General features: G+C 45.6%; 10 protein-coding genes, 2 long non-coding RNA genes and 1 pseudogene across 30 annotated transcripts; 9 read left to right on the top strand and 4 right to left on the bottom strand.

Moving 5' to 3' along the window:
- Positions 1 to 14,463: 14,463 nt before the first annotated feature.
- LOC147828226 (uncharacterized) lies at positions 14,464 to 20,362 on the bottom strand. Its single transcript, XM_087210801.1, is given in 3 exon segments — positions 14,464 to 14,576; positions 14,891 to 17,836; positions 17,838 to 20,362. Coding segments are annotated over 3 exon segments (4,551 nt in total). The 5' UTR covers positions 19,410 to 20,362; the 3' UTR covers positions 14,464 to 14,543.
- A 1,126-nt stretch (positions 20,363 to 21,488) lies between these two features.
- LOC110346162 (uncharacterized) lies at positions 21,489 to 36,142 on the top strand. The gene is made up of 4 exons (XM_087210791.1): positions 21,489 to 21,647; positions 29,845 to 29,971; positions 30,171 to 30,231; positions 32,134 to 36,142. Exons 1-4 carry the CDS (start codon positions 21,501 to 21,503, stop codon positions 34,196 to 34,198), a joined length of 2,400 nt encoding a protein of 799 aa, XP_087066917.1. The 5' UTR covers positions 21,489 to 21,500; the 3' UTR covers positions 34,199 to 36,142.
- A 6,196-nt stretch (positions 36,143 to 42,338) lies between these two features.
- LOC101699918 (uncharacterized) lies at positions 42,339 to 112,415 on the top strand. Of its 3 annotated transcripts, none has more exons than XR_015451142.1 (5): positions 42,339 to 42,461; positions 104,081 to 104,264; positions 107,103 to 107,231; positions 107,409 to 107,470; positions 109,634 to 112,415. It is a non-coding gene; the product is annotated as an uncharacterized LOC101699918 (long non-coding RNA). The 3 variants fall into 3 exon arrangements; XR_002390033.2 differs by lacking the exon at positions 42,339 to 42,461 and adding an exon at positions 82,510 to 82,665; XR_206174.4 differs by lacking the exon at positions 42,339 to 42,461 and adding an exon at positions 82,512 to 82,665 and having other exon boundaries at positions 104,081 to 104,148.
- Positions 53,759 to 67,260, top strand: LOC101725008 (uncharacterized). The gene is given in 4 exon segments (XM_013066479.3): positions 53,759 to 63,030; positions 63,231 to 63,291; positions 65,013 to 67,047; positions 67,050 to 67,260. Coding segments are annotated over 4 exon segments (2,310 nt in total). The 5' UTR covers positions 53,759 to 62,846; the 3' UTR covers positions 67,080 to 67,260.
- LOC147828225 (uncharacterized) lies at positions 85,234 to 101,298 on the top strand. The gene is made up of 2 exons (XR_015451143.1): positions 85,234 to 93,223; positions 98,372 to 101,298. It is a non-coding gene; the product is annotated as an uncharacterized LOC147828225 (long non-coding RNA).
- Positions 112,416 to 115,259: 2,844 nt separating the features above from the next.
- On the bottom strand, positions 115,260 to 185,766 carry LOC106007908 (uncharacterized). The gene is made up of 4 exons (XM_087210776.1): positions 171,993 to 185,766; positions 133,473 to 133,599; positions 133,212 to 133,272; positions 115,260 to 131,548 (listed from the first exon to the last, which is right to left on the bottom strand). The coding sequence occupies exons 1-4, from the start codon at positions 172,068 to 172,070 to the stop codon at positions 129,058 to 129,060; spliced, it is 2,757 nt and encodes a 918-aa protein (XP_087066902.1). The 5' UTR covers positions 172,071 to 185,766; the 3' UTR covers positions 115,260 to 129,057.
- LOC101700161 (BPI fold-containing family A member 1) lies at positions 154,271 to 160,268 on the top strand. Its single transcript, XM_087210789.1, has 8 exons — positions 154,271 to 154,316; positions 155,728 to 155,926; positions 156,053 to 156,212; positions 157,612 to 157,719; positions 158,024 to 158,173; positions 159,152 to 159,236; positions 159,787 to 159,850; positions 160,192 to 160,268. Exons 2-8 carry the CDS (start codon positions 155,740 to 155,742, stop codon positions 160,230 to 160,232), a joined length of 795 nt encoding a protein of 264 aa, XP_087066915.1. The 5' UTR covers positions 154,271 to 154,316; positions 155,728 to 155,739; the 3' UTR covers positions 160,233 to 160,268.
- A 4,940-nt stretch (positions 185,767 to 190,706) lies between the features above and the next one.
- On the top strand, positions 190,707 to 209,319 carry LOC101700532 (uncharacterized). Its single transcript, XM_021246356.2, is given in 5 exon segments — positions 190,707 to 190,839; positions 205,024 to 205,150; positions 205,351 to 205,411; positions 207,071 to 209,221; positions 209,223 to 209,319. Coding segments are annotated over 5 exon segments (2,439 nt in total). The 5' UTR covers positions 190,707 to 190,836.
- Positions 209,320 to 209,346: 27 nt separating this feature from the next.
- LOC147828224 (uncharacterized) lies at positions 209,347 to 212,810 on the top strand (annotated as a pseudogene).
- A 4,429-nt stretch (positions 212,811 to 217,239) lies between these two features.
- Positions 217,240 to 242,245, top strand: LOC101725387 (uncharacterized). Its single transcript, XM_087210775.1, is given in 5 exon segments — positions 217,240 to 222,890; positions 233,767 to 233,893; positions 234,094 to 234,154; positions 235,882 to 237,082; positions 237,084 to 242,245. Coding segments are annotated over 5 exon segments (3,390 nt in total). The 5' UTR covers positions 217,240 to 222,779; the 3' UTR covers positions 238,974 to 242,245.
- Positions 242,246 to 243,476: 1,231 nt separating this feature from the next.
- On the top strand, positions 243,477 to 266,243 carry Plcxd1 (phosphatidylinositol specific phospholipase C X domain containing 1). Of its 9 annotated transcripts, none has more exons than XM_087210785.1 (13): positions 243,477 to 243,582; positions 245,487 to 245,589; positions 245,856 to 245,979; positions 246,264 to 246,371; positions 247,655 to 248,220; positions 248,304 to 249,385; positions 254,437 to 254,510; positions 255,076 to 255,214; positions 256,047 to 256,183; positions 257,751 to 257,879; positions 258,274 to 258,429; positions 258,525 to 258,708; positions 259,692 to 260,483. In XM_087210785.1, the coding sequence occupies exons 6-13, from the start codon at positions 248,794 to 248,796 to the stop codon at positions 259,928 to 259,930; spliced, it is 1,650 nt and encodes a 549-aa protein (XP_087066911.1). In that variant the 5' UTR covers positions 243,477 to 243,582; positions 245,487 to 245,589; positions 245,856 to 245,979; positions 246,264 to 246,371; positions 247,655 to 248,220; positions 248,304 to 248,793; the 3' UTR covers positions 259,931 to 260,483. The 9 variants fall into 9 exon arrangements, 8 of the variants coding, with proteins under 8 accessions (XP_087066911.1, XP_087066910.1, XP_087066913.1 ...); XM_087210784.1 differs by having other exon boundaries at positions 246,227 to 246,371; XR_015451141.1 differs by lacking the exons at positions 243,477 to 243,582; positions 245,487 to 245,589; positions 245,856 to 245,979; positions 246,264 to 246,371; positions 247,655 to 248,220 and adding an exon at positions 265,684 to 266,243 and having other exon boundaries at positions 248,794 to 249,385; positions 259,692 to 265,434.
- Gtpbp6 (GTP binding protein 6) lies at positions 260,295 to 268,974 on the bottom strand. 4 transcript variants are annotated; one of them, XM_021246362.2, is made up of 10 exons: positions 268,512 to 268,974; positions 266,451 to 266,585; positions 265,242 to 265,312; positions 264,972 to 265,102; positions 264,513 to 264,583; positions 262,838 to 262,996; positions 262,537 to 262,745; positions 261,406 to 261,537; positions 261,152 to 261,304; positions 260,295 to 260,973 (listed from the first exon to the last, which is right to left on the bottom strand). In XM_021246362.2, exons 1-10 carry the CDS (start codon positions 268,846 to 268,848, stop codon positions 260,713 to 260,715), a joined length of 1,659 nt encoding a protein of 552 aa, XP_021102021.2. In that variant the 5' UTR covers positions 268,849 to 268,974; the 3' UTR covers positions 260,295 to 260,712. The 4 variants fall into 4 exon arrangements, with proteins under 4 accessions (XP_021102021.2, XP_087066909.1, XP_021102020.2 ...); XM_087210783.1 differs by having other exon boundaries at positions 261,389 to 261,537; positions 268,512 to 268,973; XM_021246361.2 differs by having other exon boundaries at positions 266,451 to 266,588; positions 268,512 to 268,968.
- A 509-nt stretch (positions 268,975 to 269,483) lies between these two features.
- Positions 269,484 to 281,289, bottom strand: Ppp2r3b (protein phosphatase 2 regulatory subunit B''beta). Of its 6 annotated transcripts, none has more exons than XM_087210778.1 (13): positions 280,122 to 280,207; positions 274,608 to 274,796; positions 272,458 to 272,561; positions 272,248 to 272,350; positions 272,086 to 272,160; positions 271,549 to 271,635; positions 271,275 to 271,431; positions 271,070 to 271,118; positions 270,868 to 270,957; positions 270,612 to 270,787; positions 270,401 to 270,519; positions 270,212 to 270,318; positions 269,484 to 269,984 (listed from the first exon to the last, which is right to left on the bottom strand). In XM_087210778.1, exons 1-13 carry the CDS (start codon positions 280,126 to 280,128, stop codon positions 269,568 to 269,570), a joined length of 1,680 nt encoding a protein of 559 aa, XP_087066904.1. In that variant the 5' UTR covers positions 280,129 to 280,207; the 3' UTR covers positions 269,484 to 269,567. The 6 variants fall into 6 exon arrangements, with proteins under 6 accessions (XP_087066904.1, XP_087066906.1, XP_087066907.1 ...); XM_087210780.1 differs by lacking the exon at positions 280,122 to 280,207 and adding an exon at positions 281,044 to 281,289 and having other exon boundaries at positions 269,747 to 269,984; XM_087210781.1 differs by having other exon boundaries at positions 269,747 to 269,984; positions 271,070 to 271,108.
- Positions 281,290 to 287,053: the final 5,764 nt, after the last annotated feature.

The following is a 287,053-nucleotide window of genomic DNA, read 5'->3' as shown; positions in this document are numbered from 1 at the left end:
ACACAGGCATTTCAATTTCAATGCTATTTATCACCCTCACCCTAACCCTAACCCTACCCTAACCCTAAGTCATTCTCAGGTACCTCTATTTCAGCACTATCCCTGACACTTACAAAAAGAAGAATCCTAATCCAAAAAATCATACCCACCCTCCAAACGTCAGGTAGATGAATTGGAACCCTAAACCTAAACCTAATCCTAACCCTAACCCTAAACCTAAACCTAAGCAGCAGGACCAAATTCCAATACCCAGGTACTTGAAATTCGACATTATCCATAACCCTCACCATGAACTTGCACTAATACTACCTTTCCAACCCACACTTCAAGACCAGGCATTTCGCTTTCAATGCTACCTATCACCCTGACCCTAGCCCTAACCCTAACCCTATCATTGTCCTAACCCTAAGTCATTTTCAGGTACCTCTATTTCAGCACTATCCATGACCCTTACCAAAAGAAGAACTCTAACCCTAAGAATCATACCCACCCTCCAAACTTCAGGTACATGAATTGGAACCCTAAACCTAAACCTAATCCTAACCCTAACCCTAAGCAGCAGGACCAAATTCCACTACGCAGATACTTGAAATTCGGCCTTAACCCTAACACTCACTATGAACTTACACTAATACTAACTTTCCAACCCACACTGGAAGACACAGGCATTTCACTTGCAATGCTATCACCCTAACCCTAACCCTACCCTAACCCTAAGTCAATCTCAGGTACCTCTATTTCAGCACTATCCCTGACACTTACAAAAAGAAGAATCCTAACCCTAACAATCATACCCACACTCCAAATATCAGGTACATGAATTGGAACCCTAAACCTCATCCTAATCCTAACCCTAACCCTAACCCTCAGCAACAGGACCAAATTCCAATACCCAGGTACTTGAAATTTGACATTATCCCTAACACTCACTATGAACTTACACTAATACTAACTTTCCAACCCATACTTGAAAACACAGGCATTTCAATTTCAATGCCGTCACCCTAACCCTAACCCTAACCCTACCCTAAACCTAAGTCATTTTCAGCTACCTCTATTTCAGCACTATCCATGACACTTATGAAAAGAAGAACCCTAACCATAAAAATCATACCCACACTCCAAATATCAGGTACATGAATTGGAACCCTAAACCTCATCCTAATCCTAACCCTAACCCTAACCCTAAGCAGCAGGACCAAATTCCAATACCGAGGTACTTGAAATTTGACATTATCCCTAACCCTCCCCATGAACTTATGCTAGTACTAACTTTCCAACCCACACTTGAAGGCACAGCATTTCAGTTTCAATGCTCTCTATCACCCCAACCTTAACCCCAACCCTAACCCTAACTCCAGCACTTACGTTATATGTAGTCTTACTCGCTACATGAATTTCAAACCTGTGCCTCACCCTGACACTTAACATTAACATCACGCTCTCACTTTGATAATCATAATGGCCATTCTAAGCTACCCATATCACTTATCCACACCCTAAACCTAGCACTAGCCATAAAACCCACACTCTAATATTGAGTTATGTGAATTCCAATACTAAACGGTGCACTAACCCTATTATGAATCCCAATTCTAAGAATCATACTCCCACTTCAAATTTGTATGACATGAATTTGAACCCGAAACTTCATTCTGAACTCAACTCTAGGCTTCATACCTACATTCACAGACCATGGTGCATGAATTCCCACACTACCCTAACCCTCGATTAACACTAACCCTAACACTAAACTAGCACAATTGACATCCAATACCAAGGTCCTTATATTCTAATACTATCCCTGACCCCAAATCTAACACTATCCATGACCCTCACCATAACACACACAAATACATCACCTCTTAGACTCACTGCCATGCTGAGGTACTTTGAATTCAATGCAATACATAACCCTTTACCTTATCCTGTCCATCATGCTCACACTCGAATAATCAGGTCCTGGAACTCCAACACAATTGCTGTTCCTCAGCCTAACATTGCCCTTCACACTAACCATAATAGACACACTCCAGGAGTAAGCTATGTGAATTCCAAACCTATCTGTAACCCTTCCATGAACATGAACCCTAACCCTAGAGATAATGCCCACATTTCAAAATTGACGTACATGAATTGGAACCCCGATACTCATGCCAGACAGAACCCTAATCCTAAGATTCATGCTCAAACTCCAATAACAAGGAAATGAATTGCTACACTAGCCCTAACCTTCACCTGAAACTAAGATTAACACTAACAATCATGACCGCACGGCAATACAGAGGAAGTAAAATACCAAACATGCACATAATGCCAACCCTAATCATAAACTTAACCCTAGGTAGGACACTAACCCAAACACTACCCATCAGAGCCACACTGCAATGCACAGGCACATGTAACAAAACTATCCTTTACCTAACGCTAAACCTAACTCTAACGATCCCACTCATACTACAATAATGGGGTACTTGATCCACATGCAATCCCTAAATCTAACACTAACCCTAACCCTAAACCCTAACCCTAACCCTAAACCCTAACCCTAACCCTAACCCAAATCCTAAACCCTAATCTTAACCCTAAACCCTAACCCTAAACCCTAACCCTAACTCTAAGCCTAACCAGGACACACATGTATAAATACTGAATAGTTTCTCTGGTGTGAGAAACTGAAAGTGTAAATAAGGACTAAAATGTATAATAGGTAATGTGAAATAGGAAGAAAAGGGGCAAAGGGGGAGGAAGTGGGAGGGTTAGGGGAAAGAATAGAAGGGAATGGGATTAATATGAGAAAATGGAAAAATAGGAACAAAATCTTTGTAAATAGGGAGGAATGGAGGGGTTGAAGGGAGGGCTGGGCAAGGGTGAAAAATAAGAACCAAGAGAGACTATGTAAAGGTGCAAATTTCCAATGATGAATGTCATTGTATTGTATACCTAAAATGTACCATTGATTAGAATGAATAATCGATAATGCAAAATAGGAAGAAAAGGTCCAAAGGGTTAGGGGTAGTGGGAGGGGCAGGGGAAAGGAAAGAAGGGAAAGGAAAAATGATGAGCAATGGAAAAAATGAAAATAAAGTCTTTGTGAATAAGGAAGGGTGGAGGGGGTGAAGGGAGGGCTAGGAATGGGGAAAAAATAAGAACCAAGATGCATTATGTAAAGGTACAGTTCCCAATGAGAAATGTAATTGTGTTGTATACCTACAATGTACCAATAAAAGAATTTAATAAGAAAAACAACTGTTGGCCTCAAAGGTATATAAAACATGTTTGTCAAACCCCAGTCGAGGCTCGAGTCTGATGCTCGGCTCGGGTTCTGGCCAGTAATAAACTCCTGTGTGGATTTAATATTGGTCTCTGGTTGGTTCTCTCTCACTGGGTGTAACATTCTTGGAGGCCCCAGTGAGATAGCCAGCTGCTCTGGAGTTTATAATCTTGGAGCCATTGTTTTTTTTTTAGGAGAGACCAGGATCAGACATTGGTGGTGTTTGGCCCCTCTGGACACCGGTCTGTGGAAGGAGAGGCCACCCTGATGGTATTCCAGGGCTCTGGGTAGACCGGTCCCAGTTGGGCCCTATCACTCATCAACCAACCCACAGGAGTTTACTGGGAAAGCCTCTAGAGGTAAGAGTCGAATGATTCTTAGTGCACTGTGGGTAGGTAGGAGGAAGCCAGATGCAGCACAGGTTCCCCTACCTAGAGTCTCTTTGCGATGTCAAGCAGACTCACTGGGTTGGAGTCCTCAGAAGAGTGATTTGGCCAAAGTTTGTCTTTGTCTGTTTATTGTTGTCTGTCTGCTTGCTCTGTGTGCCTTTTGTGTTTTCACAGGCTAAAATTATGGGTTCCTCACAGTCCACAGAAGGAACTCCACTTGATTGTGTTTTGAATAACTTCAAAAAAATTTATTCCACAGACAAAAAAGATGAATATGGCATGAAATTTTCTAAAGGCAAATTTCAAACTCTGTGTCAATCAGAATGGCCAAGTTTCAGAGTCAGTTGGCCCGCGGTGGGAACTTATTCTGTGCCCATTGCTCACAAGGTTTGAAATGTGGTCTTGGGAGTCGGGGCCCCACAGGTACTGATCGACCTTTGGCACTCGATTGGGACAGGACTATGGTCCATCAGCCCCATCTTCCTCCCCCCCTTTTCCTTTAAAACAGACAAAACCCGGGGGAGGATTGATTTATGTCCCTTTTACAACTAGTGACCTTTACAATTGGAAACATCAAAATCCCCCCTTCTCTGAAAAATGTCAGGCATTAATCTCTTCTTGAGTCTGTTTTTCATACCCATCAGCCAACCAGGGATGATTGCCAGCAGCTTTTACAGATCCTGTTCACCACTGAGGAGCAGGACTGCATTTATCAACAGGCAGTCAAAGAGGCCCTGGGCCCAAACCCCAGCATCACTCCTGGAACTCTGGGGCATTTGGCCAAGGCTGAAACAGTAGTTCTGTCACAACACCCTGAATGGGACCCCAATGATGATGATGGTAAGAGGAGGCTGGGGACCTATTGCCCGCACTTATTAGGGGGACTCTGGGCAGCTGCCAAAAAGCCCACTAATTTGAGTAAGGTAAGTGAGGTTCACCAGGGAAAAACGGAGTCTCTGGCTGTGTTTTTAGAGAGACTCTTGGAACCCTATAGAGTTTTCACTCCTATTGACCCAGAGGCTCCCAAAAATGCAGCTACTTTAAATTTGGCCTTTGTTTCCCACTCGGCCCCAGATATTAGAAAAAAAATTACAGAAATTGGAGGGATTTGAGGGAAAGAATAGGACTAAACTCCTGATCATAGCCCAGAAAGTTTATGATAACTGTGATGCCCCCAAGGAAGTCCTAGCCAAAAACCTGGGGAAAGTCACTATTGCTGCACTCTAGGCACAAGAGACAGTCCCTCTGGACAAAAAAAGAGAAAGCGCCTTTTTGGCTTTAAAGAAAGCCTTAGTATCAGCACCACCCCTGGCCCTGTCTGATGTCACCAAGACCTTTCAGTTGTTTGTGGCTGAATGAGGGGGCATAGCCAAAGGAGTGCTAGCTCAGGCATTAGGGCCTTGGAATAGACCTGTGGCCTGTCTAAAAGACTTGATCCTGTGGCAAGTGGATTGCCTACCTGTTTGAGGGCAGTTGCAACCACTGCCTTCCTGATCAAAGAGGCAGATAAGCTCAGCCTGGGGCAGGACCTGGTCATCTGGCAAAGCCCAACTGACCTCCATTGCTGCTTGACAAAGTTCCAGCTGGGGGAAAGAAAGGGTGGAACACATTGTACCCTCATGTTTTGGGGTTTTTTTTTTACCATAATGTTTATAATCATTACTCTGATCACAGGAGCCATTGTTTGTGACCAACAACAAACTCTCCATGAGGCAAATTGGTAATGATGTATTGAAATCTGATCTGGCTCACAAGTCCCAAATTCCAGTTTCTCTTAGTTCTATTGCCACATCCACTTCTAAAGAAACCTTTCCTAAAACCCCCCATTTCCCCACTACTATAACTCCCCCTCTTATTGTTGACATCCTATTTATTAAAGGGGTCTTATGAAGAGATTGGAAAGACAGACTTTGGATGAAAGAAATAGTGGGAAATGGGGAAAAAAAGAAAGTGAAGACAGGTAAATGCATTAAGGAGACAAGTTACTCAATATTTCTCAAAGTGCTGTAAATATCTCCTGCTCATGGACTATGAACCTAAATGACATTTAGTTAAGATGAATAGAGGTAAAGTAAAATAGAGAGCTCATAGCAAACTATATTAACCACTGTGCAGTTTCTCAAGGGCCAGCTGGTGACCACAAGTTTGACACTTAGTTGATTAAATCTTGCTTGTACCCCGATATAAAGATTTTGATTAAGTTACTTTCTGTTCTGTTTAGGTGTGGGTAAATAAGGGGACAATTGTAATTTTTAAATATGTATTCATGACGTTCAATGAAATGAAACAGCTTAGAGAAATTGTACTTTGTTAAACAAAAAATAACCTTTACTTCAATAGAAAATTGCTAAGGCAACTTAAAATGTAAACATGTTCTGCCCAATGCCTCCCAGCTATTGCAAATAAATCAGACCCTGAGACTTCTCAGAGGGAACCTGAACATTGCTTGTGAAGGTTCTTTTCTCATCGTCGGCCCAGGACATCTCCTCTTCCTACCCTACATCGACTACAGCTGGTCTTCGGCAGTCATCCCTGCACCCCATGTGGTGAAGACATTGCTGAGAGGAGCCCCAGAATGATGGCTCTCCAACGCCCACCTGACTCAGTACCAGGCCCTGTTGCTGGATGCTCCACGCATCAAATTCACCTGAGAAACAACCCTCAATCTGGCCACCTTACTCCTGGACTCCAACTTGTACACACACCCCTCCATGACTGTCTGGATACTCTGACAACTTCCACCACACCAACTGCCCAGACCCGACTGATGTTCCCCTGCAAAGCCCAGATAAGACCCTCTTCACCGATGGAAACAGCTTCATGGAAGATGGAGTCAGGTATGCGGGGGCGGCTGTAGTCAGTCCAGGAGGACAGGCGCACTGGACACAGGCATTAAGCCAGGGAGCTCCAACGCAGAGGGCTGAACTAATAGACTTAACTCAAGCCCTATTAGGTTGAGACAAGCCTGTAAACATCTACACTGATGGCCAGTATGCATTCGCCACTGCTCATGTGCATGGTGACATCTACAGACAGAGAGGGCTATTGACATCAGAAGGGAAAACTATTAAAAATAAAAAAATTTTGGTCTTATTGGAGACAATTTGAGAACCCAGGGCATTGGCCATTATTCATTACAAAAACCACCAAAAAGGAGACAGCTTTGAGGCCCACGGTAACTGAGAGGCCGATGGTGCAGCCCAATGAGTGGCCAGAGAACCAGTGGGGCCAATAGACATTGTGCCCGTCTGGCCCTTTGGCTACCTGCCAGAAAGGCCCACATATACCCCGGAAGAGGAAGAGGAAAACCAAAAGCGAGGGGGTACAGAGCTGGACTCAGGCTGGTGGAAAGGGACAAACAAATGAATGTGTCTCCCCCGCACCCTGGGGCGACAACTTGTTCACCAGTTACACCACTTAACTCACCTGGGAGAATCAAGTTAAAAAGACTAATGAGCTCTAAGTTTTCAATCCCAGGACTGACCTCTATGGTCCAGGACATCAGTTCCAGGTGTCAGGTGTGTGCATAGGTAAACTCCAAGGTGAGACCAAGGAGCGAAGGTAATCAACTACAGGGAAGAGACCCAGGGGAACATTGGGAACTTGATTTCACTGAAATAAAATCCAGCACTAGGTTCAAATATTTACTGGTATTGGTTGACACCTACTCAGGTTGGGTAGAAGCTTTCCTCACTCCTGGAGAATCAGCCAACATAGTGACTAAGGTTTTGCTCCAGGAGATAGTTCCCCGATTTGGCATCCCTCACTACCTGGGGTCTGACAATGGGCCCGCCTTCACAGCACAGATATCCAAATTGTTGGCAAGGGCACTACATATCGATTGGAAGTTACACTGTGCCTATCGCCCACAAAGTTCAGGGCAAGTGAAAAGTAAGAATAGGACCCTGAAAGAAACCCTAACTAAATATGTTCTAGAAACTGGTGGTAGGTGGCCCGATCTGCTTCCTCTAGCCTTGTTAAGAGTTAGATGTACCCCATATGTTGACAAGTTTACCCCTTTTGAAATCCTGTATGGGAGGCCACCGCCACTCCTCTCTAAGTTAAACCTTGAACAGATAACAGAAAACTCTTGTGTTTCTTTACTTCAGTCTCTTCAAGCCTTACAGATTCTTCAGAGTGAGATCCAGGTTACAATACAGCAGGCTCAAGGAAAACCCTTGGCAACATTCCAGCCCCACGGTTTCAAGCCAGGAGACCTGGTCCTGATATGCTTGGTTTGCTTGCACCAAGGGCTTGACTAAATACATTCCCAAATCAGTCTTGGCTACCCAATCTACCACTTTATTTTGTGTCACCATGAAGTTGTTCCACAAGCCTTGTATTATAATGAAAAAGGGGACTGTGAACATCTAGGATTAACCACTGAGCACTATAGGAGTAAACAGGCTGCCCCCATTTTAGTGCCCATTCTGGTGGGATTAGGAATAGCTGGGTCAGTGGCTATTGGAACTTCCTCCCTGATCCTTCAGGACACAAATTTTAAAGCCCTAAGCCACCAAGTAGCCAGAGATTTGGGTCACCTGAAAGACTTGATCTCCAGATTTAAAAAACCAGGTTGATTCCCTAGCTGAGATGGTCTTGCAAAATCAAAGGGGACTTGACCTCCTGTTCATAAAACAAGGAGAGTTATGTGTAGCCCTAGAAAAAAACCTGTTGCTTCTATCCTAAGCAGTCTGTTGTCATTAGAGATACCTTAGCTATGGTCAGGGAAAATTTAAAGACTAAATATACTCAACAAAAGGATCAAAATTGGTTTCAAAATTTATTTGACTGGTCCCCATGGTTAACTACCCTACTTTCTGCTGTAGCAGGCCCCTTAGTTATCTTACTTCTGCTTTTGCTCATGGAACCTTGTATTATAAATGCTCTAACTAAATATGTTAGACAGAGGGTTGATGCAGTTAAACTGATGGTGTTGAGACAAAGTTATGAGATTTTAGAGGATATTTTAGAAGAAGAATCCAAAGAGTAAATACAGAAATCAAAGATTTGATTGTTACAAGAACCAGTGGGGAATGAAGGACCCTAGTTAGCAAGACAGACTCCATATTGCTGCTTGACCCACCTGCCTGCCCTTTAGATGAACTCAGAAGGAGGAAGCTTAGAAACCTCCTCCCCTTAGAAAGTCTCTTTAGAAAAAACAATTAATCAACTGTTGTTTTACAAATGTTCTAATGGCAGGACGTTCCACTTCTGTACCTTTTGCTTGCTTTGCTAGTTCTATCCCATAGGGGGGGCCTAGAAACTGCTGGCCTCAAAGGAGTATAAAACATGTTTGTCTCCCCCCAGTTGGGGCTCAACTCTGATGCTCGGCTTGCATCCCGGCTGGTAATAAACTCCTTTGTGAATTTAATATCAGTCTCTGGTTGGTTCTCTCTTGCTGGGTGTAACACTTCAAACAATCCCTGCTACCCTTAGAAATGAGATGGATGGATAGTAGGACAATGCTGCCTGATACAAGTGTTCCTAGAATGGATGATGCTGAAAGATCCCCTCATCACATTAAAATCAAATATAAAAATCTCAGCATTTCACCCTGAGGGTGGGGTCTTCTCTTTGATTAACCTGCTGCTCTCTTGCAGTGTAGAGTCTTCTTGTCATATATATATATATGTGTATATATATATATATGTGTGTGTATATATATATATATAAATACACATATATATATAATTTTTTTTTTTGGTACCAGGGATCAAACTCCAGTCCTTGTGCTTGTGACTCAGGAGGCAGAATCACTGAGCTACAACCCTGGCCCTCTTGTCCTATATTGTTGACTATTGGTAAATTCTTTGTACTACCTGCAGTAGTGGCTCTACATGCACCATGCACTGCATGGCATTTCACCAAATCTAAAGGGATGCAGAAAAAGCACTTGGAAAAATTTGATAGCATTCATGATGAAAATTCATCAAACATAAAATAAAAGGGAACATCCATAACCTGATAAAGGGCATCTGTAAACAAACAAACAAAAAAACCTAAAATCAAAATTACACTTAATGGAAAAAGACTGAATGATTTCTCCCCAAGGCAAAAAAAAAAAAAAAAAGAAAAAGAAAAAGGAAATCTCTTCCCATTCCTACTCAATATTGTATTGGAGATTTTGGTCAGTGCAATAAGAAAACCAAACCGGAAAATAAGAAATGAAAGTGAGCCTTGCCGGGTGTGGTGGCACATGCCTGTCATCCCAGCACTGTTGAGGCTAAGGCAGGAGGATCACTGGGAGTTTGAGGGCAGCCTGGGCCACATGTGAAACCAGGATAAACCCAAGAAATGCCACCTTGGCCTGTAGATGAACTCCCCTCATGCCCTTCCCCTTATAAAGTAGATGTTTTTCTAACTGCTTGTTCTGCTTCTGTAAACTTGCTTCATTGCTTCTCGGAAAGAGATAGTGCCTGGTGCCTCCCTTTACTGTAAATTGCCCTAACTTGATAAGACAGCAAGACTTTTGCAACTAGTCGAAAACATGCTAGCCTCCCTTGAACGTCTCTTCTTAAAATAACACCTATAACAGCTATGCTGCTATGACACCCTATATAAACTGTGCTGTTCCTGGACTCAGGGCTTCACTTCGCTTAGGAAGTGGAGTCCGCGCATGCGTGAATAAACTCCTTTCAGTTTTAACTTTGTCGTTGGTCCCAGTGTTTGGTGATTTACCACCTCGCTCGGTACAACACTACATAGTGAGTTCAGAGGCAGCCTGAACTACAAAGCGACAACCTGTCTTAAAAAAAAAAAAAAGTGAGCCTATCACCAACCTGATTATGTAAACAATCCAATAGAATGTGCCAAGAAAGCTCCTTGAAATAATAAATGACTTTAATTTGGGTAGAAGATACAAGGGCTACCATCAAAATCAATTCTATTTACTGAAGAGACTGTAAAGAGGAGAAATAAGCACAGAAAAAGCACTCGTTGGCCAGTAGGGAAGCTCGGGCTTGAGCCCCCTCGCGGCCTGAGGATGGAAGACCGTGGGCAGACAGCAGGGCTCCCGGCCCTGGCGTCACCTCGAGCTGCGTTCTCTGGTGAAAATTTGTTAGCATCTCTCGGAAGACGCCACCGCAGATGACGTGCTTGCTTGATAGCACCTCAGAGAGAGAGCCCGCAGCCACCTAGAAAGCTTTGCTGTGCTCACCACAACGGCACATGTTTCCTCCTGGGTCGCAAACAAACAACTCCCGCCCGCACAGTCAGCTGATGCTGCTGGTCGGCCCTGCCGCGGTGCGCATGCGGGGCGCGACCTCAGCGCCCAGGTATCCCGCCCCCCCCAGAGGGCTGGAGGTAGCGCCAGTGTTTCACACGCCTCTTTTTTCTTTTTTTTTTTTTTTTTTTCCAGTACCAGAGATCAAAGTCAGGACCTTACGCTTGCCGGGCATGCGCCGCTCCACTGAGCAATATCGCTGACCCTTTCACATTTCTCTTAATAAGCACCAGATGTGAGCTGATGTTAAAGATTTATCATAGACACAAAACTGAAACGCTGTGTGCGACGGCGCAAGCCTGCAAGGCCAGCAATTGTGAGGATTTGTGAAAAATAGGCTTAGTCTTTTCTGTCAAATGACAAAGTCACAGCAACTGCATTTTGGATTTAAATGACTAGGCCATCTACTCGCTACCCACCCCTTCTGTGAATATCCCGAGCTCCCTAAATGGTGACTGTGTACTTTTCCCAGAACATAGCCAGTTCCCAAGATAACAGCCAAAGATTTTCTGTTCCTAACTGTTCATCCCCTCTAACTTACCCAGAAACACACGACCCTCTCCCTGTGCCACTGAGGTTACACCCTCGAGAGATTGATTGTGAGCCTTTGAATTCAGCCAATGAATTTGAAGTACAGAAGCTTCCCACGATTTAGGGCTTAAAACCCCAACTTCCCCAAACAATCAGGGTGACTGGTACGTCATTGCTGGGGTGCTTGTGTTGTGCCCAGATCGCGATGTCCCAAAGACCACCAGGAGACCGTTTCCGATGTAAGCACACGAGGGTCGTTTATTCAAGCTTAAGCAGGGACTCTCAATTGTCACCGACGCAGCGGATCGAGATTGAGAGCCCCGAGCCTCGAGACTAGCAGGGTTTTTATTGAATATACATCAAGCTTTGGTTGTTAGTAGCCAGGTGATTGGTTAATGCTAAATACATATGAAGTGTAGGGTTTTGATTGGTTAGGCTCAGGGGGGTTAAGGGGGTTACGTATAGATTTTTGCAAGGGAGAAGGGGGCAAAGGTTAGGGGCCGACTGTCATAAGCTGATGGTTAGCAGGTCCACTGACTAATGGTCACATCTATCTTTTGTGGGCAGTTAGCCATTAACTGTTTACCTTATAGGTAGTGTGTCCGGAATGTCCTTCCTGAGTACACAGATGGCTGGGTAATAAACTTAGGAATTTTGAGTGGATAAGCACAAGTTTGAGAGAACAAAGGAGACAGCTCCAAAATGGAGTCACTCTGAGAGAACAAAGGAGACAGCTCCAAAATGGAGTCACTCTGGCTCCACATTCCCCCCTTCTCAGGGTGCTGTAGAGGGCCAATCATGGGCCTCTGGGGGTTAATTCTGTCAAATCAATAGGTATTGGCTGGTATTGGGACCTGAGTACCATTAACTGAACAGCATTAATTCGCTTTTTAATGAACGAAACTAGTCTATTAAGTATGTAAGGTCCAAAGGTTAATAGTAGCAACACGATAAGCAAGGGGCCTAACAGGGTAGAAATTAGGGTAGTGAGCCAAGGGGAAGAATTAAACCAAGATTCGAACCAGGTTTGAGATTGTTCTCTTTCTTGTTTACGTTTGGCGATGCCTTCTCTAACTTTAGCCATGGATTCTTTGACTACTCCTGAATGATCTATATAAAAACAGCATTCTTCACCTAGTGCAACACAGAGTCCTCCTTGTTGAAGGAAAATTAAGTCCAGCCCCCTTCGGTTTTGGAGGACTACCTCTGCTAGTGAAGTTAAAGACTCTTGGAGGTGGGAGATGGAGCTTTCTAGCCTTTCAATATCTATATCTATGGCTGTCCTTAAGTCATTATAATATTTATTGTGTATTAGTAGCGATGAAACTCCCGTTCCTGTCCCAGCTAGTCCTAATCCTAAGAGAACGGTCAAAGTAATGGCCGTTACAGGTTCTCGCTTAACTCTGACCTGGGTTTCAGCCAGGCGGCTGGGGATGTCTTTTTCTGAGTGATATAACAACCGGGGGACTAATTGTACAAGTACACAGAAATCTCTTGTTTGTTTTAACACTAGCCCATGTACACAAGGGGTAAGTCCAGAGGAACAGGCCCACCATCCATCATAAGGGGGAATGAGATATTTAGGCCTAGGTCTAAGGACGGTTTTGTTACAAAGGTGTTGGTGGGAGGCCGGGACACTGCCGACACAAGTTCCTTGCCCAGTTACTGATTGTAGGGTCAGCCTAGCTGTCCCTTTTTGTTGCCATCTACATTGAGTCGGGCTGTCTGACTTAGTGAAATTGTCTAGATAAGCTACTGCTTCATAGTATGGGGGCTTAGTATCATAACATAGCCAGCAGGACTGAGTGAGGTCTGGCCTAGATGCATTTAGGGCTTTAAAGGTGTGAACCATCAGTTCCCAAAGGGGGTCCTGGTCCCGGTTATGATCGACTTTATCAATCTGGGTGATCATTTGAATCAAGGGCGGGGATGTGGGAGCGGAGGTTAAGTCTGATGGCCGTACGGAGGCGTTTGGTTTTGGTGACATAGGCGAGCTTTTTGGGGGAGGGGGCTTAATAGGTCTGAAAGGGGCTATTGGAGCTAGCACCAAGTTTGGCCCTATCAATTGGGGAGACCCTATGGTGAGCGGCTCTGCCTTCAGTTTTATAGTGAATAACAACCCGGTATCATAACCATCTTGATATAGACGGAGTCCCCAAGTCTGGCCTGTTTCCCATTTAGTGTACCTTTTACCTGAATCCGTGAATGAAAGTCTGACCGGGTTACAGAGGAACCCGGTACAGGGGCCACTAAGAACTAAGAAATTACCACCCTTTTGATTTGTCTGCAGGCCAGGGGGCCCAGGGACTCTTTTTAAAGAAATAAAATCGTCCTTGACAGGCAGGGCCCAGGAGACGGTGCCCGTGGACTCACATCCCCATTTGGCACAATAGAACTGGTCAGGTCCCCCGCACTTGTTTATCTGAGACTGTGTGCGCCTTTCTCCCGGACAAACATAAAAGGGGGTGCTTTGTAGGATGTTTCTATCAAGAGAATGGCTACACCCAGGGTCAAGTCTAGGAGGGGCCATAGGTACTGGAGCCATGGGCAGGGATGTTCTATTGGTATTACATTGGCCTATGCCTTTTTTACATATTGGCTCTCCTCTAGGCCCGATTTTCCAGTTTCCAGTGTTCCAAGTCCCTGTGGCGAGAGAACACAGGTCAAAGTCTAGGTCTGGCCACCAGGTAAGTGGTGGAGCCACTTCAGATGAACTATTAACAATGTTGCCCGTAGACGTACTAATGATCATCCAGGTTAAATTTAAGGGAGCATATGGGTTTTGTCCTCCTAGTGTCGGTGTCAAAAGTACAATTACCATAATCACGATCGTCGACGACGTAGCTTGAGTTTGAGGGGACTGTCTTGGTCTCTGGACACCTGCCATGATGGAACGAAGTCTTCTAGGACAGTGTGAGGATCTGCAGGGCGAACGTGGGTGTAGTGTACCCACGAAGCAATCCCGTCGACCTTGAGAGCAGTGGGCGTGGTCAGGACTGTGACGTAGGGTCCTTTCCAACGGGGCTCAAGGTCTTTCTGTCGGTGTCTCCGAACGAAGACCCAGTCTCCAGGTCGGTAGCGATGGGGCTCAGGAGGTGGTCCGGTCTGGTATAAGGCTTCTAACTTAGGCCAGATGTCTTCGTGTACACTTTGGAGGCTTTTTAAAGAAAGTAACAACTTTTGGTCATCAAATTCAACAAGTACATTTGAGTGAAGGTTGGGGATAATGGGAGGGGGAATTCCAAACATGATTTCAAAGGGGGTCAACCCCATTTTATAGGGTGAATTGCGCACCCTATAAAGGGCGAAGGGAAGGAGAGTCACCCAGTCACCGCCAGTCTCTAAGGTTAATTTAGTTAAGGTCTCTTTTAAGGTTCTATTCATCCTTTCTACCTGTCCTGAGCTTTGGGGTCTGTATGCACAATGTAATTTCCAATCTGTCCCCAACACCTGTGCTAGGGTTTGACTCACCTTGGAAATGAAGGCGGGTCCATTATCTGATCCTAGCATTACTGGAAAACCGTACCTTGGCAGGATGTCTTCTAGCAGCTTTTTAGTCACACTCTGCGCTGTCTCATGTTTGGTAGGAAACGCTTCTATCCATCCTGAAAAAGTATCTACGAAAACTAACAAGTATTTATAACCGTACTTTCCAGGTTTTACCTCGGTGAAGTCCAATTCCCAATAGGCTCCAGGTCGGTTTCCCCTCAGCCTATTTCCTGGGTTGGCCCTATTGTGGGTGGCATTTGTCAATTGACAGGCTTTGCAGGTAGCAACAATATGTTCAATTGTAGAATTAGCATCACGGATCTTAATTTCAGCATGTCTCAGGAGATCTTGCATTTTCCGAGTGCCCATGTGGGTGGTCCGGTGTATCTTGGAGAGAACTTGTTCTCCCAGTGTCTTAGGCAGGATGACTTTACAATCAGAAGATTTCCACCACCCGTTGAGGCACTGGGGCGTAGGTAATTGTTTTATCCAATTTAAGTCCTTTTCAGTGTACTGGGGCTTTTCTGGGAGGGCTGCACTTCCCGGATTGGGCAGCTGAGTGGCCAGTGTCAGATCAACCTTTAAAGCTATTTTTCGGGCCGTCTGGTCAGCTAGATTATTTCCTCTGGCAATTGGAGTGTCGCCCTTCTGGTGTCCTGGGCAATGGATAATGGCTAATTTTTTCGGTAGCCAGAGGGCTGTTAAGAGGGCAAGGATCTCTTTTTTGTTTTTAATAGTCTTTCCTTCAGCTGTCAAGAGTCCCCTTTCTTTGTAGATGGCCCCATGGACGTGCGCAGTGGCAAAGGCATACCGGCTATCTGTGTATACATTTAACTTTAGGCCCCGTCCTAAAGTTAATGCCTTGGTCAGGGCTATGAGCTCTGCCCGTTGTGCTGAGGTCCCGGTGGGCAATGGTTTTGCCCAAATGACCTCAGTTTCTGTCACCACAGCTGCCCCAGCATACCTGTGGCCCTCACGAACAAAGCTGCTCCCATCAGTGTACCAGGTGTTGTCTGCGTCTGGCCATGGTTGGTCACTCAGATCTGCTCGAATTCCGTGTACCTGGGCCAGGATGTCTGTGCAGTCGTGAAGCGGAGCCTCTAAGTTCGGGTCTGGCAACAGTGTGGCTGGGTTTAAAGCAGCCGGGGCCTGAAAGACAACTCGGGTTGGATTTAGGAGTAAGCTCTGGTAGTGGGTCAGGCGAGCATTACTGAGCCATCGATCCGGAGGCTGTTTTAGGACTCCCTCAATGGCGTGAGGGGTGGTCACGTACAGTTCTTGGCCTAATGTCAACTTGTCAGCGTCTTTGACCATTAGAGCTACTGCTGCAATCATTCTTAGGCACGGGGGCCATCCTGACGCAACTGGATCAAGTCTTTTTGATAAGTACGCCACTGGGCGGCGCCATGGCCCTAGATACTGGATCAGGACGCCCTTAGCGACTCCTTTGTTTTCATCAATGTAAAGGTGGAATGGCTTAGTAATATCAGGCAAGCCCAAGGCTGGTGCCGTCAGCAAGGCTGTTTTAATTTGATCGAAAGATTTTTGTAGCTTTTCTGTCCATTGAAAAGCCTGACTGTCTCTAGTTACCTCGTAGAGGGGCTTTGCGAGCTCTGCGAACCCTGGTATCCATAGGCGGCAGAAGCCCGCCGATCCCAAGAATTCTCTGACTTTTCGAGGGGAATCTGGTGTGGGTATCTTAAGAACTGTCTCTTTCCTAGCATCCGACAGCCATCTCTGCCCTTCTCTAAGCACGTACCCCAGGTAGCTTACCTCGGGTTTGCAGATCTGGGCCTTTTTAGCGGACACCCGATACCCCAGCTCTCCTATGACCATCAAGAGTCTCTTGGTTCCATTTAAGCAGTCTTCCTGTGTCTCAGCTGCCACAAGAAGGTCATCTACATATTGTAACAGAGTTAGTTGGGGGTTCTGGAGGCGAAACTCACCCAGGTCTTCATGTAGGGCCTCGTCGAAGATGGTGGGAGAGTTTTTGAATCCTTGAGGTAATCGGGTCCACGTCAGCTGTCCGTTGATGCCTTGCTCTGGATCACTCCATTCAAACGCAAAGATGTTTTGGCTTTTAGGTGCCAGTGGAAGGCTAAAAAAAGCATCTTTGAGATCTAAGACTGTGTACCAGCGATGGCTCGGGGGAAGAGAACTCAATAGGGTGTATGGATTAGGCACTGTGGGGTGAATGTCCATAACCCTCTTGTTTACCTCCCGGAGGTCCTGCACTGGCCGATAGTCATTAGAATGAGGTTTTCGTACTGGCAACAAGGGGGTGTTCCAGGCCGATTGGCAAGGTCTGAGAATCCCCTGAGCAAGTAACCTCCTGATATGTGGAGTTATTCCTTTCTGGGCCTCCAGGGGCATAGGATATTGGCGAACTCGTACCGGATCTGCTCCAGGTTTTATTTCTATAAACACCGGTGCCCTGTGTATAGCTAGCCCCATGCCTCCAGTTTCCGCCCATGCTTGTGGGAACATGGAGAGCCATTGTTCCATATCAGGATCAGGAGGGGCCCTCTTTTGATGTAGTAGATATTCATCTTCCAGGTTTATGGTTAGTACCTGAATGGGCCTTCCCTCTTGATTAAGGACTTTTGTGCCCCCGAGTTGGAAATGAATTTGAGCCCCTAATTTAGTAAGTAAGTCTCTTCCCAATAAGGGGTAGGGGCAGTCTGGTATAACCATAAATGAGTGGGTTACTTGGCCCACTCCCAAGTCTACTGTTCTTTGGGTTGTCCATGAATACTTTTTCATGCCTGTAGCTCCTTGAACCCAGGAGGTTTTATCAGAAATATGGCCACACGGTTTGAGTAGGACTGAATGTTGAGCCCCTGTATCCACCAGGAACTCAATAGGTCTCCCCTCCACTTTTAGGGTTACCCTGGGCTCGGGGAGGGGTGCCGAACCCCGTCCCCCCCTAATCATTTAATTCATCCGCAGCCAGAATAGGGGTCTTGGGGCGTCCTTCTCGCTGTTTCTTTTTAGGACAGTCCCTGGCCCAGTGTCCGTATTCTTTGCAATAAGCACATTGATTTTTCCCCAACTGGGGGCGCTCTCTGCGTCTCTCTTTGTTTTCTCCTTCCATCACAATCTTTTTTAGTCTACGTTCACATTCTTTCTGCTCTCCCGCAGTGGTAGCCAGAAGGATCCGAGCTAAGTTTCGGGTCTGGCGGTCATCAGCTTTTTCTCGTTTCTCCTCTGCGGTTTCTCTATTGTTATACACTTTCTCTGCCACTGCCACTAAGTCCTGAATACTCTTTTCTCCTAACCTATCTACTTTCTGTAACTTTCTCTTAATGTCTGGTGCCGCCTGGTTGACAAAATGTATTATTACAGCTGCCTTTGTCTCAACTGCTTCTGGGTCCATAGGAGTGTACCTACGAAAAGCTTCCTGAATTCTTTTTAGGAAAGCAGCAGGGCTTTCATCTAACTTTTGTTGTACATCCCCTACCTTAGCCAAATTTGTAGGCTTCCTCGCCGCTGCTCTGAGACCTCTTAATAAAGTCTGGCGATAGACTCGAAGTCTCTCCTTACCTTCTGCCGTATTGAAGTCCCAGTTAGGTCGGGACAGAGGAAAAGAAGTGTTGATGGTGTCTGCATTGGTGGTGGGCTGACCACTGTCACCAGGAACCAATTTTCTGGCCTCATTCTGGATTCTCTCTCGTTTCTCAGTGGTGAACAGAACCTGCAGAAGCTGTTGACAGTCATCCCAAGTGGGCTGATGGGTAAACAAAACAGTTTTTAACAGGTTAATCAAATCTCTAGGGTTATCAGAGAAATTGGCATGTTGTCGGCGCCAATTATAAAGATCACTGGTAGCAAAGGGCCAGTAATGATGAGGCTGGTTTCCATGTTCATCAGGGGGCCCTATTGCTCGCAGCGGGCAGACAGTTGAATCTGCCGGTCCTGCCGGCGAGGCGGCGCGCCGGTGACGAGTATTTTGGGCGGGACCATCACGGTTGTCGGCGGCGCCCGGGGCGGGTTCCCCAGCCCCGGCTGGGACTGGGTCACCTCCTCCAGCCTGCTGTGGCGGAAGAGAGGGGAGAGAGTAAGGGGGAGGAAATATAAGATCTTCCTCGGTCCCTCCCTGGAGGACAGGGTAAAGTGGCGCGGTTGGCTTGGTTTCGGGTTGTTTTTCATCCGCGCGCTTTTTAGGAGCCTTTTCTTTGGCCGTCAGGATTAACTCCGGTTGCTGCTGCTGTGAAGGCAAAAAGAGCTTAACCCATGGGGGCGGGTTAGAAACCAGAAATTCCCAAACGGCTATGTAGGGTATCTGATCGGGGGGGAGGATGGCTTTACGAACTCTGCGAATTATCTGCAAATCAAAAGTTCCCTCGGGGGGCCATCCTACCCCGAGGGAGGGCCACTCTGAGCCACAGAGGGTGATGAACTTAGTCTTCTTAATTTTTAAACTTAAGTTATGAGCGCTCTCCCTAACTTCTTTGAAATGGTCTGTTACAAGGGAAAGAGGGGTAGTCACAGTCTGTCCCATCGTCTCGGTCCAAGTCAGCACAAACAGACACACAAACGCAACAGAGAAGCACAAGGTGAGACAAAACCGTCCTCCGCGCGATCGGAGGCAATGCAAATGGGACGACGGCCTCCTGCCGTGCCGCGGGAGCGACCCGCACCGTCCCTCCAGGAGTCTCACTGACCCGTACTCTTGGGGCACTCCGTCCCCACCAGTGGAATCCGGAACGTCTTCCAGGATTCCGGGTCGGCGGCCCTTGCAGCGCGTCCGCCTAGACCGTCTGCCGACCTTCCCAGAAAATAGGCCCAGACTTTACAAGCACAAAGAAAACACTCACCAGCCGGCGTTGACCCTCCGGTACGGGAGTCCTGAAGGTCTTGGGATCCCGGACGAGCCCCCAAATGTTGTGCCCAGATCGCGATGTCCCAAAGACCACCAGGAGACCGTTTCCGATGTAAGCACACGAGGGTCGTTTATTCAAGCTTAAGCAGGGACTCTCAATTGTCACCGACGCAGCGGATCGAGATTGAGAGCCCCGAGCCTCGAGACTAGCAGGGTTTTTATTGAATATACATCAAGCTTTGGTTGTTAGTAGCCAGGTGATTGGTTAATGCTAAATACATATGAAGTGTAGGGTTTTGATTGGTTAGGCTCGGGGGGGTTAAGGGGGTTACGTATAGATTTTTGCAAGGGAGAAGGGGGCAAAGGTTAGGGGCCGACTGTCATAAGCTGATGGTTAGCAGGTCCACTGACTAATGGTCACATCTATCTTTTGTGGGCAGTTAGCCATTAACTGTTTACCTTATAGGTAGTGTGTCCGGAATGTCCTTCCTGAGTACACAGATGGCTGGGTAATAAACTTAGGAATTTTGAGTGGATAAGCACAAGTTTGAGAGAACAAAGGAGACAGCTCCAAAATGGAGTCACTCTGAGAGAACAAAGGAGACAGCTCCAAAATGGAGTCACTCTGGCTCCACACTTGCAGCCTCTTGAAAAGGCAAATGCCTCATGGAGATTTCTTCATGTCTGAGTGCTTCATTATCTGCATCAACAAAATGAGTCTGGGTACTTATTTCCAACAGGTTGAAGCAGAAAGAGAGTGAGTTTCAATTTAGTCTGGACAGGTGCCAGATTTGGTCCATCAGGTCACAGACACCTAAATGCCTAGAAGGGAGCATTTACAAGTCTCCTATACATTCTCTCAAGCCAACTATTATAAACCAGAGTATCACACGACTCCACATAATATTTTCCTTCCAGGAATATTAGTGCTGAAAGCAGGAGAATTTGAACCTGTGAGGAAGAAACTACTGGGCATGCAGAGCTTACAGGCTCAAGTCCTGATGTGTCCCTGCCTCATCACCGAGAGGTGCCCAAGTGGATCACACATGGGGCTCCATTTCAGCAATCATTCTAGCCCTTGGGCCTGGCAATATGTTTCTGTTCCACATTCAGGGTTTTTTATGATCCTGGATGAAGTATCAAGTTTGTGTAAGGGACCTGGAATGTTTGCTTCTCTTCCATCTTTATTCTTTTGCAGAACATCACAATTATTTAACTCTCTTTCCCCCATCTACATAAGAATAGTATTCCTTTTTCAAGGGGAATATATTCATTTTCTTGAATGGAAATGAGTAGACTGAGACCCTGTGAAAATCTTGACGGTGAAACCTGCTGCCTCCTTCCCACGTATTGACCTGTCAAGCAGCCAGCCCTCCCTCTATTCCATTGTGTCCTCTCCTGTGCTGCACGCACAGTGTTTTCTTACATCAGGGGATTGATTCTTTCACAGCACACCGCCCATGGACCCTTCTGAGCATTCATGGAACCCCATTTCAGGAAGAACACGCTAAGTCCATGAAGAAAACTGGGGAGCTCTGGAAAATCAGGAGTGCACTGCTGAAATGCACTTATTGTTAGGGAGGTGAGGTTGCCATCCTGGGAAAGAGCCCAGTCCAGAAGATCCTGGGTTACAGTCTATCATCAGAGCGCTACCCATGCAGGCAGGAGTTGATTTCTCTCCTCTCTCTGGGCCCAGAGGGGTGGGCCCTGGAGCACGAGCCAATCAGCGATGAGGAGGCGGCTGTATGAACTGTCCAATCAGGTGGGCCCATGAGGAGCGACTTCCGGTGTGGTGGCGCCCAAGCAGGTGTCCCCAGTGGGGACGCTGAGAGCTCCCGGCGGGGTAGACCACCTTCTGTGACTGCTGCCAGCTGCAGGCTGCAAGGGAAGGACCCCGGGACCGGGAGCCACGTGATGGTGATGTTGTGGGGCTAAAGCCGGGGGGGCGCGGCATCGGGGTGAGGCGTGAAGGACGGGGACGCAGCCGGCTGCGGGGAACTGCGGGGAGCTGCGGGCTCCCTGCTTGGCTCCAGACCCTGACAGCCTCCTGATTTTTGGTGTTTTTGTGACATTTTCCGTTGCCTGGGTCAGAGTTAGCTCCGGGTTCCCTGCATCCTGTCCCTGCTGTGACACTGCCACCCCACAATGACATCTTGTGTGGCCCCTGCACAGCCTCATCTACACCGGTCTAGGACAGCGAGGGCCTTGGGGAACCCTTTATTCTAGTATGGGTTGCAGCTGGGTTCAGCTATGATGTGCGTTTGGTGGGCTAGAGGGGAATTTTTCGACAAGTAAGTTTAACAACTCCTTTTGGGGAAGTGACCTGCTTGAAGGGGAGCTTAAGGGAACAGGCTGTGGCTTACACAGACACAGGCGTGAAACCGCAGGCTGCCAGCTAGGCTGTTCGCTGTGACACAGGCTTTGTCTTCTCCACTTCTGAAAGGGCCCAGTCCCTCATCTAACCCTACCTGTAGGTCTCAGCTGCCCCCTCATTAGGAGAGCCTTTATTGGAAATGAGAATAGCTCACCGATTTCTTGGAAGCATCCTGAGTGGGTGGGCCTGTGCCTGCTCAATCCAGAGCTCATTGGTAACCAGAGTACAGTAATTTCTCAATCATGTAATGGCCGCCTATCACAGGTGACTCCGTGTATTTAAAATGCCCATTTGAAACTCAGGTTTCAAACCCATTTTCTTACTGTTGAATGTTTAAAGGAAACTGGGATTCTAGAGAAAAACTGGTGACTTTGTACTTGCAGTTCCTGCAGACTCGGGAGCCTGGTAGGGCGCAGCTGCAGCTCCTTGTAGTACAGAAGGCTCCTTCCATGCTTCCAAGAAGAAGTTCATTCTTGTCTTCTGTCTGCAGTTCACTGTCTATTCTTATTTTAATTCTCATCTCTATGCCTTTTTACCCAATTCTATCTACAGCCATTTTCCCTAGCTAGGTGCCTTATTCTTAAGGTAGCTAAGTAAACTTTTGGGGAGGGGGGTCACTGGGGATCGAACTCAGGACCTTGCACTTGCAAGGCAGGTGGCAGAACCACTGAGGTGAATCCCCAACCCTAAATAAACTATTTTTTTTTTATAATCAGAGTAATTAAATGAGGCCTTTCAAAAAGTTTAGAATGCTGAGAAAAGTGGAGGGGATGTTAATGTATTACCACCATGGAAAAAGGTAGTCTTTTCTGTCAAAGAAAATAATTAAAATAATTCCATTTTATAAGAATACCTTTTTTTTTTTTTTTTTTTTTGGTATTAGGAGTTAAACTCAGGACCTCTCATTTGCCAGGCAGGTGCTGGGCTGCTGAGCTACATCCCTGGCCCCAAGAACACCTATTTTTGGACCGGGGATTTGGCTCAGTGGTTTCACCACCTGCTGTGCACGCACAAGGACTGGAGTTCAATCCCCAGTACCCTGGTACCAAAAAAAAAAAAAGAATACCTATTTTTGTAAAGTTCTATTTTTGTAAAACGTTCATGTGCTTGTTTCAACATTTGAAAACTTGAGACACAGGGCTACCTGCCTGTCCCCCTGCATAAAACTTTGTACCAAAGGGCTTTCTGGATCACGGAATTTACTCTACCTAGTAACCATGACCTCATTCCACTGGTTAATTGGGTTAGATTGTGAGGCCACAGTCCCACTACAGAGCGGGGTGGGGGTGGGGTGGGGGACAGTGATGACCATGTGCTTCAGGGATAAAATGAGCCAACTCGGAGTGCTTGCTTGCCATCATCTGGCTGTACACTCTTCTGCAGAAGTAAAGTTTGTCTTGAGAAACTTGAAAGCTTATTCTCTTTCTTCCTGTTTGCAACACAATAGAATTCATGCCCAACACCAAGGAAGGGAGAGGGTTCTTGTTAAGGACAACTTTCTGAAAGGGCTGCCTGTTAAACCCTGAGAAACACGTTGAAGTGGGGAATCTGCATGGACATAGACATATGATATGGGCAGTGATGGAAAAGGAAAGGGGTGTCATCCCAGAAATATTTGCTATAGTTCTTGCACTGTTTCTAGACATTGATTAAAATTGAAAAAAAAATTTTTGGTTTTATGAGACAAGGTCTCCCTATGTAGTTCAGGCTGGCCTTGAACTTACTTTGTAAGGCAAAGCTGACCTCCAACTTGCAGGAATCCTCCTGCCTGAGCTTCCCCAGTGCTGGGATGACAGGCATGCACCACCTCACCTGGCTTAAAACTGAAAGGTTGATTGAGATGGACTTTGTATAAAACAAGCACCAAGGGGCTGAGGATTTAGCTCAGTGCTGCCACAGCTGTCTTGCAAGTGCAAGGTCCTAAGCTTCCTCCCTGGTATCAAAAGGGGGGAAAAAACCACCAAAGTAAAGATAAATCCCCACAGTTAAGGTCTACAGGCATATGAATGAAGAGGAATAAAAGGGATGTTTGAGAGGGAGGAAAAGGGGGAGTGAAAGGGAAATGAGAGAGCCCGGCAGCGAGGAGAAATCAGCAACTACAAGAGTGAGCTCCCCCTGAGGTCAGATTGTTCTTAGTGTGACAGTACTTAAAGGATTGTGCTCTATCTTGGCCTGAGAGGGGATCAGAGGTCACAGGCCTAAAGAAAGGAGGAACCTAGTAATACAGTGTAAATATGTCTTCTGTTGTTATTGATTGGTTCACCTCACCATTTGTGAGGTAAAATTGGAAATTAGGAAACTAGTTTTATAGGATTAATAATAGGATGGACATCATCATTGAAGTAGAATGGGAAGAAGTTTCTCTTGAACACAAAAGATTTTAATGGATATTTAATGTTTTTTATTGTATTGTGGACTGAATATAGGAATTTGCTCTAATCCCACATCCACACCCATTTTTCTTTTTTAATTTTTCCATTTACCCTGAGCTACATACATTTTTTATTCTTTAATATTATTATTTAATCATGATAGTGAGTCTCTGTGATGTATAAGCTGGGGGTTGAATTTGGTGCTGCTGCCTCAAGCTACGAGAGTGGTGTGAATAGAGGTGTGCACAACAAAGCCCAACAAAGCTATGGTGGGCAGTTTACAATTACTTCTATTTAAAAGATCACAATGTGGGGTTAAATTACACATCATCTACCATTTCTTTTTATGTCCAAAATATTGTGATTTGTGTCCTTAGAGAATGTGCATTAACCAGTGTAAAATCAATCTTTAGATTCTCCACCTCTACATAACTTTATAAATTTCAGACAAGTGGTATGTAGGTCCACTAATTTTTTAAAAATGATAATTCTCCCTAGAACCTGGGACAAAGAACTTAAAACTTATAATTTCCCAAACAGTGTAAATATCTGCAAATTTTTATAATATGCCACTTGAAGACAATTATTTTTGGAATCTGATTTTGTGGCTGTGTATTAGAACTGGGCTCTGAATCTAACAGAATTGTGGTAACTGTGGATGGTATGAGAATTGAACTTTGGGCCCACATCCTACTGTTGGAGAATTTCTTAATGTTCAGCAAAAAATGACACATTTGACTTTTGTTGTTGTTGTCTGGGTTTTTTTGGTTCCAGGGATCAAACTCAGGATCTTGTGCATGTGGGGCATGTGGGGTGCAACTGAGCTAAATTCCAGGCTGCACATTTGAATTTTGAAGTGAAATTTGGAAAAGGCACAGTTCCACATTCAATGAATGAGTGAGTTGTGGTACTTTTCAGAATTCAGCCTGTGAAAAATAAACACTTTTACCCTGGGAGAATGGCTAGATACTTGTGTGGAAGTTCCCAATTCAAATTTCCTGGTATTGCATATGTTTTTGATCACCTGGGAATGAGACACCCTGGGTACATGGAGCATAATGAGAGTGCAGTGTAAGCTCAGGAATGTGTTTGACATTCTGCAGTGTGTTATGTTTCTTTCAACGTTGCTTGTTTTAATTAATGCATGGTGTTTGGAGAGAAAGGGGTTGCTGTAGGTGATCTGGAAGTCTGGTTTTGAGACTTGTTTACATGTCTTCTCATTTCTATGGGGGGTGCTGCTGGCGCCCACGCGGCTCACCTCCTGTGTGCTGGCAGGGGTGGTAAGGCGGCCTGGAAGCCTCCTCTTGTGTGCTGGGAGCAGCTCACTTCCTGTGTGCTTGGTTTTGTTGCTTCTTTAATTTTTTCAAAAAGATACAATGATGCCGTATGCAAGTGAACATAATTTTATGCACTCCATTTTAATGTCAGTGCTTTTTTTTCTATCTTTTGTTTTCTGTGCATCTACTGATATGAGACAGATTTTCTTTAGGTTTTTCTTTTTTTGGTAATGGGGATCGAACTCGTGACCTTGCACTTGCGAGGCAGGTGATGGAACTCCTGAGCTACATCCCCAGCCCTTCTTTAGGTTTTAATGTAGTGGATGGCAATTTATTATTCAGTAGCCCATTTTTACCTACTTTTACTAATTCTCATTATGTTCTATAATCCTGGGTGAATATTGAGCATGAGAATTTGCAATTATTTGTTGAGTGATTTTCATTTTTATCTTGCTGATGTTTTGCTGGTTTCTGATGTGGGATATTTGAATATCAAGTTGAGTTCATTCTTTTCTAATAATAAATGCCTTGTTTTAAATTTCTCTGGGCCTGGGGATGTAGTTCAGTGATTCCGGCGCCTGCCTTGCAAGCACAAGTTCCCAAGTTCTATCCCCGGTACCAAAAAAAAAAAAAAATTTCTCTGGGAGTTCCCCAAAATGATAATATGTAGATTCAAATTTGTACATTATGAAATCATTAATAATTTCACAAGACATTCTTTTGACACATAGTCACTTAAAATTTGTGATCTAGTCTCTACTTTTTTTGGTACCAGGGATCAGACTCAGGACCTCGTGCTTGTGAGGCAGGCACCAGAACCGCTGAGCTAAATCCCTGCCCCAATCTCTATTTTTTTAAAGTTTTCTAGGCAGTTTTCTGCTATTAGTTTCTAATCTGAATATCTTTCCACTATGCTTTGAGAGCTTACTTGACATTATTTCCATTTCTTTGGAAATGTTAAGGTCTTTGTTGTGGCATCATTGATTTGTCATGGTAAATATATCTTGTGATTTTGAGAATACTGTTTCCTCGGCATTGGTTAGAGGGCATAGATGAATTATTCAATGAGTCTACTTGGTGACCTTGATTTTTAAGTATATTATTATGATCTTTTGCCTTGTTCTATTATGGATTGAAGTATTTTTTAACTTTAGGAAACATTAAAGAATCTCTGAATTTCCCTTCAATTTCAGTGTTCTTTGGTGTCATTTGGTGCTTTGTTTAGTAAAATCTTTATAAAGCATTATTAGTTCTTGAAGAACTGAATTTTATATAATCATTTGATCATGATAATCCTTATTTTCTTTTAGGTACAGATCGAATATTTTGTGTGCATTAAGTAGCTTAAATGTCCACCTTGTCTTTCTCTGATGTTCTAACCCATCCTCCTTCTCATGGCCAGCATGCTGCCTGCACACTGCTTGCTGGGTGTCTGGAGCCCTCACATTTGCAACTGTACTGCTTTATTAACTGTTCCCAATCTGTAAATTATCTCTCATTTTCCAATGTTAGAACATGGGCAAGCAAGTATAAATTAACTTTCTTTCCATATGGCAATTCAGTGTTTATATATTTTGCAATTAATTTTATTCTCAAAAATGCTTTAGTTGTGACCGGGGATTTAGCTCAGTGGTTTCGCCACCTGCTGAGCAAGGGTGAGGACCCAAGTTTGATCCCTGGTACCAAAAAAACAAAAATGCTTTAGTTGAGATTTAACAATAATAACAACAACATAAAAGAACATTTTAAAACTGGGCCTTGGGCAGAGTTAAGAGTATCCAAGTGAAACCTTATTAGACTCATCCTTGTCTTCCCTATTTATTATGCTGTTTTGTATAAATTTACCATCTGTAGTTGTCACTGTACAGTATTCTTTTAATTTTACCACCTTGAAATATTCAATAAGTGAGTTCTATAGAAAATGCACAGAAAAGCATTAGATGAGGTTTCTTCATCTGTGTTTTATACATGGTCATGCCTGTGTCAGGAGCAAAGTGTTTTCTTCTCCACATGATTGCTTTTTCAAGTTTATCTTTTATAGATCTGAAAAGAATCACATTTTTCTCCAGACATAATAGCACAGTGTATTTTCTGGAATTAGAATGAAGTCACTGGTCTGTAGATTATAGTATACTCCAAACTAGAGGATATGGCTGTGGAGTGTACCACTTGATCCTTTATTTTGTCATAACTCTACCTAGTAGTTGTGTCTTTCCACATCTCTACTTCCTTTGCCTATTTCCTCAGACAAGGTTATGGATCTTGTTTTCTATCTGGTGTTTTCTCTTGAGCTTTATATGTTTTATTCTTATTTCTTATGTGTTCATTTTTTACTTCATACACAATTTCTTTTCATTGCATACACTGAAAATATTTTTTTCATTTCTTGTGTCTTTTACTTCCCATGATTTACATAGGTTTCAATTTCTCCCTCTGATTCTGGCAGCTTCATGATTTTCCTCTGGGGAAATGCTTCACTTCCAAAAGATATTTCATTGTGAACTCTTAAAGTGTTCAAGTTTATCTTTCCTGCTTCAAGATGTAATTTAATTATTGTACAAGACATATGTAGAATAAAATACCTGTTTCCCCCTCCCTCCTATATTAAACAGATTATTATTTGTGCCACTTTGTAACGTAAGAGCTCTATCATGAATAAATATTCTATTATGAGTTGTACATAGGTGTCACCCCCAAAGCCTCATGCAGTCATAGGTGGGGTTTTCAGGCATGGCTGCATCTAGAGTATGTGATACTAGGATTGATTGATTGTGCAATGCTAGGATTTAGAGTGTGAATACTACCTGGGTAGTCTGGATAAAATATAACAGAAAGCTGCAATTGTCACTTGCCAGTTACTGCTTGCTGCTTTTGCTGCCTTCTGCCTGCCATGAACTGTTTCTCCTCTGCAATGCCCCTCTGACATGGCACCCTGCCTTGGAGCCATCCCCTTATGCACTGAACCTCTACAAACTGAGAGCCAAAATAAACCTTTCCTCTGTTAGTTTTGGGTGTTGTGTATTTTGTCTTAGCAATGAAAAAGGTAACTAACACATACAGTATTTGCATGTGAGCCCATTGAAACCCCTCTTGCTAAATAGTGGATTTTGAATCTCTTTACTATATATTAAAGAAGTTGTCATTTTTGAAGGTGTATTTGGAAGTGACAATAATTTTTCATTTTTTCCTTGTTAGTCCCTGTTAAGTTTGCAAAATATTGGTGATCAGTACATTTAATATCTACTTTCATCATATTCATCCCCTCATTTCTCTCCTTTATGTCACCATTAAGGTCACTGAGCCATAGGATAATATGGGTTCCTTAATCTAGTTTCATTGTTCTTAGACATTCTCTAATAAAAACAGTTTTTTCATTAGCATTCCAAATTATCATTCTGTAATTTTGTTTAGTTTTCAATTAAGGCTTCATTTATGAAACCACATTGAAGTTTCAACATGCTGCCTAAATAGAATCAGAGAAGCAAGGGATCCATTTGCGAAATACTAAATTGAGGCCAGGGATTTAGCTCCGTGGTTCCGCTGCCTGCCTCGAAAGTGCAAGGACCCAAGTTCGATCCTTGGTACCAAAAAAAAAACAAACAGCTAAATACTAAATTGAGAAAAAAAGATAGTTTCTATGACCTCTCCGAGTAATTCTTTAGATATTTATCTACCTTTTTTCACTTGGATTCTGATTTTGTAGGCTTCCCCTATGAACCATTATGTAATGACAGAGTACAGATAAACCTGGACTTAACCAGCAGGAGCATCAATGTTCCCATTCCACTGTTGCTTTAACAGTGAATTCCAATGTAACATCAAAATTTCTGTGTGGAGGGTCTGGGGATTTAGCTCAGTGGTTCTGCTGCCTGCCTTGTAAATACAAGGTCCCGAGTTCAATCCCCGTAACCAAAAAAAAAAAAATTTCTGTGTGACATGTGCATATGGATGAAGAATGAGTGTTTGATGACCAAGACATGAAGTAATCATGGGCAAAACTCAATGTCATATCAGATTTTTATGCATAGAGATGAGATGTTTCATGTTTGAATTTCATTCTTCTTCCTGGAAATACATGTCTGATGACTTAGGAGGCAGTGACCTTTGAGGATGTGGCTATGAACTTCAGCAGGGAGGAATGGGCTTTGCTGGATCCATCCCAAAAGAAGCTCTACAGAGATGTGATGTGGGAAACCCTTAGGAACCTGGCTGCCATAGGTAAGGAAGATATGATTTTCTCATGTATGCAATCAGACAGTGTTAGTTGCTGCTTACCAGTGCAGCCTCTTTAGTTGGAAGATGGAAACAATGATGTATCTTCAAAGCATGGTCACCTTGTGCGATGAATCTAAGTAGAATGTACTAATTTTCATATAATGCAGTAAGTTGTCATTATATTTCTGTTTCTGCACTTTAGGAAAAAACTCAGATGAGAAGCAAATTGAAGATGAGTTCAAAACTTGCAGGAAAAGTCTAAGGTAATTTGCACTCCTGAGAAGAATGTCCCTCAATTGTAAGAATATTAAAACCAAGCAAGTTCAGGGCCAGAGATTTAGCTTGGTGACACTGCATCTGCCTTGGAAGCACAAGGTCCTGAGTTCAATCCCCAGTACCACAAAACAAAACCAAGCAAGTTCAGTCCCCAGTACTGGAAAAAAAATAAAATAAAGCAAAACAAAAGAACCAAGGAAACTATACAAACAAGGCCATATTCAAATTTCTTTAATCTCACAAAATTTCTCCAAGGACTTATACAGATTGAATATCTCTAATCTGACAATTGAGTATTTGAAACATTCCAGTATCTGAAATGTAGATGGTACTGGTATTATGCCAAAGTTACATCTTTGATCCAATGTAAAAGAATAAACAAATTATTTTCAAAATTATAAATATGTTGATTGAAATTGCACTTAAGCATTGAGTACAGGAGTATATAAAACAAATTTTATGTATAGAATGAGAGCCGTTTAGATATCTAATTATATATATAAAAGTGTTTTGTTTTGTTCTTTTGCGACTGGGGATCAAACTCAGGACCTTGCCCTTGTGAGGCAGGTGCAGCACCACTGAGCTAAACCCCCAGGCCCATAAATATGTTTTAAAAGATCACTTTCATATCAAACAAATTATATAAGTAATTCTATAATACTATATGTAATTAAATGTGTATACATTCAGTGTTTGAAAAAATTAACATTGTGGACATATTCAAAACACAAATGAATGTCACTGTTTTGATCATAGTTATTTCCAAGTGTTCTCCAAAACACACAGTCCATTCATGTTCCAAAATATTAGAAAGCACATGCCCATATTATTGGTGGGACTGTCAGTGTGGTATAACATCTATGGAAATGTGTATAGAGATTCCACTGAAAAGCAAAAATAGAAATTCCATTTTATCCAGCTATAGTTTTAATACATATATAATTAAAGTAATCATACTACACTGATGTATAAATACAGATTTTTAGCAGACTAAGAAAAGCTAAGCTCTGGAAAACACTAAATGCTGATTCACAGATGATTTGATTAAGGAAATATGGGATAGCCTGGGCATAAAAGGGCAGGCTTGGAATCCTAACACTCTGGGATACTGAGGCAGGAAGATCATATATTCAAGCTCACCATGGGCAGCTTAATGATTGATGAGACTCTGTTTTGAAATAAAAAATAAATAAGCCTGGGAATATATCTCAAAGTCAAAACTCTGGGTTCAATTTTCAGCACTGAAAAATGTGTTATTTACACATAATGGAATGGTATTCATCCATAAAAAAGAAGTGATGTAATTTGCCAAAATGTGGGTGGACCTAGGACCCATAATGTTAGATTAAATAAGTTAGACACAGAAATTTCAGTATCAGAAGTTATATTTTGCATGAGAATCCCAAAACATGAATTAAGGACAAAAACAAAGGAGGGATGGTAGAATAGAGAGAAGCAGACATTTTGGATGGGTGAAGAAGCTCAGTGGAAGGGGGAGGGCATGGAGTCATGGAGGAAAAGCTACCAAAAGGCATCAGTATATGGAATTTGTTTTATCAAGATGTATTCCAGGACAGGGATTTAGCTCAGTGGTGCCACCACCTGCCTTGCGAGTGCAAGGTCCTGAGTTCGCCGGTACCAAAAAAAGATGTATTCCAATTCCTCAGAATGAAAGTATTATATATTACAGATGTGTCAGTTACAAACTCTTAAATGAATCTGACTGTTGTTGTAAAAGCTGTTTCCAAGCCATTATCCAGAGTGTACACTAAGTTAATGATTAAATATTCTTAAAGGACATCAAACCAGAACTCTTCATGGTAAATCATAATAACTAGAAAGACACTTTTAAATGTGATTGGTTGTTTTGTTACTTTTTCCTTTTGCAGAAGTGAAGAGGGAGAGAAATCCTGTCCATATAAATTATGGTACGAACATGGAGAAATGGTTGTTCAGACTCCAGATACTAATGCATACATGAAACTTGTTTGTATAAAACCAGGTGAAAGTTTTTCCTCTAGAAGGCCCCTGATTGGTCATTTATCAGCAGATGGGCCAATCATGGCTAACACTCAACTCAAATCATATGAGCAGCATGGATTTCAAGAGAAGCTGTCTAACTGTAACAAGCATGAGACAACTTGCACAAAACTCCAGTCCTTTCAGAAATGTGCAAAGACAATTTCAGGGGAGAAACCCCATGAATATATGTCATGTGGAAAATCCTACTGTGATTGTACTAAAGAAAGTACCATTGAAGAGGACCCATTTGCATATAAGCAAGATGTGAAATCATTCCGTATACCCAATGATGGTCAAATCAGGGGAAAAAGCCACAGTGAAGTAAATACATATATATGTATACCATGTGGAAAAGGTTCTAATTCTCACCATGGTATTCAGACAGATGAAAAAGCTCACATTGGAAAAAAAACCTATGTAGGTAAACACTATGGAAAATCCTTCACTAACAACAATTCTTTTGGTAATCATGAGAGAACTCACATTGGGGAGAAACACTATGTATGTAAGCAATGTGGGAAAGCTTTCAGCACAAAATATAATTGTCAAATACATGAAAGAAGGCACACTGGGGAAAAACTCTATGTATGTAAGCAATGTGGGAAAGCTTTCAGCAGACAATATAGTTGTCAAATACATGAAAGGACTCACACTGGGGAGAAACCCTATGAATGTAAACAATGTGGGAAAGCATTCAGCACACAAAGTTATTGTCAAATACATGAAAGAACTCACACTGGGGAGAAACCCCATGTATGTAAGCAATGTGGGAAAGCTTTCAGCACAAACAAGGATTGTCAAAGACATGAAAGGATTCACACTGGGGAGAAACCCTATCTATGTAAGCTATGTGGAAAAGCTTTCAGTACTCACGGTCATTGTCAAACACATGAAAGAAGTCACACTGGGGAGAAACCCTATGTATGTAAACAGTGTGGGAAAGCTTTCAGCACACATAGTAGTTGTCAAAGGCATGAAAGAAGTCACACTGGGGAGAAACCCTATGTCTGTGAACAATGTGGGAAAGGTTTCATTATACAAAGTCGTTGTCAAATGCATGAACGAACTCACACTGGGGAGAAACCCTATGTATGTAAGCAATGTGGGAAAGCTTTCACAATGCAACGTCATTGTCAAAAACATGAAAGGACTCACACTAGGGAGAAGCCCTATATATGTACACAGTGTGGGAAAGCTTTCACCACACAAAGTTACTGTGAAATACATGAACGGACTCACACTGGGGAGAAGCCCTATGTATGTTCACTATGTGGGAAGGCTTTCAGCACACACAGTTATTGTCAAACACATGAAAAGACTCACACTGGGCAGAAATCTTATGTGTGTACGCAATGTGGGAAGGGTTTCAGCACACACAGTTACTGTGAAATACATGAACGGACTCACACTGGGGAGAAACCCCATATATGTAAGCAATGTGGGAAAGCTTTCAGCAGAAATAAGGATTGTAAAATACATGAAAGAAGTCACACTGGGGAGAAACCCTATGTCTGTAAGCAGTGTGGCAAAGCTTTCAGCACACATGGTAGTTGTCAAAGGCATGAAAGAAGTCATACTGGGGAGAAACCCTATGTCTGTAAGCAATGTGAGAAAGCATTCAGCACACATGGTAGTTGTCGAATACATGAAAGAAGTCACACTGGGGAGAAACCTTATGTCTGTAAGCAATGCGGGAAAGCTTTCAGCACACATGGTAGTTGTCAAAGGCATGAAAGAAATCATACTGGGGAGAAACCCTATGTATGTAAGCAGTGTGGTAAAGCTTTCAGCACAAGTGGTGTTTGTCAAAGGCATGAAAGAAATCATAATGGGAGAAAACCCATGCACATAAGCTGTGTGGGAAAGCCTTCAGGACATACCTTCATTGTCAAGTACATGAAACAACACACTATGGCAGTGCTACCTATATAAGCCATGTGAAAACATGTTCAATACACAGATGTACTGTCAAATACATGAAATAAATTATACTTGGGAGTGATATTGTTATGCATAAACAATATGGAAAAGCCTCTTACTGCAGAAAGCATTGAACACATTAGAAAGTAAGAGGAAATTAACTGAATATGCAAAGTGTCTTATGCTGAGAGCAGTCAGCCTAAAGAGAAGCCTTTTCTTGTAAACAGTATAAAACCTCTTACAGTCCTCACAGGTATTATTACATACATGAAAGAATTCATAGTGAAGAGTCTGCACATATGTGGGGAATATGAGAAAGGTTTTTTTTCTCAATTCAAATACATGAAAGAAATCACATGAAAGGGAAAATATATACATATACATACATATATATATATATATATATATATTTGAAATGCATGAAAGAACTCCCACTAAAGACAAGCCCCATGTAAATAATGTGAGAAAGCATTGTGTGATTCCCATAACATAAGAAAACAGGTACAAACTCATAGTGAGCAGTAGTATAAATACAGGACATGAAAAGTCTTCCTTTTACATGACTTTTGATGAAACATTGCACAGAGGAGAAATTCACGTCAATGTATATCATGCAGAAACACCTGTAGTCATTTTGGTTTAATTCATATTGCGAACATAGCATTGTGCAAAAACATTAATATAAGGGATGTACACAAATTCAGGTGTCCTGCATGTAAGAATGAATATGTATCAAACCCCTATGAATGTACAAATTCTCAGTTACAACTCATTTTCAAAATCCTTTAATCACTTCTCATGTAGTATAAAACTAAAAGTTGATTAAAAATGAAATGTCAGTTATTTCTCTAGAAAATACACAACCAGAGGAGATATGCTAAAGTATAAATATTGTAAATTGAGTCTTAAAGTAGATCCCTGTATTAAATAATTTAAAATTCATTAACAATAAATGGGCTCACATAATTCTGTACATTCTTTTAAGCAATAACATGGGAGTTTAATATTGTCTCTTAAATTTGATGATATTTATTTTCTCTATTTTGCACTGTTAGATCCACAGGTGAATTGACTTGCATTCGTATGTGTCAGGAGGCTCAATATTTTGTCAGTTATTTTTGTTTCCTTGTTTTCTTTTGTTTTTTTAAATAATTGTGGAGTCATATGACCCCTAAACTGAATTTTTCTTAATTGTAATTTTTCCACTAGTTTGTATTTAATTTTTGGTGCATATAACCCATTTTTCTTTTCCTTTTTTATAGCTCATTTTTCTAACAAATTTTAAATAGGATGTTATATTTTATATTTCTAAAAATTTATGTACATTTGTTTGAGTTTTTCTGTTGTCAAACATATTAGCAAATTTGTTTTTAATATTCTTAGAAGATATCCATATATATCCCAACATAATCATAAATTATATGCAGTGCATAACTTTGCCTGTTTATTTCACTTTACCAGAGCCATTATTAGGTGTGTAAAATTTTAGTTGTGTAAACACCATTAAATTTTACTTTTCATGCTCATATTGCTATGATTTATTTTGGTAGTAAGTTTTTAATCTACCATGCAAAAAAAACTACACTTCTGTGCGTCCCCATTGCCAGAGACTAGCAGGACATTTTTCTCAAAAAAGATATAGTGAATTATAATTAATCTCTCCATAAACTATAAAAGGTGATATGATTTGACAGCAAGAACATTCTCATAGGAATTTTTTCTGGTTGTACCAAGGATGGAACTCAGGACCTTGTGCTTGCAGGGCAGGCATGGTCCCACTGAGATAAGTCCCTGGCCATTCTCACAGAAATTTGTAACAGGGTTGAAGGGGTTTTTGACAGAATGATTTCTTATTTATAAATAAGCAGAGTCCTTTATTCTATTTTTTGATGCTGTGAATAACATTTGTGCTTTGGAAATCAGTACTATTTTTAACATGAGAAGCTCAATTCAGTTAAAAAAGAAATTGAATAATTACTATGAGTCATTTGTGTTCTGTTTTATCAACTTTAGAGAGAAATTTATACTGGCTTTTGTCATCATCAGTAAGTACCACTGTGTGATAATTGAAGGAGATACCACTTCCACCACATAAGACTTGTGCAAGCTGTCAGAGTGAGACCACCTGGCATCCTTGACATTTTGCCTTATTCCCTACTTCTACAGTGCTTTGTAAAGTATTCTGGAGTATTTGTTTTGTTCTTAGTTCAGTAACTCCTCAATTTATCATGGGATTGCATTCCAATAATCCAAGGTCCAAATATAAGTGACAAATTATTAAATAGCCCTAATATTGTGAACAGTGTACCTCATCCTAACCTAAGTTAATTATGCTTAGACAATTAAATTTGTCATAAAATGGACAGTATTATCAAAACCTATGTCCATTTTATTTATCCATTTATTTCTTTTTGTTTTTTGTTTTCTTTGTTTTGTTTTGTTTTTGGGTACTGGGAATCGACCTCAGGACCTTGCGCTTTCAAGGCAGGTGGTGAAACCACTGAGCTAAATCCCCAGCCCTCTTCAGATTTTTTGAAACAGGGTCTCACCATGTAGTTCAGGCTGGCCTTGAATTCACTATGTAGCCCAGGCTGGCCTCGAACTCATGACAATCCTTCTGTCTCAGCCTCCTGAGTGCTGGGATAACAGGCATGCACTACCATGCCTGGCAAAAATTATGTCTATTTTATAATAAAATACTAAATGTCTCATGTACTTCATGAAATGTACTACATTGCAGTATTAGTTTTCACATGCTTGAACATGCAGCTAATTTCACTGCAGCTCATTTCTAATTGGTATCATCATCATGACATTGCATAGTGTATACTGCTATTGCAGCCAGAGGAAATGTGAAAACAGGACATTTTATCCTGAGCATATTTGCTACCATCTGAGCATCAAAAAATCTTGTTGGTACTGGTGGTTTATGTCTGTAATCCTATCCACTCAAAAAGCATAGGTTAAAAAAAAAGCATAGGTGAATCGCGTGATCACTACCACCCTATGCACCTTGTCTCTAAATAAAATGTGAAAAGCTGCAAACGTAGCTCAGTGCATTAATATTTTTGAGTAAACCCTCTTTTTTATCTGCCTGAGATGATGGCACAAGCTGTAATCCTAGCACATAGGACCCTGAGGCAGGAGGATTGTCATGACTTAAAGACCGGCCTGGATTACATAGTGAGTTTGAGGGCAGGCTGAACTATAGCAAGACCCTGTCTCAAAAACTAAAAGAAAAAACAAGGCCTGTGTTTTAATAAATGTTGTACCCAGTGAGAGAGAACCAACCAGAGACTGATATTAAATCCACACAGGAGTTTATTACCAGCCCGGACCCGAGCTGAGCATCAGACTGGAGCCTCGACTGGGGGTTGACAAACATATTTTATACACCTTTGAGGCCAACAGTTCCTAGGCCCCCCTATGGGATAGAACTAGTAAAGCAAGCAAAAGGTACAGAAGTGGAACGTCCTGCTGTTAGAACATTTGTAAAACAATAGTTGATTGTTATTTCTAAAGAGACTTTCCAAGGGGAGGAGGTTTTCAAGCTCCCTCCTTCTAAGTTCATCTAAAGGGCAGGCAGGTGGGTCAAGCAGCAATATGGAGTCTGTCTTGCTAACTAGGGTCTTTCAATAAACAACAATAATAATCTGTGCTTAGTTTATTTCTTCAGTTTTGTATTATGATTTATTCACTACTTATATGATTGCATCAATGGTTGCTAATGCATTTCAACCACTATTTCTGTTCTCCCAAGTTTTTGCTTACAATAAAATTTAAGCACAGAGGACACTGATCTTCACCAAAGCCTCAAACCTCATAGTGATCATTTCTCCCATGGTGATGGGCACATGTTGGCATGGCTCCTCTCCATGTCACAGACATGAAATTCACATGTGTTGCATATGATTCATGTTTTTGTGTATCTTAGAGACATTGGAGTCAATGCCAAAAACCCTAATGGAATGAATACACCAGGCTGGGTGACCAGTTTGTGGTTCTGAATGTTCACATCAGAAAAACCCAGTGAGTCCACATAAATAACCTCATCATGCCCATCAAGATTGTAGAAAGGGCCAGGGATTTAGTTCAGTGGTTCTGCCACCTGCCTCACAAATGCAAGGACCTGAGTTCAATCCCTATTACCAAAAAAAACAAAAAAAGATTGTAGAAAAACAAGCATACCTCAAATACAAAGATAGTCCATGGAAGGAAATTATAAAGATCAAAGCAGAATTAATAAATTTGAGACTAACAAAACATTACACAATCATCTGAATAGATGCAGAAAAAGCCTTTGACAAAATACAATATTCATGATTAAAAAAAAAACTTCAGGGACACTTCAAGAATAAACCTTATTTCATTGTGATAAAGACTTCTGAAAAGTTTATGGGCAGCATCACATTAAATGAGAAAAAACTAAAAGCTTTTTCTAAAAATTAGAAAAAAGAGAAAGATGTTCACCATGAAAACTCCCCTTTAGGGGCCAGGGATTTAGCTCAGTGTTTTCGCCACCTGCTGCGCAAGCACAAGGACCCGAGTTTGATCCCTGGTACCAAAAAAAACAAAACAAACAAAAAAAACTCCCCTTTAATATATTGCCCAAAACTATCCAGAACAATCAGGGAAGATAAAATAAAAGGCAGACCTCTGGGAGGGCAGGGGAATAGGGAAAAAAGTTAGAACCAAGATATATCATGCAAAGATACAAATTCCCAATGATGAATGTCATCATATTTTATACCTAAAATGTACCAATAAACTTAATAAAAATAAAAGGCATAAATATAGAAAATGAAGACAACAAACAAATGGGTAAAAAATTACAATTATCCACAGTGGAGTACTCTGCCACAAAGAAAAAATTTGAGTCATTTATAGCAACATGAATGTACCTAATGACCATAATATTAAAATATATCAGACAGGATGGGGAAAATGATGGAGTAATGAGAGACATCAACTCAACCTCTCTGAGATTCAGAACCCAAACTCTGGAAAACATCAACTTGGAGAAGCATCGAAGAGAGAAGTAGATCCCTGTGAACCAAGAGGGGTCTGACAGGAACATTAAAATGCACAGAAAAATTGAAGAAAAAGCCCAAAGGACAGAAGGAAAGAGGCCATCTGCACTTTCTCTGGCCTGTGGCAGCTCAAGACTCATGGTGGCTCATGGCCTACAGGAGCAGAGTGAATGCTACCACAAGGAGAAATGTAGTTGAGCAGACTTGATTGACCATTGCTGTGGCCTGCAGAGATAGTGTGCAACTCTGCACCCAGTGAGTTGTTCGACACACAACAGCTGCTGACTCCAGTCCGAGTGCCTACCACAGCCTTGGAGATGTCAGTGGACCAGATACCATCCCAGGGAAGGGTTGACTGTTAGAAGTCAGGACCCAGCATAGCCACAGGGCTCCTCTCCATAGATCCATTTGTTACCTTCTCACAGGAAATGCCTCAGAAACAACCACTGGAGATGGCTTCAGTCAGACAGCAGGCTGTAAAGAGACCCGAAGAGGCCCCTGAGCTAAAGGACCTAGGACACACTCCTGCGGCCATATCCCAGGTGCAGCCTGACTTACTCCTGATTGGAAAGTCATGGCAGTGGCATGCTTCTGCTGATGCTGGCATCCAGCACAGATCTGGATTCTGACTCCATCTTTAGGTACCAGCATGAGCAGGGACATGTCTGGACTTGGACACCCCCAAAGTAGATCCTGGAAGAAACCCACACATTAAAAATAAAAAATAATTCTTTCTTCCCCTTTCTTTATTCCATTTCTTTCTCTTTTTTTTTTAACAAGCAGGTGTGGTTTTCTTTCATTTTTCTTCTCCTCCAGCTTATATGTTTTACTGAAACTTGTTTTGTTCTTTTTCTATCTCTTACACGGTTTTTTCGGGGGGGGGGGTTCCTCTCCCTTTTAATTTTTTCCCTTGAATTTTTTGTCTTTTTTAATTATTATAATTTCATTTTTCTTTCTTTTTTTAGTTTACTTTTCGGTACTCTTTCCGCTTTTACTCATTGTACAAACATCCCTCTGCTGCCATGAGAAACCTTTGCCCCACCTCCCTCTCATATTATCTAGTTTAAGATTTCCAATTTGTCTTCTTGAATTCCCCTCTTCTTAAGCCCCTATATCTTTGTTTAACTTTTTTTTGGTACCAGGGATCAAAGTTGGGTCCTTGCACTTGCGAGACAGGCGGCAGAACCACTGAGCTAAATCCCCAGCCCAACCCCCTATATCTTTTAAAGTATAACTATAAAGCTTTATTGGTTTTCAGATCGTTCAATCTGCGAAATTACTGTTGAATTCTTTTGTAACATTAGCAGAGATATAGCTGTCACATTTAGTTCATATTAGCTGTTTATCAATACCTGGGTTTGTCTTGATGTTAATGCTATAATTGTGGATTTTTTTCTCTAGGGTTAATAGGTATATAAAAGGTTCCTGTGGTATCTTAATATGCACTTTGTCTTGAATGACACTACATTAGTTAATTTGGGTGACATTACCAAGGTAGCATAAATGTTGATATTAATGGGATTTCTATGTAAACCAATACTGTGATTACATTTATGACATTAACAATACTAGGATACATTTCCAGAGAACTCAGTGTTGGGCTAATTACCCTGAATTTTTACTGCCCAAATTACCTAAGGTGCTTCATCTTAGGACAGAGACAAGGGACTATACTTAGCCACACTCAAAGTACATTACTGAAAGTTACTACAGATATCTCTATACTAGCAGCAAAGTCTTTACACTTTAAACACCCACAAAACTCAGCACAAAAAAACAAGTAACCATCAAAAACAATTTAAAATGTGATAATAGCAACAAAATGCCTTCCAAAACTTCCAACTCTTCCAAAGCCAATCCAGGGACCACTGAGTGAGAGAACAGCATAAGGGTAATGCAGTGGAACAATTCTGGTGGAGCACATGTATCATACTTATGTATGTATGTGTGTCTTTGTCAACGTTCTCATGTTATAAAAAGAGAATATTTAGACTTTCTTCTGCAATCGGGGCATGACTACTTCTACACTGTGTCTGAGGGCTTGAAAGCATGGGAGATCAGTGAGTGCTCAAATGAAGGAGCTAGAAGCCTTAACAAAATGAACCAATAATTCAGCTACAGTCCAGTCATGAAGGTTGAAGCCCATATGGAGCCACTGATGGATCCACGTGTTCTGAAGCTGATGTTGCAGAGTCTGAAGATTGTGGATGATAACACCAGCAGAAATCATAGCTGCTGAAGATGGGGCAGATATGCAGATGCTTCTCCTTCCACTTCTTTTTAACCTACCATATGAAATCCCCTTAAATGGTGCCAATAGTTTTTCTAGGGGAATGATTTGCATTCGAATCAGTGAGCCTCATTTTAGTTCTCTCTGGTAATATCATCACAGACACACCCAGGATTGTGCTTTTCTAGTGTTGTTGGCCTGTGTCTATCAAGATATATTGATGGGGCCAGGGATGTAGCTCAGTGGCACTGTGCCTGCCTCGCAAGCAAAAGGTCCTGAGTTCGATCCCCAGTATATAAAAAAAAAGATGTTGTTGTTGTTGTTGTTGTTTGCTTAAATTCTTTTATTGGTACATTTTAGGTATACAGTATGTTTACATTTATCATTGGGTGCTTGTACCTGTTCATGATGTATCTTGGTTCTTATTTTTTCCCCATTCCCTGTGCACCCTTCACCCCTTCACCCTTCCCTATTTACATACTTCATTTCCATTTTTTTTCTTTTCTCATAATTTTTCCTTCTTTCCCCATCTCCTCCCACCACCCCTTCCCCTTTGTACTTTTTCCTATTTCAAAGTATCAATTATTAGTTGTTAATCCTTTTAATCCTTATTTACACTCTCAGTTTCTCACACTAGAGAAACTATTCAGTATTTACACATGTGTGCGTTATTGTTAGGGAGGTGAGGTTGCCATCCTGGGAAAGAGCCCAGTCCAGAAGATCCTGGGTTACAGTCTATCATCAGAGCGCTACCCACGCAGGCAGGAGTTGATTTCTCTCCTCTCTCTGGGCCCAGAGGGGAGGGCCCTGCAGCACGAGCCAATCAGCGATGGGGGGGCTGTACGATCTGTCCAATCAGGTGGGCCCATCAAGAGTGAGATTTCCGGTGTCATGGCGCCCAAGCGAGTGTACCGAGCGGGGTGCTGAGAGCTCCCGGCGGGTAAGACCGCCTTCTGTGACTGCTGCTGGCTGCAGGCTGCATGGGAAGGACTCCGGGACCGGGAGCCACGCGATGGTGATGTTGTGGGGCCGAAGCCGGGCGGGGGCGGCATCGGGGTGAGGCGTGAAGGACGGGGATGGAGCCGGCTGCGGGGAGCTCCGGGGGGCTGCGGGGAGCTGCTTAGGGCGCGGCTGCAGCTCCTCGCGGTGGGGAAGGCCGCTCTCCGAGCTGCCCGCGGAGGTCATTCTCGTCTTCTTTCTGAAGTGCACTGTCGGTTCTGACTTGCGTTCTCATCTTGTGGCTCGTTACCCAAGGCTGTGTCGGGCCCTTTTCCCTAGCTAGGTGCCTTATTCCTAAGGTAGCTAAATACACTATTCTTCGCCACCAGACTAGTTAAGGGGGCCTTGCAGAGAGTTCAGGAGCAGAGGAAAATGGAGATGTTAATGTATTGCCCACGTGGGAAAAGGTAGTCTTTCCGGTCAAATAACTCCGTTTTATAAGAATCCTTATTGTGGTAAAATGTACATGTGCTTGTTTCGCCATTCTTTGAAAACTTGAGACAAAAGGCACATTGCCTGTCCACTTGTCATAAAATGTTGTAACAAAGGGCGTTTCTGATCACAGAATTTATTCTACATAGCAGCCTTGACCTCATTCAACTAGCCAGTGGGTCTTTTCTCTCACTGCTTGTTGAATTTTGTTCTTCTGTTGGATTTCTGGAATCCTAACTATTATATGCCTATGTGTAGATTTTTTTTGATCAAGGCTATTTGGAGTCCTATGTGCCTCACTTATCTGTATGTCAAGTTCTTTTCCCCACCTTGGGAAGTTTTCTGCCATCACCTCTGTGAAGAGTTTTTTTATGTCATCTGCACTCTCTCCTCTTTCTTCATTGACTCCAATCAGTCTTATGTTATTCTTCTTTGCATCATCTAGCAGCTGCTGGATTGATTTCTCATGTTCCTTTACAATTTTAAAGCAATTTTTCTTTTCCTGGTCACTAATTGCAATCTTTTCTTCTATATCTGAAATTCTATCCTCACATTGGTTCATTCTGCTGCGCAGACTTTCAATGGAGTTTTTAATCTCTTGGAAATCTGTTTGCATCTGTTTTATGGATTCCACTTGTTTCCTATGTTGGGATTCCATCATGTTCCTCAGATCCTCAATTTTTTTATCTGTGTCCTCTCTAGATTTATTAATTATATCTTGCACCATGAGCAAAATCTTTGCTGTTATCTGAGTAATTATTTCTGATTTCATTTTTCCCTGATCCGTTTTTGTTGCCAGTTCAGAGTCCAGGTGGTTGAGTATCAGATTGTTCCATCTCATTTCCCTTTGGGGTTACTGTAGGTGATCTAGAAGTCTGTTTTTGAGGCTTGTTTATGTGTCTTCTCATTTCCACGGGCGGGGCGGGGGCTGTCTGGCCCCCATGTGGCTCACCTTCTCTGCCCTAGGAGCTTGGGATGGTGGTGGGGGAGCTTCCTTCCAGGTGCTGGGACCAGCTCACCTTCTCTGCCCTAGGAGCTTGGGATGGCAGCGGGGGAGCTTCCTTCTGGGTGCTGGGAGCGGCTCAGCTTCTCTGCCCGCAATGGGTCTTGATTGTGAGGCCACACTCCCACTGAAGAGTGGGCACAGCACTGAGCATGAGCATCAGGAGAAGACGTGGCTGCTCAGCCTTTTTGCTCTCCTTTGGCTGCACACCCTTCCACAGAAGTAAAGTTTGCCTTGCTGAGAAACTGTTGAAAGTTTATTTTCTTTCTACCTGTTTGTGACACCAGAGACAGTTCGTGACCAACATCAAGGGAGGGGACAGGGTTCTTGCTAAGGACAACTTTCCAAAAGGGCTGCCTGTTAAATCCAAACTGAGAAACACATGGAAGAGGGGAATCTGCATGGACATGGACGTGTGATATTGCCAGTGGTGGGAACGGAAAGTGGTGTCATCTCTGAAATGATTGCTGTTGTCCCTATACTGTCTTTTTTTTTTTTTGGTACCCGGGATCTCAGGTCCTTGTGCTTGCGAGGCAGGTGGCAGCACCACTGAGCTAAATCCCCACCCCTATACTGTCTTGACATTAATTTAAAATTGAAATGTTGATTGAGATGCCCTTGTACAGAACAAGCCTTGAAGCAGAGTTAAATCGCCACCTTCGGGGTCTACAGGCAACGTAATGAATGGGAATGAAAGGGACTTTTGAATTAGGAGCCACACAGGAGAGACATAAGGATGGGAGAGCAGGGCTTGTGGGAGGAAGGGCAAATCAGCAGCCACAACAGTGAACTCCTCCCCTGAGGGCAGACTGTGCTTAGTAGGGCAATAATCGAAGGATTGTGTGCTGGCTTGGCCTGAGAGTGGGTCGGAGCTCACTGACCTGAAGAATGGAGAGGAACCTAGTAACACATACTGTAAATATGTCTCATGTTACTACTGATCAGTCCACTTAATCATTTGTAAGGCAAATTTGAAAATTAAGAAACTGGTCTTGTAGATTTAATAATGGTGTGGATCGTCATTGAAGTATAAGGGAAAAGGTTTCTCTTGGATACAACAGATTTTAAGGTGTGTTTCATACTTTTTATTTTATGGGGACTGAATGCAGGTATTTAGCACTGAGCTACATTCCCCGTAGCTTTTTTGTTTTGTTTTGTTTTTACATTTTTGAGGCCGGTCTTTCTCATTGCCCGGGCTGGGGAGGACTTTTTTTTTTTGTACTGGGGATCAAACTCAGGACCTTGCGCTTGGGAGGCAGGTGCTGGAACTACTGAGCTAAATCCCCAGGCTGGGGAGGACTTTTGATGCTGTGTCCACCTCCTTGACTGTTGAGAAGGCAGGCGTGTGGCATTTTGCCAGTTCAAGGTTGGGGTTCTCTGATCACTGTGATTTACCAAGATTTCAGCGCATGGGTAGAGTAAACATCAGTGAGGCATGGTGGTCACACCCTGATCCTAGCCACTCGGGAGACTGAGACAGGAGTATTGCAGCACTGAGCCCAGCCTGGACAATGGAGTAGGACCCTGTTTCAATATGAAGTAAGTGTTGCTGAACGTACCTCCAGTCTAACATGCATGAGGTCCTGAGATAAATCTTTAGTAGTAAAGAAAAAATATTCGATAGATATCTTTCAGTTTTGTAATTCAGGTATTTCTCTCACTAGTGGTATATAGTACAAATCCTAAGTTACCCTTCGCATCTTCAAAGTCACCTTAACATTTGCGGTTTTACGCTTTTATTTTTGAAGATTTCCTCCCTCCTGTATTTTCTTACATGGTAGTTTTTTACATGTTTTACTTTCGTATTTGATGTATTTTCTGAGTCTACCTAGAATTCACATTTGAATGTTTGTGATGCAAAAATCAGATTCTCTTGGCATGTAAAATGAGCAGTTTTCTACCGTAAAGGAATGAGTTGTACATGTGATTTGTTTTGTGAATCTCATCAAATCTGTTTTTAAAAAGTGAATGTGTTTCTTGGTACTTCTTATAAATTTAGTGTGTCTCCGTGTTGTGTGAGTTTTAGGTGTAAGTCCCAATAGTGGGAAAGGATATCTCGGTTTATTTACCTTTTTATTTGAGATTTGAAAAATAGAATACTGTTCTTTGTTTTTCAGAAGAAATTTTAGTAGGTGTATGTTAAATTTAGAGTTGTTTTACTTGTATTATAAGCATAGTTGTATTAAGCATATAAAGAATTTGTAGCATATCACATCATCAAATCTGAGTCTGTACATGATTCTCTTGGTATTCAGATCATCTCCAATTTTATTTCTATGTATTATTTTTCTCTTTACGAATGTTGCAAGGTTTTAAAGAATTCGTTGATAATAGTATACAATAATTTTTAAATTATTTTTAAACTGTGTGGAGTGTGAGACCTTTTGTAGGTGTCACTAATGTCCTAGCTTTAAATGATAAGTGAGGAGGCATTTTCATTACCTAATCAACATACTGGCAGAGACTGAGTGAGGAAGCAGGTGGAACATCTAGTTGACTCCTTTGAAGTCAGCTTTGAGAAGGATTTGCAAAAGCTTTAAGCAAGTTCAGTCTTGTAGTTAAGTGTATTTGTGACAGTGTACTTTTTCCTCCTAAATGTTCATTGTATCCACGTGGCCTAGGGACATTCTTGCACTTTTGAGTCTAGTAATAAGAAAACTTTTTTTTCTATTTTGTCTGATAGTCAGCTCAACACTGGTCCTTAAACAATAGCCTTTTAGATTTCTCTGTGGGTTTTGTGTGTACTGACCTTGAGATCAAAATATTTGGGAGCTGTATTTACTTACAGTTTATGTTCTGGTTGTGTAGTATGTAGCTTCATTGCGTTGGCATAGGGTTTTTTTGTTTGTTTTTTTCTGGTACTGAGAATGGAACTCAGGGCCTGGCGCTTGACGGGCAGGTGCTGTTACCCTGAGCTACATTCCTGGCCCAGGCTTTATTATGAGTATTAAACACTGTGAGAGAAACACTATAACTTTTTCCAGTGTGTCCTGCCTTTGACAATATAGTCTCCTTGTTGTTATTCTCAAAATTTACATGTTGATTCTGTTATCACTTATGCATAGAGATTCTCTTTCACTTCAATCTTTTTGTCACTTTTTGTCTGTCTTGCGTGTCATGTCCTGTGGTAATGTGGAAGCTTTTATTTCACGTGACAGCATAGTGGAGACAGTGAATATCCTTGATTTATTTCTGATTTTGAAATAATTCATGTACTCCCTTGATTGTAACATTTGCTAATTTTATGGTATATTTGCTTTATTGGGTTATTAATGACATTTTGATGTTTTTCTTCATTAAAAACCTTCAGGAAATAATTAACAAAAACTGAGGTTTAGAAAATATTTATATCTAAATTTAGATAATCACATCAGTTTTTTCTTTGTTATTGGGGGTTTTTTTGTAATGAACCTCACCATGGTTTTATGATGCTGAAACATCCTTTGATAAGATGGACAAATAGAACTTCATTATCATGGAGTCACTTTTTTCCTGTGTGAGGTACTTAGATTCAACCTAGGACAGGGTAGGGCAGCGTGCAGGGTAGGGAAGCGTGCTACCACCCAGCCACATGCACAAATGAGACCCTGTTTTCTAACACAGCTTTGCATTTAGCTAGGTAATCGCTTATCCTGGAGTTAAAAATCTGCCTCATATGTGTAATGGGCCTTTATTTCCCTTTTCTTTTCTTTTTTTTTTTGTTTTGTTTTGGTTTGGTTTGGTTTGGTTTGGTTTTGGTACTGGGAATCAAACTCAGGACCTTGCACTTGTGAGGCAGGTGGCGGCACCACTGAGCTAAATCCTCGGCCTGATTTGCCTTTTATTATAAACACATTGTCTGGATTTAGGTAAAGATTGCATTGACCTGGTGACATAAGCTAGAGATTTCTTACCCATGTTTTGATCACAAACACATCCTGGGAAATTGGAACATTTACAGATAGCATAATGAATAATGTCTGAAAAGATTCAATAAATCAATTGAGTGAAAGAAAGATTTTTTTGCCACTGGGAATCAAACTCATAGCCTTGTGCTTGCCAGGCAGGCACTGTGCCTCTGAGCTACATCCCAGGCCCAGGGAAGACTTGTGAGTGCCCCTTTGATTGCTTTCCAACTTCACTTACTCCAGCACCTGCCTCTTGTGGCCAGAGTTATTGTTTTATATATTTCTGAGACTATTTTCACCATCTAGCATTCATTAAATGATCATTCTGTTGTACTTTTTATTTCTTTTGAAATACCCTGCTTTACCGAGGTGCAGTGGTCAGCATCCATAATGCAATCGCTCACGAGGCTGATACAAGACCATCAGAGCTGATGGCCAGCACGGGTTGCTGTACAGCGAGACCTTCGCTCAGAAACTGATATATCCATTATCCCTGAATTGTTTTCTCATTTCCATTTTGTGTTTTCCTGTTCCCTCTTTCTAGTTACTCCATCTTGATTATCTTTTCCAATATATAGAGTCCTGTTTCATTAATTATTCATTGGCTTTTTAAAGGATTGTTATACTATATTAAAATCATAAAGGGATCAATCAACATATATATATCAGAAGTCCCTCCAGCAGTGCCAGGATTCACCAGCTTTGTCCATCTCTGCTCAGAACACAGATCTTTTAAGGATCAGAGTCTTTGCTCAGTCCTCAGCTCATGTAAGGATTTCTGAGATGATTCTAGTTCTTAAAATCAAATTTGTTCCACCAAATCCAAAACCCTGAATTTATCCAAATGGTAGAAACATGCTTTCACCACCCGTCCACCAAAATACCTCCCATTCAGATTAGCAACAGCTTTAATTGCTGATTTGCCTCTCTCAAATTCTAAAAATATTCATACTGCTTCATCATCAGGGGGACCAGAAATCAAGGAAAGAATATCTGTTTTAAGAGACGCACTATGTTGGGTGCTGGGAGCTACACAAGGCAGTCCTTTTTGTGCGTGTGGTTTTTTGAGACAAGGTCTCACTTTGTCAATTATTCATTGTTTTTCTTTTTGTTGTTTTTTTTTGTTTTTTGTAGTACCAGGGATTGAACTTAGGACCTTGTGCTTGCAAGGCAGGCACGGTACCACTGAGCTAAATCCTCGGCCCATATTCATTGTTTTTGATGAAATGGTTTGCTACGTATATTTTTTAAAAGCTGTATCTGTAACTGAAAGTGTTTTTCCCAAACATTGACATTATATCCTAAAATTATTAGTTAATTCTATATATGTGTATATTTATTTGAAGACTTTCTGTTGAAAACTGTGTATTTCAGGGCTGGGAACTTAGCTCAGTGGTTCTGGCGCCTGCCTCGCAAGTGCAAGGTCCCGAGTTCAATTCCCAGTACCAAAAAACAAAACAAAACAAAACAAAACTGTGTATTTCATAGTGTACTTTTCAGCTGGGCATGGTGACTCACACCTGAAATCCCAGCACTTGGGACTCAGATGCAGGAGGATAAGTACAAGTTTGAGGCCAGCTTGGGCTACTTAGTGGGTTCAAGGCCAGCCTGAAGCACATAATGAGGGCTTGTCTAAAAATAAAAAACATTTTGATCAAAATAACATGAGTGAAGTTCAGTGGTAAACTGTAAGCTCAGTGTGACCAAGGTCCAGTATTCCATCCCTCCAGTGAGAAAAGAAAACAAATTGGACTTACAAACCTACTCCTTCCTTATTATTTGTTCTACTTCTGTATGGCAATCTACATAGCATTTATATTTTGTAATTGAATGAAAAATTCTAATGTCCTAACAGAATTTTTTGTGAATATGATTATTTAATTAATTTATTTATTTATTGGTACTGGGGATCAAACTCAGGACATGGAAATAGAATATCTTTTTTTTTTTTTTTCTGGTACTGGGGATTGAACTCGGGACCTTGTGCTTGCGAGTCAGGTGGCAGAACCATTGAGCTAAATCCCGGGCCCTGAATTGCTTTTCTGATGGATTGTAAATTTGCCTCTAAACCCATCTACATATATGTGTTGATTGAGGTAGGTCTATTTCTATCTGAGTGAAGATGTGCTGTTTATGACATGAATTTCAGGGACATTTTATCAGTTATTTGCAATTCTGTTGTAGTTTCATACCAATACAATCTCTTGCTCAGTAGCAGAGTTTTGATCTTTAAATTGTGATCCCCTTGCTTTAGTCTCCCAAGAAACTCAGTTTGCAAGTGTATAGCATTGTTCCCATCTACCTTCATTTTTTATTCAATAGGAAATAAGGTGTGTGGATTGAATGGTGATACACAGGTTAGAAATAAATGAAAACACTGAAGTAATCACTGAAATGACGAGCACTTAGAGAATACATTTTATTAAATACCCAATCAAATATGCATTTCCTAGAACATGCTTACTGGAAGTATTACACCCTGGTCACCCCTGACTGTTTGCAGGGCTCCCAGTGCATGCCCTTGCCTGCCATCAGTGTGAGCAAAGCCCAGTTAGTTGTTCAGCTCTGGCTTAAGAACTTAATATGTTGTTCTTGTGTTTAGCTTTCACTAGAGTGAATATCAAAGCTATTATAATTGAATAGATGAGAAAAAGGACAGTGTAATGCCTAGCAAGTTGGTCAGTAGCATAGAGTTATTAAGCTGGTATTTGGTCTGTGTCACAAAGTAAGTTTCCCCATGGTGTCTTCATTCTGTTTCAGATCTCAGCAGACACAACAGCCGTGCTTGTTGAGAAGTACTGAAGCTTGTCTCAGGCTCTCCTCTGGCCTCTTGGCTTTCCCATGGCAGCTCCAGCCAGCTGCCTTCCTGCAGTACTTGTGAGGAACCTGTTCCTGCTGCAGGGGAATCTGCTCGTCAGGGTACCATCTGCAGGGAATGCAGACTGCACACATCTGTGTGTCTCTTCTTGGCTGCTTTTCCCATCTGTGAACTGTGCTTGGTGTCCTCGTCAATCCTGGGCAGCCTGCTGTGCTCCACTTCTGCCTCACCTGTGTGTCCTGGGTCACCAGACGGTCTTGTCCTTTACACTGTGCTGCACCCCATCCTTCCTCATTGTTACGGGCTGTGCCCCCACCTGTCTTGTTTGCGTGACTCTGAGGTACAGTGCGCATCTCAGCCTCTGTGGCAGTGTCGACCTTTATCCTGGGATGTGTTGTTCACTTGTAGCAATTAGGGTGACAGTGGGAGGTTTGTGTGTTGCTGTGTGAGCCTAAAGGTATTCAGAGTTTTTGCTGCCACCTTTTCCCTCAGGAGAGGGCCCTGTGCAGAGCAGAAAGCCTACGCATTGTGCGTGTGGTCTCAGAAGCTGTTTAGTCCTCATTGTTCCCCCATTGTCCCCCACTGTGTGTCCACTTTCTCTGCCACCTCCCGGTCTCCTGTGCATCGGGACAGCAGATCGGCTTCTGTATGGACATAATTTCTTTCTTGTGTTTGGCAAGCTCTGTGGCCTTTCATTTGTCAGTTTTTCCCAGTCCAAATTCAGAAACATCTCAAAGGAGACTCTGCAGTCTGATGTGATAGGTCAGAAATCCTGTCCCCTTTATCCTTAGGGACAAGGATCAGAAGAACAGTGGGAAAAGGCTTCTCCCATCCAACTCTGACCTACGAGTTTTGAGGTTCAGGATGCAGTAAATAGGAGGAATTTGACTTCTATGTTTCTTCCTCTTCTTCTATCCATCTATCCTCTCTGCTTCCTGCTGTGCCTCACTACCATTTTGTTTTAATTTTTATTTCCTTTTCTCATTCCTTCTTTGCTTCCTTCCTCTGTCCTTTCCCTTTGTCGTGCTTTTTTCCTTACTTTTATTTCTCCTGGCTTTCACTGATCGCTCTTGTCATACCCCTTCTTTTCTCATTTCCCTCTTCCACAAATCTCTCTTTCTTGCCTTTTCCCTTCATCCATTATTGTTAATTGAACTGCAAATAATTCTCCAAATTTTTATCCACTTATTATTAAGCAGAAATTATCTTTTATGCCAGCTTTACTAAAACATACCTTACTTACTATTTGATTCAGTCACATAAAAGTATACATAGTCAACTGCCTTGTCAATTTAGAATATTTTCTTTTCCAAACCCATAGGAATGACTCATCTACCGTATATTCCATGCATTTTCACTCTGGCCATTTTGTATAGGTGTATAATGCAGCAATGTTTCTGTGCCTCACTTTTATGCATGACATTTCCAGGATGAGTTTACATTGTAGCATTTACAGAAAATTATTAATTATTATGAATGAATAATATGAAAAGCTTCCATTTTTGTTTATTCCTCAATTTGCAGACATTTTGTTTGGTCTACTTTTAGCTTTATGAACATTAAGTTGAAATGTTATCATAAAGTGCATTCCAGCCTGTGAAATGTGTCAAGTTCATATGTCATGTCACCAAAGAATAGAAAAGAGGATCCGGTAGGCCAGTTAGAAAGAAGTTTGTGACAAGAACAAAGCTCCTGAGAGCATAAGGGAGCATGAAAGTGGGTTGTAACTGAGGTTGTAGGCATTTTTATACAGTAAAATCACTTTGTCTATTGTACTCTAAAGTGGTGTTACAGGTTGCCTGGGGTGAAGCTAAATTCAACCTATTGTGTTACAAGTGCAGTTGCTTAGCTAATACTGATATGCTAGTAAAACAAGTCACAAAGCAAGCCTTCAGCTGCAAGAATCATTGACCTTATTTTATCTATCGGTGTTACTAGAAAAAAGAACAAAGGCATTCCTGGAAGGAGTAGGAATAAGGGTCAGGGTGTTCTGGTCATCCATCTACTTGTTTGATATATTATTAGGGCTTACCTGAGATGATGGTACTAGTCACAGTACAGCATGGAGCTGTTATTTACCTGTGGTGAGGCTGTGGGCCTAGCCATCATGCCTGCATCTTGTGTCAGCTCAGCCCTCCTCTACAGACCCGGTTCACCTCATCTCAGAAGTGGCCCTGTCTTGGGCCTGGTCCTTTCCTATCAGTCTCTACCTACCTTAACTATCTACAGTGTAAACATTAATGTAGAGATTTCACATAGATTTATGTCTTCCTAACTCTTCTGTACATGTCTAAGATAATGATTAGTGACTAATATGTAAACAATTATGGTTATATATGGATTGTTCCATTAAAAATTCACGTATAGACTAATAGGCAAACACCCAGTGGTGTATATACTAATAAGTAAAAACAGAATCTAAGTAAATATGGACAGTGGGTACTTAGGAGCCAATTAGAAGTAGGGAAGGTGTTGGAGTCCCCAGGATTGATACTGGAGCTGAATCAGTGAGAGGAGAGCAGAGAGCTGCTGCTTAGGTGCTCTCCATTGATACGCTGTGTGGTGACCTCAGGTCCCAGTCAGCAGGAAGCCATTACCACGTTGAAATTTCTCACCGTGGCCCAAAGCTCTGAGCCACAGAAAACCTCTTCATGAATACCGAACGTGAAATACTCTGTTTACAAACAGAAACAGACTGAGCAAAAGTGGCTTGTATTTTCCATAATTGCATAGTGTCAGGGTGTGGTCCAGTGTGATGTGCATCTTCTAAATTCAGCAACTGTGAGTCGTCCTCACACTCAGCAGCAGTTGTTACCATGTGTCTTTCAGACTGGTCTGCTCAGTGGCATTTTGTTGGGATGTAACAGAACATTGGCCTCATGACTAATGGCGAGGATGGTTTTAATAGCTATGAATATGTAATTAACTGTTTCATTCTAAAGAAGATTGACATTTTTGCTCTATGATTAAGATGAAGAAAGAGTTGTAGGAGAAGACATTGTTTAATTGTATTTTCTTTCTTTTTACTTGAAAAAAAGAAAACTGTGCAAAATAACCTGTCTGAAGAGAGGAGCTAAGAAGCGCAGTTTGCTGCAGGGGATGGGCTGAAGAAGCCAGTGTTGTCTAAAACTGTGGGAAGACATGAGTTAAACAAGAGTGAAATCCAGGTCAGGATCAAGGCCTTGCTCAGCGCTGCCAATGCTGTCTTCTTCAGGTACAGGGAGAAACACCAGTGTGAGAGCCTGGTGAGACTGGCCTAGCTGGCTCTCGTGGATCTGTGGGACAAAGTAAAGCTCTTTTCTTTATAATTCACTGCGTCTGAACACTTGTGCTTAGAAAAAGAAACAGAATGTGCATCAGCTTTTTGTTAGCAGATGCTGGGAAACACTGTGTCTTGTTTCAATATTAAGAGATTTACACTGGGCTGGGGATTTAGCTCAGTGGCACTGTGCCTGCCTCGCAAGCACAAGGTCCTGAGTTCAATTCCTGGTACCAAAAAAAAAAGATTTACACTAAAAAAGTTGAGTGGTGGTGAAGTAATCACTTGCAGAGCACTTGCCTAGCATACAGAATATTGAGTTCACTCTTATTAACCCAAAAATTTAGACAGAAAAGAAAAAGAATGGAGTTGAAATGAAGCTGTATTGAAATGAGATCAGAATTAGGATAGATATCTTCATTCCAGTGTGCATTGAAGATTATTCTCAGTAGGCATGGGGTGCAGACAGCATGCATCCACTTCACTGGATCTGTTAGTGAGCTTTTGATTGCTGAAAATATTAACTGGCACACTTTAAAATGAGAATAGATTTATTGTGGATTAATTTTAGGGATTGCAGCCCTTGGTCAACCTGTTTCATTACTCATAGTCTTGTAGCAAGGCAAAGCATCATTACAGAGGGCCATAGTGAGGAAGTCTGCTCACCCTAATTCCACCCATGAAGAGGACAGATGGGGAAAAAGAAGAGAGATAGATCAGAGAGAGCACGAGAGAATGTGTCATGCTAGAGCATGCTCCCATTGACTTTTTTCCTCTAAGACATCTATAATTTAAACTCCTGAAGAGCTTCAGAATTTGCCTGTTACCCAGCACCTTGAAACTACCAGTCACCTTGGAGCAAAGCCTGCAGTCCATGCATTTAGAGGATCTGTTACTCCCTAACAGTGAGCAAATACAGAAGAATAGTGTGGCTTATTATACAGCAGAATATTATTTAGTGTCAAAACGGATACCCTGCATTTCATTACAACATGAATTCACCTGGAGATTATTAGGAAAATATTTAAAACAGTTTTTACAGCTCTTTAGAAATTCTGCCGGGCTGGGGATTTAGCTCAGTGGTTCCACCGCCTGCCTCTCAAGCACAAGGACTTGAGCTCGATCTGTGGTACCAAAAAAGAAAGAAAGAAATACGGTGTGCTTTAGTATCTATCCTTAATACTAAAAGTCCTTTTAGGGGATTTAGCTCAGTGGTTCCGCCGCCTGCCTCAAAACACAAGGACCTGAGTTCAATCCCTGGTACCACAAAAAAAAACAAAAACAGAAACAAGAAATTCTGCCTTTACCTATTTTTTCACTTACACCAAGGCTATCAACTGCTAATTTACTGTCTACTTAAAAATTTTGATGTTCTACCTATTTTATATAAGTGAATGTATAAGCACTGTCTCTGTCATGTTGTTGTGGCATTTCCTAATTAATCCCTAAATGTAGAAATCAAAACCTTAATCTTTTTTTATGGAGAAAGAATATTCTCTTTCATGGGTAGCTTGCATTTCTAGGTATTCATTGACTGATAAACATGTCAGTTGTTTCTGCCTTTTGGCTTTGATGAATACTAGGGTATAAACAGTCATGTACAAGTTCTGTGTGTTCTTTATCTTTGCAAGTTTTCATGTATACCTAGGATAGAAAATGATGGGTAACATGGCATGTGTGATGATTGTATACAGATTCTTTTATTCAAAACTCATGATGATGTGAAATACTCACAGAGATGTACTAAGAAATACAAACTTTATCTGAGTAATTGCACAGCTGGGAAACTTATGATGCAGTTAGCAAGGGAGAAGTTTTCTTTGTGGAGTTCCCTTGTTAAATGCTACAATAGGAAGAGAGAGTGAAGAACACTCACATAGCCTCAGTCTGTCCCCATGTGATGCCCTGTGACTTCGGGACTCTGTCACCAAGAAGGCCATCTCCAGATACAATTATTCCATCTTGTCCAAAACTGAATTTCTTTTTAAAATTTTTTTCCTGATTCTGAAGTATTTTGTTTAGATACCATAGTTGGCAGAAAAAAATTACTGTATGCATCGTTATTGCAAAAACAGGCAGTCACTGCATTACAGGGTGACTGCCTGCCAATTTCATATTTTCAGTAACTGTTTTGTGTTCTACCCATATCATTAATAACTCTTGTTACTTTTTTTTTTTTTTTTTTTTTTTGAGACAGGGTCTTTCTATATAGCTCAGGCTGGCCTTGAACTCACTATGTAGCCCAGGCTGCCATAGTGATCCTCCTGCCTCTGCCTCCCAAGTGCTGGGATTATAGGCATGTTACACCGCACCTGGCTTTGTTACTGTCTTCTTGACCATAGCCTTCTAAATGGCATTTTATTGTGGTATAACACAGCATTTCATGATGACTAGTGACAAGCATGTTAGTAAAAAACAAAATACATGAAGTCTTTCATGCTAAGAATGAGGACTGTTTCTTCCCTTTTTAATGTAAGGAAACTGTCATGATGTGATGTCAGCTCACTTTTTTGAATTAGAAAGAAAATGTTAAGTATGCAAAATAATTTGTTATTAAATTTGAGTTCAGTGAGAGTCAGAAACATAGTTTTCTGCAGATGATTCAGTGATGAAGCAAGTATTTTCCAGCAAAGTGGGCATTCATGGATGGAAACAGACTCAAGGGCTGGCACCAGTAAAATGATTTAGCGCTGCGCATACTCTGCTGATGGAATGATGGGGAAAACACTAGTGCAAGACAAGTGAGCAGAGCTCTGGTGAATTTGGTCTTGATTCTATGAGCCAAAGTAAACCTGTATCTTCATTATTTACTGAATCTCAGTAATTGTGGTTAGAAAAATAAATTGACTCGCACGAAACATTTGTACTAGATGCATCAATATGTATGGAAATTCATGTTTCCATACCACCATATTCAGCCTCACACAAATTGAGTTGAAGGCTTAGGATGTAACTTCATTGGTGATCACTTTTGTAGTATATGCAAAAATCTGATTTAAAACACAGTATTACAAATAATTAATAAAACAAGATGAAAAATAATTGAGTTGAGTAGAAAATGAATTCTGCTTAATTCAGAATCTATATCTTTATTTCCATGTGTATCCACTTATTCTCAATATCCAATGTGAGACAACAGCATAAATCCACTTCTGTGTTTTTATTCTTACATTTCACTGACTGTGAAAAATGACTGGCATACCTTGTGAAAAATAAGATTTACTGTGGGTCAGCTTCAGTCCATGATCAACTGATTTATTTCCTATAGTCCTGGAGCAAGGCAGAAAAAGGAATAGAGAAGTGCATGGTGAAGGAAACTGTCCAAGCTCATTTTCACGTGGGAAGGGCAGAGTGGGAGAGGGAGAGGGCTGTGTGGAGGAGTGCCGTGTCCTATTCTAGCGCATGACCCCAGTGCCCTCCTTCCTCCAGTGCATCCGTGGATTAACCCACGGAAGAGCTGAGAATCTGCACCATGCGCTGACCCATGCACTGAACAGCCAACCAGCTTGAACCAAGGCTTGACCGCATGGCATTTAGAGCACATTTTACTCTGAATCTGGAACAGAGTTGAAATGCGTAGAAACCGTGGGTTTTATTCATACAAGAGTCATAGTTAGTCGCGATAAGGATTTACTCCCCTTTATGACAGCATAGTTTAACCTGGAGATCATTAAGTGAAATATTCCAAACATAGAAAATGACACCATGATCACCTTGTACTTAGCATCTGGAAAACCCAGCCTAACACAAACAGTGTCATGACGCTGAGATTTGTGGGTATTTACTCATTGGGAGATGTCAGTGAACAGGTACAGCGTTCCTCTGCTCTGTACAGCCAGCTTCTGGAGATCTCGTAGGCATACAGGAAATGACAGTGTCTCATATGACACTGAAATTGCAAAGAGCATTTTCTAGCACACTCCCCACCTACTCAGAAGGTAACTGTGTTAGGTGAGGTGCTGACCAGGTAGGACTGGGAGTCATTTTGCAATATACACGTTTGGACATATGTAGCTGCAGACTTTTTAATGAGTAGATGTTTACACTTCAGGCACTTTACAATCATCTTGTGGAAGGGTTAGAGTCACTTGATACAGCTTGATTCTTTTTGAATCCACTTCCCTCCCACCTCCCTATCCCCTCCTCTAAATCCTCTTTCCCCATTTTTCTTCTTGTTGATACTATTAATCTTATTTCATGTTTATGAATGTTTACGTTCATTAAGGCTATCAGGTTCCTATACATGGCACACCTTTGTCCTATTAATTTCACCTTCCTCTCCTTCCCCTCACCCTTATATCCAGGACCACTTTTTTCTTTCTTTCTCTCTTTTTTGTGGTACCCAGGAATGAATTCAGGACCTTGTGCTTGCCAGGCAGGCATGGTCCCCCTGAGCTACATCCCTAGCCCAGGACCACTTTCTATCTGCAGGAGATCTATCCCCTTGTCTCCTCCTATCCATGCTTTATTGTTCTCTTTTGTTTTTTCCATTAAGTTTATTGGTACATTTTAGGTGTACAATACAGTTACATTCATCATTGGGAACTTGTACCTTTACATGATGTATCTTAAGAGGTTCTTATTTTTTTCCCATTCCCCTGCCCTCCCTTCAGCCCCTCCACCCTTCCCTATTTACAAAGACTCTTGTTTCCATTTTTTTCCTTTTCTCATATTTTTTCTTTTACCTTCTTTCCTTTCCCCTACCTCTCCCACTTCCCCTGCTCCTTTATAGACCTTTTCTTCCTGTTACACAATGTCAATTATATCAATTATACATTTCATCCTTATTTACACTTAGTTTTTCACACCAGAGAAACTATTCAGTATTTACACATGTGTGTCCTTTCTCTCCACACCCCCACCAGCATTTGTTATTGGTTGATTTCTTGATAGCAGCCATTCTTTCTGGGGTGAGGTGGAATCTCAGTGTGGTTTTCATCTGCATCTCTCGAATGACCAGGGGTGATGAACATTTTTTTCATATGCTTATTTGCTCCTTTTACCTCTTTGAGAAATGTCTGTTCATTTCAGATGCCCATTTTTGAATTGGGTCTTTAAATTTGGGAGGTCTGATTTTTTCTTTTAAAGTTCTTTACATATTCTAGATAGTGGTCCTTTGTCTGAGGAACAGCTGCTAAAATTTTTTTCCCACATTGTAGGTTGTCTCTTAGCTCTGTTGGTGGTTTCTCTTTCAGTGCAGAAGCTTTTTATTAAGATGAGATCCCAGTTGTTGATTCTCTGTGCTAGTTCCCGTGCTACTGAGGTTTTGTTCATAAAGTCTTTTCCTAATGTCTTCAAGAGTTCTACCTTACTTCCAGAAAGTTTAGTGTTTCTGTTTTAATATTTAGGTCCTTAATCCACTTCGATCTTAGTTTATGCACTACTCTGATTTAAGCAAACTAAACCCACTGATAGTATTTTATTTCCATGACTCCAAAAATAAAAACTCACAGCTAACACTATATGTCCTTCTCAACCAACAGGTGCAATGATGATATTATTAAAAATATTCACCACTTTGACTCCCTCAACCTTGTCCAAGAAAATTACCATTTCAACACTGTCACTGGGATAACTGCTTAGTCTAAATTTACACAGAGATTCAGAATCACGTAAATTAATTCCACATAACTGTAAAATTTAGTCCTTTATTTGCTTTTAACAAGCATAGATTGTTATATTTTTCTGCAACTTAAGATTTCTATAGTAAACTGGCTAAATATCCAAGTTCCTGAACACCGAAGCTTGCTTTGAGGCAATTTCTCCTTCCATGGTAAATCATAAACACTCAGAGTGCAAGTTAATGTAAAAATTGTCTTACTTTGTATTCTGGAATTGACAAAAGGTGGAGAGAGATTGTCATGTGACCCAAGGACCCTGCTGCTCATGTGGTCATAGGGAGTCCCATCGCCGTAGTTCCTGGATGAGCTTGGATGGCCTCCATTCCTCCAGGACCCAGAGCTACTTCTGTCTTCTGCTTCTCCGCCTTGAGATCCGCGGGTCCAGCGTCGTCGGCCACCTTTCTTGCAGCTGGAAGGCGCGCTCTCAGGCGGGCGCTCAGCCTGGCCTCTTCCGCTGGGTCCTCAAGGCGGGAAGCGCGTCCCGAGGGTGGGTGGAGCCGGCCGGGTCAGAGGTCAGGGAGGGCGGGCCGACTTGGAGGCTAGCAGGAAGCAACCCAAGATTGCTTTTGCCATCCTGTTTGTTTGTTTGTTTGTTTGTTTTGGTATCGGGGATCGAACTTGCATCCTTGCGCTTGCAGGGCAGACTGTGGAACCACTGAGCTAAATCCATGGCCCTTGCTTTTGCCATTCTATGTCTCTTCTGGTTACAAATGACTTTTAAAATTGTCTTCTTTAGGTTGTGAATTATGTTGTCGCTATTTTGATGAGGACTGCATTGAATCTGTATAACAGTTCTGGGAGTATGGCTATGTTGACTATTGATTCTGCCTATCCAGGAGCAGGGGACATCTTTCCATTTTCTGATTTCTTCTACAGTCTCCTTTTTCAGATTATTTTAGTTTTGTTTGTAGAAGTCTTTCACTGCATTGGCTTGGTTAATTCCCAGGTATTTAAGATTTTCTGCATCTATTTCTATGATCAATAATAACAATATAAATGTCCTAGGAACTCCAGAAAGTTTTTACCACTGATCCTTGGGCGGAGTTAAGAGTATCCAGGTGTGCTGTTTCATATAAATTTATCAGGTATAGTTGTCTCTATGCAGTACTCTTTTAGCTTTACCACCTTGAAACATTCAATAAGTGAGTCCTATAGAAATTGCACAGAAAAGCATTACGTGAGGTCTCTTAGTCTCACTATGTCTCACACATGGTCATGCCTGTGTCATGGTTGAAATTTTTTCAAGTTTACTTTTTATTAAATGTGAAAAGAATCACATTTGTCTCCAGAAACAACAGCACAGTTTATTTTCTGGAATTGGAATGAAGTCACTGGTCTGTAGATTATAGTGTACTCCAAAGTAGAGGATATGCCTGTGGAGTGTACACCCGGTCCTTCATTTAATCCTAAGTGTGCCTACTAGTTGTATTGTTTCACCATTCTACTTCCTCTGCCTGTTTCCTCAGACAACGTCGTGGATCTTGTTTTTTATTTGGTGTTTTCTCTTGAGGTTTATATGTTTTACTATTATTTCCTAAGTGTTCATTTTTCAGTTGGTACACAACTTTTTATTACATACACTGCAAATGCTTTTTTCCATTTCTTGTGTCTTTTACTTCTGATGATTTACGTAGGTTGCAGTTTCTCCCTCTAATTCTGTATTTGTTCATTTGATTGAGTGGGTGATTGGGTGGACAGGTGGTTGGTTTTTGAGCCAGGTTCTCACTATTAGTTTGGGCTAGCCTTGAACTCTCTGTGTAGTACAGGCTGGCCTCAAACTCATGGTGATCCTCCTGCCTCAGCCTTCAAAGTGCTGGGATTACAGTCGTGCACCACCAAGCCAGGCTGTCCCTCTAATTCTGATAGCTGAATGATTTTGCTCTAAGTAAACACTTTTTTTTCACTTTCAAAGGATATTTCAGTCTGAATTCTAAAAGTGTTCACATTTATATTTTCTGCTTCAAGAAGTAATTTAAGTGTGAGGCATTTGAAGAATAAAATACCTGTTTCTTCCTACCTTCTATCTTAAACAGATTGTGATTTGTGCCCCTTTTGCCATAAGGGTTCTATCATGAATAATTATTCTACTGTGGCTTGTATCTAGATCCCCCCCCCATGCCTCATGCTGCCACAGGTGGGTCTTTTCAGAGGGAGCTGGTTCTATGATATCTGATCATAGCACAGATTCACACTGTGATTCTAGGATGAAGGATATAAGTGCTGCTAGCCTGGTAAAATATAAAGGGCAGAAGGAGAGTTGCTGTTGCCACTTGCTGCTTTTGCTGCTTTCTGCCTGCTGTGGACTGTTTCCTCTCTGTGGCTCCCTTCCATCATGCCACCCTGCCTTGGAGCCAACTCATTATGCACTGAAACCTCTTCAAACTGAGCCAAAATAAACCTTTCATCCTTTAATTTTGGGTGTTGGGTATTTTGTCTCAGCAAGGAGAAAAAATATAACTAAGATATTCTGTTTCCATGAGAGCCCACTGAAGATCCTCTTCCTGTGGTAGAGTGTATTTGTCATTTTCTCTACTCATAGAACAGTGCCCTAAATAGTAGTTATTGAAATTCTTTCTGCACCTTAAAATTCCATCTCATTTGAAGATGTATTTGGAAGTGAAAAAATGATTCTTCAATTTCTCCTTTCATTATTGGTACCTGTTAATTTTGAAAAATATTTATGATCAGTACATTTAATACCAATTTTCATCATATCAATCCTCCCCCACGTCTCTCTCTTAGGCCACACTTCAGGACACTGAACCATAGGGCGATATAGGTTCCTTAATCTAATTTCATTTTTCTTAGACATTCTGCAATAAGAACTGTATAGTGTTTTTCATTAGCTTTCCAAATTTTCTTTTATAAATTTTGCTTAGTGCTCAATTAAGGCTTTATCTATGAAACCATGTTGAAGTTTCAAACTACTGTCTAAATAGAATCAGAGAAGGAAGGAATGAATTCCCTAAATAATAAGGTTAGAAAAATGACTTTTTCTGTAATCTCTCAGTAAATCTTCACATACTTATCTGCCTTACTTTTTTCACTTGGATTCTAATTTTTTTTTTTTTTTTGGTATCAGAGTTCGAACTCAGGTCCTTGTGCTTGCAAGGCAGGTGGCAGAACCACTGAGCTAAATCCCTGGCCCCCTTGGATTCTAACTTTGTGGGCTCTGAGAACCATGCTTGAGAGACAGTGTACACACAAACCTGGGCTTACCCAGCTTCCCGTTGCATGGTTGCTTTCGCAGTAAATTCCAGTGTAACATCAAAATTCTCATGTGACATGTGGATGTGTATGGAGAATAAGTGTTTCATGACCAACACATGAAGTACACATTTGGAAAACTCACCTCGTATTGGCTTTCTATTAGGAGATGAGATGGTTCATGTTGTGAATTTCACGCTTCTTTCTGTAAATACACGTCTGATGCTTTAGGAGGCAGTGACCTTCGAGGATGTGGCCATGAACTTCACCAGGGAGGAGTGGGCTTTGCTGGATCCATCCCAAAAGAAGCTCTACAGAGATGTGATGTGGGAAACCCTTAGGAACCTGGCTGCCATCGGTAAGGAGATATCATTTCCTCATCTCTGCAGTCAGAGAGCCTTGGTTGGTGCTCACCAGTGCAGTTTCCTTAACTGAAAGGTGGAAGCATTGTGATGCATCTTCCAGGCATGATCACATTTTACTGGGAATCTAACTGGAAACTACCAATTTTCATATAATGCAGTAAGTCCTCATTACATTTCTGTTGCTGCACTTTAGGAAGAAGCTCAGGTGACCAGCAAATTGAAGATGAGTACAAAACTTGCAGGAAAAGTCGAAGGTAATTTGCACTCACCAGAAGAATGCTCCTCAAGTGTCAGAATATTAAAACCAAGCAAACTACACAAATAAGACTGTGTTCAAATTTTTTTAATCTCACAAAATTTCTCCAAGGACTTACTTGCATTAACTATCTCTAATCTGACAATTGAGTATTCGAAATATTCCAATATCTGAAACATAGGTGGTGCTATTATATCAAAATTGACATCTTTGATCTAATGTAAAAGAAGAAATAGCCAGGCCTGGTGGCACCCACCTGTAATCTTAGCACTTGGAAGGCTGAGGCAGGAAAACTGCAAGACCTCACAAATTTGAGACCAGCCCTGGCCACATGGTGAGTTCCAGGCCAGCCTCAACTACAGAATGAGACCCTCTCTCAAAAAACAAAAAGAACAAATTATGTTCCATCCTCAGAAGTATAGATATATTGAAGGAGGTTGTATGGAGATATTCAGGATAGGAGTACATAAACCAAATTTTGTGTATACACTGAGAGCCAAGTTCTAATTATATATCTGTGTGTGTTTAAAAGACTGTTCTCATATCAGAGGAATTATATAAGTGATACTAAATGTAGTTAAATGTGATATACACATTCAGTATTTGAAAAATTGTTAATTTTGTGAATGTATTAAAAATCCAAATGACTGCGACTGTTTTGATCATAGTTATTTTCAAGCAGTCCTCCAAAGCACGCAGTCCATTCATATTCCAAAATGTTAGAAGGCACATGCCTGTATTATTGGTGGGAGTGTCAATGTGCTATAACATCTATGGAAATGTAAATACAGATTCCACAAAAAAGGAAAAATAAAAATTCCATTTTATCCAGCTGTACTTGTACTGTGTATATTCCCCACAAAGGTAAAGTACTCATATCTCAATGATGCATAAATACCCATTTGTAACAGCACAACTTAGAAAAGCTGAGCTCTGGAAAAAGCCAAAGTGCCCATTCACAGATGAATTGATTAAGGAAACATGGGGTAGCCTGAGCATAAAGGGGCAGGCTTGGAATCGCAGCACTGTGGGAAGCTGAGTCAGGAAGATCATAAATTCATGCTCAGCCAGGGTAATTTAATGATTGATGAGACTCTCAAAATCAAAATTTAAAAAGCCCATGGATGTATCATTGCTAAAACCCTGGGTTCAATTTCCAGCACTGAAAACCCTGTGGTGTGTACACACAATAGAATAGTACTCATCCAATAGGAGAATGAACCGATGTGATTTACTAAAGTGTGGATGGATCTAGAGCCCATAATGTTTGATTAAATCAGTCAGACACAGAAATTTCCATATAACAAGTTACATTTTGCATGAAAATCCCCAAAAATGAATTAAGCTCTACAAAAAAAGCGAGATGGTAGAATAGAGAAAGGCAGACACTTTGGAGTAGATGAAGAGGTTCTGGAACCAGGAGGGAAAGGGGTCATGGAGGAAACAGTAGAACAATCATCAGTATGTGCAACGTATATCATAAAGATATATTCTGATTCCTCAGAATGACAAGTAATGTATATTGCAAATGTGTCAGCTGCAAATTCCCAAATGAATCCTACTGTTGTGGTAAAAGCTCTTTCCAAGCTATCATTGAGTGTACAGTACATTCACGATGAAATATTGTTAAGGGACATCAAAGCAGATCTCTTTGTAAATCATTACTACAAAGGTACTTTTAAATGTGATTGGTTGTTTTGTTACTTTTCCCTTTTACAGAAGTGTAGAGGGAGAGAAATCCTGTCAGTGTAAATTATGGTACCAGCATGGAGAAATGGTTGATTGGACTCCAGATACTAATGTGCACATGAAAGTTGGTATGAATCCAGGTGAAAGCCTTTTCTCTAGAAGGCGCATGATTGGTCATTCCTCAGCAGATGGGCTCATCATAGCTGATTCTGGACTCAAATCATATGTGCAGCAGGGATTTCAAGAGAAGCTCTCTAACTGTAACACACATGGGAAAACCTGCACAAAGCTCCAGTGCTTTCAGAAACATCCAAAGACAAGTCTTGCGGAGAAATCCCATGAATATATACTATGTGGAAGAGCCTTCTCTGATTGCACTGAAGAAAGTACCATTGAAGAGAAGCCATTTATATATAAACAAGATGTGAAATCATTCATTGAACTGAATGATATTCCAATCAGGGAAGAAAGTCACAGTGTAGTGAATACATACCCATGTATACCATGCGGGAAAAGTTTTAATTCCCACCATGATATTCAGACACACGACAAAGGTCATAGTGGAGAAAAAACCTGTGTAGATAAATACTGTGGAAATTTCTTCACTAACAATGATTTATTTGATGATCATGAAAGAACTCACATTGGGGAGAAATGCTATGTATGTAAGCAGTGTGGGAAAGCTTTCAGCAGACATGCTTATTGTCAAACCCATGAACGGAGGCACACTGGGGAGAAACCCTATATATGTAAGGTATGTGGGAAAGCTTTCAGCACTAATGGTGTTTGTCAAAGACATCAACAAACTCACACTGGGAAGAAGCCCTATGTATGTAAGCATTGTGGGAAAGCTTTCAGCACTCATGCACATTGTCAAATACATGAACGGACTCACACTGGGGAGAAACCCTATGTATGTAGGCAATGTGGGAAAGCTTTCAGCACAGGTGGAGATTGTCAAAGACATGAGCGGACTCACACAGGAGAGAAGCCCTATGTATGTAAACAGTGTGGGAAGGCTTTCAGCACACACGCTCATTGCCAAACACATGAACGCACTCACACTGGGGAGAAACCCTATGTATGTAAGCAATGTGGAAAAGCTTTCAGCACACAGAGTTATTGTCAAACACATGAACGGACTCACAGTGGAGAGAAACCATATATATGTAAGCAATGTGGGAAAGCTTTCAGCACACATAGTTATTGTCAAATACATGAACAGACTCACACTGGGGAAAAACCCTACATATGTAAGCAATGTGGGAAGGCTTTCAGCACACACAGATATTGTCAAATACATGTACGAACTCATACTGGGGAAAAACCATATGTATGTAAACAATGTGGGAAAGCCTTTAGCACACACAAAGATTGTCAAATCCATGTACGAACTCACACTGGGGAGAAACCCTATGTATGTAAGCAATGTGGGAAAGCATTCAGCAGGAAAGCTAGTTGGCGAATACATGAACGGACTCACACTGGGGAGAAACCCTATGTATGTAAGCAATGTGGAAAAGCTTTCAGCGAGCATAGAAATTGCCAAAGACATATACGAACTCACACTGGTGACAAACCATATGTATGTAAACAATGTGGAAAAGCTTTCAGCAGACACAGTTATTGTCAAGCACATGAAAGGACGCACACTAGGGGGAAACCCTATGTGTGTAAGCAATGTGGGAAAGCATTCAGTAGACAATATACTTGTCAGCTACATGAAAGAAGTCACAGTGTGGAAAAACCCTATGCATGTAAGCAGTGTGGGAAAGCTTTCAGCACACTTAGTGTTCATCAGAAACATGAATGGACTCACACTGGGGAGAAACCCTATGTTTGTAAGCAATGTGGGAAAGCTTTCAGAACACACAGAATTTGCCAAGCACATGAAAGGACTCACAGTGGGGAAAAGCCCTATGTATGTCAGCAATGTGGGAAAGCTTTCAGCAGACAAGATAATTGTCAACGACATGAAAGAAGTCATACTGGGGAGAAACCCTATGTATGTAAGCAATGTGGCAAAGCATTTAGCACACACAGTTATTGTCAAACACATGAGCGGACTCACACTGGAGAGAAACCCTATGTATGTAAGCAATGTGGGAAGGCTTTCAGCACTCACAGAAATTGTCAAAGACATGTACGAACTCACAGTGGGGAGAAATCCTATGTATGCAATGTGGGAAAGCTTTCAGCACACACACACCTTGTCAAACCCATGAACGGACTCACAGTGGGGAGAAACCCTATGCATGTAAGCAATGTGGCAAAGCTTTCAGCATAGGTGGTATTTGTCATCAACAGACTCATACTAGGGAGAAACCCTGTGTATGTAAGTAATGAGGGAAAGCCTTCAACTCACGTGCTGTTTGTCAAACACATGAATGTACTCACAGTGGGGAAAAACCATATGTAGTAAGCAGTGTGTGAAATTGTCAAACACATGAAGAGACTAAAACTGGAGAAGCCCTATGTATGTAAGCAATGTGAGAAAGAATTCAATTCCCATACAGAGTATCAAAGACAAGGACAAACATATTGGAGAGAAACTTGATATGCAATGTGGGAAAGCTTTCATCTCACATTATTACTGTGAAAAACATGAAAAGTCATGTATGTACAAATGCTGTGTAAGCAAGGTGTGAGTATTCAATACACTGAAATACTGTCAAATCCATGAAAGAAATTGCACTTCAGAAAAAAACTGTAAACAAGGAAAACCCTTCTCTTACTACAATAGGCATCATGCACATTTAAAAAAGTGAGTAAAAGAACTGAATATATGAAGTGACTTACACTGACATGCATAAGATGAGGGAGACCCTTTTGTAGTAAACAAAACTTTTCAGTCCACACAGACATCATTACATGAAATAATTCATAGTGAAGAGAATCGTGACATAAGTGGGGGATGTGAGACTTTTTTTCTCAATTTAAATACATGAAAGAATTCACAGGAATGGGAACATTACATTCATATAGGGAAACCCTTTCTTTCACTTAACTTGAAATACATGAAAGACCATCCACCAAAAAGAAGAACCTTTTGTAAATAATATGAGAAAGCATTTGGTGATGCCTGTAACATCAGAAAACGTACGCATGAATGAGTGTCATTTAAATAGAGAATATGTGAAATCTTCATTTTTGCATGCCTTTTCATGAAATGTAGCATTGCACAGTGGAAAAATTCATATCAGTACATTACATGAGAATGCTTGTAGTCATTTTGGTTTAATTCATACTGCAAAGAAACAGTATTTAAGGAAACTATTTATATAAGGGACATAGAGAAGTTAATAGTTGACCTGCTTTGAAGAACGAATTCTGTGTGAAACACCTGTAAATGTACAAAGTTCTCTGTTGCAACTCATTTCCAAATTTTTGAGCACTTCTCATGTCATTGAAACCTCAAAAATTGTATAAAAGTTAGATGTCAAATATTTCTCCAGAAAATACACAACCAGAGATGTTGTAGTGTGTGTATATATTGTGAGCTCAGTCTTAAAGGAGATCTCTGGATTAAGTAATTTTAAGTTCACTTTTCTGAATGTGCTTACGTAATTCTGTACATTTTTGTAAGCAATAGCATGGGAGGTTAATATCGACTCAAATTAGATGACAACTGTCTTCTTTATTTTACCCTATGTTAGATCCATAGGTGAATTGACTTGTATTTCTTACATCCAGTAGGCTCAGTATTTTGTTATTTTCATTTCCTTTTGCTTTTAGTAATTATGGAGTAATAATGACTCCAAAACTGGATTTTCCTTAATAGTTGTCATTTTTCCACTAGCTTGTATTTAAACTTTGCTGTATGCATTTCATTATTTTAGCAAGAATTTTTTAAATGAATGTCCTATTTTATTTTATTAGCAGTTTCTGTACACGTTGAAGAGTTCATCTGTTTTCAAACAAAGTGTCAGCAAATATCATGTGTTTAATAGTCTTAAGATCTCTGTATCCCAACATAATCACAGATTATATGCAATGCATAATTTTTCCTGTTCTCTGCATCGGAACCATTATCATATGTGTACAATACTAGTTTTCTTATTAAATTTTGCTTTTCAAACTCATATTGCCATGATTGTATTGGTGGTAATTTCTAAATTCACTTCCAAAAATATCTATTTTTGTGAGTCTTCCACTGCTAGAGACCAGCAGGACCATATATTTTCTCAAAGAATATACAGCTAATTAGAATAATCTCTCCATGAGATACAAATGATGATATGATTTGTCAGCAAGTACATTCTCACAGGAATTTTTGAAACTGTTGAATTTTTTTTGAGAGAATTTATTCTTTGTAATGAATCAGTCTTTATTTTTTCGATGCTACAAATACCATTTGTGCTTTAGAAATGAATTTTTAACTTGGGAAGCTCAAATCAGTAAAAAGAAGCGGAGTAATTTTTGTGATTCATTTGTGTTCTGTTTTATCATCTTTAGAGATAAATTTACAATGCATGTTTCCTCATCAATAAGTAACACTGATGATAGCAGGAAGTGATGTCACTTGCCTTGCATGAGGCTTGTGCACAAGCTCTCAGTGTCAAACCATCTGGCGTTCCTTGACTTAGGTTGCCTCCTTATTTCCTAAAAATGAAGTACTTTGTAGAATATTCCTCATTGTTTTGTCCTTAAATTCAGTAGCTGCTCAACTTACTATTCCAATAATGCAAGGTCAAAGCTTTAGTGACAAACCCATTAAGTAACCCTAATATTTTGAACAGTGTATCTCACCCTAACAAGTTAATTATGCCTAGACGGATCAGCCATCAGGTGGGCAATATCATAAAAACTATGTCTCATCTGCTTACTTATCTTGCTCTTTGGAGAAGTGTCTCACCATGTAGCCCAGGCTGGTCTCAAGCTCATGGCAGCCCTCATCCTCAGCCTCACAAGTGCTGGGATTACAGGCATTCACCAGCACACCTGCTGAAAGATTATGTCCTTCACAATGAAATGTTAGATATCCTGTGTGCTTCATGAACTATACTACATTGCAGATCATAGTGTTAGCTCTTGCGTGCTTGGACAATGTGGCTAATTTTATTGCAGTTCATTTCTAATTCTTATCAGAACTTTGCATAGTGCATTCTGCTATTTCAGCCTGAAGAAACATGAAAATAGAGGTCATTTTTTCCTGAGCATACTTATTTCCTACCAACTTAGCATCAAAAGATTTTGCTGTTACCACTGGTTTGTGTCTATAGGACACTCAAGAAGCACAGGTGAATTACATGGTTAAAACCAACCTGTTCAACTCAGTGGGACCTACCTCAAAATAAAATATGAAAAGCTGCAGATGTAGCTCAGTTTATTGATATTCATGGGTAAAACCTGTGTTTTATCTGCCAGACATAGTGGCACACGGCTGTAATCCTAGCACATGAAAGGCTGAGGCAAGAGGATTGCAGTGCTAGAGTATCCTGGACTAAATAGCGAGTTCAAGCCAAGCCTGAACTAAATAGGAAGGCCCTGTCTAACCCCTCCCCACCAAAAAAACTGTGTTTTACTAGGCAACAATAAGAGTCTGTGCTTAGGAAATTTCTTCAGTTTTGTGTTATGATTTATTCACTATTTATATGACTACATGATTGTTACTACTACATTTCATCATTGTTTCTGTTCTCCCAAGATTTTCCTCCATTCTTACAAAGAAAATTTAAGCACCGAGAACACTGGTCTTCACCAAAGCCACAAACGTCATGGTGATCGTTTCTCCCACGGTGAAGGGCACGTGTTGGCATCGGTACTTCACACATCCCAGACATAAGTTCACATATGCTGCTCATGACTAACGATTTTATGCATCTTAGAGACACTAAAGACAGCAATGTCAATTAAGTTACCATATACTAGCCCACAAAGCATTCCTATGTAAATACAATAGAATCAAAATTATTACATGCATATTATCAGATCATAGGGCAATGTCACTAGAAATGTCAACAATGTATAGAAACTGTGGGAACTTGAGAATATAATCTTCCATTAATGAGTCTCAGAACAAATTAAAGAAAATATGAGTTTCTAGAGTCCATTCATAATACCATTTGTAGGAAAATGGAAGCACCTTGAGACCATAATATTAAGTGAAGTAAATAAGACACACAAGCTTAAATAATACCTGGTTTCTCATATATGAGGACCACAATATATAACTGAAGTGCAGAATAAAAGATAGGCAGTAGGAAAAAAAAATGAATGTTTGGCATGTGAGTAGTGAACAGAAACAGGAAGGAAGGGAGGGAAATGAGATCAGAAAAGAGTGACAAACTGTAAAGTGCTGTGTACATGCACCAAGTCCCTATCAAGAATGCTCATCATGTACTACAAACATACTGTAACTATACACAAAGGGGCCCAGTGGATTCAAGGAGGGAGGGAAGAGAAAAGCGTATTACAGATTATGTACCTGTACCAACTCCTCACCATACATGTAATCATCTTGTACTAAAAACTTGTACTGCCAAGAAACAGTTTAACAATTAAAAACAACGGACTTGGGCCGGGGATTTAGCTCAGAGGTTCCACTGCCTGCTTCGCAAGCGCAAGGTCCTGAGTTCAATCCCCGGTACCAAAAAAAAAGTCGGACTCACAATCTTAAATATCACATGGTTTGTCTTATATGGGTAACTAAACATAAAAATAATTTGAAGAGAAACATACAAAATACATAGTAGAAACAAAGAGAAAGTTCTTTTTCCAGAGTTGGGGTCAAGAGATGGATGGAGGGAGAAAGACAGAGAAGTGGATGAAAAAGGATGAAGATGTGCTCTGTCTGTACCAACTTTCCAAGATGAATGTGACTATTATGTACTGTGAACATTTACTAATACAGATAAATAATAAGAAAGATCAATTCTCATCACTTGACTTTTTTGACCAGACTCACTGTACTCCTTCCTTCAGTAAGGAGTGAATGAGTAAGTCTTGGGATATAAGTAAATAACAATGCCAAAGACATAATTTCCATCATAAACAAATTGTTAATTTTTACATTTCTTTGAGGTTCTTCATGAAGCATTTCTTTGTTGTTTGTTTCTTTTGAATTTTCAATGCCACTCTTTAGAAGTGTTCTTCAAATGGGACTATCCCATTCATTTGGACTACATATCTCAATGTTTGAACCTTCCTAAAAACTTACTGCTTTCTCAGTTCTTTTCATACTAAGTAATAAAATTACACCTCTCTGCTGAAACTTCTTTACCAATTATTAGTTAATAGAGTTCCATGTGCATAGCATGGTCTGAAAACCTCTTTGATAAATTTTTCTGCTTATTTCTGGCATTGTCCTGAATGGAACACCCTCAACTCACATAAGGATGCCCTAACCGAAACATTATATTACTTTTGTACCAAACTCTCAAACATGCATAGAATTTTAGTTGGACCTATAGGGTACTGGGAAGAAGCAAATGGGAGGAGCCGCACACACACACACACACACACACACACACACACAATCAGGGAAAGACACAGAGAACACTGATCTGCTAGAAGATAACCTTCACTAGAAGCCATATTGGTCAACACCCATATGCTGCACTGTTTCTCCCTCTAGAACTAAGAAAAATAAAATTTGTTCTTTGTGATCATCAGCTCATGATATTTTCTTACATAAATTTGAGATCTCTAACACTTCCAGCCACTTTCTGCAAATTAACTATGAAAAATACAGTATGAGTCTTACAAGGTGAAGGGAGAGTGTAAGGATTTGAGAGACAGTGATAAGGCGTTAAGGTATTTTCTGTACATGCAACAACAGGTGGTGAATGAAATCATTATGTAACTTTAATCTCACTGTCTCTGTGTGTGTGTATACATATATGTGTGTATGTATATAAGTGTATATAGATATATTTATATGGCATATGGACATGTCTGAAATTATACCAAGAACTACTCTTTTGCTCACAACTCTTAACGTAAACATATTTAGGATTCGAAAGTATCCGGTAAGAATTGGATAATGCACTCAACATAGTGCAAGACTCATGAAGTTTTATTTACAAATGTACTCATCACAATAGAGGAGACCTATGTGTCATGTGAAAAGGACAATGTCTGAAACATCATGCCACAGAAATACACAGTGAACTGAAAGGGGCAAAATCTGAAATTGCCAGGAACCAGAGAGACCCAGAGCTGGCAGAGGTGAACTCAGGACAGCAGGATTGCCATCATCTGAGGAGGGCAAGGTGTATGGCAAAAGAGTAAACACTCTGCCTTCTCTTGCCTCCTATTAGCTGCTTTCCTACTGGTACTCCACAAGAGCCAAAGCAACCAGAAGCCAGAGGTGGTGGCAGGTTGAGTGCTGTGGTATTTACAGGCCAACATCACAGGTGGTGGTGCATGTGTGAAAAGACAGTGAATCTGTCAGGCCAGGAGGTGTCATCAGTACTGAGCTAGTTTTCATTTTCAGAGACTGATCTGGTGCTACCTGAAAACTTCGGTGAGTTTCGCAAAGTGATATTTCTCAAAATATCACATTCCTCTTTTCCAGTCTCCAAAGAAAGCCTCTCAGGAAGATCTTCAAAGTGGAATACATGAGAAGTAATAGTGCACCTTTTCCCTCAGAACAAAGGAGAGGTCACGATCTTTCCACTCACAGTATCTTGGAGTCATGGCAGTGTAGAAATAATAGTCAGGTATGGTGGTGCACACCTTTAACCTCAGGTACTTGGTTGACCGAAGTAGAAAGATTGTAATGTTGAGGCCAGCCTGTGAAATTGAGAAAGTCCCTGTTTCAAAATAAAATAAAATTAAAATAAAATAAAATAAAATAAAATAATAAAATAAATAAAATAAAATAATAAAATAAAATAAATAAAAATTTAAAAATGGGGGCCGGGGATTTAGCTCAGTGGTTCCGGCGCCTGCCTCGAAAGTGCAAGGTCCTGAGTGCGATCCCCAGGACCAAATAAATAAATAAATACGTACATGCATACATAAATAAAATGGGCTGGAAATGTGTCTCCAACCTAAGGCAATTGCTTAACGTGTTTGGGGCATGGAGCTAAATCGTAATTCAGAATAAAGTAAAGCCAGTAGCACCGCCCCAGGCCACCGAGGAGGAGGAGCAGAGGGTTTGAGCCCCTTGGGCTCCAGCCGACACACCCCACCCCGCCCCTCTGGCCGCGGGGCCACACAGATACCTGGATCCACACTGCAGAGGTGCAGGGGGTTATAAAGGACATTATTCTGAGCTCCAGAAAATAGAGCAGAAGTGCACAACAGAAAGAGGGCCTCTCAGGCTCCTTGATGAAAATTGAAGCCCACTTGAAAAGTGAAGAGAATCTCTGCAGTAAAGACACACCAGACCACTGTAGTTGGTAAGTTGGAGCGATCACCACCTCCTATCAGAACCTGGACCATCTTCAGGGAGAGGGCAGCTGGAACCTGAATTAGAGCCTTGCAGAGTTCATCCCTGCAGGAGGACAGGGAGCTCAACTTGGGCCTTGGAGCCCAAAATCAGCCCTAACCTCAGGGGGCTGCTCTTGGCTTGCGGAGACTAATTGACTTCGATCTGCACATGCTGCCCACATTGTCTGTTGAGACAGCAGAGACATACCCTGAAGGAGGCCCTGCATTTTTCTTTATTTTCAAAGTTTTTTTCTCTTATTTTTAGTTTTAATTTTTTATTTTTTCAAATTTATTTTTTCTCTCTCCCCCACCTTGTTCTTCATCTCTCCCTTTTTGTTCCTGTCATAATTTGGATTTTTTCTTTCTTTACCTTTTTTTCTCTTTTTCTTTCTCTTATAGGAAAGTGAATACAGTTTCTAGCTTCCTTATTGCTGTTAGTTTGTTCTGTTTTTGTCTTTGTCCTTTCCTTCTGTCTTTTCCTCTGGTCTTCAGCATTTGCCCTAAGTTTGCATGAACTTCTGTGTCCTCTGGCCTCACTTCTAACCTCTCCCTATCCTTCTACCTGTCTATCCCTCCTCCTCAACTCCTTCTAAGGCCCCATCCTGAAGGGTAAAGTTGCTACCTTGAAGAGTTTATTCACTATAAACATATTTTGGGCTGGTCCTCAATTTTGATTTAATTCACATGGTTAAAGGTGATAGATTAATGACTACCACAAATTGTCATTTTCTAAGCTGTGCTTGATGGTATTGTTGCTGTGATTGATCTAATCAGTTTTCCTTCCTGGTGTACTAAAAGCAAGATAGCCTAAGAGTTATTAGAGACTCAAAATCTAAAGACCAGCTATATCTGGATGACACCTCTGAGAACCAATCACTGCATAAGCGTTCTAAATACAAGCAATACTGATACTTACAATAAGCAATATTGAAGTATCAACCCAGAAATTAAACCAAAAACAGCACCAACAGCAATAATAAAAATGAGAAGAAACTTAAGGCACAAAGCTAGACTTCCAGCTCATGAAAGGAAAATTCTGGGGAGAACAAGGTGGAAAAGTCAGAATGAAGTAAAAATACACATGTCCTTTAGGAAACATGCTCTGGCTTTTAAACTGTCTCCTTTTTGCTCACTAGTGACATGTGGTACAATATTGATATGGTGGGCAGCAACAGTAAGCTCTGCGCTGTCAGTTACAGGATACCAAGGGGGAATAACAAATGTTCTTTATGGCACTCTATTCAATGAGTTTTATATAATACTCAATAGTTGACTGTGGAATAGACACTATGTTAGATTTTTCTGAATATAGGTAAATATAAATGTACTGAGTATTTATAGAGAAAGTAGTTATACTGCTCCTTTGATTATGCCTATTAAATGCATATTCAACATATTTTATTGGAATGCTTTTGGGGTTGATAAAATATAGCCATGTTGTATCTCAAGGAACATATGTAGACTCTTCAACTGCAGTGACTTGTGGTGCACAGAACACCAAACTCATTGTACTCTTTCGTGGGTTCAGTGCTGTGTATCTGAGAGTTCTGGCAGAACACATGTATCACATGTATGCATGTGTGTCTTTGCCACCATTCTTCTGTTAGGAAGGGAAAGTGTTTAGACATTTTTTCACAATCAAGGGCTGAATATGTCTATACAGTATGGGAATGCTGGGGATATCCGTGACTGATGAAATGAAGGAGCTACAGCCTTGGAAGAATATGAACCAATAATTCAGCTACAGTCCAGTCAAAAAGGGTTCATAGTCTGCTACGGAGCCCCTGATGGATGCATGAGTTCAAATGCTGACCTCTCAGAGTCTGAAGATTGTGGATAATGGCACCAGCAGAAATAGCTGTCAAAGAGGAGTCGAGTATGCAAATCCTTCTCCCTTGAACTTATTTTCTTTTTTTGGTACCAGGGATCGAACTCGGGACCTTGTGCTTGCGAGGCAGGCAGCAGAACCACTGAGCTAAATCCCTGGCCCCTCTTGCACTTATTTTTAATCCACCATGCTCAGTCCCCTTGGAGGATGCCAATATTTTTTTCTAGGTGGATGTTTTGCACTCAGATCAGTGAGCTTCATTTTAGTTGTCTCTGGTAATATCACAGACACATCTAGAATCGTGCTTGTGTATTTTTCCTGGCATGTGTCCATCAAGACATGTTGATGACCGACATTAACAACCACAAGGCAGAAGTTAAATAGAACATTTTATGAAGTAACGTCAATCATATATGAATAGCTGCATCCTGAATATGCAGATGTGTCAAGATTTTATCACCCTTCTTATATTTCTGAAGAAAATCTCATGAGTATGTTTTCTGATAAACAGGATCCAGAGCCCTGGGAATGGGCTCACACTTGTGGGTCCAGAAATGTAGAGTGAGCAGCGTGCAGCACAATCATGAGATGCTCACAGTGCATGAACACAATGAGCGAGAACTAAAGCACTGGCTTCCCCTAAGAAATCATTCGTGCAGGCTGCATCTGTACTGGAGCACGAACTTTGCCCTGTATATGCAGGAGTTGTGCTGTGAAACTAAGATAATCCTACTTGTTCATCTGATACAGTACAACACTCTGCCATTTCAGCAGAGTGAGAGAATATTCAGTTTAAAATTCCAGAAATAAAAATTGGCAAATGTTCAATCATGTGCCATTCTTAGTAGCATGTTGGGATGTCGTGGCACCCTGGTGCATTATTCAACCCCTTTCATCTTATCATGTAGGTATCATGTGATAGATATCACATTATGCCAAGAATTGTGACTACAGGAGAAAGGCACACATTCAGAGAAAGACTACATTCACACGGTATTTTTGGATCATATTCTTATAACTATTTCTTTAATACTGTTGTTAACCTCTACTTATGCATCATTTATCAATAAAGTTTTATTGTAAGTATTTATGTATAGACATGAAGATGTTTTTGTTTTATGGTACCAGGGCTGAAACTCGGGACCTTGCACTTGCAAGGCAGGTGGCAGAACCACTGAGCTAAGTCCACAGCCCAGTATTTATGTATAGAGAAAAGCTGTGTGTGCATGTCTGTGTGTGTCTGTGTGGTTTATTAGTATCTACAATGGGAAGTGTCATGACTTGTGTTTCGATGTCTCCTCAAAGCCTCATGCATTTTCAGAGGTGGCTGAATCTAGAGTGGGTGATTGATTCATTGTGGGGGTAGGCCTGATGGCACTAGGATTAAGGGCTTGAGTGCTATGCACCCTAAGTACTCTGAATAGGATGAAAGGGGCAGAAAGACAGTGTTAAAACCTCTTGGAGCTTTTGCTGCCTCCCACCACCATAACCACTGCCCTTCTGCCACCCTGTCTTGGAGCCAGCTACTTAAGGACTGAAACCTCCACAAACCATGAGCCAAATAAACCTTTTCTCCTTTAACTTTGGGTGTCGGGTTTTTTGTCTCAGCAATGAGAGAAAAGTGAGACAGGAAGCCCGTTTTGGGCACATTGAAACATATCCTCTTCAGTTAAGGGGGACTATTATATTTTTTTCATGAAAATAGACATACCATTCCTATCAGACTGACTTGCTTTTATGAGCAGGAAAGAGGGGGGAGAATTTGTCATGTTCTGTCTTTTTGGTTCAAGTACAGTCTGAAAATATTAAATTTAAAGTCCCAGAGATGAAAACTGACAAAATTTAATTTATTCACCATTATTAGTAGCACGGTGAAGTTTCATGCCACCCCAGTCCTTCAGCCATCTCACTTCACCTCTTTATGCAGCTGTCTAGTGGTGTCGCATCATGACAATCAGGGTGAGTACACAGAAAGGGACATTCAGAGAAAGACACCACATTCACATTATGTTGGGTACACCATATTGTTACTGTAGCTATATATAAGTATTAGTTGTCATGCCTGGCCTAAGTGAACAAACAGGACAAAACAAGCAGGCTGCTTTATTTGAACAACAGCAACTTCTCAGTAAATAGAAGAAATGGATACAAAATGAACTATACAATCCCTCTGGCACTGGAAAGTCCGATGATTGTCTACATACCTGAGAAGACTGTCCTTGTGCCCCTAAGTCATAAACATTCCTTGTGATGACAGCTCCTTTCCCCAAACCTATATAAGCATAGTTTTCTTTCTCTGTTGGCTGCTAAAATCTATCCCTCATTTTATTCCCTGATTTTAGTCTCTGTTCACTGGAACACACTTTTCCTCACAAAAAGGCCTGTTTTAAACAAGTGGTTTCACATGTGCTGTTTATAATATTTCAGTGCCATGACTTGGATGATTATGTGCTCTCCTTGGAGAGATTTTTACCCTGCCTAGGAAGCCACTGAAGCCAGTCATCAACATAGGTCTCCTGATTTTGCTTTGTCAGTTCCTGAATGCATTTTTGTGGTCCCCGTGCCTCTAAAATCTCTCCCTCCCTCCCTCCCACTCTCTCTCTCTCTCCCTCCCTCCCTCTCTCCCTCCCTCCCTCCCTCTCTCCCTCCCTCCCTCCCTCTCTCTCCCACTCCTTCTCTTTCTCCTTCACATTGTAGATCTTAGAATCCCCCTACACCTACCACCACAGTTGTGCTGTAGATCCTGCTCCAACTCCAACTGCTCCAAAGTTCTGCCCTCTCTTCTCCTTTGCTTCTCTCTCTCTCCCCTCACCTCATCCTAGGAATACAAGTCAGTACATGATGAAGGTGTCAATGTATCATGATCCCCTAACATCCCTAAACATTTATGGATGTGAAAAGAACAAAGAAAAGAAAGAAAGACAGATTAATTCCAACAGAAATAAAATGGAAAATACAGAATTATAGTATGAGATTTCAGTATCTGTCCTTTATTTCCTTTTTGATTTGCTTCTTTGAGGCAGAGTCTTGTTATGTAGTTCGGGGTGGTACTGAACTCATTATATACCTCAAGCTGGCAGTCCTCCTGCCTCAGCCTCCCAAGTGCTGGGATTACAGGCCTGAGCTACCATACCTGGCTCCTGTTTTAATTTGGTAGCATAAAGAAAATTTTACAAGTCATTCCTCAATAGCAGCAGGACACTATTTGTTGGTTTCAAGTGCACATGGAAGAATATTATCTTTTTTATTAGCGTGCACTTTGATTAATTTCACCCTCTTTTACTGCCTCCACTCATCCCCTTCATCTTCCCCAATTGTATACTGAGAATATTTTCAAAGACAGATGGATAGTCTGAGCCACAAAACAAATCTGAGTGAAACTGGTGGGACTCAAATTGTAGAAACTATTTTCCATGTCAACAGGGGAATATGTTTAAAAATTGACAATTGAGGTATCACTAAAGATTGTACAGACTTTAAAAGGACAAGGGGATGAGGAAAGAGTATAAGCAACTTAAGTCCAGCTGGTTTCCATGATAAGAACCAAGGACTTTGCACTGCAAACCACACATCCCCTCTCTCCAACTTACCTAGAAACACACCACCTTCTCCCTGTGCCACTGGAGCTACCAACCACCATAGATTGTGAGCCTTTGAATTCAGCCAATGAATTTAAAGGATAGCTGTTTCCCATGCATTAGGGCTTATAATCCCGGCTTCCCCAAAGGCTCAGGGCATCTGCTCCCTCATTGCTGGGGCGAGTTTGCACCCTTTTTCAAAAGTAAAACCTTTGTTGAGACTTCTTGATGGCAGAGTGCTTCATTATCTGTGCTGACAACCTGAGTCTGAGCACTTATTTCCAACAGGTTGAAGCAGGAGGGAACTGAGTTTGAGTCTAGTCTGTACTATATAATGAGATGCTCTCTATAGAAACAAATAAACAAGCCAGAACATCAGCAAATCTGAACCAAAAAATGCAGCTATAGAGGCGGGGTGGGGTGGGGTAGCTCAGAGGTACAGTGCTTACCTGCATAGGCAAGGGCTTGCCTTTGATCACCAGTGCTGCAAAAACAAAACAAAATGTCCCATTGTTTCAGAGATTGCAGTCTGCGTAAGGCTTGCAATGCAGAAACATCATGGTAAATGCAAGTGAAGGAAAGTGAGTACTTCATGGGAAGCAGCAAGCAGAGTATGGACTCAGCCTCACATGAAGGGGCCAGGGGCCACATAAGGTTGATCAGGTCACAGTAGCATGACTCAACCAGACACGTAGAAGGGTGGTTTTCCAGGAAACTGCGCATCTCTCAGGCCAACCATCATAAACAAGAATATCACAATATTATAGACAGCTATGTCATTTAGAAATATTACAGGCAGTCAGGGCTAGGTCCTGGAGAGAGTGCAGAGATAAGAACTTTTTGGGGGGGGCGGTACTAGGAATCAAACTAAGGGCCTCACACTTGCCAGGCATGCGCTGTGCCTCTGAGCTACATCCCTGCCCCAATAAGAACTCACTACAACTGTGGTTCACAGCACCTTCCTTGCAGGTCAGGCTTCAAGACAAAGAGAAATGAGGACACCACATACTTCCCCTAGGGATGGACATTGGTAATTCATATTCTGAATAGGCATCAGTCACCTTGGGTAGGGGACCAAATCCTGCATAACCCATCCTTCCCAGAAAGACCTACCTACCTTTCTTTTCTTTCTTTCTTTCTTTCTTTCTTTCTTTCTTTCTTTCTTTCTTTCTTTCTTTCTTTCTGTCTTTCTTCCTTCCTTTCCTTTCTTTCCTTTCTTCCTTCCCTTCCTTCCTTCCTTTCCTTCCTTTCCTTTCTTTCCCTTCTTTCCTTTCTCTCCTTTCTTTCTTTCCTGGGATCAAACTCAGGACCCTGCACTTGCCTGCAAGGCAGGTGCAGTGCCATTGAGCTAAATTCCTGGCCCAAGACCTTGTTTCTTACAAGTATGCTTGCCACTTGACTTACTTCCCCATTTCATCCCCATTTAATCAATATTACCAAAGCAACTATACTTGTAATCTTATTAGTTTACCATAGTTTGGTCCCATCTTGTCCCTGCCTTACCTTGTGGCTTTGCTTTCTAAAAATCACTTGAGAATTGGTGTCTCCAGAAAGCCACTTTCTGGGATTCCCTTTTGTCTCTTTAGAGGGAAGGTTTTTTTTTTTTTTTTTTTTGGTACCAGGGATTGAACTCAGGTCCTTGCACTTGGGAGGCATCCACAGTGCCACTGAGCTAAATCCTTGGCCATGACAGAAGCTATTTTCCTCTGAATAAATACTTTGTACTCTTCACCTCCATTGCTCCTAGAATTCATTGTTTAATTTTAGAGAAAGTGAACTCAGTGTAAGAGATATCTAATTTGTTGGAAAGGATATTTCCCTTATATTATTTGGAGTATTTGGAGATTCTATATCATATGCCTCATATCATTATGACTCCACATAATATTTTCCTTCCAGGAATATTAGTGCTGAAAGCAGGAGAATTTGAACCTGTAAAGAGGAACCTATTGGGCACGCAGAGTTTACAGGCTGAGGTCCTTATCTGTCCCTGCCTCATCACCGAGAGGTGCCCAAGTGGATCATGCGTGGGGCTCCATTTCAGCAATCATTCTAGCCCTTGTGCCTGGCAATATGTTTCTGTTCTACATTCAGGGTTTTTTATGATCCTGGATGACGTATCAAGTTTGTGTAAGGGACCTGGAATGTTTGCTTCTCTTCCATCTTTATTCTTTTGCAGAACATCACAATTATTTAACTCTCTTTCCCCCATCTACATAAGAATAGTATTCTTTTTCCAAGGGGAATATATTCATTTTCTTGAATGCAAATGAGTAGACTGAGACCCTGTGAAAATCTTGACGGTGAAGCCTGCTGCCTCCTTCCCACGTATTGACCTGTCAAGCAGCCAGCCCTCCCTCTATTCCATTGTGTCCTCTCCTGTGCTGCACGCACGGTGTTTTCTTACATCAGGGGATTGATTCTTCCACAGCACACCGACCACGGACCCTTCTGAGCACACACGGAACCCCATTTCAGGATGAACACATGGAGTTCATGAAGAAAACAGGTGCAGCTCTGCAAAGCCAGGAGTGCACTGCTGAAATGCACTTATTGTTAGGGAGGTGAGGTTGCCATCCTGGGAAAGAGCCCAGTCCAGAAGATCCTGGGTTACAGTCTATCATCAGAGCGCTACCCACGCAGACAAGAGTTGATTTCTCTCCTCTCTCTGGGCCCAGAGGGGTGGGCCCTGGAGCAAGAGCCAATCAGCAATGAGGAGGCGGCTGTATGAACTGTCTAATCAGGTGGGCCCATCAGGAGCGACTTCCGGTGTGGTGGCTCCCAAGCGGGTGTCCCCAGTGGGGACGCTGAGAGCCCCCGGCGGGGTAGACCGCCTTCTGTGACTGCTGCTGGCTGCAGTCTGCAAGGGAAGGACTCCGGGACCGGGAGCCATGCGATGGTGATGTTGTGGGGCCGAAGCCGGGCGGGGGCGGCATCGGGGTGAGGCGTGAAGGACGGGGACGGAGCCGGGTGCGGGGGGCTGCGGGGAGCTGCTTAGGGCGCGGCTGCAGCTCCTTGCGGTGGGGAAGGCCGCTCTCCGTGCTTATTCATAAGGTAAATAAACTGTTCTTCACAACCAGACTAGTTAAATGAGGCTTTCCAGAGAGCTTAGAACACTGGGAAATATTGATATTAATATATTGCTGTTGTGGATTTTGCTGGGAGTAACCATAGGAGACAGAAGAGCAGGAGTAAAACAACAAAATTTTATTTGCTAGCAGGCCAGCCCCACAGGAACGTCCCTTCAAGGGCTGACCCAGGGTCACATTAGAGGCTTACATTTATACTTTAAACTAGGTCTAGTCATGATTTACAGAAAGCTTAGGGTCTACATGTACTTTGCTCGAGAGGCATGGCGATTGTTATCTTGGTGTGCACTTCTGGCCTCACTTAGGTGGGGGCTGTGGTTAGACAGTGTTGCAGACCTTTCCTTATCTAGTGCTAGGTACCTGCAAGCTTATGGTGGATGAAACTTCTGGTATGGTTATTCTGGGAAGGGAAGCAAGTGAAGCAAGTTACAGGAGCAGAATGAAGCAAGCAGTTATTTTACATTTTCCTTAGTATTGCAGTGTGGAAAAAGGTAGATTTTTCTGTCAAAGGAAATAATCAAAGTCACTCTTTTATAAGAACCCCTATTTTTGTAAAATATACATGTATTTGTTTCACCATTCTTTCAAAACTTGAGACAAAGGCTGCTTGCCTGTCGCCCAGCATAGAACTTTGTACCAAAGGGCTTTCTGGATCACAGACTTTACTCTGCCCAGCAACCGTGACCTCATCCAGGTGGTTAATCAGGTCAGATTGTGAGGCCACAGTTCCACTGAAGAGTGGGCTCAGCGCTGAGTGCGAGCATCAGGAGAACACGCGGCCGCTCAGCCTGCTTGCTCGCTTTTGTCCGGCTGTGCACCCTTCTTCGGAAGTAAAGTTCGCCTTGCCGGGAAAGTATTGAAATTTATTTTCTTTTGTCCTCTTTCTGCCACCAGAGAATTTGTGCCCAACACCAAGGGAGGGGACGGGGTTGTTGCTAAGGACAGCTTTCTGAAAGGGCTGCCTGTTAAACCCGAACTGAGAAACACATGGGAGAGGGGAATCCGCAAGGACGTGTACGTGTGACATTGCCAGTGGTGGAGAGAAAAGGGGGTGTCATACCTGAAACAACTGTGGTAGTCCTTGCACTGTTTCTGTCCATTGATTCAAAATTGAAATGTCGATGGAGATGCACTTTATAAAACAAGCAGTGAAGTAGAGGTAAATCCCCACAATTGGCATCTCTAGGCATACAAATGAAGAGGAATAAAAGGGATGTTTGAATAGGGAGGAGCAAATCAGAGTCAAAGGTGTTATAGGGCCAGGTGAGTTGGAACTATACAGATGCACCACACTGAACTGAATGGAATCCTTTATTCTAAGCCAGCTGGTTGATGAAGGAAAGGTGGTGTGCAGGGTCCTTTTAAGGGCTCTTCTATTTGTGGAGGGCTCAGGGAGAGGAGGTGCATAAACAGAACTTCACAGGAGCAGAACTTTGCTAAGTCAGTGGAGGTCGGAGCAGTTTCACAGTTTAATTTAAACAAAATTTCACTCAAGTGTGGGGCGTCCTGTTTACAAGGCAGTAAAGGTAATGTATTTGCAGATTCACAGAGGATTTGGCAGTCTGTTAGGCCTTAACTGAGAGGACTCCCAAGGGGGAAGGGGAATGTGACCACTGGAAATTACTCAGCTTTACGTAAATGGAGTCAGTCTGGCTATCACAAAAGGAAACGGGAGAGGAGGGCTTGTGGGAGGGAAGTGAAATCAGCAGCCACAACAGGGATCTCCACCCCTGAGGTAGACTGTGTTTAGTGGGACAATAATGGAAGGACTGTGTGCTGGCTTGGGCTCAGAGTGGGTCCGAGGTCACTGGAAACATGTCTCATGTTACTCCTGATCAGTCCACCTAATCATTGGTGAGGCAAATTTAGAAATTAGGAAACAGGGCTTGTACATTTAGTAATAGGGTGACCATCATCATTGAATTAGAATGGGAAGGGTTTACTTGGATACAAAAGATTTGAAGGTGTGTTTGGTGTTTTTTATTCTACAGGAATTGAACACAGGAATTTTGCTCTGAACTACATCCCCATTCTCCATTTTTCTTTCTCTTTCTTTCTTTCTCCTTCCTTCCCTCCTTCCTTCCTTCCTTTCTTTCTTTCTTTTCTTTCTGTTTTTACACCTGGTCTTACTCATTTTCCCAGGGTGGGAAGGACTCTTGATGCTGTGTCCACCTCCCTGACTGCTGAGAAGGCAGGCGTGTGGCATTTTGCCAGTCCAAGGTTGGGGATCTCTAATCACCATGATTTACCAAGATTTCAGCGCTTGGGTAGAGTAAACATCAGTGAGGCATGGTGGTCACACCCTGATCCTAGCCACTCGGGAGACTGAGACAGGAGTATTGCAGCACTGAGCCCAGCGTGGACAATTAGAAGTAAATATTTTGGGATATACCTCCAATCTAACATGCATGAGACCCTGAGTTAAATCTTTAGTAGTAAAGAAAAAAGAAAAATTATTTGGTGGAAATCTTTCAGGTTTTTTTTTTTGGTACTGGAGAGTGCACTCGGGTCTTTGTGCTTGTGAGGCAGGTGGCAGAACCACTGAGCTAAATCCCCGGCCCTCTTTCAATTTTTTAATTCATTTACTTTTCTCACTGGTGGTATATGGTACAATAGCTGCTCATGATGGTGGACAGCAGTAATGAGTCACTGTTCTGTCAGCAGGTGTACACCCAGGGTGAACAGCCACTGATTTACAGTGCACTGCATTCCATAAAGTTCATGAGCTACTTAGTATTTTATTTTCAGTTTGTCTGTGTGTTACATAAATTTCCCAAAATACAGATCAAGCAATGTGTGTTGAGCAGGTTTAAAGGCTCCAAGGCTTGACAGTCATGTTTGATTAATCAGGTATATTCTGTGCATTTTCAATACATTTTATTTCCCACTTCCTTTGGGTTGGTCACAGTATTTTCCCTTTCTAACTCAAGTAGCATCTGTAGACCCATTTCACCCACTCTTTATAAACCCCTTTGTAGACGTGACATTCATCAGATTGTTTCCTGTTTTGAATGCTGTATTAATCAGGTTCTCCAGAGCAACTCATCCCGCAGAATAGTATGAGAGAAAAGGGAAAACTACTCTACATTTTTTTGGTTTTTATGTTTGTTTCTTTGTTTTTCTTTGACCTTTTTTGATTGGTATTATAAAGAGGTCCCCTACTCGGGTCATACTCTGGCTCACATCACCAGGATGAGGGGTAGGATAGAACTCTCCAGTGAAGACACAGGGCTGAGCAGTTTGAATGCAAGACACAAAGTGTGTGCAAGACTAAAGAGAAGAGGTTTGTATTGCTAGTCCTAATTCATGCTGATTCTGGGAACCTGCCTTTGTAGCTGCGATCTTCTGCCTTTCAGTACAGGGTTGCTCACTGCTCAAATCCCCCTTCCTCTTCATGACCTTAATGAGCTGAAGACAGGTCTGTCCAGCACTTTCACTTCTGAAACTGTTTCCCCTTTGCAGTGATTTGTGTCTGTCTAGGGAAACAGATGACCACGAGCCTTTGTTACATGTTTCAGAAATGACAAGAGACTGTAACCCTGAAATCTCCCTAAGTGACTCCTGGGTTCCCCAGACTCAGAACTGAACTTCCATGTTGGCATCCTGGAGAAGCCCGTGGAAATGGCTACAGAAAAAGGCATGGTTGAGAGCAGCACAGAGCTTCAGTTCGAGACCCCTTAGTCTGTCCCCCTGTCTCCCAGTGGGTGTCATCACAGACCATCAAGCAGTGGAGCCTGTTCTGGCTCTTCACACTAGCAACATTGAGAAGTAGTGCAGTGGTGAGGACAAGGAGGGTGTGCAGGCTCAGGGTACTTGGGGCTATGTCATTCATTCTGCCCGGGCTTGGTGTGCAGACTTTTGGCAGCTCTTGTGGTCTTTGTTTGCCCACCCTGGGTACCTAGTCATTCGGGAGCTTCTATGTGCACTGCACGTGGTACGTCGGGGGTTGTCAGGCATTGGTGCTTGTGCACGTCAGAAAACATGTGAATGTGTCTCAGCTTTCTTGTTACAGTCATGATAGAGAGCATGAGCAAGATCGTGGCATTGGCAGAGGTCAAGGATGTTGCTCAGTGTGACATGACACACAGGATAGCCCTTAAAAGAATGAAAGATTGGCCCTAAATGTCACAGTGCTCTGCTTGCAGGTATGTCTCCCTCTGCACACTCGTGACCCTGTTCACCTCTACTGGATTATGCACCATAGCTTCATGTACGGCGTTTGGGCTGTCCATAGGCCCTAGAGACCAGTGAGTCCTGGATGTGTGCTCTACACTCAGCTACACATCCAGCTCGTGTGCATTTAGGGTCAGTGCGCTGAGATGGGAGTGTTTAGGGTTCATCCTGTATTTCCATTCATTCTCTCCATATTGTTTCCAGATTTTTTTCCATGGCCATACATGTAGCTCCTGACAGGGTCTCTGCTGTTTGCCTCCATAACCTCTTATTTGGCTTCCCACAGTTAGGTTAGGGGAAAGCGGGCTTGTCTGGTTCTGTCACTGGTGTAAACACCACAAGCACCTTCTTTTGCTGCCCTAGAAGTAGATTTGGGAAAATGCCACAGGTGCTCGGGGCTCAGGAGCCTATGCTGGTGCACAGTATGTATCCGTTTAGGCCCCAGTGCACCCCATCCCTCTCGCACCATCCATGGGCTATAGTTCCTGTTTCTCATTTCATGGCCAAGCAACGTTAGGCTTCTTCTAATTTCACTGACTGTGAAAAACGACTGGCATACCTTGTGAAAAATAAGATTTACTATGGGTCAGTTTCAGTCCATGATCAACTGATTTATTTCCTATAGTCCTGGAGCAAGGCAGAAAAAGGAATAGAGAAGTGCATGGTGAAGGAAACTGTCCAAGCTCATTTTCACGTGGGAAGGGCAGAGTGGGAGAGGGAGAGGGAGAGGGCTGTGTGGAGGAGTGCCGTGTCCTATTCTAGCGCATGACCCCAGTGCCCTCCTTCCTCCAGTGCATCCGTGGATTAACCCACGGAAGAGCTGAGAATCTGCACCATGCGCTGACCCATGCACTGAACAGCCAACCAGCTTGAACCAAGGCTTGACCGCATGGCATTTAGAGCACATTTTACTCTGAATCTGGAACAGAGTTGAAATGCGTAGAAACCGTGGGTTTTATTCATACAAGAGTCATAGTTAGTCGCGATAAGGATTTACTCCCCTTTATGACAGCATAGTTTAACCTGGAGATCATTAAGTGAAATATTCCAAACATAGAAAATGACACCATGATCACCTTGTACTTAGCATCTGGAAAACCCAGCCTAACAGAAACAGTGTCATGACGCTGAGATTTGTGGGTATTTACTCATTGGGAGATGTCAGTGAACAGGTACAGCGTTCCTCTGCTCTGTACAGCCAGCTTCTGGAGATCTCGTAGGCATACAGGAAATGACAGTGTCTCATATGACACTGAAATTGCAAAGAGCATTTTCTAGCACACTCCCCACCTACTCAGAAGGTAACTGTGTTAGGTGAGGTGCTGACCAGGTAGGACTGGGAGTCATTTTGCAATATACACGTTTGGACATATGTAGCTGCAGACTTTTTAATGAGTAGATGTTTACACTTCAGGCACTTTACAATCATCTTGTGGAAGGGTTAGAGTCACTTGATACAGCTTGATTCTTTTTGAATCCACTTCCCTCCCACCTCCCTATCCACTCCTCTAAATCCTCTTTCCCCATTTTTCTTCTTGTTGATACTGTTAATCTTATTTCATGTTTATGAATGTTTACGTTCATTGAGGTTACTAGTTTCCTATACATGACACACATTTATTCTGCTTATTTCACCTTCCCTCCCCCTGTTCTCATGCTTAGGATCCAGGACCACTTCCCATCTGCAGGAGATCCATCCCCTTGCCTCCTGTCCATCCTTTATTGTGCTTTTTATTTGTAGTTTGCCTTACTCAAATGAGAGATACTCTGTGATATTTAAGCTTGTATGTTTGATTTATTTTACTTAATATTTTCTATTTTAAGTGCATCCATTTTGCTACAAATGTCTCAAATCAATCCTTCTTTGTAACTAAATAGTATTCCTTAAAGTGTAGATACCACATTTTCTTCATGCATCCACCTGTTGATGGAGATGCAGGCTGCTTCCAGGATTTAGAGGTTATGAAGTGTGCCACTGTAACACTGGTTTGCATGTATTGCAGTAGCATGATGTCTTTAGCACTTTGGGAAAGATACCTAGAAGGGGGATAAGCTGTGTCACACAGAATTTCTAATTTTAGTTCTTTGAGGAATTTCCATACTAATTTCCATAGTGGTTGTAGTAGTTTACGTTCCCACCAGCAATGTAAGAGTGTTCCTTTTTTTGGTACTGGGGATCAAACTTGGGTCCTCAGCTTGCGAGGCAGACACCAGGACCACTGAGCTAAATCCCTGGCCTGAGTGTTCCTTTTTGACCACAGCCAAACCAACATTTGTTATTTTTTGACTTCTTTTTATTTTTTTTTTCCAGTACTAGGGATCGAACTCAGGACCTTGCACTTGCTAGGCAGGCGGCGGCATCACTGAGCTAAATCCCTGGCCCATCTTTCCATTTTTTTAATCTCTTCTACGATCTCCTTTTTCAGAGTATTTTAGTTTTGTTTCTAGAGGTCTTTCACTCATTAGCTTGGTTAATTCCTAGGTATCTAATTATTCTTGATGATATCATATATACTATTGTTTCCATAATTTCCTTATCATTGTTCATTCTTGGTGTACACAAGTGCTCTTGATTTTTTTTTCTTTTTTTTGTTACTGGGGATTGAATTCAGGACCTTGTGCTTGTGAGGCAGGCACGGAGCCACTGAGCTAAATCCCCAGCCTTGCTCTTGATTATTGTATGTTGATGTTGTATCCTGCTACATTGCTCAAGTTGGTTATTACTTTTAAGAGTTTTTCAAAATGTGTTTTTTTAATAAAATGGAGTACTACTCAGCCATAAAAAATGAAAAATTAGAGACATTTATAGCTAAATGGATGCACATTGAGGCCATACTCTTAAGTGAAATAAACAGGACACACATGTGTAAATACTGAATAGTTTCTCTAGTGTGAGAAACTGAAAGTGTAAATAAAGACTACAAGGTATAATAGATAATGTGAAATAGGAAGAAAAGGGGCAAAGGAGAAGTGGGAGGGGTAGGGGAAAGGAATGAAGGGAATGGAATTAATATGAGAAAATGGAAACAAAGTCTTTGTAAATAGGGAGGGTTGGAGGGGTTGAAGGGAGGGCAGGGGAATGGAGAAAAAATAAGAATCAAGAGAGATTATGTAAAGGTGCAAATTTCCAATGATTAATGTCATTATATTGTATACCTAAAATGTACCAATAAAATATGAAAATGTTTTTTAAAAAAAGAATTTTTCAGAGAAATTCTTTGGGTCTTCTATGTAGAGTATCATGTCATCTACAAGTAATGATAATTTGGTTTCTTTTGTTTCCTATATGCAGTGCTTTTATTTCTGTCTCTTGCCTGATTCCTTTAGCTAAAGTTTTGAATGCTTTATTGAATAAAAGAAATAATAGTGGGCATCCTTGTCTTGTTGCTGATTTTCGAGTGAATGCTTTCTGTCTTTTCCCATTTAATGTGATATTTGGCATTTATCATACACAGGTTTTATCAAATTCAGGTATGGTTCTCTTTTGCCTACTTTCTTCAGAGTTCTCATCCTAAAGGGGTGTTAGATTTTATTGAAAGATCTTCTGGATCTATTAATATAGTCATATGATTTTGACCTTGCATCTGTGTATGTAATGAATTACATATATTGATTTGGATATATTAAACCATTCTTGAATCTCTGGTATAAAATTTGCTTGGTCATAATTTATGATCTTTATGTTTATGTGTTGCCTTCTATTCACAAATACCTTGTTAAGGATTTTTTTTTTTTTTTTTTTTTGGTACTGGGGATCAAACTTGGGTCCTTGTGCTTGTGCAGCAGGCAGCAAAATCACTGAGCTAAATCCCTGGCCCTTGTTAAGGAATTTTGCGTCTATTTTCAATAAGAACATTGGCCTATAGTTTGTCGATCTTTAACTGGTTTTGAAAGCAGAAAGATGCTGACTTCTCTAAATGAATTTGAAGACACTCCACAGCTTCCACTTGCTTTGAAGAGCTTGAGTACAGGTGGTATCACATCCTTAACTTCCTTTTTATACTTTTTTTGGGGACCAGGGATTGAAATCAGAACCTTGTGCAAGCTTTCTGGAGTGCATCCATCAGGTCCTGGTCTTTTTTAATTTGGTAGATCTTTTATAACTGTCTTAATTCCATTGCTTGTTAGTGGGGTTTTCAGCATATTTGTATCTTCTTGGGTTAATTTTGGTAACTTTTATGAGTCTAGAAATCTATTTCTTCAAAATTTTTCAATTTATTGGAATATAATTTTTCACATTTGTTATTGTCTTTTGGATTTTGATGCTGTCATAATTTTGCCTTTTGCATTCTTTTTTTCTTTTTTTTTTTTGTTTTTTTGATACCAGGATCAAACTCAGGACCTTGTGTTTGCAAGGCAGGTGGTGAAACCCCTGAGCTAAATCCGAGCCCTGCCTTTTGCATTTCTTATTGCAAATATTTTCTCTTTCTCTGCTTAAGTTTCCATAAAGTCTTAGCTATTTGGTTTAGGCTTTCAAAGAATTGGCTCTTCAATTCATGGATTCTTTATATATATATTTTTAATCTGTTTCATTGATTTTCACTCTAATCTTTATAATTTTTCTTGTTAATTTCAGTTTGGCCCTGAATTATTCTTGTTTCTCAAGTATCTTAAGATTCTTCATACAGTTATTTATTTGAGTTGCTCTGTTTTCCAAATGTGAGCATTGCTTGCAAAAAAACCTCCCTCTGGGCTGGGGATTTAGCTCAGTGGTTCTGGGGCCTGCCATGCAAACTCAAGGTCCCGGGTTCAATCCCCATACCAAAACCCAAACCAAAACAAAAAAATACCCTCCCTCTTAGTTCTGCTTACATAGTGTCCTAGAGATTCTGGTACACATTGCAAACATTGTCATTAACTTCCAGAAATTTTTTTTTTTTTTTTTTGGTACCAGGATCAAACTTGGGACCTTGCACTTGCAAAGCAGGTGGCAGAACCACTGAGCTAAATCCCCGGGCCCAGAAACTTTTAAATTTCTTCTTTGATTTCCTCTGTGATCCATTGGTTGTTTAGTAGTGTGTCATAACTTTCCAGGTTCTTTTACATCTTTTGTGATTTTTCTGTGATTGATTTATATTTTCATTGCACAGTGTTCTGTTAGTAGACATAGGCTGATTTTTATTTTTAAAAATATTTCTTTAATCAAGCTTTAGTGGACTATCAGGTGATCTACTTGCAGAAAGTACCCTATCCTGCAGAAAAGAATGCATACTCTCTTGGAGTGGGGTGGACTGTTCTGTGCACATCTACTAAATCCATCTGTTCAAAGTCATGGTTCAGCTGTAATATGTTCTTCTTGATATTTTTCTTTAGTTGATCTACCTTTTTGTAAAAGTAGGGTGCTAAGATTTCCCACTAGATTGTGTTAATATTTATTTGATCTTTTTTGTTCAGCAGCATTTCTTTTATGAGTAGAGGTACTCTAGTATTTGGCACCTAAAACATCATCTCTTCTTGTTAGATTGTTCCCCTATTATGCAGAATCTTCTTTGTGTGTTCTAATCAGTTTTAACTTGAAGTTTACCAGGTCTGAGATTAAAATTGTTACTGCTACTGTGGAGCCAGAGTGACTCCATTTTGGAGCTGTCTCCTTTGTTCTCTCAGAGTGACTCCATTTTGGAGCTGTCTCCTTTGTTCTCTCAAACTTGTGCTTATCCACTCAAAATTCCTAAGTTTATTACCCAGCCATCTGTGTACTCAGGAAGGACATTCCGGACACACTACCTATAAGGTAAACAGTTAATGGCTAACTGCCCACAAAAGATAGATGTGACCATTAGTCAGTGGACCTGCTAACCATCAGCTTATGACAGTCGGCCCCTAACCTTTGCCCCCTTCTCCCTTGCAAAAATCTATACGTAACCCCCTTAACCCCCCCGAGCCTAACCAATCAAAACCCTACACTTCATATGTATTTAGCATTAACCAATCACCTGGCTACTAACAACCAAAGCTTGATGTATATTCAATAAAAACCCTGCTAGTCTCGAGGCTCGGGGCTCTCAATCTCGATCCGCTGCGTCGGTGACAATTGAGAGTCCCTGCTTAAGCTTGAATAAACGACCCTCGTGTGCTTACATCGGAAACGGTCTCCTGGTGGTCTTTGGGACATCGCGATCTGGGCACAACATTTGGGGGCTCGTCCGGGATCCCAAGACCTTCAGGACTCCCGTACCGGAGGGTCAACGCCGGCTGGTGAGTGTTTTCTTTGTGCTTGTAAAGTCTGGGCCTATTTTCTGGGAAGGTCGGCAGACGGTCTAGGCGGACGCGCTGCAAGGGCCGCCGACCCGGAATCCTGGAAGACGTTCCGGATTCCACTGGTGGGGACGGAGTGCCCCAAGAGTACGGGTCAGTGAGACTCCTGGAGGGACGGTGCGGGTCGCTCCCGCGGCACGGCAGGAGGCCGTCGTCCCATTTGCATTGCCTCCGATCGCGCGGAGGACGGTTTTGTCTCACCTTGTGCTTCTCTGTTGCGTTTGTGTGTCTGTTTGTGCTGACTTGGACCGAGACGATGGGACAGACTGTGACTACCCCTCTTTCCCTTGTAACAGACCATTTCAAAGAAGTTAGAGAGAGCGCTCATAACTTAAGTTTAAAAATTAAGAAGACTAAGTTCATCACCCTCTGTGGCTCAGAGTGGCCCTCCCTCGGGGTAGGATGGCCCCCCGAGGGAACTTTTGATTTGCAGATAATTCGCAGAGTTCGTAAAGCCATCCTCCCCCCCGATCAGATACCCTACATAGCCGTTTGGGAATTTCTGGTTTCTAACCCGCCCCCATGGGTTAAGCTCTTTTTGCCTTCACAGCAGCAACAACCGGAGTTAATCCTGACGGCCAAAGAAAAGGCTCCTAAAAAGCGCGCGGATGAAAAACAACCCGAAACCAAGCCAACCGCGCCACTTTACCCTGTCCTCCAGGGAGGGACCGAGGAAGATCTTATATTTCCTCCCCCTTACTCTCTCCCCTCTCTTCCGCCACAGCAGGCTGGAGGAGGTGACCCAGTCCCAGCCGGGGCTGGGGAACCCGCCCCGGGCGCCGCCGACAACCGTAATGGTCCCGCCCAAAATACTCGTCACCGGCGCGCCGCCTCGCCGGCAGGACCGGCAGATTCAACTGTCTGCCCGCTGCGAGCAATAGGGCCCCCTGATGAACATGGAAACCAGCCTCATCATTACTGGCCCTTTGCTACCAGTGATCTTTATAATTGGCGCCGACAACATGCCAATTTCTCTGATAACCCTAGAGATTTGATTAACCTGTTAGAAACTGTTTTGTTTACCCATCAGCCCACTTGGGATGACTGTCAACAGCTTCTGCAGGTTCTGTTCACCACTGAGGAACAAGAGAAAATCCAAAATGAGGCCAGAAAATTGGTTCCTGGTGACAGTGGTCAGCCCACCACCAATGCAGACACCATCAACACTTCTTTTCCTCTGTCCCGACCTAACTGGGACTTCAATACGGCAGAAGGTAAGGAGAGACTCCGAGTCTATCGCCAGACTTTATTAAGAGGTCTCAGAACAGCGGCGAAGAAGCCTACAAATTTGGCTAAGGTAGGGGATGTACAACAAAAGTTAGATAAAAGCCCTGCTGCTTTCCTAGAAAGAATTCAGGAAGCTTTTCGTAGGTACACTCCTATGGACCCAAAAGCAGTTGAGACAAAGGCAGCTGTAATAATACATTTTGTCAACCAGGCGGCACCAGACATTAAGAGAAAGTTACAGAAAGTAGATAGGTTAGGAGAAAAGAGTATTCAGGACTTAGTGGCAGTGACAGAGAAAGTATATAACAATAGAGAAACCGCAGAGGAGAAACGAGAAAAAGCTGATGACCGCCAGACCCGAAACTTAGCTCAGATCCTTCTGGCTACCACTGCGGGAGAGCAGAAAAAATGTGAACGTAGACTAAAAAAGATTGTGATGAAAGGAGAAAACAAAGAGAGACGCAGAGAGCGCCCCCAGTTGGAAAAAAATCAATGTGCTTATTGCAAAGAATACGGACACTGGGCCAGGGACTGTCCTAAAAAGAAACAGCGAGAAGGACGCCCCAAGACCCCTATTCTGGCTGCGGATGAATTAAATGATTAGGGGGGACGGGGTTCGGCACCCCTCCCCGAGCCCAGGGTAACCCTAAAAGTGGAGGGGAGACCTATTGAGTTCCTGGTGGATACAGGGGCTCAACATTCAGTCCTACTCAAACCGTGTGGCCATATTTCTGATAAAACCTCCTGGGTTCAAGGAGCTACAGGCATGAAAAAGTATTCATGGACAACCCAAAGAACAGTAGACTTGAGAGTGGGCCAAGTAACCCACTCATTTATGGTTATACCAGACTGCCCCTACCCCTTATTGGGAAGAGACTTACTTACTAAATTAGGGGCTCAAATTCATTTCCAACCCGGGGGCACAAAAGTCCTTAATCAAGAGGGAAGGCCCATTCAGGTACTAACCATAAACCTAAAAGATGAATATCTACTGCATCAAAAGAGGGCCCCTCCTGATCCTGATATGGAACAATGGCTCTCCATGTTCCCACAAGCATGGGCAGAAACTGGAGGCATGGGGCTAGCTATACACAGGGCACCGGTGTTTATAGAAATAAAACCTGGAGCAGATCCGGTACGAGTTCGCCAATATCCTATGCCCCTGGAGGCCCAGAAAGGAATAACTCCACACATCAGGAGGTTACTTGCTCAGGGGATTCTCAGACCTTGCCAATCGGCCTGGAACACCCCCTTGTTGCCAGTACAAAAACCTCATTCTAATGACTATCGGCCAGTGCAGGACCTCCGGGAGGTAAACAAGAGGGTTATGGACATTCACCCCACAGTGCCTAATCCATACACCCTATTGAGTTCTCTTCCCCCGAGCCATCGCTGGTACACAGTCTTAGATCTCAAAGATGCTTTTTTTAGCCTTCCACTGGCACCTAAAAGCCAAAACATCTTTGCGTTTAAATGGAGTGATCCAGAACAAGGCATCAACGGACAGCTGACGTGGACCCGATTACCTCAAGGATTCAAAAACTCTCCCACCATCTTCGACAAGGCCCTACATAAAGACCTGGGTGAGTTTCGCCTCCAGAACCCCCAACTAACTCTGTTACAATATGTAGATGACCTTCTTGTGGCAGCTGAGACACAGAAAGACTGCTTAAATGGAACCAAGAGACTCTTGATGGTCATAGGAGAGCTGGGGTATCGGGTGTCCGCTAAAAAGGCCCAGATCTGCAAACCCGAGGTAAGCTACCTGGGGTACGTGCTTAGAAAAGGGCAGAGATGGCTGTCGGATGCTAGGAAAGAGACAGTACTTAAGATACCCACACCAGATTCCCCTCGAAAAGTCAGAAAATTCTTGAGATCGGCGGGCTTCTGCCGCCTATAGATACCAGGGTTCGCAGAGCTCGCAAAGCCCCTCTACGAGGTAACTAGAGACAGTCAGGCTTTTCAATGGACAGAAAAGCTACAAAAATCTTTCGATCAAATTAAAACAGCCTTGCTGACGGCACCAGCCTTGGGCTTGCCTGATATTACTAAGCCATTCCACCTTTACATTGATGAAAACAAAGGAGTCGCTAAGGGCGTCCTGATCCAGTATCTAGGGCCATGGCGCCGCCCAGTGGCGTACTTATCAAAAAGACTTGATCCAGTTGCGTCAGGATGGCCCCCGTGCCTAAAAATGATTACAGCAGTAGCTCTAATGGTCAAAGACGCTGACAAGTTGACATTAGGCCAAGAACTGTACGTGACCACCCCTCACGCCATTGAGAGAGTCCTAAAACAGCCTCCGGATCGATGGCTCAGTAATGCTCGCCTGACCCACTACCAGAGCTTACTCCTAAATCCAACCCGAGTTGTCTTTCAGGCCCCGGCTGCTTTAAACCCAGCCACACTGTTGCCAGACCCGAACTTAGGGGCTCCGCTTCACGACTACACAGACATCCTGGCCCAGGTACACGGAATTCGAGCAGATCTGAGTGACCAACCATGGCCAGACACAGACAACACCTGGTACACTGATGGGAGCAGCTTTGTTCGTGAGGGCCACAGGTATGCTGGGGCAGCTGTGGTGACAGAAACTGAGGTCATTTGGGCAGAACCATTGCCCACCGGGACCTCAGCACAACGGGCAGAGCTCATAGCCCTGACCAAGACATTAACTTTAGGACGGGGCCTAAAGTTAAATGTATACACAGATAGCCGGTATGCCTTTGCCACTGCGCACGTCCATGGGGCCATCTACAAAAAAAGGGGACTCTTGACAGCTGAAGGAAAGACTATTAAAAACAAAGAAGAGATCCTTGCCCTCTTAACAGCCCTCTGGCTACCGAAAAAATTAGCCATTATCCATTGCCCAGGACACCAGAAGGGCGACACTCCAATTGCCAGAAAAAATAATCTAGCTGACCAGACGGCCCGAAAAATAGCTTTAAAGGTTGATCTGACACTGGCCACTCAGCTGCCCGATCCGGAAAGTGCAGCCCTCCCAGAAAAGCCCCAGTACACTGAAAAAGACTTAAATTGGATAAAACAATTACCTACGCCCCAGTGCCTCAACGGGTGGTAGAAATCTTCTGATTGTAAAGTCATCCTGCCTAAGACACTGGGAGAACAAGTTCTCTCCAAGATACACCGGACCACCCACATGGGCACTCGGAAAATGCAAGATCTCCTGAGACATGCTGAAATTAAGATCCGTGATGCTAATTCTACAATTAAACATATTGTTGCTACCTACAAAGCCTGTCAGTTGACAAATGCCACCCACAATAGGGCCAACCCAGAAAATAGGCTGAGGGGAAACCGACCTAGAGCCTATTGGAAATTGGACTTCACCGAGGTAAAACCTGAAAAGTACGGTTATAAATACTTGTTAGTTTTCGTAGATACTTTTTCAGGATGGATAGAAGCGTTTCCTACCAAACATGAGACAGCGCAGAGTGTGACTAAAAAGCTGCTAGAAGACATCCTGCCAAGGTACGGTTTTCCAGTAATGCTAGGATCAGATAATGGACCCGCCTTCATTTCCAAGGTGAGTCAAACCCTAGCACAGGTGTTGGGGACAGATTAGAAATTACATTGTGCATACAGACCCCAAAGCTCAGGACAGGTAGAAAAGATGAATAGAACCTTAAAAGAGACCTTAACTAAATTAACCTTAGAGACTGGCGGTGACTGGGTGACTCTCCTTCCCTTCGCCCTTTATAGGGTGCGCAATTCACCCTATAAAATGGGGTTGACCCCCTTTAAAATCATGTTTGAAATTCCCCCTCCCATTATCCCCAACCTTCACTCAAATGTACTTGTTAAATTTGATGACCAAAAGTTGTTGCTTTCTTTAAAAAGCCTCCAAAGTGTACACAAAGACATCTGGCCTAAGTTAAAAGCCTTATACCAGACCGGACCACCTCCTGAGCCCCATCGCTACCGACCTAGAGACTGGGTCTTCGTTCGGAGACACCGGCAAAAAGACCTTGAGCCCCGTTGAAAAGGACCCTACGTCACAGTCCTGACCACGCCCACTGCTCTCAAGGTCGACGGGATTGCTTCGTGGGTACACTACACCCACGTTCGCCCTGCAGATCCTCACACTGTCCTAGAAGACTTCGTTCCATCATGACAGGTGTCCAGAGACCAAGACAGTCCCCTCAAACTCAAGCTACGTCGTCGACGATCGTGATTATGGTAACTGTACTTTTGACACCGACACTAGGAAGACAAAACCCATATGCTCCCTTAAATTTAACCTGGATGATCATTAGTACGTCTACGGACAACATTGTTAATAGTTCATCTGAAGTGGCTCCACCACTTACCTGGTGGCCAGACCTAGACTTTGACCTGTGTTCGCTCGCCACAGGGACTTGGAACACTGGAAACTGAAAAATCGGGCCTAGAGGAGAGCCAATATGTAAAAAAGACATAGGCCAATGTAATACTAATAAAACATCCCTGCCCATGGCTCCAGTACCTATGGCCCCTCCTAGACTTGACCCTGGGTGTAGCCATTCTCTTGATAAAAACATCCTACAAAGCACCCCCTTTTATGTTTGTCCGGGAAAAAGGCGCACACAGTCTCAGATAAACAAGTGCGGGGGACCTGACCAGTTCTATTGTGCCAAATGGGGATGTGAGTCCACGGGCACCGTCTCCTGGGCCCTGCCTGTCAAGGACGATTTTATTTCTTTAAAAAGAGTCCCTGGGCCCCCTGGCCTGCAGACAAATCAAAAGGGTGGTAATTTCTTAGTTCTTAGTGGCCCCTGTACCGGGTTCCTCTGTAACCCGGTCAGACTTTCATTCACGGATTCAGGTAAAAGGTACACTAAATGGAAAACAGGCCAGACTTGGGGACTCCGTCTATATCAAGATGGTTATGATACCGGGTTGTTATTCACTATAAAACTGAAGGCAGAGCCGCTCACCATAGGGTCTCCCCAATTGATAGGGCCAAACTTGGCGCTAGCTCCAATAGCCCCTTTCAGACCTATTAAGCCCCCTCCCCCAAAAAGCTCGCCTATGTCACCAAAACCAAACGCCTCCGTACGGCCATCAGACTTAACCTCCGCTCCCACATCCCCGCCCTTGATTCAAATGATCACCCAGATTGATAAAGTCGATCATAACCGGGACCAGGACCACCTCTGGAAACTGATGGTTCACACCTTTAAAGCTCTAAATACATCTAGGCCAGACCTCACTCAGTCCTGCTGGCTATGTTATGATACTAAGCCCCCATACTATGAAGCAGTAGCTTATCTAGACAATTTCACTAAGTCAGACAGCCCGACTCAATGTAGATGGCAACAAAAAGGGACAGCTAGGCTGACCCTACAATCAGTAACTGGACAAGGAACTTGTGTCGGCAGTGTCCCGGCCTCCCACCAACACCTTTATAACAAAACCGTCCTTAGACCTAGGCCTAAATATCTCATTCCCCCTTATGATGGATGGTGGGCCTGTTCCTCTGGACTTACCCCTTGTGTACATGGGCTAGTGTTAAAACAAACAAGAGATTTCTGTGTACTTGTACAATTAGTCCCCCGGTTGTTATATCACTCAAAAAAAAAACATCCCCAGCCGCCTGGCTGAAACCCAGGTCAGAGTTAAGCGAGAACCTGTAACGGCCATTACTTTGACCGTTCTCTTAGGATTAAGACTAGCTGGGACAGGAACGAGAGTTTCATCGCTACTAATACACAATAAATATTATAATGACTTAAGGACAGCCATAGATATAGATATTAAAAGGCTAGAAAGCTCCATCTCCCACCTCCAAGAGTCTTTAACTTCACTAGCAGAGGTAGTCCTCCAAAACCGAAGGGGGCTGGACTTAATTTTCCTTCAACAAGGAGGACTCTGTGTTGCACTAGGTAAAGAATGCTGTTTCTATATAGATCATTCAGGAGTAGTCAAAGAATCCATGGCTAAAGTTAAAAAAGACATCGCCAAACGTAAACAAAAAAGAAAACAATCTCAAACCTGGTTCGAATCTTGGTTTAATTCTTCCCCTTGGCTCACTACCCTAATTTCTACCCTGTTAGGCCCCTTGCTTATCGTGTTGCTACTATTAACCTTTGGACCTTGCATACTTAATAGACTAGTTTCGTTCATTAAAAAGCGAATTAACGCTGTTCAGTTAATGGTACTCAGGTCCCAATACCAGCCAATACCTATTGATTTGACAGAATTAACCCCCAGAGGCCCATGATTGGCCCTCTACAACACCCTGAGAAGGGGGGAATGTGGAGCCAGAGTGACTCCATTTTGGAGCTGTCTCCTTTGTTCTCTCAGAGTGACTCCATTTTGGAGCTGTCTCCTTTGTTCTCTCAAACTTGTGCTTATCCACTCAAAATTCCTAAGTTTATTACCCAGCCATCTGTGTACTCAGGAAGGACATTCCGGACACACTACCTATAAGGTAAACAGTTAATGGCTAACTGCCCACAAAAGATAGATGTGACCATTAGTCAGTGGACCTGCTAACCATCAGCTTATGACAGTCGGCCCCTAACCTTTGCCCCCTTCTCCCTTGCAAAAATCTATACGTAACCCCCTTAACCCCCCCGAGCCTAACCAATCAAAACCCTACACTTCATATGTATTTAGCATTAACCAATCACCTGGCTACTAACAACCAAAGCTTGATGTATATTCAATAAAAACCCTGCTAGTCTCGAGGCTCGGGGCTCTCAATCTCGATCCGCTGCGTCGGTGACAATTGAGAGTCCCTGCTTAAGCTTGAATAAACGACCCTCGTGTGCTTACATCGGAAACGGTCTCCTGGTGGTCTTTGGGACATCGCGATCTGGGCACAACACTACATTTTTGGGATCTTGATGTGTGGGGTCCACCCCATTGATTATGCCCAAAGCAGGCTGTGAACTATGCAAACTGCACAGAGTTGACCCTGTAATTGGCTTCTTCATAGAAGTGAGTCTGGCGGAAGCCTAAGTGCTGAGGTCAGAGTGATCCCCATTGAATTCTGTTCCCAGAGTTAGAACTTTCTTTACTAAAAAGACAAGGTTACTTATTAACCACAGCCTACATTTTGTCTGTTCTGCTCCTAATTCAAGACTGCTTTGTCTCTTCCTTTACAAGCCTTGCCTGCAGCCACAATGTCTCCATAGCAACTCCACATAGTCTGACCACAGAGCCACTTTACCCTTATCTGTGATGTCACCAGTAAATATCAACAGCTCCGGTGTTCAGGGCCTTTGCTTGTTCCTCCTTGCTTGCACAAGCATTGGTAATCCTGGCTCCTCATTTCTCTGTCTCTTTAATTCTGTCTTTGAGTTTTTCTTTTCTTTTTCCTCTTTTTTGGTACTAGGGATCAAACTTGCAACCTTGCGCTTATAAGTCAGGCAGTGGAACCACTGAGCTAAATCCCCGGCCCTTGAGTTTTTCTTTTACCTTTGCGTCATGACACCCAGCAGAAGATCAGAAACTGCCTCAGGAGTCTCTGATATTGATTCATGAAATACTGTTTTCTGTCTTTTGACATTGAGTTTATGTATATCTCTTTGGATTAGATGAAATGCTTTCATGTAAAAGACTATTAAATTCTGTTTTTTTATCTAGTCAGCCAATCTGTGTCTTTAACTGGAGAGTTGAGGCCATTAACATAGACAGGTATCACTGAGATGCTCATTATTTACTATCATTTTACTCTTTTATGGTTGGTAACTCCTTTGTTTCATTTTCCTGTTGTCATTGTTGTTGTTATTGTTTGTCTATTGAACTTGGTGTTTTTCTTTCACTGAAATTTTTAGTTTTTTTGGTCTTGCCATTTATGGGTAAGATATTCTTGAGTATATTCTGGAATGCTGGTTCCATCATCCTGTACCTTTTGAGCTGTTTTTTTCCCCTTTTTCGTAAAATGTCCTTATTTCTCCCTGTACTTTGAAGCAACACATTGGTGGGCCTGGTAAACTGGGTTGGAAGCTACTTGCTCTTTGGGCTTGAAATAGTTCTCTCCAAGCTCTTCTGGCCATAGCATTTTGTACTGAGAAGTCTGCTGTAATTCTGAAGGGTTTCTCTTTACATGTGATTTATTGTTTTTCTGTGCTTGCTTTGAGAAATCTTTTTGTTGGATATTTGGCCATTTGGAAAGGACGTATCTCACTGAGCTTTTGTTTTCATCATAGTTGTTTGGTTTCTAGAAACCTTGCTTGCTTGTATTTTGAATTCTTTTCTCATATTTGAGATATTTTGTAGGACAATTTCTGTAAATTTACTGATAATTCCATTTGTGCTGTCTTCTAGCTGTTCTCTACCTCCAGTTAGCTTTGTTTGGTCTTTTTAGTCTTGCTCAGTAGCTCCTGGGTTGTATTTTCTTATTCTTTAATTTTGGGGGCATTTTCCTTGAGGACTTCTTCATAATTTACCATTCTGTCCTCTGGTGCTGCTTTGTTTTGACTGTGATTCAGAGCTAAAGGGCCAGAAAAGCACTGTGAAATTTGTTAAAGTGAGACTAATAAGACTTCTGTTTCAAGTGTCCCTTCACCAAATGTCTTATGAGGCAAAATCAGAATGTAGAAAATTGTGTCTGGCCTTGTGGGATAAAAATTTAAGTGTGCAGCATTATCCAAGTGTCATATGAAGGGAATTTCAGATTGAATTCAGGGCATTTGCTCTGAGCTACATACATTCTTTATTTTTTACCATTATTCTTTAATTTTGATAATGAGTCTCTGTGATGTATAAGCTGGGGTGTAGTTTGGTGCTGCCGCTTCAAGGTATGAGAGTGGTGTGAATACAGGTGTGGCTAAAAAGCCCAGCTATGGTGAGGGGTTTACAATTACTTCTATTTAGAGGGTCAGATGTAGGGCCAAATTAAACATCAGTCATTTCCTTATGTCCAAAATATTGTCATTTGCATCTCTAGAGAATGAATGTCCAGTAACCAGTGCAAAATCCACCTTTGGATTCTTCCCCCTTGACAGAGCTTTTTGTAAATTTCAGGCTAGTTTTTTTTTTAAAAAAAGAGAGATAATTCTTTCCACAATCTGGAATAAAAACCCTAAAACTACTATAATTTCCCAAACAGAGTAAATATCTATTTTTTTTTATAATACACCAGTTCAAAACATTTAGTTTTGGAATCTGATTTTGTAGCTGTGTATTAGAACTGGGCTCTGAATTGGACAGAATTGTGGCAGCTGTGGTGTTGTGAGAACTGAACTTTGAGCCCACCTGTAAGAAACACACATTTGAATTTTGAAGTGAAATTTGGAAAAGGCACAGATCAACCTTCAGTGAATAGAGAAGTTGTATAAGCATGTAAAGGAGGAAATTTTGATCTGGGAGGATGGCTAAGGAGGATGCATGGAAGTTCCAAATTCAGCTTTCCTGATATTGCGTATGTTTTTTAGCACTTGGGTGTGTGGGGCACAATGAGAGCAATGTGCAAGCTCAGAAATATGTTTAACATTCTGAGTGTGTGTTCCCTTGTGAATTTCTTCCCTGTTGCTTGTTTTGATGCATGTTTTTGGGAGAGAGAGAGAGAGACAGAGATTGCCTGAAGGATTTATAAATGTTTTCATGATTTATCCATAGGACTTTCATATTCTTGGAACCTAGTGGGCTGATCTGAAGAAGCACAGATTCCAAGTGCCATGGCACAAGTAAGCTCCCTGTCTGCCGAGCCTCTCTGCCAAGCCACCCTGCCCTGTAGCCAGACAGCTATGCACTCAAACCCTTACAACCTGTGAACCCAAATCGATTTCTTCTTCTTTAAATTGTGGGTATTAAGTATTGTCTCAGTGCCAAGAAAAAACTCTCCCAAATTTGTTTAATTATAGTGTTTTAATGACAATGGTAGTTTTGTACCTTGTCTTTGCCACATTTTGCAAGTAATATTAAATTGTAGTGAGAAGAAATTGTATTCACTGTGTGTGAGATCTTATTGACTACTTAGTTGTCATTGTGTTCTCCTGTTTCTATTGTGGCTGTCATCTTAAGGATCCACTCTGCTGAGGGACAGCAGATATCCTTCCCCTCAAGTGCAGTTTACTGTACTTATAAAAGTGCTATGGCTCTTCCTTTGACATTGACTTTTATCCCAATTTTGAAAATAACAGCTGCTCCTTGAAAAGATGTGCACACTCTAGTCACAATACCCTCATATTCAGTCTCAGGGACAAGGATCAGAGCAACATGCAAAAGACCTGATGCATAAAACTCCTACCTCAGCATTGTTTTGGCTAGAAGTGTCTTCCATGCTTCTGTCCTTATTCCTTCTTACCCTTCCTCTCCACCTTTCTCTGTTCTTTGCTCTGTTCCTTCTTCTTTCTTTTATTTTCTCATTCCTTCTTTCACAGATTTAAAGAGACTCAGATGCTCTTAGGTCATAATCCACAGAATATGGCCTAATAGCGTATGCAATGTGCATTCTCCTTAGACCTGTCCTGTGACAGGCATTGAGAATAGCCACAAGAAGTGTGTCCCTCGTGTGCACTTAAAATGTCCTCGCCTGTCCTTGAGCACTGCTGCAAATGGATAATTTATATGGAGTAATGTATTTCAGCCTCCAGACATTCCAAACATATGGGACTTAAACATTTTGAAAGAGAGAAATGACTACACGGGTCAGTTGAGGTCTGGGAACATAGCAATTTAGTATTTAAATATTTTGCAATTAATTTTATTCTCAAAAAGAATTTTAATGAGATTTGACAATAATAACAATATGAATGTCCTAGGATTTTGCAATTTTATTCTGAAAGTCTTTTGGTGAGATTTAACAATAATAATATACATTTCCTAAGAACCCTCAGAAAGTTTACAACTGGGCCTTGGGCAGGGTTAAGAGAATCGAGGTGAGACTCTATTAGACTCATCCTCATCTTCCCCATGGACAACCGCTCCCCTATTTGGTGTACTGTTTCTTATCATTTTACCATGTATAGCTGCCAATATGCAGTATTCTTTTAGTTTAACCACCTTGAAATACCCATAAGTGAGGCCTGTAAAATTGCACAGAAAAGCATTATTTTTTTAGTTGGTACACAAATTCTTTTTATTGTATACAATGCAAATTTCTTTTTCATTTCTTGTGTCTTTTACCTTCCATGATTTACATAGGTTTCAATGTCTCCCTGTAATTCTGATAGCTTCATGATTTTCTTCTGGGCAAACACTTTTCTTTTACTTCAAAAAGTATTCAAGCTTATCTTTCCCATTTCAAGATGTAATTTAATTATTACAGAAAGCATATGAAGACTAAAACATCTGCTTCTCCCTGCCTCCTGTATTACACCGATTGTCATTTGTGCCATAAGAGCTCTATAAGCATCAGTGTTCTGTGATATCTTGTATCTAGATGTCCTTGCAAAGCCTCATGCAGTCATAGGTGGGGCTTTTCAGAGGCCACTGGATGTAGAATGTGTGACACTGGGATTGATGCATGGTGTGATGCTAGGATTAAGGGTGTGAGTGCTACCTGGATAGAGTGGAGAAAATATAAGGGGCAGAGAGAGAGAGTTGCTGTTGTCACTTGTTGCTTACTGTTTGCTGATTTTGCTGCCTTCTGCCTGCCATGGACTGTTTCTCCTCTGCAATGCCCTTCTGCCATGTCACCTGCCTTTGAGCCAATCTATTACACACTGAAACCTCTAAAACTGGGAGTCAAAGTAAACCTTTCCTTCTTTAATTTGAGGTGTTGGGTATTTTGTCTCAGAAATGAGAAAAAATTAAGACATATTCTATTCACATGTGAGCCCACTGAAAACTCTTCCTTTTCTGTAGTCTGCTTGTCATTCTCTCTACTAGTAGAACAGCTCCTTAAGTAGCAGGTTTTGAAACTCTTTCTGTGCTTTAAAGAAGCTGTCTCATTAGAAGGTGTATTTGGAAGTGAAATTATTTTTTCTTCAATTCTTCCTTTCATTATTGCTGTCTGTTAAGTTTGCAAAATATTGGTAATCAATACATTTAATAGCTACTTTCATCCTATCCATGGCCCCATTTGTCTCTCTTAAGCCACTTTTCAAGTGAGTGACCCACAAGATAATAAGGCTTCCTTGATCCATGTTCACTCTTCTTAGACATTCTCCAATAAAAACTTAATTTTTTATTACAGTTTCAAATTATCATTCATAAATTTTGCTTAGTGTTCAACTAAGGCTTTGTCTATGAAACCATGTTGAACTGTCAAAATGCTGTCTAAACAGAATCAGAGAACCAAGGGATCGTTTTCTTAATAATAAGTTGTGCAAAAAGGTAGTTTCTATAATCTGTCAGAGTAATTCTTCACATACTTACATACCTTACTTTTTTCACTTGGATACTGATTTTGTATTCCTCTTCCGTGAACCATGTTGTAGTGACAGTGTACAAATAAATCTGGGTTTAACCAGCAGGAGAAGCAGTGTTCCCATTGCACTGTTGCTTTAACAGTGAATTCCAGTGTAACAGCAAAATTCCTGTGTGAGGCGTGCATGTGGATGGAGGATAAGTGTTTGATGACCGAGACATGAAGTAAACATGTGGAAAACTCAGCCTCATATCAGCTTTGTATGAGATGAGACGGTTCATGTTGTGAATCTCACGCTTCTTCCTGAAAACACGTCTGATGCTGTAGGAGGCAGTGACCTTTGAGGATGTGGCTGTGAACTTCACCAGGATGGTGGAGTGGGCTTTGCTGGATCCATCCCAACGAAGCTCTGCAGAGATGTGATGTGGGAAACCCTTAGGAACCTGGCTGCCATCGGTAAGGAGATACCATTTCCTCATGTCTACAGTCAGAGAGCCTTGGTTGGTGCTCACCAGTGAAGTTTCCTTAATTGGAAGATGGAAACATTGTGATGCATCTTCCAGGCATGGTCACATTTTACCATGACTCTAATTGCAATCTACTGATTTTCATATTTCTATTTCTACACTTTAGGAGGAAACTCAGGTGATCAGCAAATTGGAGATGAGTATGAAACTTGCAGAAAAAAATCTAAGGTAATTTATGCTCATGAGAAGAATGTTCTTCCAGTGTCAGAAATATTAAATCCAAGCAAACTGTAAAAACAAAGCCATGTTCAAATTTCTTTAATCTCACAAAATTTCTCCAAGGACTTATCTACACTAAATATCTCTAATCTGACAATAATATTTGAAATATTCCAGTTTCTGAAATGTAGGTGTTACTGATATTATGCCCAAAGTGACACCTTTGATGTAATGTAAAAGAACAAACAACTGGGCATGGTGGTGCCCGCCTATAATCCAGCACTTGGGAGGCTTAGGCAGAAAAATTGGTGCAAGTTAGCAGCCAGTCCTGGCCATATAGTGATTTTAAGGCCAGCCTCAACTGCAGAGTGAGACCCTGTCTCCGAAAACAAAAAGAACAAACAAATTATGTCCAATCCTCAAAATTATGAATATGTTGGGCCAGGGATTTAGCTCTGGCACCATGCGTGCCTTGCAAGCACAAGGTCCTGAGTTCGATCCCTGGTACAAAATAATTATGGATATGTTGAATGAAATTGCACTTACACATTGAGGACACGAGTATATAAAACAAATTTTGTGTATACACTGAGAACTAAGTTTAATTGTATATACATGTGTTTTTAAAAACCACTTTCATATTATACAAATTATATGTGATACTATATGTAGTTAAATGTGATATACACACTATTTGAAAAATTGCTAATGTTGTGGATATGTTCAAAATCCAAATGAATGCCACTGTTTAGATCATAGTAATTTTCAAGCAGTCCTCCAAAGCACATAGTCCATTTATGTTAGTTACTTTTCTCTTGTTGCTGAAACAAAATACCAGACACCCAAAGTTAAAGGGGAAGGAGTTTATTTGGCTTATACTCCATAGAGGTTTCAGTCCATAATCAGCCAGCTCCAAGGCAGGGACAACAGATAGGCATGGCAGAGCAGAAACACCATGGCACACACAAGGCAGCAAAGGTAACGAGAGAGTTAACAGCATCTCCCCCTTTTATCTCATTCAGACTACTTAGGGTGGGCAGCACTCATGCCCTTAACCCTAGTGCCCTTGAGCCTGGCATTGCACCGTGAATCAATTCCAGCTTCACACACTCTAGGTCAAGCCTATGACCACATGAGGCTTTGGGGGGACATCTAGACCCAAACCACAACACCGTTCATGTTCCGAAATATTAGAAGGCATATTATTGGTGATGCAATGTGGTATAACATCTGTGGAAATGTACATAGAGATTCCACAAAAAAGGAAAGATAGAAATCTCATTTATCCAGCTATACTTATACTGTATATGTTCCCCACAAAGTTAAAGTAATCGTATTACAGTGATGCATAAATGCCCATTTGTAGCAGCACAACTTAGAAAAGCTGAGCTCTGGAAGAAGGCTAAGTGCCCATTCACAGATGAGTTGATTAAGGAAACATGGTATAGCCAGGGCATAAAGGAGCAGGCTTGGAATCTCAGCACTCTGGGAAGCTGAGGCAGAAAGATCTCACATTCATGCTCAGCCTTGGCAACTTAATGAATGATGAGACTCTGTTTCAGAATAAAAATTTAAAAGCCTGTGGATGTATCTCAGTGCTAAAACCCTGGGTTGAATTTCAAGCACTGAAAACTACATGGTGTGTACACATAATGGAATAGTATCCATAACAATAGTGATGTCATTTGCCAAAATACTGATGGATCTAGCGCTCATAATGTTAGATTACGTAAGTGAGACACAGAAATTCCAGTAGCAGAAGTGATATTTTACATGAGATTCCCAAAACATGAATTAAGGAGTCAAACAAAGGAGGGATGGTAGACGACAGACATTTTGGATGGGTGATGATGTTCAGCAGAAGGGGGACCAGATGAAGTCATGGAGGTTAAGGTATCAAAGGGCATCAATATATGGAACATATTTCACCAAGATGTATTCCAGTTCCTCAGAATGAAAGTAAGTATTCTGTATTACCAATGTGTGGATTACAAACTCCCAAATGAATCCTACTGTTGTGGTAAAAGCTGTTTCCAAGCCATCATCCAGAGTGTACAGTAAGTTCATGATGAAATTCCTAGGGGACATCAAAGCAGAACTCCTCTGCTAAATCATAACTAAAAGGATACATGTTTATGTGATTGGTTGTTCTGTTTCTTTTCCCTTTTACAGAAGTGAAGATGGAGTGACATCCCATCAATATAAATTATGGTATCAATGTGGAGAAATGCTTGTTCAGACTCCAGCTACTAATGCACACATGAAACTTGTTTGTGTAAAACCAGGTGAAAGTTTTTCCTCTAGAAGGCCCCTGATTGGTCATTCATCAGCAGATGGGCCCATCATGGCTAACACTGGACTCAAGTCACCTGAGCAGTGGGGATTGCAAGGGAAACTAACTGTAACACACATGAGAAAACCTGCACAAAACTGAAGTCCTTGCAGAAATGTGCAAAGACAATTTCTGGGGAGAAACCCCATGAATATGTGTCATGTGGAAAGTACTACTCTGATTGCACCGAAGAAAGAACCATTGAAGAGAAGCTATTTGTATATAAGCAAGATGTGAAATCATTCATTACACCCAACAATGTTGAAATCGGAGGAAGAAGTCACAGTGAAGTGAATACATACACATGTATACCATGTGGAACAGGTTTTAAGTCTCACCATGATATTCAGACACATGAAGAAATTCACACTGGAGAAGAAACCTATATAAGGAAACACTGGAAAATGCTTCACTAACAGCAATTCCTTTGGTAATCTTCAAAGAACTCACATTAGGGAGAACCCTATCCATGCAAACAATGTAAGAAAGCTTTTATCACACACAGAATGTCAAACACATGTATGGACTCACACTGGGGAGAAACCTTATGTGTGTAAGCAATGTGAGAAAGCTTTCAGCAGGCAAGATAGTTGGAAAACACATGAACAGACTCACATTGGGGAGAAACTATGTATGTAAGCAATGTGGGGAAGCTTTCAGCACACAAAGAAATTGTCAAAGACATGAACAAACTCATACTGGAGAGAAACCCTATGTATGTAAGCAATGTGGAAAAGCTTTCACCACACTGAGTTATTTCCAAGTACATGAAAGGATGCACACTGGGGAGAAACCCTATGTATGTAAGCATTGTGGGAAAGCCTTCACTCAACACCAATATTATAAAAAACATGAAAAAATTCACACTGGGGAGAAACTCTAGCATGTAAGCAATGTGGGAAACCTTGTAATGGAAACAAAGACATGTCAAATACATGTACGGACTCATACTGGGGAGAAGCCCTATGTGCATGAGCAATGTGGGAAAGCTTTCAGCACACAGAATAGTTGCCAAATGCATGAAAGGACTCACTGGGGAGAAGCCCAATGTATGTAAGCAATGTGGGAAAGCTTTTGGCATGTGTAAAAGTTGTCAGAGACATGAACAACAAACTCACTGAGGAGAAACTAAGCAATGTGGAAACGCTTTCTCCATGCTATGTTTTTGGCAAGTACATAAAAATTCACACAAGGCATAAACCCTGTGTGTGTGTATGCATTGTGGGAAAGCTTTCAACACCAATATTTTAAATCCATGAAAAAAGCCACTCTGGAAAAACCCTACGTAAGCCATGTGGGAAAGTTTTCAGCACATACAGTAATTTAAAACACATGAGTAGATCCACACTGGGGAGAAACCATGTGGGAAAGCTTTTAGCACACAGATTGTCAAGTACATGAAAGGACTCACTGAGAGAAACTAAGCAATGTGAAGACAGGAAAGAACTCACTGTTGAAGCACTATGTGTAAGCAATGTGGGAATGCATTTAGTGCATAGAGTTATCAGGTATATAAAAGAAATCACTCTTGGGAAAAAGACTAAAAAATAAGGAAAAGCCTTACTGTGGTAAACATGTTGATTAAAAATGGTGAGTGAGGCCGGAGATTTAGCTCAGTGGTTTCACCGCCTGCTGCACAAGCGCAAGGACCTGAGTTCGATCCCTGGTACCAAAAAAAGAAAATGGTGAGTGAAATAACTGAATACATAGTGACTTGGGCTGACACAAGTCAGACTGAGATCTTCTAAGCCATATAAATCTCAGTCCACACAGGTATCGTTACATACATGAATTCAGAGTGTAGAGAGTTGGAACATACATGAGCAGTGTGGGAAAGGTGGGGTTTTTTTCTGCAATAAACTCAAATACATGAAAGAATTCACATGAAAGGGAACATATATTGGAAAATTTTTGGTTCTTCCACTTTTCTTGAAATATATGAACGAATTCCCACTAAAGAGAAACCCTGAGTACTATGACAAAGCATTGTGGGATGCCCATAGCATCAGAAAACATGCACATTTCTGAGTGCTAGTATAAATATAGAACATAAGAAATCTTCAGTTTTACATGATATTTCATGACACTGCATTGCACAGTGGAGAAATCCACAGCAACATATTATATGGGAACACCTGGAGTCATTTTGGTTTAATTCACATTGAAAATAAACACAGTACTGTGAGAAAGCATTACTGTGAGGCATATACACAAGTCATCAGTTGTCCTGCCTGGAAGAATGAATATTGTATGAAATCCCTGTAAATGTACAAAGTTCTCAGTTATAACTCATATTTTCCAAATCCTGCGGTCACTTCTCATGTGTTTAAATGTAAAAGGTAAGTTGCAATTGCCAGGCAGGTGTGGGGCCACTGAGCTACATCCCCAAGATAAGTTGTATAAAACTCAGTTATTTCTCTGGAAAATACACAAGCAGAGGAAATATTAAGTAAATATTGTGAACCCTTAAAGTACATCTCTGGATTCATTTTAAGCTAACTTTTAAAAATAAATGTGCTCTTTTGATCTCCAGTACCAAATAAGTAAATAAATGGGCTCACATAATTCTGTACATTCTTGTAAGCAATGGCATGGGACTTTAATATCATCTCTTGACTTAGATGACAACTGTCTTCTTTATTTTACATTATGTTAGATCCATAGGTGAATTGACTTGTACTTCTTACATGCCAGTTGGCTCAGTATTTTGTAGGTTATTTTTGTTTCATTTTCCTTTGCTTTTAGTAATTGTAGGGTAATTTGTTTTTGGTACCAGGACCTTGTGCTTGCAAGGTGGGTGCCGTGCCACTGAGCTAAATCCCCAGCCGAAGTAACCATTTCAGTCAGGCATCCAGATGTTTCCAGAGGCTTGGGGACTAATGTATTTCTGTCTGTCTTTTTGTTTTGTTTTTGGTACCGAGAATCAAACTCAGGACCTTGTGCTTGCCAGGCAGCCATGGTGCCACTCAGCTAAATCTTCAGCCCCCTGTGGGGTAATATTGATACAGGGAGAATAGATGTAACTCTCAAGCCTGCTAGCTATCCAAAATGGAAGTTCATGTTCTCTAAAATCGAAGCATGAATTCTAGGAACAATGGAGGTTAAGAGTGGGAAAAAATTATTGAGAGAAAGAAAGCTGTCAGTCGTGACTTAAGTGTAGCGTTCACAAGCAAACAGGACAAAGCAAACAGGCTGCTTTTCAGCAAACAACAGCAGCTTCTCAGTATTAGGGCAAAGGAACTCAAAAGGAAGTATACAACATCCCTGGTGCTGAGAAGTCCAGTAATTGGGTACACATCTGAGCAGACCATCCATGGGTATTCAAGTGCATAAATGTGTCACTCCAGATTCCTTAACCCCTTCCATACCTATGTAAGCCTAACCCCTTTCCCGGTGAGTTGCTAACATCTCTACCTCCCGGTGTCAGCCCATCCACACACAGATGTGATAATCTCAGCTTTTCCCAGCTGGCTGCTAGAGTCTCACCTGAGTGGACAGTAATTTCGTTTTATATGTAGATAACCCTGGGAACACACATGCACTCACATATATGCACATGCAAACACACACAGACACCCTACATCTATGATCTGGCTTCAAAGTATTTATCCAAATTGATGATCATAGGAAATAATTATTAAAAAGTGCCTTTCTGGGCCAGGGATTTAGCTCAGTGTTTCCACCGCCTGCCTCACAATTGTAAGGTCACAAGTTTGATCCCTGGGACTGAAAAAACAAAAAGTGCCTTTCCTCCTGCAGGCTGTGCTCTTGGACACACTCTAAGCTACAGCCAGCAGCAAACGCTCCCCTCACTGTCCCCCCAGGAACAGGCTGACCACAGGGGAAACCTTGCCTTGCCTTGTCTGGGAGCTGATTCTGCCACCACCTTCAGCCCGTCTCTCATCATCTTCTACTCGCGTTTGCTTCTCCCAGATGAACAGGCCCCTTTGCCTACTGACTGACAAGCTTGCAGAACTTCCCTATCACACATTTCTTCCAAATAAAGTCCGGTCCTGCATCATAGGGAAGACCTGATAAATGGGGGTCAATGGCAGCCTTCAGAGTCCCTGGGGTCAGGTGACAAAACATGGATGTGACATCCTGCTTCCCAAATGTTTAGAAATTTTAGGGGACTCAGGACTTCTTTGAAGACAAAGGAGAGAATGCGGGCCCAAGATCCTCAGTTACATCTGCAGCTTCTGGGGGGTCCCCAGGTCTTCACAACTTTTGCAGCCAGGGCAGGTCAGAAAGACGGGAGGCTGAGACACATGGCCCCTCCCTCACCAGGTGACACCAGCTGTGCAGTAAGGCAACAGAAGAAAAGTAAGACCCCAGGTGATGGAGCATCCTGACTGCACTCCTGTGCTCCAAGTGGACAGTGCACACAGACGGCCTCCACCTCCTGATGGCTAATGCTCACAGCCTTCCATCTGCATCTATTTTATATTCTGTTTTGAGACAGAATTTTCCAGGGTCACAAAGTTGTCCAGGCTGGGCTCAAATGTGTGAATTTGCAATTCATCTGCCTCGGCACTCCCAAGTACTGGGATTACAGGTGTGTACTACCATACCCTGATTGACCCATTTTAGGAAAGAAAATCTACAAATATGGCAACAAGGGAATACACTTATTTAATACATACAGAAACAAATTATATGGCAGCAATATTCTAGAATGAAACAGGAGGAAAGGAAACCAACCTGCTTCCTACAAAGTTACTAGAAAATTCCACACTGAGCTGATTAAACACCTTCCCACACTAGGGGCCCAGAGAGGCTGCTGAAATGGAGCCCCACAGTGGGTCAGATTCTGGGGATGAGGCAGCGACACCTGAATATTGTAACTCTGGGAGCTCACCAGGCCCTGCTGGTCCCCAATCACAGTGCGAACATGCTACGTCCTCCAGCCTAATACTCACTACAGGGACATTTTTGGTCGGAGTCACTCTAAGCTCCTCACATGAAGAAACTCTCAAATTCCTCACTCCCTTCTCCAGGAGACCACTTACATGTGCCTTTCTCTGAGCCTGACCTCTCCAGATTTTCTCCACCTAATCAATGTATAGAATGACTCTATGCATATCAAACCGGAATATCATTCGGAAGCCCCAAATTAATTACGGTCACAGCCTCAGAAAGAAGAAAACCCCCAATGGCATCAGCACGTGAGTCTTCAGCTCCCCAACTCTGCAGCTTTTCACCATTCACACCCTTTTTGTTATGTTCTCCGCACCTGGAAGCCACCTACAGGGAAGCCCCAGGAGGCACCAAGCAGAAATTCATTGCACTTTCCTCAAGCTCCAGATTGGCCCAATCCCAAAGGCCTGAAGGATTCACATCACAGCTCTGAGCTGTGAAATGAGACAAGGATCTTGAACTTATGGTTTTTAGTATGGCACGTGTGAGTCCGTCATTGTTACTGTATTTATTGATAAAGTAGAAAAGAATAATTACCAGAGGCCTAGGCACTGTAAAAGTGGCAATTATTTATTCATTTGAGAACCCAAAGAAGTCTGCATACATTTTCCTGTGAACAAAGTGGTGTGCAAAACTACTGGCCAATCAGGGGCTCTCAGCTCTTCCCCTCAGTAGTTATTTCCTCTCCATAGGCCATGCTTCCTAGCAGAGCTCTCTCTGCAGCTGTATTGCCTTTGTTTACCTTTTTGAAGCTGTGTCTCTACCCTAATCCCACTGCCACTGATGCACACAGTCTTTTTGTACTGAATCCTAAACATTTTAAAATGCTTGTTGCAAGTTCAAGACCAGCAGGAGCGACATAGTGAGTTCAAGATCGGCCTGAACATTGTACCACGACTCTGTCTCATAAAACAAACAAAATTTCATACTTCCCCCAGGTGTAATCCTTCTGAGGCTGAATCACACCCAGTGTGAAACCAAGGTATTCCCCGGATTTAAAGGCATCGAGTTTTCAGGAATCAGGGCAGTTCAGATGGGTGTGGATGACTGGTTCTTCTCGAGCATTGTAGCTGCTACCTGTCTTGGTGCAAGTTGGTCAGCCACGGGTCTCTGCTCGCACTTCTGTCCTGTGTGTTTTCCTCTTGATGCAACCCAGACTGCCTGATCTCCCCAGCATTCCAGCCCTCAGACACACAGTGCAGAAGTATACAGCCCCTGATGGCTGAAGAATGTCTGAAAATTCTCTTATCAGACAGTCTGAGAAGAGAACGTCTCAATTTTAATGAAAAAGTGAAGTAGTGCTGCCTCTTCTCAGAGAGATATGTTCTGTGTCCACAATGTTTGCCACCAAGTGAGAATAGCATTAAATCACATGTGTTCTATACAGATATATGTAGGATAACATTTAATTCATCAGTTGTGCCATTGTACACACTAACAACAGTGCTTAATAGTGATATACAGTTACAATGATAGTACGGTATAACCAAGCAAATGTGAATGTGGTGTCTTTCTGTGATGTCTCACCTTTTTGTGTTCCCACCCTGATTGTCATGATGTGACATCACTTGACAGCTACACAAAGAGAACAGAGATGAATGATGGACCAGGGTGCCATGAGACTTCACCATGCTACTAGGGATGGCACAAAACGTAAATTTTGCCAGGATTCATTTCTGGGACTTGAACTTTCACATTTTCAGGCTGTGCTTGAACTGAAAAGCCAGAACATGAACTATTTTGTCTGCTCTCTTTCCTGCTGATAAAAGCAGGACTGTTTCAAAGGGGAGGTGAGACTGTCTTTCATGAAAAAAAAAAATGTTGTCCCCACCGCTGACGAAGATTTATTTCAATATCTCTAAAGTGTGCTTCCCACAGTGAATGGTAGTAAACTACACACACACACACACACACACACACACACAGAGCTATTTCCTATAACTAAATACCTGCAGGCCGGGGATTTAGCTCAGTGGTTCCACCGCCTGTCTTGCAAGTGCAAGGACCCTAGTTTGATCACCGGTACCCAAAAAAATCCCCTAAATACCTGCAACAAAATTTTGTTGATAAATGTTCCATTGGTATATGTTAACAGTACTTAAGAAATGGGTATAATTAAAATGTGATATAATCAATGCCATGTGAATGTAGTCTTTCTCTGTACATGCCTTTCTCCTGTATGTGCCCTTCTTGGCATAATGTGATATTTATCACATGATGCCTACATGATAAGATGAAAGGGGTTGAATAATGCAGCAGGGTGCCATGACACCCCAACGTGCTATTAAGAATGGCACATGATTGAACATTTGCCAATTTTTATTTCTGGAATTTTAAACTGAATATTTTCAGACTCTGCTGAAATGGCAGAGTGTTGTACTGTATCAGATGAACAACTAGGATTATCTTAGTTTCACAGCATAACTCCTGCATATACAGGGCAAAGTTCGTGCTCCAGTACAGATGCAGCCTGCATGAATGATTTCTTAGGGGAAGCCAGTGCTTTAGTTCTCGCTCATTGTGTTCATGCACTGTGAGCATCTCATGCTTGTGCTGCACGCTGCTCACTCTACATTTCTGGACCCACAAGTGTGAGCCCATTCCCAGGGCTCTGGGTCCTGTTTAGGGTTTTTTTTTTTTTTTTTTTTTTCGGTACTGGGATGGAACTCAGGTCCTTGTGCTTGCAAGGCAGGCAGTGGAACCACTGAGCTAAATCCCTGGCCCATCTGGGTCCTGTTTATCAGAAAGCATATTCATGAGATTTTCTTCAGAAATATATGAAGGGTGATAACATCTTCACAATGCTCTGATCGACACATGCCAACAAAATTAAAAAGCACCATGCTGAGTGTGTCTGTGATACTACTAGAGACAGAAGGAAGTGCACTGATCTGAATGCAAAGAACCTCTCTAGAAAAACTACTGGCACCATCCAAAGGGGATTGAGCATGGTGGATTAAAGATAAATGGGGGGGAATTTAGTTCAGTGGCACCACGGCTGCCTTGCAAGCACAACATCCTGAGTGTGATCCCCATTACCAAAAAAACAAAATCCTGTTCCATATGCATAATGAAAGGGCCAATATAACTATGCCCTTTGTTTATTTATACATTCAGTACATTTCTGTTGACCTATATTCAGAAAAATCCAACATAGAGTCTATTCCATGATCAAATACTGAACATGATGCGTACCTCACTGAAGAGTCCCTGAGGAGCATTTGTTACTCCCCCTTGTGTCCTGTAGTGCACAGCACAGGGCAAAGCTTACTGCTGCTGCCCCACCATGTGAGCGGGTATTGGACCACGTTTCACTAGTGAGCACACGGAAAAAATTTAAATGCTGGAACATGTGTCCTAAAGGACAGGTGTCCTTTTTCCTCTGCTCTGAAGTAATGAAGATTGAGCTCAGTGCCCCATACATGCCAAGCAATCACCTTAGGTGGCCACAAATTGGCCGCCTGTTTTATTCTGAAACACAGACCTTCTGAATTTCCCAAGTTCACCTCAACTTCACAGTCTTTCTACTTAAGTCACACAATTACGTGGGGTTGGGGGTGTGCACCACCGTACCTGACTACTATTTCCTCATTGCCATGACTTCAATATATAGTGAGTGGGACCTCATCACCCTGTGCTTCAAGATGAGGCCAAAGGTGCACTATTACTTATCATTTTCTCCCCTGGAAAGGCTTCCTGAGGGGCTTTCTTTGGAGACTGGACAAGAGGAACATGATATTCTGGCCCCTTGAGAATCTCACAGAATTTGTCAGTTACGGTGCCAGAACAGAATCTCTGAAGATGAAAACGAGCTTGGTCCTGATGACACCTACAGGTCTGACTCACTGACTTTACCCACATTGTGCTGTCACCTACGATGCTGGCTTGTAAATGCTGCAACACTCAACCTGCCACCATCTGTCAGGTAATTCTACATCATTTTGGGGAAAATCATTTGATTAGGCCTACTTCTCCTGCCTACAGGCCAGCTATGGCATTTCAGGACATTGCTCCACTTTGGCCTCTGGTCACAACTGAGACCTCAATGATCCGGTGATGCTAGGATGCTCTAGGACAGACTGCACCAGCTGAAGACATCCAGGGAAGAACAAAATCTTCAGCCGCATGCTTCCTCAGTGATCTAAGAATTCCACCCCCCCCAGTCATCTGTTGCCTTTGTTTCTCCCCATGTACTGAACTCTGTCTGGAGTCATTTGTTACATTTGTTTCTCCCCTTGTACTGAATAAAGGTGCAGTAAGCTCAGGGGTTTTTGACTTTGGCACCCAGAGCAGCATTGATCAGACCCAGAGCTCAGCTTCTTCTCAAAGTCTCATTTTTTCTACCCTTTCTTGTATGTTAATTTGCCTTGTGCTGTTGTGCTTCACAGGAGACTAGGACTCACTGCAGAAGTTCTAGTAATGGCCCCTTTCCCTGTTCTCTACAACCACCTCTGGCTCCTGGTTGCTTCAGCTCATGTGGAGTACCCATAGGAAAGCAGCTAATGGGATGCAAGAGAAGGCAGGGTGTCTGCTCTTCTGCCAGATGCCTTGCCCGCCTCAGATGATGGCAATCCTGTGGGCTGCTGTTGGCTCAGTGCCTGCTGAGTTCACCTCTGCCAGCCCTGGGTCTCACTGGTTTCTGGCAACTTCAGATTTTGCCCCTTTGACTTCACTGTGTATTTGTGTGACTTGCTGCTTCAGACATTGCCACTTTTCACATGACACATGGGTCACCTGTGTCATGATGAATATGTTTGTAAATAAAACTTCATGTGCCTTGCACTGTGTTGAGCTCATTATCCAATTCTTACCTGGACTCTTTTCACATCATAAGTATATTGATGTTAGAGTTGTGAGCTAATTTAGTACTTGGTATAATTTCAGGTATGTCCACATGCAAGCCAGTATTTTTATATAGAGTTAAGATACATAGGGCCGGGGATTTAGCTCAGTGGTTTTGCCTGCTGCTGCACAGGCACAAGGACCCCAGTTGATCCCCAGTACCAAAAAGAGAAAAAGATACATAATGTTTACATTCCTCACATGGAGTTGCTGGATGTACATAAAATATCTTAACTCCTTTTTTCTCCTCTTCTCTCAACTCCCCACCCTCTCTCCACCTTTTAGGAGTCATGCCATACTTTTCATAGTCAATTTGCAGAAAAGTGGCTGGAAGGGTCTGAAATCTCAAACTTATGTAGGAAAATATCATGAGCTGATGATCACAAAGAACAAATTATATTTGTCTCAGTTCTGGAGACATAAACAGTGCAAAATATATGTGTTGGCTAACATGGCTTCCGATGAAGGTTATCTTTTTTTTTTTTTGTACTGGGGATTGAACTCAGGACCTTGCGCTTGCACTTGTGAGGCAGGCAGCAGCACCACTGAGCTAAATCCCCTGGCTAAAGATTATCTTCTTGCAGATGAATATTTTCTGTCTCTTTTTCTCTCTTATTGTGTGCGTTTGCATGTCTGTCTCCGCTCCCTTCCTCCTTCGCTGTATCCCATAGGTATTCCAACTACAAGAGATGCAACTATGTGAACAAGTAAAAATCTATGCACATTTGAGTGTGAGAAATCCAAGTAGTACAATACTTTGGTCATGGGATCCACGTATGATTTGGGGGGTGTTACCTTCAGCACAACACCAGAAATAAGCAGATAATTTTATCAAAGAGGTTTACAGACCCTCCTACGCAGATGGAACTCTATCAACTAATATTCGGTAAAGAAATTTTGGCAGGGTGGAGAGGTGTAATTTTATTAATTACTATGAAAGGGTCTGAGGATGGAGTATGCTTTTAGAAAGGTCCAAACACGGAGATACATACTCCAAGGAAATGGGATAATCCATACAAAAGGAAATGCTATTCAAAAGAAACCCATTGAAATTGCAAAATGAACAAAGAAATGCTTTTCAAGAAAAAGGAATATAGGGCTGGGGATTTAGCTCAGTGGTTCCAGCACCTGCCTCGCAAGCGCAAGGTCCCAAGTTTGATCCCTGTTACCAAAAGAAAAAGAAAAAGGAATATAAAAACTAGCAATTTTTTCGGGATCCATATTATGTCTGTGGGATTGTTATTTACTTATGTGTTAGAAACTATGTCCCGAGAGTTCTTATTCAGTCACTCCTTATTGAAGAAATGAGTACATTGAACCTGGCCAAAAAAATTGTGAAGTGATGAGAACTGACCTTTTCAAACATTTATTGGCATTAGTAATTGTTCACAGCACATAAGAATCACATTCACTGTGGAAAGCTGGTGCAAGTGTAGAACACGGCTTCCTCTTTTTTCATCCGCTTCTCCTCCACGCTTTCTCTCTCCCATCACTCTCTTGGCCCCATTTACTCTGGAAAAAGACCCTTCTCCTTGCTTCCTATTATGCATTTTATGTGTTTCTCTTCAATTTATTCCTATTTTGCATTGCTCATTTAAGACGGATCTAGTGATATTAAGCTTGACATTGAGCTTGGGAGTCTGACTTATTGTGATTTTTAGCGTGTTATTTTATCAGTACAAGTTTGTAGTACATGATGGTTACATGCGTGGTGAGGAGCTGGTACATGTACACGACAATTTGCAATGCACTTTTTTTGGGGGGGTATCGAACCTTGTACTTGCAAGGCAGGCATGCTGCCACTGAGCTGAATCTCCCACCCACAACCTGGAGTACAGGTTTAGTCCTTCCCCTGCCCTCCCTCCACCTCCCAGAATGCACCGGGCCCCTTTGTACAGTTTCAGTACGTTTGTAGCACACGATGAGCACATTCCTGGTAGGGACCTGGTGCGTGTACACAGCACTTCGCAATCCGTCACCCTGTTCCAATCTCATTTCCCTCCCCTGTACCCACACCTCAGTTCAGTTCCCTCATGCCAAATGTGCACCTTGATATCTCCTGTTTATCTTTTATTCTTCACTTTAGCTATGGATTGTGTCATGTTAGAAAAAACAGGTACTGTGTAAGCTTCCGTGTCTGATTTACTTCGCTTGATATGGAATCAGGGTGCTTCCATTTTTCCACAAATGGCTCAAGTTTATCCTTTTTTTTCCTTCCTGGAGCAGATATCGAACTCAGGACCTTGTGCTGGCGAGGCAGGCCCGGTGCCACTGAGCTAAATCCCTGGCCCAAGCCTACCCTTCTTGATGGCAGAGTGGTATTCCATTGCATATTGACAAGACAGTTTCTCTATCCCTTCATCTGTTTATGGACATTAAGGCTGTTTCCAACCTTTATCCATTATGAATTATGCTGTTAGAATCAAGGGCCTGCATGTGTCACTGTAATAGATGTCTTTACCTCTTCAGGGAAGAGGCAGAGAACAGCTGGTCAAATGGAATTTCTCTTTTACTGTCTTGAGGAATCTTCATACTGATTTCTACAGGGGTTGTACCAGTTTACATTCCCATCAATACTGAAAAATGGTTTTTTCCCTGCAGTCCTTCACCATTTGTTATTATATGATTTTAAAACTACAGCCATTTTTCTGTACTGAAAAGGAATCTCGCTGGTTTTAATTTGCATTTTGAAAAGGATCAGTAATTAAAGTTTTTCACATATTTATGGGCCATTTGTATTTCTTCTGAGAAGCATCTATGCACTGTGGATGCATATTTTTCAGTAAGTGTTTCCATTTGTGAGGGCTTTCCTGCCCCCTCCCCCATTTTGTACCAGGGATTGAACTTGGGACATTGTGCTTGTGAGGCAGGCATAGGAACCACTGAGCTACACCCCCAGCCCAGTATAGACATTTTGTGTCTTCTTAGTTCCACCTACACAGAGACAGGAGACGTCTTCCTCTTTTTCAATCTTTTCTAGTCTCCTTTTTCAGAGTACTTACTGTAGCATTGTGGTTCTTGCTTTGCTCTTCTTGCCCAGAATTGATTCTGCTACCCTTCTTCTCTTCTGATTCCATATGAATTATTGCATTGTTTTCTAGTTCTGTGAGGACACTTCTGCATACTTTGATTAGGGTTGTCTTAAATTTGGTGTTCATTTTGAAATTATATGCCTTGTGACAATGTTCTACTTATCCAAGATTATAGGGATATTTCCATTTCTTGATGTCTCCCTTAGTCTCCTTTTCCAGAGTACTTTACTTTACATAGTAGAAGTTTTCACTTTGTTTAGGGTAATTCCTAAGCATTAATCTTTTTTATGTTATTGGAAATGGTATGGTTTTGCTAATTTTTTTTTTTTTTTGGTACCCGGTACTCAGGTCCTTGTGCTTGGGGGGCAGGTGGCAGCACCACTGAAAAGCCAGCCCTATTTTGCTAATTTTTCCTTGGTACTTTAATTAATGGTGTAGAATAATTCTGATTTTTGTTTTGATTTTTGATCATCCTACACTACTGAATCTGTTTAAAATTGTAGAAATCTTTGGGGGTTTTTTGGGTCTTCCATGTAGAGAAACAGGGAATCCTCAGATAGCGATAATCAGACTCCTTCCTTTTCTATCTATATCCTTTTTATTTCTTGCTGTTCCTTACCTATTTGGGCTAAAATTTTGAGGATTACATTAAAGAGAAGTTGTGATAGGGGACCTTCTTCTTTTCTTAAATTTTGAGGAAATCTTTTGTTTTCACTGAATGTCATATCACCAATAGATTTTTCATAAATGCCTTTTACCAGAAGTTCAGGTCTTTCTGGTACCAGGGATCAAACTCGGGTCCTTGCGCTTGCACAGCAGGTGGTAAAACCACTGAGCTAAATCCCCGGCAGAGTTCAGGTCTTTCTGTACCTATTTTCTTCACAGTTTTTATCATGACTGCATACTGGATTTTGTTGAAGCATTTTTGTTTACTGAGATAAACATGTAATGTTTTATGTTGTATTTTATTCAAAATCTGTTCTGATCTTAATAATTTTCTTCCTTAAACTTTGATGTGGATTGTTCTTGTTGTAATAGAACCTTGAGATGCATCACAGAATTATTTACATTGACAGATTCTTTCTCAGATGTGCACACTTACAGCCATGGACCTCTCGTGCTGCCCAGTGTATTCACAAATACATTGACCTGGTTTTGCTTGTTTCTAATTGCATATACTTGGGTTTCTTCTCCTTATTTGTATAAGATTGGCTAACATATTGTCCATTTTGTATATTCTTTCAAACAGCTCTTTGAATCGTATTTCTTAGTCTCAATTTATTCTTTTCTACTTTTGTCTTTCTCATCAGAGCTTTGGATCTGGATTTCTCATTACTCCAGGAACTTGAGATGCATCATTAGGTTATTTATGTGAACTTGGTTTTTCTGATGTGGGCATTCACCACTTAAGTTCTTCCATCAGAGGACTGCTGTCATTGTGTCCTACTGGTAATCTTGCATTGGCATTATAATTTGACTCTAGAAGCTGTATAAGCTTTTCTTTAATTCTGAGATTTATAGAAGATAGTATTCTTGAGTTTCCATGTGTTTGCATAGTTTCTATATTACTGACATTGACTTCTAGTGTGATTGCCCTATGATTTGATAATATGCATCTAATAATCTTGATTCTCATCTAGTTACATAAGAATGCTTTATGGGCTAGCATACAGTAGACTTATTGACATTGTTGACTTGTGTCTCTAAGATGCATACAATCATTAGTCATATGCAGAACATTTGAATTTCCTGTCTGTGACATGGGCAAGACCCATGCCAACACATGCCCATCACCGTGGGATAAATGACCGCTATGAGGCTTGCAGCTTTGGTGAAGACCAGTGTTCTGTGTGCTAAAATTTTCTTTGTAAAATTGAAGGAAAAACTTGGGAGAACATAACCAATGATGAAATGTAGTAGTAATGATTATGTGATTACAGAAGTAGTGAATAAATAATCACACACACCCAAAGAAATTAACTAAACACAGACCACAGTTGTTGCTCAGTAAAACACAGGGGTTTTTTTTGTTTTTGTTTTGTCCTGGGGCTTGAACTCAGGACCTTGTGTCATTCAGGTGTAACACCACTGAGCTATGTCCCCACCCTATTTCTTGTGTTTTTGACAGGGTCTTAACATCCAGTTCGGGCTGGCCTTGAACTCTATGTAGTTGAAGCTGGTCTACAAGTGATGGCGATCTTCCTTCTGCAGCCTTCCATACACTATGATTACAGCCATGTGCCATTATGCCCGGCAGATAGAACACAGGCTTTACTCAGTGAATATTAATTCACTGAGCTACATCTGCAGCTTTTCATGTTTTGCTTTGACACAGGTTTGAGTTGCACAGGTTGGTTTTAATCATTCAATTCACCTGTGCTTCTCGAGTGAGTGGATTAGATACAAACTACTAGCAACAGTAAGATTTTTTGATGCTAAGATGGTAGGAGATAAATATGCTCACAATACAATGACCTCTATTTTCACTTTTCCTTGGGCTGGAATAGCAGTATACACTATGCAAAGTCCTGATGATGATAAGAATTAGGAATGAGCTGCAGTAAAATTAGCCCCATGGGCCGGGGATTTAGCTCAGTGGTTTTGCCACCTGCTGCACAAGCGCAAGGACCTGAGTTCGATCCCCGGTACCAAAAAGAAGCAAACCAAAACAAACAAACAAACAAACAATTAGCCCCATGTTCAAGCATGTAAAAGCTAATACTACATTCTGCAATGTTCATGAAGCACATGTGACATTTAATACTCCATTATAAAATAGACATAATTGTTTACCAGGTGTGCTGGTGAATGCATGTAATCCCCGCACTTGGGAGGCTGAGGATCAGCCTGGGCTATATGATGAGACACTTCTCAAAAAAAGCAAACTAAGGAAGCCAATAAGACATCGTTTTTATACTACTGCTCACCTGACAGCTAATTTAACTGTCTGAAGATAATTTAAGTTCACTTAGGATGAGGTACACTGTACAAAATATTGGGAATATTTCATGGATTTCTCACCAAGGCTCTGACCTTGCATTATTGGAATGCAACCCCACAGTAAGTGGAGCAGCTACTGAATGTAAGGATGAAACAATGCAGAATATTTCACAAAGCACTGCACTATCAGGAAATAAGAAGGAACATAATTCAAGGAAGCCAGCTGGTCTCACACTGACAGCCTGCACAAGTCTTATGCAGTGGAAGTGACATCACTTCCTGCAATCGTCAGACAGTGGCACTTACTGATAACCAAAACACTCTGAATTGATTCTTTTCTTTATTCACTAAGTTTATCGGTACATTTTAGGTATACAAAATGATGAGTCAGCATTCGGGATTTGTACCTGTACATGATATATCTTGGTTCTTTTTTCCCCATTCCCGTCCTCCTTTCTACCCCTCCACCCCTCCCTGTTTACACTTTGTTGCTGTTTTTACCTTTTCTCATATTCTTTCTTTCCCCTCCCCTTCAGCTCCCCTCCTCCTTCAGACATTTTCTGCCTATTTCACATTACCTACTACACATTTTGGTCCTCATGTACACTTTCAGCTTCTCACACCAGAGAAATCATTTGGTATTTACACATGCGTGTCCTATTTATTTCATTTAAGAGGATGGCCTCATTGTGCTTCCATTCAGCTATAAATGTCTCTACTTTAAGCAATAAATTTATTCTAAAGATAATAAAACTGAACACAAACAAATCACAGAAATTGTTTCTTTTTTTACAAACTCATTTAAGATTCCCAGGTTAAAAAACAAAATGGAGGGCTGGGGATTTAGCTCAGTGGTTCCGTCACCTGCCTGGCAAGCACAAGGGCCCAAGTTCGATCCCCGGTACCAAAAAAAAACAAAAACAAAAACAAAAAAAACAAAATGGATTTTCAAAGCACAAATTGGTATTCACAGCATCCAAAAACTAAAGACTGCTTCAGTACAAAGAGTAGAAATCACTGTCAAAACAATTTCAACACTGTCAAAAATTCCTCTATGAATGTACTTCCTACCAAATCTTATCATTCATAGCTTGTGGAGTGGTTAATTATTAGAACTAATTATATTTTCTTTGAAAAAAGTATGGTCCTGCTGGTCTCTGGCAGTGTGGGACTCACAAAAATAACATTTTTTTGCACAACAGATTTAAAAATTACCACCAAAATCAATCATGGCAACATGAACATGAAAACTAAAATTGAATGATTTAAAACAATTAATACTGGGGGCAGGGATTTAGCTCAGTGATTCCGCCGCCTGCCTCTCAAGTGCAAGGTCCCGAGTTTGATATCTAGTACCAAAAAAAAAAAAAATTAATAATGAACACATATAACAATGGCTCTGATGCAGAGCATATAATCTGTAATATGTTGGAATATAGAGATCTTCTTATTAAAAACATTTGCTAATTTACACTACGTTTGAAAACAGATGAACTCCTAAACATGTACGGAAACTGATACTAATAACATTATAAAATGACATTACATTCAATTAAAAATTTTTCTAGAATGAAATGTATACACCAAAGTTTAAATAGAAGCTACTAGAAAAATGACATTTAAGCAAAATTCAGTTTTGGAGTTGTATTATTCCCTAATTACTAAAAGCAAAAGAAAACAAATGAAACAAAAATGTAGGTCTGGGGATTTAGCTCAGTGGTTCTGGTGCCTGCCTCGAAAGCGCAAGGTCCCAAGTTCGATCCCTGGTACCAAAAAAAAAAAAAAAAAAAAAGCAAAAGAAAACAAATGAAACAAATGTAGGGCTGGGGATTTAGCTCAGTGGTTCCACTGCCTGCCTCACAAGTTCAAGGTCCTGAGTTTCATCCCTTGTACCAAAAAAACAAAACAAAAATTCTTACAAAACATGGAGCCTAGTGGCATGTAAGGAATGAGGGAATTCATGTGTGAATCTAACATACTGCAACATAAGGAAGACAATTACCCAATTTACAGTGTCATTCTATTGCTTACCTAAATGTATAAAATTATGTGACCACAACATTCAGAAAAGAGAACTTAAAATTTTTAATCCAGAAATCCACTTTAACCCTGAGCTCATGATATACATGCACTTTAGGACATCTGTTCTGGTTGTGCATTTTCTGGAGAAATAATTGACATTTAATTTTTTAGGTGCATATGACATGAGAAGTGATCAAAGGCTTTGGAAAATGAGTTATGAGAACTCTGTACGCTGACAGGTGCTTCAGAAAATATTCACTGTTTCAGGCAGGACAACTGATAATTTGTGTACTTCCCTCATACTGATTTCTCACAATACTGTGTATTTGCACTGTCAATTAAACCAAAATGACCACAGGTGTTCCCGCATAATATGCATTGATATGAATTTCTCCACTGTGCAACGCAGTGTCATGAAGTGATGGAAAAATGATTTCTCATATTCTTTATACTAACACCCACGAATCTGTACATTTTCTGATGTTATGGGAAAAACACAATGCTGTCTGACATTATTTCTACAGGGTTTCTCTTTAGTAGGAGTTCTTTCATGTATTTCAAGGTAAGCAGAATTGAAGGTTTCCATCTATCTTTCCCTTTCGTGTTAATTCTTACATGTATGAGGCAACTGGGTTGGGGATTTAGCTCAGTGGTTCTGCTGCCTGCCTTGCAAGCATAATGACCTGAGTTCAATCCCCGGTACCATAAAAAAACCACAAACCATGTATGAGGCAATTGAAAATATTTCTACATTGCTCACACAGATTTCTACTCTCTTCACTATGAAATCTTACATGTATGTAACATCTCTATAGACTCACAGGTTTTACACCATCTACTTGAAAAGATTTTCCCCAGGCACATTCATGTCAGTGTAAGTGACTTTATGTATTCAATTATTTTACTCCCCCATTACTGTGCACGATGCTTGCTTCAGTGAAGCTTTTCATGATTAGTCTTCCTCACAAGTGTAATTTCTTTCATGTATTTGACAATTTGTCTGTGTATTGAATGCAGTCACCCAGTGCTTAGTGATTCAATGGAGTATGATCTTTCATGTTTTTGACAATTATCATATAAGCTGAAAGCTTTCCACAACTGTTTATATAGAGAGGGTTTCTCTCCAGTGTCACATACACATGGTATTTGACAGAAACCATGTGTGTTGAAAGTTTTCCCACAGTGATTACATAGATATGGTTCCTCCTCACTGTGAGGCCATTCATGTCTTGGAAAAACAAGTGTTGCTAGCAGCTGTCCCACATTCCTTACATACACAGGGTTTCTCCCCAGTGTGAAACCATTCATGTTTTACAAGCAGCACATGTTCTAAAAGCTTCCCCACATTTCCTACATACATAGGTTTCTCCCCAGTGAGTACATTTGTGTAGTCTACAAGCACCACATGTGTTGAGTTCCCACATTGCTCACATATGTAGGGCTTCTCCCCTGTGTGAATCTGTTCATGTGTTTGACAAACAGCACGTGTTCTGAAATCTTTTCCACATTGCCTACATACATAGGGCTTCTTCCCCAGTATGAGTGCGTTCATGCCGTGTACAAGCACCATGTGTGTTGAAAGCATCCCCACATTGCTTACATACATAAAGTTTCTCCCCAGTGTGAGTCTTTTCATGTATTTGCCAACTCTCTCGTCTACTGAAAGCCTTCCCACATTGTGTACATACATAGGGTTTCTCCATGGTGTGAGTCCATTCATGTCTTTGACAATAACTGTGTGTGCTGAAAGCTTTCCCACACTGTTTACATACATAGGGTTTCTCACCTGTGTGAATTCGTTCATGTATTTTACAAACTGTATGTGTTCTGAAAGCTTTTCCACATTGCCTACATACATATGGTTTCTCCCCAGTGTGAGTGCATTTGTGTAGTGTATAACCACCATGTGTATGGAAAGCTTTCCCACATTGCTCACATACATAGGGTTTCTCACCTGTGTGAATCTGTTCATGTGTTTGACAATGAGCACGTGTTTTGAAAGCTTTTCCACATTGACTACATATATAGGGTTTCTCTCCACTGTGAGTGAGTTTGTGTCGTGTACAAGCACCACGTGTGCTGAAAGTATTCCCACATTGCTTACATACATAAGGTTTCTCCCCAGTGTGAGTCCTTTCATGTGTTTGCCAATTATCTGGTCTACTGAAAGCCTTCCCACAGTGCTTACATACATAGGGTTTCTCCATGGTGTGAGTCCGTGCATGTCTTTGACAGTAACTGAGTGTGCTGAAAACCTTCCCACATTCCTTACATACATAGGGTTTCTCCATGGTGTGAGTCCGTTCATGTCTTTGACAATAATTTTGTGTGCTGAAAGCTTTCCCACATTGTTTACATACATAGGGTTTCTCCCCTGTATGAATCTGTTCATGTGTTCTACAATCAGCACGTATTCTGAAAGCTTTTCCACAAAGCCTACATACATAGGGTTTCTCACCAGTGTGACTGCGTTCATGTCCTCTACAAGTACCACGTGTGCTGAAAGCTTGCCCACATTGCTTACATACATAGGGTTTCTCCCCTGTGTGAATCTGTTCATGTGAGTGACAATCAGCACGTGTTCTGAAAGCCTTACCACATTGCCTACATACATAGGGTTTCTCCCCAGTGTGAGTCTTTTCATGTATTTGCCAACTCTCTGGTCTACTGAAAGCCTTCCCACATTGCTTACATATGTAGGGTTTCTCTCCAGTGTGAGTCTGTTCATGTCTTCGACAATACCTGTGTGTGCTGAAAGCCTTCCCACATTGTTTACATACATAGGGTTTCTCCATGGTGTGAGTCCCTTCATGTCTCTGACAATAACTGTGTGTGCTGAAAGCTTTCCCACATTGCTTACATACATAGGGTTTCTCCCCAGTGTGAATCTTTTCATGATTTTGACATTGACTGTGTTTGATGAAAGCTTTCCCACATTGCTTACATACATAAGGTTTCTCCACAATGTGAGTCTGTTCATGTGCATAACAATTTGCACGAGAGCGGAAAGCTTTTCCACATTGCTTACATGCATAGGGTTTCTCCCCAGTGTGAATCCTTTCATGAACTTGACAATGACTGTTTCTTCTGAAAGCTTTGCCACAATGCTTACATGCATAGGGTTTCTCCCCAGTGTGAATCCTTTCATGAACTCGACAATGACTGTTTCTTCTGAAAGCTTTCCCACAATGCTTACATGCATAGGGTTTCACCCCAGTGTGAATCCGTTCATGTGTCTGACGATAACTGTGTCTGTTGAAAGCTTTCCCACAATGCTTACACATGTAGGGTTTCTCCCTAGTGTGGGTCCTTTCATGAAGTTCACAAAGACTGCTTTTCTTGAAAACTTTCCCACATTGTTTACATACATAGGGTCTCTCTACAGTGTGAGTTCCTTCATGATTGCCAAATGAATTGTTGTTCATGAAGAATTTTCCACAGTGTTTGCCTACACAGACTTCTCCTCCAGTGTGAGCTTTTTCATGGGTCTGAATATCATGGTGAGAATTAAAACTTTTCCCACATGGTATACATGCATATGTATTCATTTCACTGTGACTGCTTTGCCTGATCTGACCATCACTGGCTGTAATGAATGATTTCACATCTTGCTTATAAACAAATGGCTTCTCTTCAATGGTACTTTCTTCAGTGCAATCAGAGTAGGACTTTCCACATGGCCTGTGTTCATGGGGTTTCTCCCCAGGACTTGTCTTTGCAAGTTTCTGAGAGGACTGGAGCTTAGCACAGGTTTTCCCATGTGTGTTACAGTTAGACAACTTCTCTTCCAATCCTTGCTGCTCATGTGATTTGAGTCCAATGTTAGCTGCGGTGGGCCCATCTGCTGATGAATGACCAATCAGGGGCCTTCTAGAGGAAAGCCTTTCACCTGGTTTTATACAAACAAGTTTCATGTATGCATTAGTATCTGGAGTCTGAACAACCATTTCTCCATCTTGGTACCATAATTTATATGGACAGGATTTCTCTCCTTCTAAACTTCTGTAAAAGGGAAAAGTAACAAAACAACCAATCACATTTAAAAGTGCCTTTGTAGTAATGATTTACAAAGAGATCTGCTTTGATGTCCCTTAACAATATTTCATCGTGAATGTACTGTACACTCAATGATGGCTTGGAAAGAGCTTTTACCACAGCAGTAGGATTCATTTGGAGTCCCTAATTGACATGCAATACAGAATACTTAACTTTATTTGGGGGACTGGGAATACACCTGGATGAAACTTATTCCATATACCGATGCCTTTGATACCTTTTCCTCCATGACTCCATTCTCTACCCTTCCACTGAGCCTCTTCACCCACTCCAAAATGTCTGCCTCTCTCTTTTCTACCATCCCTCCTTGGTTTGACCCCTTAATTCATGTTTTGGGGTTCTCATGTAAAACATAACTTCTGATACTGAAATTTGTGTGTCTCCCTTATGTAATCTAACATCATGGGCTCTAGATCCATCCAAATTTTGGCAAATGACATCATGTTTCTCTTTTATGAATGAATACTCTTCTATCATGCGTACATATCACAAGGTTTTCAGTGCTGGAAACTGAACCCAGGTTTTAGTCCTCAGATACACCCATGAGTTTTTAAATTTTTATGTGGAAACAGTCTCACCTATCGTTAAGGTGGAAGGGCTGAGCATAAATATATGACCTTCCTGACTCAACTTCCCACAATGCTGGGATTCCAAGCCTGCCCCTTTATGCTCAGGCTACCCCATGTTTCCTTAATCAACTCATCTGTGAATAGGCATTTAGGCTTTCTCCAGAGCTTAGCGTTGCTAAGTTGTGCTTCTACAAATGAGTATTTATACATGCTGGTAATATGATTACCTCTGTGACAAATATACACAAAGTATAGGGGGATGATATGGAACTTTGATTTTTCCCTTTTGTGGAATCTCTATGTACACTTCCTTAGATCTTATACCGCACTGAGAGTCACACCAATAATAGCTATGATCAAAACAGCGGCATTCACGTGGATTTTGTGTACATCCACAACATTAGCAATTTTTCAAATACGAATGTGTATATCACGTTCAACTCCATAGAGTATTACTCATATCATTTGTTTGATATGAAACTCATCATTTAAAAACACACACGCACACACACACTCACACATGTATACAATTAAAACTTAGCTCTCAGTGTATCCACAAAATTAGTTTTCTGTACTCCTGTACACAAGGCCAGAATGCAATTTCATTCAACATACCTGTAATTTTGAGCATGGAACATAATTTGCTTGTTCTTTGTGTTTCTGGAGACAGCCTCTCACTCTGCAGTTGAGGCTGCCCTGAAACTCACTATGTGGCCAGGGCTGGCTGCTAACTTGCCACAACTTTCCTGCCTCAGCCTCCCAAGTGCTGGGGTTACAGGTGGGCACACACTGTGCCTGGTGGTTGGCTCTGTTACATTACATCAAACATGTCATGTTTGTCACAATATCAGTAGCACCTACATTTCAGATACAGAAATATTTCAAATACTCAATTGTCAGATCAGAGATATTCAATGTGGGTAAATCCTTTGAGAAATTTTGTGAGATGAAAAAATTTGACCATGGCCTTGTTTATATACTTTGCTTGGTTTTAGTATTTCTGCCACTGGAGGAAAATTATTTTTCTGAGTGCAAATTACCTTAGACTTTTACTCCAAGTTTTGTACTCATCTTCAATTTGCTGGTCACCTGAGCTTCTCCCTAAAGTGCAGCAACAGAAATGTAATGAGGACTTACTGCGTTATATGAAAATTGGTAGTTTCCAGTTAGAGTCACAGTAAAATGTGACCATGCCTGGAAGATGCATCACCATGCTTCCACCTTCCGATTAAGGAAACTGCACTGGTGAGCACCAACCAAGGCTCTCTGACTGCAGAGATGAGGAAATGGTATCTCCTTACCGATGGCAGCCAGGTTCCTAAGGGTTTCCCACATCACATCTCTGTAGAGCTTCTTTTGGGATGGATCCAGCAAAGCCCACTCCATCCTGGTGAAGTTCACAGCCACATCCTCGAAGGTCACTGCCTCCTAAAGCATCAGACGTGTTTCCAGGAAGAAGCGTGAGATTCACAACATGAACCATCTCATCTCATACAAAGCTGATATGAGGCTGAGTTTTCCACATTTACTTCATGTCTCAGTCATCAAACACTTATCCTCCATCCACATGCACACCTCACACATGAACGTTGCTGTTACACTGGAATTCACTGTTAAAGCAACAGTGCAATGGGAACACTGCTTCTCCTGCTGATTACACCTGGGTTTGCTTGTACACTGCTACTAAAGCATGGTTCACAGAGGGACCCCACCAAGTCAGAATCCAAGTGAAGAAAGTATGGTAGATGAGTGTCTGAAGAATTACACTGTTAAATTATACAAAATATCTTTTTTTCCGAACTCATTATTTAGGGAGGTGATTCCTTGCTTCTCTGATTCTATTTACACAGCATTTTGAAACTTCAACCTGCTTTCATAGACAAAGCCTGCATTGAACGTGAGCCAAAATTTATCAATGATAATTTGGAAAGCTAATGAAAAATCAGTTTTTGTTGGAAAATCACAGAGAAATTAGATGAAGGGCTACATACGATCCCATGGTTCAGTGACTTGAAATGTGCCATAAGAGGAGAAATTAGGGGAGGGATGTGATAAAAATAGATACTAAATGCACTCATTACCAATATTTTGCACACTTAACAGGCACTAATAATGAAAGGAGAAACTGAAGAAAATTTTTTTTCAATTAAACCCTCAAATGTGACAGCATCTTTAAGGTAGAGTTTCAAAACCCACTATTTAGGGCACTGTTTTATTAGTAGAGAGAATAACAACAAAAAGGGAAGAAGAGTTTCCAATGGGCTTGCATGTAAAAAGAATGTCTTAATTACATTTTTCTCATTGCTCATAGAAAATACCCAACACCCAAAATTACTTTCACTGTTTCTACAGGTTTCAGTGCATAATGGGCTGGCTCCAAGGCAGAGTGACATGGCAGAGGGGCATCGCAGAGGAGAAACAGTCCATGGCAGGCAGAAGGCAGCAAAAGCAGCAAGGAGGAAGCAACAAATGACAACAAAAACTCTCTCTCTGCCCCTTATATTTTCTCCACTCTACCCAGGTAGCACTCACACCCTTAATCCTAGCATCACACCATGCATCAATCCCAGTATCACACATTCTAGATCCAGCTGTCTCTGAAGAGCCCCACCTCTGACTGCATGAGGCTTTACAGGGCCATCTAGATACAAGATATCACAGAATACTGATGCTTATAGAGCTCTCATGGCACAAATGACAATCTGTGTGATACAGGAGGTAGGGAGAAGCAGGGGCTTTATTCTTCATACACCTTCCATATTAATTAAATTACATCTTGAAAGGGGAAAGATCAATTGAATATTTTTGGAAGTGAAAAAATGTATTTCCCCAGAGGAAAATCATGAAGCTGTCAGAATTAGAGGGAGATATTGAAACTTATGTAAATCATGGGAGGTAAAAGACATGAGAAATGTTTAAAATATTTGCAGTGCATGCAATAAAAAGAGTTTGTGGTGGGCCAAGGATTTAGCTCAGTGCTTTTGCCACCTGCCTCTCAAGCACAAGATCCCCAGTTCGATTCCCGGTAACAAAAAAAAAAGAATTTGTGTACCAAGTAAGAAATGCACACATAAGAAATGAGAGTAAAACATATAAACCTGAAGAGAAAACACCAAATAAAAGCAAGATCCATGCCCTTGTCTGAGGAAACAGGCAAAGGAAGCATAATTCTGGAAAGACAGAACTAGTAGGTAGACTCACGACAAAAGGAAGGACCAAGTGCTGCACTCCACAGGCATGTTCTCTACTCTGGTGTGTGCCAAACTCTACAGACCCGAGCTTTTATTCCAGTACCAGAAACCACACGGTGCCACTGTTTCTGAGCATAAATGTGTCTCTTTTCACACCTATAAAAACTAACCTTGATCCCCGGTACCAAAAACAACCCAAAACAACAACAAAAAAAACTAACCTTGAAAAAACTTCAACCTCGTGGAGAAGAAACCACTTTGCCCCATGACACAGGCATGACCACATACGAAACATACTGTGACTAAGAAACTTCATGGAATGCTTTTCTGTGCAGTTCCTATTGGACTCACTCACTTAACATTTCAAGGTGGTAAAGCAAACAAATACTGCACAGTCACAATTACTCATGGTAAATTTACACAAAACAGCAAAATAAGTAGGACAGTGGCTACCCACGGGGCAGACAAGGGTGAGTCTAACAGGGTTCATGTGGGTACTCTTAACCCTGAAAAGGCCCAGCTGTAACACATTCTGAGGGTTCCTAGGAAATTTGTATTGTTAAATTTCACCTATAGGCTTTGTTTTTAATACTGGAGTTCCAACTCAGCACCTCATGCTGCCTGGCAGGTGCTGTGGTCCTGAGCTACATCCTCAGCCCCTCACCAAAAGCATGTTTGAGAATAAAATTAATTGCAAAACATATAAACAATAAATTGCCATGTGCAAAGAAAACACCCAGCAAGCAGACACCCAGCAAGCAGTTCACAGACTGCATGCTGGCCATCAGGAGGAGGGTGGGTTAGAACATCAGAGAAAGACAAGGCAGACATTCAAGCTACTTCGTGCATATGCATCCTACCTGTGGTGCAAACGCCTATGCTCTCCTTGAGAGAAGTGGCTTTCATGTTCACCTTTGTGGAGCTTACAGTACAGAAAACCAAGAGGAATGTTGTTCTCACAGCAGACACTCAGGTGAATTAGAGCAGGTTGTATGTTGAAAAAGGGAAGAAAGGAGCCTGATCTGAGGGTTATTGGGGTAATGGGACACAGAGTGGAAACACTCTTGCAGGCAGAGTTTGGGGCTCTCAAAGCGTCTGTCAGGTCCACAGGTGTGCACACCTAGGCTTTTGATCACATTGTCCTCAACTGGGACATGAACGGAATGAGTGTTGAGGGATAAATGTTGCCACTAAAAAATCAAATGGTGAAGTCATGCACTTCCACTTTCCACTTCACCTAGTAAGAAAAGGAAGGGATTTTTCTTCTCTTTTCTTTCTACTGGGCCATATTCTACAGATTATGACCTGAGAGCTTCTAAGCCTCTCTAAACTTCAGAAAGAAGGAATGAGAAAATGGAAGAAGAAACTGAAGAACAGAAAAGGTGGGGAGAAAGTGCCAGAAGGAGAAAGGACAGATGGATGAAAGAGAAGAAAGAAATATGGAGGCTGTGGTGTGGTTATTAACTACAGCTCTAGCCAGAAATGCTCTGACTTAAGTTTCAGGGGCTAAGCCTTTTGCATGTTGTTCTGATTCCTATTCCCGAGGTTGAAGATGAGGGCTTTATGACTACAGTGTGCAGGACTTTCCAAGGAGCCTCTCTTGTTTTCAAAAGTAAATGTGGGGCCGGGGATTTAGCTCAATGGTTCCGCTGCCTGCCTCCCAAGCGCGAGGACCTGAGTTTGATCCCTGGTACCAAAAACCCCCCAAAACCAAAAACCAAAAACAAGTGAATGTGAAAGGAAGAGCGAGAGCACTTTCACATCTACAGTAAGTAAAGCAGACCCAAGGGGAGGACACCTCTGTGCCTCAGCACAGTGGCTCCTGCAGTCGACAGCCTCAACAGACACAGGAGAACACAGCGCAACTAAATAGTCAATGAGATCTCACACAGAGAACACAGTCTCCTCTCCCTGCAACTTAACATGAATTGCAAAATGCGCCAGGCAGTCTTGAGTTAACATTTAGACTCACACAAGACAAGGTGCAAAATTACTACTGTCACTAAAATGCTATCCCTGAACACATCTGTGAGTTTCTTTCTCGTCACTGAGCCACAATACGCAACACCCACAATTGAAAGGAGGAAAGGTTGCTTTGGGTTCACAGGTCATAGAGGTATCAGCCCCTAGCTGGCTGGCTGCAAGGCAGGGTGGCTTGACAGAGGGAGGGGCTTGGCAGGCAGGAAGCTGGGAGCCATCAAGTGAGGAGCAGTGATACATACGGATACAGATACACACACACCTGCTAGGCCACACCCACAGTGACCCACCTCTTCACACCAGGCTTTTCCTGCCAACACCAGACCCAGCCATTACCCCATTGCAGGACTAATCCAGTGTCACACCCAGGAGCCAGTCACCTCCCCAAAGCCCGCCTGCCCTGTGAGGGCCTGATGCTTTGGGAGAACATCTGGATTGAAACTGTAACACAAGCCCAGGACAAAGTCCCTAAGTAGTCACAGTCACAGGGGCCACTGCACATATCGCAGCCCAGGACATGAAAAGGTGCCAGTCACCTGATCCCACAACCACGAAGAAGGCTGAGTGTAGCAAACGCTGAAGAGCATGTGAAGGGCTGAGCCACACCTGTGACGCAGCAGCAGGGCACAGCTGGTCGGTAAGCTTTGATTATCACACAGAACATCATTCAGAGGGGGAAAGCAGACAATAGCTTCACGGATGTGGGGAGCAGCATGCACTCCAGACAGCACCCTCCCCTCAGTGGCAGATCCCCCAGCAGTGTGAACAGCGCATCAGCCTGCCTCGCAGGCACAAGGTCCTCAGTTCGATCTCTGGTACCAAAAAAACAAAAACAAAAACAAAAGAAGTGCTGACTGCAAGAAGGGGCAGCATCAGGAGTCACGGGAGACAGGGAAGTGTGATCAGGGTGTGACACACCTCGTGGTGCTCATGTTCTGTAAAGCTGCACTCGAACTGGCTTGCTTCATACAATGTTTTCCCCGAGTCAGTCTGTTCTCAATAATTCAGCATGTATGGATTTACATTTATGTCATATTTATATGACTGTTACTCACTCCAGACGTCAAACTTCCTTTTGTAGAGGAAATGCACAGAGCTGGGAATGGTCCTACACATTTGCAGACACAGCGGCTAAAATGCCTAAAGTGGCCCAGGGATGTGCTCAGTGGTGCCACTGCCTGCCTGGCAAGTGCAAGGTCCTGAGTTCGATCCCTGGTTCCACACAAATAATAATAATAATAAGTAAATAAATAAAATAAAATAAAATGCCTAAAGCAAGAGAATCACAATTTCAATGTCAAAATCAGCAACTCAGCAAGAGTTCATTTTGCTGGGTGACCAGTATAAAATTAAAATTTCTCGGGAATTCAAGTACTAAAAAGCATAATGTCCTAGAGTTGTATGTTGAAACACTTAAATCATTACTACATAAGTAGATGACTGATGTTGCAAATTTCAATAGATTTCAGAAATGCAATTTAGGAATTATTTCTTCTAATGTGCTTACTATTCGGACACTACATGTTGGATACACCTCAAATGTTCCCAAAATAGGGAACAAGTAGGCAACCCACAGTAAATTCTGTTAGGACATATGAAATCTTTGTATGCTTTGGGACAAAATATAAATGTTGTATTTGTAAGTTTAAGTAATACATTGACTGTAATAAAGAAATATTAGAAATTACAGGGAAGGAAGAGCTTTCCAAATCCTATGTCTTTGTCAAGAAGTGTGAGCAGCAGGAATCCAGAACCTCAGTCATGCAAAGCACAGGCTCCACCACGGAGCTATTTTCTCACTCCACCCATTCGCTTGACACAGGGTATATTATTGAATCATCTATTATCTCTGCAGTAAATGAGGGAATAAATTTAGACATATTTAGAATTAGACAGTAACTTTTGTACAAAATATTAACATTTGAAAAACTATGTTTATTTAATACACAGCACATGAGCAATACGCTTAGCTTCATCAAAAATATACAACCAATATTCAAAGAAAACAGAATACCTTGCAAACGAGAAAACAAGGTAAACAGTTATAACAAGAAAGGCATAATGGCAAAACACAACATGAAAATGAAAAATAATTATTAATATCATGGATATTTAAATTCCTGGAAAAGGTCCCACTATGGGGCTCTGGCAGGCCATGAACTTCCAACCTTGCATCAGCTTCCAACTGCTGTGATGACAGGTGCATGCCTACTCCTGACTAAGCAATGATCTATTCAGAGAGACCTAAAAATGGAACGAAACCATAGTGTACTGAATTTTACCCTGCAGATGAATAAATGCTTAGAAATGTAGAAAGGCTCAAGTCAGGTACTACAAGGGGGAGTCTGGAAAATTGGAGGAACTATCAAACACCTAAGGTGTCAGTCTAAAACTTCCCTCCATAGGTTCACCTCAGAGAGAGTTTACAAGTGTCTCCATCAAAGTATAAACATATTGCTCAAGATGCAATTTTGCTCAGTATGCAATGTATATATGCCAATTGCCATGACTGTATTTAATGTCCATTACAAGCACATACTAATCAAAACTTATAATGAAAGTAAGATATACCCAGCTAGGCACGGTCTCGCATGTATCAGACAAAAGAGTTAAGAAAGCGCTACAGTACATTCTATCAGGTTTTTGCAATATTTACCTCGAACCAGATAAATGTGTTCAAGGAAAGAGAATGACAGGGACACTACACGTCAGCATGCAGACTTTCAAAATGGGATGAAGCATTACCTAGGCTAATACAAGGTGGTAACAGAGAACAGTTTCTCTTATTGGCATGTGGCTAATAACATGGGTGCCGAGCCTGTATGATGTCCCAGGGGTAATCCACAGTCACAGTCACACACACACACACACACACACACACACACACACACACACGTACATGCACACGCACACGTGCACAGCTGCATCATAGGAAAGTGGTGCTTATCTGAACAAGGATGAGGATATTTCAGCATCAGAAACCTATCGTAAAATGCACCACAAAAATCCACAAACAAACACCTCATCTCACCATCTGAATCTTGGCATAAGTATATCTTCTAAAATTCAATTTATAGTCACTGTTTCTTAAAGGCCTCTAAAGAAGAAAAAATAACATGAAACTTTGTAATGAGAGAAAACACATGGAGTACATGAGAAGCACATGGGTCTCTGAATGAAGCCATTGTCCAGATATTATTTTATTTTTATTTTTCATTTTATTGATTTTATTTTCAGTACCGGGAATTGAACTCAGGACCTTGTGCTTGCCAGGGGAGGGGTGGTGCCACTGAGCTACTACCCCGGCCCTACCTATTAGTTTAAAATGATAAACATGTCTGCTCACTGTCTCTACTATGCAGGCACATGAGACCAAATGCTGTATGTGGTGTATAAGGCAGTAACCAGAAATTAGTCACGTGGGCATTGAGGTGAAGGAGACAAAATCACTACCCATAAATGATGCAGGAATCAAAAGGTAGTATTTTAGAGAAATAACAAGGAGAACAATGCTGCCAGATTCAAAATCAACTGGAAAAAATCATAACGTTTCTCATACTTAACATTCACTAAAACAATGTCAACTGAATAAAACTAATTTATTCCCGATTAAAAAAAAATATGAAGAAATAGCTCTGAATCATTTAGATCTCAACATCAACACACACCAAACATGAAGAAACTTGCTTTTTTTTTTTTAAATCAGGCTAAGCATATCAATATTTATTGAAACACTAAAAAAAAAAATCCATTTTATTCCTGGTTAAATTAAATTAATTAAATTCCTGGCTAAAACTGACATGACACTACACAGTTCACTGCATTAAAAAATGTCAACATGGGGCTGGGGATTTAGCTCAGTGGTTTGCACAAGCGCAAGGACCTGAGTTCGATCCTCGGTACCAAAAAAACAAAAAAGTCCACACGCAACCAACTTCACACTAAACACTGCATGACTCAGGTCTGGGTCAGCTGCGGATCTGCGGCACTGCATGTGGATAATACTGACAGCACTGTTTGGAGTCTGTGTTTGTACTTCTTCGGCCTCCAGTATTTGTTATACAGTAGACTTGGGTCTATGGCAGAGCAGGCTCACTGTCACTGTCTTCCTTTCCCCTCAGAAAAAGGTTGAAATTACTTTAATATTTTTCCAGGCTACGTGTAAAAACTCGCTGTTTCCATCCCAAGTTTAGGAGACCCCTTGGCAACTAGAATGAACCTTGAGTCATTTTATCTCCTCAGTCTGTCTGTTCATTTTGCAGTTTAACATGGTACTTAAAACTGTGACTATATGATATCCCATCCAAAAATGTGTCCTACCTGATTTTAAAATGAATATAAAGTTTGAAGACTAAAAAGACACATGTACCCTAGTAACGCATGTGGCCACAAATTCTCATGAACAGCAATGCCAAACCCATATTTCAGCAACGGTAGCAGAAGGAAGATCTAGCTTGCTTTAGTTATGGAGGACTTGCTTTAAAATTTGCAGTCCCATTCCTGAATATTAATTAATGTTTATATATGATAGAAGAGGGATACTGCATGATTTTTTTTCAGTCATGAACACACGACACAATAACCCAAAGCATATTTATAAAGGCAAGCTGATGTATTCACAGACAGTTGTTATTCGGTGTTTGCAGCTCTACCACACAGACATTCAGAATCATGATTTAGTGGAGCCACTATGGGGCGTGTCTGACCACAGATCCTTAGCGTAGATCGGGGGATTGGGGGCAGAAGGTACTGTGGTTCTGGAAGAAGAGGGTACAGCTGTCTCGGGTACAGCTGACCCATTCTTGAGAACTGTCTCAGTTCGGCTCTGCCATGGAGGAATTCAGTAATCTTAAACCCTCAACTGAATAAGCCTCATTGATAACATATTAATTCCTAAATTTCTTCACAGCAGAGATCAGCTTAACTATGTAAGAATTAGTCTGTCCATTTTCATTCTGACAGTGTTAGAATCCATCTGTGAGTTCAGTTCCCTCCATTACAATCTCTTTTGTATGAATCCTTTGAGGGTGTGAAGCCTTTGATGCATTTGAATTTGCAATTAAAATACCCTGATTCATCATTTATTGGCTAATAAGAATTAGATCATTATTATTCTTTTTAAAATTCTATATTTTCAAACCGTGTTTTAAATTGCTGCTGTTTGAAGCAGTTCAGAGTCTGTCTTTTTCTCTTCCTGTTCACCCCCCACCCCATTCCAACCTTGTGTCTTCTGACAGCAGCACCTCTGGGGGTTTCAACTTCCACTCTCTCTCTTTTTTTCTTTCTTGGTACCGGGGATCAAACTCGGGGCCTTGCACTTGTGAGGCAGGCGCTGCACCAGTGAGCTACATCTCAGGTGCAACTTGTTTCTGTTCTCTTTGCATGCAACCTCTCGATGAGAGCCTTATTGTTGAGGTCATCCGCCTTTGGTGCTGGTACGAGAGGAATTTTTTAGCCTGCATGCTCATCAGGCAGACTTCAGGCAGTGGAAATAGCAGCTGCGCAAACGCCTCTGTTTGCTGTGGGTATCACACAGTGTGTAGTCCAGCAGGGCCACAGTGACTTCCTCCTGGGCAACTTCGAACAGTTGGAGGTTCTTGAGGTTTTTGACATCTCAACTAAAGAGTGCCAGGAACATCAGGCACACAAACTCTTCTTGGTCAAACTGCAGGGACCAAAAGGTTGCCACCAGCTCCTGCGACTCGTGATGTTCATGTGGGTGTTGTCAGCTTTAGATGCTGTTACAGTGATGTGGAGGGGAAGAATGGACAAGGCAGAGACTGATGGTCTCTAGGGCTTGGCCCTCCTGCTACACCACAGAGGTCACTGTGCCCGGAAGACGAACTGCTGAAGCCCAGCTGCCTGTCCCTCCCTATCTCCTGTGTCTTAAAGATAAACTGTAAAAGGAAAAACAATGTTATGGGCTGGGGATTTAGCTCAGCAGCACCGTGCCTGCCTTGTAAGCGCAAGGTCCTGAGTTCAATCTCCCGTACCAAAAGAAAAAAAAAAGAGCAATGTTACCTCCACTTCCCTACTCTGCTAAATTCTGCTTCTATAAAATTCTGCTTGGTCCCCCACCCAGGCTGAAGAACAGACAAATGTAAGAATAGCTTGCTTCCTTCCTTCCTCTTTTTTCCATGTTTGCCATGGATAATGAATACATTCATCGTTTATCTTGGGGAATGATCTACCCACCTACCTATGACATTTTAATCATCTTTACATCCCCTTTCCTCCCTCCTCTCTCTCACCATTCCTAGATCTCCTCCCCATCTCCACAAAGTTTACTTCCTCTTTCCCATCCTCTCTTTTCTTGTGCTATTTGTTCATTTATTTATTCATTTTTTTTGGTACCCAGGATCAAACTCTAAGACCTTGTGCTTGTGAGGCAGGCGCCAGAACCACTGAGCTAAATCCCTGGCCTGGCCCTGCATTTTTTAGTTTATGTGCTGCCGAAGTGAGCACAGGCCCTACATTTTTTATATAAAAGAAACTATGTTTAATTTCCTGTACCTGATTTATTTCACTTAGCATTGTGGTCTCTGGATACATCCATTGTCCCACAAATGACTGAAATTTATCATTCTTTATCCATTCATTTGTTGTTTGACATATCCAAGATTTAGCTATTGTGAGTTGTGCTGCTATAACCATGGTTGTGGCTGCTCATGATTCAGCACATCGAACAACTTGGTAGGATAAAGAAGAACATGCAGAGGCCCTAAACTCTGGACACTTACACAGGCTCGCCATGATGATCAGGACAAGCAATGGTGAAGAAGAGTTATATAGGTGTTCATCAGCAACCAGAAGCAGAAATGATCAAGAGTTACAAAACCCGAATTGGAGAAATCAAAATCTAGCTACTGACAGTTAATAAGAGAAATGAATTCTGCCAAAGAGAAATACAAAGAAGCTTTAGCTAAAGGGAAGGAAACAGAAAAGGCCAAGGAACGTGATGACAAAGCCACAGTGAAACTCCATGGGCTCCTCTTCATCCAAATCAGTGTTATGATGCCACACTTCCTCTGCTTCTGTGCTCCTTACAAAAAATGCAAGAATCGGGGCCGGGGATTTAGCTCAGTGGCTCCAGCACCGGCCTCATAAGCACAAGAACCCAAGTTCGATCCCCGGTACCAAAAAAAAAAAAAAGAGTAAATTGTACCAGACATTCTGGGGAGAACAGTGTAAGGGAAAGATGGGGGCTCTGGTGCCATCTTTGCACAGCTCTGACAGAATCAGCACTTCCTTGCTCGTGCTCTCGGGCACTCACTTCACTTCTCTGAGTCCCCTTTGGACTGTTGATGACAATGATACCTCTTGGTGGAGCCAGGCCGGGGGGAAAGACTTTAAAACATGCTACACAGACACCACGTGGCATCCGTGGTGCCCGGACTGGTCCCTTCTGCTCTGTGCATCTACCACTCTTTCTGGGGCCATGCCATACATGATGAAACATGTTCTTCACAACCTCAAAGAGAACATAGGGAAAGTTATCCCACATCTGGTAGAAAATCAGCTAAGTTTGAGGAAAATATCTGCTCTTTGGGCATCCTTGGGCCTGAGGGCCAGGGTATGTATAGATATCTATATCTATAGATATAGATATAGATATATGCGAATTAGCAGAGGCTTTCAAACCTTGGGCTGTGGAACCAGAAAAATCCCAATGAAAAACTTCAGTTTTGCCAGTATGTCCTTGGGCAAGGGACTTGACCCCCTCCAGCCTCAGTTTCTCCTTCAGCAGGGGACCCATCACAGTGCCTGTCTCATAGAGTTTGGTGAGCACCTGGAGAGACAAGCACGGGAGTGCTGTGTGTGCACACAGTGTGTGGCTGGTGCTCAGTATGAGGCAGACACGCTCGCCCTGGTTCCTGCTAGAAACCCCACACTCCAGTGTTCTCCCAGGCCCAGGCCTGACCCTTCTTTCTCTGCTGCTGGATCAGGTTTGTCCTCTCGTTGGCGACCTCCTCAGGAAACTGGATGTGAAACTGTTGGAAGGCCTCATGGGTGAGTGTCTGGTCTGTCTCAGGAGGCCTCCCTGGATTGGCAAGTGCTGAAAGGGGGCCCCACCTCTACCACACCCCATCCCCATTATAAAGCCTGCAGAGGGATGTCTGCTTGTGATTCCAAGAGAACTGGTACAGTACAGGGGAACTCAACCAAGCAGGCCAAGTCATCCAAACCATCAGGACACCAGAAATTCTAGCTTCTCCCAAGAGCTCCACCAAATCCAGGAGGGAGTTCCTGCCCCACCCTAACACCAAGACACCCCTAAACAGCTAAACAGTTTCAGTCCCTGCCCTCACCAGCTCACAGTCCTGTGAGTAGAACCTAGGAAGTGAATCATTCGATGTCCTTTGGAATGAGTGACATGAATGCTCCTGACAACAGCTCTGGAGGATGGATGGAGAGTTGCCTTCAGTGTGGTCCTAGGGTTAGAAAAGTCACCTGGGGACTGCTGCCCCTTTTTCTTACAGAGCAGGTGGCTGCTCATGAACTTGACCAACCATGAGTCTAGCCAACACCCTTGCACCAGGTTCAAGTGTCCTCCACTGCCTGCTGTTGATCAGAAGGAGACTCCAGCTCTTGAGACCCTCAGTCTCCTCAGCATGGGGCCCCTGTTGCCCCTGAAAACTTGACCCCAGCTCCTTTAGACATCCTGTCCTATTCCACAATAAACTGTAGCTCTGAAGGTTGCATTTGTCCCCCCTGCTTGGGCCCTGTTATTTAGGTCCAGGAGTCAGACCTGCTAAAGCATACATCCTGAAAATAAATATCCCTCAGATGCTCATCAGCCTAGAAATGCCAGAGAAAACACTCTGCACCTGTACATTGCAACTATTCACAACTTTGCCAGGAGAGCCTGAGATTTCCCATTCTCTCATTCATTCACCCTATAGTTATTGAGCACCTATTATGCACCAAGAACATTGCTGGGCTCTACAGGGCTGCAGAGACAGGGTGACAAGAGTGGAAATGCAAAAGCATTGGTGCCAAACAGACCCGAGTTCAAATTAGATTCAGCCCAAGTACGAGTTTCATGAGGGCCCACACAGTTTGATGACTAACAAGTCCTATGCCCCAGCACAGGGCCGGCACAGAATGTGAGCTCAGCAAGGGTTTGGGATTAAACAAATGGATGAATCCCAGTTTTAGAACTCACCAGCTGTGTTTGGGACAAAGCACTTGAGGTCCTGATCTTCATCATCTGCAAAAAGGGAATAAAAATCTTATAGGAGGTGGAGCCACAGGAGCCCTAGAATGCTGCTGCTCAGAGAGAAATTAGACCGCTACTTCTGGAAGCTGCCAACATGGACTAAAGCTGAACCTGTGGCTTCTTGGAGACTCCGCAGTTCCACAAGAACTGTGTGCTTAGCAGATATATGTGTATGCATGCAAAGAGACAGGGAGCTTCAGTTTAACAAGCCCTGATATCCTGTGGGACAAGCACCCCCAGCATTCTCCATAATGAAAATGACCTCCACTTTCACACAATCACAAAGGTGAACTGCATAAACGTAATGTTACGTGAAAGAAGCCAGGCACAACAGCACATTCTGCATCTCCCATTGATATGAAGATCGAAAAGAGCCAAACATGGTGGCTCACATCTTTAATCCCAGCCATTCCAGAGGCTGAGCCAGGAGGATCCCAAGTTCAAGGCCATCCTGGGGAATCTAACAAGACCTTGTCTCCAACACTTTTTGTTTCCCAACTTGAGACACGGCTGTTTGCCTGGCTGCTGCTTACTCCTGCTCACCCACAGGGATTTCACCACAGCTCCTGCTACACTGCCTAGACTTTCAGCCAACAAAACTGGAAGGGGGGGAGGGCCAGTGCCGGCACCTTGGAGGAGGCTCCCTGCCACCATTCCACCACTCCAGGGGCAGAGGAGGTGAGCCATGTGGTGCTAGCAGCACACCCCCTCTCCCCCATGGAAATGAGAAGACATGTAAACAAGCCTCAAAAACAGACTTCCAGATCACCTACAGCAACCCCAAAGGGAAAGGAGATGGAACACTCTGATACTAAACCACTTGGACACTCTGAACTGGCAACAAAAGAGGATCTGGAAAAAAATGAAATAAGAAATAATTTCTCAGATAACAGCAAAGATTGTGCCCATAGTGCAAGACATGATTGATGAATCTAGAGAGAACACAAATTAAAAAATAGAGGATCTGAAGAACAGTATGGAATCCCAACATAGGAAACAAATGGAATCCATAAAACAGATGCAAACAGATTTCCAGGAAATTAAAAACTCCATTGAAAGCCTATGCAACAGAATGAACCAATGTGAGGACAGAATTTCAGATACAGAAGATAAGATTGCAATTAGTGACCAGGAAAAGAAAAAATGCTTTAAAATTGTAAGGACCATGAGAAAGCAATCCAGCAGCTGCTAGACGATGCAAAGAAGAATAACATAAGACTGATTGGAGTCAATGAAGAAACAGGAAAGAGTGCACATGACATAAAAAAACTGTTCACAGAAGTGATGGCAGAAAACTTCCCAAGGAGGGGAAAAGAACTCGACATACAGATAAGTGAGGCATATAGGACTCCAACTAGCCTTGATTTTTTAAAAAAATCTACACATAAGCATATAATAGGATTCCAGAAACCCAACAGAAGAACAAAATTCTACAAACAGTGAAAGAAAAGAAACAAATCATATACAAAGGAAAGCCCATCAGAATCACAGCAGACTTCTCAATGGAAACACTCAAGGCAAGAAGAGCTCGGAGTGATGTATTTCGAGCCCTAAAGGAAAACAGCCTCCAACCCAGATTGATGTACCCTGCAAAACTATCTTTCAAAATTGATGGAGAAATAAGATACTTTCATGACAAAGAGCACCTTAGATCAACCTTTTCATGATACTTTCATGAATACCAAACTGGCACTCCAAAAAATTTTAGACAATATCCTAGGAAAAGACAATGAGGATCACAACCCCAGGAAGCCCAGAATGAATCCACTGGGTGTGACAAATTAAACACAAAGACGAAGATTCCAACAAAAAGAAAAGGTCATGACAAGGCTTTTAAAACTTTTAACTTCACCTCCCTAATGAGTGTATAATTCAATCTTGATATTGTACTGATTAGTATTTTTCTGATTCTAGTGTTGCACACCTTTCCTTGTGCTGTACTGGCTATTTATCATTTTCTTTTGTCTACTTTTTAATTGGGTTGTCTATTAATGAGCTGTAAGAGTTCTTTATAAATTCTGGTCATAGGTTATATGCATTGTAAATATGGTCTGTTTAAGGACTACTTTTCATTTTAATGATGTCGTTTAAAGTTCTAAATTTTAATGGAATCTCATTTATCAATTTTTTTCTTTTACACATCATTGTTTTTATATCCTAGGAAGTTCTTGCCTGCCCTAAATTCATGAATATTTTCCCTTATAATTTTTTCATAAAGTTTTATAGTTTTAGTCTTTCATATTTAGGTTCATAGATCCTTTCAAATTATTTTTATGTGTGGAAATAAAGGATTGAGGTTAATTTTTTATATAAGGATACCAGGTGTTCTAGTGCCATTTGCTGAAAACACTATCTTTTCCTCAGCTCTTGAATTGAGTTTATATTCTATAAAATGCTAATGTTAAATAATCTTTCAAAACTCATATATGTGTGGTTCTATTTCTAGATTCTCTGTTTTATTCCAATGATCTATATGTCTTTCCTTACACCAACACTGCCTTGATTATTGTAGCTTTAGAAGAAGTCTTAAAATTAGGTACTAAACGTCTTCCAACAATGTTTTGGGGTTTTTTTTGTTGTTTTTCTTTTCACTTTTCTGGGTCCTTTGTACTCCTACAGAACTTTTAAATTTCAATATCCAATTCTTCATTTATACCAAGTATACATAGACCTGAATTTTTATATATACCTTGTGTTTTCTAATGCTGCTAAATTCAAATACAAGTTCTAGGGGCTCCTAGAGATTTCTTAGTATATTCTCTCTAGATGATTATTTCATCTACATATAAAGATTTTGCTTCTATCTTGCCAATCCTATCCTAATTGTGTCATTTTATTGCCAGTTTGATTTAGGCCTATGTTTCAAAGTTTAATAGACAGATGAGTAGAAGGTCACGAGTCACGCGGAACATGCTGAATCAGCCCGCTGCAGACAGGTAGGCCTGCGCATGCCCTACTGAGGTCACAAGTCATGCAGAACATGCCAAATCAGCCCGCGCACTGGCAACACTCCACTGGACCGCCCCCCCTCCTCTGTACAGCCACCTGGTTCCACACTACGAAGACACAGAGGACACCAGACCACCATCCCTCCCGCTGCCCCCAGCCCAGAGAAAAGGGCTTTTGGGCCACCTTCTGCCCCACCGCTCCTGGCCCAAAGGAAGGGGCTTCCAGGCCACTAACACTCCCACCACTCCCGGCCCAGAGGTAGGGGCTTCTGAGCTGCCATCCCACTGCTCCTGGACCAGAGGAAGGGGCTTCCCAGCCACCATCCCTCCTGCTGCTCCCAGCCCACAGGAAAGGGCTTTGGGCCACAAAACCTACCACTGCTCAAGGCCCCTGTCCCACCTCTACCAGCTCAGAGGAGGTAATCTGTGCAGGCACCAACAGACTCCCCACAGTTGAAATGAGAAAACACATAAATAAGTCACAAAACCAGACTTCCAGATCACCTACAGCAACCCCAAAGGGAAATGAGATGGAACACTCTGATACTCAACCACCTGGACCCCCTGAATTGGCAACAAAAGGGGGATCTGGGAAAAATGAAATCAGAAAGAATTTCTCAAATAATAGGAGAAACTGTGCCCCTAGTGCAAGACATGATGAATAAATCTAGAGAGGAGCTGAGGAACATGATGGAATACCAACATAGGAAACAAATGGAATCCATAAAACAGATGCAAATAGATTTCCAGGACATGAAAAACTCCATTGAAAGTCTACACAGCAGAATGAGCCATTGTGAGGATAGAATTTCAGATATAGAAGATAAGATTGCAATTAGTGACCAGGAAAAGAAAAATTGCTTCAAAATTATAAGGGAACATGAGAAATCAATCCAGCAGCTGCTAGATGATGCAAAGAAGAACAACATAAGACTGATTGGAGTCAATGAAGAAACAGGAGAGAGTGCAGATGACATAAAAAAATCTCTTCACAGAAATAATGGCAGAAAACTTCCCAACCAGGGGAAAAGAGCTTGACATACAGATAAGGGAGGCATATAGGACTCCAAATAGCCCTGATCAAAATAATCTACACATAGGCATATAATTGTTAAGATTCCAGAAACTCAACAGAAGAACAAAGTTCTACAAGCAGTCAGAGAAAAGAAACAAATCACATAAAAAAGAAAGCCCATCAGAATCACAACAGACATCTCGACACAAACCTTCAAGGCAAGAAGAGCTTGGAGTGACATATTCCAAGCCCTAAAAGAAAACAGCCTCCAACCCAGATGTACCCTGCAAAACTATCTTTCAAAATGGATGGAGAAATAAGATACTTTCATGACAAAGAGCACCTTAGGAACTTTGTGAATACCAAACCAGCACTCTAAAGAATTTTACACAATATCCTAGGAACAGACATTGAGGATCACAACCCCAGGAATCATAGCAGAATGAACCCATCTGGCATGACAAGAAATTAAATGGAAAGGGGGAGAACCCAACAAAAAGAAAAAGTCATGACAAGGATAAGTCAATACATTTCAGTTATAACCATCAACGTTAATGGTCTCAATTCACCAATAGAAAGAAACAGACTGGCAGAATGGGTCAAGAAGCAAAATCCAACAATATGCTGCATGCAAGAAACACACTTCATTCAAAAGGAAACTCATAGACTGAAAGGTAAAGGGTGGAAAACAATACTCCATGCAACGGAAACCCCAAAAAAAGCAGGAGGAGCTATCCCCTTTGCAGATCAAGTAGATTTCAAACCAACACTGACTAAGAGAGATGAAGAAGGACACTACATCCTTGTAAAGGGAAAAATCCAAGAGGAAGAGATGACAATCATAAATATCTATGCACCAAACACTAGTGCGCCCAACTATATAAAACAAATACTAACAGACATGAAAAGTCATATATGCACTAATACAGTTGTAGTGGGGGACCTCAACACCCCACTGTCATAAATAGATAGATCAACTAGACTAAAAATAAGTAATGAAATACTAGAACTCAATTGAACTCTTGAACAAATGAACTTAACAGATGTTTACAGAATCTTCTACCCCAAAAAATCAGAATACACATTCTTCTCAGCTGCACATGGATCATTCTCCAAAATAGACCACATACTCACACATAGAACATGTTTAAGTAAGTGCAAAGGAATTGAAGTTATCCCCTGTATATTATCAGACTATAGTGCGACGAAATTGGAGATCCATAGCAAAAGAAACTCAAAAAATTTCATAAACACGTGGAAAATGAACAACACACTTCTGAATAACCAATGGATCACAGAGGAAATTAAAGAAGAAATCAGACAGTTCCTTCAAATAAATGACAAGGACAATAAGACCTCCCCCCGTGGATGGGGAAGCAAGAGAGTCCAGGAGACAGGAAGAAAACACAACTGCAGAGGTTCTGGAAAGCCTGTAGCCCTTTTCCTCCCCCAATTCTAACATAGGACAAGAACCTCTGAAAACCCCATGCATACTCTACCCCATGCAGGGTAGAGAGCAGAGGGTGGCTGTCTGTGCCCATGTCCCCTCTCAGAGCCAGGGCAGGTGGCCCTGGGAAGAGGAAGTGAACCAGAGCATCTAGGTGGACCCGGGCAGCCAGGCTTGCACAACCACCCACGGTTCTGCCCGAGGCCAAGGGTCTGAAGAACACAGAACAATCTGGGTCTAAACGAGAGAGTCAATGCTACATCTGAAGGCCAGCAGGAGGGAGGAACACTGTCTCAGCAGTCTGTATTTCCAGTCAAAAACAAGGACAAGGCAGCCTCCTTTGGGAACCTTGGCATAAATGAAGCCCTGGAGCAAAAATGCAACCCCAAGAGAAAATGAGCAAATTCCCATTGCTAAGTGAAATGGCCTTTGGAATGGTAACTAAATCATAGATACAGTGGGAAAATGTGTAGACCCTGGGTATAGGAAGGGAGGGGCACAGCAGCTCCCCATATTCCTCACAGATGAGGAAGCTGAAGTTCTGGGACTGGAATGATGTGCCTGAGGTCTCAGGAGCTGAACAAGTGCCTGACGTGTCCTCTTTTCTGCCATAACACACAGCCTTCTGGCTTTGAAGCAGAAGAGGGAAACTTTTCACTACCTCGTTATATAGACACTGCTGTTTTCCCACAAGGCCAGTAGCAGCCAGACCTGGCCCAAGAGTTGTATGAAAACAACGAAAAGGCAGACCACTTGGAGGATGACTGGCACACACAAGCTGTGAGAGAGGCCAGAAGTTGCTGGAAGTGGTAGTCAAGTTCAAAGCTACTGCCCCAGCAGGAGCTGGGCAGGCACTGGCTCAACACTCACGGGCCATGGAGCAGGTCTAGGGAAGGCTTGGCATGAGGGGAAGACAGAAGGCACTTCCTTGTTCACTGATCCGAAGGAGTCAGGCAGACGTGGGGTGGGGACTGAGTAAACGCCATCATTCACTTGCTGTGCGTCCCTGGGAAGTTCACCCTCTCTGATCTGTGGCCTCCTTGTATGATCTATGAAGGGCGATACCAACCACTCTTAATAAAAGTCACCTATGGAAGGCATTGGACACACAGTAGGTCCTTACTAAGAGTAGGTTTCTTCCCTCTCTCTCCACTTCTACTTCTAAGGTGGCAGATTCTGCAAGGCAAGAGCTGCTCTCACAGATTCAGGACCTTGACCTCTCTGGGCCTCAGTTTCTCCATTTGTAAAGCAGTTCCCAGCCCCCCAAGTGGTGGAGACAAATGTCTTATTGTTCCCTTGGGGAAAGGGTACAAGGAACGGCAAAGGGAGGGACCAGGGTACATGGAATCCCCCAGGCCTGGGAACCTAGAGCAATTTTTCCAGAACATAAACGTGGAAAGTGTGTGATCATGAACTTCACAGATGTGGGAAATCAAAATGAGCAGAGGGCATGAAGAAGGCATCTCAGCCTCAGCTGAGCACAGTGATGAAGAGAAAAGACCGGATGTGACTGTCTTGCCCACACCAGCTGTGCAGCTCTGGACGCAACACCAAGCTCTGAGCCCCCTCCCTCTAAGCCATGTAAAAACTGAACACAGGGCTGTGGGGATCTGGCACGTGACAAGAGCTGAGTGGGTGCTGGCTCTTGGCACTGTTTTTATCACCATTCTTATCCAATGAGTTGAGTTCTAACTCAGCCACATGCTCTCTGGGTCACTTGTCTCCATGAGGCCTCAGTTTCCTCTTCTGTGAAAGAGGAGCAGTAGCCTTCCTCTCACAGGATTCTTGTCATATGACTCATTCACCAGGGGTTCAGAAAACAGAAAAACCCCACTCTGGGATTGAGAGACACCCCAAGATCAGGAGGCCAGAGAGGGAAGCAGTTTGGCTCTTGACATTGTAGAAGCAGGATTTCTCCAGTTGGAAAACAAAGTAACCAGTCCAGAGAAGGACGATGGTCAAGGGATGAGACCGAGGTCCCTTACTGGGCTCCCACAGGCTGCCCCTCCCAGTGCCCCGAACTTGATCTCCCTGGTCCTCTGGAAGTGTGAGTCCCCCATGCATGAAACCATGAAGTCTTGAGTAACAGCCCTATCTCAAGCTTTTCTGTTTCACTCGTGCACCAAATAGTTTAGCTGCTGCACCTGCCAAGGTGCTTGGCAATTATTTGCTTTGCAGAGCCCTGAAAGACATCACTGGATGGCACAATTCCTAATTACCTAGAAATTCATCATCTAGTCCCGCATTTCCTGATTCCCGTGCTATAAAAGAGGCTTCCTCCTTGGCAAAGGTGAGCAGAAGGGGAAGGAGACCAGGACAGCAGCTGAGGTCTTGTGAAGCCCAGGTGAGACCCATCTCTCCTGCTGCCGCTCTTCTGGCCCAGGACACAGGGATGCCAGGCTCCTTGATGTGGCCAGGCATGGATAGATGGCATTTGGGGCTACTTACTGAGGTTCTTGCAAGGAAACAAGGCTTGCCCTGGCCAGGGACACGAAGAAGCCCAGGCACTCTGCTTTCCTAAGAGACCAGCCACACTCATAGAGAATGAGTGCTATTTACACCCTAACTTAAAAGCTCCATGGGCTGGGGATTTAGCTCGGTGGTTCCACTGCCTGCCTAGCAAATGCAAGGTCCTGAGTTTGATTCCCAGTACCAAAGGAAAAAAAGCTCCAAGGCAAGAATTTTAATGTAAGGTTGCTGGTCACCCACAAAACTCTCAAGATTGTTCATCCAATTTTGTACATTTTGAAGCATTTTTCTGACTCTAGGGTCTTTAGCTGCCATTGGATTTATAAAGGTTGCCCAACACATTCAGTGACAGTTGGAATTTTACCCAAATCAGCTGGTCATCTCCAAAGCATAGGTCCTAACTCTGGCTCTGGACACTTTGGGGGGGCTGCCAAACAGACCTGCAAAGGGGTCAGTAATATCTGGGAAGCAGCCAGTTCACCAGGTTCCCAGACCTCAGGGTCATCCTGTTCATTCATCCAGGGCAGCTGGAGGGAGAAGAGAAAGGTGTGGAAAAGAGTGGAGAAGGGTTCAGAGGCCTGCCTCCAAACATAGCACTGCCGTCACTTTGCTGTGTGACCTTATGAAAGCCATTACCCTCTCTCTTCTCTTGATTCCCTATGGACCCTGAGTCTTTGGATGGCCCCAGGATTTCCCTAGCACAGGTCTGCATTGAGATGATGGCTGTGTCTACACAACTCTGACATCGTGTGGCTTGTGGGGGTGTCTACAAATCATCACGCCTGAACCCAGACCAAAGGACTGAGTAGGGATGTTGGCAAAGCAGCTCAGGTCTCCAGCTGCTAGCATGAGTGAGCCTTTCCATCCGGTTTGCTGGAAGGGTAAGAACTCAAGCCATTACCAGCAAACCCAGCTGGAAAGTGAATCTGTTGGCTGCTTCCTCCTAAAGCCCTTTAGGTGAAATAGATCTGGCATCAAATCTTCTGGCCACTGTGTGCTTGAGACTTTGGGAGTTTGCCTCAGTCACTAGGCCCCTGATTCCTCAGCTGTGTGATGCAGTAACAAGTGCCCACATCTTTGGATGTGGTAATGATGAAATTGGTTACCAAGTAAAGCGATTGACCTGTTGCCTGACACAGAGAAATCCCCAACAGTGCTAGTTATTATCACCGGTCACCCCCTGGTGTCCTAGAGAAGAAAAAAGTAAGAAATTCCTTCTCCGGGTCAGGGTGTAGGCCTTGAGTAGATTCCTCTGGGCCACCTTGGATTTGTCATTCTGTCCACAGGTACCAAGAGAAATGTTTCAAATTGGGGGCCTCATTGTCTTCTGTGGGCTGCTGGCCCAGACCACAGCCCAGCTTGGTGGTGGCCTGCCATTGCCACTGGGCCACAGGGTGCCCTTGCCCCTGAGCCAAGGCCTGCCCTTGTATGGGACACCAGCTCTGTCCTTGAACCACAAGGATCCTCAGGGAATCCTGACTGTTGGTGAGTCTGTGACAGCCTCTTTCAGATATATGTGTGTGTGTGTGTGTGTGTGCAAGTATATGTCCAACCATCCAGTAAGAGGAAGCCCTGAGGATCTGACTTCCAGAGACTTTCCATCTTTTGCAGCCCTCACCAATGGCCTGCTCTCAGGGGGTCTGTTGGGCATTCTGGAAAAGCTTCCACTCTTGAACATCCTGACGCCTGTAGGAGGCACTTCTGGTGGTCTGCTTGGGGGCCTGCTTGGAACTCTGACTTCAGGGATTCCTCTCCTGAACAACATCATTGAGTAAGTTGCCGCAAAATAGGTCAAAGATCTGCCAGTCACAGGCAGCGGTCCTGAAGGAGGGTGGAGGTAGCTGAGCCTGGAGCCAGTATCACTGAGACCCTTCTTTAGCCAGGCAGGGAACACTGGGCCCCCTGTACCAGTAAGTGGCCCTAGGCCTCGAGCATGTCCTGGGGTTCCAGAAACATCTATAAGCCTGATGACAACCCTTTGAGATCAGTTTAATCATGCCCAGTTCACAGATGGGGGAACAGAGGCACAGGAACATGTACTCAGGGAAAATGAGGACTCTAAATTACCTAAGTCCAAAGCCAAGTCCATTTCCACAACACTGTGGTTAGTTTTTCTCCCCACCTGTGGAATCACTTAGAATACAAGTGGCTTTTGATGTAAGCAAAACAGGGTGAGCTAACTCCTCAACTACATCATCACGATGACTATGAGTAATGTGATGAAGGAAAAATCTCATATTTCCCATGAGATACCCGAAAGAAAGCCTGCTAAGCAACGAGCAATAGTGGAAAGCTTGATGCCACCATGCTGGCAAACCCTGGAGCCCCGATAGGGCTGGATCAAAGCCATTTCCACGCTCTCCACCCACCCAGTGCCTGCTCCCTGACTTAAGGCAGACAGACTTGAGTTTGATTTCCGAATGGACCATACTTGCTGGATGACCTGAGATGAGGTGCTCAGACTCTTTGGGCTTGGTTCTCCATCTGGAAAATGGAGATTGTAGGACCCACAGAGAAAGACTGTTGAGAAGATGGAGGAAGATGGAAATCACCTGGCCCCATGGCTGACTCAGAGAAGGCTTCCTCACACCTTTTCTTCATTTTCCCTTACCCCTTCCTGCTCTTCCATGCCCATGATAAGCACTGAGGATTGACCTGATATGGAAGACCATGACAGGATGAGTGATTCCCACCCATCAGTGTCTGTCCAGGGTTTATTCTGGTTGTCCATATATCATCCTTTCATCCACTGACCAATCTACCCACCCATTCATCCTTCCTTTCATCTAACCACTTCCTCTTCCGTCCAACCACCCACATATCTATCTACCCACCTTCCCATCGACCCATGGCCACCCACTTTCTCTGTGAGGCTCAGAGCTGGCACACAGGATGTAAACAGAGCCCAAACGTAGTTCCTGTCCCAAACATGGTGTAGACTTGACATGAAGAGAGAGCGCGCATGTCAGGATCTGATCCAAGCCGAGGTTGGGAAAGATGGGTGTGGGGCTCAGAGCCTGTGTGGCTTTGGGTGCAAGACTCCTCTCCTGTCTCCCTCTTCCCAGGCAGTAAGCTCCCCTCTGATATGGAGAGATTTGGGTTGAAGATGGTTTCTGGGTTTGGAGCCCAAGGAACTAATGTTTCTCCCTCCAATGTTGCTCACTGAACAGCTTAAGGATCACTAATCCCCAGCTCCTGGAACTTGGCCTTGTACAGAGCACTGATGGCCATCGCCTCTATGTCACCATCCCTCTGGGCCTGAACCTTGAATTGAAATTGTGAGTAGGTCCAAGGAGGATGGAAGGGTGGCTCACCAAGGAAAACCCTGGTGGCTGTGAGTAGCCAAAAAGGGGGTGTTGGAATGGAACAGATCTGAGCCTGAAACTTCAGTTTATTCCCTGTTATGCTGGACACCTTAGATCACTTGACCTACTTGATCCCTGGTGCCCCCTACTGGGAGGTCAAAAGAGGACAACTGTGGGCAAGAAGAGTGACAGGAGGCTGGTATTCCCGAGGAGGAAAAAAAACCATCCTCCTTGAATGTGATCGGTCCACATGCCAGTAGGGCTATCTCCTCTGCAGGCCCCTGGTCACGAGTCTGCTGGAGCTGAGCCTGAGGCTGAACATCATTGCAGAAGTCTTAACTGAGAGAGACTACCAGGGGAGAGTCCACCTGGTGATTGGTGACTGCACCCACTCCCCCGGCAGCCTTCACATCTACCTGCTTAAAGGGTGAGACCAGAGAGCTCCCTTCTTCAGCTCAGAGACAACAGGGTGGGGTGGGGAACGAGTGATTGGAAAGATGGAACAATGGGAGAATGGATGAGTAAGAGAACAGAAGGGAGGATGGATGGATAGACGGATGGACGAATGAATGGGCGGATGGAAAGGTGGATGGTTAGATGGGTAGAGGGAAGGATGGATGGACAGACAGATGTATAGACAGATGGATGAGTAAGTGGGTGGGTAAATAGTCACTTATCCCTTGTTAAGCCTGGAAGACTGGATTTTTATGTTGGATCAGACCACAAGAAATCTGAGTTTAACCTGGGCACGGTGGTACACACCTGGAGTCCCAGGTACTCAGAAGACTGAGGTCAGAGGACCGCTTGAGCCCAATTCAAGGACAGCCTAGGCAACAGTGAGACCCTATCTCAAAAAAAAGAATGGGGCCAGGGATTTACCTCAGTGGTTCCAGCGCCTGGCTCACAAGCGCAAGGTCCTGAGTTCGATCCCCGATACAAAAAAAAAAAAAAGAATGATAGAAGAGAAAGAGAGAGAAAAGAAGAAGAGAGAGAGAGAGAGAGAGAGAGATTCTGAGTTTAAGCCTCGCCTATTCTAAGTTACTTATGTCAGTGACCTGACATGTAGGGAGACTGAGTCACACACAATATACAAGTTATTCAAACCTTGGCTGACATTCACTGAATACACATACTATGGTTCATGTATCATCTCAAAGCCCACATAACAACTATATACTAAGCCCTGTTTACACATTGGTGGACTCTGCAGAGTCTTGCTGAACACCTACTGCATCCTGGAGCTGTGTGTGCTGCTCTGAGGAGCGTAACTCCCTGCAGATAGGGCCTGCTCTTTGTCTGCTCGTGGGGGTGAGTGGACAAACTAGGTCTCAGCTACTGCTGCTGAGACTGAGGGTGGACAGTGGCCCTCTGAAGACTTCTCAAGGCCATGGCTTTTCTCTTCCAGAATTGCTCCTCAGCCTGTTCAAGGCCTTCTAGATGGCCTCACAGATATCCTCAATAAAGTCCTCCCTGAGCTGGTGCAGGGCAAGGTAAGAAGGCAGGGGTGGGAGTCCTCTGCTCCATGGAGCCTAGAGTGTCTCAAGCTGAAAAGTAGGCCTAGGAAGAGCTAATCTCCATCCATCAGTCTATCTATCTGGTCCAGCTGTCCAAGGGCTCCAGCTTGGGGCCAGGCCCTGTGCATGTCTCCACCACAGTGGGCCTGAGTTGCCCTGAGAAGCTCCCTGCCCAGTGCTCTGGGCCACAGAAAAGCAGCCTCCAGGCCATGCTCAGGTGCCAACTGTAACCAGAAACTCATCCCACCCACCCCCACCCCCACCCCCGAGCACTGCACAGATCCGTCATCAGGGAGGGCACCCCAGACTCGTGTCACTTGGGGAACTTTATAAACCCTGCCTTAAGTTTCTCTTCTGCTTAATGTGTGTGTGTGAACATTAACCCAGGCAATTAATCCAGTCAACACTCAGACACAGAAAGGTGAGAGAAAATCTCCCCAGGAAAACCCACGCTGGGGGGTGCTGCCACTCTCGGGGTCGCCCTCTGGGTGCCCTTGGCCTAACTCTTCTCTCTGCCCATGGATAGGTCTGCCCTCTGGTCAACGAGGTGCTCAGGCTCTTGGACATCACGCTGGTTCATGATATTATTGGTAAATATGCTGCAGAAACAGTGATTCCCCCAAGGCGTTGTGTACCTATACACTATGGGACCACTACATCCCTCTGGCCCCAACTTTCCCTGTTTGGGGTTTCTTTGTTCCCCTGAATTATCCACATAATTTTGAGGTAGGTAGCCTGCCTCTCCCTCGGCCTGACCTTGAGAACAACTGAGCTGCATGGTAAAAGAAAGCCCAGTCCCTCCCACCTGCCTGAGCACTGCTGGGTTTCCAATGCTCCCATTCCCTGGTCCTGTCCCCGGCAGGAGTATGAGCTCTTCCTGAACACCTTCCCCTCCAGGTCGTGACCCCAGTCTGGTGTTTTTATTTTCCAGAGTTACTGCTCCATGGGGTACAATTTGTCATCAAGGTCTAGGCCTCCCAGGAAGGGAACCTGCCCTCTGCTGAGCTGGTAAGTGCTGTTCCCTGCACCACAGGATTTGGGGCTGGCTGTTATTCTGGTAGAAGGCAGCAGGGGTTTTAGAGCAAATACCTGGTGGAGAGGAAAGGTTCATCTTGGCTCACAGTTTTGGAGGTTCAGCCCGTGACTGATTGGCCCTGCTTTTTCGATGAGACGGTACATCATGGTGGGAGCACATGGAGAGCAAAACCACTCCCTCATCAGCCACAGAGCAAACAGGGAAAGAAGCAGGGGCGGGGGCCCCACTGTCCCCTGCAAGGCCACACCTCCAGGGACCTGAAGACTTCCCTCTAGGCCCCGCATCCTAAGGGTCCTACCGCTCCCCGCAGTACCACCTGGGGACCAAGCATTCAACATAGGGCGTTGGAGGAATATTTAAAATCCATATGATAGCAACCTCCAAAGAAAGAGACAAGCACTCCCATGGATACACACAGAAGTTCACACAGATATCCACAGAAAGCTGAAAGAAGTGCACACAGGTGCCCTAGCAACACAGCCACAAAGAGAAACATACGTGGTCATGGACACACACATACACCACCACTACTCCTACACACATAAAGGCCAGACAGAAACATACATGATGATACAGATGCAGGTATTCGCATACCAGCACACTCATGTATGTGTGCACACACATGCAGACACTGCATACAAGTCCACATAGGTATAGTCACACAGTCACTAAGACACAGGCACAAGGAGCCCCCAACCTCAGGCTCCTCTTGTCCTTCTGGAGGGCAGGTTCGATATTGGGCCAGCACCAGTAAGATCAACGACTTTGAGTCTCTCTCCTACACTCTCCTCCCTACAGAACCATTTCTTGCTCCTGCCCAGAGTCCAGAAGGATGGCCCATGTGCTGGGAAATGACAAGGCTACTTTACCCCCAAGGCACCTGCTCACCCTCCTTTCTCACCAGCCATGAAAACATCCCGTGGTCCACACCAAATAAACTTGCTTTTCTTCTGCACTTAGGTCTCACTCTTCACCATCATGTGATGGTGCACGGGCTGCAAAGAGCCTTGGCCTTGGTGGCTGGAGACACCCACCAGAACCTCAAAACTTACATCACAAGTCTGAATGGTCTTGAATAGGTCACAGAAGTTCAAGTGTGTGTAGACTGCACACAACTATCTTGCCCTTCTCAGGAAGGATACACAGGGGCCTGGGTAGAGGGACTACTTCAGGCACAGATGATAACAAACAAAGCTGCCACCAAGAGACATTCCGGAGGTGGGCCAGGAAGGGTGTACATGGGGAGCAGGTCAGGTTCCTGCCTGCTTCTCAGGCTGGGGATCCCAAAGGTGACCGAGAATGTGGGAGGATGAATTCATTCCAGCAGGAAAGAGTGTCTCAGCTGTGGCTACAGAGTGTGGTAGCACCTGGGAGGCCTTGAAGGACCCATCCAAGAAGTTGAGAGGTACACAGGTCATCTATTACCCATTGTCTGCTTCCTTGGATCTGGTCATACTGGTCACTTTATGGTCTAAGCAAAAGAAGAATAAAAATAATACAAAGGAAAGGTAGAAGGAAGACTACTCTGGTCCAAAGTGTTAACTGCTGAGGACTTGAGAAAGTCAACAAAAAAGATCATTTGACTTGTAAATTAAATGACTATCAGTCCTTGGGTGACAGTCATATTTTTTTGGAGGAGGAAGCCTGATTTTAAGGAAGTAAGAAGAAAACAGAGGAAGTTGAGACTATGCAGAATTAGGAAAAATGTGATGCAAGAACAGAGAGTTTCACAGTATTTTAACCCAGTCTGGTCCAGTCTCTCACTTTCCAGCCCTCAAACCCCACTGAAAACCAAAATCCCTCTGTGTAGAGCAGGCTGTGTCCCACCATGAACTACTCTATGTTGCATAGACTAATAGGTTTCAGGCTGGGCTTTGCCCTGAGTGACTCCATTTCATAAAATAGCAGTTTGCACCATTTTTAGTGCAAGTAATGAGGCAGAGTGACTTGGTAACTTCTCTGCACAAATAACCACCAGATTTTAGACACACCAAACTTATTTTTAAAAACTCTCAGCTTCACAGAACAATCATAAAGGCATGAACTGCAAAGTAAATTAATCTTACCAATAAAAAGTTTCCACCTATAAACTTATCAAATTAATCAAGAACACTGGATGCCACTTGCCTTGCAAGTGCAAAGACCCAAGTTCGATCCCTGGTACAAAAAAAAAAGGACACTGGACACATGACATATCTAAATTATATCGGAGGAAACCAGGCCAATGAGCTTATCAAACATACCAGACCAATAAAAACTGCAATACCCTCACCTGAATTATGCAAAAGGAAGGACACCTAACACTGGGGTGGCCAGTCTCACACTCATTAGACTACCTGGTGAAAGCACCTGAGTGAGAGATGTTCAGACATAGTATTACATATAGCACTACAGCCATCAGACACTTGGTCTCCTCTAGTATCCAATGCAAGCAAGGAGTTGCCATTCAAAGGGATCCATCATCTATAATCTCTAGCACATGATGAGAGTGCTAGAGCCAAATCTCATTTATCCTCGTGCATGCACCCAGACAGTGGTCAGCACCTCAGTCAGCCCATCATGCCCCAGGGAGCTGGCCCCACCCTGGAACAATGGTCTTGTGTTTTTCTTTGTCAACCCTGCTCACTGTGCCAAACTGCTAAACAGAACATTATGCACTGGTTATCATGGCATCATGTACTGATCGCTGCTCCCAGAGGCAGACTCTAACACATCTGCTCATTGAATCTTCGTGGGATCTCCAAGGAGATGCATACATGATGGAGCAGTACTTCACTTACATAGAGAAAAGACTAGGCAAGAGCAGATTGAATACTGTGCCTTATTTCCCCATAGCTAGTGAGTCCCAGCACTCCACAGCTGATGCAAGATAATTGACCTCCTGTGCTAAAGAGGTCCTACTCCATTCCTCATGAAGCCTGAAAAATGGAGAACTAAGGGCCACTGATGCATACACATAAGCATACAAAGGCAGAGATATTGAGTTTACAACAGGGAAAGAATTCTTACACAAGGCACAAACTGCGTGGGCTCTTTATCTCCTACTAAAGAAATTTCCCAGGCCCAAAAGTCATTCTTATGTAGCCCACCAGAGGGTCAAGAGATAGTACTCATGAGGCTGCCTCCCCAACACAATCATAGTTGACCTCTAAGCTGCCCAAGCAGAGACTACAGAAGCCACATGTGACAAAGAATACAGACTTTACAGGATTGGTTCAGAAAAGTCACTAAACAAATAACTACAATAAGCAGTAACAATAACAAATGACAGGCAGAAGAATCGAATTTCCAAAACTCACATGTCATGTTTTAAAAATATCCAATATTCAACAAAAAGGTGTAAAACATTCAAAGAAACAAGAAAGTAACCTGTCCTGGAGAATCCCAGATGTTACTAGACAAGCTTTAAATTTACAATTTTAAATATATTCAAAGAACATAGGACTAAGAAACCGTGTCAACAAACTAAAGACAATGCTAGAATAACATCTCCAAAACAGAATATAAACAAAGTGACAGAGGTCTGCGCATGCCCTACAGAGGTCACGAGTCCTGTGGAACACGCCGAATCAGCCCGCTGCAGACAGCCAGGTCTGCACATGCAATACCGAGGTCCTGAGTTGCGTGGAACACGCCGAATCACCCCACGCCCCGGCAACAATCCACTGGACACCACTCCCCCCCACTCCTCTGTACAACCACCTGGTTCCACACTACAAAGACACAGAGGACACCGGACCACCAGACCACTGTACTGAGTCCCATCGCTCCCGGCCCAGAGGTTGGGGCTTCTGAGCTGCCGTCCCACCCCTCCTGGTCCAGAGGAAGGGGCTTCCCAGCCACCATCCCTCCCACTGCTCCCAGCCCACAGGAAAGGGCTTTTGGGCCTACCGCTGCTCCTGGCCCCTGTCCCACCCCTCCCAGCTCAGAGGAGTTGATCCATGCAGGCACCAACAGCACCTCCCTCCAGTTGAAATGAGAAAACACGTAACTAAGTCTCAAAACCAGACTTCAAGATCACCTACAGCAACCCCAAAGGGAAATGAGATGGAACACTCTGATACTCAACCATCTGGACCCACTGAACTGGCAACAAAAGGTGATCTGGAAAAAATGAAATCAGAAAGAATTTCTCAGATAATAGGAGAAATTGTGCCCCTAGTGCAAGACATGATGAATAAATCTAGAGAGGAGCTGAGGAACATGATGGAATACCAACATAGGAAACAAATGGAATCCATAAAACAGATGCAAATAGATTTCCAGGACATGAAAAACTCCATTGAAAGTCTACACAGCAGAATGAGCCAAAGTGAGGGCAGAATTTCAGATATAGAAGATAAGATTGCAATTAGTGACCAGGAAAAGAAAAATTGCTTCAAAATTATAAGGGAACATGAGAAATCAATCCAGCAGCTGCTAGATGATGCAAAGAAGAATAACATAAGACTGACTGCAGTCAATGAAGAAATAGGAGAGAGTGCAGATGACATAAAAAAAAATCTCTTCACAGAAATAATGGCAGAAAACTTCCCAAACGGGGGAAAAGAGCTTGACATACAGATGAGGGAGGCATATAGGACTCCAAATAGCCCTGATCAAAATAATCTACACATAGGCATATAATTGTTAAGATTCCAGAAACTCAACAGAAGAACAAAGTTCTACAAGCAGTTAGAGAAAAGAAACAAATCACATACAAAGGAAAGCCCATCAGAATCACAACAGACTTCTCAACACAAACCATCAAGGCAAGAAGAGCTTGGAGTGACATATTCCAAGCCCTAAAAGAAAACAGCCTCCAACCCAGATTGATGTACCCTGCAAAACTATCTTTCAAAATGGATGGAGAAATAAAATACTTTCATGACAAAGAGCACCTTAGGAACTTTGTGAATACCAAACCAGCACTCTAAAGAATTTTACACAATATCCTAGGAACAGACATTGAAGATCACAACCCCAGGAAGCAAAGCAGAATGAACCCATCTGGCATTACAAGAAATTAAATGGAAAGGGGGAGAACCCAACAAAAAGAAAAAGTCATGGCAATGACAAGTCAATGCATTTCAATTATAACCATCAATGTCAATGGTCTCAATTCACCAATCAAAAGAAACAGACTGGCAGAATGGGTTAAGAAGCAAAATCCAGCAATATGCTGCATACAAGAAACACACTTCATTCAAAAGGAAACTCATAGACTGAAAGGTAAAGGGTGGAGAACAATACTCCATGCAATGGGAACCCAAAAAAAAGCAGGAGGAGCTATCCCCTTTGCAGATCAAGTAGATTTCAAACCAACACTGACTAAGAGAGATGAAGAAGGACACTACATCCTTGTAAAGGGAACAATCCAAGAGGAAGAGATGACAATCATAAATATCTATGCACCAAACACTAGTGCGCCCAACTATATAAAACAAATACTAACGGACATGAAAAGTCATATATGCACTAATACAATTGTTTCTATAAGTAAACGATAATGCCATTACAACACACAGGAATCTGTGGGACACAATGAAAGCAGCTCTATGCTGGAAATTCATAGCAGTCAATGCCCATATTAGGACAACAGAGAGAACTCAGTTAAATAACCTAATGCAGAACCTCAAGCTCCTAGAAAAAGAAGAGCATAACAAACTCAAAGCTCATACAAGAAAGGAAATTATAAAGATCCGAGTAGAAATCAATGCAATGGAGACTAAGAGAATGATACAAAAAAATCAATGAATCAAAGAGCTGGTTTTTTGAAAGAATAAAATCGATAAACCTTTAGCCAACCTTACCAAAAAAAGTGAAGAAATTCCACCGCATGCTGTACAAGCGCAAGGACCTGAGTTCGATCCCCAGTACCAAAAAAAGAAAAAAAAAAAAAAAAAAAAAGAAAGAAAAGAAAAGGCTCAAATCCATGCAATTAAGAATGAAAAAGGTGAAGCCACAACAGATCCAGCAGAAATTCAGAGGATCATCAATACCTACTTTGAGAACCTGTACTCTATTAAAATAGAAAACACAGAAGAAATGGACAGATTCCTAGATACAAATTACCAAAGTTAAATGAAGACTATATAGACAGTCTAAACACCCCAATAACAATGAGTGAAATTGAAAATGTAATTAAAATTTTACCAATAAAGAAAAGCCCAGGTCCTGATGGCTTCACTGCTGAATTCTACAAGACATTTAAAGAAGAACTATCACCATTACTCTTTAAACTCATCAAGGAAATTGAAAGGGAAGAAAAGCTTCTAAATTCTTTCCTGGAAGGAAGTGTTACTTTGATTCCAAAACCAGGGAAAGACACAACTCAAAAAGAGAACTACAGACCAATCTCCCTAATGAACATAGATGCAAAAATCCTCAACAAGACACTGGCAAACAGAATACAGAGAGTCATCAAGAAGATCACACACCCTGACCAAGTCGGATTTATCCCAGGGATGCAAGGATGGTTCAACATCCATAAATCAATAAATGTAATACACTATATTAACAGAGTCAAGGACAAAAACCACATGATCATCTCAATAGATGCAGAAAAGGCATTTGACAAAATCCAGCACCCACTCATGATAAAAATGCTACAGAAAATTGGACTAGAAAGTCTTTATCTCAACCTGACTAAGGCTATCTATGAAAAACCAACAGCCAACATCATACTAAATGGTCAAAAACTGAAAACTTTCACACTAAAATCAGGAACAAGACAAGGATGCCCACTATCACCACTCCTGTTCAGTATTGTCCTGGAAACATTAGACATAGTAATTAGACAAGAGAAAGACATAAAAGGATTAAAGATAGGAAAGGAAGAAGTGAAACTGTCATTATTTGCTGATGATATGATACTTTACATAGAAGACCCAAAAAACTCTACCCAAAGTCTTCTAGACCTAATTGACAGATTCAGTGGAGTAGCTGGATATAAGGTCAACACTCAAAAAACAATAGCCTTCTTATATGCAAATAGCAGACCCATTGAGAGAGAAATTTGGGAAATAATTCCTTTTACAATAGCATCTAAAAACATGAAATATCTAGGAATCAACCTAACAAAGGAAGCAAGAGACCTCTACACTGAAAACTACAGCACTCTGAAGGAGATCGAAGAGGATTTAAGAAAATGGAAACATATCCCTTGTTCCTGAGTAGAAAGAATCAATATAGTGAAAATGGCCATACTTCCAAAACTACTATATAGATTTAATGCAATACTGATTGAAATTCCAACAATATACTTCACAGAACTAGAGAAAACAATTCAAAAATTCATTTGGAAGCAGAAGAAACCTAGAATAGCTAAAGCAATTCTAGGCAACAGAGACATGGCTGGGGGTATCACAATCAGCAACTTGAAACTATACCACAAAGCTACTGTGATAAAAACAACATGGTGCTGGCAAAGAAACAGAGCTGAGGATCAGTGGAATAGATTAGAAGATGCAGAAACAACTCCAGACATGCTCAGCCACCTCATCTTTGACAAAGGAGCCACTCGCCCTCATTGGAGAAAAGATAGCCTGTTCAATAAATGGTGTTGGAAAAACTGGATTTCAACCTGCCAAAGATTTAAACTAGACCCATACCTACCACCATGCACTAAACTAAGATTGAAGTGGATTAAAGATCTAAATATCAAGACAGAAACAGTAAACTTGCTGGAAGATAAATTAGGTAGAACTCTCAATGACATTGGCATAGGAAAAGACCTTATAAACAAAACTTCAGTAGCATGGGAGCTAACACAAAGAATCAACAACTGGGATTCCATCGTATTAAAAAGCTTCTAGCCGGGGATTTACCTCAGTGGTTTCGCTGCCTGCTGCCCAAGCGCAAGGACCCAAGTTTGATCCCCAGTACCAAAAAAAAATATTTGTGTCTTTTGGGCCGGGGATTTAGCTCAGTGGTTCTGGTGCCTGCCTCGCAGTGCAAGGTCAGGACTTTGATCCCCGGTACCCACCCCCAAGAAAGGAAAAAGCTTCTGTACTGCAAGATAAACTACCAACAGAGCTAAGAGACAACCTACAATGTGGGAAGAAATTTTTAGCAGCTGTACCTCAGACAAAGGTCTACTATCTAGAATAAATAAAGAACTGAAAAAAATCAGACCCCCCCAAATTCAAAGACCCAATTCAAAAATGGGTATCTGAAATGAAAAGACATTTCTCAGACAAAGAAGTAAAAACACCAAATAAATACATGAAAAAATGCTCAACATCACTGGTCACTCGAGAGATGCAGATGAAAACAACACTGAGATTCCACCTCACCCAACAAAGAATGGCTGCTATCAAGACCTCAACCAAGAACAAATGCTGGTGGGGGTGTGGGGAGAAAGGAACCCTTCTCTATTGTTGGTGGGAGTGCAGACTGGTGCAACCACTGTGGAAATCAGTATGGAGATACCTCAAAGAACTAGGACTAGGGGTCCCATTTGACCCAGCTATTCCCCTGCTGGGTATCTTCCCCAAAGAATTAAAAGAATCACACCACAGCGATCTATGTGCACCCATGTTTATAGTGGCACAGTTTGTAATAGCTAAGGTTTGGAAACAACCCAAGTGCCCATCGACTGGAAACTGGATAAAGAAGATGTGGTTTTCTATAAAATGGAGTACTACTCAGCCATAAAGAATGAGAAACTAGAGGCATTTATAGCTAAATGGATGCACATTGAGGCCATCCTCTTAAGTGAAAGAAACAGGACACACATGTGTAAATACCGAATAGTTTCTCTAGTGTGAGAAACTGAAAGTGTAAATAAGGATGAAAATGATTAAAATGAATAATTGATAATTTTAAATAGGAAAAGGTCCAAAGGTGTAGGGGTGGCAGGAGGGGAAGGGGAAAGAGGAGAAAGGAAAGGAAAAATTATGAGAAAGAAAAAAAAAAAAGGAAACAAAGTCTGTGTAAATAGGGAAGGGTGGAGGGTGTGAAGGGTGCACAGGTACTGGGGAAAAAATAAGAACCAAGATCCATCATGTTCAGGTACAAACACCCAATGATAAATGTAAATGTATTGTATACGTGAAATGTACCAATTAATATATAAATTTAAAAAAGAAAAAGAAAAAATGGAATACTATGCAGCCATAAAGAATGAGAAACTAGAGACATTTATAGCTAAGTGGATGCACATTGAGGCCATCCTCTTAAGTGAAATAAATAGGACACACATGTAAATACTGAATAGTTTCTCTGATGACAGAAACTGAAAGTGTAAATAAGGACTAAACTGAATAATTAATAATGTGAAATAGGAAGAAAAGGTCCAATGGAGTAGGGAAAGTGGGCAGGGTAGGGGAAAGGAAAGAAGGGAAAAGAAAAATATGAAGAATGGAAACAAAGTCTTTGTAAATAGGGAAGGGTGGAGGGGTTCAAGGGAGGGCAGGGGAATGGGGAAAAAATAAGAACCTCTTAAGATACATCGTGTAAAGGTACAAGTTCCCAATGATGGATGCAACTGTATTGCATATCTAAAATGTACCAATAAACTTTTTTTTGTTTGTTATGAATGGTTTGGTTTACTAGGCCTCACTGTATTACAACATCCTTTATTGAATTACTTATTCTTGAGACTGATGGGATTTTTAAACTATCAAGAGAATAAACATTGAGAATGTGTACACAGCCTCAAGTATTAAAAAAAATGAACCATGGGGATTTAGCTCAGTGTTTTCACCACCTGCTGTGCAAGCGCAAGGACCAGAGTTCGATCCCCAGTACCAAAAAAAAAAAGTGAACAAAATATTCCTCCTTTCCTCGTGGAGCTAATGAGTAATGTAAAGAAATCAAACATGTAAACAAATCCTTATAATTCTTCCTGTTACTCCTACTCCTTCCAGAAATATACTAACAGTGATAGATAAGCTAAAGTTACTGATTCTTGCAGATGAATTCTTGTTACCTGACTTGTTCCACTATTACAGCAATGTTAGCTAAGCACTGCACTTGCAACACAATAGGTTGGATTTAGCTTCACCCAAGGTAACTAGCGACACAATTTTACTGTATAGAAAACCCCGAGACAAGGTGAATGTAATGTATACAAAATGCCTAGAGCCTCACTTGCAACCCACTTTCTTGGTCCCTTCTGCTCTCACGACCTTTTTTCTTTCATAAACTGCTTTCTAACTTGCCTCCTGCATCATCTTTTCCATTCTTTGGTGACATCAACATATGAAATCAACACATTTCACAGGCTGGAATGCACTTAACAATAACATTTCAACTTAGTGTTCATCAAAGCTAAAAAGCAGAAGCGAGTGAAATGTCCACAAATTGATGAATAATGAAAAATGTAAGCTCTCTCTATTATTCATTGATAAAAATGAAGAATTTTCTGATAAATGCTACAATGTAAACCCATCTTGCAAACGTCAAGCAAAAAAGTCAGACACAGAAACAGTGTTGGATTATCCACTTACATAAAATGGCCATAGTGAAAATGTATAGAGTACATGGCAGATGAGCCATTCCTACGACGTGAGAAAATAGGACACGTAAGAAGATAGGTTTCTTTGGGAGCAAAAGAAAATATTGTAAATGCACAAGGCTGTTACTGATGCAAACAGGAAGCTATATTTTAGCAAAGCTGTCAGAAAACACAATTTCTACTTAGTAATAAATGGACAGAGAATTTGGAGACCTATGAGCAGTGCAAGTAATAATAAAGAAGAAAGGCGGGAAAAGGGCAGAAACAGGGAGAGATCGGAGGGAGAGGTAAATGAAAAAAGAAGGGGCATGAGAGAAGTCAAAGCAATGAGGAATAAGAGGAAGGGAAGCAAATAACACAGAGAAGGGACAGAGAAGGAAGGAAAGAAGGAATAAGAGGAAATAAAAAGGAAAAATGGAATATGACAGGAAGGGAGAGTGGGAGGGAGGGGACGGGTGGATGGAAGAAACGCAGAGGCCAATGTGCTCCTATTCCCTGCATCTCGAGCCTCAAACTCTAGGTCAGACTTGGGCGGGAGAAGCCTCCTGCTCTTGTTCTTCTGACCCTCGTCCCTAAGGATGAAGGGGACAGGACGTCTGACCTACCATGCCAGACTGCAGTATCAGTCTCCCTTGAGTCTTTTCTAATTTGAACTGGAAAAAGCTCAATAAGGAAAGGGCACAGAGCTTGGCAAACAGAGTGAGGTAAATCACATCCTTACAGAAGTCGATCTGCTGTCCCTCTGCACAGGAGACCGGGAGACGGCAGAGAAAGTGGACACACAGTGGGGGACAATGAGGACTAAACACCTTCTGAGACCACACGCACAATGCGTAGGCTTTCTGCTCTGCACAGGGCCCTCTCCTGAGGGAAAAGGTGGCAGCAAAAACTCTGAATAACTTCAGGCTCACACAGCAACACACAAACCTCCCACTGTCACCCTAATTGCTACAAGTGGACAAACACATCCCAGGATAAAGGTCGACACTGCCACAGAGGCTGAGATGCGCACTGTACCTCAGAGTCAGGCAAACAGACAGGTGGGGGCACAGCCCGTAACAATGAGGAAGGATGGGGTGCAGCACAGTGTAAAGGACAAGACCGTCTGGTGACCCAGGACACACAGGTGAGGCAGAAGTGGAGCACAGCAGGCTGCCCAGGATTGACGAGGACACCGAGCACAGTTCACAGATGGGAAAAGCAGCCAAGAAGAGACACACGGATGTGTGCAGTCTGCATTCCCTGCAGATGGTACCCTGACGAGCAGATTCCCCTGCAGCAGGAACAGGTTCCTCACAAGTACTGCAGGAAGGCCGCTGGCTGGAGCTGCCATGGGAAAGCCAAGAAGCCAGAGGAGAGCCTGAGACAAGCTTCAGTACTTCTCAACAAGCACGGCTGTTGTGTCTGCTGAGATCTGAAACAGAATGAAGACACCATGGGGAAACTTACTTTGTGACACAGACCAAATACCAGCTTAATAACTCTATGCTACTGACCAACTTGCTAGGCATTACACTGTCCTTTTTCTCATCTATTCAATTATAATAGCTTTGATATTCACTCTAGTGAAAGCTAAACACAAGAACAACATATTCAGTTCTTAAGCCAGAGCTGAACAACTAACTGGGCTTTGTTCACACTGATGGCAGGCAAGGGCATGCACTGGGAGCCCTGCAAACAGTCAGGGGTGACCAGGGTGTAATACTTCCAGTAAGCATGTTCTAGGAAATGCACATTTGATTGGGTATTTAATAAAATGTATTCTCTGAGTGCTCGTCATTTCAGTGATTACTTCAGTGTTTTCATTTATTTCTAACCTGTGTATCACCATTCAATCCACACACCTTATTTCCTATTGAATAAAAAATGAAGGTAGATGGGAACAATGCTATACACTTGCAAACTGAGGTTATTGGGAGACTAAAGCAAGGGGATCACAATTTAAAGATCAAAACTCTGCTACTGAGCAAGAGATTGTATTGGTATGAAACTACAACAGAATTGCAAATAACTGATAAAATGTCCCTGAAATTCATGTCATAAACAGCACATCTTCACTCAGGTAGAAATAGACCCTCCTATGTCAACAGACATATGTAGATGGTTTTAGAGGCAAATTTATCATCCACCAGAAATACAATTGAAAGCTGTTATTTCTAATGCACTTGGAAATATTCAGGGAAGAGGCATTAGATATCATTGGGCTGTTTATAAAACAAGAAATACATGTTTTTCAAAGAATCTAATCCTTCAGAAAAAAATGTTAGGACATAAAAAACTTTCTCTGAATTACAAAATATATTATGTAAATAGCATTCACAAGTAGCACAAATAGGACGAGGGATGTAGCTCAGTGGGGTTGCGCCTGCCTGGCAAGTGAAAGGTCCTGAGTGCAATTCCCATTACAGTAAAAAAAAACAGAGCATAAATAATAGGGAAGAAGTAGGTTTACAATTCCAATTTGTTTTCTTTTCACAGTGGTGGAATGGAATACTGGACCTCAGTCACACTGATCACAGAGTTTACCACTGAACTAGTAGTTCACTCATGTTTTGATGCAAAATGTTTTTTTATTTTTTAAACATGATGTACTTCAGGCTGGCCTTGAACTCACTAGGTACCCCATGCTGGCTTCAAATCTGTACTTATCCTCCTGAATCTGAGTCCCAAGTGCTGAGATTTCAGGTGTGAGTCACCACACCCAGCTGAAAAATACATTATGAAATACACAGTTTCAATAGAAAGTCTTTTTTTTTTTTTGGTACTGGGAATCAAACTCAGGACCTTAGGCTTGCGAGGCAGGCAGCAGAACCACTGAGCTAAATCCCCGGCCAGAAAATCTTCAAATGAATACGGACAAATACACAATTAACTAATAATTTTAGGATATCATGTGAATGTTTGGGAAAAAATACTTTCATTTATAAATGTAACTATTAAAGAATATACATAGGAGGTCCCTGGTTAAAAAAAAAAAAGAAGAAGAAATATGTGTAGCAAACCATTTCATCAAAAACAATGAATGATTCTCACAAGTGCAAGAACCCGAGTTCGATCCCCGGCACCAAAAAAAAAGGATAATTAATGAAACAGGACTCAGTATATTGGAAAAGGTAATCAAGATGGAGTAACTAGAAAGAGGGAACAGGAAAACACAAAATGGAAATGAGAAAACAATTCAGGGATAATGGATATATCAGTTTCTGAGCGAAGGTCTCGCTGTACAGCAACCCGTGCTGGCCGTCAGCTCTGATGGTCTTGTATCAGCCTCGTGAGCGATTGCATTATGGATGCTGACCACTGCACCTCGGTAAAGCAGGGTATTTCAAAAGAAATAAAAAGTACAACAGAATGATCATTTAATGAATGCTAGATGGTGAAAATAGTCTCAGAAATATATAAAACAATAACTCTGGCCACAAGAGGCAGGTGCTGGAATAAGTGAAGTCGGAAAGCAATCAAAGGGGCACTCACAAGTCTTCCCTGGGCCTGGGATGTAGCTCAGAGGCACAGTGCCTGCCTGGTAAGCACTTTTGATTTGATTCCCAGTAGCAAAAAAAATCTTTCACAAACTCATCTCCCTGTGAGTTTTCAATTGATTTATTGAATCTTTTCAGACATTATTCACTGTGCTATCTGTAAATGTTCCAATTTCCCAGGATGTGTTTGTGATCAAAACATGGGTAACAGCTTTCTTGGGCTGAGGATTTAGCTCAGTGGTTCTGCTGCCTGCTTTGCAAGCACAAGGTCCCGAGTTCGATCCCCAGTACCAAAAAAAAAAAAAAACATGGGTAACAAATCTCTGCAGCTTATGTCACCAGGTCAATGCAATCTTTACCTAAATCTGGATGTGTTTATAAGAGGCAAATAAAGGCCATTACACATATGATGCAGATTTTTAAATGCAGGGTAAGCGATTACCTAGCTAAATGCAAAGTTGTATTAGAAAACAGTGTCTCATCTGTGCACGTGCCTGGGTGGTAACATGCTTCCCTACCCTGCATGATGCCCTAGGCTCAATCTGAGAACCTCCCAGAAAACAGTGCCTTTACCATAATGAAGTTGTGCTTGTTCATCTTACCAAAGGATGGTTCAGCATCAAAAATTCATGGTAAAACTCATCACACACACACACACACACACACACACACACACACAAAACAAGGAAAGAGCTGCTCTGATTATTTAAATTTTGACATAAATATTTTCTAAAACTCAGTTTTTGTTAATTATTTCCAAAAGATTTTTTTCCCCCAGTACTGGTAATTGAACTCATGACCTCGTGCTTGCCAGGCAGGCATGGTGCCACTGAGCTAAATCCCCAGCCCCTTCCTAAAGATTTTTAATGAAGAAAAACACCAAAATGTGATTAGTAATTTGATAAAGCAAATATACCATAAAAGTATGGGGTCACAGTACATGAATTATTTCAAAATCAGAAATAAATCAAGAATATTCATTGTCTCCACTATGCTGTCACATGAAATAAAGGCTTGCATGTAATCACAGGACAAGACAGGCAAGACAGCAAAAAGTGACAAAAAAATTGAAACGAAAGAGAAAAAAAATCTCTGTGGATGAGTGATAAAAGAATCAAAGTGTCAATTTTGAGAGGACTAACAGGGAGACTATGTTGTCAAAGGCAAGATCAACTGGAAAAGTCATAGTGTTTCTCATAGTTTCAGTACTCATTAAAACTATGCCAATACAATGAAGCTACATGATACACAATCAGAACACCAATTATGAGTACATAGAGCTCCCAAACATTTCAATCTCAAGGTAAGTACACACAAAATCTACACAGACATCTAAAAGGTGGCTGTTTAAGGACCAGTGTTGAGCTGACTATCAGACAAAATAGAAAAAAAAAGTTTTGTTATTAATAGAATCAAAAGTGCAAGAATGTCCCTAGGCCACGTGGATATTGAGAGACCTAAGTTAGCTTAGGAGACTCCATTTTGTCTGAACTGCCCCAGTCCTGATGGGAAAACCGTCCTCTGTGCGAACTCTGAAAGGGGGGGATCTTATCTCACGTTTGTACTCCTGTGTGTGTCTCAACACACCAGAGTTCTTATCTCCTGCCTATACTCCTGCTTTTAATGGATGCTTATGGGTTTAGACAAACAAGCACAAGGGCTCCTATGGAACCCACCCATCATAAATAACGGGATGTGTGTTTACATTGTATAAGGGCTGGTTTTGCGCTATGTATCTGGTAACCCAGAGGTGCTAACCACGCATTCTTTCTCACTTCTGCAGACACGCTTACTGCAGGGCTAGGGAAGGAGGAGGAGGAGACGGTTTTCTTTATAAAAACTGACCAAAAGCTCAGTCCGGGGCCAGTCTCCTTGCAGGGATTTGGTCCTGGCCGGAAGTAAAGCTCGCTGCAGACTTTGCATCGTGTTGTGACTCGGGTGATAGTTGCCGTCGGGGACTTAGGCCCAACGTGCTTGGAGGCCCCAGTGAGATCTCCCTGAGCTGACAGTCTTGGAGCCTTCTCTGCTGCTGGGGCCATCTCCGGCACGCTGACTCTGGGGAGGCCACCCCGAGGTGTTCCAGGGCCCGGGTCCAGCAGCCGCAGGTGGAGGCAGGCAGACTCGGACTCTACCGCTGGGAACTTGATCTGGGAGCCTCCAGAGGTAAGGACCAAATGCATGGTCTTTGGGTTGCGCGCTTAGTGGGCAGAAGGAGGTTGGACACGACATCAACTCCTTTGCGCGGGGACTCATTGGGATGGCAGGAGTCCCCCTGGGTCTTGGTACTGGTCCACAAATTTTAAGCAGTTGTGTTTTTGGCGCCTTGTTTGTCAGTGTGGTCTCTGTTTTGTGTTTCTTTCTGTCCTTTCTCCCACAGGACGCCATGGGCAGCTCGGAGTCCAAGCCCTCTGCCCCCCTTGAATGTGTTCTTTCTAATTTCAGGAAAATCTACACTGCAGATAAAGAGGATAAATACGGGACTAAATGCTCTAAATGGAAAGTCTGCACCCTTTGCAAACTGGAATGGCCTACACTTGGGGAGGGTTGGCCTCCACAGGGAACCTTTGATGTACCTATTGTCATGAAACATTTGGGAAAGGCTCAAGGGGAGTGGTGGACAGGTTCGAGTCCTGCCGTGGTGGCCATGGGAGTAGGGGCCAGGTTCGAGTCCTGCTGCATCATTGAGCCCCGGCTCCACTGCTAGAGATTCTCCTTCTAACGTTTTCTCTCCTCCCCACACCAGGTCCGGCCGAGATTATGGCCATGAGGCAGGCCCCACAGCAAGTCAAGGACCTCAACCCCCACCTCTCCCACCTCTCCTTATAGCCCGGCACCTCTCTTCCCCTTGCGCCAGGCTGAGCCTGGGAGGGCAGGCTGTATATATATTCCCTTCACCGCTAGGGACCTTTACAATTGGAGGCATCAAAACCCTCCCTTTTTGGAGAAGCCCCAGGCCTTAATTTCTCTCCTTCAGTCTGTTTTCCACACTCGTCAACCCACCTGGGACGACTGCCAGCAGCTCTCACAGACCCTTCACATCAGAGGAGAGAGATCGCATTCGTCAGGAGGCTGTACGAGATGTCCTGGGGCCGGGAGCGGATACCCTCCCAGACCAGGTGGCTAGGATAGAGGCAGTCATGCCTAACCAGAGACCTCCATGGGACCCAAATGCTGAAGACACTAAGAGGGACTTGGACGCCTACCGCCAGCATCTTCTGAGAGGACTCTGACCGGCGGCATGAAGGCCGACCAATTTGAACAAGGTGAGCGAGGTTAAACGGGAAGACAGAGTCCCCAGCAGCGTTCCTGGAAAGGCTTTTAGAAGCCTACCGGGTTTACACCCCCATGAACCCGGATACTCCAGAAAACGCGGCCGTGATAAATCTGGCCTTTGTTTCCCAGTCGGCCCCAGATATTAGAAGAAAGTACAAAAGTTAGAAGGATTTCAGGGAAAGAATAGGACTGAGCTCTTGAGTACTGCCCAAAAGGTTTACGAAAATCATGACTCCCCTGAAGAAGCGGTGGCCAAGAAATTGGGAAAAGTCACTATAGCAGCCTTGGAGGCCCGTGAGTCGAAGGGAGGAGGGAGGGACAGGCAAAGGGAGAAGGGATGCCCACCCTTAAAGAAAGGTCAATGCACAATTTACACAAAGTCTGGCCACTGGCAGAGAGAGTGCCCCTCTGAAAGGATCAAAAGACCCCCACGGGGAGAGCACACAAGGTCCTGATAATGGAGACTGCTGAGGATTAGGTGGGTCGGGGCTCTTTCACTGTCAGCGCCCAGGAGCCCATGGTAAAGGTAAAGGTAGGGGCACTCCAGTTAATTTTTTAGTGAACACAGGCATGGCTTATTCTGTTTTGACCCAGCCTTCCAGGAGCTAAAAATGCCCTGACCTCACCTCCGGCATTGGCTTTGCCTGACTTTACTAAGATGTTCCGCTTGTTTGTAGCTGAAAAGGGGGGAATCACCAAGGGCGTATTAACTCAGGTTTTAGGCCCACAGAATAGGGCAGTAGCCGGTGGCCCACTTGTCTGCGGGCCGTTGCAGCCACTGCCGTATTCGTAAGAACTTAGTTTAGGCCAAGATCTGATCATAACCACTCCACATGCAGTTGAAACTTTATTGTGGGGAACCGCTGACCATTGGCTCTCCAATGCCTGACTGACCCAGTATCAAGCCTTACTCCTAGATCAACCCCAGATTCTCTTCACAAAAGAGACGGCCCTCAGCCCGGCAACCTTGCTCCCCGATCCTGACCTGGACAAACCAGCTCACGATTGCCAGGACATGATTCCCTCCCCCACCACCAACCAGCCAGACCTCATTGATGTCCCTACCTGAGAGCCGGATGTGGTATGCTTCACAGATGGGAGCAGTTACATGGAGGATGGGGTCAGGGATGCTGGGGCAGCTGTGGTCACACCAGAAGGAGAAATTAAATGGGCTCAGCCTCTAAATAGGGGCTCCTCAGCCCAAAAAGCTGAACTGATAGCACTGACTCAGGCTTTGTGGCTCAGCCGAGAAAAGACTGTAAATATTTGCACTGACAGCGTATGCGTTTGGCACAGCCCATGTGCATGGCAACATCTACCGGCAATGAGGCTTATTGACCTCAGAAGGAAAAAGTATTAAAAAATAAGGAAGAGGGCTGGGGATTTAGCTCAGTGGTTCTGGCACCTGCCTTGTAAGCGCAAGGTCCCAAGTTCGATCCCTGATACCAAAAAATAAAAAATAAAAAATAAATAAGGAAGAAATTTTGGCCCTATTGGAGGCAATAGGGAACCAAAAGCAGTGGCTATCATTCATTGCTGAGGTCATCAAAAGGGAAACCATTATGAGGCCAGAGGAAATCATGCAGCTGACCAGATGGCCCAACAGGTAGCCAAAGAACCAGTGGGGCCCATAGACATATTGCCCATCCAACCTTTTGGCTACTTGCTGGAACTGCCCACGTACACTCAAAAGGAGAAGAACAAAAATGCCCAAGTAGGGGCAATAAAACAGGACTCCAGGTGGTGGAAGTGACCAGATGAGAGAATCTGCCTACCTCAAGCCCTGGGCAGACAATTTCTTCAACAGCTCCATCACCTCACCCATCTAGGGGAATCTCGACTGAAGAAACTGGTGAGTTCCAAATTCTCCATTCCAGGACTAACTTCATTGGTTACAGATATCTGTTCCAGGTGCCAAGTATGAGCTTCAGTCAACCCCCATGTGGGGACCCATAAGGAGGGGGCCTGATTGAGGGGAACACAACCTGGAGAACACTGGGAACTGGACTTTACAGAGGTAAAATCCAGGCAAAGGTACAAATATTACTGGTCCTAGTAGATATTTTCAAGATGGGTAGAAGCCTACCCTACCAGGACAGAGTCTGCTAATATGGTTACTAAAATATTACTCCAAGAGCTCATCCTCTGATTTGGTCTCCCACAGTACCTGCGGTCCGACAATGGCCTGGCCTTCATGGCTCAAGTGTCTAAATTATTGGTGAGGGCTCTAAATATTGAATGGAAACTACATTGTCCCTATTGCCTGCAAAGTTCAGGGCAAGTGGAAAAGATGAATAGAACTTTAAAGGAAACATTGACAAAGTTCATTTTGGAAACTGGTGGTGGGTGGCCTGATTTGCTTCCTCCTGCCTTACTCAGAGTTTGATGCACACCTTATGTGGAAAATTTCACTCCCTTTGAAATTATATATGGGAGGCCACCACCTCTTCTCCCCAAGGTTAACTTAGAACATGTCACTGAGATGACTAATAATTCTTTGTTTCAGTCTCTCCAAGCATTACAGGATATCCAAAACCATCTTCATGATCAAATCCACCAGACCAGGAGTGATATCATGCCATTCCCACCTCATCAATTCAAACCAGGGGACCTGGTTTTGGTGCACAGGCATCAGACAAAAAGCCTCAAGCCTCATTGGAAAGGACCCTATCCTGTGGTCTTGATGACTCCATCAGCCCTCAAGGTCGCTGGACTCACTGCATGGATTCATCACTCCCATGTCAAATCAACATCCAGAGAGGACAACTCACAAGATCCAGCACTGCAACAATGGAAAGTCCTCAACAAGCCTGGGGAGCAAAAGATAAGACTGGGATGGGAAAAATAACTTGGCTGTTTAGTCTGATTGTTATGGGCTCCATCTCAAAGGGTGGAAAAGGCAGTAACCCTTATGCTCCATTAGAGGAGATCTGGGAACTCAGGCTGACCTCTAATGGAAAGGCCCTTACCCAAGTCACTAAAAGACCAAGTCCTACTCCAACTGTGAGGTGGTCAACTATCTCCACTGACCTGTCAAAAATCTCTGCCCCCAAGAGGCCAGAGGCCACCACCCCAATCTTAGACATGCTAACCAAGGTTCACAAATTGCTAAATTTGTCTAGACCGGAGGAAGCGGGAGATGGTTGGTTATGTCTAGACCCAAAGCGCCCCCTATTATGTGGGAGTGGGAGCAGCCACTGTGCCTAAATCTGTGTCCTCCACTGATTGTGACTGGAATAAACCTATGCTAACTTTAGGGGGTGTACAAGGAACGGGAGCATGTCTGACTGGGACAAATTATAACCTGGATAGTTCACCCTACAAGGGTTTATGTAACTTAACTTTCACCAACCATACAACTAACTCCAGGTTCCCCTTTATATTATAAGGCTCCAGAGGATGCCTGGTTTGCATGTACTGAGGGATTGACTCAATGTATTCCCAAGTCTGTTTTTACAGATCAACCTGACTCTCTGCTGTCTATATAATTCCACAAGTGTTATAACAGGGAGGGAGAACGAGAACACTTGGACACTGCCATAGACTTGTACAGACATAAAAGAGCAGCTCCTGTTCTGGTCCCCATTCTGGTAGGATTGGGGATGGGGATAGCAGGCTCTGCAGCCATAGGAACCTCCTCACTCATAGTACGGGATAGTAACTTTAAAGTTTTAAGCCACCAGGTAGCCCGAGATCTAGAGTATCTGGAAGATTCTGTTTCTAGGCTGGAAAAACAAGTAGACTCATTGGCTAAAGTTGTGTTACAAAATAGGAAAAGATTAGATTTGCTGTTTCTGAAACAAGGGGGATTATGTGTGGCATTAGGAGAAACATGCTATTTTTATGCTAATCAATCTGGACTAATAAGAAACACCCTGGCCACGGTACAAGAAAACTTAAAGACAAAATGCTGGACTCAAAAAGACCAAAATTGGCACCAATCCCTGCTTAACTGGTCCCCCTAGATGACTACCTTGCTCTCCTCCCTAGCTGGAGCCCTAGTCATCTTACTTCTAATGTTGCTGATTGGACCGTGTGTTATAAATTCCATCACCAAGTACATAAGACAAAGAATAGAGACAGTAAAACTTATGGTCTTAAGGCAGGAATATAGGTTCAAACAACTATATGAACCTATAATAGAAGAAGATGAGGAGGAATCAGGGATTTGATTCAGTGTGTTAGAACCAGTGGGGAATGAGAGACCTAAGTTAGCTTAAGAGACTCCATTTTGTCTGAACTGCCCCAGTCCTGATGGGAAAACTGTCCTCTGTGTGAACTCTGAAAGGGGGGGATCTTATCTCACGTTTGTACTCCTGTGTGTGTCTCAACACACCAGAGTTCTTATCTCCTGCCTATACTCCTGCTTTTAATTGATGCTTATGGGTTTAGACAAACAAGCACAAGGGCTCCTATGGAACCCACCCATCATAAATAATGGGATGTGTGTTTACATTGTATAAGGGCTGGTTTTGCACTATGTATCTGGTAACCCAGAGGTGCTAACCACGCATTCTTTCTCACTTCTGCAGATACGCTTACTGCAGGGCTAGGGAGGGGAGGGAGGAGATGGTTTTCTTTATAAAAACTGACCAAAAGTTCAGTTTGTGGCCAGTCTCCTTGCAGGGGATTTGGTCCCGGCCGGAAGTAAAGTTCTCTGTGGACTTTACATCATGTTGTGTGACTCGGGTGATTATTGCTGTTGGGGATTTAGGCCCAACAGATATAATGAACATTTTAGAGCAAAATCTACATTGTCACAAATACACTTAACTACAAGACTGAACTTGCTTAAAACTTTTGCAAATCCTTCTCAAAGATGCCTTGAAAGGAGTCAACTAGATGTTCCACCTGCTTCCTTACTCAGTCTCTGCTAATGAAAATGTCTCCTCTCTTAACAGTAAAGCTAATACATTATTAACACCTAGAAATTTTCTCATGCTCCACACAGTTTAAAAATAATTCTGAAATTATTGTGTACTGTTATCCACAAATTCTTTTCTTTTCTGGGACCAAGGATCAAACTCAGTACTTTGCATTTGCAAGGCAGACACTATGTCACTGAGGTAAATCCTTGGCCCTATACACAAGTTCTTTAAAAGTCTGCAACATCTTCAAACAGAAAAATAATACATAGAAATAAAATCAGAGATGATAAAAATATCAGGAAAATCATGTACAGACTTAGATTTTCATGATAAAGACTATGCTATGAATTCTTTAAATTACATGCTTAATAAAACTATATAAGACATGTAAAAAAGTCTAAATTTAATAAACATACATTAGAATTCCTTCTGAAAAACAAAGGACGATGTTGTCTTTTTCATATCTTAAATGTAAACATAAAGGAACACAGATATACTTTTTCACTACTGGGAACACACTCTACAGTTACAGTCACTTACGCCTGAAACTCACACAATGTGTAGACATACTACATTTATAAAAACTATCAAGATGGGCTGGGGATTTAGCTTAGTGGTGCCACCTCCTGCCTTGCATGTGCAAGGTCCCGAGTTCGACCTTCGATACCAAAAAAAAAAAAGAAAAGAAATACACTGGCTTTAAACAAACTGAGATTTGACAAGGTCACCAGTATAAATCAAGTATACAAATCATTCCCAATTGTGGTAAATCGTTCATTTTATAGGGCAAGTGAACCTGATTTTTGCATCACAAACATTCAAATGTGGACTCTACATAGACTCAGAAAATACATAAAATATGTAAAAAAAAAAAGTACCCTGTAACAAAATATGAGTGGCCCAGGGATTTCGCTCACTGGCACTGTGCCTGCCTCACAAGCACAAGGTCCTGTGTTCAATCCCCAGAACCAAAAAAATAAAAGTGTAAAGCCACAAATGTTAAGGTGACTTTGAAGATAGAAAGAGTAACTTAGGATTTGTACCATGTAGCACTTGCGAGAAAAGTACATAAATTACAAAACTGCACAATATGTACCAGATAATTTGTCTTTACTACTAAAGATTTATCTCAGGGCCTCATGCATGTTAGACCGGAGATCCATCCCCTAATATTTGCTTCATACTGAAACAGGGTGCTGCTCCATTGTCCAGGCTGGGCTCAGTGCTGCAATACTCCTGTCTCAGTCTCCCGAGTGGCTAGGATCAGGGTGTGACCACCATGCCTCACTGATGTTTACTCTACCCAAGCGCTGAAATCTTGGTAAATCATGGCGATTAGAGATCCCCAACCTTGGACTGGCAAAATGCCACACGCCTGCCTTCTCAGCAGTCAGGGAGGTGGACACAGCATCAAGAGTCCTTCCCACCCTGGGCAACTGAGTAAGACCAGGTCTCAAAAGTGTAAAAAAAATAAAAAAGAAAGAAAAACCAACTAAGAGGAATATAGCTCAGAGCTAAATTTCTGCATTCAGTCCTCATAAAATAAAAAACATCAAACACACCTTGATGCCTGCTGTATCCAAGAGAAACCTTTCCCACTCTACTTCAATTTCCCACCATATTATTAAATGTACAACAACGGGTTCCTAATTTCCAAATTTGGCTCGCAAATGATTAGGTGCACTGATCTGTAGTAACACAATTTACACATACTTACATTATTTATTACTAGTTCTGCCTCCTTTCTCTAGGCCTGGGACCTCTGACTCACTCTCAGGCCAAGGCAGCAAACACCCTTCAATTACTTTCTCACCAAGAACAATCTACCTCAGGGGAGGAATTCATTGTTGTAGCTCCTCCCACAGCCCTGCACTTCCGTTCCCATTTCACTCCCCTATTCAAAGACCCGCCTAAGTCCTACTCATTCATATGCTTGTAGACCTTAAGGTTGGCTATTTACCTCTACTTCAGGCAGGGCTTGTTCTATACAAAGTGCATCTCAATCAATATTTCAATTTTACATTAACCTCAAGAAACACTATAAGGACAATGACAATCATTTCAGAGCGGACACTGCTTCCCCTTCCACCACTGCCAATGTCACACCACACGTCCACATCCATGCAGATTCCCCTCTTCCATGTGTTTCTCAGTTAGGGTTTAACAGGCAGCCCTTTCAGAAAGTTGTCCTTAGCAAGAACCCTGTCCCCTCTGACTTCTCTGATGGTGTTAAGGAAAACGTAACATAACTGCTTGCTTCGTTCCGCTTCTGTAACTTGCTTCACTTGCTTCCCTTCCCAGAATAACAATACCAAAAGTTTCATCCACCACAAGCTTGCAGGCACCTAGCACTAGATAAGGAAAGGTCTGCAACACTGTCTAACCACAGCCCCCACCTAAGTGAGGCCAGAAGTGCACACCAAGATAACAATCGCCATGCCTCGAGCAAAAGTACATGAAAACCCTAAGCTTTCTGCAAATCACATGACTAGACCCAGTTTAAAGTATAAATGTAAGCCTCCAAAGTGACCCTGGGTCAGCCCTTGAAGGCATGTTCCTGTGGGGCTGGCCTGCTAGCAAATAAATTTTGTTGTTTTACCCTCACTTTGTCTCCTGTGAGCTTTTCCGGTTACTTCCAGCAAAATTCACAAAAGTGGCAGAAAGGGGACAAAAGAAAATAAACTTTCAATATTTTCCCAGCAAGGCAAACTTTAATTCTGAAGAAGGGTGCACAGCCAGACAAAGGCGAGCAAGCAGGCTGAGCGGCCGCGTGTTCTCCTGATGCTCTCACTCAGCGCTGAGCCCACTCTTCAGTGGGAGTGTAGCCTCACAGTCTGACCCGATTAACCACCTGCATGAGGCCACGGTTGCTGGACAGAGTAAATTCTGGGATCCGAAAAGCCCTTTGGAACAAAGTTCTATGCAGGGCGACAGGCAAGCGGCCCTGTGCCTCAAGTTTTCAAAGGTTGGTGAAACAAACACATGAACATTTTACAAAAATAGGGGTTCTCATAAAACGGACTGATTTTAATTACATCCTTTGACAGGAAAGACTACCTTTACCCACGTGGGCAATACATTCACATCTCCACTTTCCTCTGCTCCTGAACTCTCTGCGAGGCCCCCTTAACTAGTCTGGTGGTGAAGAATAGTGTATTTAGCTCCCTTAGGCATAAGGCACCTAGCTAGGGAAAAGGGCCCGACACAGCCTTGGGTAACGAGCCACAAGATGAGAACGCAAGTCAGAACCGACAGTGCACTTCAGACAGAAGATGAGAATGACCTCCGCGGGCAGCACGGAGAGCGGCCTTCCCCACCGCGAGGAGCTGCAGCCGCGCCCTAAGCAGCTCCCCGCAGCTCCCCGCAGCTCCCCGCAGCCGGCTGCGTCCCCGTCCTTCACGCCTCACCCCGATGCCGCGCCCCCCCGGCTTTGGCCCCACAACATCACCATCGCGTGGCTCCCGGTCCCGGAGTCCTTCCCATGCAGCCTGCAGCCAGCAGCACTCACAGAAGGCGGTCTACCCCGCCGGGGTCTCTCAGCGTCCCCACTGGGGACACCCGCTTGGGCGCCACCACACCGGAAGTCCTCCTGATGGGCCCACCTGATTGGACAGTTCATACAGCCGCTTCCTCATTGCTGATTGGCTCGTGCTCCAGGGCCCTCCCCCCTGGGCCCAGAGAGAGGAGCGAAATCAACTCCTGCCTGCATGGGTAGCGCTCTGATGATAGACTGTAACCCAGGATCTTCTGGACTGGGCTCTTTCCCAGGATGGCAACCTCACCTCCCTAACAATAAGTGCATTTCAGCAGTTCACTCCTGATTTTCCAGAGCTTCCCTGTTTTCTTCATGGACTTAGCGTGTTCTTCCTGAAATGGGGTTCTGTGAATGCTCAGAAGGGTCCATGGTCGGTGTGCTGTGGAAGAATCAATCCCCTGATGTAAGAAAACACCATGAGTGCAGGACAGGAGAGGACACAATGGAATAGAGGGAGGGCTGGCTGCTTGACAGGTCAATACGTGGGAAGGAGGCAGCAGGCTCCACTGTCAAGATTTTCACAGGGTCTCAGTCTACTCATTTCCATTCAAGAAAATGAATATATTCCCCTTGGAAAAGGAATACTATTCTTATGTAGATGGGGGAAAGAGAGTTAAATAATTGTGATGTTCTGCAAAAGAATAAAGATGGAAGAGAAGCAAACATTCCAGGTCCCTTACACAAACTTGATACTTCATCCAGGATCATAAAAAACCCTGAATGTGGAACAGAAACATATTGCCAGGCACAAGGGCTAGAATGATTGCTGAAATGGAGCCCCATGCATGATCCACTTGGGCACCTCTCGGTGATGAGGCAGGGACAGATAAGGACCTCAGCCTGTAAACTGCGTGCCCAATAGGTTCCTCTTCACAGGTTCAAATTCTCCTTGCAACACTAATATCCTCGAAGAAAGTTATTGTGTGGAGTCGTGTGATATTCTGGTTTATAAATGACTGGCTTGAGAGATGTACAGGACACTTGCAAAGCACCTTTCTAGGTGCCTGGTTGAGTCATGCTAGTGTGACCTGGAGGGCCAAATCTGGCATCTGGCCCCTTCCTTGGAGTCTCCTTCTCTACTCTGTTCCCTGTTTCTCATGAAGTAGGCACAGGTTCCTTCACTTGCATTTACCATGATGATTCAGCATTGGAAGAAGTCTAACCCAGGGTATAATCTTTGAAATGATGAGACAGTTTGCTTTGTTTTTTCAGCACTGGTGACAAAGGCAAGGCCTTGCCTATGCAAGTAAGCACTGTAAACAAGGGAGAAAGAGCACCCCAAAGAGTTTAACTACAGGTGAGAGTGGATCAAGCCTGAAAATGGGCTCATTCATCTGTACAACAAATGTGCACAGGATGGGCAGCTGCACTAGAGTGTGAGCACACAGGGATCTAAGTGCATCCCACTGTCCCTGCCCTCCGGTGGACCCTACCCAAGGGGAAGGAGGAAGGAAGCACGTGTCCCCATGAGGCATGGCCAGGCACACACACACACCAAGTGCGCGGTGACAGCATAGTGGCACACTTCATTGTGCCAAGCGTCTTACCGCTGAGCTGTTTTCCTCCACACGGTGTGGTGTGGAACATCTGGATCCCACCAGGGGCACACAGAGGAAGCATGAGACAGAAAAGTGCTTGTCCCAGAAGCTGGACACCGGGCCTCAGTCCTCAGCACCCCTGCGCATTCCAGATGAGGGAGGAGCAGGCTCCTGCACATCTGCAGGTCAAATGAGGAGGCTGGCTTCCTCAACTAGAAGAGCATTTGGGTATACAGCCTGGGGATTCTAACACCCAAGTGACAGGCGAAGAGGGAAATCTGACAGCCTTGTCAGCAAGGAGGACCAGAGGCAGCCAGGGGTGGGAATGGCCAAGCCCCTTCCCACAGAAACTTCAAACACCAGGGAACCTTCCTCTGGCTCCCAGCAAGGAAGCTGCTCTCTGACTGAACATCCTCGTAAGTGACAGAGAGGGGAGGCCAATGAGAGCAGGACTGGGAGGCACTCAGGGCAGAGCGGACCTGAGGCCCAGGACCTCCACCAGTGCGCAGGAGGCAGGCGCTGACCTCGCAGGCACCTTGCCACCTGCAGTGTGCTCTTAGGGTTTAAGTTCAATGGTAAAATGTGGGAAGCAGCAGCTAGGGAACAACATGGGCTCTTCTCAGCAGCATGATAATAACCTTTAACACCCACTTCACAAGCTTCTGACATCCTTGCTCTATGGAGGGGAAACAGAAGTCCAGATGTAGAAAGGGGCCTGGATCACATCACCTCATTAGGAAAGTGGCCTGGCCAAGACCTTATGTGACATGTGCCTGCGCAGCCTGGTGCCCCTGTGTCACCCACACTGTGAAGGAGACCCACGTGTGCATCAGCAGCCAGGGAGAATCAGCATGTGTCTTGGGAAAATGTCATCTCAGAGACGTTGTAGTTTCTTCCAGCCAGAGGGGCCCCAGATCTCAAAACTGAGAAGAACAAAACACAACGTGGGTCTCACGTGCTTCATTGGGTGGGCGGGCACCCTTCAGTGTGTGCTTCACTCTGCCCATCTGTAGATGACACCCAGCAGTCTTCTGAGCCTGCACTACATGCGACGTATGGCCATGCTGAGGTTGGATGCCTCCCAGTCCAGGCAGCTGCCATCCAACTTGTCTTTCAGATCCTTCCCTGGGGACAGGCTGTGCCCTGGGGAGAGCACCAGAGCTATGTCAGTCCCATGTGGTGGACAGCTGTGACACACCTTCTATTTTGCAGGAATGGAGGGAGACTAGTGGATGGCTGGAGTGGAATGGAGGGAAGGAAAAGGACAGGAGACAGAGACACACCCTGTGCTTTTCCTTTTCCACGGCTGGGACAAGAACTCAGTCACTCCAGCTCAGAAACCTGAGAAGGGACCCTTGTGTCTAGAAGCCACTAAGCATGCATTTTCCAGCAGACAGACCAGGGCTGGAGTCTTGGCTCTTACCTTGGGCAAATTCTTTAGGATCCCTAAGTTTTCTAAATTGTGAACCAAACTTCAGAATGTGTATATCTCAGAGATTCTCTAAGGGAGAAGCAAGCTGAACATTTATCAGGTCCCTACTTTGCCTGAACTTTGAATAACATTTGTGTGAAGAGATGCGGCTATGTCCTTTGGGCTCCTCTTATTGTCCTGCATGAGAATGTGGTGCCCCTTCTCCTTCTTCCTCTGACAGCCGATTCCTGCATCACCCTGGACATAGTCCTTCCTCTGGGCTCCTATCTCTGGCTCTGGACCTTCCTTTTGTCCCCAAAGTCAAGCTAGCTACGGTACTTACTGGATTGTAACATGCAGAACCAAGAATCAAGCACTGCATGTATGATGCTGTTCATATTCTTTCTCTTTTGCTCATTACTTCTCCTTTTTTTGTTTGATCTGGAGTATTGAGGTTTCAGATCTGGGCCCTTTGAAGAACTTCCAAAATAATAAATCAGGTCACAACCATTGTATGACACATACATGTTTTCTGATTGTTATAGCTGCAATTCAAAAGGCTCTGAAAATGGAAATCTTTTTATCACTCCACTGGAAGTAAAAGCTAGGTGAATCTTCCACAGAACTATGTACCCCCCTTAGGATGATCCCACTCAAGATGAGTGAGGGTTTTCGCAGTAATGAGGGCCCCAGTCTGTCTGGGGGACATGCACGATATACGGTTTATGCACTCTGTTTTCTGTCTGAAGTCTAAAGGATTCTCAATTGGGAAGAACATCTAAGAGTGGAATTCCAAAGAAGGGTTTAGATATCTCTAATGCACAGTTCCTAAAGGTGACCACAGTGTCCCCAGGGTGGTGAAAGCATGGGTGAGTGTCCCCACCATTGCACATGAGATGGTGTAGTGAAAGGTGCATTTCACACCTATCAAAAGCACTAATGGCTAGGGCCAGGTTTTAGCTCAGCAGCACCATGCCTGCCTTGCAAGGCCCAGAGCCCTGGGAATGGGCTCACACTTGTGGGTCCAGAAATGTAGAGTGAGCAGCGTGCAGCACAAGCATGAGATGCTCACAGTGCATGAACACAATGAGCGAGAACTAAAGCACCAGTTTCCCCTAAGAAATCATTCGTGCAGGCTGCATCTGTACTGGAGCACAAACTTTGCCCTGTATATGCAGGAGTTATGCTGTGAAACTAAGATAATCCTAGTTGTTCATCTGATACAGTACAACACTCTGCCATTTCAGCAGAGCCTGAAAATATTCAGTTTAAAATTGCAGAAATAAAAATTGGCAAATGTTCAATCATGGGCCATTCTTAGTAGCATGTTGGGGTGTCGTGGCACCCTGCTGCATTATTCAAACCCTTTCATCTCACTGTGGAGGATTCATGTGACAGATATCACATTATACCAAGAAGGGGGACTAAGGAGAAAGGCACACGTTCAGAGAAAGACAACATTCATGTGGTATTTTTGGATCGTATTTTTATACCTAGTTCTTGGACTTTTTTTTTTTGGTACTGGGGATCAAACTCGGGACCTTGCACTTTATATACCCAGTTCTTAAATACTGTTGTTAGCCTCTACTTAGACACCCTTTATCAACAAAATTTTATTGCAGGTATTTATGTATAGAGAAAACCTGTTTGGAAAGGGAACCTCACTATGTATGGTTCATTAACATCCACTGTGGGAAGCATACTTTAGGGACATTGAAACACATCCTCTGCGCTACCCACGCAGGCAAGAGTTGATTTCTCTCCACTCTCTGGGCTCAGAGGGGTGGGCCCTGGAGCAGGAGCCAATCAGCAATGAGGAGGCAGCTGTATGAACTGTCCAATCAGGTGGGCCCATGAGGAGCGACTTCCGGTGTCATGGCGCCCAAGCGAGTGTCCCGAGCGGGGTGCTGAGAGCCCCCGGCGGGTAAGACCGCCTTCTGTGAGTGCTGCTGGCTGCAGGCTGCATGGGAAGGACTCCGGGACCGGAGCCACGCGATGGTGATGTTGTGGGGCCGAAGCCGGGCGGGGGCGGCATCGGGGTGAGGCGTGAAGGACGGGGACGCAGCCGGCTGCGGGGAGCTGCGGGGAGCTGCGGGGAGCTGCTTAGGGCGCGGCTGCAGCTCCTCGCGGTGGGGAAGGCCGCTCTCCGTGCTGCCCGCGGAGGTCATTCTCGTCTTCTGTCTGAAGTGCACTGTCGGTTCTGACTTGCGTTCTCATCTTGTGGCTCGTTACCCAAGGCTGTGTCGGGCCCTTTTCCCTAGCTAGGTGCCTTACTCCTAAGGGAGCTAAATACACTATTCTTCACCACCAGACTAGTTAAGTGGGCCTTGCAGAGAGTTCAGGAGCAGAGGAAAGTGGAGATGTGAATGTATTGCCCACGTGGGTAAAGGTAGTCTTTCCTGTCAAAGGACGTAATTAAAATCAGTCCGTTTTATGAGAACCCCTATTTTTGTAAAATGTTCATGTGCTTGTTTCACCAACCTTTGAAAACTTGAGGCACAGGGCCGCTTGCCTGTCGCCCTGCATAGAACTTTGTTCCAAAGGGCTTTCCGGATCCCAGAATTTACTCTGTCCAGCAACCGTGGCCTCATGCAGGTGGTTAATCGGGTCAGACTGTGAGGCTACACTCCCACTGAAGAGTGGGCTCAGCGCTGAGTGCGAGCATCAGGAGAACACGCGGCCGCTCAGCCTGCTTGCTCGCCTTTGTCCGGCTGTGCACCCTTCTGCGGAAGTAAAGTTCCCCTTGCTGGCAAAGTGTTGAAAGTTTATTTTCTTTTGTCCTCTTTCTGCCACCAGAGAATTCATGCCCAACACCGAGGGAGGGGACAGGGTTCTTGGTAAGAAGAACTTTCTGAAAGGACTGCCTGTTAAACCCGAACTGAGAAACACATGGGAGAGGGGAATCCACATGGACGTGGATGTGTGATATTGCCAGTGGTGGGAACGGAAAGCAGTGTCCTCTCTGAAATGATTGCTATTATCCTTATACTGCTTCTTGACATTAATTTAGAATTGAAATATTTATTGAGATGCACTTTGTATAAAACAAGCCCTGAAGTAAAGGTAAATCACCATCTTCAGTGTCTACAGGCATCGGAAGGAATAGGAATAACAGGGATTTTTGAATAAGTAACCACACAGGAGAGACATAAGGATGGGAGAGCAGGGCTGGTGGGAGGGTGGGGAAATCAGCAGCTACAGCTGTGAACTCCTCCCCTGAGGGCAGATTGTGCTTAGCGGGACAAAAATGGAAGGATTGTGTGCTGGCTTGGCCTGAGAGTGGGTCCGTGGTCACAGCCATAAAGAAAGGAGGGGAACCTAAGAACACACACTGTAAATAGATCTTGTGTTACTACTGATCAGTCCACCTAATGGTTTGTGAGGCAATTTTGGAACTTAGGAAACGGGACTTGTACATTTAATAATATAGTGTCCATAGTCATCGAAGTAGAATGGGAAGGATTTTTTCTTGGATAGAGCAGATTTCAAGGTGTGTTTCACGTTTTTTATTTTATGGGTCTGAATGCAGGAATTTAGCTGTGAGCTACATTCACCTTGTTTGTTTCTTTTTTCACTTTTTTTTTCTTTTTTCACTTTTGAGACCTGATCTTACTCAGTTGCCCAGGGTGGGAAGGACTCTTGATGCTGTGTCCACCTCCCTGACTGCTGAGAAGGCAGGCATGTGGCATTTTGCCAGTCCAAGGTTGGGGATCTCTAATCGCCATGATTTACCAAGATTTCAGCGCATGGGTAGAGTAAACATCAGTGAGGCATGGTGGTCACACCCTGATCCTAGCCACTCGGGAGACTGAGACAGGAGTATTGCGGCACTGAGCCCAGCCTGGACAATGGAGCAGCACCCTGTTTCAGTATGAAGCAAATATTAGGGGATGGATCTCCAGTCTAACATGCATGAGGCCCTGAGATAAATCTTTAGTAGTAAAGACAAATTATCTGGTACATATTTTTCAGTTTTGTAATTTATGTACATTTCCCCTAGCAGTGTATGGTACAAATCCTAATTTACTCTTCATAACTTCAAAGTCACCTTACCATTCGTGGCTTTACCCTTTTATTTTTTTTGTTTCATTTTTCTTGGTACCAGGGATTGAAGTTGGGACCTTGTGCTTGGGAGTAGGTGGTGGAAGCACTGAACTAAATCCCTGGCCCTACGCTTTTATTTTTGAAGATTTCCTCACTCCTATATTTTCTTACGTGGTAGTTTTTCACAAGTTTTAGTTTCATATTTTGTGTATTTTCTGAGTCTACCTAGAATCCACATTTGAATGTTTGTGATTCAAAAATCAATTTCACTTGGCATATAAAATGAGCAGTTTACTACCAGAAAGGAATGATTTGTACACCTGAATTGTTTTGTGAATTTCATCAAATCTCAGTTTATTTGAAGGAAATGTACTTCTTGGTACTTGTCATGAATTTTGTGTGTCTACCTGTTGTGTGAGTTTCAAGCATAAGTGACTGTAACTGTAGAGTGTGTTCCCAGTAGTGGGAAAGCATATTTGTTTCTTTACTGTTTTATTTGAGATTTGAAAAATATAACACTGTCCTTTGCTTTTCAGAAGGAATCCTAGATGTTTGTTAGAGTTGTTTTACTTGTGTTACAAATACAGTTGTATTGAGCATGTAATGTAAAGAATTCCTAGCATCCAGTGTCATCAAATCTGAGTCTGTGTGTGATTCTCCTGATACTCAGATCATCCTCTCCAGTTTTATTTCTATGCATTATCTTTCTCTGTGGACCTGTTGCAGACTTTTAAAGATGTTGTTGGTATTCGCATACAATCATTGTGGCATATTTTTAAAGTGCGTGGAGGGTGAGATCATTTCTAGGTGTCATCCCCGGCCCAGTAATAACCTAGTTTCACAGCAATAGGGGAGGAGGCATTTTCATTACCTGAAGAATACACTGGAGAGGCTGAGGAAGCCGGTGAGAACATCTGGTTGTCTCCTTTCAAAGCAGCTTTCAGAAGTATTTGCAAAAGTTTGAGGGACGTTCGTGCTTGCAATTACAAGTATTTTTGCCAGTCTTTTTCCCTGCAATGTTCATTATATCCCCATGGCATAGGGACGTTCTTGCACTTGTGATTGTGTTAATCACAAAACTGTTTTCTATTTTGTCTGATAATCAGCTTAACACTGATGTTTTGTTTGTTTGTTTTTTGTTTTTTGTTTTGGGTACCAGGGATTGTACTCAGGACTTTGTGCTTTCAAGGCAGATGCTGGAACCACTGAGCAAAATCCCTGGCCCAACACTGGTGTTTATACAACCAGCTTTTAGATTTCTCTGTTGTTTTTATGTGTACTGACTTGAGATCAAAATGTTTGGGAGCTATATTTACTCATAATATGTGTTCTGATTGTGTATCATGTAGCTTCTTTGTATTGGGATTGTTTTCATGAGTATTAAACATCAGAGAAACATTGTGACTTTTTTCCTAGTTTCCCTGTTTTTCTCAAAATGTATACTTTGATTCATCATTCATCCTTCGAGATTTTCTGTCTTTCATTTCAGTCTTTTTGTCACTTTTTGTCTATCTTGCCTGTCTTGTTCTGTCATTACATGTGAGCTTTTATTTCGCGTGACAGCATAGTGCAGCCTCGATTTATTTATTTTTTTTGGTGGAACCAGGGATCAAACTCAGGACCTTGTGCTCAACAGGCAGGTGCTGCACCTACTGAGCTAAAAACCTCCAGTCCAATTTATTTCTGATTTTGCAATAATTCGTGTGCTCCGACCCCATTGATTGTATCATTTGCTACTTTTACGGTATAATTGCTTTGTCAAGTTACCAATCACATTGTAGTGTTTTTCTTCATTAAAAATCTTTAGGAAATAATGAACAGAAACTGAGTTTGACAAATTATGTCAAAATTCAGATAATCAGAGCAGTTCTTTATTTGTTTGGCAGCTCCAGCCAGTGGCCTTCCTGCAGTACTTGTGAGGAACCTGTTCCTGCTGCAGGGGAATCTGCTCGTCAGGGTACCATCTGCAGGGAATGCAGACTGCACTCATCCGTGTGTCTCTTCTTGGCTGCTTTTCCCATCTGTGAACTGTGCTCGGTGTCCTCGTCAATCCTGGGCAGCCTGCTGTGCTCCACTTCTGCCTCACCTGTGTGTCCTGGGTCACCAGACGGTCTTGTCCTTTACACTGTGCTGCACCCCATCCTTCCTCATTGTTACGGGCTGTGCCCCCACCTGTCTGTTTGCCTGACTCTGAGGTACAGTGCGCATCTCAGCCTCTGTGGCAGTGTCGACCTTTATCCTGGGATGTGTTTGTCCACTTGTAGCAATTAGGGTGACAGTGGGAGGTTTGTGTGTTGCTGTGTGAGCCTAAAGGTATTCAGAGTTTTTGCTGCCACCTTTTCCCTCAGGAGAGGGCCCTGTGCAGAGCAGAAAGCCTACGCATTGTGCGTGTGGTCTCAGAAGGTGTTTAGTCCTCATTGTCCCCCACTGTGTGTCCACTTTCTCTGCCGTCTCCCGGTCTCCTGTGCAGAGGGACAGCAGATCGGCTTCTGTAAGGATGTGATTTACCTCACTCTGTTTGCCAAGCTCTGTGCCCTTTCCTTATTGAGCTTTTTCCAGTTCAAATTAGAAAAGACTCAAGGGAGACTGATACTGCAGTCTGGCATGGTAGGTCAGACGTCCTGTCCCCTTCATCCTTAGGGACGAGGGTCAGAAGAACAAGAGCAGGAGGCTTCTCCCGCCCAAGTCTGACCTAGAGTTTGAGGCTCGAGATGCAGGGAATAGGAGCACATTGGCCTCTGCGTTTCTTCCATCCGCCCGTCCCCTCCCTCCCACTCTCCCTTCCTGTCATATTCCATTTTTCCTTTTTATTTCCTCTTATTCCTTCCGCCTGTCCTCCCTCCCCCTCTCCCTCCCCCCATTGTTTTATTTATTTATTTATTCATTCATTCATTCATTGGTACCGGGGATCGAACTCGGGTCCTTGCGCTTGTGCAGCAGACGGCGAAACCACTGAGCTCAATCCCCGGCTGTTCTGTTGTAATCTTCATTTCCTAGTGTTATTCCTTCTTTGCTTTCTTCTCTGTCCTTCCCTTTGGTACTCTTTCTCCTTACCGGCATCCTCGTTGCTCTCCCTTACTGCTCTCATGCCCCTTCTTCCTTGATTTACCTCTCCCTCAGATCTCTCCCACTTTCCCGCCTTTCTCCCTTTGTTTATTATTATTAGTTGCACTACAAATACGTCTCTAAACTTTGGCCCATGAATTATAAAGTAGAAATTGTCTCTTATGCCAGCTTTACTAAAATATACCTTACTTACTATTTGCTTCACTCCCTTAAAAATCTGTGTGGTTAACAAATTTGTCAATGTAGAATATTTTCTTTCCCCCACCTGTAGGAAAGGCTCATCTGTGGTGTACTGTACGCATTTTCTCTCTGGCCATTTTATGTAAGTGGATAGTCCAACACTCTTTCTGTGTCTGACCTCTGCATGACATTTCCGAGATGGTTTTACATTGTAGTATGTATTAGATAATGATTAATTTTTAGGAATAATTTGGAAAACTTCCATTTTTTATTATTCATCAATTTGTGGCCTCTTAGTTGGTTGTAAATTTTAGCTTTTATGAACACTGAGTTGCAGTATTGTTGTAAAGTGCATTCCAGCCTGTGAAGTGTGTCAAGTTCATAGTTCATGTCACCAAAGAATGGAGAAGAGGGTGCAGGAGGGAAGGTAGAAAGCAGTTTATGAAAGAGGAAAGCTGGTGAGAGCAGAAGGGACCAAGAAAGTGGGCTGCAGCTGAGGCTCTAGGCATTTTGTATGCAGTACATTCACCCCGTCTAGGGGCTTTCTATACAGCAAGGCAGTGTTGGAGCCTACCTTGGGTGAAGCTGAATTCAGCCTGTTGTGTTACAAGGGCAGTTGCTTAGCTGATATTGATCTAATCCTAAAACAAGTCAGGTAGGAAGCGTTCATCTGCAGGCATCAGTCACTTTAGTTTATCTGTCAGCGTAAGCATATTCCTGGGAGGAGTAGGAGTGCGGGTGTGGGTGTTCTGTTCATCCATCTACTTGATATTTTATTCAGGCTTACCTGACATGGTGGTACAGTCACAATAGAACTGGGAGCCTGTGGAGAAGCTGTGGGCCGAGCCATCCTCTCTGGGTCTTGTGGCCTGGTTCTATCAGCTCAGCCCTCCACTACAGACCCGGTTCACCTCCTCTCAGAAGTGGCTCTGTCTTGGGCCTGCTCCTTTCCTATCAGTCTCTGCCTAACTCAACTACCTGCAGTGTCAACATTCATGTAGAGATTTCTGTGTGGAGTTATGTTTTCATAACTCATGTATATGTCTATGACAGTGATTAATAAGTAAGATTGAAACCAGTATGGTTGTACCTGGATTGTTCCCTGCAAATTCATGAGAAAATCTAATCCCCATGGTGTACACTAATAGGTGAGGTCCGGTGGTGTGTAGACTTATAGGTGAGGACATGACATGAGTAAATATGGACAGTGGGTACTTAGGAGCCAATTAGAAGTAGGGAAGGTGTTGGAGTCCCCAGGATTGATACTGGAGCTGAATCAGTGAGAGGAGAGCACGGAGCTGCTGCTTAGATGCTCTCCATTGATATGCTGTGTGGTGACCTCAGGCCCCAGTCAGCAGGAAGCCATTACCACGTTGAAATTTCTCACCGTGGCCCAAAGCTCTGAGCCACGGAAAACCTCTTCATGAATACCGAACGTGAAATACTCTGTTTACAAACAGAAACAGACTGAGCAAAAGTGGCTTGTATTTTCCATAATTGCATAGTGTCAGGGTGTGGTCCAGTGTGATGTGCATCTTCTAAATTCAGCAACTGTGAGTCATCCTCATACTCAGCAGCAGTTGTTACCATGTGTCTTTCAGACTGGTCTGCTCAGTGGCATTTTGTTGGGATGTAACAGAACATTGGCCTCATGACTAATGGCGAGGATGGTTTTAATAGCTATGAATATGTAATTAACTGTTTCATTCTAAAGAAGATTGACATTTTTGCTCTATGATTAAGATGAAGAAAGAGTTGTAGGAGAAGACATTGTTTAATTGTATTTTCTTTCTTTTTACTTGAGAAAAGAAAACTGTGCAAAATAACCTGTCTGAAGAGAGGAGCTAAGAAGCGCAGTTTGCTGCAGGGGATGGGCTGAAGAAGCCAGTGTTGTCTAAAACTGTGGGAAGACATGAGTTAAACAAGAGTGAAATCCAGGTCAGGATCAAGGCCTTGCTCAGCACTGCCAATGCTGTCTTCTTCAGGTACAGGGAGAAACACCAGTGTGAGAGCCTGGTGAGACTGGCCTAGCTGGCTCTCGTGGATCTGTGGGACAAAGTAAAGCTCTTTTCTTTATAATTCACTGCGTCTGAACACTTGTGCTTAGAAAAAGAAACAGAATGTGCATCAGCTTTTTGTTAGCAGATGCTGGGAAACACTGTGTCTTGTTTCAATATTGAGTTTACACTAAAAGAGTTGAGTTGAGTGCTGGAGAGTAATCACTTACAGAGCACTTGCTTAGCATATGCTATGATCTTAGTTCAACCACATTACCACAAACCTTTAGACAGAAAAGAAAAATAGATTTGAATTGGGACTGTATTGAAATGAAATCAGAATCTAGAATAGATATCCACATTCCCGTGTGCATTGATGAATTAATAGTTAAGGTGTGAAGAAAGCATACATCCACTTCACTGCACCTGTTAGTGAGCTTTCAGTTGGCGTAAAAAAAGTACCTGGCAGGCTGGGGATTTAGCTCAGTGGTTCCACCACACACTTCCTAAGTGCAGGGTCTCAAGTTCGATCCCTGGTACAAAAAAAAAAAAACGAAAAACCTGACCCACTTTAAAATAAGAGTAGATTTATTGTGGATTATTTTGGGAGGTTTCAGCTCCTGGTGAACCTGTTTTATCACTTGTAGTCTTGTAGCAAGGCAGAAACATCCTCGTAGAGAGGCAAGGTGAGAAACTCTGGTCACCCTTATTTCATCCAGGAAGGTGGGAGAGGAGACGGAGGAGGAGAGGGAGATTAAATGCATCCTTCTAGAGCATGCTCCCATTGACCTTCTTCCTCTAAAACATGAACAAGTTAACCTCTGGCACCTCCAAACAATCGCCTTGGAGCAAAGCCTGCAGTCCATGCATTTAGAGGATCTGTTACTCCCTAACAGTGAGCAAATGCCGAAGAGTAGTGTGGCTTATTATACAGCAGAATATTATTTAGTCTCAGAAAGAATACCCTGCATTTCATTATACCATGAGTTAACTTGGAGTTCATTAAGTAAAGTATTTAGAAGACCTTCTGTAGCTCTTTAGAAATTGTGCATATTTTACCTATTTTTTCACTTACACCAAGGCTATGAACTGCTGTTTTCCTATCTACTCTAAAATTTTGATATTCTGGCCATTTCATACAAGTGGATATTTGAACACTGTCTTGATGTCTATTGTGTTGACCTGGCATTTCCTAATTAATCAAGAAATGTAAGATTCAAAACCTCAGTCCTTTTTACGAAGGAAGAATACTCTCTTTCATGGGTAGCTTGCATTTCTAGGTATTCATTGACTGATAGACAAGTCAGTTGTTTCTGTCTTTTGGGTTCAATGAATAAATGAATAAATACTAAGGTAAAAGAGGCATGTAGAAGTTCTGTGTGGACTTCGTCTTCACAACTTTTTTTTTTATATATACCTAGGATAGAAAATGATGGGTAACATGGAATCTGTGATGATCATCTATGGGTTGTTTTATTCCAAATCATGATGATGTGAAATCTTCACACAGATGTACTAAGAAATAGAAACTTTCTCTGTGTAAATGTGCACCGTTGGGGATCTTAATAGTCAGTTAGCAGGACTGAAGTTTGCTTTGTGGAGTTCCCTTGTTAAATGCTGCAATAGGAAGAGAGACAGAGTGAAGAACACTCACATAGCCTCAGTCTGTCCCCATGGGATGCCCTGTGACTTCAGGACTCTCTCACCAAGAAGGCCATCTCCAGATACAATTACTTCACCTTGTCCAAAACTGTGACCCAAACTAAATTTCTTTTGAAAAGCTTTTTCCTGATTCTGAAGTGTTTTGTTTAGATACCATAGTTGACTGAAAAAATAACTGTTCCAGGACCACTTTTCATCTGCAGGAGATCTATCCCCACCTAAAGGTGTGTCCATTTAGCTATAAATGTCTCCAGTTTATCTTTATGGCTGAGTAGTACTCCATTTTATAATTTTTTTTTTTTGTACCAGGGATCGAACTTGGGTCCTTGCACTTGCACAGCAGGTGGCGAAACCACTGACATAAATCCCCGCCCTCCATTTTATAATTTTAAAAAACCTCACCACATCTTTTTTATCCAGTCACCAGTGGATGGGCATTTGGGCTGTTTCCAAGTTTTAGCTATTATAAACTATGCTGCTATGAACATGAGTGCATGTATATATATTGCTGTGGTATGATGCTTTTAATTCTTTCAGGAACATATGTAGAAGAGGAATAGCTGGGTCAAATTGGACCTCTAATCCTAGTTTTTTTGGAATCTCCACACTGATTTCCACAGTGGTTGCACCAGTCTACACTTCCACCAACAGTGGAGCAGGGTTCCTCTCTCCTCACAGCCCCGCCAGCATTTGCTATTGGTTGATTTCATGGTAGCAGCCATTCTTTCTGGGGTGAGGTGGAATCTTACTCAGAGTTGTTTTAATTTGCATCTCTCAAATAACCAGTGTTATTGAACAGCTTTTCATGTTTATTTGCTGCTGGTACTTCTTCATCTGAAAAGTGTCTATTTATTTCAGATGGCCCCTTTTGGATTGGGTCTTTAAATTTGGGGGTTCTGATTTTTTTTAAGTTCTTTATATATTCTAGATAGTAGACCTTTGTCTGACAGACAGCTGGTAAAGATTTTTTCCCACATTGTGGGATGTCTAGTCATTCTGTTGGTAGTTCTCTTGCTGTGCAAAAGCTTTTTAGTAAGATCAGATCCCAGTTATTGATTCTTTGTGCTAGTTTATGTGTGACTGAGGTATTGTTCATAAAGCCTTTTTCTACATCAATATCTTTTTTTCTTTTTGATACCAGAGATCAAACTCGGGACCTTGTACTTGTAACGCAGGCAGCAGAACCACTGAGCTAAATCCCCAGCCCATACACCAATATCTTTAAGAGTTCTACCTAACCTACCTTCCAGCAGGTTTAGTGTTTCTGTTTTAATATTTAAATCTTTGATCCATTAAAATTTTAGTTTAGTGTGTGGTGAATGATAAAGTTTTAGTTTTGTTTTTTTTTTTTTTGGTACCGGGGATTGAATTTGGGACCTTGCACTTGTGCTGGAACCACTGAGCTAAATCCCCAGCTCAAGTTTTAGTTTTAACCTTTGGCAAGTTGAAACCTAGTTTTTCAGCACAATTTATTAAAGAGGCTATCTTTCTTCCAGTGAGGATGGTTGGTCCTTTGTCAAAGATGAAGTGGCTGAATATGTCTGGAGTTGTTTCTGCATCTTTTAATCTGTTCCATTGATCCTCAGGTCTGTTTCTTTGCCATGCTGTTTTTATCACAGTAGCTTTGTAGGTAGTATACTTTTAGGTTGGGAATTATGATACCCCTTACCTTCTCTTTGTTGCCTGGAATTACTTTTGCTATTCTAGCTCTCTTCTGGTTCCAAATGAATCTTCATATTGTTTTCTCTAGTTCTGTGAAATACACTGTTAGAATTTCAATCAGGATTGCATTGAATCTGTACAGCAGTTTTGAAAGTATGACCATTTTCACTATGTTGGCTCTTCCTACCCGGGAACAAGGGATGTCTTTCCATTTTTTGATATCATCTTCAATCTCTTTTTTCAGAGTGCTGTGATTGATTTCTAGCTATTTCATATTTTGGATGCTATTGTGTCATTTTCCCAATTCCTTTCTCAATGAGTCTGTTACTTGTTTACAGGAAGGATATTAATTTTTGAGTATTGACGTTGTATCCAGCTACTCTAGTGAATTTGGTTATTGAGTCTAGAAGTCTTTTGGTGGGGTTTTTGGAGTCTTTTATTTAGAGTATCATGTCATCTGCAAATAATTACAATTTAACTTCTTCATTTTCTATCTTCATTCCTTTTGTTTCTTTCTCTTGTCTAAGTGCTGTGGCTAATGTTTCCAGAACAATATTGAATACGAGTGGTGATAATGCACATCTTTGTCTTATTCCTGATTTTAGTGTGAAAGATTTTAGTTTTTGATCATTTAGTATGATGTTGGCTGTTGGTTTTTCATAGATAGCTTTTATCAGGTTGAGATAGAGACCCATCTATTCCAATTTTCTGTAGGGTTTTTATCAGAAATTGGTGTTGGATTTTATCAAGTGCTTTTTCTGCATCTATTGAAATGATCATAGGGATTTTATTCCTGACTCTTAATAGAGTGTGTTACATGTATTGATTTACGTATGTTGAACCATCCTTGTATCCCTGGGATGAATCCCACTTGGTCAGGTTGTACGATCTTGAATTCAGGGCATGTGATCTGAGCTACATACATTCTCCACTTTTTAATGTTATTATTTAATTCTGACAGTGAGTCTCTGTGATATATAAGGTGAGGGTTGAATTGGATGCTGCTGCCTCAAGCTAGGAGAGTGGTGTGAATACAGATGTGCACAACAAAGCTGTGGTGAGTGGTTTACAATTTTATTTACAAGATCACAATTTGGGGTTAAATTAAACTTCAACCATTTGTTTTTATGTCCAAAAATTTGTAATTTGTTTATCTAGAGAATGTGTAGTAACTAGTGTAAAGCAATCTTTGGATTCTTCCGCATTTACATAACTTTTTGTAAATTTCAGATTAGTGGTATGTGTGCAGTAATTTTTTAAAAAAGGATAATTCTCTCCAGAATCTGGAACAAAGAACCTAAGACTGTTATAATTTCCCAAACAGTATAAGTATCCCTTTTTTTATAATACACCACTTCAGGACAATTATTTTGGAATCTGATTTTGTGGCTGTGTATCAGAAGTAGGCTCTGAATTAGACAGAATTGTGGTAACTGTGGGTGGTATGAGAATTCAACTTTGAGCCTGGCTGTTATTGGTGGAGAATTTCTTAATGTTCAGCAAAAAATACACATTTGAATTTTGAAGTGAAATTTGGAAGAAGCACAGTTGAACAACCTTCAATGAATGAGTGAGTTTTGGTACTTTTCAGAGTTCAGCCTGTGGAAAATTACCCTGGGAGGATGGCTCAGAAGCACATGTGGGCATTCTCTTGCATGTGTTTTTCACCCTGGGTGCATGGGGCACAATGAGAGTGATGTGTAAGCTCAGGAATATGTTTAACATTCTGAGTGTGTGTTGTCTTGTGAGTTTCTTCCCCATTGCTTGTGTTGATGGATGTTATTTGGAAAGAGAGAAAAAGAGAGAGGGAGAGAGAGAAAAAGAGAAAGAGAGAGAGGTGTTGGCTGAAGGATTTAGAAAATTTTATTTCATGATTTATCCATAAAAATTTTATATTCTTGGAACCTAGTAGACTAATTTGAAGAAGCAAAACAAATATAGATATAATGTCTTTTTATATTTAACATAAACCTGCATAAAGCTCCACAGAGTCACGATGCTAGTGAGCAGATCAACCATGCTTCCTTCTAGTTCGTCTCTTTGATTTCATCTAACTACAGCCAGAGGTGGCTACAAATGGAATTTTGGATGCTTACTGTGGCTTTACCATCACATCATTAAGCAGAGAGTTACTCAGTTAAAACTCTTTGGAATTTTAAAGGAGCTAATAATTGAGGGTATTATGATACTATTAATATGGTGAAGAGGTTATTTGTCATTGCTTTCTCTCAAGCTATTACCAAGAGGACTGTAGGGAAGTTTGTATTTCAGCCACTTCCTTCACTTATTCCATAGGTTCTGATTTTGCATTGTTTGTAGTTGTTGATTGTGATGTCTGGACAGAACCGGCCCTGGCAGGACTTGGGTCTCCCTTCATCAGCTGTGGTGTCTTTGTTCTTACATGTGAACTGAAGCTACAACCTTGGTCCTTTCTGGCCCTCAGGGTGAGGATGTGGCAGCACCCAGGACCTGAGTATCCTCACCTATCCCAGACAGGTGACTTCATTGTGGCCAGAGTCCTATCTTAGGTAGCCCAGTGCCTGGGGCCATCTTCTCCGCAGAACGTGCAGTGACATCAGGAGGGCTGCAGAGAGATTCTCGCCTCATATGCATGGCACTATGTATGATGTGCTGGGTGTCCTGTCTTTTTTCTCCCAACAGCAGACTTGGTGTCCTGTTTATATCTCAAATATCCCTTAGATGTCTCATGTATGTGTAAGTTGTGTGGATTTTGGGGGCCACATGCCCATCAGTGGACTCATCATCCATTGATGTGTTCAGTAACTGAGCGTGCTGTTACCATCTGGACCCTGGATGGAGGTGGGTCACTCAGGTGTGACTTGGAAAAGTGTGGTCTGTTTTCTGTGTTCTCCCCCCCCCCCCGCCTGCTTCCTGGCACTTTTCCTTCCATCATGGTTTTTGCCACCTATTTCTGCCTATTTTTATCATATCCCTCCCCCCATTTCTCCTCTTATGCCCCATTTCAAGTCACTGAACCAGAGGATCATATGTAGTCCTTCATCTAATTTCTCTGTGATTTTCCAACAAAAACTAATTTTTCATTAGCTTTCCAAATTATCATTGATAAATTTTGGTTCATGTTCAATGCAGGCTTTGTCTATGAAAGCAGGTTGAAGTTTCAAAATGCTGTCTAAATAGAATCAGAGAAGCAAGGAATCACCTCCCTAAATAATGAGTTCAGGAAAAAAAAGATATTTTGTATAATTTTGCAGTGTAATTCTTCAGACACTCATCTACCAAACTTTCTTCACTTGGATTCTGACTTGGGGGTCTCCCTCTGTGAACCATGCTTTAGTAGCAGTGTACAAGCAAACCCAGGTGTAACCAGCAGGAGAAGCAGTGTTCCCATTGCACTGTTGCTTTAACAGTGAATTCCAGTGTAACAGCAAAATTCCTGTGTGAGGCGTGCATGTGGATGGAGGATAAGTGTTTGATGACTGAGACATGAAGTAAACGTGGAAAACTCAGCCTCATATCAGCTTTGTATGAGATGAGATGGTTCATGTTGTGAATCTCACGCTTCTTCCTGGAAACACATCTGATGCTTTAGGAGGCAGTGACCTTCGAGGATGTGGCTGTGAACTTCACCAGGGAGGAGTGGGCTTTTCTGGATCCATCCCAAAAGAAGCTCTACAGAGATGTGATGTGGGAAACCCTTAGGAACCTGGCTGCCATCGGTAAGGAGATACCATTTCCTCATCTCTGCAGTCAGAGAGCCTTGGTTGGTGCTCACCAGTGCAGTTTCCTTAATCGGAAGGTGGAAGCATGGTGATGCATCTTCCAGGCATGGTCACATTTTACTGTGACTCTAACTGGAAACTACCAATTTTCATATAATGCAGTAAGTCCTCATTACATTTCTGTTGCTGCACTTTAGGGAGAAGCTCAGGTGACCAGCAAATTGAAGATGAGTACAAAACTTGGAGTAAAAGTCTAAGGTAATTTGCACTCAGAAAAATAATTTTCCTCCAGTGGCAGAAATACTAAAACCAAGCGAAGTATATAAACAAGGCCATGGTCAAATTTTTTCATCTCACAAAATTTCTCAAAGGATTTACCCACATTGAATATCTCTGATCTGACAATTGAGTATTTGAAATATTTCTGTATCTGAAATGTAGGTGCTACTGATATTGTGACAAACATGACATGATGTAATGTAACAGAGCCAACCACCAGGCACAGTGTGTGCCCACCTGTAACCCCAGCACTTGGGAGGCTGAGGCAGGAAAGTTGCGGCAAGTTAGCAGCCAGCCCTGGCCACATAGTGAGTTTCAGGGCAGCCTCAACTGCAGAGTGAGAGGCTGTCTCCAGAAACACAAAGAACAAGCAAATTATGTTCCATGCTCAAAATTACAGGTATGTTGAATGAAATTGCATTCTGGCCTTGTGTACAGGAGTACAGAAAACTAATTTTGTGGATACACTGAGAGCTAAGTTTTAATTGTATACATGTGTGAGTGTGTGTGTGCGTGTGTGTTTTTAAATGATGAGTTTCATATCAAACAAATGATATGAGTAATACTCTATGGAGTTGAACGTGATATACACATTCGTATTTGAAAAATTGCTAATGTTGTGGATGTACACAAAATCCACGTGAATGCCGCTGTTTTGATCATAGCTATTATTGGTGTGACTCTCAGTGCGGTATAAGATCTAAGGAAGTGTACATAGAGATTCCACAAAAGGGAAAAATCAAAGTTCCATATCATCCCCCTATACTTTGTGTATATTTGTCACAGAGGTAATCATATTACCAGCATGTATAAATACTCATTTGTAGAAGCACAACTTAGCAACGCTAAGCTCTGGAGAAAGCCTAAATGCCTATTCACAGATGAGTTGATTAAGGAAACATGGGGTAGCCTGAGCATAAAGGGGCAGGCTTGGAATCCCAGCATTGTGGGAAGTTGAGTCAGGAAGGTCATATATTTATGCTCAGCCCTTCCACCTTAATGACAGGTGAGACTGTTTCCACATAAAAATTTAAAAACTCATGGGTGTATCTGAGGACTAAAACCTGGGTTCAGTTTCCAGCACTGAAAACCTTGTGATATGTACGCATGATAGAAGAGTATTCATTCATAAAAGAGAAACATGATGTCATTTGCCAAAATTTGGATGGATCTAGAGCCCATGATGTTAGATTACATAAGGGAGACACACAAATTTCAGTATCAGAAGTTATGTTTTACATGAGAACCCCAAAACATGAATTAAGGAGTCAAACCAAGGAGGGATGGTAGAAAAGAGAGAGGCAGACATTTTGGAGTGGGTGAAGAGGCTCAGTGGAAGGGTAGAGAATGGAGTCATGGAGGAAAAGGTATCAAAGGCATCGGTATATGGAATAAGTTTCATCCAGGTGTATTCCCAGTCCCCCAAATAAAGTTAAGTATTCTGTATTGCATGTCAATTAGGGACTCCAAATGAATCCTACTGCTGTGGTAAAAGCTCTTTCCAAGCCATCATTGAGTGTACAGTACATTCACGATGAAATATTGTTAAGGGACATCAAAGCAGATCTCTTTGTAAATCATTACTACAAAGGCACTTTTAAATGTGATTGGTTGTTTTGTTACTTTTCCCTTTTACAGAAGTTTAGAAGGAGAGAAATCCTGTCCATATAAATTATGGTACCAAGATGGAGAAATGGTTGTTCAGACTCCAGATATTGTTCCAATTTTAGTATATGTGCTGCCGAAGCGAGCACGTCAGACTCCAGATACTAATGTGCACATGAAACTTGTTCATATAAATCCAGGTGAAAGGCTTTCCTCTAGAAGGCCCCTGATTGGTCATTCATCAGCAAATGGGCCCATCACAGCTAACGCTGGACTCAAATCACATGAGCAGCAGGGATTGGAAGAGACGTTGTCTAACTGTAACACACATGGGAAAACCTGTGCTAAGCTCCAGTCCTCTCAGAAACTTGCAAAGACAAGTCCTGGGGAGAAACCCCATGAACATAGGCCATGTGGAAAGTCCTACTCTGATTGCACTGAAGAAAGTACCATTGAAGAGAAGCCATTTGTTTATAAGCAAGATGTGAAATCATTCATTACAGCCAGTGATGGTCAGATCAGGCAAAGCAGTCACAGTGAAATGAATACATATGCATGTATACCATGTGGGAAAAGTTTTAATTCTCACCATGATATTCAGACCCATGAAAAAGCTCACACTGGAGGAGAAGTCTGTGTAGGCAAACACTGTGGAAAATTCTTCATGAACAACAATTCATTTGGTAATCATGAAGGAACTCACACTGTAGAGAGACCCTCTGTATGTAAGCAGTGTGGGAAAGTTTGCAGGAAAAATAGTCATTGTCAAATTCATGGAAGGACCCACACTGGGGAGAAACCCTATGTGTGTAAGCATTGTGGGAAAGCTTTCAACACACACAGTTATTGTAAAAAACATGAGCAGATTCACACTGGGGTGAAACCCTATACATGTAAGCATTGTGGGAAAGCTTTCAGAAGAAACAGTCATTGTCGAGTTCATGAAAGGATTCACACTGGGGAGAGACCCTATGTATGTAAGCATTGTGGGAAAGCCTTCAGAAGAAACAGTCATTGTCAAGTTCATGAAAGGATTCACACTGGGGAGAAACCCTATGCATGTAAGCAATGCGGAAAAGCTTTCCGTTCTCATGCAAATTGTCATACACATGAACAGACTCACATTGTGGAGAAACCCTATGTATGTAAGCAATGTGGAAAAGCTTTCCGCTCTCAGGCAAATTGTCATACACATGAACAGATTCACATTGTGGAGAAACCCTGTGTATGTAAACAATGTGAGAAAGGTTTTGGCACGCACAGTCAATGTCAAAATCATGAAAGGATTCAGAGTGGGGAAAATGCATATGTTTGTAAGCAATGTGGTAAAGCTTTCAGGACATATAGTCATTATCAGAATCATGAAGGGATGCACAAAGGGGACAAACCCTATGTATGTAAGCAGTGTGGGAAAGCTTTTAGCACACACAGTTATTGTCAAAGACATGAAGGGACTCACACCATGGAGAAACCCTATGTATGTAAGCAATGTGGGAAGGCTTTCAGCACACACAGTTATTGTCAAAGACATGAAGGGACTCACACCATGGAGAAACCCTATGTATGTAAGCAGTGTGGGAAGGCTTTCAGCACACACAGTTATTGTCAAAGACATGAACAGACTCACACCATGGAGAAACCTTATGTATGTAAGCAATGTGGGAAGGCTTTCAGTAGACGAGAGAGTTGGCAAATACATGAAAGGATTCACACTGGGGAGAAACCTTATGTATGTGAGCAATGTGGGAAAGCTTTCATCACACGTGGTGCTTGTGCACGACATGAACTTACTCACACTGGTGAGAAACCCTATGTATGTAGGCAATGTGGTAAGGCTTTCAGAACACGTGCTGATTGTCACTCACATGAACAGATTCACACAGGGGAGAAACCCTATGTATGTAAGCAATGTGGGCAAGCTTTCAGCACACGTGGTACTTGTAGAGGACATGAACGCAGTCACACTGGTGAGAAACCCTATGTATGTAGGCTTTGTGGAAAAGCTTTCAGAATACGTGCTGATTGTAGAACACATGAACAGATTCATACAGGGGAGAAACCCTATGTATGTAAACAATGTGGGAAAGCTTTCAGCACACAAAGTTATTGTCGAAGACATGAACGGGCTCACACCATGAAGAAACCCTATGTATGTAAGCAATGTGGAAAGGTTTTCAGCACACAGTTACTGTCAAAGACATGCACGGACTCACACCATGGAGAAATCCTATGTATGTAAGCAATGTGGGAATACTTTCAGCACACATGGTGCTTGTCCATGACACAAACTCACACTTGAGAGAAACCCTATGTATGTAGGCAATGTGGAAAAGCTTTCAGAACATGTGCTGATTGTTAAAACACATGAACAGATTCACACAGGTGAGAAACCCTATGTATGTGAGCAATGTGGGAAAGCTTTCCATACACATGGTGGTTATACACTACACAAATGCACTCACACTGGGGAGAAACCATATGTATGTAGGCAATGTGGAAAAGCTTTCAGAACATGTATGGTTTGTAAAATACATGAACGGATTCACACAGGTGAGAAACCCTATGTATGTAAACAGTGTGGGAAAGCTTTCAGCACACACAGTTATTGTCAAAGACTTGAAGGGACTTACACCATGGAGAAACCCTATGTATGTACACAATGTGGGAAGGCTTTCAGTAGACGAGAGAGTTGGCAAATACATGAAAGGACTCAAACTGGGGAGAAACCTTACGTATGTAAGCAATGTGGGAAATGAACACATGTGATGCTTGTAGACTACACAAAGGCACTCGCTGGGGAGAAGCCTTATGTATGTAGGCAATGTGGGAAAGCTTCAGAACATATGCTGCTTGTAAAACATGAACGGTTTCACACTGGGGAGAAACCCTGTGTATGTAAGGAATGTGGGACAACTGTCAGCAATACTGTTGTTTTTCCAAGACATGAATGGCCTCACAGTGAGGAGGAACCATATCTATGTAATCACAGTGGGAAAGCTTTCAACACATGTGGTTTCTGTCAAATACACAAACCCTCTCACACTGGAGAGAAACCCTCTCTAAGCAGTTGTGGAAAGCTTTCAGCTTTTATGATAATTGTCAAAAACATGAAAGATCACGCACCATTGAATCACTAAGCAATGGGTGACTATTCAATACACCGACAAATTGTCAGATACATGAAAGAAATTACACTTGTGTAGTTACACTTGTGTGGTTCTTTTTGGTACTGGGGATTGAACCTTGCGCTTGCGAGGCAGGCACTGGAACCACTGAGCTAAATCCCTGGCTTGAGAAATTACACTTGTGAGGAAGACTAATCATGGGAAGCCTCACTGAAGCAAGCATCGTGCACATTAATGGGGAGAGTAAAATAACAATACATAAAGTCACTTACACTGACATGAATGTGCCTGGGGAAAATCTTTTCTAGTAGATGGTGTAAAACCTGTGAGTCTATAGAGATGTTACGTACATGTAAAAATTCATAGTGAAGAGAGTAGGAAGCTGTGAGCAATGTAGAAATATTTTCAATTGCCTCATACATGGTTTGTGGGGGGGGGGGTTGGTACCGAGGATTGAACTCAGGTTCTTATGCTTGCAAGGCAGGCAGCAGAACCACTGAGCTAAATCCCCAACCCAGTTGCCTCATACATGAAAGAACTCCCACTATAGAGAAATCCTGTAGAAATAATGTCAGACAGCATTGTGTATTTCCCATAACATCAGAAAATGTACAGATTCATGGGTGTTGGTATAAAGAATATGAGAAATAATTTTTCCATCACTTCATGACACTGCGTTGCACAGTGGAGAAATTCATATCAATGCATATTATGCGGGAACACCTGTAGTCATTTTGGTTTAATTGACAGTGCAAATACACAGTATTGTGAGAAATCAGTATGAGGGAAGTACACAAATTATCAGTTGTCCTGCCTGAAACAGTGAATATTTTCTGAAGCACCTGTCAGCGTACAGAGTTCTCATAACTCATTTTCCAAAGCCTTTGATCACTTCTTATGTCATATGCACCTAAAAAATTAAATGTCAATTATTTCTCCAGAAAATACACAACCAGAGCAGATGTCCTAAAGTGTATGTATGTCATTAGCTCAGTCTTAAGGTGGCTCTCTGGACTAAAAATTTTAAGTTCACTTTCCTGAATGTTGTGGTCACATAATTTTTACATTTAGGTAAGCAATAGAATGACACTGTAAGTTGAGTAATTGTCTTCCTTATGTTGCGGTATGTTAGATTCACACATGAATTCCCTCATTCATTATATGCCAGTAGGCTCCATATCTTGTAGGAATTTTTGTTTTGTTTTTTGGTACAAGGGATGAAACTCAGGACCTTGTGCTTGTGAGGCAGGCAGTGGAACCACTGAGCTAAATCCCCAGCCCTACATTTGTTTCATTTGTTTTCTTTTGCTTTTAGTTATTAGGGAATAATACAACTCCAAAACAATTTTGCTTAAATGTCATTTTTCTAGTAGCTTCTATTTAAACTTTGGTGTATATATCTCATTCTAGAAAAATTTTTAATTGAATGTCATATTTTATAATGTTATTAGTATCAGTTTCTGCACATGTGTTTCAAGAGTTCATCTGTTTTCAAACATAGTGTAAATTACCAAATGTTTTTAATATTCTTAGAAGATATCTGTTCCAACATATTACAGATTATATCCTCTGCATCAGAGCCATTTTTAGGGCCGAGAATTTAGCTCAGTGGTTTCACCACCTGCCTCACAAGCGCAAGGACCAGAGTTCGATCCCCGGTACCAAAAAAAAAAAGAGCCATTTTTGTATGTGTTCAGTATTAATAATTTTTGTTCATTCAATTTTAGTTTTCATGTTCATGTTGCCATGATTTATTTTGGCGGTAATTTTTAAATCTGTTGTGCAAAAAAAGTATTTTTCTGAGACCCACACTCCCAGAGGCCAGCAGGACCATATTTTTTTCAAAGAATATATAATTAATTCTAATAATTAACCACTCCACAAGCTATGAATGATAAGATTTGGTAGGAAGTACATTCATAGAGGAATTTTTGACAGTGTTGAAATTGTTTTGACAGTGATTTCTACTCTTTGTACTGAAGCAGTCTTTAGTTTTTGGATGCTGCGAATACCAATTTGTGCTTTGAAAATCCATTTTGTTTTTGTTTTTGTTTTTGTTTTGTTTTTTGGTACTGGGGATCGAACTTGGGCCCTTGTGCTTGCCAGGCAGGTGACGGAACCACTGAGCTAAATCCCGGGCCCTCCATTTTGTTTTTTAACCTGGGAAGCTTAAATGAGTTTGTAAAAAAAGAAACAATTTCTGTGATTTGTTTGTGTTCAGTTTTATTATCTTTAGAATAAATTTATTGCTTAAAGTAGAGACATTTATAGCTGAATGGAAGCACAATGAGGCCATCCTCTTAAATGAAATAAATAGGACACACCTGTGTAAATACCAAATGATTTCTCTGGTGTGAGAAGCTGAAAGTGTACATGAGGACCAAAATGTGTAGTAGGTAATGTGAAATAGGCAGAAAATGTCTGAAGGAGGAGGGGAGCTGAAGGGGAGGGGAAAGAAAGAATATGAGAAAAGGTAAAAACAGCAACAAAGTGTAAATAGGGAGGGGGGAGGGGTAGAAAGGAGGACGGGAATGGGGAAAAAAGAACCAAGATATATCATGTACAGGTACAAATCCCGAATGCTGACTCATCATTTTGTATACCTAAAATGTACCAATAAACTTAGTGAATAAAGAAAAGAATTCAGAGTGTTTTGGTTATCAGTAAATGCCACTGTCTGACGATTGCAGGAAGTGATGTCACTTCCACTGCATAAGACTTGTGCAGGCTGTCAGTGTGAGACCAGCTGGCTTCCTTGAATTATGTTCCTTCTTATTTCCTGATAGTGTAGTGCTTTGTGAAATATTCTGCATTGTTTCATCCTTACATTCAGTAGCTGCTCCACTTACTGTGGGGTTGCATTCCAATAATGCAAGGTCAGAGCCTTGGTGAGAAATCCATGAAGTATTCCCAATATTTTGTACAGTGTACCTCATCCTAAGTGAACTTAAATTATCTTCAGACAGTTAAATTAGCTGTCAGGTGAGCAATAATATAGAAACAATGTCTTATTGGCTTCCTTAGTTTGCTTTTTTGAGTAGTGTCTCATCATATAGCCCAGGCTGATCCTCAGCCTCCCAAGTGCGGGGATTACATGCATTCACCAGCACACCTGGTAAACCATTATGTCTATTTTATAATGGAGTATTAAATGTCACATGTGCTTCATGAACATTGCAGAATGTAGTATTAGCTTTTACATCCTTGAACATGGGGCTAATTTTTTTTTGGTTTGTTTCATTTTGGTACCAGGGATTGAACTCAGGTCCTTGTGCTTGCACAGCAGGAGGCGAAACCACTGAGCTAAATCCCCGGCCCATGGGGCTAATTTTACTGCAGCTCCTTCGAAATTCTTATCATCATCAGGACTTTGCATAGTGCATACTGCAATTCCAGCCCAAAGAAAAGTGGAAATAGGGGTCACTGTATCATGAGCATATTTATTTCCTACCATCTTAGCATCAAAAAATCTTGCTGTTGCCAGTAGTTTGCATCTACTCCACTCACTCGAGAAGCACAAGTGAATTGCATGATTAAAACCAACCTGTGCAACTCGAACCTGTATCAAAGCAAAACATGAAAAGCTGCAGATGTAGCCCAGTGAGTTAATATTCATGAGTAAAGCCTGTGTTCTATCTGCCGGGCATAATGGTACATGGCTGTAATCGTAGCACATGGAAGGTGTTGTTCCAAGCGAGCCGATAAATCACCAAATGCTGGGACCAGTGACAAAGTTAAACTCAAAGGCATTTATTCACGTGTGGACTCCACTCTAGGAGAAGTGAAGCCCCGAAGCAGGGGACAGTACAGGCTTATAGGTAACTCAAACAAAGAAGTTCAGGGAGAGGCCAATATGTCCTTCAGCCAGCTGCAAAATATCTTTCACAACCCAGTTCTTTTTCATCCCACCTATCTTGTCAAGATGGGGCCCTCTGTGGCTACAGGGCTCGGTAGTTACAGGGAGGCACCAGGCACCATCTTTTCCCGGGGAGTGATAAAGCATGTTTACAGAAGCAGAGCAAGCAGCTATCTTGGGAATTCCAGCACTCTATAAGGGGAGGGATATGAGGGGAGTTTATTCACAGGCCAAGATGGCATTTCTTAGGTTCACTTTGGTCTCACATTCCCCACTGGTTTTCGTACAGAATCAAACCTTTGATTTATCTCTGTCATTTTTTCTCAGGCAAGGGTCTATACATTTGATTCAGCAACATAGTAGTCAAATTTAATAATCTATGAACCGCTGAGAGCACTCCATACAGTAAGGTAGGCATTGTAGGCAGCAACACGATAACAAACATGTGATTACAATTAAGACTACAAGAAAAAGCTGTTTTAACCATTGCATATTAGGTAACCATTGAGTTAACCATTGAAACAGATCCCATCCTAATTTTTCATTATGTATTATCTCTGCCAATTTTTTCTGATTGTTTTCTTTTTTCTTTTCTTTTTTTTTTTTTTTTGGTACTGGGGATCGAATTCGGGTCCTTGCGCTTGCACAGCAGGCGACAAAACCACTGAGCTAAATCCCCGGCCCTTTTCTCCCCCCCCCCCATACCAGGGATCGAACTCGCAACCTTGCGCTTGCAAAGCAGGTGATGGAACCACTGAGCTAAATCCCCGGCCCCCCTAATTGTTTTATTTTTTCCTGAATCCCTGGGCTATTGTCAGTTAGATTAAAACAACACATATTTTTTATTTTTTTGCATCCTTGATGATGGAACAGGAGCAAGTAATCTATTGCTGCCCTGTTGTCTAGTATAGCCCATCAGTGTTCTCGTGACTCCTGATTAATTAATGTCAAGGCAGATGAGGTAATGTTTAGACCTTTGACCACCTTGCATGCCAATTTTCATACTGCCTTTTCTGCATGAATTCCTATGGCAGGCTGAGCAAGCACAAATATTAACATAGGTATCACTTGAGCATCTGTCAAGAGACCTACATCATCATCACATCCTGGTCCAGTATAGGGTGACCAACGTTTAATTCTTTTGGGCACTATCAAATCAGTTCGATATGGCAATATTATGGCCAAGTGACTTAGGCAGCATCGAGTCTCAGACAAGTAGGCAGGGATAAAATTAAACGTTACTCCTTCACAGGTATAAAACCATCCTGATGGTGAAGGCACATGACCATCACTGTATATGATTCTTTTGTTCCTCATAACAGGTCATTTTTTCTAACCTTTTTAATCTTAGGCATTTTGTAGTACAATTTTTATATACAGCACATTGTGTATTGTTTAACATGACCATCTGAGGTGTATATAACTTAATAGCATTTTTTTGGTTTAGAATAAGAGGGGGTCCCCCAATTGTAACTATCTTTATACGTAAGATTTTTTCCTGGGATGTCTTTAAACAGAGTATAAGGTTGTATCAGACCCAAGGGAGTGCACAAGGGGATGAGACAACTCCCTAATACATAATGTAAATTTATGTCTACATTTAAACAGAACTCAGACAAATTAAGTGATTGTGCCAGCTGAATCCAAACATTACCATTATGGTCCAATTGTTTTGGGGGTAGTATTGCCAATGTTCCAGAAAATATTAACAAGAAGGGGATGTATTTCCAACCCATCCCAGTCTTAGCTTTTTCTTGCCTGGTTGACTGATGATCCTCCATTTGTCCTCCAGGGTGTCCTCAGGAGCCACTTTGATGTGGCAGTGATGGATCCATGGTATTTTTCATGCGACCTTTATGGCAGATGGTGTTGTCAAAATCACCTGGAAAGGCCCCTCCCAATGTGGCTCCAGAGCCTTAGATGAATGTCTCTTTACCAGCACCAGATCCCCCGGCTGAAATTTATGGTTGGTGACATCAGGCTGAGGGGCCGGCCTGGCCTCCTGAGCTTGATTCCACAGCTCCTGTTGGATTACCTGGAGGGCTTTTAAAGAATTTAACAAAGTATGATTCTCACATTCTGATACATTTTCCAAATTTACCTTGGACAGTAAGGGAGGTGGTCTCCTGAACATGATTTCATAAGGAGTTAACTTTTCTATATAAGGAGTGCACCTAGCCTGCAAGAGGGACAGTGGGAGGAGGTCTGGCCAGCTTCTTCCAGTTTCTAAAACAAACTTAGTTAATGTTTCTTTTAAGGTTCGATTCATCCTTTCCACTTGCCCTGAACTTTGTGGCCGATAAGCACAATGAAGTTTCCAACCAATGTTAAGGGCCTTGGCCACCAATTGAGATAACTTAGCAGTGAAGGCTGGGCCATTGTCGGACCCCAGAGTACGGGGGAGGCCAAATTGGGGGATGAGCTCCTGTAACAACTTTTTACTGACTATTGTAGCTGTCTCTCTTTTAGTAGGGAAGGCTTCTACCCATCCAGAGTAAGTATCTATCCAAAACAACAGGTACCTGTATCCACGGCTGGGCTTGACTTCAGTAAAATCCAATTCCCAAAATTCCCCAGGATGCTCACCTCGGCGTCAGGTTCCCTCACCTCTGGGTGTTGTCTTGGCATTTACCTGGGTGCATGTCTGGGACTGAGCGCAAACATCCTGGACCATGGCAGCCAGCTTAGGAGTTAAGAACCTGGAACCTATCAATTGTCTGAGTTTCTTTTCTCCTAGGTTAGTAAACTGATGTATTTGTCGAATTAGCTGTCAGCCAAGAGCCTGAGGCAAGCAGACTCGGCTGGCCGGTTGTTGGGATGGCTCCACCATCTATTTTTATCTTTTATAGCTCCCACCTGGGCATTTTGTTCCTCTTTTTCTGATGAGTAATGTGGCTTAGTCAGCAGCTCAGAAAAACCTTTAAGGAGCAGGGTGGGGGCCATCCCCACTGGTTTTCTGGCAGCCAGTTTAGCAGCTAGATCAGCCTTTTGATTTCCTATGACCTCCGGTGTGTCGGGCCTCTGATGACCCTTGCAGTATCTTATAGCCACTGATGTAGGCTTCCATATGGCTTTTAGTAAAGCTAGGATCTCATGTTTGTTTTTGATGTCTTTCCCTCCTGATGTGAGCAGGCCCCATTGTTTATATATCTCTCCATGAACATGTACAGTTGCAAAGGCATACCGACTGTGTAGATGTTGACAACCTTCCCTTCACCCAGGTTTAAGGCCTGAGTAAGAGCCATCAGCTCTGCTCATTGGGCTGAAGTTCCAGATCCCAGAGCAGCAGCCCACCTTGTCACTCTCTGGCCATCCACCACCGCCACCCCTGCATACCTGACTCCTTGCTCAACGAAGCTGCTTCCATCCGTGAAGAACATCTCCTCAGGGTATTTTAGGGGCACATCCCACAAATCAGGTCTGGTCAAGGTTATGTCCTGGAGGGTCTCCTGGCAGTCATGTAGTGGGGTCGTCAGGTCTGAGGCAGGCAGCAGGCTTGTGGGGTTTAAGGTGGTGGCTTCTGTAAATGGATTGAGTTTGTAATTAAAAAATTTTCCCCCTGACAAAGAAAAAAGAAAATCTCATGACTATGCTTTCTGATAAAAAGGACCCAGATGGGCCAGGGATTTACCTCAGTGGTTCCACTGCCTGTCTTGCAAGCACAAGGACCTGAGTTCCATCCCGGTACAAAAAAAAAAAAAAACTAAACTAAACCAAACAGGACCCAGAGCCCTGGGAATGGGTTCACACTTGTGGGTCCAGAAATGTAGAGTGAGCAGCGTGCAGCACAAGCATGAGATGCTCACAGTGCATGAACACAATGAGCAAGAACTAAAGCACCAGTTTCCCCTAAGAAATCATTCATGCAGGCTGCATCTGTACTGGAGCACAAACTTTGCCCTGTATATGCAGGAGTTATGCTGTGAAACTAAGATAATCCTAGTTGTTCATCTGATACAGTACAACACTTGCCATTTCAGCACAGCCTGAAAATATTCAGTTTAAAATTCCAGAAATAAAAGTTGGCAAATGTTAAATCATGTGTCATTCTTAGTAGCATGTTAGGATGTCGTGGCACCCCGCGGCATTATTCAACCCCTTTCATCTCACTGTGGAGGTTTCATGTGATATCACATTGTGCCAAGAAGGCTACATACAGGAGAAAGACATGTGCAGAGAAAAACTACATTCACACCACATTGATTGCATCATATGTTTATTATACCCATTTCTTAAATACTGTTAACATATACCAATGCAACATTTATCAACAAAATTTTGTTGCAGGTATTTAGTTATAGGAAATAGCTCTGTGTGTGTGTGTGTGTGTGTGTGTGTGTGTGTGTGTGTGTGTATGGTTTACTATCATTCACTCTGGGAAGCATACTTTAGAGATAACAAATCTTCATCAGCTGCAGGGACAACATTATATTTTTTCATGAAACAGAGAGTCTTGTCATCCCTTTGAAACAGTCCTGTTTTTATCAGCAGGAAAGAGAGCAGACAAAATAGTTCATGTTCTGGCTTTTCAGTTCAAGCACAGCCTGAAAATGTGAAAGTTCAAATCCCAGAAATGAATCCTGGCAAAATTTACATTTTCTGCCATCCCTAGTAGCATGGTGAAGTCTCATGGCACCCTGGTCCATCATTCATCTCTGTTCTCTTTGTGTAGCTGTCAAGTGATGTCACATCATGACAATCAGGGTGGGAACACAAAAAGGTGAGACATCACAGAAAGACACCACATTCCCATTTGCTTGGTTATACCGTACTATCATTGTAACTGTATATCACTATTAAGCACTGTTGTTAGTGTGTACAATGGCACAACTGATGAATTAAATGTTATCCTACATATATCTGTATAGAACACATGTGATTTAATGCTATTCTCACTTGGTGGCAAACATTGTGGACACAGAACATATCTCTCTGAGAAGAGGCAGCACTACTTCACTTTTTCATTAAAATTGAGACGTTCTCTTCTCAGACTGTCTGATAAGAGAATTTTCAGACATTCTTCAGCCATCAGGGGCTGTATACTTCTGCACTGTGTGTCTGAGGGCTGGAATGCTGGGGAGATCAGGCAGTCTGGGTTGCATCAAGAGGAAAACACACAGGACAGAAGTGTGAGCAGAGACCCGTGGCTGACCAACTTGCACCAAGACAGGTAGCAGCTACAATGCTCGAGAAGAACCAGTCATCCACACCCATCTGAACTGCCCTGATTCCTGAAAACTCGATGCCTTTAAATCCGGGGAATACCTTGGTTTCACACTGGGTGTGATTCAGCCTCAGAAGGATTACACCTGGGGGAAGTATGAAATTTTGTTTGTTTTATGAGACAGAGTCATGGTACAATGTTCAGGCCGATCTTGAACTCACTATGTCGCTCCTGCTGGTCTTGAACTTGCAACAAGCATTTTAAAATGTTTAGGATTCAGTACAAAAAGACTGTGTGCATCAGTGGCAGTGGGATTAGGGTAGAGACACAGCTTCAAAAAGGTAAACAAAGGCAATACAGCTGCAGAGAGAGCTCTGCTAGGAAGCATGGCCTATGGAGAGGAAATAACTACTGAGGGGAAGAGCTGAGAGCCCCTGATTGGCCAGTAGTTTTGCACACCACTTTGTTCACAGGAAAATGTATGCAGACTTCTTTGGGTTCTCAAATGAATAAATAATTGCCACTTTTACAATGCCTAGGCCTCTGGTAATTATTCTTTTCTACTTTATCAATAAATACAGTAACAATGATGGACTCGCACGTGCCATACTAAAAACCATAAGTTCAAGATCCTTGTCTCATTTCACAGCTCAGAGCTGTGATGTGAATCCTTCAGGCCTTTGGGATTGGGCCAATCTGGAGCTTGAGGAAAGTGCAATGAATTTCTGCTTGGTGCCTCCTGGGGCTTCCCTGTAGGTGGCTTCCAGGTGCGGAGAACATAACAAAAAGGGTGTGAATGGTGAAAAGCTGCAGAGTTGGGGAGCTGAAGACTCACGTGCTGATGCCATTGGGGGTTTTCTTCTTTCTGAGGCTGTGACCGTAATTTATTTGGGGCTTCCGAATGATATTCCGGTTTGATATGCATAGAGTCATTCTATACATTGATTAGGTGGAGAAAATCTGGAGAGGTCAGGCTCAGAGAAAGGCACATGTAAGTGGTCTCCTGGAGAAGGGAGTGAGGAATTTGAGAGTTTCTTCATGTGAGGAGCTTAGAGTGACTCCGACCAAAAATGTCCCTGTAGTGAGTATTAGGCTGGAGGACGTAGCATGTTCGCACTGTGATTGGGGACCAGCAGGGCCTGGTGAGCTCCCAGAGTTACAATATTCAGGTGTCGCTGCCTCATCCCCAGAATCTGACCCACTGTGGGGCTCCATTTCAGCAGCCTCTCTGGGCCCCTAGTGTGGGAAGGTGTTTAATCAGCTCAGTGTGGAATTTTCTAGTAACTTTGTAGGAAGCAGGTTGGTTTCCTTTCCTCCTGTTTCATTCTAGAATATTGCTGCCATATAATTTGTTTCTGTATGTATTAAATAAGTGTATTCCCTTGTTGCCATATTTGTAGATTTTCTTTCCTAAAATGGGTCAATCAGGGTATGGTAGTACACACCTGTAATCCCAGTACTTGGGAGTGCCGAGGCAGATGAATTGCAAATTCACACATTTGAGCCCAGCCTGGACAACTTTGTGACCCTGGAAAATTCTGTCTCAAAACAGAATATAAAATAGATGCTGGGGATGTAGCTCAATGCAATGACTCTGGGACCAATGCCCAGTTCGGAAGAAATGAAATGGAGCTGTTTGACAGGCAAGGTATGAGAAGTCTTAACCAGGAAGCAAACTGCCTAAGCTAAATTCCTCAAGTGTAAGGTGAGCTTCTCCTCCTCTACAGTGGGGCCTGGCCTGACCAGGACACTGCAGCTCCTTTCAGGTTAGTGTTAGGGTCCCATCTTCAGTCACAGATCCCAGATGGCAGGCTGTGAGCATTAGCCATCGGGAGGTGGAGGCCGTCTGTGTGCACTGTCCACTTGGAGCACAGGAGTGCAGTCAGGATGCTCCATCACCTGGGGTCTTACTTTTCTTCTGTTGCCTTACTGCACAGCTGGTGCCACCTGGTGAGGGAGGGGCCATGTGTCTCAGCCTCCCGTCTTTCTGACCTGCCCTGGCTGCAAAAGTTGTGAAGACCTGGGGACCCCCCAGAAGCTGCAGATGTAACTGAGGATCTTGGGCCCGCATTCTCTCCTTTGTCTTCAAAGAAGTCCTGAGTCCCCTAAAATTTCTAAACATTTGGGAAGCAGGATGTCACATCCATGTTGTGTCACCTGACCCCAGGGACTCTGAAGGCTGCCATTGACCCCCATTTATCAGGTCTTCCCTATGATGCAGGACCGGACTTTATTTGGAAGAAATGTGTGATAGGGAAGTTCTGCAAGCTTGTCAGTCAGTAGGCAAAGGGGCCTGTTCATCTGGGAGAAGCAAATGCGAGTAGAAGATGATGAGAGACGGGCTGATGGTGGTGGCAGAATCAGCTCCCAGACAAGGCAAGGCAAGGTTTCCCCTGTGGTCAGCCTGTTCCTGGGGGGACAGTGAGGGGAGCGTTTGGTGCTGGCTGTGGCCAAGAGTGGATCCAACAGCTTGCAGGGAGGAAAGGTACTTGGTTATTTATTATTTTGGTATGATAATCAGTTCACCTAAATATTTTGAAACCAAATGGTGTAAATTTGGGAAATGCGTTGCTTTTTTTCTTGAAAAGTAATTTGCGTGTGTGTGTGTGTGTGTGTGTGTGTGTGTGTGTGTGTGTGTGTTCTCAGGAGTATCTAAGTAGAAAAGGAAGTTTCTGTCTACTGGGTTCTTTCTCCAGATCAAAAGCTGTTGGTTTGAGGATTCTCCAATTATTTTTATGTACATTGTCTTTGTTTTTTGGAGGGTTTTTTTTGTTTCTTTTTTTTTTTTCTGGCAGTGTCTTTCTAATTCAGGATGGCCCTGAACTTGCTGTGCAGCCCAGGCTACCCTCAAACTCTCAGGGATTCTTCTACTGGGATTACACCATGCCTCACCATGCCTGGCTTTTTGGGTTTTTTGTACCAAGAATCCAACTCAGGGCCTGGCGCTTGCCTGGCGGGCTCCCCGACACTGAGCTAAATCCATGGCACTGTTATGTACATTCTTAAATTGAACAATTAGGCTTGCTTTTCTTTCATCTTTACTCTTTTGCAAAACATTGCTATCATTTAACTCCTTTCTCCATGTAGATAAGAATAGTATTCCTTTTTCAAAGGGAATATATTCATTTTCTTGAATGGAAATGAGTAGACTGAGACCCTGTGAAAATCTTGACGGTGAAGCCTGCTGCCTCCTTCCCACGTATTGACCTGTCAAGCAGCCAGCCCTCCCTCTATTCCATTGTGTCCTCTCCTGTCCTGGACTCATGGTGTTTTCTTACATCAGGGGATTGATTCTTCCATAGCACACCGACCATGGACCCTTCTGGGCATTCATGGAACCCCATTTCAGGAAGAACACGCTAAGTCCATGAAGAAAACAGGGAAGCTCTGGAAAATCAGGAGTGAACTGCTGAAATGCACTTATTGTTAGGGAGGTGAGGTTGCCATCCTGGGAAAGAGCCCAGTCCAGAAGATCCTGGGTTACAGTCTATCATCAGAGCGCTACCCATGCAGGCAGGAGTTGATTTCTCTCCTCTCTCTGGGCCCAGAGGGGTGGGCCCTGGAGCAGGAGCCAATCAGCAATGAGGAGGCAGCTGTATGAACTGTCCAATCATGTGGGCCCATGAGGAGCGCCTTCCGGTGTCATGGCGCCCAAGCAAGTGTCCCGAGCGGGGTGCTGAGAGCCCCCGGCGGGTAAGACCGCCTTCTGTGAGTGCTGCTGGCTGCAGGCTGCATGGGAAGGACTCCGGGACCGGAGTCACGCGATGGTGATGTTGTGGGGCCGAAGCCGGGCGGGGGCGGCATCGGGGTGAGGCGTGAAGGACGGGGACAGAGCCGGCTGCGGGGAACTGCGGGGAGCTGCTTAGGGCGCGGCTGCAGCTCCTCGCGGTGGGGAAGGCCGCTCTCCGTGCTGCCCGCGGAGGTCATTCTCGTCTTCCGTCTGAAGTGCACTGTCGGTTCTGACTTGCGTTCTCATCTTGTGGCTCGTTACCCAAGGCTGTGTCGGGCCCTTTTCCCTAGCTAGGTGCCTTACTCCTAAGGGAGCTAAATACACTATTCTTCACCACCAGACTAGTTAAGGGGGCCTTGCAGAGAGTTCAGGAGCAGAGGAAAGTGGAGATGTGAATGTATTGCCCACGTGGGTAAAGGTAGTCTTTCCTGTCAAAGGACGTAATTAAAATCAGTCCGTTTTATGAGAACCCCTATTTTTGTAAAATGTTCATGTGCTTGTTTCACTAACGTTTGAAAACTTGAGGCACAGGGACGTTTGCCTGTCGCCCTGTATAGAACTTTGTACCAAAGGGCTTTCCGGATCCCAGAATTTACTCTGTCCAGCAACCGTGGCCTCATGCAGGTGGTTAATCGGGTCAGACTGTGAGGCTACACTCCCACTGAAGAGTGGGCTCAGCGCTGAGTGCGAGCATCAGGAGAACACTCGGCCACTCAGCCTGCTTGCTTTCCTTTGTCCGGCTGTGCACCCTTCTGCGGAAGTAAAGTTCCCCTTGCTGGCAAAGTGTTGAAAGTTTATTTTCTTTTGTCCTCTTTCTGCCACCAGAGAATTCATGCCCAACACCGAGGGAGGGGACAGGGTTCTTGGTAAGAAGAACTTTCTGAAAGGACTGCCTGTTAAACCCGAACTGAGAAACACATGGGAGAGGGGAATCCACATGGACGTGGATGTGTGATATTGCCAGTGGTGGGAACGGAAAGCAGTGTCCTCTCTGAAATGATTGCTATTATCCTTATACTGCTTCTTGACATTAATTTAGAATTGAAATATTTATTGAGATGCACTTTGTATAAAACAAGCCCTGAAGTAAAGGTAAATCACCATCTTCAGTGTCTACAGGCATCGGAAGGAATAGGAATAACAGGGATTTTTGAATAAGTAGCCACACAGGAGAGACATAAGGATGGGAGAGCAGGGCTGGTGGGAGGGTGGGGAAATCAGCAGCTACAGCTGTGAACTCCTCCCCTGAGGGCAGATTGTGCTTAGCGGGACAAAAATGGAAGGATTGTGTGCTGGCTTGGCCTGAGAGTGGGTCCGTGGTCACAGCCATAAAGAAAGGAGGGGAACCTAAGAACACACACTGTAAATGTATCTTGTGTTACTACTGATCAGTCCACCTAATGGTTTGTGAGGCAATTTTGGAACTTAGGAAACGGGACTTGTTCATTTAATAATATAGTGTCCATAGTCATCGAAGTAGAATGGGAAGGATTTTTTCTTGGATAGAGCAGATTTCAAGGTGTGTTTCACGTTTTTTATTTTATGGGTCTGAATGCAGGAATTTAGCTGTGAGCTACATTCACCTTGTTTGTTTCTTTTTTCACTTTTTTTTTCTTTTTTCACTTTTGAGACCTGATCTTACTCAGTTGCCCAGGGTGGGAAGGACTCTTGATGCTGTGTCCACCTCCCTGACTGCTGAGAAGGCAGGCATGTGGCATTTTGCCAGTCCAAGGTTGGGGATCTCTAATCGCCATGATTTACCAAGATTTCAGCTCATGGGTAGAGTAAACATCAGTGAGGCATGGTGGTCACACCCTGATCCTAGCCACTCGGGAGACTGAGACAGGAGTATTGCAGCACTGAGCCCAGCCTGGACAATGGGGCAGCACCCTGTTTCAGTATGAAGCAAATATTAGGGGATGGATCTCCGGTCTAACATGCATGAGGCCCTGAGATAAATCTTTAGTAGTAAAGACAAATTATCTGGTACATATTTTTCAGTTTTGTAATTTATGTACATTTCCCCTAGCAGTGTATGGTACAAATCCTAATTTACTCTTCATAACTTCAAAGTCACCTTACCATTCGTGGCTTTACCCTTTTATTTTTTTTGTTTCATTTTTCTTGGTACCAGGGATTGAAGTTGGGACCTTGTGCTTGGGAGTAGGTGGTGGAAGCACTGAACTAAATCCCTGGCCCTACGCTTTTATTTTTGAAGATTTCCTCACTCTTATATTTTCTTACGTGGTAGTTTTTCACAAGTTTTAGTTTCATATTTTGTGTATTTTCTGAGTCTACCTAGAATCCACATTTGAATGTTTGTGATTCAAAAATCAATTTCACTTGGCATATAAAATGAGCAGTTTACTACCAGAAAGGAATGATTTGTACACCTGATTTGTACTGTGAATTTCATCAAATCTCAGTTTATTTGAAGGAAACGTATTTCTTGGTACTTGTCATGAATTTTGTGTGTCTACCTGTTGTGTGAGTTTCAAGCATAAGTGACTGTAACTGTAGAGTGTGTTCCCAGTAGTGGGAAAGCATATTTGTTTCTTTACTGTTTTATTTGAGATTTGAAAAATATAACACTGTCCTTTGCTTTTCAGAAGGAATCCTAGATGTTTGTTAGAGTTGTTTTACTTGTATTACAAATACAGTTGTATTAAGCACGTAATGTAAAGAATTCCTAGCATCCAGTGTCATCAAATCTGAGTCTGTGTGTGATTCTCCTGATACTCAGATCATCCTCTCCAGTTTTATTTCTATGCATTATCTTTCTCTGTGGACCTGTTGCAGACTTTTAAAGATGTTGTTGGTATTCGCATACAATCATTGTGGCATATTTTTAAAGTGCGTGGAGGGTGAGATCATTTCTAGGTGTCATCCCCGGCCCAGTAATAACCTAGTTTCACAGCAATAGGGGAGGAGGCATTTTCATTACCTGAAGAATACACTGGAGAGGCTGAGGAAGCCGGTGAGAACATCTGGTTGTCTCCTTTCAAAGCAGCTTTCAGAAGTATTTGCAAAAGTTTGAGGGACGTTCGTGCTTGCAATTACAAGTATTTTTGCCAATCTTTTTCCCTGCAATGTTCATTATATCCCCATGGCATAGGGACGTTCTTGCACTTGTGATTGTGTTAATCACAAAACTGTTTTCTATTTTGTCTGATAATCAGCTTAACACTGGTGTTTTGTTTGTTTGTTTTTTGTTTTTTGTTTTGGGTACCAGGGATTGTACTCAGGACTTTGTGCTTTCAAGGCAGATGCTGGAACCACTGAGCAAAATCCCTGGCCCAACACTGGTGTTTATACAACCAGCTTTTAGATTTCTCTGTTGTTTTTATGTGTACTGACTTGAGATCAAAATGTTTGGGAGCTATATTTACTCATAATATGTGTTCTGATTGTGTATCATGTAGCTTCTTTGTATTGGGATTGTTTTCATGAGTATTAAACATCAGAGAAACATTGTGACTTTTTTCCTAGTTTCCCTGTTTTTCTCAAAATGTATACTTTGATTCATCATTCATCCTTCGAGATTTTCTGTCTTTCATTTCAGTCTTTTTGTCACTTTTTGTCTATCTTGCCTGTCTTGTTCTGTCATTACATGTGAGCTTTTATTTCGCGTGACAGCATAGTGCAGCCTCGATTTATTTATTTTTTTTGGTGGAACCAGGGATCAAACTCAGGACCTTGTGCTCAACAGGCAGGTGCTGCACCTACTGAGCTAAAAACCTCCAGTCCAATTTATTTCTGATTTTGCAATAATTCGTGTGCTCCGACCCCATTGATTGTATCATTTGCTACTTTTACGGTATAATTGCTTTGTCAAGTTACCAATCACATTGTAGTGTTTTTCTTCATTAAAAATCTTTAGGAAATAATGAACAGAAACTGAGTTTGACAAATTATGTCAAAATTCAGATAATCAGAGCAGTTCTTTATTTGTTTGGCAGCTCCAGCCAGTGGCCTTCCTGCAGTACTTGTGAGGAACCTGTTCCTGCTGCAGGGGAATCTGCTCGTCAGGGTACCATCTGCAGGGAATGCAGACTGCACTCATCCGTGTGTCTCTTCTTGGCTGCTTTTCCCATCTGTGAACTGTGCTCGGTGTCCTCGTCAATCCTGGGCAGCCTGCTGTGCTCCACTTCTGCCTCACCTGTGTGTCCTGGGTCACCAGACGGTCTTGTCCTTTACACTGTGCTGCACTCCATCCTTCCTCATTGTTACGGGCTGTGCCCCCACCTGTCTGTTTGCCTGACTCTGAGGTACAGTGCGCATCTCAGCCTCTGTGGCAGTGTCGACCTTTATCCTGGGATGTGTTGTCCACTTGTAGCAATTAGGGTGACAGTGGGAGGTTTGTGTGTTGCTGTGTGAGCCTAAAGGTATTCAGAGTTTTTGCTGCCACCTTTTCCCTCAGGAGAGGGCCCTGTGCAGAGCAGAAAGCCTACGCATTGTGCGTGTGGTCTCAGAAGGTGTTTAGTCCTCATTGTCCCCCACTGTGTGTCCACTTTCTCTGCCGTCTCCCGGTCTCCTGTGCAGAGGGACAGCAGATCGGCTTCTGTAAGGATGTGATTTACCTCACTCTGTTTGCCAAGCTCTGTGCCCTTTCCTTATTGAGCTTTTTCCAGTTCAAATTAGAAAAGACTCAAGGGAGACTGATACTGCAGTCTGGCATGGTAGGTCAGACGTCCTGTCCCCTTCATCCTTAGGGACGAGGGTCAGAAGAACAAGAGCAGGAGGCTTCTCCCGCCCAAGTCTGACCTAGAGTTTGAGGCTCGAGATGCAGGGAATAGGAGCACATTGGCCTCTGCGTTTCTTCCATCCGCCCGTCCCCTCCCTCCCACTCTCCCTTCCTGTCATATTCCATTTTTCCTTTTTATTTCCTCTTATTCCTTCCGCCTGTCCTCCCCTCCCCCTCTCCCCCCCCCCGTTGTTTTATTTATTTATTTATTCATTCATTCATTCATTGGTACCGGGGATCGAACTCGGGTCCTTGCGCTTGTGCAGCAGGCGGCGAAACCACTGAGCTCAATCCCCGGCTGTTCTGTTGTAATCTTCATTTCCTAGTGTTATTCCTTCTTTGCTTTCTTCTCTGTCCTTCCCTTTGGTTCTCTTTCTCCTTACCGGCATCCTCGTTGCTCTCCCTTACTGCTCTCATGCCCCTTCTTCCTTGATTTACCTCTCCCTCAGATCTCTCCCACTTTCCCGCCTTTCTCCCTTTGTTTATTATTATTAGTTGCACTACAAATACGTCTCTAAACTTTGGCCCATGAATTATAAAGTAGAAATTGTCTCTTATGCCAGCTTTACTAAAATATACCTTACTTACTATTTGCTTCACTCCCTTAAAAATCTGTATGGTTAACAAATTTGTCAATGTAGAATATTTTCTTTCCCCCACCTGTAGGAAAGGCTCATCTGTGGTGTACTGTACGCATTTTCTCTCTGGCCATTTTATGTAAGTGGATAGTCCAACACTCTTTCTGTGTCTGACCTCTGCATGACATTTCCGAGATGGTTTTACATTGTAGTATGTATTAGATAATGATTAATTTTTAGGAATAATTTGGAAAACTTCCATTTTTTATTATTCATCAATTTGTGGCCTTTTAGTTGGTTGTAAATTTTAGCTTTTATGAACACTGAGTTGCAGTATTGTTGTAAAGTGCATTCCAGCCTGTGAAGTGTGTCAAGTTCATAGTTCATGTCACCAAAGAATGGAGAATAGGGTGCAGGAGGGAAGGTAGAAAGCAGTTTATGAAAGAGGGAAGCTGGTGAGAGCAGAAGGGACCAAGAAAGTGGGCTGCAGCTGAGGCTCTAGGCATTTTGTATGCAGTACATTCACCCCATCTAGGGGTTTTCTATACAGCAAGGCAGTGTTGGAGCCTACCTTGGGTGAAGCTGAATTCAGCCTGTTGTGTTACAAGGGCAGTTGCTTAGCTGATATTGATCTAATCCTAAAACAAGTCAGGTAGGAAGCGTTCATCTGCAGGCATCAGTCACTTTAGTTTATCTGTCAGCGTAAGCATATTCCTGGGAGGAGTAGGAGTGCGGGTGTGGGTGTTCTGTTCATCCATCTACTTGATATTTTATTCAGGCTTACCTGACATGGTGGTACAGTCACAATAGAACTGGGAGCCTGTGGAGAAGCTGTGGGCCGAGCCATCCTCTCTGGGTCTTGTGGCCTGGTTCTATCAGCTCAGCCCTCCACTACAGACCCGGTTCACCTCCTCTCAGAAGTGGCTCTGTCTTGGGCCTGCTCCTTTCCTATCAGTCTCTGCCTAACTCAACTACCTGCAGTGTCAACATTCATGTAGAGATTTCTGTGTGGAGTTATGTTTTCATAACTCATGTATATGTCTATGACAGTGATTAATAAGTAAGATTGAAACCAGTATGGTTGTACCTGGATTGTTCCCTGCAAATTCATGAGAAAATCTAATCCCCATGGTGTACACTAATAGGTGAGGTCCGGTGGTGTGTAGACTTATAGGTGAGGACATGACATGAGTAAATATGGACAGTGGGTACTTAGGAGCCAATTAGAAGTAGGGAAGGTGTTGGAGTCCCCAGGATTGATACTGGAGCTGAATCAGTGAGAGGAGAGCACGGAGCTGCTGCTTAGGTGCTCTCCATTGATGCGCTGTGTGGTGACCTCAGGTCCCAGTCAGCAGGAAGCCATTACCACGTTGAAATTTCTCACCGTGGCCCAAAGCTCTGAACCACAGGAAACCTCTTCAGTATATACTGAATTTGAAATATCATGTTTTATAACAGAAATCAAATGAGAAATAATACCTGTATTTGTCATAATTGTAGAAAGTGTCAGGCTGTGGTCCAACCTGAGTGTGCATCTTGTAATTTCAATAACAGTTTTCTTCACAGCCTCAGCGAAGTTGTTACCACATGTCTTCCTGACTGTAGTCTACTTAGTGACATTTTATTATGATATGACAAAACATTTGCCTCATGATTAATGGCTAGGATGGTTTTCATAGCTATAAAGATGTGATTTTTTTTCATTTTAAAGAACATTGCAAGTTTTATTGTTTAAGATGAAGAAACAGTCACTAGAGATGACGTTATTTACATGTGTTTTTATTTTACTTGGAAACAAAAAACTGCTGATTTACTGTCTACTCTAAAATTTTGATTGATTTTCTTCTCAGTGGCATTTGATTGTGGTATGACAAAGCATCTGATAATGATTAGTGACAGCCATGTTTGTGTGAAATCAAATATGTGAATTCTTTCATGCTAAGAGCAAGGAATGTTTCTTCCACTTTTAATGGAAGGAAACCGTCATGATGTGATTTTGGCTGACTGTCTCTTCTTTCTTAATTAGAAAGAACGTGACAAGTGTGTAGAGTGACCTGGTATTAAATTTGAGTTTAGTGAAAATCACAAACATAGTAGGCTGGAGGTGTCTCATTGAAGAAACAAGTTGTTTCCAGAAAAGTGGGGAAGTCATGGATGGATTCAAGTCTGAACTATGGGTTGGCATGAATGAAATGATTTTGTGCTGCACATACTGTGCTGATAGAATGAGGAGGAAACACTCATGCAAGCCGAGTGAGCAGAGCTCTAGTGAGTTTGATCTTTGTACTGTAACCCAAACTAAACCTGTATCTTTTATTTACTGAATCTGAACAGTTGTGTTTAGGAAGTGAAATGGACTTTGCATGAAACATGTTCTTTTGTTTTGTTTTGTTTTGTTTTGGGGTACCAGGGATGAAACTCAGGACTTTGAGCTTGGGAGGCAGGCGTGGCGCCACTGAGGTACATCCCTGGCCCTGCACGAAGGACTTTCTGTTCATGCATCCATGTGTGTGAAGCTTCATGTTTCAATACGAGCATATCCACCCTCGCAAAAATTGAGTTGAGGGTTTAGGATGTAACTTGGCTGGTGATCACTTTGTCCCTTCTTCCACCTACCATTCCCCTTTCTGCATTTTTATTGTTCATACTGTTAATCGTATTTCACTTTTATGACAGGATATTTACGTTCATTGAGGTTATTAGCTTCCTGTATATGGTACATCTTTATTCTATTAATTTCACCACCCCCCACCCTTAGTATCCAGGACCACTTTCAGTCTGCAGATCTATCCCCTTACCTCTTTCTGTCCATCCTTTCTTGTACTTTTTATTTGTACCTTGCCTTGCTCAAATGAGAGGTACTCTATGGTATTTAAGCTTGTGTGTCTGATTTATTTCATTCAGTATTTTATTTTTCAGGTGTACCCATTTTCTTACAAAAGTCTCAAAAATTTGCTTCTTTATCCCAAATAGTAATCTATGCTGTATAGGTACCACATTTTCTTCATGGTGCACCTGTTGATGGATATGCAGGCTGCTTCCAGGATTTGGCAGTTATGGAGTGTGCTGCTATAACATGGGTTTGCATGTGTTGTGGTAGCATGATATATTTAGCTCTTTGAGAAAGATACCTAGAAGAGTGATGAGCTGTGTCTCACAGGGTTTTTTCTTTCTTTGTGCCTCACACTTGCTGAATTATCTTGTATTTTATTTTATTTTTGGGTACTGGGGATTCAACACAGGATCTTGCACTTGCAAGGCAGGCACGGTGCTTCTGATTTGAATCCCAGGCCCCTATTTTTATGGGGGTTTTTTGTTGGTTTTTTTTGGTAGTGGGAATCGAACTCGAGTCCTTCTGCTTGCAAGGCAGGCAGCAGAACCACTGAGCTAAATCCCCGGACCCTTATTTTCATGTTTCAATGTTTTATTTAATTTTACCCCACTTCCCCCCATTCCCCTCCCTTTGTACAAAAGCTTCGTTTCCATTTTTTTCTTGTATTTTCACTTTTTTTGTTGTCCCTTCTTTCCTTTCTCCCTCTCTCTTCCCACGTTCCTTTCCCCATTTGAACATTTTCTTCCCATTTCCCAATTATCTGCTATACATTTTTTTCTTATTTCCCCTTTCCCACACCAGAGAAACACTGCAGTCTTGAAACATGTGTGGCCAATTTATTTCACTTAGGAGAATGGTCTCAAGGTCCATTCACTTAACTGTCAATGTCTCAAGCTCATCCTTCTTTATGTCAGGGTAATACTTCCTTGTATCAAAAACCACATTTTCTTTTTCCACTCGTGAGTTGATGGGCATTTGGGCTGTTTCCAAGATTTAGCTGTTATACACTGTACTGCTATATACATCAGTGTACACATGGTATGATGCTTCTCATTCTTTTGGGAAGCATAGCTGGGTCAAATGGAACCTCTAGTTTTAGATTTTTGAGAAATCTCCACACTGATTTCTACAGTGGTTGCACCAGTCTACACGCCCACCAACGGTGGAGAAAGGTTCCTTTTTCCCCAGATCCACTCCAGCATTTGTTATTCATTGATATTTTTTTCTTTCTTTTCCTTTTTTTTGTTTTGTACCAGGGATCTAACTTGGGTCCTTGCACTTGCATGGCAGGTGGTGAAACCACTGAGCTAAATCCCCAGCCCCACTATTGATTTTTGAGTGTTGGCTTTATATCAAGCTACAAGTTTATTGGGGGAGTTTTAGTGGTCTTCTATGTAGAGTATCATGTCATGTACAAATAATGATACTTTAACTTCTTCCTTTCCTCCCAAAGGCTCATGCAGTCATAGTGGGCTTTTCAGAGGCAACTGGATCTAGAGTGTGTGATACTAGGATTGATTCATGGTGTGAAGCTAGAAGTAAGGGTGTGTGTGAGTGCTACCCCGGTAGACTGGATAAAATACAAGGTGCACAGAGAGTTGCTGTTCTCACTTGCTGCTTTATTCTTGCTGCTTTTGCTTCCTTCTGCCTGCCATGGACTGTTTCTCCTCTGCAATGTCCCTCTGCCATGTCTCACTGGCATGGAACCAGCCCATTATGCACTGAAACCTCTTGAAACTGAGTGAAAGTAAACCTTCCCTCCTTTAGGTGTTTGGTATTTTTGTCCCAGCACTGAGAAGAACCTATGTAGTACCTATGACCTATTTTAGTCACATGTGAGCCCATTGAACATTCTCTTCCTTTTCTGTAGTCTATTTGTCATTATCTCTACTAATGAAATAGTGCCCTAAATAGTGGATTTTGAAACTCTCTATACCTTAAAGAAGCTGTCTCATTGAAGGTGGATTTGGAAGTGAACAAATTTTATCTTCAGTTTTTCCCTTCATGATTAGTCCCTTTTAAGTTTGAAAAACATTGGTGATCAGTACATTTAATATGTATTTTCATGAAATCTGTCCCCTGATTTCTTTCTCTTCTGCTACCTTTCAGGTCATAGACCATAGGATACTATGGCTTCCTTAATCTAATTTCTCTGTTCTTAGATATTCTGCAATAAAAATTTTAATTATCATTAGCATTCCAAATTATTATTCATAAATTTTGCTTAGTGTTCAATTAAAGGTTTGTCCATAAGACCAGGTTGAAGTTTCAGAATGCTATCTGAATAGAGAAAGAGAAGCAAGGGAAAACTTCCCTAGATAAGTTGAGGGAAAAAAAGATATTTTCTATAATCTTGCAGAATAATTCTTCAGACATTTATCTATCTTACTTTCTTCACTTGGATTCTGACTTGGTGGGCTCCTTCTGTGAACCATGCTTTAGTGGCAGTGTACAAGCAAACCCGGGTGTAACCAGCAGGAGAAGCAATGTTCCCATTGCACTGTTGCTTTAGCAGTGAATTCCAGTGTAACAGCAAAATTCCTGTGTGAGGCATGCATGTGGATGGAGGATAAGTGTTTGATGACTGAGACATGAAGTAAATGTGGGGAAAACTCAGCCTCATATCAGCTTTGTATGAGATGAGATGGTTCATGTTGTGAATCTCACGCTTCTTCCTGGAAACACGTCTGATGCTTTAGGAGGCAGTGACCTTCGAGGATGTGGCTGTGAACTTCACCAAGGAGGAGTGGGCTTTTCTGGATCCATCCCAAAAGAAGCTCTACAGAGATGTGATGTGGGAAACCCTTAGGAACCTGGCTGCCATCGGTAAGGAGATACCATTTCCTCATCTCTGCAGTCAGAGAGCCTTGGTTGGTGCTCACCAGTGCAGTTTCCTTAATCGGAAGGTGGAAGCATGGTGATGCATCTTCCAGGCATGGTCACATTTTACTGTGACTCTAACTGGAAACTACCAATTTTCATATAATGCAGTAAGTCCTCATTACATTTCTGTTGCTGCACTTTAGGAAGAAGCTCAGGTGACCAGCAAATTGAAGATGAGTACAAAACTTGCAGAAAAAGTCTAAGGTAATTTGCACTCAGGAAAAGAATTTTCATCAAAGAATCAGAAATACTAAAACCAAGCAAAATATACAAGCAAGGCCAAATCTTTTCATTTCATAAAATTTCTCCAAGGATTATACACATTGAATATCTCTAATCTGAAAATTGAGTATTTGAAATATTCCAATATCTGAAATGTAGGTGGTGCTGATATTATGCCAAAGTGACATCTCTAATGTAACGTAAAAGAGCACACAGCCAGCCGGGGATTTAGCTCAGTGGTGCCAGCACCTGTCTTGCAAGCACAAGGTCCAGAGTTCAATCCCTGGTACCAAAAAAAAAAAAAAAAGAGAGAGCATGCTGCAGCCAGACATTGTGGAAATCACCTATAATCTGAGCACTTGAAAAGCTGAGGCAGGAAATTTCAAGACCTCACAAGTTTGAGGCCAGCATGGACCACATAGTGAGTTCCAGGCCAGCCTCACGTAAAGAGTGAGACCCTGTCCCAAAAAGCAAAAAAGAACCAAGAAATTTTGTCCCATGGGCAAAATTATAGTTATGTTGAATGAAATTACAGTACAGGGTTATATAAACCACATTTTGTGTATACTCCGAGAGCCAAGTTCTAATTATAGATGCATTTGTTTTCAAAAGACCACTTTCATATCAAATTATGTAAGTCATTGTTTATATAGTTAATTATGAAATATAGATTCAGTATTTGAAAAATTGCTATCATGGATGTATTCAAAATCCAAGTGAATTCCACTGTTTTGATCGTAGTTATTTTTAAGCAGTCCTTCAGAGCACACAGTCTGTTCAAAATATTGGTGTGACTGTCAGTGTGGTATAACATCTAAGGAAATGTGCATCGGGATTGCACAAAAAAGGGAAAATAGAAATTCCGTCTTATCCAGTTATACTTTTACTATATATGTTCCCCACAAAGTGAAAGTAATCATACCACAGTGATGCATAAATACCCATATGTAACAGGACAACTTAGAAAAGCTAAGCTCGGAAAAAAAAGCCTAAATATCCATTCACATGAAGAGTTTATTAAGGAAATATGGGATAGCCTGGGCATAAAGGGGCATGCTTGGAATCCCAGCCCTCTGGGAAGCTGAGTCTGGAAAAGCATACATTCATGCTCAGCCGAGGCAACATAATGATTCATGAGATTCTTTTTCAAAATAAAAATAAATAAGCCCATGGATGTATCACAGTGCCAAAACATTGTCTTTCATTTCCAGCATTGAAAACCATGTGCAGTGTACACATAATGGAGTAGTATTTATCCATAGAAGAATGAAGTGATGTCATTTACCAAAATATGAATGGATCTTGAGCTGTTAAACAAGTCAAAAACAAATTTCAGTATCACAAGTTGTGTTTTACATGGGAATTCCAAAACATGAATTAAGGAGTCAAACAAAGGAGGGATGGTAGAAAAGAGAGAGGCAGAACATTTTGAGTGGATGAAGAGGCTCAGTGGAAGGGGGAAGGCATGGAGTCATGGGGAGTAGGTGTCAAAGGGTATCAGTATATGGAACATGGTTCTGTACTGCAAACATGTCAATTCCAAACGCCAAAATGAATCCTACTGTTGTGGTAAAAAACTTTCCAAGCCATCATCCAGAGTATACAGTAAACAATTCTTAGGGGACATCAAAGCAGATCTCTTTGTAAATCATTACTACAAAGGTACTTTTAAATGTGATTGGTTGTTTCCTTACTTTTCCCTTTTACAGAAGTGAAGAGGGAGAGAAATCCTGTCCGTATAAATTATGGTACCAAGATGGAGAAATGGTTGTTCAGACTCCAGATATTGTTCCAATTTTAGTATATGTGCTGCCGAAGCGAGCACGTCAGACTCCAGATACTAATGTGCACATGAAACTTGTTCATATAAATCCAGGTGAAAGGCTTTCCTCTAGAAGGCCCCTGATTGGTCATTCATCAGCAAATGGGCCCATCACAGCTAACGCTGGACTCAAATCACATGAGCAGCAGGGATTGGAAGAGACGTTGTCTAACTGTAACACACGTGGGAAAACCTGTGCTAAGCTCCAGTCCTCTCAGAAACTTGCAAAGACAAGTCCTGGGGAGAAACCCCATGAACATAGGCCATGTGGAAAGTCCTACTCTGATTGCACTGAAGAAAGTACCATTGAAGAGAAGCCATTTGTTTATAAGCAAGATGTGAAATCATTCATTACAGCCAGTGATGGTCAGATCGGGAAAGGATCTGATGCAGTGAATACATACACATGTATATTGTGTGGACTGGGCTTTAATTCTCACCATAATATTCAGACACAGGAAAAAGCTCTTATTGGAGGAAAAGTCTATGCAAGAAAACACTGTGGAAAATCCTTCACTAACAACAATTCATTTGGTAATCATGAAAGAACTCATATTGAGGAGAAACCCTATGTATGTAAGCAATGTGGCAAAGCTTTCCACACACACACTCATTGTCAAAGACATGAACGGATTCACACTGGGGAGAAACCCTATGTATGTAAGCAGTGTGCGAAAGCTTTCAGCAGACAAGACAGTTGGAGAATACATGAAAGAACTCACACTGGGCAGAAACCCTATGTGTGTAAGCAATGTGGGAAAGCTTTTCACACACACAGTCATTGTCAAACACATGAACGGACTCACACTGGGGAGAAACCTTATGTATGTAGGCAGTGTGGGAAAGCTTTCAGCAGACTCAGTAATTGTCAAAGACATGAACAGACCCACACTGGGGAGAAACCCTATGTATGTAAGCAATGTGGGAAAGCTTTTCTCACACACAGTCGTTGTCAAACACATGAGCAGATTCACACTGGGGAGAAACCATATGTATGTAAACAGTGTGGGAAAGCTTTCAGTACTCATGCTGTTTGTAAAACACATGAACAGACTCACACTGGGGAGAAACCTTATGTATGTAGGCAGTGTGGGAAAGCTTTCAGTACTCATGCTGTTTGTAAAACACATGAACAGACTCACACTGGGGAGAAACCTTATGCATGTAGGCAGTGTGGGAAAGCTTTCAGCAGACCCAGTAATTGTCAAAGACATGAACGGACTCACACTGGGGAGAAACCCTATGTATGTAAACAGTGTGGGAAAGCTTTCAGCACTCATGCTGTTTGTAAAACACATGAACAGACTCACACTGAGGAGAAACCTTATGTATGTAGGCAGTGTGGGAAAGTTTTCAGTACACACAGTTATTTTCAAATACATAAAAGGACTCAGTGTAGGGAGAAACCCTATGTATGTAAGCAATGTGGGAAAGCTTTCAGAACACATGCTGTTTGTCAAACACATGAACGCACTCACACTGGGGAGAAACCCTATGTATGTAAGCAGTGTGGGAAAGCTTTCAGCAGACCCAGTAATTGTCAAACACATGAAAGGATTCACAGTAGTGAGAAACCCTATGTGTGTAAGCAATGTGGTAAAACTTTTAGCACACATGCTGTTTGTCAAAGACATGAACGGACTCACACTGGGGAGAAGCCCTATGTATGTAAGCAATGTGGGAAAGCTTTCCACACACACAGTAATTGTCAAACACATGAACGGAATCACACTGGGGAGAAACCTTATGTGTGTAAGCAGTGTGGGAAAGCTTTCAGCACACAGGCTAATTGTCAAAGACATGAAAGGACTCACAGTGGGGAGAAACCCTATGTATGTAAGCATTGTGAGAAAGCTTTTAGTAGCAAAGGTACTTGTCAAGTACATGAAAGAAGTCACACTGGGGAGAAACCTTATATATGTAAAGAATGTGGGAAAGCTTTCAGCACATATGGTACTTGTCAAATACATGAACGGTCCCACACTGGGGAGAAGCCCTACATATGTAAGCAATGTGGGAAAGCTTTCAGCACTGACAGTCACTGTCAGAGACATTTACGGACTCATACTGGGGAGAAACCCTATGAATGTAAGCAATGTGGGAAAGCTTTCAGCACAAACAGTTATTTTCAAATACATGAAAGGGCTCACACTGGGGAGAGACCCTTTGTATGTAAGCATTGTGAGAAAGCTTTTAGTACTAAAGGTACTTGTCAAATACATGAAAGAAGTCACACTGGGGAGAAACCTTATATATGTAAGGAATGTGGGAAAGCTTTCAGCACATATGGTACTTGTCAAACACATGAAAGGACTCACACTGGAGAGAAACCCTATGTATGTAAGCAGTGTGGGAAAGCTTTCAGTGCATATGGTACTTGTCAGACACATGAACGGACTCACACTGGGGAAAAACCCTATGTATGTAAACAATGTGGAAAAGCTTTTAGCAGACAGGCTTATCTTCAAAGACATGAACGGACTCACACTGGGGAGAAACCGTATGTATGTAAGCAATGTGGGAAAGCTTACAGAACACACACTCATTGTCAGATACATTTACGGACTCACACTGGGGAGAAACCCTATGTATGTAAGCAATGTGGGAAAGCTTTCAGCAGACAAGATAGTTGGCGAATACATGAAAGGATTCACACTGGGGAGAAACCCTATGTGTGTAAGCAATGTGGGAAAGCTTTCAACACACACAGTTATTTTAAAAAACATGAAAAGACTCACAGTAGTGACAAACCCTATGTATGTAAGCAATGTGGGAAAGGTTTCAAAACACATAGAAATTGTCAAAGACATGAAAGAGCACACTGTGGAAATGTATGTATGTAATCAATGTGTGAATATATTCAGTACACAGAGGTATCGTCAAATACATGAAAGAAGATACATTTGTGAGAAGGCTGTGTGTAAAGAAGGAAAATCTCTCACTGCAGTAGGCATCATGTACCCCTTAGTAAAGGCGTAAAATAACTAGATTCCCTGACACGAATCTCCTTGGTCGTGTAAACAGTATAAATCCTCTTTTAGTCCACACATGTATCATTACATACATGTAAGAATTCATAGTGAACAGAACATATGTGAGCAATGTGGGAGAGGTGGGGTTTTTTTCTCAAAAAACTCATATATGTGAAAAGTAACATAGAAGGGAAATATGTATTTATGAAACCTTCACTCCCTGCACTTACCGTGAAATACCTGTAAGAACTCCCACTAAATAGAAACCCTGTTAATGTGAGAAACCCATAATATTAGAAACTGCATTATGAGCATTAGTATAAATACAGAACATGAGAAATCTTCATTTTTACATGACTTTTCATGACACACGGCATTTCATAGTGGAAAAATTCACATCGATGTATATTACATGGGAATCCCTGTAGTCATTTTAGTTTAATTCACATTCCAAATAAACAGTACTGTGAGAAACATTTAATATGAGGGATGGACACATCATCGGTTGTCCTGTCTCAAAGAATGAATATTGTGTGAAATCCCTATGAATGTTCAAAGTTCTCAGTTATAACTCATGTATTCCAAATCCTTTGATCACTTTTCATGTCCTTTAAACCAAAAAAACTGTGTCACACAAAATTAGATCTTCACTATTTCTACAGAAAATACCCAAGCAGAGGTGTCCTAAAAATATATATATATAAATATATATATGTTTTGAATTCAGTCTGAGAGTCGATCTCTTGATAAAAGAATTTTAAATTCAGTTTTAATAATAAATGTTATGCTCACATAATTCTGTATATGTGTTTTTTGGTACCAGGGATTGAATTCGGGACCTTGCCCTTGCGAGGCAGGTGGCAGAACCACTGAGCTAAATCCCAGCTAATTCTGTATATTCTTGTAGCGGCAGTGTGGGAGTTCAATACTGTATCTTCGATGAGATGATAATTGTATCCTTTATGTTGCACTATGTCAGACCCACAAATCGATTGCGTTGTATTTCTTACAGCCTTGGAGGCTGAATATTTTGTAGAGGTTTTTTCCTTTGCTTTTAATTTTTGTGGGTTAATAGGAGTCTAAAATTTAATTTTATTTAAGAGTTGTTATTTTTCTATTAGTTTTTGTCTCAACTTTGATACAGTCTAGCAAGATGCTTTAAATTCGTCATGTTTTAGACTTTTATTACTAATTTCTGTACATGTATTTAAGAGTTCGTTTTCAAACAACGTGTAAATTAGTATTAGGTTTCATATTCTAAGAAGATATGTATATCCCACCATAATCACAGATTATATGCAGTGCATAATTTTGCCTGATTCCTCTGCATCAGAGCTCTTATTATCGTGTGTAGAATATTAGTTATTTTTATCATTAAATTTTACCTTTCACATGTATATTGTGATGATTTATATTGGTGGTAATTTTTCAATCCCCTATGCTACAAATATCTGTATTTCTGTGAGTTCACCACTGCCAGAGAGCAGCAGGACCATATTTTTTCTCAAAGAACATACCATGAATTATAGTCATTCATCTTTCTACAAGGTGTATACCATGATGTGATTTGTCAGCCAGAACATTCTCAGGAGTTTTCTACAGTGTTGAACTTTGTTTTGACAGAATGATTTCTATTCTTTCTAATGAAGCAGAGTCTTTATTCTAGTTTGTTGATGCTGTGAATGCCATATGTGTTTGGATCAATTTTTTTAAAGCTAGAAATCAAATCAGTGAGTAAAAAAGAGAAAAAGTAAGTTTTTTGATTCATCTGTGTTCTTTTATCAACTTTAGAGATAAACTTACACTGCTTTTTGTCATCATCAGTAAGTATGGCTGATGATTGCAGGAAGTGATGTCACTTCTACTGCGTAAGATTTGTGCAGGCCATCAGTGTCAGACCAGCTGGCATCCTTGACTCATTTTACCTCCTTATTTCCTAATACTGAAGTGCTTTGTAAAATATTCTGCATTGTTTTTTTTTTTAATTCGGTAGCTGCTCAGTTTACCATGGTTGCACTTCAGTAATTCAAGGTCAAAGCATAAGTGGCAAGTGCATTAAGTAGTCCTGATATTGGGAAGAGTGAACCTTATCTCACCTAAGTTCATTATGCTTAGACAATTAAATTAGCCATCAGGTGGGCAATAGTATAAAAACCATGTCTTATTTGTTTGCTCAGTTTGGTTTTTGAGACAGGGTCTCACCATGTAGACAAGGTTGATTTTGAACTCTTGGGGGTCCTCAGCCTCCCAAGGAAATTACCACCATGTCTGACAAAAAATATATCTATTTTATAATGAAATATTAAATGTCTCGTGTGCTCCATGAAGTATACTGCATTGCAGAATGTAGTATTGGCTTTTACATGCTTGAACATGGGTCTGATTTTTCTGCAGCTCATTTTTCATTCTTGTCATCATGAAGACATTGCATAGTGCATACTGCTATTCTAGCTAGAGGAAAGGTGAAAATAGAGGTCATTTTATCCTGAGCATATATATTTCCTACATCAAAAAAACCTATAACTGTATGAGGCCTTGGGGGGCATCTAAACAGGAACCATAGTACTTAGTCTTGTTTATTGTCTTTTTTCAGGCTTACGGCACCAAAATCTTAAATATACTGTGTTCCTAAATTAAATTTCCTGCCAGGCGTGGTGGTGCATGCCTGTCATCCCAGCACTTGGGAGGCCAAAGCAGGAGGATCGCTGTGACATCAAGGCCAGCCTGGGCTACATAGTGAGTTCCAGGCCAGCCTGAATTACACAGTGAGACCCTGTCTCAAAAACCACCAAAAAAAAGGGGCTGGGGATTTAGCTCAGTGGTTTTGCCACCTCCCTCGCAAGCGCAAGGTCCCGAGTTTGATCCCCAGTACCAAAAAACAAAACAAAAAACACCAAAAAAATTAACTTTCCTGTTAAAGTACAGAAATTAAACTTAAGATAGAAAACAACAATGTACTAGATGGCTGTCTCCTCTAAAATGCGCCATCCCTGCACCTGTGAAATGAGCCATTTTCTTTTAATATAGTTTTACTTATTTAATTTTTATACTTGTGATAAATAGTTGATTAATTCATTCTTGGAAGTTGGAATACACACACATTAAAGCTGAGACATATTTAGCATTTCTTCTTTCCCTACCCTCTCTTCCTTCTATCCCTAGATCTTCTCATATTCAAAATGTCTGTTTCCTGTTGTCTGTCTTTTATTGTGATCTTTAAATCATTTATACTTTAGGTTTCTCCTATAAAATAAACCATGCAATATTGAACCTACAGTCTGCTTCATTTTCTGTTGTGTTATGGTCTGAGCATCCATTTTTCTACAAATGACTCATCTATTCCTTTTTGTGGCTCAGGAGTACTCCATTCTACATATATACCCTATTTTCTTATCTGTTCCTCTATCAATGGACATATTGGCTGTTTCCAAGATTGAAGCACTGCATTGTGCTGCTATAAACATGAGTATGCAGATATCACTGTGTTATGATGTCACATTCTTTGGAGAACCCATCTGGAAGAGGTAGAGTTTGGTCAGGTTCCTATTTTTTAAGTTTCTGAACGTTTTCCACACTGGTTTCTTCAGAGGTTGTATTCGTTTATTTCCCACCAACATTGTAGAAGGGTTTCTTTTTCTCCAAACCATGCCAGCATTTCTCATTATTGAAGTTAGCGGTGGTAGCCAGTTTTCTTGAAGTGAGAGGAAATCTCAGAGCCTTTCTCTGTGGTGAAGATGCTGAACATTTTCCCATGGATTTATTTGTACTTCATCTTTTGAGAAACGTGTCTTCGTTTCAACTGCCCATTTTGGATTGAGCTAAATCCCTGGCCCCTTAGGATCTGTTTAACAACTTGCTGCATTCTGTGTGCAACAACTTGACAACTTTTGAACCTATGTTCCTTAAAATGCGTGGCCCATATTTTAAAATTTCCTTTGATGCTTTTTGTATCAGAGCAACTTGAGCTTCAAGGGTTGCATTTGTCTGTGCTTCCTGTTCCCAGCCCCATTCCCTGCCCTGAGCCCTGAGCTCTGCCTCCCCGCTCTGGAGTCCCTTGGGGCTCTGAGGCCGGGGCCTCCCCATCCCCACTGCGCTCGTCCCCACGCACCCCCTGCACCCCAACCGGAACCCGACCCTCACCTGCCCTAGACCTTCACCTCATCCCTGACGCTCGCCTTACAGCCCGAGCCCAGACTCTCCCTCAGCCCAACCTACCCTCCTCCGATCTGGAGCCTCGCCCTGCCCTAGGCTCGCCCCAGGGCCAGCCCCGAGATGCCCACCAGCCTGCGCCCCTTTTCTGGTGGCCTTGCCTGGGACCCCAGCAGCCAATCGCGGTGGGGGGTGGGACCTTCCGCAGGGCGGGGAAATTAGGCCCCACCCACCACCCGCACCCAGTTCGGGGTCACCGGTGACTGACAGGCCTTGCTCCGCCCTCCGCCCTGCCCCAATGGGGTCTTGAGCACCCATTGGTGAGGCGGTTTTGTTCTCCGTGCTGATTGGCTGCATCTAGCCTATCCCACGCAGTGACTTCTGAGGCGCCCAGTGGTCTGCAGTCAGGAGTGTGTGGTGGCCGAGGGAGCAGCCTCCCTATCCTCGGCATGACCTCCTTGTCTCAGGTGGGAACTCAGTATCCCCCAGCCCCCCCGAGCTCCCAAGTCCCTGGGCCCTGAGAGACCCCGAGCCCCGCCGCCCTGAGGGACCTGAACCCCGCTCCAGAGGGAGCCCCAAAGCCTGGGGTCCGGGCTCCTCTGCGTCTCCCTCCTACAACCTGGATCCTTGTCGGAGGCCCCGCGCCCCACTGCCCCAGACCGGGCTCCCGAACACCTCAGCCCCGCAGCCCCAGGTCCTCAGACGTCAGTGTGTGCGAGCCCGAGCTGAGGGAGCCGAGTTCCGTTGGCACTGGCCATGGCCTCCACAGCCCCGCCGAGCCCCAAGGCGTCGGGCACCCCGAATACCCCAAGTACCCGCCGAGAGCTCCGGCCCGCGTGAGAAGCCCCAAAGCCCTCAGCCGGCGACGCCCCACAGCCCGCCCAGCGCCCCAGTCCCACGCAACCCTCCCTGAGAACCTCAAGTCCCCAGCCTGAGGCCCCGAACGTCTGCCCCCGAGGGCCCCGGTCAGCCCGGACACCCCAAGGATCTCCCACCCCAGGAGCCCAACGCCACCAGCCCCGGGATTCCGAAGAAGCCCCGATTCTGTCTGCACAGGAACCCCACGTCCCCCCAAGATACCCTCTTTCTTTCGGTCCACGGGACCCCGACATTCCCCATGCTACGAATCCCAGTTCCGTCACTCCAAGATGACCCGTGTTCCTTAGCACAAGGGACCCCCAATATCCCCCACCAGAGAAAACCCAGTTCTGTCAGCCCGGGGACCCCGTGCCCCTCCCCACCGACAGAAATCCTAGTTCTCTCAGTTCTAGGGCTCCTAAAGATCCTCCACCCATAAAGCCTCGACTCCCTGAACCCATGGGGCCCCCGATGCTCCCCAGGCAAGAACCCCACTTCTGTCATTCTGAGAAGCCCCGCTTCCCTCAGCAGAAAGGGAAATACATCCTACCGAAGAAGCCCCAATTCTGTCAGCTCAGGGATCCCAAATATTGTCCTCCCTGTGACGCAGTTCCCTCGGCCTGAAGAACCCCAAAACGCCCTCCACCCAAAAAACACCAACCAATGCCAACTGCCCAAGGACCCCAAACACCCCCAACCTGAGGAACCCCAATTTCTTCAGCCCAAGGACACCAAATGACCACAACCCAAGGAACCCCCAACCAACTCCCTCCTGAGAAACCCTAATTATCTCAGCCCTATAGACCCCAAAATCACCCTATAAGAAATCCCCCAATTATCTCAGTGCCAGTGACCACCACAACCTCCCCCCAAGAAACCCTAGGGTTTGCTTGTTTGTTTGTTTGAGGCAGGTCTCCTTTTGTAGTTCAGGCTAGCCCCAAACTCACTGTGTAGCCCAGGCTGGGCTCAAACCAGTGGCGATCCTCCTGCCTCAGCCTCCCGAGTGCTGGGAAGACAGGCGTGCACCACCCTGCCCACCTCAGAAACCCTCATTTCTTCAGCCTCAGCCTGAATTTCCCCCAATCACCTCGACCTGGAAACGCATCTCACCCTGACCATGGATGCCCGCCAAGGCCCACACACTGCCCCCAACCCGGAGTCCCCAGGTGGAAACCCCAGCTCCTGGAACCTCACAGGATTGTGGATGACCCCTCCTGCTCAGTTAGATTTAGAGCTAGTCAGGTTAGGCTCAGGCCTAGGGCTAGGGGTTAGGGTTGGGGTTAGGTTAGGTTTGGGATAGGGTAGGGACAAGGCTAGGCTTACGGTTTGTTTTGGAGTGCTCCACACCTTTGCAGCGCACTCACATGTACACACACGGCCCCTGGGCATGCACAGAGGAAGGAAGGGGCTCCTCTGCCTGGGTTCCTGTCCCAGACCCTCAGGCCATCCTTCCCAGGTCCCCCCGTTCTGGGGCCAGCAGAGAGCCCGGCCCTCAGCTCCTGTCCTTCCACAGGTGCCTGCACCTCCCTGGCTGCTGTCCAGGCTCCATGAGTGCCCAGAGCTCCTTGGAAGACAGCCCGGAGGAGGGCTCCTCGGAAGCCAGGCAGAAGCCCAAGGTAGATGCGTGCTGGGGAGGCCAGGCCCGGCCCAGGCAGGGTCTGCGGAGGGAGGTGGGGACCAGACCCTGGGGTGGGGGTGCGGGTGTGGCCCAGGCTGTGGGGACAACTGCTGCTCAGGGCACACAGGTGTCTGGGGGAAGCACGGTCAGTCTGCCTCACAGAGACCCAGAGCCAGGCTGGGCCCCACAGGTGCAGTGGAGGAGAGGAGGAAACTCCATCCTGGGAGCTGGGCTGGCATATCACACGGAATCTCTTTTCTCCAGGTCAAAGATGCTTTCAAGGACATTTCCAGATACTTCTCCAAGGAAGAATGGGCCAGGATGGGAAAGTTTGAGAAAAAACACTACAGGAATGTGAAAAACAACTACAATATGATGCTTTCTATAGGTAACAAGAAATCCTGGGTCAGACTAGCCTGGAAACAGGAGGCCTCCGGTCCCTATGTCCCTGCAGCTCTGTCTTAGGGGCAGCACACAGCTCCCTTTCACATGGAGTCAAGTCTGGAGGGAACTTCATTGTTCTGCCCAGTGCAGAGCTGAGCCCTGCTCCAACACTTGGAGAGGCCATGTCCACTTCCCCTGCCCACCTGGCCTCTGTCATTTCCACTGCCACTGCCTTTTGTCTCTCCTCCCAGCCGTTCCCTTACAGGAGGAAGATTTTGTTCCTTCCAGGTCTCAAACCCCATCGACCGGCTTTCATGTGTCAATGAAGGCGAACCAGCAACCCCCCGGTGGATGACACTGAGGAGTCTGATGAAGAGTGGACACCTCGGCAGCAAGGTGAGGCTGGGAGGACGTACAGGTCACCTCCGGAAGTGAGGCCAGAGTGCAGTCTCAGAAATGTCTCAGAACTAGGAATCCAAGCTTCCTGGAAAATGTGTTGGCAAATAAGCAATATGGGAAACCATACATACAGTAAGAAGCTATTTGTAGGCAGTTTTTAAAGGAGAAACTATGTATGTGCGTGGTGTGCGTACGTATAGAATTACAGGTACAGTAATAAGTGGAAACACCTAAAATCTGTGAACAAGAAGCATCAAATCCAGAGCAGTTACCATCACAGGAGGAGGAGAAGGGCTGGGGGGTGGCTTTCCAGTAGCTTAGTTCTTGTTTTATTTTGTGTCCAGTTTTGTTTTCAGATTTTGAAACAGAAATAAAAAGATTGGAAACAGTTGTGGTGGAATGCTGACATCAGACTGAATTAGGAAGGATGTGCAGGGTGTCCAAGGCCAGCCCCACACTATTTCTGTTTTTAATTTATCATTTCAAAAAGAACATTTTCACTAAACTTTAATTACAAGGCAATTGAAGGAACTTCAACTGTTTGTTTTTTTTTTGAGTACCGGAGATCGAACTCAGGACCTTGCATTTGGCAGGGGAATCCAGACACAGGAAGTGGGGCAGGGGAATCCAGAGACAGGAAGTGGGGGTGGGGAATCCAGAGACAGGAAGTGGGGCAGGGGATTCCAGAGACAGGAAGTGGGGCAGGGGAATCCAGAGACAGACAGGAAGTTGGGGAGGGGAATCCAGAGACAGAATGAAGGTTCTCAGGGCCAGGCAGGGGGACAGACAGAGGCCAGGGCCAGGGACCCCTCTGAGGATGAGGATTTCTGGGCATCTTGGAGGTGATGTTTGCTGCTGAATTGTCTTCCGTGCACTGGGCAGCTGAATGGTATCTGAATTCCACTTTAAATTTTGAACACTTCAGAAAAAGGAAACAGAGAAGGGGAGCCAGCCCCGGCCAGCACTGACCTGGGCTCCCCAGACTGCCTGCTCGGCTCCTACCTGGGGACCCGGAGCATCTCTGGTCTCTGTCGCCACCTGCTGCGCGTGTGGGGACACAGCAGCTCCCGGGGCGTCGGGCTCAGGTCCGGGCAGCAGCCAGGACCTTGGCCCAGCCCAGAGCCCCCTGCCTCTGCGCGCCTCACTGCCGCAGTGTGCCTGGCTCCGAGGGGCTCCAGGGGTTGTATGCCTGGATGTCACCTGAATGGTGAGTCCTGCTTGTTTAAAATTAAAACAGCAAGCCGGGCAGGGTGCCACACACCACACCCCTGTGTTTCCAGCACTCGGGAGGCTGAGGCGGGAGGATCACCTGGAATTCAAGGCCAGCCCGGACTGAACAGTGAGACCCAGATAAATAAATACAACCAAATGCAAGGACTTTGATACAAGGTCTGAGAGCAAAGTCTTTCTTTCCCTGTGGCGTGTGCTCTTCAGAGATGACTCACGCATGGTGTTGCATTGTGTGTTGTTTATATTCCACCCCAGGGCGCTGGGTGCAGGCTGGGGACAGCCCAGGTGGTTCTCGGGCCTCAGGGACCCAGCTCACCGGGTCTCGAATCTGACACCAGGTTTCAAAACGGCCACAAAATTCAGTTTCTGTCCACAGAGATAAGCCTCGGAACCAACACAGGAGGGACTGTTTGCCATCAGTATTTTCAAAATGTTTCTGCTAATCAGGTAAAGAATATTTTTGTTTTTTGAGACTGGGTCTCATGACAGAGTCCAGGCTGGTCTTGAACTCACCAAGGAGCACAGGCTGGCCTGGAACTCCGGAGATCCTCCTGCCTCAGCCTGTCCAGTGCTGGGATGACCGGCGGGCAGTGTGACTCTGGCTCTCACCTGTCAGGTAAGGACGTCTCCTTGTACTTAGGGCCCCCCACAGCACGAGGGTGGGATCCCCTCAAGGCCTTCGCTTCATGTCATCTGCAGAGATGTTTCTGCCACACGAGGCCACCACGATGCAGTCCCGGGATTCGGACGCGCATGCATCGCGTGGCTGTGCAGCGAGTTACACGTGGGGCCCCAGATTCGTGGCACCCGGAATGTCACGCTGGGGCCTGAGCGGAAACGGGTCCCCGCAGAGGGAATGAATGGGAGGAGCAGGATCTGAGGACTAGGCCGTCTGGGTCGGGGCCCTGACTCCAACGGCAGCGTCCTCACGAGAGGCAGAGGAGACGCAGGCAGAGGAGGAGCCGACGGAGACGGAGACGGAGGCGGAGACGGGAGCGATGGAGCCGCAGCCCGGGGCCACCTGGAGCCCGGAGGAGGAGGCAGAGGCGGGGGGGGGGTCTCCCCGGAGCCTGGGGAGGGAGCTCAGCCCGGGACGCCTGGGTCTCAGCTTCCTGGGCTCCGGGACGGGAGAGGGCGGCTCCCGGGGTTCACGCCCCACGGCTGTGTCCTGTGACCCCGCACATGCGCAATGGTCCCCAGGTCTCAGGCCCACCCCCTCGCCTGCCCTCCGCGGCTTCCTTGCCCCAGCCCGCCCTGCCCTGTCTTCCGACGTTGCGTGCCCCTCGCCAAGGCCGCGTGTACCCTGTCTGGCTTTCTGAGGCAGGGTCCCGCTGTGTGCTTCAGGCTGGCCTGGAACCTTGGGCGTCCTCCTGCCTCAGCCTCTCCATTGAATCCCAGAGGCCTCTTGTCCTCCTGGCAGCACCTGCGTCCTCAGGCCTGGTCTCTCTGGGCCGCCCTGGGCGGGGTCCTGGCCTCCTGGGGCGGAGCTCGGCTTCCTGCGGCTCAGGCTGGAGGAGCAGCAAACCCTGGGGCCTCTCCAGCCTCCCGGCCGCGCCTCGACCCCACTCCTGAGAGAAGGCGGGGCGTCCCTGCCCGCACGTCCCGTCCTGAGGCTCGGCCACGGGGCTGCAGGCTCCGGGAGTCACCGTGGCGAAGTGCAGGGGGCAGAAGCGGACTCCGTGTGCAGACTCGGGGCCGAGCCAGCTCCCCCAGAGCTCGACGCCCGCCCCCCACCCGGGTGCCCAGCGCCTTGGGCAGGGCGCGGGCCCCACCTCGGTCCGGTGAGTCCTCCCCACTCAGACCCGCTGTGGGTCTCTGCTGGTCCCCACTGGGCCCTGGGGAAACTGAGGCACGCGACCTCGGGGAGGGTCCCCTAGGCCCTGGCCTCCTCCGCGCCTGCAGACCCTGAGACACCAGGCGGTGTCCCCGAGCCAGGCCCTCCTTGCCCTGCCGGGGGACAGAGACTCCAGCCCTGGGTGCGAGACCCAGAGGGAGACGGCGAGCGGAGGAAAGCACAGTGGGGCCACAGAGGGGCCGAGGGGCGCCGGGAGCAGCTGGGGCTCAGGGAAGCCGCCTCAGGGAAAGCGGAAAACAAACCCTGAGAAGACAGAGGTGGTGACAGAGAGAAGAGCAGGGACGGGTCGGGCTGTGAAAATGACAGTGAAGACCGCGGAGTGACACCCTTAACAAAACACGAGGAGACGCCGGGCAGGGGCGCACGCCTGCCATCCCGGCACTCGGGAGGCTGAGGCAGGAGGGTCTCCGTGCGTTCAAGGCCAGCCTGGGCTGCATGGCGAGGCCCTGCCTCAGCAAAGGAAGGGAGGAACGAATGGGAGCATCCGCACAGCGGCCCGGGGGCCCGCCTGCGAGCCCTGTGCAAAGCTGACTTTGCTAGTCAATCTCTGCCGGGAGGGAGGGATGGGAAACCGCCGGTCTCCTCTGGAACGTGGGTGCCAAGCCCTGGTGTTGAGCCGTTCACAGAGGCAACTGCTGACATTCAGCCTCGGTTTTCAAGGAAGGACCGAGGACTGCAGTCCTCGATGTGCCAGACACATCGTTCAATGGTCTGTGTACACTCTCCCGCCTCAGGTGAGATCCCGGCTCTGCAGCCAGGCTAGGATGGCGCGCCTGGGAGATGCGCACCTGTAACACCAGCACTCGGGAGGCTGAGGCGAGGGGTCTTCTCCGGGAGTGTGCAGCCAGCCTGGACTAGAAAGGGAGACCCTGCCACAAAAACAAACACACAAACAAACAAAGAGGACCCCACACGGTGTTCTGGCTTTTTCCTGAAATCCCCGGGCAGTGCAACAAGAAGCAATATTGGTTTTTGTTACTGGGGAAGGAACTCAGGACCTTGTGAAGAGTTGAATTTTGTCCGGAAACTGGGAAAAGACAAAGCCAGTATTTTGCAACTCAGCAGACCCCATTCCCGGAGACCTCGGAGGGAAACTGAAAAACGATTAGACCGAATAACAGTGCAGTGGAGTGGCAGTTCCACACCTGACCACTTGCGCCTGCATTTATTTTTCCTTCCCTTTTCCTACCTGTGAGTTTCGCAATCTCCAATCGAGAGGCCCTGGGTTCTGCAGGACCGAATAGATCAAAATGGCCCGGAAAAGCATCCCACCTGTTACTTGTTTGTTTCTGTGTTTGTTTTTCTGAAACAGGGTCTCACTATGTAACTGGCCTGAAGCTCGTGGCGATCCTCCCGCCTCAGCCTCCCCAGTGCTGGGATCACAGGGGTGAGCCCTGTTCCTCGGGTGCGCCTCACATGGGCAGCGCGTGGCTCTGTAGAGCATGAGGTGCCCGGTGCGCGTGGACGATGCCTGGCCTGTGCTGTTGGGGCACGCAGGGTCTTCCGGGAAGTGGGGTCCGCTTTGGAGCAGGGTGAGGAGTGGACAGGTCCCTGAGCTTCTCTAGCACCTGGGCCACCAGTCTCTGAGGCCCAGCCAGGCATGGAGGTGGCGCAGGCCTGTCTTCCCAGCACTCGGGAGGCTGAGGCAGGAGGGTCACCACAGGGCGGGGTTGCACAGTGAGACCCTGACTGAAAACAACAGAGTGAAAAAGCACCTCAGGACCCATCTCAGAGACCAGGACGGCTCCAGCACCCAGGGGCTGTCGAGGTCATCTTGGGGACCCCACCCCCCGCCCAGTGGTCCGGCCAGGCCGGACCAGGCCAGGCTGAGGCAGGGCGGTCATGGACTCCTCCGAGCTCCTTCTTGAAGTCCCGTGCTCAGGGACAGAGCGGCCACATGGCCCAGGGCCCAGGGGAGGGGTGGACAAGGGACAGCTCGGGTAGGTGGCCCCCGCCCCGTCGCGCCGGAGAGCAGGTGACTTGGCCAGGCCAGCAGGAGTGGAGTGGGGTGATGTCACACTCGGAGCACGGGGCGGAGGAGGCGCCGGTGATGCCACGGGAGCAGGTGGGGACAGCACGGTGGCCGTGTCCACCTGACACCCAGAGGGAGGACAGGGCGAAGCAGGGCCCTTGGAGGCTGAGGCGGGAGGGTCTCGGTGAGTTGGAGGCGAGCCTGAGTGAGCGGCACAGCGAGCCTCTGTCTCAACACAAACAAACCAAAAATAGCTGGGAAGAGCCGGGTGTGGTGGCTTGGGGTCCTTCCCGCCCGCCCGCCTGCCCCGGGACATTGCACATTGCAGGGCCCCTCTGCCCGGGCCACGCCGAGCACCTGGCCCCGCCCTGGGCTTTGGGCACCTGGGGGCGGAAGGCACGGAGCTGACCGGGTCCCCATTGCTCTGGGCACCGGATGGGGACAGGTTCAGAGGGGTGGCGGGGGACTGGGGGACACAGGGCAGGGGAGCGGGGGGGGGGCTCCCTGACCTCAGCCTGGTCTCGTGGGAAGCAGGTGACCCAGGACAAGGGCCACTCGGGACGGAAGGACCCGGCCCGGGGCTGGGATCAAAGCCCGGGTGTCGAAACCAGAGGAGGGGAGGCTTTGTTTGCTCTGCGTGGGCCCGGGTGGCCTGGGGTGACCCCAGCAGTGGGCAGATACTGGGGACAGCAGCGGGGGCCCTGCGGGTCCGCTCAGCACTTGAGGTGCCGCCGGCTGGCTGGCGTGGGTGCTTGCGCCCACTCATCCATTCAGGTTTTCACCGGAGGGTCTCACTCCCCAGAACTCACGGCGACCCTCCTGCCGCAGCCTCCGAGGGGGGCCGAGGGGCGTGCCCCTACGCCTGCGGGGTCCTTGTTTTTTACTAATGGGAGTTAGAAGGTGATGGGAGGGCAGCTTTCCTTGGGAAGTGAGCAGGGGGCAGGAGCGCGCCCCGTGTGGGTGCTGGAGGGGCACAGGCAGACACACGTCCCCGCTGCGCCCGTGACTCCTGGGCCCCCAGACCAAGCTCGAGTCCGCACGCCCGGCGCTGCTCCTCCCCCTGAGAGCCAGGGTGAAACCAGCAGCCCGGGTTGGTCTTGCTGCAGAAAGATTCGGAAAGCTGCCAGCGCTCGCTCACTCTGGAGGCTGAGGCAGGAGGTTGCCTTGAGTTCCGAGCCAGCCTGGGCCGCACAGCGACCCTACACCCCCAAGCCAGAACTAGAAGCGAAGAAAGGCAGGCAGGCAGGCAGGCAGGCGGTCTGCACATCGGACCCCGCGCCTCCTCCGCCCGTGCACACCCCCGGGTGCAGACAGCGCTGCAGGCGGCTTCACTGGCTTCCCTGGGCCCGGCCGGGTCAGGTCGGGAGCGGGAGCGGCCTCCACCGTGGGCGGGGGTTGCAGGAAGGCCACAGCTCGGTGTCGGGGAGTCAGCGGGAAGCTATGCGGGCGTCTTCCCCGGAAGAGGCCGGGGTCCCGGCTGGGGCGGGCGGGGCGCGGGCGTGGGCCCAGGTATGCGCGATCGTGGGCTGAGTCTTCCACGCTGGCTCAGAGGGCGGAGGAGGCCCGGCCCAGCCTGGGCACGCAGCGCCGTCCGGTCGGGGTCCAGAGCCACCGTCCTGGTCCGCCCTCTGTGCGGCTCGCAGCGCCCCGTGAGCCGCTCAGGTGGACAGGCCGGGCTCCCAGGCCGGTGAGCGTGCGGGGCCGGGCCGGGCTGGCGTGCGGGATGGGGCTGGGGTCGGCGGGCCCTGGGGAGAAGCTGCCAGGGCTGGGGGGCCCGAGTCCCCGGGGCGGGGCGTGGAGTGGTCGGCGCGGGGGACCCCAGGTCCCCAAGGCCACCTCTGATGGGGGCAGCACTGCGCCTGGCGGCCCTGCATCCCTGTCCTCGGCGCTGGCCCCGCCTCGCCCCGCCCGCCCCTCCAGCAGCTGCCTCTCGGGGATGTCCGGGCCCGGGGGACAGAGGTAGCTGCAGGCCGCCCGAGTCACCTCCTGTCGCCTGCTGAGCCCGGGGCTCCTGTCCCCAGGCCCAGAGCCCTTTGGGGTCGGGAGGTGGCCCCGCGTGATGGGGCAGCCGTCCTGCTGCGCAGACCCCTTGGGCCGTCTGAGCCCTGCGTCCTGGGGGCCGCCTGGACGGAGGGGACCCCACCCCCCACCCCACCTGGGGCTCCGGAGGCTGCAGCCTGGCTCAGAGCTTGAGGTAGAGGTGGACATCGGGAGTCCATGGGGAGGGGTCTGTTGCCATGGGGAGGGGTCTGTTGCCATGGGGGTGTCTGCTCCTGTGGGGAGAGGTCTGTTGCCATGGGAGCTGTTGCCATGGAGGGGGTCTGCTGCTATGGGGAGGGGCCTGTTGCCATGGGATCTGGTGCCATGGGGAGGGGTCTGTTGCCATGGGGAAGGGTCTTTCCACCGCTCCAGGGGGGAGGCTGTCAGGGGGGGACCGTGACCCCCCGCCCGACCCAGTGGGCAGTCTGTCCCGAAGCCTGTCCTGCCCCGGGGTGGACTTGTCGGCCCAGGCTCCGTCCTCTGGCTGGACACGCAGTGTCGCCATCTGCCCCCCCCCCCCGGGGATCTTAGCGGGAGGCCCCTGGGGGCGTTGCTCAGCCTTCAGGTAAATTCCCACATCTCAGGACGGGCCAAAGGTCGGGCTGGAGGTGTGGCAGGCGTGCTGCTGAGGGCCTGGTGTTCCTTCTGTTTGGTTTTGGGGTGTGTTTTTGGAGACAAGGTCTCACTGTGCAGTCCGGGCTGGCCTCAAACTCTCAGAGATCCTCCTGCCTCAGCCTCCCTGGTGCTGGGCCGACAGGCGCGCCCCCACGCCCGGCTAAGCCTCCGGTTTGTAATCAGCACCTGGACTCAGAGGCTGGAGCGCTGCCACTCCCAGGGCCGCCGTTCTGAGGCCGCTCTCGAGGGCCCTGAGTGCTGGTCACGAGGCGCGGGGGCGTCTCGAGGAGCGAAGGGCCGGGTAGGCGCGGGGGCCAACAAGTTCGCATTTCACCCGGATTTCCCCGCAGGGACCCCAGCCGCGCAGGGAGAGCTGTCCCGGTGTGCGGGGCCCGGAGACTCGGAGCAGTGTGCGGACCGGGAGGTTTGTTATTCACTCGACTAGCACGTGCCGAGGGGTGGGGAGGAGAGAGCGCGAGAGTCAGACACTCGGCAGACAGAGGGACACGGACAAGGCGGACAGGGCTCCGGGCGTGTGCCCTGCGTGTTTACTGACGGGGGCGACCGCGGGCGGGTTCGGATTCGGGGCATGGGGGGGGCAGCTCGGCACTTTCTCGGGTCTAGAAAACCAACAGGCGGGGGGGGGGGGGGGCCGGGCCCAGGCGGGGCACTTCCCGATTCCTGGGGCGTCCACGTCCCCTCGCCCGATTCCCGGGACCAGGGTGACATCGGGAGCCCTCAGCGTAATGGGGACTCAGTTTACCTTCATGGCTCTTTAAGACTCATCCACAGCTGCATCCTGAGGTCCTGGGGTCAGAGAGTCAATCAACAAACCTTTGGGGAAGCAGCTCAGCCCTTGACAGCGCCCCTTCACCCCGAATTCCTCTGCTCCCGCTGTGACCCTAGCCACCGCGTCCCGCCCAGCCACAGCGGCCAGCGTGAGCAGCGTGTTAACCCCGACACCCTCTCTGCCCGCCCGCCCGCCGCAGGTCTCCATGGCCGGACAGCTGAGCGCCACCGGCATCTTCGGGACCCGGCGCGCCGAGGGCCGCGGGGCTACCGCGGACTGGATGTCGGGGCTGTGCCCGCGGCTGTGGGACGTCCCTCTGCACCGGCTGTCCCTCCCGGGTGAGCTCAGGCCCGCGAGTGCTCGGCGGCGCGTGTGCGCGTGCACGGGATACGTGCGTGTGCTCGGCGGGGCGTGCGTGGGATACGTGCGTGTGCTCGCCAGGGCGTGCGTGGGATACGTGCGTGTGCTTGGCGGGGCGTGCTGGGAGCGCGCGCACCCACCCACCCACCGGCTCGCTCCCCGCAGCCCGCGCCAGGCTGCCCGCCTCTCTCGGCCGCGCTGGGGACCCCAGCCCTCTCGCCCCGCTGCTGTCGGAGCCCGGTTTCCAGAGGCGGCCGAGGCAGCGGGAGGGGTGGCTGAGTTGCTCCGCTCCCTCAGGAGCCCCAGGGGTGGCCCCGGCCCCGGTCGCCCCGGGCGCCTCCCGTCCGCACCCCGCTCGGCCAGTGAGGAAATGAGCGTGAAATGGGCCCCATGGTTCCCTGGGCGGGGAGGGAGAAATCCAGACCCTTGTGCTGGGCTTGGGGGCTGAGGCCGGAGGATCTGCAGGGTTCCAGGGCAGCTTGGGCCACAGAGTGAGACGGGGCCGGAAATGCGCCGGAAATGCATTGAAAATCCAAGGCGCTGGGTACGTAGAGAGCCGAGCCGTGCAGGAGAGGCGGAGTCACACACACCCCGCGTGGAGACGGCCTGCGTCGCAGACCTAAGACACGCACGGTTCGTGTGTCCTCTCCCGTCCCCGCGCCGGAGGAGGCTTCCACCCAGGGCCTGGCCCCAGCAGCAGGCAGGCTGCGTCCCGGCCGCCCTCCGTCCCCCGAGGTCCCCTGCGCAGTCCCCGGGTGTGAGGGGACGCACGGCCTGATGCCCGGTGCGACGCCCGCCCGTCTCTCACAGGCAGCCACGACACCATGACCTACTGCCTGAACAGGGGGTCGCCCGTGTCCCGCACCCAGTCGCGGCTCCTGCACTTCCTGAGCAAGGCGGTTCCCTGCATCACGCAGCCCGTGGTGCTGAAGTGGTCAGTCACGCAGGTGCGAGGCTGGCCGGGCGCCTTGGAGACCGACCCTCGGGGGTCCCGGGTGGGTTGGGGCCCGGATCTTGAGGGCTAAGCCGTTGGGCAGTGCCGGAAACCTTCCTAGAGGAGCAATCCGCGGATGGAAACGTGGTTTGGGTGCCGAATGCCTGGCCTTCCTCCAGCACTCAGGAGGCTGAGGCAGGAGGATTTCCACGAGTTTCCTCTGCATAGTGAGTTCAGCCTGGACTACAGAGCAAGACCCGGTACCCCGTCCCCCCCAACAGAGTGATTTTGTGGGATTATCTGATGCCGTGGGGAGGCGCCTTGCCGGTTTTCTTTTAAGCCAGGGTCTCCCGAAGTTGTCCAGGCTGGGCTGGAACTTGAAATCCTCCCGCCTCAGCCTCCAGAGAGGATAGCGGGTGTGAGCCATGCTGGCTTCCTTCTGAATGTTAACTTTTCTTAACCTTTTTTATAATTTTGGGTAGCGGAAGAATAACTTCTGCTTTTTCATGATTGTTTTGTGTGTCTTTTACTATTTTGCTCTAATATCAGTTTTTGCTTTTTCGTTACTATTCTGTGTAGAGAGCATAATTCTATCTTCTTTTCCTTCACTTTATTTTTACATTAAGTCTTGTTTTTTTACCCAGTGTTTGGGTGAGAGTATAGAAACATTTTCTTTTCCTTTTTTATGTTGTTCTTTGCTTTTTCATTATTGTTTTGGGTAGAGAGAGGGAATACGAACCGTTTTATTTTTCTTTCATATATTCATATATTTCATTTTTTTCTGTTATTTTGGGCATAGGGAGGGAAAACAATTTTTGTTTTGTCTTTACATTAATATTTGATTTATTTTTTTTTTTTGGTACTGGGAATCGAACTCAGGACCTTGCCCTTTTGAGCCAGGTTGATTTTAATTGTCAGTTGGTGTTCATCTTCCTAATGCCAGTTTTTGCTTTGTCATTATTATTTTGTGTTCTATTAGTGTTAACTTTTGCTTTTTCATTATTTTCTTCTTTTACTAGTTTTGAATTTTGCTCTCAGGCTATGGTTTGCCCCTTTTTTGCTAATGTTCATATTACAATTTTGCTCTTTCATCATTAGTTATTTCACTACTTCACGTTCATTTTTTTTTTTTCAGGATTATTTTGTGTTGCTCTAGTTAGTTTTTTTGTTTGTTTGTTTTGTTTTGTTTTTTGGTACCGGGGATCGATCTTGGGTCCTTGCGCTTGTGCAGCAGGCGGCAAAACCACTGAGCTAAATCCCTGGTCCTCTAGTGTTCATATTAACTTTTTACTTTCTCTGTTACTTTTGTTTCCTACTGAGCTTTGGGGACTGGGTCTCGCCACATAGTCCAGACTGGCCTTGAACTCACTGTGGAGCCCGGGCTGGCCTCAACCTCGCAGGGACCCTCCTGCCTCGGCCTCCCCAGTGCTGGGTTGACAGGCGTGCGCCACCTCCCCGCCCGGCTTCTCTGTCCCAGCCCGGGGAGGGGCGGGGCCCTGGGTTCTGCAGATGCAGATGCGGGGGGCACGGCGGGGGCCCAGCCGCCTGGGCGGCAGCGCTGAGTCCGACGCCGTGCGCAGACGCTGGACGTCTCGGAGCAGCTGGCCGCGGGCGTGCGCTACCTGGACCTGCGCGTGGCCCACGAGCCGGGCGGCTCGCGGCGGAACCTGCACTTCGTGCACATGGTCTACACCACGGCGCTGGTGGAGGTGAGCGCAGCGGTGGGGCCTGGGGCCGCGCTGCAGGGCCTGACCCTGACCCGGCAGTGGGGTCCTCGGGCTGCAGCCCGAGTTCAGGCCCCCGAGGGCTCGCTGCCGGCCCCTGCGTCCCCCTGCGAGCTGAGGGGATCTGGGGTCTCCGGACTTGACACCTCCCGCCTCGGCACGGGCCCTGCACTGGGCTGCGCTCACACGCGCACACACACGCACACAGGCGTGCAGCCCCGCAGCCCTCCTCTCCCTGTGGCCCCCCCGCTGTCTGCAGCTCACCGCGCATGTCTGTGACCTCTCCCCATGTCCCCTGGCCTCACTGTGTCCCCGTGACCTCTCCCCGTGTCCCCGTGGCCTCTCCCCATGTCCCCTGGCCTCCCCTGCCCGGCCCCAGGACACGCTCACGGAGATCTCGGAGTGGCTGCAGCAGCACCCGCGCGAGGTGCTGGTCGTGGCCTGCAGGAACTTCGAGGGGCTCGGCGAGGACCTGCATGAGTACCTGGTCACCTGCATCAAGAACATCTTCGGGGCCGCGCTGTGTCCCCGGGGGGTGAGCGCAGGGCGGGGTGGGGGCTCAGCCGGGAGGGGGGCGCGCCTGGGCCTCGGGACCCCACGCCCCGCCCACCACCACCCCCAACCCCGCAGGAGGTCCCCACGCTGCGGCAGCTGTGGGCGCGCGGCCAGCAGGTCCTGCTGTCCTACGAGGATGAGGCCACCGTGGCCCGGCACCCCGAGCTCTGGCCCGGCATCCCCTACTGGTGGGGCGACCAGGTGAAGAGCCAGGCGCTCATCCGCTACCTGGAGACCATGAAGAGCTGCGGCCGGCCAGGTACGGGGGGCGGCAGGGCCCCACACAGACAGCCCGGCCGGCACCGCCCCGGTGTGGCCCCCAAACCCAGGGACAGCATGCACACAGACATGGGTGTGCACACACGTGGGGGCATGCACGTTATGCTCACAAGCACGAGCACACAGGAAACACGCCTACCCACGGAAGCACACGGGTAATACATGCACTTGCTGTAGCCACTCGTACGTGGGCACGCACACGCGTATGGGACGCACATTTGCAGCACACTGATACCGGTCTGTACACACGCTTGTCTAGGATCATATGCACAAGACCTGCACCCTGCTCGGTACACAAACATGCACGAGCATGGAAGCATGTGTGGCTACAGCTGTGTACATAACACACTTAGGCACCAGTGCACGTGTGTGACACGCACTTGTGTGGACCAGACGTGCACTTACACCGATCCATGTGCACACAAACTCGTGTATCAGAGGCACACGTGCACACCCGCACACCCACGTCCTCCATGCGGCAGTGTGGAGGGTAGGACTCTCCGCCCGGGGGCCCACCCGAGGTGTGTTTGCAGCTGCGGCATCCCACGAGGGCTTCTCAGACACGTGCACTGCACACACGCGTGCCCGGCTCACCCAGCACCTCCACTCTGAGCAGAGCCCGCAGGCGTGGGCCCTGCACAGGGGCTGCCCCGCTTCCCCACCCGGCTGCATCTGTGTCTTGCTCTTGAGATCTCCGTCCTTCTGTCTCTGTCTTTCTCTCAGGGACCAGGACTCTCAGTGCCCGGTCCCGGTCACCTGCATTTCTTACACTGTGGGGTGCACACCGAGGGAACCACTGGGCACTGCCAGCTCTGGAGTCCCTGGGGCTGCTGGTGTCGGACACGCAAGGGAGCAGGACGTGGATGTCTCGGGACTTTACTGTCCCCCTGTGGGCCTTGGGACGTCCTTGGCCCCGGCCGGGGCTCACAGGCCACGTCCGTGTAACCCGCTCCTCCCGTGCAGGGGGCCTGTTTGTGGCGGGCACCAACCTGACGGAGTCCCTGGGCTACATCCTCGCGCACCCAGCCCAGTCCCTGGCAAAGCTGACGCTGCCCGCGCTGCCGGCCCTGAGCGCGTGGGTCCGAGAGCAGAGCCCCGGGCCCGGCCCCAGCTGCACCAACATCATCGCCGGCGACTTCATCGGGGCCGACACCTTCGTCACCGACGTCATCGGCCTCAACCAGAAGCTGCTGCGGGGCTGACGGCGCCGGTCGGGTGGGGACGGAGTGGACAGAGGGACGGGGACCCCGGCCCCCTCCTACGGCGTCTGCAGCAGGACCCAGGCTGTCCAGGCCGCGGCGACCTGCGACCTGGGACTGCAGCTCCCAGGGGCCGGCTGTGGGGGTCGCAGCGGAACACAGCCCGGGCCCCACGGAGACCCTGCCGGGAAAGCCCACCGACCCGGGGAGCGCACCCGCTGGCCAGCGGGCGTCCTGGGGTAATGTGTCCGCCCCGCTTTTCCCGACTCTCATTTGGTGCTGTTTGGAGACAGGGTCTCGCCATGTACCTCCCTTGAGCGCAGGGAGACCCTCCTGCCTCAGCCTCCCGCATTCAGGACTACAGGTGTTTGCCACCAGGCCTGGCTTCCGAAATGTTATTTTCACTGAACACTTTTTTCTTTGGTACCGGGGATCGAACTCGGGTCCTTGCGCTTGGGCAGCAGGCGGTGAAACCACTGAGCTAAATCCCCGCCCCACGTAACACTTCTCTTTAAAGATCACACACAATTAAAATAATAGAGCAAAGAAAACCAGACTCTGCCGCGGTGCGTTCTCTCCACGAGGCCATCGGAGAGGCGTGAGCTTGGCTGTCCTGCGTACCGCTCAGCCGTGGGGATGCCGAGCAGAGCCCCCACTGTGGGGACGGTCCTGCTGTCCTGTTCGGGGACCGCTCTGTCCTCCTGGCCGGGACACGGGACCCGGGGTCTCACAGGGCCACCTCGGACTCACGCTGATCCTCCTGCCTCAGCCTCCCGAGTGCTGGGTCACAGCACGCCCGGCACGACCAGTTTCCCCTCACACCAGCCACTGACCAGCGGCTGCCAGAAGTGTGAGGACCGCGGCCACCACGCCTGCCTGCTCTGCTGAGGCTGAGTCAGTACAGCTCCCGGCCGGCCGGCGTCTACTCCGGGAAGAGCTTCCGGAACTTGGCGTAGGCCACGCTGCTGATGACCACAGTGACCAGGGCGGCCCCCGCCTCTTGCTGCACGGTCACGTCCTGCACGGTGGCCTCCCGGTGCAGCCAGCTGGGACACGGGGAGCAGCGTGAGCCCCGGGCTCAGGCTCCGAGGGCCCTTTCTTCTTTGGAGACCGGCGCTTCCTAGGTGGCCCAGCCTGGCCTCGAATTCCCAGGGACCCTCCCGTCTCGGCCTCCCGAGTGGTGCGCTGACAGGCGTGTAGGGCCGCCTGCCGGGTCCTGCTCACCTGAGCTGCGGCCCGGCCAGCGGCACGCGGAGGGTCAGCACGCGTCTCCCGGTGGCTTCCATCACGGTGGCGTCCAGCGAGGCCTCCAGCTCCCGCAGGCCCAGCCCCAGGCGGGCGGACACGGCCAGGGCGCCAGGCTCCGCGGTGCTGTACCTGTGTGGGGGCGCTCAGCGTGCTGCCCGGGACGTCCGTGTCCCTGCCCCGCCCTGCCCATCGCCCCGCCCCCGCCTGTCTCACCCAGGCACCAGGTCCACCTTGTTGTGCACCTCCAGCATGGAGTCCAGCAGCTGGGCGGGCAGGCGCAGGCCCCGCAGCGTGGACAGCACGGTGGCCTTCTGCTGCTCGCTCTCAGGGTGGCTGATGTCCCGCACGTGCATGAGGACGTCCTGCAGGCGGGACTGCCCAGGGTCAGCGACCTGCAGGCCCCCAGCTGCCGGGAGGGCTCAGAGGGCAGGGCTATGGGGTGGGAGTCAGGCCTGTGAGCTGCAGCCCAGCCCAGTGGTTTTATCCTGAAACAGGGTCCTGCCAAGCCTCCAAGGCTGAGATTGGACTTGTGACCCTCCTTCCTCAGCTCCCCAGGTATCCTGGATTACAGGCAGAAACCTCCATGCCCAGCTTTACGTCGTTTTACTGATTGGCTTTGTCTTGAGACAGGGTGTCCCTAGGGAGTGCAGGCTGGCCTCGAACTCACTATGTACCCCAGTGTGCTCAAAATCACAGAGATTCTCCTGCCTCAGCCTCCTGAGTGCTAGGATTACAGATGTGTGTCACCATATCTGGCAATTCATTTCCCCTTTTTTGGGGTACCAGGGATGGAACTCAGGACCTTGCACTTGCGAGGCAGGTGCAGCGCCACTGAGCTAAATCCCTGGCCCAGTTAGTTCACGTTTCAAAGAATGTTTTATCCCTACTTATAAAAGGCTTGCATACGGTTGCAAAATTTGGAAAATACAGAAACTAGGAGGCACGTGTACTTGTGCCATGGGAGACAGGCAGGTGTGTGTTTTGGATCTCTTTGTTGGAATGCACGTTTTAAAAAAATCTTTTTTCTTTACTTAAAAAATTTTTTTAAAGTCTCACTCTGTATCCCAGGCTGGCCTTGAACTCATAGAGATCCTCCTGCCTCCTGCCTGAATCCAACAGCAGCGTCCTCACGAGAGACAGAGGAGGAGACACAGATACAGGGAGAAGCCGCGTGGAGACGGAGGCAGGAGGGTCTCCCTGGAGCCTGTGGAGGGACAGCGGAGCGGCCCGGGACGCCTCTGTCTCAGCCTCCCGGGCTCTGCCGGACCCCTCGGGTTTAAGCCCTGCCAAGGCCCTGGGTCTGGGAGCGCAGTGCCACTGGGGCCCAGCGCATGGGTCCCTGCATTCCACAGCACACTCACTGCGTGGGCCACGTCCTCTAGCGTGGCAGAGAAGGACTGGATGAGGCTGTGCGGCAGCTGGGACAGGAAGCCCACCGTGTCCATGTAGAGCACGGGCACCCGCGAGGGCAGCCAGGCCCCGTGCGCCGTGACATCCAGGGTGGCGAACAGCTGGTCCCGGGGCTGTGCAGCAGGGTCCTCGGTCAGGGCCCGGATCAGCGAGGTCTTCCCTGGGGACGTGGGCGCCGTGAGGCCAGAGACATCCCAGCGCGCTGGCCACACTCGGACAGCACGGGACCCGTACAGGACTGGGCGCCCTCACCGGAGTTGGTGTAGCCCAGCACGGAGACCACCGGGAACTCCCGCCTGGTCCGCTGCTTCCGAAGCAGCACCCGCTTCCCGCGGAGCTGCTCCAGTGCACGCCGTATCTTCATCTCCTTCTCCTTCAGCAGCCGCTGCTGGACCTGCAGGAAGGACTCCCCTGCGGGCCGAGGTGGGAGTCGCGATCACAACAGAGTCAGCAGGTGGCAGCACCGGGCCCTGGGCACCAGTGGGGCAGGTGGGCCACGTCCTCAGGACACGAGGGACCGCCTGGGCCCGGGCCCCACCCTCTGAGGTCCCCAGACCTCCCTCCACGGGGGTGGCCTGGACGGCGAGTCGACGTCCTGACCCCAGAACACGGGCCGCGTGCCAGGCCGGCCCCAGTGAGCCACTATGATACCGGCTCCCTGGATTTCGCATTCTGGAACCCCAGTCCCGAAAGCCACAGGCCGGGGGCCGGCGGCAGGCTGGATGCTCATCAGTGGACGAATGAGTTCATGGACCACAGGGGCTGGCAGAATACCTCACGCACAAGTCAGTGCCATCAGATAGGTGAATTTCTGCTCACGGGTTAACGGGTGATCCATTTATAAATGAGCAGGTTACCTGCTTGTGGGCCAGTCGGCTACGTACTCAAGGACTGGTGGATTAATCCACTTCTACATTGATCTGTTCAGAGACTGGCACACTAGTCCATGTATGAGTTAGTGAGTTAGCCCACTCATTGAGCAGTGAACTAGGGGACTTGTAGACTACACTAGGCTACTTACAGACTGCCGCTTAGTCCACTTATACAGTAACCACTCATAGATTGGTGGATTAATCCACTAATAAGTTAGCACATCGGCCCACTGGTGGATTAGTGGATTAATGAAGTCATAGATGAATGGGCTTGTCCACGCATAGATTAGTGGACTAGGCCATTCGTGGATGAGTAGGTCCATGGACTACTGTATTAGTCCACTTATGGGCTTATGTACTCATAAATGGGTGGATTTATCCTTTATGAATTAGCGAAATAGACTACTCGAACATTGGTAGGTTAATCAAGTCATAGATTAATGGATTCACCCACACACAGATTAGTGGACTAGGCCATTCATGGATGAGTAGTTCTACCTCCTCATGGACTAGTGGATTAACCCACTTATAGTCTAATGTATAGATAGTGGATTAATGCATTCATGAATTAGTGGATCAGCCTACTAGGCAATTCATAGATTAGTGAGCTGGTCTACTCCTGGATCAGTGGATTAATCTATTTATATACTAGTGGATTTATAGACTAATGGATTTGTCCATTTATATACTAGTGTATTTATAAATTAGTGGGTTAATACACTTATATACTGATGTATTCATAAGCCACTGCATTAACCTACTTATATATTTATACATTAGTGGGATCACCCACTTATATACTAATGTATTTGTAGATTAGCGGATTAACCCATTCATGAATCAGTGGATTGGCCCACTCATGGATTAGTGGGCAATCAGTTCATGGACTCGAAAACTCTTTGAGCCAATAAACCTCCATTCTTTACCAATTTCCCAGCCCGTGGCATTCATCACAGAGGCAGAAAACAGAGTGAGGCAGTCACAGCATGATTTGTTTCCATGTTGACAAGAGACTAAGCCCATCGGACAAGCACTTCAGAAGGTGTGGCCCTCACCTGACCCCATGATGTATCTGGAGGCCCCCACTTTTCGGTCCAGACGGGTGACATTGTGCTTCAGGTTCGACCTGGCATTAAAACAGGAAGGGACCCCGTAAGTGGTCGCAGACAGTGGGGTCCCTCCCAGCAAGAAGATGGCAAAGCCCAAGGACCCCAGTGCCAAGGTGAAGAGGACGTTTAGCTGAGAACCCAGGATGGCAGGAGGGACTGGGCCCTGGGACCCCACCCTCCTCATTGCTGCTCACCCACAGCCCAGGGTGGAGCTTTTGCAGTGGGGTGGGGGTCCTGATGGGCGGGCGGGTGGGCCACCTCCCGGGCCTGCATGGCATACAGGTCACCTGAGAGGCTGCCACGCCGCATGCCTCCACCTGCCCGCTAAGGCCCCAACACATGGAAAGAGAACGGGGCTCCGTGGCCCTGTGTTGTCACCACCAGGTGTTGCAGCCAGCAGCATACCTGAGCAGGGGGATCTCAGCCAGCGCCACCTGAAGCTTGGCCTCCTTGGTGCGGGCATTGCAGCGAAAAATGTGCAGGACGATGGTGAAGCGGTCAAACACCTCCACGGCCCAGGCTGCCTCCAGCTCTTTCTAGAAAGGAGAGGGTGAGCCAGGGGTCTGCAAGGGGACTTCGGCCACGGCAGCTGACTGCACAAGAAGCGGGGCGGGGGGGAGGGCACCATCACGCCCTGTGCCCGCTTTGTTCCCTCTGCGGGGGGCACTGGAGTACCTTGGTGGGGCTGGCCATCCGCTCCACGTTCAGGAACACGGACGTGATTTCTGGAGACGCCCTGATCCTCTCTAAGGGGAACAGAGGCCCTGTCAGAGCTCAGCATTCCCAGGGTCTGAGCTCCAGACGCGCCCGTGAGATGCACGTTGAGGACCTGCTCCTGGGGCCCCTGAGCTTGCTATACAGGAAGTAGGTGAGGTGGGGTCTGCCTCGAGGGGTGTGGGTCTGACACACACCTGCATGTACATACCACCATCGTTGGATTGCAAGTGTCCCTACAACCTGGGGAAGTTTTGCAGAAGTAAGTGGATCATGAGGGTACTGATGTCATCAGTGCATTAACCCACTGACAAGCTCACAGCTGAATGTTAGGAACTGTTAGGAGCCGGGGCCTGGTTGTCAAGGGGATGTCATGTGTGTTACACTGTATCTCCCTGCCTAGCTCCTCCCTTCTCTCTCTTCCTGGCTGCCATGACACGAGCGTCTTTCCTCCCCAACACCCATCTGCCATGACGTTCTTGCCTTGGAGCAGCTGGGCATGGACTGAACCCCCTGAGACCACTGGAGCAGCCAGCTATGCAACCCTCTAAAACTATGAGTGCTGGAACTGTTTAGACGATGGGACTCTTGGAGAGAAGATGAATGTGTTTTGCATTGAGATGGACACACGCACTTGGGGGCCAGGGCGGAATGTTATGGTTGGGATCTGGCATTGAAGGCTTAGACCCTGTAGGGAAACGGTGGAACCTTTAAGGGGCGTGGCCTAGTGGGAGGAAGTGAGGTCACTGGGGGTGTGGCTATATGGGCATATGAGGACCCCAGGCGCTTCACGGCTCTCTCCTTCTTGGCCACCATGATGTGAGCAGCTTTGCCCCACCCCTCCCAACCGCCGTGATGTTTCTGCCTCATCACAGGCCTAAAAGCAGTGGAACCCGACAACCATGGACTAAAACCTCTGAGACCATGAGCCAAAATAAACCTTCCCTTTTCGTTTTTGTGAGACAGGGTCTTGTCATGCAGTTGGTGCTGAGCTTGAACTCACTATGCAGCCCAGGCTGGCCTCACAGTGACAGGGATTCTCCTGCCTCAGCCTCCTGAGTGCTGGGACGGGTGTGTGGCACCACGCCTGGCTCTTTCCTTTTTTTAAAAAAAAAAAAAAAAAACCCAGAAGGGAAGGAGAGGGGCAGGGACCGGCCCACACAGACTCACCCGTCAGGCGTTCCAAGCTCCCTCTGCCGAAGATGAGCTTCTTGTGGGGCGTCTTGGTGGGCACGACCACCGTTTGCACCACTGACCAGCCGTCCAGCGTGTGGACCAGTGCGGCCGCCTCCGCCACCTGCCACTCTGCTGTGGGCACAGGTGAGGCTGGGTCAGGGACTCTGCCCCACGCACGCTGCCTGGGCCTGCGCTTACCCCAAGCTGGACGGCTGCTTCCCACAGGGCCTCGGCAGAGGACTGGGGGGGACCAGCACGGGGAGGAGGTGGGGCCAAGCAGGAACCTGGCGATAGCCCTGCGTGCTGTGGTGTCTGGGTGAGGGTGGGGTGGCGGGAAACTGGGGTGCATTTAGTGAGAAGGAGGCAGAGGCAAGAGGGTCTCCCTGTGGAGGGAGCTGGGGACCATGGCAGCCGACTGAATGGCGGCCCCTCCGTGGCTCTCAGTGCACACTGGGCGGAGGTGACACGCGTCCCGCCATGGCTCCAGGACAAGCCCAGGTGGGGAAACAGGCAGGGAGCATCAAGCATCGGCCACATGGACTGTGAGGGCCAGGGGTCCCTGTCCTCCCCAGCTGTTCCTCCACCGGCCGGGACAGGCAATGGGGTCAGCCTGGCTCCCACTTCTGAACCTCCTATCTGAGCCATCAGCAAACCGAGCCATGCTGTGTCCACTCCCGTGGGGTCCCAGCTCCCAGCCCTCCAGCTTCATGCAGCCAACTGCCGGGCACCGAGGAGCTGCTGGTTAAATGACCACATGGGTCCGCAGCCCCAGCCCTAGCAAGGGAAAAGCTGTTCATGGCATTCACTGCAGCCAAGAGGCAGAAGCCAGCAGGAGACAAGGCAGACAGGCACACGGTGGAATATCATGTGGCCGTGAGAAGGAACAGAGCTCTAAAACAGCTGCCACATGGGTGGACCCCGAGGCCACGGGGCTCAGGGTGAGACGCTGGACACAGAAGGACACGGAGTGCGAGGCCGCTGTTGTGAACTGTGTAGGACAGGCAAATGCAGAGACAGGAAGTGGTCTGCGGCTGCCAGGGGCTGGGGCTGGGGAAGGGGCCAGGCCCCCTCCTGGGCTGGGAAGGTTGAGGGTCGACAGGGGTGGTGGGTGAGCAGACCTCCAGCCTGAGCTCCTTTTCCCCAGAACCTAACTCTAACCCCTGCAGCTCCTCAGTGCTGCAGTGCACAGCCTGGGCACCCGGACAGGACGGCTGGCAGCACTGCACCTCGTGGGCTGTAAGTCCCCTCAGTGGATATGCCCTGCCCTCAAAACCCCGCCCATGGAGCCTAATGGCCCCACCCCCAGATCAGCTCTTGCCCCGCCCCTCAGCCCTGCCTCCAAGGCCTCCACCTAGAGCTCTTTGCTCATCTCGTCCTCCTCGGGATCCGCCAAGGCCCCGCCCCCTCCAGCCAGCCCCCTTGTTGAGTCACCGCCCCTAAACCCCAGCTCCCCTCACGAGTCTCCACCCCTAACATCTCTGCCCAATGAGCTCTTTCCCCGCCCTCCCGAGTCCTCACCCTTTCAGCTTTCCCTTTGCCCCGCCTCTCCTTGGCCCTGACCAATGGAATACCCGCCTGTTGAGTCTAAGCCCCGCCCTCACTGGCCGGCGCCTCCTGCGCCTTTCTCCACCTCTCCACCTACTGAGAGCCTTCCCTCACCGGCCCCGCCCCTCCTGGTGACCAACCAATAGAGTACCGACCATTGATGGTCTCCTCTGAGCCCCGCCCTCATAGGCCCCGTCCCTCCTCACTCCCTTTCCGCTACCCTCCTTGCCCATTGAGCGATTCCCCGTTACGCCGCCCTCTTCCCCCTCGTCCTTATCCCGACCAATACAGTACTCGCTCAACCAGCGCCTCCACGGAGCCTCCCACTTGGCACCGCCCCTTCCCAGCTCTGACCAATAGAGCACCCGCCTGTCGAGCGCCTCTCCGGAGCTTCGCCCTCATCGGCCCCGCTCCTCCCGAATGCCCGCCCCTGGCCCTCCGCCCATGGGCTCCTCCTCTGAGCCCCTCCCACGAGTCCCCGCCCCTTCCCTTGCGGCGGGGCCCGGTGACCTGTGGTGAGCTGCGGCTTCCCGGGTCCCCACTTGACGTCCGGGTGCACCAAGCACACGCGCTGCGTCCCGGCGGGCAGCAGCGGCTCGCTCCGCAGCAGCTCCTCCTCCTCGTCCTCCTCGTCCTCCTCGTCTTCCTCGTCCTCGCCTGGGCGGCTTGCCCGGCCCCGATGTCGGCTCCCCAGCCCATCCGGGTCCCCCAGGCCCCCGTGGCCGGCGGAGGCGGCAGCGAGCAGGCGTGCGGGATGGGGCGGCGGGGGCGCCCTGGGAGCCGGGCAGCGGAGGCCCAGGGTGGAGAGCCAGGGCGCGCGGCGGACGGCGGCCCGCAAGGCCCACATGGCGCCTCTGAGCAACGCGGCGGGGCGGGGCCTCTGACGGAGCAGTCGGCGAGCGAGCGATTGGTCCGCCGGGTCACGTGCGCGAGAGGGTGGAGCCCTTTGGCAGGGAAGGCGGGCCCGGGCGGCCGCGGTGGCCACGGAGGCCCCCTCCCGCCCGCTCGCGCCGGGTCCCAGGCAGGGCGCAGGTCAGCGGGCGCGGGTCCCAGGGGGGAGGGCCGGGCACCGCAGCTGCCGCGCCTGCGGGGTCCCCCTCCGCTCTGCAGCCCCGGGGTTCGGGGCGCGCATGCGCGAACAGTGCGTTTCACTGCCTGGATGGCGGCGGGAGGGAGGCGCTCCCGGGTCCCCAAGGAGACCCGCCGAGGGTCGCCGCCCGGGCCCTGCCGTCCCGCACTGGGGAGGCTGAGGCGGCAGGGTTTCAGTGCCTGTAGCGGCGGCGCACTGCGCGGACGTCCCCCCGAGGGCCCTGGGTCGCCGCCTGCGCCTGTCCTCGCCTGCCCGCTCCTGCAGCCCCGGGGCTGGGCCAGGGCCTCCCCCGCTCCGGCTTCCCCGCGCTGCCGGCTCCGACTCCCTTCTGTCGACCCCGGCCCTGCGAGAGCCCAGTCAGGGTCCCCAGGCCGCTGGTAAAACTTCCGGTCTTAGTTTTCTGTCTCGGGCAGGGCCTGAAACCGTGTGCGCTTTTTATTCTCACAGGCTATGCTGGAACTCGGGGTCCTCCTGCCTCAGCCTCCCGAGCTGGGACGACCACGCGCCCTGCCGAGGCTTCCCGCCCCACTCGGGCGTCTGTCCACCTGCTGGGCGCTGGGCGGAACCCGCGCGGGGACGGGGCTGTGCCCACGGGGACGCCACGCGCGCGGCTGCTGTCCCGCCCTGGGCCGAGGCACGGACAGCGCGGGCTGCAAACCATTCAACTCTTTATTCTCAACACAAACGTCGGAGCCGCCCGCCCACGCCCAGGCGGTCCCCGCCGCGCCCCCGTGACCATGGGTGCGGGCCAGGGCGAGGGCGGGCAGTGTCACAGCGGCTGCAGCTCGGCCTCCGCGCACGGCAGCTCCCACAGGCGCAGGGCGCCCAGCCGGTCCGCCCCGAACAGCGGCCTCTGCTCCGCCTCCACGGGGCTCAGCGCCGCCTCCTCGGACCTGCAAGGCGGCAGCGTGTCGGGGACCCCGCGAACCCCCAGCTCCCAGCCCGCCCGGATGGGGCACAGGGACAGAGGCGCCGCGGGTGGCCCCGACTCTGCTGCCTGTGGGCCGGGCTGGGGTGGTCGGGAGAGGGGCCGGGGACGGAACAGTGGCCAGGGTGGGCCCGAGTGCCACCGTGGGGTGACGGAGAGGGATGGCGGGACACGAGGGGGGCCCACACTGACCCGTCCTCCCACGCGTCGCCCGCCGCCTCCTCGGCCACCAGGACGTCGTACTCCTCGGCGGCGAACCGCTCCCAGTCGGAGAGCTCGGGGCCCTGGCCGTCGCCATCCTGAGGGACAGGCGCGAGTCGGTGGGCCAGCTGGGACTCTGCCGGGGTGGGGCGGGGCGGGGCGGGGCGGGGCGGGCCTCACCCTGAGCAGGGCCCCCTGCTCCCGCTGCTCGCGCTCCAGGTACTTCTCCACGTTGAAGAAGGTATCGAAGAAGGCGCCGGCCACCCCGCAGCGCTTCAGGTCCCGCAGCGTGACCCTCCCTGATGGGCGGCCGGGCAGGCGGCGGCGCTGGGCTGGGCTCGGGGGTCCTCCGCACCCCTGCCCCGCGCCCCCCCGCCCCCGCGCCCCTCACCTGGGCAGCGCGGCCGCACCAGGTCCAGCACCTGGCACACGCAGTCCTCGAAGGGCAGCGGCTCGATGCCCATGGCGTCCAGCCGGCGGCTCTGCTCGGCGTAGAAGAACTCGAGCTCGAACATGGACAGCGCGCCGTCCCCATCCAGGTCCATGCAGCGGAACCAGTACTCGATGCTGCGGGCCAGGCCGGGCCGGGTCAGGGGGCCGGGCGGGGGGACCCCGGACCCGGGCACCCGGGCGGGCGGCGCGAGCACCTGGTGGGCGTCGTCTTGTCCTCCTCGGAGATGAGGAACCACACGAAGTCGGCGTAGCTCAGCCGCCCGTCCTGCTGCACGCGCCGGCCTCTGCGGATGACCCCGACCCGACGCCCCGGCTCATGGGGCTGCCCACGCCCGCGGGCAGGGGCGCTTCTGGGACCAGGGCGGCGGGGACTCCGGGGACTCCGACCTGACCTACCGCGTGACGGCGCCCGAGAAGATGCGCTCGATCATCCGGCTGGAGACGGCTGCGGGTGGGCGGGCGTGAGCTCCAGGCCGGCCAAGGGGGGGGCCGGGGACCCTAGGGATAGGGATGGGACGGAAGGGCTCGGGCGGCCACCCGGGGACCCTAGGGACCCACCGCGCCCTGGCTCCCGCACCCCTCGCCACACGCGCACGCGCACCGTGCTCGCTGTGCCGCGCCAGGTCCTGCGCGTCGATGAGCAGGTCGTGGTCGGTGTCCAGCTCCCAGAACTTGCAGTAGATGACGTAGAAGTGCTCGTAGGAGAAGAACTCGGGCAGCTGGTTGATGTCCGCCTCCTCCTCCAGCAGAGCCACGTTCTGCGGGGCAGCGGGGCCGGGCTGGGGCGCGGATGGGCACGCCTGGGGGAGGCTCTGCACCACCACCACCACCTCCTCCTCCTCCTCCTCCTCCTCCTCCTCCTCCCCCCCCCCCACCTGTAGGAAGCTGCTCCTCCTCAGCTCTGCGCAGGTGATCTTGCCGGACCAGGACCTGTTGACCGTGTAGAAGATCCTCTGGATGACCTGCAGGGCAGATGGGTCAGCGCGGGAGGCTGCCGAGTTCTGGCCAGCAACAGGGGGCGGCCCAGGCCCATGGCTTGCAGACGGCTGGGTGCTGGAGGCGGAGGGTGGCCTCCGATGCAACCGCCCGAGTGCTCTCAAGCGGGAGTCCCGTCGCGTTGGGCGGCCCTCTGCTATGCCGAGCAGGCCCCGTGCGGGTGTCTGGCAGTGAGCACCGGGGCGGGACCCAGGGCCCAGGGCCAGGCCAGCGCCCTCCACCCAGCCGCAGCCCAGCCCTTTGGGTTTTAAGTGAGGCGGGGTCTAAATTGCCTGCTGGGTGCCACCCGAGCACCCTCCTGCCTTGGCCTCCAGGGGAACCGTTCAGGGTGGGGCGGGGCTGCCTCCTTGCCACTGCGGCCCGGCCCCGTGTGCCCCTGCTCGGATGCGGGCTCCCCCGGAGCCGGCGCCACTCACCGTGGTGATGTAGCGCGAGTGGAACTCGGACGCCTCCTTCAGGAAGGCCAGGCCAGGGTGCGTGTTCACCACGTCCTGTGGGCAGGGCAGACACGGCCGAGACTGAGCCCAGCCGCATCCGGGGGCAGCCCTGTTCGGAGGTGGGGGGGTGGGGTCGCTCACCTGCAGGAAGGGCACGAAGTCCTCCTGCGCCAGGTAGCTGCAGCCCGGGCTCGCCAGCAGGTGCACGAAGCGCGCCGCGTCGTCGTAGCAGGTCTGCAGGACCCTGGGGGCCACAGGTGGCTGCCAGGGGCCCTGGGAAGTGGGGGCCTGGGGGGGAGGAGTGGGGCAGGACAGGACAGGACGCCCCGCCCGGCCCGGCCCAGGACTCACTTCCGCCACATGGCCACGAACTTGTGCACCGACACGGAGCCGGTGCGCTCGCCGCCCGCGCCGTAGAACAGCGGTCCCTTCCAGTACAGCGGGCAGCCGCAGGCCTGAGGATGCGCGAGGGTTAGCGGCCCGCACCCCGACCCGCCCGGCCTCCCGAGCCCCATGGAGCAGGGGCCCTGGACACAAACTGGCCTGGTCCCTGTGCAAGATGGCGATGACTAGGGCACCCGCGCCCGCACCCAAGGGAAGGAGAGCAGAAGTCACGGGGCAAGGGCTCGGGAAAGGCAGGGAGCAAGGAAGAAAAGGCCGAGCCCAGTGGTACACGCCCGTTGTGCCGGTACCCCTGAGGCTGAGGCAGGAGGATCTCCAGAGGGAGGGAAGGGCACTGGCTAGATGCACAAAGGCCTGGGTCCCAGCCGGGTTAGAGCAAGACAGACGCAATGCAGAGCGGACATGGAGGGGAGCAGCCGAGATCGCAGAGCTGCTGGCCTCTCAGCGGCTGGCCCTGGCCAAGCCACGGGCACGCGGATGAGACAGGAGGCTGCCCTGGCTCCCGGTGGTGGGCGTGCCCTGCGTCCCGGACCCTGCGCCATCCCCGCGCACGGCCCCTGCAGGCAGTGTCACCAGGGCTCTGGTAGCAGCGGAGCTCAGCCACCAGGACTGGGCACCACGCCCTGCAGTCTGCCAGCCACCCGGGCTGTGGGTTTCCCGTTCTCACCCTTCGGACGAGGGCACAGGTGCCAGGGAAAGCCCACAGGAAGCGCAGCAGCGCCAGCCCTGTGCTGGGGGGCCAGGACCCCTTCATATCCCTGGGCTGCAGGCCCCTCAGGGCAGCCAGCGGGCAGGAGAAAACAAGCGGACTCTGGGATTGGAAGAAAGAGGCGGCGTGGTGGCAGCTCTGAGGCCTGTGAGGCCAGCTCAGAGGCTGGAGAAATCCGCTCTCCTCTCTGTGCACCAAACCGGCTGTGGCCCCCATGCCCGGCAGGCAAGCCCAGGGCTGCCTGGGCCCCGTTTCCAGGGGATGGGGAGGTGGCCCCGTGGCGGGGCTGGGCATGGCTGGTGTGCAGCGGAGGACGGTGCACGAGGCATCCGTGTGGGCGGCTGCCATGTGCGGGAACACGGCCACGCGGGGTGCGGCACCTCAATGCTCTGCGGCAGAGGTGCCGACCCAGCTGTGTTCCCAGTGCCGCGGGAGGCTGAGGCAGGAGGAGCCCCAGGCTGAGCGCAACCTGAGTGGGAAAGTACTGAGGCGCCCTGGCTCAAAATGCAAAGAGCTAGGGCTGCAGATGCAGCTCGGTGTGGAGGCCCTGGGTTCCGCACCCAGGACCAAAGTGCTGGGGGGACTCGGGGCGGGGCCGTGGGGCCCGGGGGCCCTCGCAGGGCGCGTGTGGGCCGCAGAGGCTTGGGATTCGAACCCCAGGCCCAGCAGGGTCAGCCCTGCCGAGACCCCGCCAGGACACGGGGCGCCTCCAGGGCGGGAGAGCTGCAGCCCGGGCCTCGGTGTGGGCCGTGCGAAGCAGCACTCGCCAGCAAGAAAATAACCACTTAAACGGGCACAGGGCCGGGCGTGGCGGGCATGCCTGTCACCCCACAGGGGAGGCTGAGGCAGGAGGATCGCTGTGGGTTCAGGGCCAGCCTGAATTACACTGCCAGACCCTGCCTCAAAGAAAGAAAATTAATACGAAGAAAATCGGCACGTGATCCACACCGGTGCATCGCGGAAGAGGCTAGGGGACTGCAAAGGGGGTCGGAAAGATGCTCAGGCCGGGCGGGATGGCGCACGCCTGTCACCCCAGCACGGGAGGGGCAGGAGGGTGGCTGTGGGTTCAAGGCCAGCCTGAGCTACACAGCGAGACCCTGTCTCAAAAATGAAAGCTTCTACGTAGAAAACCGTTCGTTGCACGTTCCGGGGAGAAACTGAGCAGGGTCTGAACAGCTGTGGACGCTGCAGGCCGAGCGAGCCCCTCCGGGAAGGTGCGGATTCGCCCCTCGGCGGGACTGAGGCAGCTCCCAGCCCGCACAGAACCCAGGGCCTCCCTGGAAGGAACCTGAAAGCAGGTGCAGAACTGCGAGGGTCACACGAGGCTGCAGGGAGACGCTGAGGCGGCAGGGTGCAGGTGCAGGAGCGGGCAGCCGGGCCCCACACCCACCTTGGCCACCTGGCCCATGTCCGCGGCCGTGGCCCTCTCGTGGGGGAGCCGCGCGAAGGCACCCTCGACCCTGGCGATCTCGGCGTCCACGTCGGTGGCGTCCCGGGGCCGGCCGCGGGGGAAGTAGAAGGCGGGCACGCTTGGGCTGCGCGGCGGCCGTGGCCGCGGCTCCTCCGCCTGGGCCTGCGCCTGCACGGGGAGGGGGACAGCGGTCACCTGCCTCCCGCTGCTCAAGCCCACAGGGTCAGCGCCCGGGCGGCCTGCGGAGAGCACAAGTCCCTCGCTCGCGCCCGTCCTGCCCGCTTCCTCCTGCCTCAGCCTCCCCCCAGGGGGACACAGAAGCACAGACACACGCACGCGCACACACACACACGCACACGGCTCAGTGAGCGCTGCGCACGCTGTGCGGGCCCCGTCGGCCTGTGCGGGCCCCGTCGGCCGCAGCCACACAGGCCCTGTCCAGGGGCGGACCCCCCCCCCCCCGCCCGCGGTCCCAGGCAGCGGCCTCGGGACAACAGATGCCCCCGACCCCACCCACCCCAGCGGCTGGAGGCCCGGACACACGGCCCTGTGCCCCGGGCAGTCAGTCTGGGGACCCGGTCCGGGGTCCGCAGCGGCACCCACAGGCCGGCAGAGTCAGCTCTGCGGTCCGGGCCGCCCGCGGACAGAGCCGGTCCCCTGGGGGAGGCAGGGACCCCACGCCGCACCCGGGACACTGACAGCCGGACGACCCGAGCCCCTCCAGCCCGTCTGGACGTCCGCAGACCCGGTCCCGGGGACCCCGCAGCCGGACACCGGGACCGGACGGGGCGGCCGGCAGGTGGCGCCCGCGGCAGCCCAGGAAGCAGGGTTTGCGCTTAATCCAAGACAGAAATAGACGCGCAGCTGCGGGCTGGGGCCGGGATGCGGCTGGGGCTGGCCTGAGGCTGGGATGGGGCGACCCGCCCGCCCACGCTCCTGCGCGCTCGCCCCACGCGCCCGGCCGCAGCTCCGGTCAGCGCCACTCCGGGACCGGCCTGACCAGCGCCGAGGGTCAGCGGGGCGCCCCGGGCACCGGCCTCCCCCCCCCCCGGCCCTGGGGAGCGGGGTCCCCGGGGTGCAGCTCCGGCACAGGAGTGTCCTGGGCACAGAGCGAGGGCGCCTGGGCCTGCAGGGGCACCGAGGCCGTAGCAGGAGCCCTGCTCTGCAGGCCCGGGATCCGCCTCGGGAGGCTGAGGCGGGAGGATGCGAGTCTGAGGCCAGGCTGGGCTGCACAGCGAGAGCACCTTTCAAGGAACGAACAGCAGCAACACTCGGACAGGACGGGGTTCCCATATGAAACCTGGCCTGGGCGGAAGGAGCCGCACCCTGAGGCGGGAGCCCCACCCGCCCACACGGTGACCCCCAGGAGGAACTGAACCCCACACACGTGACCCCGACCACACACGGGATCCTGGGCCCCCCGACTACCAACCCCGGGCACCACCGGGACGCCTAACCACCGGGGTTGGGTGGGGAGGCCTGACAGCCCGCACTGGACCCTGGGACCCTCGACACCCCGCACTGGCAGCGGGGACCCCCACGATGAAAGTGGCTTCACGCCTCCCGCCACGGGCTCCCGGCAGCTGCGCTCCTGGGGAGGCCAGCAGAGGTGACGTTGAGGACACGCTGCTCTACAAGGGCGGCGCACGCTGTCAGCCAGCACTCGGAGGCTGAGGCAGGAGGGTCCGGGCACACGCTGCAGGCAGCCTGGGCTCCTCAGAGCTCAGGGCCGTGCAGAGGCCCCGCGAGGCGCCCACGGGTCCCAGGGCTGCCTGCCGGGCACACACGGCGGCGGGCAGAGGTGACATTGCCCTCGCTCCCGCTCCTCGGCCGCCCCGCCTGCCCCGCCGGGGTCCGCGTCCCTCCGTCCCGCGAGGTCTCCGCTCCCAGCCCCGCGGAGAGGCGAGAGGCGTCCACGTCCCACCCGCCTGTCCGCCCGCCGACCTGCTGGAAGGCCTTGAGCCTCTTCTTAAAGCGCGAGGGCAGCACGAAGTCGCAGCCGCGGGCCAGCGCGGCCAGTTCGCGCCGCAGGTCCGGGTCCGGGTGCAGACGCGTGGCCTCGCGCGGGGGCCTCCGGGGGCCGCGCTCCGGGCTCCCCGGGCTCGGGGCGCGGGGCCTCTCGGGGCGGCCGTCAGCGCGCTCCATGCGGGGCCGGCCGGGTGCCCAGGGACCCGGGCCTCGCGCGCTCCACAGGTGGCCGCAGGGGGCGCATGGCGGCGGCGGTGCCGAGCTGCGGGAGGCCCGGTCCCCTCCCGTGTCCCCTACGGCGGCGGCGCCCGAGCTCTGCTCCTGCTCCGGGACGCGCCCGCCCGGCGCAAGGAGCGGCAAGTGGGGCCATGTCACGTGGTGGTGGTGGGGGAGGCGCCCCCCTCCCCCCCGCAGGCTCAGCCCGGTGCAGACCGGGCGGGGCCTGACCACACCCACCCCCCACTCCGGCCCCGCCCCCTGGCGATCACACTTTTCCCAGCCGTCTGCTGTCTGGCGCAGGAGCAGCCCGGGCACGTCCCCAACGCCCGAGCCCCGCACATGGCTGGGGTCCCCGCGTCTCCACGGGCGGGAAAGGCGTGCGCAGCCCCCAAATCCTGCGCTCCGTGGCAAAGCCGCACCCGATCCTAGCTCTTTGGGAGGCTGAGGCAGGAGGAGTCCCAGTTCCACCCCAGCCCCGCAACCTCGAGACCCCGAGACCTCAGAATGAAGAAGACCAAGGGCTGGGGCGCAGCGGGCAGGACAGCGCGCAGACGGCACAGAAGCGCCCTGGGCTTCGGCTTCGTCTGCCCCGCCCACTCGCACCTGGCGGGAATCTCGCGCCCCGCAGGCCGCCCCCCCCAGCTCCTCTCCCCTCCGCCCCGCCACACAGGGCCACGGAGCTGCACGCCAGCCCCGCTGCATTTCCATACAGGGGCTAAGGGGCTAAGTTGGCCAGGCTGGGCTCGACCCTGGGGTCCTCCTGCCTCAGCCTCCCACCCTGCTGGGAGACCAGGGTGGGCGCCGTTATGCAGGGCTCCAAGTGTTGCATTTTTAAGTCACCACTTACCCACGGGGCAGGCACACACTGCGGCCGTTCAGCCTGGCAGCTGGCAGCACACACAGCGGCGGGCACGGGCCTGTGCTGGGGATCAGAGGGCCCGGGCTGCTGTGGGACGTGGGGCACAGTGCACACCGAGGCTCTGATCGCCTTGGGCGCCCGTCCCGGCCGCACTCAGGGGCCTGGCCCCGGCCTGCCGTGGGGGGCACAGCCTCCGGGCCCCGACGCTGGCGGAGGAAGCCGAGACTAGCGGCTCTGCTGAGGAAAAGGCACCTAGATGGACAGCAGAGCGGCGCGGGGAGGGGACCTGTGGCTGCCGGGAGCCCACGGCAGGGCTGGAGCGTGGGGAACCCACGAAAGACCGCGTCTCACTGCGGCTGGCCGTGCTCAGGCCAAGGCGACAGGTGGATCCGCGGAAGGCGAAGAGAGGGCGTGCAGAAGCCCGGGGCTCAGGTCTCCCCGCACCCAGGACAGCCCCGTCCACACACACAGGACAGCGAGTCAGAGAAGGGACGCGAGCGGCCGTGGAGGGTGACAGCTCGTTCCCCGCCGCAGGGGGAAATGCGAGTCAGAACCACAGGAGAGCCCGCAGGCCTGCGGGGCGGCTGTCCTGGACAACACAGGTCAGCGCCAGGGCGCGGGAGGGGAGGCGTCTACCCTGCCACGGGAACCAGGGCAGCCGCCGGGGACCAAAACGACAGGGAGAAATTCCACTGGGCCCAGCGAGTCCAGGCCGCGGCACACGCGGTACGCACCCGACGACTGGGGTCAGGATCCCAGGCACAGCCATGTTTATTGAGGTGCAGCTCACAAGGGCCCGGATACAGAGCCGGCCCAGGTGCCCACCGACAGATGAACAGATGAGAAAATGTAGTGTGCATATGCAGTGGAGTGCTAGGCAGCCCCGGAGGGGAAAATGCACCACCACAATAAACAAGAGAGCCAGACTCAGAGTCAAATGCCGAGTTCTCTCTCTCAGGTGGAGCCAGGACGGAGAGGAGGGAGAGTGGGGTGCGGCGGTGGAAGGGGGCTGCTGGGGAAGAGCAGGACGAGGAGGGCAGAGGGAGGGGCAGGGTGCCGGACACAGGCGGGCAGGCCCAGGGGACAGGACGGCGCGAGGCAAGTCCCGCTGCCGGGCGGGACAGCACCGGGCTCCCTCCCGACGCCGGCGGCCCGCAGGCCATGCTGCCCCTCGAGTCAGGGGGCCCGGCGTCCCCCACGAGCCCCCAGGTGCCGGCCTGGCCTGGCTCCTCAAGCTGATCCAAGCAGCTCCGCAGCTGTGCGCGTGCCGGCCCGAGTCCTGCCCCTGCTGCCCGCCCCAGGGCGGTGCCTCAGTCCCCACCACGGCCACTTCCAGTCCTGTCTGAAGGAGAATCCCAGCACTCGGGGAGGCCAAGGCAGGAAGAGCCCCAGATCCAGCCCAGCCTGCACTGCTCAGCGGCTCAGTGAGACCCCGACTCAAAGCAAAAACAAGGAGATTCTGGGTCCGATCCCCAGTACTGCAAACAGAGTCAGACAGAGCCATTAATGCGTTCAATAAAAGGGGCCGGGACTGCAGCTCCGCAGAAAGGCCTGGCTCCCAGCCCTGCGCTGCAAATCGCCCCAGTGAGTGCGGGGCGCTCAGGGCGGGTCGCGGGCCCCAGTCCCAGACACAGCTGAGGGCGAAGCCGGCCCTGGGGCCCCTTCTTGCCTTCCCCATGGGGACCCACAGTGGACACTCGGGTTAGGACCAGCCTGACATACGAACCTCTTGAGCTACGACTGGAATTTTACTTTTAACTGACGACCAAAGTCTTGAGTTACGACTCCAGTGCTGGCCGCTCGTGCTCCCAGATGGGCTCAGGTGCAGACTGAACCCTAAAGCGCTCTGGAAGGAACAGGACAGCGTCCTCTCCTGTGTGGGGCTCACTGAGCAGTCCCGGGCCGGGGTCTCTCAGGACCCTGAGCTCTGCCTGTGGGCAGCAGAGAGGCACTGATGTCTGTGAAGGGGCTGAGCCTCCACTGACCGACCTGAGTCACAACCAGCCCTGGGGAACGGATTGCGTTCATAAGTCAGGGGTCCCCTGTGCTTTCCGGAACACGGTCTAGCACATGGCAGACAACCACCGGTCCCTCAGAAGCCCAGGCCTCTCCCTGGACTGACACCTGCCATGGGGCATTTTGCACACGGTCTGGAGGGACTAGGGCCCGCACATGCCCACCACGACGCCTGTGCTGCTGGGAACCCGGGAATCATGACATGCAAGTCCCGGCAGAGCCGTCGCAGGTCCCTCGTGCATTCATCTCAACACACCAGGCCAAGAACAGCCAGCCGCGCCTTCCTGCACGACCTAAAGGTTCCCCTGTGAGCTGACACAGAACCGAATGGCAGAAGCTGCCTTCATAGTACTGCTGCGGACAGAACCCGGGGGGCCTCCTGAATGCTGCACCTTGTTTTTAAACACACTGCTGTCACTGGTGGCACACACCTCTCATCGTGGGCTCCACAGGAGGCTGAGGCAGAAGGATCCCAACTTCCTGCCCAGCCTGGGGGACTTAGTGATTTAGCAAGACCCTGTGTCAAAATAAAAAGCAAAGAGGGCTGGGGGTGGAGCTCAGTGTGACAGTGCTGAGTTCAATCCCCAGTAACCCCTACCACCAGCAAATAAACAAATTGCTGACTGCTGAGGCGGAGTGTGGTGGCCCCCACTTGTCATCCCAGCCCTCGGGGAGGCTGAGGCAGGAGAATGGCAAGTTAGAGTGCAGCCTGGGCAACTTAGCGAAACTGTCTCAGAGTAAAATAAGTAAAAGGGTCGGGGATGCATGAAAGGCCTGGGTTCGGTCCTCAGTAGTCAGCACTAAAATAAACACACACACACACACACGCACACACACGCACAAGCGGCTGCTGCGGGGTGCACTGGCACACACCGGTCATACCAGCACTCTGAGAGGCTGAGGCAGGAGAATGGCAAATCTAAGCCTGGGCAACTTGGTGAGATCCTGTCCCAAAATAAAGAATGAAAGGGGCTGCAGACGTAGCTCAGTGGAAAGGCCCTGGTTCCATCCCTAGGACCACAAACACCACCACCACCACTCCCTTCTAGCTAACCTCCCTCAGTACCACCGATGCACCGGGAATCCACCCTCTAGGCTCAGCACAAAAGCCGAGCGGAGCCACAGCCAGCGGGCAAACCCGGACACACTGCCTCTGGGGTGCGGTCAAGGGTAGCAGCCGGGTGCGATGGCGCAGGCCTGTCATCCCGGCACTCGGGATGCTGAGGCAGGAGGGTCACCGAGTTCGAGGGCAGCCCGGGCTGCACAGTGAGGTCATCTCAAAACAAACAACTGCAGAGCGAGGGGGAGTAGGACTCGGGGCCGCGTCCCCCACTCTGGGATGACGGGACTTACGGATCGGGGCCCCGCGGACCTGCGGGCGGCAGGCGGCGCGAGCGGCAGCGCGGGGCTGGCGAGCTGGGCGGGGGTCCCGGGCCCGGCGGGCGCGTCCCCGGCGCCCAGCTCGGCGCGGCCCGACGCCTGGATGCGGCGCAGCCCGTCCTGCAGCATGCGCTGCGTGCCCGCCTCGCTCAGCCAGCACAGGAACAGCTCGTCCACCTTCATCTTCAGCACTGGCTGCAGCACCTTGCCGGGCGGCATGACGGCGGGGCCTGGGCCGCCTCCCGGAGCCTCCGGCCTGGGCGCCCGGGGTCGGGCCGAGGCGGCACGCGGGACCCGGGGAAGGCGGCCCGGGCCCTGAGGCCGGCGCGGGGTGCGAGAGGTCGGGGGGTCCCCGGCTGGCGGCCACGCCCGCGCCGCTCCGCAGAGATTCAAAACGGGCGCACCGGCCGCGCTCCCAAACACGGGCGCTCGCGTCCTGCGTCACGGCCGCGCGACGTCACCGGCAGCGACGTCATCACCCGGCGACGCGTCGTGCGCCTCTCGGTGCCCTCCGAGCCTTTGCCTCGGGCAGCTTTGCAGCTTCGGTGCGGCCGGAGGGTTGAGGTGAAGACGAGGGACGCGGCGTAGGGGTCGTCCTGCCCGAGGTCATGCTACCTTTGGGTATTTTAGCAGTGCGGCCTATGCCGGAGAGAAAGGCTGGCTGCCGCATAGATGTGAGAGCATGCGCACTGCGTGCTCTCGGGGGTGGGGTGGGGAAGGCGCGTCTGAGTGAGCATGCGCAGAGTGAACCGCTGAAGCCCGGGGCCCGAGCCCAAACATGAGAGAACGCGCCACGCGCGCCCTCCAGAAGGAGCGAACATGCGCAGAGCGTACCGATGGATGGCGCGCTGAAGGCCGGGCTGTGGAGCATGCGCAATGCAAACCCGGCGGGAACGGAGCTAGCGGCGGGGAGGAGTGAGATGAAAAGGAGGGGACGGGAGCGAGCATGCGCTTCGGGTAGCGCCGAGAGCGAGCGAGCATGCGCAGTGCGGGCCCGCCGAGCACGGGTGCGAGCGAGCATGCGCAGTGCGGGCCCGCCGAGCACGGGAGCGAGCTCGCGCGCCGCGCGCACCGGAGTTTTGCAATAAATGCCTCCAAATGGAGGAGTGGCATTTTGAGATAAAACCGGCAACTTCAGACCCCAGCGGACCTGTGTGTGCTTGGTATAGTTACCAGACAGTAATTCCTTTAAAACACTGGCCTCTCACGGTGGAAGTAAACCGCTCTGATAATTGCAAAAAAATATTTATTTTGCGGGGGGGGGGCAACCTACACGTTACGTGTGCACTTTACCTCTGAGCTCCCCCGACCGATGTTTTTGTCTTCACATAATTTTGTGCATAGAAGTTGTGCAGGGCTGGGCTGGAACTTGGGATCCTCCTGCCTCGGCCTCCCGGACTGTGGGTACTGACGGGCGCACACCGCCACGGTGAGCTTCGAAGACGTTTCTCGCGGCCTTGCCTCAGCTTGGAGCCTGAACAGAGCCGCATTCAGCCAGGGGTGCTGGTTGCATGTGCGTGGTCAGCTGGCCCCAGACTCCCCCGCGTGCCTGGCGCACACAGGCCTCCTTCAGGGCCTTCTCCACCGCGACCCCGTCTGGTTTCCGTGCGGTTTGGGGGCCGAGGGCGGCCGCAGCTGGGCACAAGCCCACTTTACGTCCGGGTCAGTGCCGCGCCGGGCCCCCGGGACAGAAATAGACCCAGGCCGGGAACAGAGCTGGCCTTCAGCTGGCCCCAAGCCGGGAGAACAGACACTGCAGGCCTGGCTGGGACCCGCTCTGAGCAGCTCCTGCCTGCCCCAGGGCTGTCCTTGAACAAGACAGGAGGGGCCGGGCAGGACTGGGGGCTCAGGAGGGCGCCTGAGGTCTCTCTCGGGGGACAATGTGGGGTCCAGGAAGAGCGATCCCACTTGGTGGTATTCTGGGCAAGTGGGAGCCATGGAAGGTTGTGGAGGGAGAGCAGCCCGCACCGTGGCCCTGGATGGCTGGAGCAGCTGGAGCAGCGGAGATGCGGGAGAAAGGGAGAAAGGGAAAGTGCCCGGGGTCGGGGTAGCTGCAGATCAAAGGCGCGTCCAGATTCTGTCTGCCTTCTCCTTTCCACCTCCGGGAAGTTCCTCTTTTATTCTAATCCTCCCCTCCTCCGTTGGCTCCACAGCAGCCACAAGGCCTAGATTTCCTGCGTCCCGGCCGGGGAGGAATCCGCGGCTTCCAGCGGGCCAATCCCGGCCTCTTCCCGCTCTGCTTTTATGTGCTTTCCTTTTTGGGGGAAGGGGGTTCCGTTTGTAGCTCGACAAAATGTCCTTTGGTTGTAAAAAAGAAAAACCTGGTGAAATACTGCAGAAGTGTGCACTTTCCCCGGGGGTCGGCGCGGAGCCGAGCGTACCCGGGAGTCTCCTGTCCGCTAACCTTAACCCGCCTGGCCTGGGTTAACGGGAGAGACAAAGGGCCCGGGCCTCTGCAGGGCTTTTCTCCCCGTCCCCGGGGCGGGGATCTATTACAAGAGTTTCACCGAATCCAGGACTGGCCACTTAAAAACAATGATTTTATTTTGCTGTTACCCATTTTCATCAGCTTTGCAACAAGTGAACAGAACAAGAAAAAGGAAGCGACTGCCCAGCAGTTGAAAACACCTGGAAAATCCCCAGCACACACCCCACCCCCCACCCCCCGAAAAGATTTCTGGAGTTTCCAATCTGACGTTTCCTTTCCTTACCGAGCAAAAATGTTTGACAGAAGTCATTGTGAGCCTAGATTTTGTTTTGTGTGTTTCTGCAGGACTGGGGATGGTGCCCGGGCCTTCTCACTGAGCTCCATCGAGGCCCTTTTTGAGTTTTTGGGACAGGCTCTCCCTTAGTTGCCTGGGCTGGGCTCAAGCGTGAGATCCTCCTGCCTCAGCCTCTCACTGCATGGCCACCACACCCAGTGTGTTTGTTTTATCAGTTTTGATCTGTTTGATCCATCTTTTCAGGTATACTCCTATTTTAAAATAATAATAATAATTATTATTATTATTTTGGTACTGGGGATTGAACTCAGGACCTTGCGCTTGTGAGGTAGGCTCTGGAACCACTGAGCTAAGTCCTCGGCCACCCACTCTCATTTTTTAATTACATCTCTCAGGCCGAATTACACACAGGCTCTGGGGGGAATTGAACCCTAACCTGCGCCCAGTGCTCCCCTTCCCCGAAGTACCTCTGAGGGCCATGCCGTGGGGGTCCTGGCTTGAATGGGTTTTTAGGCTTCTGCCCTAACCCTTCCTGTTACCTACTCTGAGTTTATCCTCTGTTCTCATTTATTTACAGACTGCAGTGTGATATACAGTGGACCCTTGAGTTTTGACCGGCCTGAACAACTGGGTTACGACTGGAATTTTAGTTTTAACTTACGACTAAAGTCTTGCGTTACCACCCAAGTGCTGGCTGCTCAGGGTTTCCGATGGGCTCAGGTGCAGGCTGAACCCTAAAGCGCTCTGGAAGGAACAGGACAGCGTCCTCTGCCGTGTGGGCCTCACTGAGCAATCCCGGGCCGGGGTCTCTCTCAGGACCCTGAGCTCTGCCTGTGGGCAGCAGAGAGGCCCTGAAGGCTGTGGAGGGGCTGAGCCTCCACTGACAGACCTGGGTTACAACCAGCCCTGGGGCACGATTGGGTTCCTAAGTCAAGGGTCCAGTGTAATTAAACTGGTTCGGACAGTCTGACCTTTGCCCCAGGAGGCTGATTTTGGATTTCTGGACTCCTCAGCAGCACCAGGCATTTGTGTTGATTGCAGCCAGAAGTTTATTGGCTTCGTTTCTCTCCCAAACGAACACAGCCTCTCAAACCCCAACAGTTCAACGATGGAGCTTTTGAAATTCTCCTGCCTCTGCTTAACTGGTTTCCCTCAGTGTGTCCTTTGCAGTGATTATCTCATCGTCGGCTTGAAAACCGTGAGCAGATCTGCACTGCACGGAACCAGTGGTGCACTGAGCTCCACTTTTATTCTGAGGCGGAATCTCACCGTGTGGCCCAGGCTGGGCTTGAACCTGCAATCCTCCTGCCTCAGCCTCCTGGATAGCTAGGATGACCGCCATGCACCACCTCGCCCAGCTGGAAACTGACTTTTTGGCCTGGCTCATCTGGGCTGGCCTTTGTCCTTCAGCCCTCTGGGAATCTGTGCGGACCCGGAAGCAAAGCTGATCAGCTCACAGGGGCCTAAAAGCAAAGAGAGAGAAGCTGGGGCCCCAGTATACCTTCCCACACTCCACCCCACGATCTCAGGGTCTCCCACCAGGCCCTGCCTTTTAAAGGCCTCTCCACCTTCCAGGGGCACCGAGCTAGGCTTCAGGAGACGAGGAAAGTCCATGCCAGTGCAGGGGTGGGACCTGAACGTGGTCTTGAGCCCAGGTTCCGTGGAAACAGATTCACCGTGATTTGGTGAGAAACGGGTCCGTTTACCAGCTCTGCTCCTTCTGGGCCTGCCTGGACCCTAAGTTCTGCTCACACCTGTCAGCTCAACCCTCAGGAGGCTGAGGCAGGAGGGTTACTGAAGCTCCGGAGCGTGAGGCCAGCTTGGATAACAGCAGGACCCCGTCTCAAAAAAGGAAAGAAAAAGAATAAAGGAGGTGAGCGTGGTGGTGCATGCCTGCTATCCCAGCTCTCTGGGAGGCGGAGGCAGGAGGGTCTCCAATGTGAGCTTAGACCAGGCAGCTCAGTGACTTAGTGAGTCAATAAATAAACGGTAAAAGGGCTGGGTTTGTAACTGGGCAGCTGTTTGAGTAGAGAAAAAGACTGGCCAGGTGCCCTGTGCCCCACACAGACATTTAAGATCCCAGTGGCAGCCCCCAGGCGGGGAGATCACCCTGCCTCAGCCTCCCGCCTCTCGGGGTCTTCCCAGGCTGCCTGGGACACAGCCTCAGCCAGCTGTAGACTCTCCTGCCTCGGCCTAGGTCCCCATCCGTCTGCAGGGCCGGGCCGGGAGCCCTGCCTGGGTCCCATCGACACCTTCCTGATGCTGGCTGGGAAAAACGGAAAGCAGAGTTGAGAAATGCCGTCTCCCCCTGATTAAATTCTCCCTGGAGCCCTGGCTCCTGGCAACACTGTGAGGGCTGGGTGTGCAGGGCTGGAATTCTCCTCCGGATGCTGCGCTTCCCCTGGGCTCGGCCACCTTCAGCTCTGTTCTGCCCCGGAGAGTGGAGAGCGGAGAGCAGAGAATGGGTGGATCATGCAGAGCGACCGATCCGGTTCACAGGAGAGGCCCAGGCTCGTCTGAATGTGCAGCGAGGTGGCTTGGCCAGGGTGAGTCCTCGGGAGGGAGAGGATTTTCTTTCTTTGGTTTCTGAGCCATGTAGCCCAGGCTGGCCTCAGACTCGTGGAGGTCCTCCTGCCTCAGCCTCCTGAGTGCTGGCATTACGGGTGTGCCCCACCATGCCCAATTCTTGCTGTGTTGCCCAGGCCGACCTCAAACTCCTGAGTTTAAGCATCCTCCTGCCTCAGCTCCCCAGGAGCTAGAGGTCTGTCCGCCACCACGCCCGGCTCTACAGTGTCACTTTTGGTAGAGAATCTCAGCAGCATTTCATCAGCTTCTCTGCCTGACCTGGGAAAGGGGAGCCCTTCTTTCCTGGCCCCTCCCCAGCCCCTGGGGACCCCGAAACACCTCCGGTCCATGGGTTGTCCCCATCTGGTGGGGTCGGGGGACCGCAGGTGGGCAGGGTGAGGATAGCATCGAACTGTGGGACACCATTTCTGTCCCCAAGGTTGGAGAAGCAGCTGTTCTGGGGTCCCCTGGATGCACTCTTCCAAACTGTAAACCACAGCACCCTGCTGGATGAAAAAGCAGCCCGTGCTGAGCTGCAGAGACATGCACAGAACCAAGGGGGGTGAGCTTGCTGTCCCCAGGAGCACTCGGCTCTAGAAAACAGTTCACACAGTTTTCTTCCACACACAGAAGGCCTCAAGGCGTGTGGTGGCTGTCATGCCAGCACACTGGGAGGCTGAGGCAGGAGCGTCACA

This window comes from Heterocephalus glaber, unplaced genomic scaffold (genome assembly GCF_053883595.1).
Source record: "Heterocephalus glaber isolate CG9 unplaced genomic scaffold, H.glaber_assembly_v1.0 deba00001204, whole genome shotgun sequence".
NCBI classification, from domain to species: Eukaryota; Metazoa; Chordata; class Mammalia; order Rodentia; family Bathyergidae; genus Heterocephalus; species Heterocephalus glaber.
Note: the sequence above shows the minus strand (reverse complement) of the source record. Positions and strands in the feature narration are given on the sequence as shown.

Excerpts from the sequence above, each read along its gene's own strand:
- LOC110346162 (XM_087210791.1), top strand. The coding sequence starts at position 21,501 with ATGAGGAGCGACTTCCGGTGTGGTGGCGCCCAAGCAGGTGTCCCCAGT. Across the intron at positions 21,648-29,844 it reads GGACCGGGAGCCACGTGATG|GAGGCAGTGACCTTTGAGGA; the intron begins GTGATGTTGTGG and ends CTGATGACTTAG. Across the intron at positions 30,232-32,133 it reads ACTTGCAGGAAAAGTCTAAG|AAGTGAAGAGGGAGAGAAAT; the intron begins GTAATTTGCACT and ends TTCCTTTTGCAG.
- LOC101700161 (XM_087210789.1), top strand. The coding sequence starts at position 155,740 with ATGTTTCAAATTGGGGGCCTCATTGTCTTCTGTGGGCTGCTGGCCCAG. Across the intron at positions 156,213-157,611 it reads CTCCTGAACAACATCATTGA|CTTAAGGATCACTAATCCCC; the intron begins GTAAGTTGCCGC and ends CTCACTGAACAG. Across the intron at positions 159,237-159,786 it reads CTGAGCTGGTGCAGGGCAAG|GTCTGCCCTCTGGTCAACGA; the intron begins GTAAGAAGGCAG and ends GCCCATGGATAG.
- LOC106007908 (XM_087210776.1), bottom strand. The coding sequence starts at position 172,070 with ATGGCAGCTCCAGCCAGCGGCCTTCCTGCAGTACTTGTGAGGAACCTG. Across the intron at positions 133,600-171,992 it reads AGGGGAATCTGCTCGTCAGG|GAGGCAGTGACCTTCGAGGA; the intron begins GTACCATCTGCA and ends CTGATGCTTTAG. Across the intron at positions 131,549-133,211 it reads ACTTGGAGTAAAAGTCTAAG|AAGTTTAGAAGGAGAGAAAT; the intron begins GTAATTTGCACT and ends TCCCTTTTACAG.
- Plcxd1 (XM_087210785.1), top strand. The coding sequence starts at position 248,794 with ATGGTCCCCAGGTCTCAGGCCCACCCCCTCGCCTGCCCTCCGCGGCTT. Across the intron at positions 249,386-254,436 it reads GCGGGCCCCACCTCGGTCCG|GGACCCCAGCCGCGCAGGGA; the intron begins GTGAGTCCTCCC and ends ATTTCCCCGCAG. Across the intron at positions 257,880-258,273 it reads ACACCACGGCGCTGGTGGAG|GACACGCTCACGGAGATCTC; the intron begins GTGAGCGCAGCG and ends GCCCGGCCCCAG.
- Gtpbp6 (XM_021246361.2), bottom strand. The coding sequence starts at position 268,848 with ATGTGGGCCTTGCGGGCCGCCGTCCGCCGCGCGCCCTGGCTCTCCACC. Across the intron at positions 261,305-261,405 it reads TGCTGGAGGTGCACAACAAG|GTACAGCACCGCGGAGCCTG; the intron begins GTGGACCTGGTG and ends GCCCCCACACAG. Across the intron at positions 260,974-261,151 it reads CTGGCCGGGCCGCAGCTCAG|CTGGCTGCACCGGGAGGCCA; the intron begins GTGAGCAGGACC and ends CCCGTGTCCCAG.
- Ppp2r3b (XM_087210778.1), bottom strand. Across the intron at positions 271,432-271,548 it reads GGAGGAGCAGCTTCCTACAG|AACGTGGCTCTGCTGGAGGA; the intron begins GTGGGGGGGGGG and ends GCTGCCCCGCAG. Across the intron at positions 270,958-271,069 it reads TTCTCGGGCGCCGTCACGCG|AGGCCGGCGCGTGCAGCAGG; the intron begins GTAGGTCAGGTC and ends GGTCATCCGCAG.